Source organism: Vipera berus (genome assembly GCF_964194415.1).
Source record: "Vipera berus genome assembly, chromosome: 3".
NCBI classification, from domain to species: domain Eukaryota; kingdom Metazoa; phylum Chordata; class Lepidosauria; order Squamata; family Viperidae; genus Vipera; species Vipera berus.
Genome location: NC_138204.1, coordinates 21601121 through 21889478, shown reverse-complemented (window position 1 = coordinate 21889478; position 288358 = coordinate 21601121). Strand labels below are relative to the sequence as shown.

At 40.6% G+C, this 288358-nt stretch overlaps 2 protein-coding genes across 2 annotated transcripts; both read right to left on the bottom strand.

The window, feature by feature from the left end:
* Window positions 1–45063: 45063 nt before the first annotated feature.
* KCNB1 (potassium voltage-gated channel subfamily B member 1) lies at window positions 45064–213570 on the bottom strand (the record flags this gene model as incomplete). The annotated part of the gene is made up of 2 exons (XM_081322854.1): window positions 45064–47103; window positions 213004–213570. The coding sequence occupies 2 exons, from the start codon at window positions 213568–213570 to the stop codon at window positions 45064–45066; spliced, it is 2607 nt and encodes an 868-aa protein (XP_081178980.1).
* Window positions 213571–237637: 24067 nt separating this feature from the next.
* On the bottom strand, window positions 237638–286446 carry PTGIS (prostaglandin I2 synthase). Its single transcript, XM_081322858.1, has 10 exons — window positions 286284–286446; window positions 270669–270792; window positions 267871–268049; window positions 264861–265004; window positions 260385–260539; window positions 256379–256560; window positions 244598–244769; window positions 242173–242354; window positions 239543–239694; window positions 237638–238592 (listed from the first exon to the last, which is right to left on the bottom strand). The coding sequence occupies exons 1-10, from the start codon at window positions 286376–286378 to the stop codon at window positions 238445–238447; spliced, it is 1533 nt and encodes a 510-aa protein (XP_081178984.1). The 5' UTR covers window positions 286379–286446; the 3' UTR covers window positions 237638–238444.
* Between the last annotated feature and the right edge of the window lie 1912 nt (window positions 286447–288358).

The window sequence follows — 288358 nt, the reverse complement described above, 5'->3', positions numbered from 1 at the left end:
CATGTGAGTGAAAACTAAGTGGATTTCCTTCCATTAAAAAAATATGCAATTGCAGGTAGTCCTTGACTTTTCACTCTAATGTAGCCTGCACATGACTGAACCAATTTTATGACCTTTTTTGTGACAGTTGTTAAGTGAATGCCATAGCAGCTAACATTGTGGTTGTTAAGCAAAGCCATTGTTCGTTAGAAGGCATTTTTGGCAAACCCAGAATTAAATGCTGGTTTTTGGCAAGATGTCATAAATACAGGTAATCCTCAATTTACGAACCACAATTGAGACCCAAATTTTTGTTGCTAAGCGAGACAGTTGTTAAGGGAATTTTGCCCCATTTTATGACTTTTCTTGCCACAGTTTTTAAGTGAATCACTGCAGTTTTTAACTTAGTAACACTGTTGTTAAGTGAATCTGGCTGACCCATTGACTTTGCTTATCAGAAGGTCACAAAAGGTGATCACATGACCACGGGACTATGCAACCATCATAAATGTTAGTCAGTTGCCAAGTATCTGAATTTTGATAAAGTCACCATGGGGATGCTGCCATGCTTGTGTGAAAAACACTCATAAGAAGGGGGGGGGTGTGTCACCTATTTTCCAAAGCACCAGAGGGCAGGACAAGAAACAATGGATGGAAACGAATCAGGAGGATAAGCAATCTGGAACTAAGAAGAAATTTCCTAACCGTGAGAACAATTAACCAGTGGAAGAGCTTGCCTTCAGAAGTTTTGGACCCTTTTAAAAAGAATATGGACAGCCACCTACCTGGAATGTTATAAGGTCTCCTCCTTGTGCAGGGGGTTGGATTAGAAGACCTCAAAGAGACTTTATCATAGTTATGTGTCTTGCAATCACATGAGTGTGATTTGTGACCTTCCCAGCCAGTTTCTGACAAGCAAAATCAATTGGGCAGGCTGCATTTGCTTAACACCTGAGTGCTTTGCTTAAAAATCACGGTTAAAATGGTCATAAAATTGTGATGACTTTTTTAAGGATAGCATGGTTTAGTGACCAAAATTCCAGGTCCAACTGTGGACATATCTTGAAGACTGCCTACATGTTATACCATCCTATCATCCCATCCCATTTCCACCCCCCCTCTCTCTGATATAGTATGCTGTAGAATGACAAAAACTAATACTACTGCTTGCAAATTCTTTATATAACAAGTCAATGGATCATATCATAATTGAAAAGAACTAAAGTTGAGCCGTTCATCACTTTCTCAAAAGTATATTTTGTAGAATTATATATATGTGCAAATTCAATTTAATAGATAGTTGACATTCCATTAATCCTTTCCAGAATGATTACACTTTCCTTTCCACTTATGATACAGAAATTGTTTTCATTTAAGTTTCATTTAAGTTACTTTCTACTGTCTCATCCCTTGGTATCTAAAGTTAAGACAAGTCATATAAATGCTATGATTATTTTTGACCATGCTTCTGTGAAGTTATTTCCTATTAATTTGAATGTATCTTTTAAGCTGTCCTGGTGATATCTTTGTTGAATGATGAAGATTCTATTAAGAGTAGGTAGCTTTTTTAAATTAACAGGAACTGAATTATATCACTGTTTTTGAAATGAGGTACTACAAAAGTATTTGTTCAAGGCCATAGGTTTCTTAAAGAAGAAACAATTTATTGCAATTAAATATTAATATAAATATTAAAAAAACAATATTAAGTTTTAGATTCCTTCCCAATGTACTTGAGTGATGATTATATCAAATTACCTATAAACAGTAAAATGATTTAGATGGTTACTATCTTTACATAAAATATTTTCCACTAAAAACTATATTTTAAATATTATTTATTGATATACTCATATCCCATCTTTAATATTTTTATAAATAACTTGGGGCAACAAACATACCTAGTATTCCTTCCTCCTATTTTCTTCAAAACAGCAACCTTGTGAGGTGAGTTAGATTGATAGAGAGTGATTGGCCTGGCTTTCATGCCTAAGGGAGAAGAACTTGAATTCGCAGTCTCCTGGGTTCTAGCTTTGACTATTACACAAACACACACTTTCTCCCCCCCCCCCCACTTTTTGGAGCAAATCTTAATGGATTCCCCAATCCACTTTCAGCAATTCTGGTAAACTCTTTTCACAGAAAAAGCATGTGCACACAAGGGAAAAAAATCCAATTAATTCACAGGAAGTTCCGTTTCAGTTTCAATTTTATTCTCTCCCTCCTTTTTGGTGATTATTGCTTTTGAGTTTTGGTTATTATTATTTTTTTAATTTCCTTTCCTTTCCTTTTATATTATCATAAGATACCCTAGAGACATTTCTTGGAACTGAGAAGCATAACAATTGCATGAATAAGAGCCGTGGTGGCACAGTGGTTATAATGCAGTATTGCAGGCTGATTCTGCCAATCGCCAGCAGTCCAGCAGTTCAAATCTCACCAACTCAAGGTAGACTCAGCCTTCCATCCTTCTGAGGTGGGTAAAATGAGGCTCCAGATTGTTGGGGGCAATGTGCTGGCTCTGTGAATCATTTAGAGAGGGCTGTAAAGCACTGTGAAGCGGTATATAACCTTAAGTCCTATTGCTATTGCTATGAATAAGTGAACAAATAAATTAATAAGTAGATGAAATAAATGCTATTTCCATTCTGGTATCCCACAGCCTATAATATCTGAACTGCAGGTTCTGATATTTCCAGGTTTTCACACTTCAGTTGTGAAACAGGTGTATTTTCTCACTGCTTGTAGATTTGGAAGATTTTCATGAGAAAATGTTCTAGTACGGCAAAGCCTGGCTCCTCCACTTCTGCTAATTTGTTAAGAAAATATTGCACAAAGTTCCCAAAGCTTGAATGCTGATTTCCAGTTTTTGAAGTCCTTTTTTAAAGCATCTGGAAACAGTGGAAATTGTCAAGATGGTGACTGTGGTTATATATACCTTTTTAAACGTGCTTCCTACAGGTACAGTTGCCACCCTGAGTGTTTTCAATTCCCTTGTAGGTGGTCCTGGATGAAAAAGAGCCTTTATTCTGTCATCCATGAGAGTGGTGTGGTGGCCTAGTGGTGAAAATGTTCACCTCCCTCTAGGAAGGTTGAGAGTTCAATCCTAGGTAGTAGCAGATGTTTCTCTCCTAGGGTGCAAAGAAAAAATATCTGCTGCAAACTCTGCATGGCATCTGGAAGGGCATCTGGCCAGTGAATGCTCAGCTCCATCCAGTCGCCCTGACTCTACCCCGAATTAAGGCACTAAAAAGGGAGATTTTGGACTGTCTTGAGAGACGACAGGAGACAGTAGGCACGGTCCAAACAAAACGTTTATTGGGCAGAGGTCCCGGGCGAAACACCGCCGGGAATCCCCCGTATTTATAGTGAACAGGGACAACAACAACAATCTCAAGAACCAATAAACAGGCGGGGTTCTCCCGCCTAACAAGGACGCCCAATAAGAAGGAGATCGGCTAAAGGTAGGCGCGGCTGTCAGCGGCTTGTTGCCGGGGCCAGCTGGCAGTTTTGACAGCTCCGGCTGAACTGCGCATGCGTGGTTCTCGGGAGTTTGACAGCTGTCAGTGTACTGCGCATGCGCGGCAGTTTGACAGCTGTCAGAGTCAGCCGGTTTGACAGCTGTCAGTGTACTGCGCATGCGCGGCAGTTTGACAGCTGTCAGAATCGGCCGCTTGCCGCGTGTGTGTGTGGGGGGAATGCCGCGGCAGCCTTTTGACGGCTGTCAACGGCTGCCGGGGATTCCTTATAGTTGTGAGGGGGTTGTGTGTGTGTGTTGAATATATAACACCCCTTCCCCCCTTGCCCCTGGAAGTTCAGCTGGGGTCGCTCCGCTGTTTCTGCTGCCGGCCCACTCATAGTCCGCCAAGTACGAGGGGGCTTTCCGCAGTCTGGTGGAGCGGCGAAGGGTTGGGCTGGGCTGGTTTGTGCTGGGCTGGTCTTCCCTTTCCTTGGCGGGGAAAGTTTCGGGGTTTGGAGGTTGGGGGTTGTCGGTGATGTCTGGAACATGTGGTGCTGGGCTAGGTGGCGTTGGTGGTGCCGCTGGGGGAATCAGCGTGCCCGGTTGAGCTCGGGAACTGCCATCCTGTGGCACCCGCGATCTCAGTTGGTCGGCGTGTCTCCGAATGAGCCTTCCGTCTCCTAAGTCGATGAGGTAGGAGACTGGGCCAGTCTGGTTGGAGATCACGCCTTGTAGCCACTTGTCGCCGGCCCCGAAGTTCTTTGCCCAGATGGGTTGGCCGGGAGGGAAGACTTTGACAGGAGGCGCGTGGATTGGTTCGGCGGCTGCCCTGTCGGGGTGCAAACGGTCCAGTTTGGTGACCAGGCGGCACCCCCAACGGAGCTCAGCCGGAGACTTGCCGGTGGTGGTGCAAGGTGTGGAGTGTTGGGCCAGGAGGTATTTCGCCAGTCTGCAGTGCCAGTCGCCAGAGATGATTTTCTTTAGGGCTTCTTTAGTCGCCTTCACCATGGCCTCTGCGAGACCGTTCGTGGAGGGGTGAAAGGGCGCGGAGGTGGCGTGCCTAATCAAGTTGGCCCTGGTGAAAATCTGGAAGTCATGAGAGGTAAATTGGGGGCCGTTGTCAGATACGATGACATCAGGCAACCCATGGGTGGCAAATACCCTCCTCAATCCCCTGATTGTGGCTGCTGAGGTTGTGCTGGCTACCAGGATGACCTCGAGCCATTTGGAAAAACTGTCCACTATTATAAGAAAATTTTGTCCTTGGAAGGGGCCGGCGTAATCAATATGAATTCTGGACCAGGGGTTCTTAGTCACCTCCCACTTATGGACAGGGGCGTGTGGGAGGGGTGGCCTGGTCTGCTGGCACATGTTGCAGGTAGCTACAAAGTTTTCGATGTCTGCATCGAGCCCCGGCCACCATAAGTAACTGCGGGTGAGGGATTTCATCTTGACCACCCCGGGGTGGCCGTCGTGGAGGGAGGTTAGAGCTTGTTGTCTGTGCGGGGTGGGTATGATGACACGGCTGCCCCAGAGGATGCAGCCGAGGTGGGCTGACAGTTCATGGCGCCTTAGGAAGTAAGGCTGGAATTCTGGACCCGGGGAGGTGGATTGCCACCCGGTTAAGACCCAGGTTAGAACCCTGGCCAGGAGTTTGTTCTTGCTGGTGGCTGTAGCTATTTCTTTTGCAGATACGGGGCGGTCAGGCAGTTCCTGGATAGCCAGGATTTGCCCGGCGGGTGCGGGGTCTGGGTCGAAGTTAGGCAGGGGCAGTCTGCTAAGGCCGTCTGCGTGACCCATTTCCTTGCCTGGTTTGTGTTCAATTTTAAAGGAGTATGCTGCAGGAATGTGGTCCAGCGAAGCATTCTGGGGGATAAAATTTGCGGGGTCAATTTGTCCCAGGTGAAGAGCCCTAGCAGGGGTTTGTGGTCAGTAAAAATTGTGAAGTGCCGACCGTATAAGTAATCGTGAAATTTCTTCACGCTCGCCACTAATGCTAGGGCCTCCTTGTCAATTTGCGCGTAATTGCGCTCGGCTTTGGACAAGGTCCTGGAGTAGTATGCGATGGGGGATTGAGTTCCATCGCTGTGGAGGTGGCTGAGGACGGCGCCTATGCCATAGGGAGAGGCGTCGCAAGCGACACAGAGGGGCATTTTTTCTTTGTAGTGGGTGACAGTTGATTTGCTTGAAAGGAGTTGTTTTAATTTGTTAAAACTGTTGTCGTGGGTTTGGGTCCAGAGCCACTGGGCTCCTTTGTCTAATAGCCTATGGAGCGGCTCTGCTATGGAAGCTTTGTGGGGGAGGAAGGCATGATAAAAGTTTATGAGACCCAAAAAGGCTTGTAGTTCTGCCTTATTTTTGGGGGGTGGTGCTGCCCTGATGGCTCTGACCTTAGAATCCGTGGGATGGATTCCGTTAGCGTCAATTTTGTACCCCAGAAATTCAGTAGAAGGGACTCCTATGGAGCACTTCTCTTTCTTTAATTTGAGGCCGGCGGTGCGGAATCTTTGAAGCACCTCTCGCAGCCTGTCAGCTAATATTTCCTCGGATTCCCCTGCAATGAGCACATCATCGAAGTAAGGGCAGACCCCCGGGATTCCTTTAAGGGTTCGCTCCATGGTTTCCTGGAATATTCCAGGTGCTACTGCAATCCCGAACTGCAGGCGGTTCACCCTGAACACTCCGCGGTGGGTGACTATGGTCTGGGCATTGGCCGTTTGCTCTGAGACTGGCAGCTGCAAGAATGCATGGGCTAAGTCTAATTTGGCAAATATAGTGCCTGCCTGGATAGAGGAAAGCACGTCCCTGACAGCTGGGACTGGGTAGGCGTGGGGGTTCAAAGCACGATTCAGGGTGGCTTTATAGTCCGCGCAGAGGCGGACCTCCCCGTTAGGCTTGACAGGGGTGACTATGGGGGTTTCCCAAGTGCCCCCTTCCGTGGGTTCTATGACTCCCAGTCCAATTAGCCTGTCGAGCTCTGCTTCTATCTTAGATTTGAGAGCGAAAGGGACTCTTCTTGTCTTAATCCTGATGGGCAGGACCTTTGGGTTTAGTTTTAGGTCGATGGGGGGGCCATTGAATTTCCCCAGCGACCCGTCAAAAACGTCTGCGTATTGTTGGCAGACGGCTTGTAATTGGTGAGGCTGAGAGTGGTTTACGCCCATAATTTTTATCCCCAGGGGTTCGAACCAGTCAAGGCCAATGAGACTGGCTCGTTTACCAGTTGCGATCTGGGCTGTTAGTTCTCCCTGGAATTTCTGATAGTTAATAGAGAGCCTAGTTTCCCCTTTCAATTTGATAGGGGCGCCCTGGAAATCGGCTAGAAGAATTTTTGAGGGGGTGATAGGGAACCGGCGTCTGCACTGACGCGTGATTTCTTGTAGAGTGTCCCAGGAAAGAATGGAGACTGAGGACCCAGAGTCCACCTCCATCTCGCAGGGGATTCCCTGAATCCGGACCTGAATTTTAATTTTGGGGCGGATAAAGCTGGTGATTAAGGACCCCTGGTCCGTGCTAGTGGTCATGACAGATGACCATAGGGACTTCCCTGGCAATTTGGGGGAGGGAATATTACCTTCCGGGGCCGCCTCCAGGTCGTGAAGGGTCTCGCGGCTGGTGCTGCGGCAGGCAGAGCGAATGTGGCCGGTTTTGCCGCAGCCATGGCACTTGGCATTGCGAAATTTGCATGATGCCCTGGCATGGTTGCCACTGCAGCTGGCGCACTTGGAGCGGTTGGTGGTCTCCCTTGAGCCTCCGGCCGGACGATCTGGTCTTTTGTCACCCTCGCGGCGAGCCTGGGGGTTGGCGGGTCTCGGGCGGATGGCGTCCACCTCGGTCTTCTGCTCGGCCGTTCCTGGGTCGGCATTCCTAGGGCAGTCGTGGTGGACTGACCCTGTGAAGGGGTTTCCCGCTGGCAGCGCGTCTTCCCGATGGCTATCTTCGTATGCCATAATTTCAATTGTTAATTCGGCCAGGTCCATCGTCGGCTTAGTGACGAGTTTTTTCTGAAGCTTCAGGTTCCTCAGACCGACGATGACCTGGTCCCTTATGCGGTCCTCGAGGTCCGGGAAACGGCAGCGTCGGGCCGCTTGTCGGACCGTCGCTATGAACGATTTGGCCGACTCGCCTGGTCATTGGTACTGGCGGGCGAAGTTCAGGCGCCAGTACAACTCGGACCGTCTCGGCGCGAAGTGACGATTGAGGCGGTCGACTAGCTCGGCGTATGGCACAGAAGCCACCGGAGCAGGGTCGCAGAGCCCGACGGCGACATCGTAGACTGCCGGGCCGCTGAGGCAGAGGAGCGCCGCGGCTTTGGGGCGATCCTCGACAATGTTATTGACGAGGAGGTACCCCTCCACTTGCCCAAGATGTGATTCCCAGCCTTCGGGCTGGGAGACATCGAATTCTCGGACGTGCCCAAGATTGGCCATACTGTCAGGTCCGCGGGTCTGCTTAGGGTGGTGTGCGCGGAGGGCTCTCCCGACCAGCAAGCGACTTCAGCGGTGTCAGCTGGTGGGACGGCTTCCCTCCTTCACTTGTGGCTTCAGCTAGTGACTTCAGCTAACAAGCAGACCCGGATCCCACCTTCATCGCCAGGTGGACTGTCTTGAGAGACGACAGGAGACAGTAGGCACGGTCCAAACAAAACGTTTATTGGGCAGAGGTCCCGGGCGAAACACCGCCGGGAATCCCCCGTATTTATAGTGAACAGGGACAACAACAACAATCTCAAGAACCAATAAACAGGCGGGGTTCTCCCGCCTAACAAGGACGCCCAATAAGAAGGAGATCGGCTAAAGGTAGGCGCGGCTGTCAGCGGCTTGTTGCCGGGGCCAGCTGGCAGTTTTGACAGCTCCGGCTGAACTGCGCATGCGTGGTTCTCGGGAGTTTGACAGCTGTCAGTGTACTGCGCATGCGCGGCAGTTTGACAGCTGTCAGAGTCGGCCGGTTTGACAGCTGTCAGTGTACTGTGCATGCGCGGCAGTTTGACAGCTGTCAGAATCGGCCGCTTGCCGCGTGTGTGTGTGGGGGGAATGCCGCGGCAGCCTTTTGACGGCTGTCAACGGCTGCCGGGGATTCCTTATAGTTGTGAGGGGGTTGTGTGTGTGTGTTGAATATATAACAGATTTTTATTCTGTCACCCAGAATATCTGTTGTGACTCAGGGCCAGCCTGTGGGTCCGGCAGCCGGCTCAGATGTCTCGGATGACTCAGATGAGGGGGAGGAGGAGTGTGTGGAAGACGAACCGGCTGATGATGGCTTGGAGGCTTCGCAGAGCCCCCAGCCGGGGCCCTCTTCTCAGCTGCGTGAGCCCGATAGTGCGGAGGATGATGACCCACACCTGGCCCTGTTCAAGGACGCCCGACGCAGGAGGCAGTCGAGCAGGACCAAACAGAGAAAGGCTGTGGGACTCCTTGGGAGGAGGCACAGGGAGGCCACGCCCTGAACTCTAAATAAAAGGAGTGTTTGGGGAAGGGCTGGTTGCTGAAAGCAACCCTTCCGTTTGAGGATTCAAGTTCCAGTGTTTTTGTTTCTTGTTCTGTTATTTGAGTAATAAATCTTGGCAGACGCTTTCCAGCCTTAGACGCTCTCCAGTCTCTACTGTTTGAACAGGGGTTTGCCTTATTGCAAGGCCGGTAGCAGGCTGGTTCAGAACAGTTTGCTTTCAGCCTCCCACCCCTTACTACTACGATGGAGCAGCTTCGTGCCGAGAATGCTCAGCTCACCCAGCAACTCACTTTGCTGGCAGCTCAGGTGGCTCAACTGCAAGCTCAGGTACATGCTGCACCCCCACCCAGGAGGAAATGTCAGATAGCTATGCCGGATAAATTTGCTGGCAATCCAGAACTGTTTCCTGCCTTCCTGGGACAATGCCAGCTTTTTATCAGCGTGAGAGCAGCTGATTTCCCCACTGACCGGGATAAGGTGGGATTCGTGTTAAGCCTTCTGTCGGGGGATGCAGCTCGTTGGGGCACGCCTCTGCTGGCACAACCTAGCCCTTTGTTGGATAACTTTGGGGGGTTTTGTGACCATATGCGCCTCATGTACGAGGACCCAATTAAGGCGCAGACTGCCACCCGACGCCTGAAAGCTCTGAGGCAGGGTCAGCGCCCCCTACAGGCCTATATCAGCGATTTCCGGCTGCTTAGCCAGGATTCCGCCTGGAATGAGGCTGCGCTCGTGGATGCCTTCCAGGATGGCTTGTCGGAGGAGATGTTGGATGAGCTGGCCCGCGTGGACATTCCCTCAGACCTGAATGGGCTGATCCATCTTTGTCTGCGGATCGATGCCCGGCTGCAGCAGCGAAAGAGTCGCCGTGCCACCCCACAGACCCCTGCCGCCCCTGTTGTGCGTGAGCCCCCAGTCCAGAGGGAGGAGCCAATGGAGCTGGGTGCCGCCAGGTCCCGTCTATCGGTGACGGAAATGGACAGACGACGATCGGGGGGGTTGTGTTTTTACTGTGGGGACCCTGGACATTTGGCTGCTTCTTGCCCAAAGAAGCGTCAGCGGGCATCAGTGACCAAGTCTGCCCCGAGAAAGTCCCCTACTTTGCTGTCGGGAAACGGCCCGAGCCCGATCTAGACGGTGTGATAGATCGGGCGACCCACAACGACCACACCGAGCGACGCCGTTCCGACGGTGCCTGTGAACCTCCACGGCATTTGATTTTGGAGGCACGTCTGATCCTTCCTGGCAAGCCAGAGGGGATTCCGGTCCATGCCTTAATTGACTCTGGGGCTACCACAAACTTTATGGACTCGGCCTTTGTGGCCAAATGGGCTGTTCCCCAGTGTCCGGTGGATCCGCCCATGCTAGTGGAGACTATCGATGGTCGAGTGCTCCTGTCCGGGCCTATTACGGCCGCCACGCAACCAGTGTGTATGGCCATCAGTTCCCATGTGGAGGCCATCCAGTTCTACATCACTTTGGATCTGCACTTCCCCGTGGTCTTGGGACTGGCGTGGCTCCGGGCGCACGATCCACAGATCTATTGGTCTCAGAACTTGGTCACCTTCCCAAGTTTGCAGTGCGTGGACCACACCCGCCATATCTGTGCCGGCCAGGTGGAGGGTTCCCCAGGAGTTTCCTTGCCTCCCGAACTGTCCGACTTTGCTGATGTGTTCAGCGAGTCAGAGGCGGATCAATTACCCCCGCACAGGCCCTATGACTGCTCCATTGATCTAGTCCCTGATGCGCCTCTCCCAGTGGGGCGTTTGTACTCCATGTCGGAGCCCGAGTTGGCTGCATTGCGGGACTTCCTGACAAAGAATTTGGCTCGTGGTTTCATCCGGCCCTCGTCCTCGCCAGTGTCTGCGCCCGTGCTCTTCGTCAAAAAGAAGTCGGGCGAGTTACGGCTTTGCTGTGACTACCGGAAACTCAACGCCATCACGGTGCGTAACCGTTACCCGCTGCCCCTCATCCCCGAGCTCTTGGACCGACTCCGGGAGGCTAAGATCTTCACGAAACTGGACCTGCGTGGAGCTTACAACCTCGTCAGGGTTCGGCCGGGTGATGTGTGGAAGACGGCGTTTGGTACTCGCTATGGACATTTCGAGTACACGGTGATGCCGTTTGGCCTGACCAACGCCCCCGCTGTGTTTCAGCATTTTATGAACGACATCTTTCGGGATCTGTTGGACCAGTTTGTCGTGATTTATCTGGACGACATCCTGATTTACTCCCCGTCGCGTGAAGCGCATCATCAGCATCTCCGTCAGGTCCTGCAGCGCCTCCGGAAACATCGGCTGTTTGCCAAGTTGGAGAAGTGCCAGTTCTACCAGGTGACCATCGATTTCCTGGGTCACCGCATTTCTCCTGAGGGCATCGCCATGGAGCCGAGTAAAGTTGAGTCGTTGCAGAGTTGGCAACCCCCGTGTCGCGTGAAGGATGTTCAGCGACTTCTTGGATTTGCCAACTACTATCGAACATTCATCCCTGGCTTTGCTGCCTTGACAGCCCCCCTCACCCGGCTCCTGCAGAAGAAGACTCGGTTCCAGTGGAACGCCCCCGAACAACAGGCATTCCAGGCTTTGAAGGACGCCTTCATGAAGGAGCCCATCTTGAAGCATCCCGACCCGCAACGGCCGTTTGTCGTGGAGGCGGACGCCTCCGACATTGCCATTGGGGCCGTGTTACTCCAGGCAACGATGCCCAGCGGTACCCTTTTCCCTTGCGCGTATCACTCTCGGAAATTGAACCCCTCGGAGCGCAACTATACCATCTGGGAGAAGGAGCTGCTGGCCATCAAGGCGGCGTTCGAGGCTTGGAGGCATCATCTGGAGGGGGCGCGGCATCAAATCGAGGTCCGGACGGACCACAAGAATCTGGAAAGCCTGCAGACCGCTCGGAATTTGAACCAACGCCAGATCCGGTGGTCCCTTTTCTTTGCGAGGTTTGACTTCCGGGTGCGGTACATACCAAGCGGGCACAATCAGAGAGCGGATGCTCTGTCCAGGAAGCCCGAATACACCCGAGTGGAAGACAAGCTTCTGCCCAGGACAGTGATCCCCGTCGGGTCTTTTGCTGCGGTGCGGGAGCCGGTTGATATACGGGCTCGGATCCGGGAGGCGCAGCAGCAGGAGGCGTGGGTGGCTCAGCGGAAGGAAGAGGTGGGGCCAGATTCGCCTTGGTCGGTCACGGATGGACTTCTGTATTATCGTGACCGGCTCTATGTTCCGGGAGGGCCACTCAGGGGACTCGTCCTCAGCCAGTGTCATGATAACCCGGCTGCGGGGCATTTTGGCCTGTTCAAGACTCTGAACCTGGTCTCCCGTACCTTCTGGTGGCCCCGAGTCCGACACGACGTCCAGTCTTATGTCACCTCCTGCATCCCATGCAGGCAGGCCAAGTCAGCGACAGGGGCCCCACCTGGTTTACTGCAGCCTTTGCCAACACCCAAGAGACCCTGGGGGGCTGTGTCCATGGACTTTTTGACGGATCTACCCCCATCCTCCGGCTTCACGACAGTGTTTGTGGTGGTGGACATGTTGACCAAGATGGCGCACTTCATCCCCTGTCGCGGCTTACCGTCAGCTCGCGCCACTAGTCGCATGTTCATCCAACAGGTGTTTCGGCTGCACGGCCTTCCCGATAGAGTCGTTTCCGATAGGGGGGCCCAGTTTACAGCCCGCTTCTGGCAGGAGTTGATGCGTGCGTTGGACATTAAGGTTTGCCTCTCGTCCGCGCATCATCCTCAAACTGACGGGGGTACCGAGAAGGTCATCGGTATCTTAGAGCAGTATCTGCGCTGCTACGTTAACCTGCAGCAGGACAATTGGGTGGACTATTTGGCCATAGCCGAGTTTGCCTTTAACAACTCGCAGCACACCTCCACGCAGATGACACCGTTCTTGGCCAATGTGGGTTATCACCCCCGGTTTTTCCCCCTTTCTCCCGTGGACTCACCGGAGCCGGCAGCGAACGACTTCATGGCGGAGTTACAGGCGATCCATCGGTTGGTGCGACGGCAGCTGGAGAAGGCCAAGGCCGACTACAAGAGGTTCGCCGATCGGTCGAGAAGGGATACGCCTCCACTATCGGTGGGGGATCGGGTCTGGCTGTCCACCAGGAACCTACCATCCACACGGCCGGCGAGGAAGCTGGACCACCGTTACCTTGGACCGTTCCCAGTCGAGGCTGTCATCAATCCGGTCGCCTATCGTTTAACTCTGCCACGTTCCCTGCGCGTGCACCCCGTCTTCCATCGGTCCTTGTTGGTCCCCGAACAACCGGCTTGTCCACTTCGCCAAGCGGAACCTCCCCCATCAGGACCTCATGATGGAGGCAGCACCCCTGAGTACGAGGTCGCCAGCATCAGGGATTCCCGTTGGCTGAAAGGTCGCTTCCAGTACCTGATCGAGTGGAAAGGGTACGGGCCGGAGGACTTCACATGGGAAGACGCGACCGCCGTTCATGCCCCTGCGTTGGTGACTGCTTTTCACGAACAATTCCCATCCCGACCGCATCCGGATCGGCAGCCCCGGGGGAAGGGCCCTGCGGTGCGGGATAGTGTTGTGACTCAGGGCCAGCCTGTGGGTCCGGCAGCCGGCTCAGATGTCTCGGATGACTCAGATGAGGGGGAGGAGGAGTATGTGGAAGACGAACCGGCTGATGATGGCTTGGAGGCTTCGCAGAGCCCCCCAGCCGGGGCCCTCTTCTCAGCTGCGTGAGCCCGATAGTGCGGAGGATGATGACCCACAGCTGGCCCTGTTCAAGGACGCCCGACGCAGGAGGCAGTCGAGCAGGACCAGACAGAGAAAGGCTGTGGGACTCCTCGGGAGGAGGCACAGGGAGGCCACGCCCTGAACTCTAAATAAAAGGAGTGTTTGGGGAAGGGCTGGTTGCTGAAAGCAACCCTTCCGTTTGAGGATTCAAGTTCCAGTGTTTTTGTTTCTTGTTCTGTTATTTGAGTAATAAATCTTGGCAGACGCTTTCCAGCCTTAGACGCTCTCCAGTCTCTACTGTTTGAACAGGGGTTTGCCTTATTGCAAGGCCGGTAGCAGGCTGGTTCAGAACAATATCATCACTCTTAGTTTCCACTCCTTTTAAGACTTAAGAGATAAAAGAAGCCATAACTGAAAGATCAGCAGAGGCATTGGCTGAATAAGAAAAGAGACATATTGTGATTAAAAAAAAATATGAAAAGTAGGCTCATTCAGGCTATTGTGGATTATAAAATTATGAGACATAAAATTGAGAAAATAATCCTTGGTCTAATAGGAAAAATGTAAACAGAAGGGAGAATTCAAGGCTGGCTTGAATATTAATCACGTTCCTGCAGTTACATTTCTATTCTATTCTCCTGGCTGATAGTCAGTTTGTGATCAACTATCATCTCGAGATCCCTTTCGTAAGTGCTAAGTCAAAGCCAACTATCTCCATCCTGTACACTTGGTTTCTTTCTTCCGAGTGAAAAACTTTGCATTTGCTTCTGTAAATTTTATTTTGCTATTCTAACCTATCATGAATGTTTTAAATTTTGTTAGAGAAATGCTACCTGCCTTCTGATTTTTAGAGTTCACTATCTCTTCCAAGGGTTGAGTAGGTAGGAACTAAGTTGGGTGAGGGTTTTTTCAGAGACTGCTCAATCTGATAAGGTAGCATGTGTGCCTTTTTGTGACTTATGTCAACTGAATGGACAATGGTATTTTTTGGTAACTTTTTCAGAAGTGGCTTACCAGTTCCTTTTTCCTAAGGCTGAGAGAGAGTGATTGGTCCAAAGTCATCAAGCTGGCTTCATGCCAAAGGCAGGATTAGAACTCACAGTCTTCTAGTTTCTAGACTGATGCCTTTAACTATTAAAGGTACCGTATTTTCCGGCGTATAAGATGACTGGGTGTATAAGACGACCCCCTACATTTCCTGTTAAATTATAGGGTTTGGGCTATACTCGCCGTATAAGACTACCCCTCTTCCAACGCACACCAAATAAAAATTAAAAAACATCAGCTTTGATTTTAATATGGTAATTTTAATTCAAATGCTTATGACATGCAGGTACTTAGTAGGAACACTGTCACTTATAAACATAAGGCTGTTTGTCATCAAACATGTAAACATAAAACAGTGCAAGTGGATTAAACTTAATAATAATAATAATAATAATAATAATAATAATAATAATAATAATAATAATAATAATAATAATAATAATAATAATAATAATAATGATGTTGGAAGGGACCTTGGAGGTCATCTAGTCCAACCCCCTGCTAAGGCAGGAAACCCTATACCATTTCAGACAAATGGCTGGCCAGTCTCTTCTTAAAAACTTCCAGTGTTGGAGCATTCACCACCTCTGGAGGCAGGTTGTTCCACTGGTTAATTGTTCTAACTGTCAGGAAGTTTCTCCTTAGTTCTAGGTTGCTTCTCTCCTTGACTAGTTCCCATCCATTGCTTCTTGTCCTGCTTTCAGGTGCTTTGGAGAATAGCTTGGCTCCCTCTTCTTTGTGGCAGCCCATGAGATATTGGATCACTGCTATCATGTCACCCCTCACCCTTCTCTTCGTTAAACTACACATACCCAATTCCAGCAACCGTTTCCTATTTTCCTAATTCACCTTTTCACTTTTCCTTGTTGTTGTTGTTAGCTGCGAAGTCGTGTCCGACCCATCGCGACCCTATGGACAACATTCCTCCAGGCCTTCCTGTCCTCTACCATCTTCTGGAGTCCATTTAAGCTCACGCCTACTGCTTCAGTGACTCCATCCAGCCACCTCATTCTCTGTCGTCCCCTTCTTCTATTGCCCTCGATCTTTCCCAGCATTAGGCTCTTCTCCAGTGAGTCCTTCCTTCTCATTAGGTGGCCAAAGTACTTGAGTTTTAGCTTCAGGATCTGGCCTTCTAAAGAGCAGTCAGGATTGATCTCCTCTAGGACTGACCGGTTTGATCGCCTTGCGGTCCAAGGGACTCGCAGGAGTCTTCTCCAGCACCACAGTTCAAAGGCCTCAATTCTTTGGCGCTCAGCCTTTCTTATGGTCCAACTTTCACTGCCATACATTGCAACTGGGAAGACCATAGCCTTGACTATACGCACTTTTGTTGACAGGGTGATGTCTCTGCTTTTTAGTGTGCTGTCTAGATTTGCCATGGCTTTCCTCCCCAGGAGCAAGCGTCTTTTAATTTCTTGGCTACAGTCCCCATCTGCAGTGATCTTGGAGCCCAGGAAAATAAAATCTGTCACTACCTCCATTTCTTCCCCATCTATTTCCCAGGAATTGAGAGGGCCAGATGCCATGATCTTGGTTTTCTTAATGTTAAGTTTCAACCCAAGTTTTGCACTCTCCTTCTTCACCTGCAACAAGAGGCTCTTTAGTTCTTCTTCATTTTCTGCCATTAGAGTGGTATCATCTGCGTATCTTAGGTTGTTGATATTTCTTCCGGCAATCTTAATTCCAGCTTTTGATTCATCTAGCCCTGCCTTTCTCATGATGTGCTCTGCATATAAGTTAAATAGGCAGGGCGACAGTATACAGCCTTGCCGGACTCCTTTCCCAATTTTGAACCAATCAGTGGTTCCGTGTCCAGTTCTCACTGTTGCTTCTTGGCCCGCATATAGGTTTCTCAAGAGACAAATAAGATGGTCTGGTACTCCCATCTCTTTAAGAACTTGCCACAGTTTGTTATGATCCACACAATCAAAGGCTTTAGCATAGTCAATGAAGCAGAAGTAGATGTTTTTCTGGAACTCCCTAGCTTTCTCCATGATCCAGCGTATGTTGGCAATTTGATCTCTAGTTCCTCTGCCTCTTCGAAATCCTGCCTGCACTTCTGGTAGTTCTCGATCCACATACTGCTGAAGTCTAGCTTGTAGGATTTTAAGCATGACTTTACTAGCATGAGAAATGAGTGCAATGGTGCGATAGTTTGAACATTCTTTGGCACTGCCTTTCTTTGGAATTGGAATGTAAACTGATCTTTTCCAATCCTGTGGCCATTGTTGAGTTTTCCAAATTTGCTGGCAAATTGAGTGTAGCACTTTTACTGCATTGTCTTTTAAGATTTTGAATAGCTCAGCTGGAATACTGTCACTTCCACTAGCTTTGTTGTTGCTCAGCTTTTCTAAGGCCCACTTCACTTCACATTCTAGGATGTCTGGCTCGAGGTCAGTGACCACCTCATTGTGATTATCAGGGACGTTAAGCTCATTCTTGTACAGTTCTTCTGTGTAATTTTGCCACCTCTTCTTAATCTCTTCTGCCTCTGTTAGGTCCCTGCCATTTTGGTCCTTTATCATGCCCATTTTTGCATTAAACGTTCCCTTCATTTCTCCAATTTTCTTGAAAAGATCTCTGGTCCTCCCTATTCTATTGTTTTCTTCTATTTCTTTGCACTGTTCATTTAAGAAGGCATTCTTATCTCTTCTAGCTATTCTCTGGAATTCTGCATTCAATTGGGTGTATCTTTCTTTTTCTCCCTTGCCTTTCGCTTCCCTCCTTTCCTCAGCTATTTGCAAAGCTTCCTCAGACAGCCATTTTGCTTTCTTGCATTTCTTTTTCTTTGGGATGGTTTTGGTTGCTACCTCTTGTACAATGTCGCGAACCTCTGTCCATAGTTCTTCAGGCACTCTGTCTATCAGATCTAATTCCTTAAATCTATTTGTCACCTCTACTGTATATTCAACAGGGATATGATTTAATTCATACCTGAGTGGCCTAGTGCTTTTCCCTACTTTCTTCAGTTTAAGCCTAAACTTTGCAAGGAGAAGCTCATGGTCTGAGCCACAGTCAGCTCCTGGTCTTGTTTTTACTGACTGTATAGAGCTTCTCCATCTTTGGCTGCAGAGCATATAGTCAATCTGATTTCTGTGTTGACCATCTGGTGATGTCCATGTGTAGAGCCGTCTCTTGGGTTGTTGGAAAAGAGTGTTTGCTATGACCATCGTATTCTCTTGACAGAATTCTATCAGCCTGTGCCCTGCTTCATTTTGCACTCCAAGGCCATACTTGCCTGTTATTCCAGTTATCTTTTGGCTTCCTACTTTAGCATTCCAATCCCCCATGATGATAAGAACATCATTTTTTGGTGTTAGTTCTATAAGGTGCTGTAGTGCTTCATAGAACTGGTCAATTTCATCCTCTTCAGCACTGGTGGTTGGGGCATAGACTTGGACTACTGTGATATTGAATGGTTTGCCTTGGATTCGAACTGAGATCATTCTGTCATTTTGAGGATTGTATCCCAGTATTGCTTTTCCTACTCTTTTATTGACTATGAAGGCTACTCCATTTCTTCTGAAGGATTCTTGCCCACAGTAGTATACCTGATGGTCATCTGAATTAAATTCACCCATTCCTGTCCATTTTAGTTCGCTGATACCTAAGATGTCAATGTTCAGTCTTGTCATCTCTTGTTTGACCACGTCCAGTTTTCCTTGATTCATGGATCTTACATTCCAGGTTCCTATGGAGAAAAAATCTTTACAGCATCGGACTTTCCTTTCACCACCAGACACATCCACAGCTGAGCGTCCTTTCGGCTTTGGCCCAGTCGCTTCATTCTTTCTGGCGCTACTAGTACTAGCCCTCTGCTCTTCCCCAGTAGCATATTGGACGCCTTCCGACTTGAGGGGCTCATCTTCCAGTGTCATATCATTTTGCCTTTTGGTACTGTCCATAGGGTTTTCATGGCAAAGATACTGGAGTGGGTTGCCATTTCCTCCTCCAGTGGATCACATTTTGTCAGAACTCTCTGCTATGACCTGTCCGTCTTGGGTGGCCCTGCACGGCATAGCTCATAGCTTCATTGAATTACGCAAGCCCCTTCGCCACGACAAGGCAGTAATCCATGAAGGGGTAGTAATCCATGAAGGGATTTTTCCTAATTCACTTTTCCTAATTCACTCTAAAGGTTTCCCTGCGCAGAGCCTTAAGTAACACCAGCTGCCTGCAATTAGTGCAGGTTCTCATCCCACCAGGCTCAAGGTTGAGTCAGCCTTCCATCCTTCCGAGGTAGGTAAAATGAGGACTCAGATTGTTGGGAGCAATAAGCTGACTTTGTAATAATGCTGCTTGTGGGGGTGTGTGAAAGCTCTAATAAGCAGGCATATACATAGAATGAAGGCTATTGCTAAGCACATTGATTTGTGCTTTAAATTGTAAGCCGGGTCAGGGGTCGCAAGGGTACAACACAGTCGAGTGCCTCGGCGGCCACCCTTTCCCAGGCATCCACCAAGGCATCGACTGGGCTGTGAGTGAGGGCGATGGGTATAGACCCAAGCGCCATCTGGAACTGTTCTGGGTCCATTAGGTGCCTGGGGCAGAACCACCTGGTTGGTTCTGCAGCCCAGCGGCGGGGGGTGGCATAACAGAAGACCAGCCACAAGAGGTAATGTTCGGACCATGACAGGGGAACAATAGTTGGTGAACCCCCTCCCAAATCATCCAACCATTGTCCAGACAGGAACACCAGGTCGAGAGTGTGACCCCCCACATGAGTCGGGCCCTGAATTACTTGGGTCAGGTCCATGGTTATCATGGAAGCCATGAACTCCCGAGCTAACTCAGATGACCCTCCCAGGGAAGGCAGGTTGAAGTCTCCCAGAACTATAAGCATGGGGAACTCCACCGCCAACCCTGAGAGGGTGTCGAGTAGCTCAGGCAGGGCTGTTGCCACACAGCTGGGTGCCAGGTATGTGAGCAACAAGCCCATCTGAGCCCGAGGGCCACATCTCAGGAGGAGGGACTCACTCCCGGCCATCTGAACAATGGTGGTCTCCCGTGGACATAAAGTCTCCCAGATAACCACCGCAACCCCTCCACCCCTACCCTGAGCCCGTGGCTGGTGTAGCACATGGAAACCTGGGGGGCATAAATCGGTCAGAGGAACCCCTCACTCCGAGCCCAACCAAGTTTCCGTGATGCATGCCAGATCCGCACATTTAATTTATCCATATAGATTTTTCAGATGAAAAGCTGGAAAAAGTAGCAGCAGCAACAACAACATACATCTTAATGGCAGGTCAGTCATTTTGGACTGCTGTAATTCTGAATACATCCCTGCCTGCTGGTAGCCATGTTATTGCTTACTAACGTAAGATGTGTCATGTAATAGAGGACAGATGGCAGAGGAAGGGAACTGTGGGAGGAGAACCTAATTAGAGGACACCAACGACACTGGCTTATGGTGTGAAGAAGTACATTATACCCAAGGTTACATTCAGGAAATGAGAAGACTTGACCTTAATTCTTAAGGTGGGAACTAATAATATTACACCCTCTGTCAAGCATAGTGTTATCATTAAGGCTTATTTTGATTTTTTTCTTTTAATGAGAGGAAGAGATTTTAAAAAAATTGAGTTAACTGTTTGCATAGTACAAAATCTTTCCTGATGCTTTATTGATTATTTCCCCCTTCTTAACATTAAGATTGTTTGTGATTGAGGACAGAGGTCAGCAAAGTGATAATATCTTGCTATGTTGAATTAAAGCAGCCACATAGTCATTGTTTTAGTGTGAAAGAGCTCATTAACTTTTCAATAATAAGTTTAAGAAGTGTTTTCTATGATCAACCAAACTCTGATTTCCTATAATGTTAGTTTAGTTTAGTTTAGTTTTATTAAATTTTTATACCGCCCTTCTCCCGAAGGACTCAGGGTGGTGAACAGGGCATATAATAAAAATACAAAAATACAAAAGTTAAAATAGAATTAAATTAATGCCCGAGATAAAACAATAAAATATACAAATATTTAAAACCCTAAATTAACTCCCCATCAGGCCAGGCCAGCTTGTTCAAATAGGTGGGTCTTTAACCCGCGCCGGAAGGAGCGGAGATCCGGTGCCATCCGGAGCTCAACCGGCAGTTGATTCCACAGAGCCGGGGCGCCCACAGAGAAGGCCCTCCCCCTGGGGGCCACCAGCCGGCATTCTCTGACCGGAGGCACCCTGAGGAGGCCCTCTCTGTGGGAACGCACAGGGCGGAGGGGAGTTGACGCCGGCAGCAGGTGGTCCCCGAGGTATTCCGGACCCATGCCATGTAAGGACTTAAAAACCATCACTAAGACCTTGAACCTCACCCGGAAGACAACTGGTAACCAATGCAGCTCGCGGAGCAAAGGTGTAACATGGGAGTACCGGGAAACTCCCAAGACAACTCTCGTGGCCGCATTCTGTACCACTTGGAGCCTCCGAGTGGTCTTCAAGGGAAGCCCCATGTAGAGAGCATTGCAGTAGTCAAGACGAGAGGTCACGAGCGCATGAGTGACCGTACACAAGGCCTCCCGGTCTAGATAGGGCCGCAACTGACGCACCAGGCGAACCTGAGCGAAAGCCCCCCTAGTCACGGCTACTATATGATCTTCTAAGGTAAGCCGCGAATCTAGGAGGACTCCCAAGTTGCGCGCCCTATCCACGGGGGGTAAAGACTCACCCCCCATAAAAAGAGATGGAACATTTTGAATGTCCCGGGATGCCGGAATGTACAGCCACTCAGTCTTGTCAGGGTTGAGTTGAAGTCTGTTCCTCCCCATCCAGACCCGAACCGCCTCCAGGCAATGGGACATCACAGCGAGGGCATCACTGGGGTGGTTTGGGGTCGAAATAAAAAGTTGGGTATCATCAGCATATTGATGATACCCAACTCCAAAACCACGAATGATCTCACCCAGCGGTTTCATGTAGATGTTGAACAGGAGAGGCGAGAGAACCGACCCCTGAGGAACTCCACAAACGAGAGACCTAGGGGCCAATCTCTGCCCCCCTGCCAACACCGACTGCGAACGTCCCAGGAGACAGGAGGAGAACCACCGAAGAACCGTGCCTCCCACTCCCAATCCCCTGAGACGCCGCAGCAGGATACCATGGTCGATGGTATCGAAAGCCGCTGAGAGGTCTAATAGGACTAGGACAGAGGAACATCCCCTATCCCGGGCCCTCCAGAGATCATTCACCAGAGCGACCAATGCCGTCTCCGTGCTGTACCCGGGCCTGAAACCCGATTGGTACGGATCCAGATAATCCGCTTCATCCAGGACCAGAGGGAGCTGATGCGCCACCACACTCTCAACAACCTTCGCAAGAAAGCGAAGGTTGGAGACTGGACGAAAGTTGTTCAACACAGCTGGGTCCAAGGCTGGCTTCTTGAGGAGGGGTCTCACCACCGCCTCCTTCAAGACGGTGGGGAAATTACCCTCACTCAAAGAAGCAGATATCACCGCCTGGAACCAGCCTCGTGTCCTCTCCCTAGCTGCATAAAGCAGCCAGGAAGGGCACGGGTCCAATAAACATGTGGTGGAGCTCAGCCTCCCCATAATCCTGTCCACTTCATCAGGGGTCACAGAATCAAACTCCTCCCAGATAACATTGACAAGACCGCCCGTCTCCTGATCGTCAGACTCTGCCCAGCTGGAGTCCAAACCGGTCCGAATCCGAGCGATTTTATCCGACAGATGCTGACCAAACTCCTCGGCACGACCCTGCAAGGGATCCCCCCTCACCTCCTGATTAAGAAGTGAGCGAGTCACCCTAAACAGGGCGGCCGGGCGATTATCTGCGGACGCGATGAGGGTGGAGAAGTAATTACACCTCGCCGCCCTCATCGCTGCGAGATAAGACCTAATATAGGTTCTTAACCGCAACCGGTCGGATTCGGATCGGCTGGACCTCCAGCAGCTCTCTAGGCCCCGTTTCCGACGCTTCATCTCCCGGAGCTCCGCGGAAAACCATGGAGCTCGCTGGGATCTGCACCGGGTCAGGGGCTGCAAGGGTACAACTCGGTCCAGTGCCTCAGTGGCTGCCCTTTCCCAGGCTTCCACTAAGGCATCCGCCGAGTTGTGAGCGACGGAGGCAGGTGGGGATCCCAGCGCTGCCTGGAACCCGTCAGGGTCCATTAAGCGCCTGGGGCGGTACCATCTGATTGGTTCCGTATCCCCACGGCGGGGGGTGGTAAAACGGAAGACCAGCCGCAGGAGGTGATGATCGGTCCATGACAGGGGCATAATAAATGGAGAGCCCCCACCAAGATCATCCAACCATCGTCCAGATAAAAAAACTAGGTCCAGGGTGTGGCCTCCCTCATGAGTTGGTTCAGAAATTACCTGCGTCAGGTCCATGGCTGTCATGGAAGCCATGAACTCCCGAGCTAACTCAGATGACCCTCCCAGGGATGGTAGATTGAAGTCACCCAAAACTAAAAGTTTGGGGAACTCAATCACCAAACCGGAGAGGACATCGAGTAGCTCAGGCAGGGCTGCCGCTGTGTGACTAGGCGAAACGTACACCAGCAGCAAGCCCAACTGCGCCCCCGAACCAAACCTCAAAAAGAGAGACTCACACCCGACTATCTGAGGGACGGTGGTCTCCCGCGGACATAAGGTCTCCCTGATAACTACCGCCACTCCCCCGCCCCTACCTTGAGCCCGAGGCTGGTGTAACGCTCGGAAACCTGGTGGGCAAAGATCAACCAAAGGGACCCCACCCTCTGGGCCCAACCAGGTTTCGGTGATACAAGTAAGTTATTATTACTGCTTTCTGGGATAATAGAGAATTGAGTTTGATCTTTTTGACTTGATAAATTTGCAGTGTAGTAGTCTCATGCTTTAAAGCTCATTTTTAACTCTTCTTGTGCATTCTCGAATATTCTGTCATGGCCCAGAACTCAGACACTGAGTCTGAGTTTGAATTTGAATAAGCTGCTCCAGTAGAACCTGTTGAATTGAGCCTTGGGAGATACAAAGCAAAGAATCACCTGAGGCTGATCAAACACAGATACCACCTGAACAGCTGGAGCAGTCATATGATGATGATGATGTAAGGCCTTCCAGGCCCTACACTGGGTTGTGTAGAGCAAAGACCAGAGGAAAAATGTTCTATGAGACTCCTTGCCAAGCAAGGAAGTAAATCCCTTGATTAACATCAGCTGGCTGCAGCCTAATTTAAGAGGCAGTCCTGCCCTTTGATCTATCATTGGAATCAATTTTCTGATATTGGGCTCTTGCATGATATTTCTGTAGATCCTGCTTGTGAAATTCTGACTTCTGCACTAGCTGACAACCCTGACTAGGATCTTAGAACTCTGGACTGATTTTTGACTATTCTTGTGCTCCTGTTGAAAGCAAAATCATTCAGGTGAACTTCTTTCGGAGATTCTGTTTTGGTTTGCATTCCTTGCCTGCTGCTTATCTACTTGACCTTGAGTAAACTACTAATTTCCATAACAACTGTGTGTAAGTATATAATCGAAACCAGAAACAAGACACATTCTATCTATTAAAATATTCATTCTAGAATTCGTGGTCTGTTAGGATTCTTGTCATTATTCAAACAGGAGTCTTTGCTGTGTTTAGATTCCATTAGACTTCAGTTTATTCCCCCATCACCCATTTTGAGGTTTGGATAATGGCATGCCATCTAGAGAAGATAATGCTTATCTTGATGCATTGCCAAAGAGTTCCAGCAAGCCACATCTTAAACAAGTCACTTTCAGGCTTCAAAAGAGAAAACGGCATTTTAAGATTCCTCTTTCCAGAGCATAACAAGTAATATCTTAATGCCTCTAATTTATAGCAGTGTTTGGCAATGTGGATCATGCCAGTAAAGAGGCCTCTAATGGAAGCTCCAATAATGGAAATTAGTTTTTATAAAATACTGTCCATTTTTACTTTTAATTAGATTAGTTTTTGTCTTAACAGTTATTCTTAACTGTCATCTTTAGAAGGTTTGAAATAGAAATCTATCCTAACAACTGCCTTGTTTTGTCAGCTAACATCTACATCTGGCCCATGGCCACAGCCACCTTTATTTTATTTTTTTTGCTATCCCTATCCCTGGGAACATTCCAGGAACACCTGAAATTATCTTTCTATAGTAGTTGCATTTGTTATTTGCTTTGTTCATACCATCAACAGCTGAAGAAATTGACAGAATATTTCAGTTCTGCTAGGCATTTGCTTCTAAAAGTAAGACCATGATCTGGACCATCAGCTGATTCTACATCCCAGTTATGCCAGTCCTGAGTCTTCCCCTTTACTTTTTCTTCCTTCAGCTCAGCTTGCCAAGAGATAATGGGCAGTTAGGTCTAGCTGCCAAAGCAACATCACTTTGAGACTGTAATTCTTTCAGGAATCTTGAGCAGTGTTCTACCAGGGCCATTGAGGCAAGATACAAATATTCATTGGTGTTTAACATTCCGCTGGTGACTTGAGGTTGTCCTATTAGAATCGGAAAAGCTCTTCCTCACCTTTCCGAAGAGAAAGGCTAATAATTTATATATGGTAGTACTGTTATCTCATTAAAATATCTGAGTTGATTAAGTGAATAAATGGAAGCAATTTATTTCTCTGCTAAGTCTGCATCAGCATATGTCTAAAATAAATATATGAATAATAGGAGCACCCTATTTAATTGCATACTTTTAAATTGCTTAATCTAGGTAGCTTACTGATTAAAGAGTGCAGTTGGAATTTCTGATGTCTTTCTTAGGTTATCCTAGCTCAAAGATTTATTTGATGTTTATTAGATTTGGAGGGTACTTGATTCCATAACAAATCTGGGTAGCTTATAGTTGGAAAACAGAAAAATGACGGAGTGTATGAAACATCTGGACAACATATCACATGTACAAAAGCCATTCTCCCCTACCACCACCACAAAAACAAAAACAAAAAAAAACTTCCCAAACCACTGACAGGACCCAACAAACCTTGGGAGAATTTAAAGACTTCTACAATATAATTTAGGGCAATTTTTTGCTATCGGCAAAAGTTAAAAATAGAAGATAGGTAGTTTGTACCTTGGGAGCTATTCCTATTTTTTAGATTTTTTTTATTCTGCTTTTATTATTTTTTAATAAACAGCTCAAGGTGGCAAACATACAGTATTTAATACTCCTTCCCCCTCCTATTTTCTCCAAAACAACAACTCGGTGAGGTGGATTGGACTGAGAGACAGTGACTGCCCCAAAGTCACCCAGCCGGCTTTCATGTCTAAGTGGGACTAGAATTCACACTCTCCTTGTTTCTAGCCTGGTGCCTTATCCCAGGGCTTTTCAACCAGTGGTACAGGTACCACCTGTGGTACATTGGCACCTGGCAGGTGGTACATGACCATCCTAGAAAAGTGGTAGCAGGGGAGGGGAATGAGCTGAACTGGTGGCAGCACTGCACAAGCCTGAGCGAGAGATGGCTGGAGCTGCAGGGCTGTCAGGGCTCAGTGGAAGCACCAGGTTCAGCACCAGGCACCCAGCACGTCTGCTGAGCCCAGAAGAAGCACCGATCAGCTGGAATGTTGTAGCATCTCAAGGGTCTTGTGATTTACATTCAGATGCTTGGCAAAAGATTTATATTTATGATGGTCACAGTGTCCCAGGGTCATGTGAAGTGACCAAAACCTGCTGCAACCACCCAGCAGACGTGGGGAATAAAAACCAAACATACCTCCCCCCACCCCCACTGCCAATCCTCGACAGAAATGCTCATAACAATGAAAACCTCGGCCAGGAGTAAGAGCGCCGCCGGGCAGGCAGGCAGGTGTCTTGCTCGGCTGTGGCTTGCGGGGCACTTTTTTCAGTGCCATTGTAACTTTGAATAGTCACTAAGCGAACTGTTGTAAGTTGAGGACTACCTGTACTTCATCACTTTTTTTTTTGGTCATCAAGTTTTTGACACCTTGCTAGGCAACTGGTGGTACTCAGATGTTGCCCTATCCTAAATGTGGTACAATGGGTGAAAAAATTGAAAAGCCCTGCCTTATCCACTAGACACCCCCTTGCCCCAAATTTTTCTTTTGAGTAAAACATATAAATTTCCCGATGCTCTTTGAGAAAATCAGATGAATTCTTTTCTCAGAAATAGTTTGTGCTCATAGGGAAAAATGAATCTAATTGATTCCCAAGAAATCCAATTTCCCTATTTTTCTGAGAAGAAAAATCTTCTCTTATGTCCTAGAAGACTAATTAGAATTAATCAAGAGGAAAAAGCTGCTCAGAAGAGTTTTTAGTGTATAAATTATAGCCATAGCATTTCACAGTGCTTTACAGCCCCCTCTAAGTGGTTTACAGAGTCAACATATTACCCCAAACAATCTGGTCCTTGTTTTGCCAATCTTGGAAAGATGGAAAGCTGAGTCAACCTTGAGCCAATCGGATTAAAGGAATCAAACTCCTTGCAGTGTGAGCAGAGTTAGCCTGCAATACTGCATTCTAACCACTGCACCACCACTAAATTATGGGAAATATGAAGCCATGCATTGCTGACTTGTCCAAGTACATTCTGACTTCAGCTGCACATAATGGGATTAAAATAATAAATAAATAAATATATGCAGCTGCCCATGACAACCCTGTTCCCACAGTGAGAAAGACTATTTCAGCTCGGATTATCATTCTGTTTTGGAATAATCCCTTTAAGATTTAAGAGGCAGAGTGAATGCCAGTGATGTGAAGATGTGCATAAACCAACGCAGTGTCTAGAGTTCGAATATGTAATAATAGCACTTGAGAAGTTAAAGGAGGCCACATGCTGGAATTTTCAATTGTTTCTATACAGCAAATAGCAATAGCAATAGCACTTATTGTTATATACTGCTCCATAGTGCTTTACAGCACTGAGTGGTTTTCAATGTCAGCTTATTTTCCCCAACAATCTGGGTCCTCGTGTTACCAACCTTGGAAGGATAGAAGGCCAAATCAACCTTGGGACAATCAGGATTGAACTCCTGGCTGTGAGCAGAGTTAGCTTGCAATAGTGCATTCTAACCCCTGCACCACCATGGATCAGTGAATACAAAATATGTGCATGGGGTTTTAAGAAATACAGCCAACTCACTGCATGGAAATGGACAGTTGTTTAAATATCAGTGTCTAATTTTAGGATTTAGAGCCATCTGCCCTACTCTAAGCTTATTAGCCTTAAGGCTTAGTTTGGGAATTTGGGAACTAAAAATATTTCTATCACTGCAGACAGGATTGAACTATGTGGATCCATGGACATCCTTATTATCAGGAATCTTTCCCTGTAAGTAGCTTGGTTTTCCAGGGAGATGCCTGTCTAAGAAAGACTAAAATTACTTCTCTACAATTAAATTATAATTGACTTTTCAGTGCATTATAAAGCTGAAATTTGCATCCTGGCTGCTGCATGAAATCAGAGAAGCATCATTAAAGTGAGAAAACAACTTCAGGAAAAGGCTAGGAAGCTGACTATTCTTTTCTCAAAAGACAGCAGTAGAAGCTTACTAATTACTAAGAAATGATAGCAGAAGCAGGAAAATGCAACTGAAACACACTCTTTATTAAACCATGGCAGACTAGTTATTGTAGCACACAAGGAAAGCTGTAAACCCAGCAGTTTCAACCAGCATGGCTGATATAAGGTAAGTGAATTATAATCCAACAACATCTGTAAAATCACAGGTTTTCTACCTCTGTTTTAGCAGATTAATGTTTTTTCTTTGCTTCCGTGGATTCTGGCCAGCACATAACCCACAACTTCTGAATGCAAGCTGTTCCGCTGGTTAATTGTCCTCACTGTTAGGAACTTTCTCCTTAATTCCAGGTTGCTTCTCTCCTTGATTAGTTTTCATCCATTGCTTCTTGTCCTGCCCTCTGGTGCTTTGGAAAATAAATTATAAAAAATATATATAGAAATTTAAATAAAAGGCAGCACATTTTTATAGTTGCTGCCATTTTAACAGAACAATTAATAGTAATGACCAGATTTTGCCCCGTAAAAATGTATTATAGAGTTACAATTCTTATAATGCAATAATGCTTTTTCTTTAAAACATCATGATAGTCCAAAAGGGACATAGAACTATGTTTTTAGGCCAATCACTTCTTCTCAAGTCAACAGGAATCTTTTGTGGAAAAACTGGAGGAATCTCCATGAGATTTTGAAAAAAAAGGATATAAATCCAATAAACATTAAAAGGGGTTTAAGGTTGCCACAATAATACCTTGCAAGCCAAGTCTGATTTCTGAAGCATGCAAGTCATTCTGAAGCAATGAGTGGAATGTTTTCAGGATGAGAACCATGATCAGTCATATTGCCTTAGGAAGCAGGTTGGTGAACACATGAGATAAGCTTCAGTTCCTTAACAAGTATGGCATACATGTATTTATCAGGTTAGTAGAACTTTCCCTTTTAACTTTTGTATGTTTATACCAAATGCTGTAAAATGTTTTGCAAATTCAATTGTTTTGTGCATCTTAAAATATTGTCAGAATTAGTTTGCCACTTGATGAAAACATGTTAATATTTTGTGCTTACCTCATATACTGAAATATTTTTAAGCAGTTTCAGAGGTACATGATTTTACATTATTCAGATTAGAAATAATACAAGGTGAATAAAGCTCCTTTCATTTTGGATAAGCTGAATGAAAGCTCATAAAAGCTATAAAAGGTAAAGGTTCCCCCGCACATGCGTGCTAGTCGTTTCCGACTCTAGGGGCCGGTGCTCATCTCCGTTTCAAAGCCAAAGAGCCAGCGCTTGTCCGAGGACGTCTCCGTGGTCATGTGGCCGGCATGACTAGACGCCAAAGGCGCACGGAACGCTGTTACCTTCCCACCGTAGTGGTCCCTATTTTTCTACTTGCATTTTTACGTGCTTTCGAACTGCTAGGTTGGCTATACAAGCATGCAATTTTAATTTAGAAGTGTAATGGCTGCTTTGTAAATATTATGAACATTGTTCTTTTATGTCAGAGGTGTCAAACTGGTGTCCACAGGCTGGATGCATCACACATACGCCACGCCCAACCCGGCTCCGCAAAGGCAAAAAGCATCACGATACATCATAATATGGCACATGACGCGATTGAGTTTGACGTGTGTTTTATGTGGATATGCCATTCTTTTGTCTGCGGGGAAAAGAAAGCTATTTGACAAGGAAGACTGAACATTCTAGAGAAACAAAATGAAGAAAGATGTGTTACTCATATAGTTTACTTATGCCAATCCAGATGTTGAAGAATTCCAAGTCCTAAAACTGGAACACTGATCTTGTATCCTTCTGCTAGCAACTGAAGCCCAGCAGCTTCTGGAATTCCATTAGCTGTTCACCTCTGATCTGTCAACTGGACTAAGGAGTTATGCCTATTATAATCTCACATACAGGTAGTCGTCGAATTACAACAGCTAATTTAGCGACCATTCAAAGTTACAATGGCACTGAAAAAAGTGACTTATGACCGTTTTTCATAAAGTTATGACCTTTGCAGCATCCCCATGATCATGTGATCAAAATTCAAGTGCTTGGCAACTGGTTCATATTTATGACCATTACTGTGTTCCAGGTCATGTGATCCCCTTTTGCAACCTTCTGACAAGCAAAGTCAATGTGGAAGCCAGATTCACTTAACAACTGTATTACTACCGTAATTTATCAACTGCAGTGATTCTCTTAACAGTTGTGGCAAGAAAGGTCGTAAATCAGACGAAACTCATGTAACAAATGTCTCACTTAACAACAGAAATTTTGGGCTCAATTGTGATCGTAAGTTGAGGACTACCTGTACTGTTTACTTCACTCTATTAACATCCATTGAGAAATTGAAATTATATGTTAGTAATGATAAATGGTAAATGATATTATATAGCATTATAAAATCTCTCAAATGCATTGTTGCTATTGAGTTTAATATAACCAGAAGAGTGTTCTAGCACTGTTGAACGGATAGACCCCAGGCATCCCTCATATAAACTCATAGCCATTGTTGAACTGTATGTTAGTATCTTATTCATCCCAGTTGCCAATCATGTGCCTCTGGCGAATCCCATAGGATACAGGGCACAGACAAACCTCTAGTTGTACTTTGAACCTTTAAGGGGTTATATTCAAGAGCTGTGGTGAAGCAGTGGTTAGAATGCGGTACTGTAGGCTAATTCTGCCAGCAGTTCAGCAGTTTGAGTCTGACCAACTCAAGGTTGATTCACCTGTCCATCCTTCTGAGGTGGGTAAAACAAGGACCCAGATTGTTGGGGGCAATGTGCTGACTCTCTAAACTGCTTAGAGAGGGCTGTAAAGTATTGTGAAGTGGTATATAAGTCTATTGCTATTGCTATTCTTCCTACTGTACATTGAGAAAACTGCTCAGTGAACTGCTTAAGAAGATTACATTTCTTGCATAATATTTTTCTACCCAAACTATCAGTGTGCTTATCTAATGATGTGATGGAAATAAAATTGTGAGTTCCTTTGAGAAAGAGTAGGGAAAAACTAGGCGACATTGTTTAGTTTTTAAATGATACCCTACATTCATATTTATATACTTGTTTATGGTTTTTAATATTTGGCATTCAAAAGCACTCTTTTTGTAGCTGTTGTTTTGAGCCACTAGGCCAGGGCAAATTACCTTTGGAATAATGAAAGGTATGTTGAAATAAATATGCATAGAAAATAAATATAACATGAACCCCTTGTTCATTTTAATAATCATATTTTTATTTCTGACATCTGAAGGGAGGGTCCATTGCTTTAAAATCTGTAGACATTTTAGACATTATTTTACAAGACAATACAATTTTTGAATGTCACACAAGGATCACAGTTTCATAACACTACATGCATATAAAGACAATTTTTAAAAGTTTCTTTTTTTTACAGAAACAACAGGAGAGGTCAATAAACTTCATCAAGTAAAGTTTAAATTAAAGTTACCAAAAATAAATATTTAAAAAGTAATACTCTAAGTGCACTAGTATATGGCTAATGATATCCTATTTCCTCCCAAAGCACATGGGAGTTGTTAATGCTCAAAGATTTTAAACTCTTTTGATGCATTGCCATTTGAGAGGATGGGCTACAACTATAAAGAATCTGTATACAATTTAGCAGACTGGTTTGTACAATTCCAGCCTAGAATTTCTTTCCTTGCTTTCCGCAATTTGCTGAAATGTCCCAGTGTGTATTTCTGTTTCTGCTTTCCCCTTACAATTTATAACTACTTTTGGGGCACTTATTTATAAATTGTTCATTGGACAATTGTTTTTAAATATACTATCAATTTACTGCAGGCAGAAATCACATTGGATTCCTATAAAAGAAGATGAAACTTGCAAAACAGTATAAGCCATTCAACTGTTAGCTTTTCTGGTTCTGCTTCAATAGGAGAGGAAGGTTGATGAGGCTTAGCAGAAGGTCCTGTAATCCTGAAAGTAAGAACACTACGCCATCACAGAACTACTTGTAATAATACTAAACCAACTTCTTTGTACTTGTGCAAATGATACAAACTGCCTGTCTGTGAAACTGTCTTATGCTTGAGCCAACTTGTGACTGTGTTGCAGTGAATTTGTGCAAAGATGCAGAGGTTCCAAAGGTGCCATCTTAGATTCCTGTTGCTTTGCCAATCATACTCTTTTTTTTATCAGAGGCTTGCACATATCTGCCCAAGGATTCCAGGTCAAAAAAAATAATAATCCATGTAACATCAGTCAGGCCAGACTGATCTTATCTATTTCTTTACCAACCTCAAAATTTTTAAATGAATAAAAATGTGGCTGGGTGGGAGAAGACCAAGTGGATAGTTGTGATTGTGAAACTTCAAATATGACATGAGGCTGGGCTAATCACTTAGCTAATAATTAATAACCAACTGATAATTCTGATTAAAGTATCTAGGTTTTGCAAATCCAAACTCAACAGTTAATTGGGTTAATAAAATGTTTCCTACTTGTTTATATATATGGCTTGGGTCCGGGATATCTGAGGGAACACCTGCTGCCAGCATCAAGTTCCCTTCGTCCAGTGTGGTCCCACAGGGAGGGTCTTCTCAGGGTGCCGCCGGTAAAAGATTGCTGGCGGATAACACCCAGGGGGAGGGCCTTCTCAGTGGGTGCGCCTGCCCTCTGGAACCAGCTGCCCATGGAGCTTAGGACTGCCCCCGACCTCCGTTCATTCCGCCGGGACCTGAAGACCTGGCTCTTCGTGCTCTCTGGCCCAGGCTGAGAATTTTAATTTTAATTGGGGTTTTTATTTTTTCAGGGATTGATGTAATTTTTTTTATTGCTTTTAACTTTTGTATTCCTTGTTTTAAATACCCTGTAAACCGCCCTGAGTCCTTTGGGAAAGGGCGGTATATAAATCCAATAAAATAATAAAATAAAAATAAATAAAAAAATAAATAATAAAATAAAAAAAATAATATATATATCAGCTTGGGGCTCTTTTCTTTCTTTATTTTGGCACAAACCTTCTATAAATTCAGCTATAAATTAATAGCAACTGAGCAGGCAATAAATGTATAGCTAAAGGATTTTCGAGTCACAGTACAAAGCTCAGTAAGAATGTCAGCCTAGGCTGCTATTAAAAAAACAAAAACAAATCCCATGCTTGGAATCATTAGGAAGTGAAGCGAAAATGGAAATGTTAGTAATAACAAACTCATGCCCTTATACAAATTTATGATAAGATTTCCCTTGCATATTACAGAGCTAGAGAAGCTGCAAAAAATAATAATAATCAAAATAATTAGGAAGCTGGAATGTCTCCTTTGCAAAGAGAAACCACAGCCAATGGACTGTTTAATGTGGAATGAAGGAGAGGATGGGGATATGTATGATAGAGGTATAGGTAATCTTTGACTTACAACCTCTTGTTTAATAACTATTCGAAGTTATAAGGGCACTGAAAAAAGACTTATGACCAATCCTCACACTTACAACTGTTGAAGCATTCCCAGGGTCACATAATGAAAATTTTTATGCTTGGCAACTGGCATGTATTTATGATAGCTGCAGTGTCCAGGGATCATGTGATCACCCTTTGTGACCTGATAGCAGAGTTAATGGGGAAAGCTGGATTCATTTAATGACCATGTGATGCACTTAACAACAGCGGTGTTGTTGCAAAAAAGATAGCACAACTGGGTGGAACTCAATAACTGCCTTGCTTAGCAATGGAAGTTCTGGTCCAAATTTTTGTGTTAAGTCAAGGACTACCTAACTATAAAAGCACTGCATAGATGACATGGAAAGAGAAGTGTCTGTTGGGGACATCCACCAAAATATATATAGGCGAGATTTGGAACACAAAGTGTATTTAAAATTATGTGGTAGTAGTGGCAGCCTGTTGTGGCAAAGGCAGTCAATTTAAGTGATTTTAAAAGGGGACAGACATGTTCATGGAAAATCAGACTTTCAACAGCTACTAATGCTGATAGCAACTTTTCCAACTAACACATCTTATTAAAAGGGTCTTCTTGATTTTTTGCCACACAATCTAACATGGCCATCTTCCTACAATGATGGTTGTACAACTTCCCCTGAATTCTAAACAGTATGTCTTAAATACCAACAACTAGGAAGTAATAGGACTATTCAGCTTGTAATGCACCCAGTTCTACTCTTCTTTTGTTATTATTCTGCATTTATCATCTTTGTTCCTATTCTCCTCCCAGAAGCAGATAAATGGAAGTATATCAGGTAAGTGGGATAATATTTTGTAAGTCCTATGTTTTACTGTATAGGTCAGTGTTTCTGAACCTAGGCAACTTTAAGGTGTGTGGTCTTCAGCTCCCAAAATTGGAGTTGCTTGCTGGAGAATTCTGGGAGTTGAAGTCTGCATATCTTAATATTGCTAAAGTTGAGAAATACTGGTATAGATGTTGGAAACAAGTTCTCAAGACAGTTGTAATGGACTTACACAAAGAAACAAGTAAAGCATATGTGACAAGGTTAAAAAGTATTAATTCTTATTATAATTCCATCCACTTTTCAAGGAGTTTCCCAAATACCATGACAAGTTTTATGCCTTCTCTTAGATGCCGGTGCAATGCAGCATGATCATTTGTGATGATTTTATCTTAAATTTTACATGTACAAAATTAAGTTTCCCATAGCAGTAAAGAATGATTACATCATTTATCTTTGTTTTTATGCTAGCAGTACAAGACTTCAAAATTTTAATTAAAGCTAGTTGAAAACTATTTAAAACTGTCTTTTTATTATTCTATGGATGGTTAAGTCTGCATTTCTAATGCAATCTGGTGTGTTCAAAAATCCAATTTCCAAAAGGAACTTAAAAAATATGGAAAGGTCAAAACAAAATATAATTTTAGACTGTGCCCATCTATGTCTCACTTTAGTGCACAGAGGATTGTCCAGTTTCTGTATTCTATTGATCCATTGCAGAATTTCAAAATATCTAGAGGGATTATATTAAGGAGCACTGCCTTAATTTATATTAGACTCATGCATGTTATATAGAGTTCCATTCAGTTACATTTGCTGCTCTTGACAAGCTCTTAGAATTATTGGTGTTCTCTTTGTTTCCCCACAGTCTCCGTCTAATAATTCATAAGTTGTAAAGTTGATATAATGTTATCTGCAGTTTTGCATTTACTGTGCAATTTTTTTAAAAAAAAACAACAAATAAAAATCTGGGAAATAATTAATGGGATCAGAGTAGAAATAGAAAGTAAATAATTATTTCTTCCCCTGAGATATTTAAGACTATTAAGTGCTATTTTCTTTAGGAAGAAAATTTTCCAGTTTTGGGAGGATTCCTCAAAAATAAAATATCCTTTAGAGTAATACAAAGCATTCAAAAGAATATTTTTGAATGCTTTGGATATTTTGTTGGTAGGGCAAACCACTCCTTGTAAGCAGATGCTCTTTCTAGAAAGTTCAGCATGGATAATTTGAAGACTTTGATTATTCATGTTATCCATATGTGTATGTGTACATAGGCATTTCTAATGGAAGCACCAGTGAAGTAAAACAGGTATGTATGCTCATATATCCACAGACAATTAGAGAAAGTCTTTGAAACAGCTGCAACAACTTTTGTGAATGACAGGGCTGCTTTAATGCTTCAAAGAAGGGTGACTTTCTCATAGCAACATACTTTGCAAAGGACCCTTTTTAAATGTTTGGCACAACTCTAATACCATCTTCAGAAGTTAATCTCTTTCTCTATGCTTCTGCAGTTTCTACAATTAACATTAAAAGTCACCCTGGATGTTAATGGCAGTTATACAGTTGAGAACACATACCTGCTTCTTTTAGGGGAACATAAATCACTTTTCCTTGAGAAGTCTTTACACTAGAGCAATCCACCAACCAACCCAATGAATGAATTCCAATCGTTCCAATTCCCGAGTGGGGCAATAGCTCACATACAACCTTAGAATTTTACTATTTATAGCAAATTGCAAGTTATATCTGTGAGGAAGAACACATGGTTGTTTTAGGCCCTCTCACAGCCAATATTACTAAAACTTCATTATATTTTGATGTTTCTTTCTCCTTTTCCTTTTTAAAAATTCTTTTCTTGCTAACTATCTGAGACCACCTGTTCCAACTACTCCTTGAGTCTATATGGTTACTAATAGTTCATGACTGCAGCTTTGTCTTCTAGAATTGGATGTCCATATCAGAAAATCCCATGCTGAGGAGTTCTGTGAATGTTAAGAATAGATGGGACTTTTCATTTTAGACACCTGAGAATCTGTCAAAACTTTGGACACTTGAGGGATTAGAAAACAAAAACTAACTGATAAAGTCATTTATATGTGTGCATTCCTTTCACTGTGCTACACTGTGGCCAACCATCAATTTTTAAAATCTGTTTCTTAACTCTTCCCCTTTGCCTTTTAAAAAAGGCCTGCCTGGATGAGACGAAAGCATTATTTGAGTTTCATAATACTTTTTGGACTCAGATAAATGCAGGGTTTCTGGAGATGCATGTAGAACTCTTTCTAACCTACTGCAGTATGAGCTTCATTAAAGTCAAGGAGCAGAATTCCCAAACTGTCTGGACTCTTGGTAATTATCTGTTTCTACCATGAAGTATGGGATTCATATTACCCATGTACTCATTCTGTTTTTGCCCTATTACAACTTCAGTAATTACAACTTCAAAGAATGAAGTTAAGACATTATATGACTGTGTTATGCTTTCAACAGTGTATGGATCTTTTTCACTTGTTCATCTGTCCACCAGGTAGTAGGGATAGGAGGGAAGGGAAATGGGGATGAAAAAATATCATTTCTTTTGGAATGATAATACATGACAAACATGGAGACTATTAAAAATGGTAAAAGAAGGGTCTATGGTCTTTTACAGACAGAATTTAATGACGGAGATTGCAACATTCTTTTGGAACAGACACACATGGACACACACACATTGGAGTTGGTCAAATGTTCAGTTATGGAAATATTTGACAATAAAGATTTCAATACAGGGGATGTCCAGATCTGTTGGACTAAAATTCCTATAGCAGCAGGGGAATGAGGATAATGTTTTAATATTGGGGACAATGTTCTGTTAAAAAAAAAGACTTTTTAAAGTTTAATTATCCAATTAGGGGGTGGCTTGATGGCTCAGTGGTTAAAGACACTGAGCTTGTCAGCTGGAAAGCTGATTGTCAGGGTTTGAGACTTGAGTGCTGAATGATGGGGTGAGTGCCTATCCTTGCCTCAGCTCCTGACACCAGCAGTTTGAAAGCATGCAAATGCTAGTAGAAAAATAGGTACCATTTCAGTGGGAAGGTAACAGCACTCCATGCGCCTCAGCATATGGTCATGCTGGCCACATGACCACAGAAATGTCTTCGGATAATGTTGGCTCCATTGGCTAAGAAATGGAGATGAGCATTGTCTCCTAGAGTTGGACACGAATGCAAAGGGAAACCTTTACCTTTACCTAACCAATTATAAATTTACTAAAAATACAGGTTTTGTGTGTGTCCGTGTATACTTTTCTTTTTATCTGAACAGAAAAATTTAGTACTTTGGAATATCTGAAAATTGTGTAACTTTTACCTGCAACAGAGATAAGCAATATTTTTCAGTCTGGAGGCCCCAAACTATCAGCCCAATTGAAACTGCTTAGTGGGTTGGGACTGAACTTTGGACTGTGGGAATGCAAGCATGTCATTTCCCAGAGGACTTGGGCTCCTTTTCCATTCTTCTTTTTCTGTTTTCAGTTGAAAAATAGCATCACTGAAATTTAGCCATTTTGCTGCCAAATTCAGGTGGCATGATTTGAGCCCATTTTTTGCAGGGCCTTGGGTGTTTTTAAGCCTTACAATCTTCATTTCCCCACTTTTTAGCCCCTCAAAAAGGCCACTAAAACCTGGCCTTTTTGTGGCTGAAGAATAACCAGAGGGCTTCAAGGGTGGGTGGATGGAGCTGGTCATCTGTAGCCAATCATTTTAGAGCCAATGTAAGCCCACCTGTTTTCAGATTTATCTCTAAGTATGGATTCTGACAATCATATTTCCTTTAAAATGGATGATTAATAACTATTTAATAAGATATTTTTAAAAAAACCTTTTGAAGGACTTTTTATAGGCAAACCCACTAAGTAATTTTCATTATATATAAAAATAAAATTTGGAACATCTAGATGTTATATACACGTATCAACTGACTGAGACCCCGCTGGACTTGCCATAAGAGGAGCCGTTCCAAAGCTGCAACCTCTCCCCATCAGTTTGCTCTAGAAAGGCCCAATAGCTACATTTCATCTCCTTTTCTGTCTGAATGCATCGTAGGAGCCCTTGAAGTCAGCAGCTGTGGAAGGAAATGCAATATCCTAAATTAAGCCACTTGTCTGGAATGGTGTCTGGTATACCATTCCATTCTACTCCATTTCATACCATTCTGGAAAGGCATACCCTACACCATTCCAGCCCCTTGTCTTGAATGATATAGAATCTCCTGTTTCTGCAGGGGGTTGGACTAGAAGACCTCCAAGGTCCCTTCCAAAGCTGTTATTCTGTTGTGAAGCATGCCTTAGCAATGGGAAAAAAAGCCAAAATACAGTGAGCCCAGTGGGTTAAGAACAAATTTGTGAATTCATCCTCTGCCATATACAGTGCATATACAGTAGCTGTGTCCCACAATGAACATTGTGGTTGTTGCTTTATTTGGGACCTCTATTAATGATATGGTTTAGGTGCTTTGGAAAATAATCCAACTGACCAAATATCACATCAAGCGTATCAAGTCGAGAAAACGTGACTTTAGGGTATACATAAGCCTGAAATACCCTGCTATGAATCTTAAGTTAGTACCAATTATTGTTCTGTCAAGACATAAATACCTAACAATAGGTACAAATTGTATCAATGCATTATATTAAAAAACCCCCAAAACAAAACAGAATAGGGTTTTGCTTAGAAAAATTGTAACTTGTTAGCTGGATAGGGAAGAGAGTGCTTCCATTTTTAGTAATAGCAGCTAAGGAAACACGTCACACTGGATTACATGCAGTGTGTTAGGTGCAGGAAAAATGCATTTGCTTTGGGCCTACTGCCAAATCCCATGGGCTCATCTTTTGCTCCTTCTGCAGCAACTGATTCTTCATTTTTTGGGGATGTGGATATTCACCCAACTGGCTATGTTACTCTTTGTTTTCCTGAAATGTGCTTAGAAAAGGCACTGAGAAATCTATCACACTCACAATTACAGTTGCTTTTTCTCATAGAAAAGCAAAAGCAGGAAGAGAACATCGCCTGCCAGTATATGTGAACTCTGCAGTCATTCCTTCAGTCCATAGAACTAAGAGGTTGATTTCAGCTCTGTAAAAAGCAAGTAAAGGCTGGCGAGAGGCATGAGGCCATACTGTTGGAGAAACAATAAATCATTTTCTGCTTTATTTGATACAGGATGCACAATTAAATATATAGTTGAACAAACTGCAAGCAATTATTTAATGTTCCCCTCTCCCTGTTATTCAAATCTATTGGATTATGGAAAGCCTAGAAACCTCCTGACATGCCAACGATTCACTTCCAAGAAAAAATATTCCATTTTTGCACCACTCTTCCCAGTTATTAAACTGGATTTTCTTTTTTCTTACCCATCTCTTCATCTTCTTAGCTAAGAGATGCAAAGTTCCAAAGGCATATGTCTTGTTGGTTGCATCATTTCCAGGGCTATCATTAACATCCAGCAGTTCCTGGAACTCAAGCGTCCAAATACATTCTATCAGTAATGCCTGTTATGGTCTTGGTTTTAATCCCCGCCTCAAATAGTCAAAGAGGCTGAATTTAGCTGCCATTTTAGTTTTCCCACAATGTTACCACTCTGAGGCATTGTGGGAAATTACAAATGTAGCTTAGAAAGTGCTGCCACTTAGTTTCTAGGAATTCCCAAGAATGACACTTTATCAAGGCAGAATGAAAACTGTAAATGGCAGCTATGTTCAGTCATACTTTGCTTGCTGAGGTGAATCCACCAGGAACCACTGAGAAGGTTCACCAGAGAACTGTTGGCCAAGATCCCATTGAATCCTAGAGCATTTCCAATCATTTCATTTGAATGGCCATCTACATATAATTTTATAACAAATCAATTAGCATAACATTGGGGGAGTTAAATTGGAATCTTAGACTTATGATCCACCTTTTTCAAGCTGGTATACATTATTCTCCTTCATGTTATTCTGACAACAATCCTGTTAGGCAAATTAGTTTGGGAAAGAGTTATTGACCTCATATTACTGAATGATTAGAAGATTGCAAACTTGGTTATTTGAATTCGGGATCACCCCAATTCTAATTAAAAGGTCTCAGCCTAACAACACTAGTTTGAGAACCTACACTTTTGCAAGTAATATGCTATAGGAGACTTCTTTTTTCTATTTTTTTTTAGCTCTAAGTTTGAAAATCTTAGTAAGAGCTCTATCACAATGAATATTTGTTTTTTTTTTACAGCTTCTGTCCTCCTGCCAATGGAAATCAACCTGAGCAGGATTAGCACTAGAGTTGACTATGAGCTATCATTTAAAAGGCTATGTAAAGTTGTGCTATGGTTTTTCAAAGTCCTGGATTTTTCCCCATCATGAATACAGATTTCGGTTCAATTCATGAATACAGACTTTGCAATTCCACTTTTGATTTCAAATGCATTTCAATGTAGAATACATTTCCCAGTGTTTACATGTCTGCTCATGTTCTATATATACAATTTAACTCTCAGTTAGACACAGGAGTATAATTCAGAGTTTCCAGCGCAAGCTGCACTGAAATGAATGGTGGGTATGTGCAAGAGCATCATTGTGATTTGTGCCATTCCCAGTCATGTCAGTGGGGCTTGCCTTGGACATACACACTTCATCAATGGAAACAAAACAAGAATAGATTACCCTTTCACAAACACAAAGGAAATGCAGTTTGGGGAGCATGTTGTATGTCTGATTTTAATTAACCCCTATCAGAAATCCATTGGACTTTGTCAATTCACACTCAAAGATACACATTTTGTGATACTTTTGAAACATCTGTCAAAAGTGACTCAATACATGGCTAAATATATGAAAGATTTGTTTCTTGTTTGCCAATGCAAGGCAAAAAAGAGATTTTTTTGGGTACAAGGAGAGTTGCACCAGTTGATTTTTTTTAGGTTTGTGTTTTAAATACCGTTACTGATTGTCCTCCATGCTTCAAATGTATACTTTTGAACTGAGATTGCTAGTTCATTTCTCTAAATGGTTATTTTTACATGCGCTTGATATGAAAAATGTAATTTATTTGAAAGGTTTTTACACAAATAATCTGTTTTAAAATATATCACACAGAACTTTCTATTGATTTATTCTTTGAAATAAAAATATTTTCCCTGCTTTTTTCAAATTTATTTATTTTTTATTTACCATTTGTGCTGATGATGGACATGACGAACCTGTAACATAAACTAATGAGGGGATTTGGGGTATACACAATCAGCTTGCTTTTTTTTTATTCTAGTTGGTGTAGAACCTAAGCATAAATGCAAAGAAAAGACAAGCTTGGAATCCCAAGATACAAAACAAGAGATAACTAAGGAACAAACATGAAGAGGAATATTAAAATTTTTGATATTTAATAAAAGAGACCAAAAAGCTCCAAATTATCATGCTTCCATAGAGCAATTTTGTATAATCTGCCACCCATGCTGGCTGAGAATCTTGGATGTTGCAACTTCAACTGTTGGAGGTAAATGGTTGGGGAAGGTTATCTAATAATATAACTTACATGAAATCATATATGTATGAATATATCCAAGTTTATTTTAATCTATTGACTGCCTATTTCCTCTTTAAAGCAGAGGCTTTATGCTTGGTGTCTGCCTGTTTTATTTCAGAATTTGTCAGCCTTCCCCAACCTGATGCATTTCAGGGATTGTAAGGCCCACAATTCTCAGATAGTGGCCAGTGGAAATGTATCTTAACAGATCAGCAGGCTACATTTGAGGTATCTTATATCTAGATTAACATCTCTCAACCCCAGCAACTTTCAGACCTGTGGACTTCAACTCCCAGAATTCTCCAGCCAGCATGCACTAATCTAGACTCATTTTCTGCATCAAGCCACACAATTTGGCAAATTATTAATCTGAATATTAATAAAGTTTAAAGCATCCCTCAGTTTCATGTTACTGTTGCCAAAGTAATTTTTTTTGCCCTTACAATCATAACTTCTAGTGTTGAGTCTGAAACACATTTGTCAACCAGTAAACCCAATGAGTTACTGAGACTTAGCAGTTGCATTAAAGATCATCTCTGCAATATTGTGTGCAAAATTTATTTGGTGCATTGTTAATACACCAAATTGTTAATGACAATTCAGGCTCCCACAGATTTTTACATTATTTAAAGTATCTTGAATTCACCCTACAGATAGCTGACAACTATCTGTAACTTTCTGGAATGCTGTTTTCTTGGCATTTTTTTTTGTAAGCATATGTCCCTTTGGTTTACTTGTTTGAACATTTTTACTGGCTGAAATTGTTCAGTTTATTGGCAATTTGAATGAATACATACAGTAATATTGGAAGGGCTTCCTAAGTAACTGGATAACTGAGCAAATGTGAAAAATATCCACACTTATGTAGAATCATGTGCAAAGGATTGTTATAACCTTTAACAGTTTTTAAGATAAACATGTGCTTATTGCTTTTGTCTGTGCATGGTGCGTGCATTAGAAGTGGAAGGACAGTACAGCTTGAATTGACAAGAATTACATTCAAGACCAACAGCTATTTGACACCAGAAAAAAATACTGATTTGACAAGTGATGGGCGTTTTTATGGATGCAGTGCATTATTTACAGAGATCCATTTCAGTTTGCCAAGTCCTGTTATTTGTAATGTAATTACTCATAATAGATAAGTGCAGTGCACTCTCCTCATCCCCAAACTGTGAAAATCTGGTACAAAATATATTTTCCCAGGGCCTGCCTTCTTACCTACCTTTTCTTTTTTTAAATAAATGGCTTATGTTAAAAAGTTTTGCTATCTGTTGACACAGGCACTCCCATTGAATGCATCTTTGTAAGCCTTTTTTCAGGGAATGAAATAGAAAAAGCAAAAGATGCTTTACTTCCTCCAATACCTTTTTGAATTAGGCTGATCTGAGCTTCAGGTCACATTGACTTTGAGTTACCCTTTCATACATGCTCCTTGGTCAATGCTGAAGGGCCATGAATTAAGGTGCCTAATCCTTAGACTGGCTAAAGTCCACATCACCTTGTCCCCTGCATATGAATGCACTATTCTACAAAAAGAAGTCAAGCTTTCAAAGGTTTTATAGGTGTGCATGTTAATGTTAATGTTACACTATATTACAGTAACAAAGGACGAACATTATGTGTTATCATCACAGTTATCGTGCAGCTTGTTACCAGGTGGGTAACAAATCACAGATGTGACGAGGCACAAATTAAGGAGTTTGTTTTTAAAGTGCTAGTGTTTAAAAATACATTCTCTATTCTTCTTGATTCCACCCTTGTCATGACATCAACATAAAGTGCTTTGTAATACCAGCAAAATGAAAGGAAATAGTAGGAATTATGAATCCAAGCTGGTGTAGCTGTTGTGTGTTTTTGTCAGAAATGGCCTGTTTCAAAATAAAATGGAAATGTATTAAGATCATGGCCTTTATTCTCTTGATGTTTTTACCCTCCTTCCTACTGTTAAATCCCAGAAGTGCCTATCTTGATGTATATCACTCCAGATGGCAAGAGATCATTCCTTGGAAATAACTTTTTTTTGCATATTTATGTATTTATAACTTGCATATTTTTGCATTCTACATTATTTAAGTGCAAAATGTGGTAGAAATAAACTTGTTGCTTAGTGAACAGGTTGGGTGTAACTCACTTCCCCTCCCCTCTCTGATGTGCAAATAATTCAGGGAGAAGAAATGGAATATCTTTCCAATATTACTTAATTTCTTTTGTGCTGGAATTGTTCTCAAAGCTAATATGGATTCTTGGTTCAGGCTGCCATTTCTGGCTTTTTTTGTTGTTTTGCTGCTGTTCCTTAGTTTCCCAACTGTTGAGGTTTGGGTGATACCTTCCAAGGATACCCTTCTCCAACACACAAAAGATTAGATCCACCTGATTTATTTATTTTCAAGAATACATAAAAACATCCATTCATAAAAAAGTATGAAAATCTCTTTTTAAACATCTTACCATATTTAAGTTTGAAAACTATCTTCCTAATCCCAAGTTAAAAACTACATCCCTGATCTCAGATTTTGTATGACTTTTAGCAGAGTCAGTTTTTTTTTTACATATAACTTTGAAGGGATATTTTGGATTTAGTACAAGTGGTGCAACTCACCCTGCTGATTTTTTTTAAAATAAAAAAATAGATTTTAATGCATCTAGAAATAGAGAGAGAAATGTTTAAAAGTTTATTTCTCAATTCACTGCATTTGTGATTTAATAAGCCTACCCTAGCCCTGTTCGTCTTCAGACCTTGTATTCATCAGAGAAAAAGACATGGATGGGGATGTTTGGAATAGTTACCTTTAAGCATAACGTGTTGCGTTTCTGATCACATCTACTATTTGTTCCAGTATTTGACTACAGATGCCTAGATCACTTTAAGATGACAATGCAATTCAGATACTGGTATTGCCATAAAAGAGGTCTACTGTATGTTAAAGGATTGAATGAATGGAAGAATTGGTCACGCTGACTTCTGTAAAGAAAGTTGAAAGGAGATCAATTTATGATTAAGATGTGCACAAACTCCATTTTACTTAATGACTGTAGTGTGGTTGGCTTAAGAATTTGGAGTAGATTCGGAGGAGGTATTATTCTTAATCCCATTTCAAGACATCCTTCTGATTTTTACAAAACAGGTGGCTTGTTCAGTCAAAGGTTCATGCCATGCAGAATCTTTTCTTTGTGTGTCGAGTGTAAAGGCATTCCTGTCAGTTGTTAACCAACATTCTGCAGCACTGATCAGATATTTTTATCATGTTTGTTACTATGTCCTCCTCCTCCACCACCTCCTGGTAATATGTGAACCTCAGGTGAAATATGATTATCTAATTTGATAGTTTCCTGGTTAGCATGGGTTCTTCCAGTGATATTTTCCATGGAATAAAGGCAATTTTGCCCTAAAAACTTGGGTGTAGAGGACAAAACAGCAGTTGCTAAGCGGTCCTTCTCGGTTTTACAAACATTATCTCGTTGCCTTATATAGCCTCTCTGAGAAGTGTTGTATTTGGGGGTAGTATGTCCTGAAGGGGCTTTTGGAGGACTTGAGTCATAGAGCAACTGACCTTCATCATCTGTGTCAGCATCAATAAATTTATGAATGCCAGCATCATGGAAGTTAAGAACAATCGGTGTCTGTTTCTCAGGTGACTTCGTAGGGGTTCTAGCACTTGCAGTCGTATAAACAGAAGTTTCTGGACTCATTAGAGATCGATCAGAATATCCAGAGCTATCTGTGGCAGCACATGTAGCTCCCCTGTTCTTGATGGTATCTGGGTATATTCTTAGGACATTTGAAGCTGCTGGCCCTACAGCATCCTCTTCCATAAAATTAACCTTTAGAGATCTCAGTTTTAGAGGATTAATGAGTTTTATTGAACTTTTGGGGCTATCTATGAAAAAGGTAGAGCAATGGCCAGTTTCCAGATTTGGTTTTATTTCCATGAATTTGGACCCACTTCCGTCCAATCTATATGGGTCCTGAAGTGGAAGTTTTCCACCTTTGCTGGTTAGTGTAGTCAGTGGGCTATGAGAATATCTCCCAGCTTCAGGAAATTCAGTCATGCAGCTTATATAACTGTCAATGCTTGACATGCTTCTCATGTCAATTATTCCATCTGCCCGAGTAGTCAACAAAGGGACCATTGGGCCAGGAATGGCCTCCATTTCTAGTTCTTCTTTTTGCTTGCTGGGTTGAGCTGTCTCCTTTACATTGAGATTTGGCTGTGACTGAGCTTTTGTCATTTTGTTGTACATGTCTTCGAGTTGCTGAGCATTCAGGTGCTGAGGACTGGAGGAAGACCTAGCTTTTTCAGGGGATTCTTGTTCCTTTGTCTCCAAAGATTTATTGGAGCTAGTTTCAGAGATTGATCTTTTGGCCCATTTCCATTTGCTTGGAGATAAATGATTGTCCTGAACTTTATCTTTTTTGCCTGCATTTTCTCCTTTCTTTTCAACAACTACGTCCATCAATTCTACACTACGTGCAAAAGCATCCTTCATATTCATGGACACAATGCTTCCATTCCTTTTGGCTCTTTCAAGGGCTTCCCTACGCTTAACGGCTTTTTCCTGCCTCTTCTGTTCTTTGTAGAACTCTGAAAAGTTATTTACAATGATTGGGATTGGAAGGGCAATCACTAAGACTCCAGCAATACAGCATAACCCACCAACAATCTTACCTAAAAGAGTCTTAGGGTAGATGTCTCCATAACCAACAGTTGTCATAGTTATTGTTGCCCACCAGAACGACGCTGGTATGCTCTTGAATTTTGTGTCATCCTCATCTTTTTCTGCAAAAAATACTAAGCTTGAAAAGATCATAATGCCCATCGCCAAAAACAAAATAAGTAATCCAAGTTCATTGTAACTTCTCCTCAATGTAAATCCCAGAGATTGCAAACCAGTTGAATGCCTGGCCAGCTTTAGAATACGGAGTATCCGCATGATACGAAATATCTGGACTACCCTCCGGACGTTTTGGAACTGAAGTACACTTTTGTTGGATTCTGTGAGGAAGATGGTGACATAATAGGGCAAGATTGCTAACAAGTCAATGGCATTCAGTGGTCCTTTGAAAAATTTCCATTTCTTAGGAGAGGAGAGGAAACGCAAGAGATATTCCATTGTAAACCATGCGATGCACACTGCCTCTACGTGGGCTAGCTGAGGGTTATCTGTAGGATTTCCATACTCATCTGTGTCCTGAAGCTCAGGCAGAGTGTTTAGAGACAAGGCAATTGTAGAGAGCACAATGAACATGATGGAAATAATGGCCAAAATCTGCAAAAAAAGAAAGAAAGAAAGAAAGAAAGAAAGAAAGAAAGAAAGAAAGAAAGAAAGAAAGAAAGAAAGAAAGAAGAAGAAAGGAGTCAGTACCACAAAGAAATTACATAGTAATAGTATTCTTTTGGTTTATATATTGTTTTTTCTTGGATATTGGTTATTAGCCATCCATTACGTATTTAAGGACAGCCACATGAATTTCTAAATAAATAAACAAATAAAACTGAAATAGGGCTGTACTGATTTTTCTCTTTCAGCTTCATAGTTCTTGATTCCCAAATTATCTTCCATCTAAGTATCAATCATGCCTCATCTTGCCTAGTTTTTGAGATGAAAAAAGGTTAACTGCCTGTTGACTAAGCAGTTTACTTTAAATTTACTTTAAAAGGCATTGCAGCATATTTTCACAACATTAAAGTCTAAAATGTACTTTTTCTTACGACAAGCCAAGTCTGCTTCAAAGGTGAATGGTATGCATGATACCAAAGTCTTATTGTACAGTCACTGCATATGTTTCTCTCCAGGGGTTTATATTCCACTCAAATGGCTTACATCCTTCAAAAATACTAGCAACACATAATAAAACTGTACTGTGTAATGTAAAATATCAGCCACCTAATAAAACAGCAATACAAAATAATATACAAGACACAATCAAAGCCCAGCACATCATATATCATCTGCTTGATCAGATAAAAGCTGGATGGAACAATTTTTCTTGAAAGAGTGAAATAGGACAACTTATTTCATAATTTGGGTGTGGCTACCAAGACCATCCTTTCCCTTGTCCAGAATAAGTAGGCATTATGAATACTATCATATTGTAAATAATATTGTCTTTTATCCTTAGGCTTTTCCCATCTCTAAATTGGGAGGAGTTTTTTATAAGTTCTAATTATAAGATATGGCAGGAAAACTAATAATCAGGAAGTGAAAATGGCTGCAGAAATTTCCTTGGGAAGAGTGAGTCTCTTCCCTATTACTTGTCCAGCCAATGTTCACTCTTTTTAAAACTCTGAAACAGGATTTACAATTTGCAGCTTCTGTTAGATAATGAGGTTGGGAATGTGTGTATGTGTCTGTGCTTGTGAGTTTCAATGTGGAGTGCATCTGCTAGCATCTATACACTTGGATGTATACATGTATTTCACATATATATTTATTAGCAGGAGGTCTGGTTTCAGATGCAGTTTCAAAGTCTAGGTTGACAAGATGGGATGCTTGGTCATTGCATAGGATTTGTGTTTATCTTTTTTCCCCCTGTCTACTTTCTCTTCTTGGAGGCAAATCATTTTAAATTCAGCCTGTCTTCTGTAGTCTAAATATAGTTAAGTATCAACAGAAGCCTCTTAAATGATCAAACACTGAAGGCACTAAATCCATGATAATATTAAAGAGGATGATTTAAAGCATTTCAGGTTTTTGCCTTTACACTGATTCAGTAGCACTGTTGATATTATTAAAGTAACACTGTATTGTCAAAATAACTCTTATTACATATGTGAAACAACGTTTAGGAACTTTTCCTATTATGCTGTTGTTGACCACATTTTCTTATGCTTCATCTGCCCAAATGCAGCATGGATTCTGTAGTTTAACCTCAAGATAATTTTCTAGTCCATTGCAAAAAATAAAATAAAATTGGCTCTTATCAGCACTTCTGTCTTGGAGTATAATATGTAGACAAGCAGATTCTGGGAACACAAAGTAACAGCTGGTTTCAGGAAAACTCTCTATATTTAATTACTTAAGCCTTGTAAATCAAGATGTCTCACATTTAATTTTGGGACTATGGGACAATCAGTGTTAAAGAGATCAGGGGTACTAAACATATTTCTAAGTAAAGGCTATTGATTGTATGAATCAAACACATATTTCTTCTAAATTTTTCCATTACAAGCATCTTTTCATCATATTTCACAAACTGCTATTAAGCCAGGTCAGCATTATTATTAAGCACAGGAAAATGAATATCCCTATCAATCGTTCTTCCTATGGGTACTACAACAGAGCATCAAATTGATTCCAACTTTTTTACTGATAAACTCAAGATGGCATACATAGTGCTCCTTCTCCAATTTCTTCCTATTTTATTTTATTTTTTCATTTTATTTTACTCCCATTTATATCCCGCCCTTCTCCGAAGACTCAGGGCGGCTTACAAGCTCAGCAGTAGCCTTCATTCTATGTATATGCCTCTTATTAGGGCTTTTGGGCCCCCCCAAGCGGCATTATTACAAAGTCAGCTTATTGCCCCCAACAATCTGGGTCCTCATTTTACCTACCTCAGAAGGATGGAAGGCTGAGTCAACCTTGAGCCTGGTGGGACGCGAACCTGCACTAATTGCAGGCAGCTGGTGTTACTTAAGGAGGCATTAGCCCACTGCTCCACCAAGGCTCCTATAACAATCATGCTAGTAGGTTGGGCTGAGAGAAAGTGAGTGACCCAAGTGATCTTCTGTGAGTGAAGGTGACAAAATCTGGGTCTTTTCAGTGTTGGTGCAACACTTTAGCCATTACATCTATTATATGTTTACTGCCAATGGGGAAAATTACCAATAGGATATTCTGTCAAGTATACTGAAATAAGTTGACCTGGAATTAGTTGTGTCCATAACAAGAGACAATAATGTCACATAAAGCATCATACATTGCTGGAACTATGTACTCGTGTCCTGCTGGGTGATGTAAATATAAATTAAGACATTAACATAATCAAACAACCATATCATTTGCTCCCCTTGTCCCCAAATGCCTAGGTTTTAAATAATTATGTGTCTTTGTATGGATAGAAGCTTTTCTTCAATTGAGAGTTTACAGCAGCAGTGGCCAAACGCATGGCAATACCAATTTTACTCCCTGCTCATACAATACAAGCACTTTCTCTCATCCCTGCTCCATAATTTAAGTTTTCCTATTTCCTTGAGACATCTTTCCTCTTAAACAGCCCCCACACGATGACATGAAAGCTTCATTGCACTTCTGTTCCCTTCTGAAATACTGTGATCACAGAATCAAACCAGACTATTGGTTATTGTGTCAACCAATGATTCAATTGAACTCCTTCAAAATATGCATATTCCCACCTATGAAGATTCCCTGCAAACGTAAGGACAGTATAGTGCCACAGCAGGGGTGATGATTTAAAACACAAATGAAGAGGTATTATTTGTTGCTCTGTTGGGATCTGTTTTTACTTACTCTCACTTCCTGTCTAAGTTCCAGGCCTCAGGAACTTCTCAGAGATGGTATGTTGTGAAGAAGATTCAATTGCTCATAGCAAGGCTGCATGTGGCAAAGTGATTCATAGCAAGAGGTTCTGTTGCTTTTGTAATCATAACACCAAAAGGTAGCACTTCTAAGGGACTGCTTTGGTACTGTACATAAGGTATTTCCCCATCTCTTTCATTACAAAATGTTAAGTACAAAATGTAGTGTTTGGTGATTTTCAGTTTGGTTCAATCAGCCAGATGCCAAGAGATCATGTATTAGAATTTTCTCAAAGGGATTGTAATGTAAAATGAAATCAAGAGAAGATTTAATAAAAGAAGGATACATTTGTCAATAGTTCGCTTATATGCAATTAATAAAAAGGTTTAAAATGAATAAACTATTTTACCATTTTAAATAAAATAAGACCAAGTTTGAAATAGAATTATATACTAATGATGAACAAGTTACTGCTAAAATGTTGTTGCTGAAAATGAAAGAATGTATGACAAAATGGGCTAAAAGATTTGGCTATAATATCCCAATAGGAAAATATATGGTTGAAATGATTGAAATTTACATTATGTTCTACTCTAAGTATTTTTATAAAATGATGTGTCATAGAATCATAAGGCTGGAAGGGACCTTGGAGGTCTTCCAGTCCAAATATTGTTGGTATTTGTCACCAGAGAAATTGTCTAGAAGGCATTTCAGATCTTTGCTGGAAATGCGAACAATATGAAGGGACGTTTTGTCATGCTTGGTGGACATGTAAAAAAGCTTAAAAATGGATAGAAATCCACACACTAATTCATACGTTTTTAAACGTGAAAATACAATTGAAACCAGAGACTTTTATTTTGGGACTAATAAACAGACCACTAGAAAAAAAATCATCAAATGTTTTTCTTATATATGATAACTGCATTAACACTATTATATGCTGAAAAGTGAAAAGTTTCAATGCTTCACAGTTGAAGGAATGGCTGGTGAAGAGGATGGAACTTGAGAGGGCTAAATTAATTTCTTTGACTAGAGGGTAAAAAAAGGAATAGCTACATTTATGGCTGATTGGAAAACCTATATAGATTTTTTGTATAAAACATAAAAATGTACTTAAGATTTGTGGTTTAATGATTAGAAAAAAATGAATAAAAAAGAGGGAGCTTTCTTTTGTAATTATACAGTAAGAGATAATTTTGCAAGTATACTAATATTTGCTTCAAATGAAATCAGAAGCTTCTTCATTCTATTCCTCTTTATTTTTTCTTTCTGTCCGTTTGCCTGTTTCTTTATTGCTTTTACTCTTTGTGCTAGCTTTTATGTTCTTTGTAAAACTTTCAATAAAAATTATTTTAAAAATTGTTACTATTTTTAAGCCAAACTTCCAAATGGAAGATGCCTTAAAATAGAAGATTCATCTGACAGCCGTTCAAATAGGGAACACTTTTAAAGAGAAAATTGTCCTTTGTAAAATGCAACACTGACCTCACTATTACTTCTTTTTTTCAACATGGAAAATACTTCAGAACTATCTTCAACCCATTAGTTCAACTTCTGATCCTACTTTCAGACAGCAGTTGAGTAAAACTCTGATGTTTATAGCTTTTGAAACTGTTATCTTGTCCACAGTACATTCATCACTGATTTTCAGAAGTCTTGTGTTCCAAATCCTTACTACCTTTGTTGCATTTTCCAATACCCTTCCCTGTTTATACATACTTTTCCCAAGAACACTGCACAATTCTAAGCCCAGAACTCAAAAGGATGTTGAACTAAGATGTATGCTTTAGATAAAATACGTCTACTATATCATCTTAAGTGGTTCCAGGACATTTAAGTCAGAGAATAACTTTACAGATGTATTTATTTAGAACTAGGTTTTTATACATTTTGAGGGTTAAAATGTGCAATAAGCTTGTTTTTGTAGCAACATAACATTGATTTCAGGACCAGATACTGCAGACTATGGTGTTTCTTCTGAATTAGCCTCAATGTTTGGGGTATATTTAGCAAAAGTTAAACGGCCAAGTGATATGTATTTTAATAAGAGAATTAAGTACATACAGTATTTAATGTTCTTTCCTTGAGATCAGTTGTGAGAGCTACTTAATTTAGTTAACTCATTAGGTTTGTCATATTTTGAAGAGTATATTTTCAATCACTCAGCAAGGAGAAGAAAGAAGGTAGAGACTGATTTGAAGAGACTAAAATGTGCTAGGTAGCATGTGTACAAGGCAGGAACCTTCAAATACTGTATATGCTATCTTGAGCTCCTGATTTAAACCATCTGTCTGTCTGTCTTTCTACTATCTATCTATCTATCTATCTATCTATCTATCTATCTATCTATCTATCTATCTATCTATCTATCTATCTATCATCTATCTATCCATTATCTAATCTATATCTGTCTGTCTGTCTCTCTCTCGCTAAATAAACAGAATACAAATAGCATCTGTCAAAACATTTAGAAGTGGATGACTATGTGGTCTTTCGTGGGGGCTCTCTAATATCATTGCATGATAGGATTGGTTTATCAGCAGTGGTATAAGTATTGTAATCTGTGGCAATCACCCCTGTATCCCTTTATAGTATTGCTCTAGGACAGGAGTAGGCAATCTTGGCTCTTTTATGACTCATGGACTTCAACTCCCAGAATTCTTGAGCCAGCCATGCTGAGGGAAAAGGGAGAGGTTTCCAAGCTGATCCATGCTGACTCAAGAATTCTGGGAGTTGAAGTCCATGAGTCATAAAAGAGCCAAGGTTGCCTACCCCTGCTCTAGGACATCATGGGAAATATAAATTGGCAGCTCCTTGAGGTTGGTTAAAACAATGCCCTTGGAGAAAATATATGCAAAGGCCAAAGGAAAGCATCACCACTGATGGACTATGCTAAAGTACTGGGACCCACCTTATAGCTCTTCAAGCATTCTTGGTATTGATGATATCCAGATAATATTATTATTATTATTAATTATATAAAATTAAATATCATATGCATTACCTTAGTTCTTTCTTTGCTGCAAGAACTAACTTAGTCTATTAAATTTCACCGTGTCCAAATTTTTGATTAGGACTGTTTTCATAATCATAATTCTACCTTTTCTTTATGTACATACTGTACATTAATTTCCCCTTCATGGATTACTGCCTTGTCGTGGCGAAGGGGCTTGCGTAATTCAATGAAGCTATGAGCTATGCCGTGCAGGGCCACCCAAGACGGACAGGTCATAGCAGAGAGTTCTGACAAAACGTGATCCACTGGAGAAGGAAATGGCAACCCACTCCAGTATCTTTGCCATGAAAACCCTATGGACAGTACCAAAAGGCAAAACGATATGACGCTGGAAGATGAGCCCCTCAGGTCGGAAGGCGTCCAATATGCTACTGGGGAAGAGCAGAGGGCTAGTACTAGTAGCGCCAGAAAGAATGAAGCGACTGGGCCAAAGCCGAAAGGACGCTCAGCTGTGGATATGTCTGGTGGTGAAAGGAAAGTCCGATGCTGTAAAGATTTTTTCTCCATAGGAACCTGGAATGTAAGATCCATGAATCAAGGCAAGCTGGACGTGGTCAAACAAGAGATGACAAGACTGAACATCGACATCTTAGGTATCAGCGAACTAAAATGGACAGGAATGGGTGAATTTAATTCAGGTGACCATCAGGTATACTACTGCGGGCAAGAATCCCTCAGAAGAAATGGAGTAGCCTTCATAGTCAATAAAAGAGTAGGAAAAGCAATACTGGGATACAATCCTCAAAATGACAGAATGATCTCAGTTCGAATCCAAGGCAAACCATTCAATATCACAGTAGTCCAAGTCTATGCTCCAACCACCGGTGCTGAAGAGGATGAAATTGACCGGTTCTATGAAGCCCTACAGCACCTTATAGAACTAACACCAAAAAATGATGTCCTTATCATCATGGGGGATTGGAATGCTAAAGTAGGAAGCCAAAAGATAACCGGAATAACAGGCAAGTTTGGCCTTGGAGTACAAAATGAAGCAGGGCACAGGCTGATAGAATTTTGTCAAGAGAATACGATGGTCATAGCAAACACTCTTTTCCAACAACCCAAGAGACGGCTCTACACATGGACATCACCAGACGGTCAACACAGAAATCAGATTGACTATATGCTCTGCAGCCAAAGATGGAGAAGCTCTATACAGTCAGTAAAAACAAGACCAGGAGCTGACTGTGGCTCAGACCATGAGCTTCTCGTTGCAAAGTTTAGGCTTAAACTGAAGAAAGTAGGGAAAAGCACCAGGCCAATCAGGTATGAATTAAATCATATCCCCATTGAATATACAGTAGAGGTGACAAATAGATTTAAGGAATTAGATCTGATAGACAGGATGCCTGAAGAACTATGGACAGAGGTTCGCAACATTGTACAAGAGGTAGCAACCAAAACCATCCCAAAGAAAAAGAAATGCAAGAAAGCAAAATGGCTGTCTGAGGAAGCTTTGCAAATAGCTGAGGAAAGGAGGGAAGCAAAAGGCAAGAGAGAAAAAGAAAGATACGCCCAATTGAATGCAGAATTCCAGAGAATAGCTGGAAGAGATAAGAATGCCTTCTTAAATGAACAGTGCAAAGAAATAGAAGAAAACAATAGAATAGGGAGGACCAGAGATCTTTTCAAGAAAATTGGGGAGATGAAGGGAACGTTCAATGCAAAAATGGGCATGATAAAGGACCAAAATGGCAGGGACCTAACAGAGGCAGAAGAGATTAAGAAGAGATGGCAAAATTACACAGAAGAACTATACAAGAATGAGCTTAATGTCCCTGATAATCACAATGAGGTCACTGACCTCGAGCCAGACATCCTAGAATGTGAAGTGAAGTGGGCCTTAGAAAAGCTGAGCAACAACAAAGCTAGTGGAGGTGACAGTATTCCAGCTGAGCTATTCAAAATCTTAAAAGACGATGCAGTAAAAGTGCTACACTCAATTTGCCAGCAAATTTGGAAAACTCAACAGTGGCCACAGGATTGGAAAAGATCAGTTTACATTCCAATTCCAAAGAAAGGCAGTGCCAAAGAATGTTCAAACTATTGCACCATTGCACTCATTTCTCATGCTAGTAAAGTTATGCTTAAAATCCTACAAGCTAGACTCCAGCAGTATGTGGATAGAGAACTACCAGAAGTACAGGCAGGATTTCAAAGAGGCAGAGGAACTAGAGATCAAATAGCCAACATACGCTGGATCATGGAGAAAGCTAGAGAGTTCCAGAAAAACATCTACTTCTGCTTCATTGACTATGCTAAAGCCTTTGATTGTGTGGATCATAACAAACTGTGGCAAGTTCTTAAAGAGATGGGAGTACCAGAACATCTTATTTGTCTCTTGAGAAACCTATATGCGGGCCAAGAAGCAACAGTGAGAACTGGACACGGAACCACTGATTGGTTCAAAATTGGGAAAGGAGTCCGGCAAGGCTGTATACTGTCGCCTTGCCTATTTAACTTATATGCAGAGCACATCATGAGAAAGGCAGGGCTAGATGAATCAAAAGTTGGAATTAAGATTGCTGGAAGAAATATCAACAACCTAAGATATGCAGATGATACAACTCTAATGGCAGAAAGTGAAGAGGAACTGAAGAGTCTCTTGTTGCGAGTGAAGAAGGAGAGTGCAAAAGTTGGGTTGAAACTAAACATTAAGAAAACCAAGATCATGGCATCCGGCCCTCTCAATTCCTGGCAAATAGATGGGGAAGAAATGGAGGTAGTGACAGATTTTATTTTCCTGGGCTCCAAGATCACTGCAGATGGGGACTGTAGTCAAGAAATTAAAAGACGCTTGCTCCTCGGGAGGAAAGCCATGGCAAATCTAGACAGCACACTAAAAAGCAGAGACATCACCCTGTCAACAAAAGTGCGTATAGTCAAGGCTATGGTCTTCCCAGTTGCAATGTATGGCAGTGAAAGTTGGACCATAAGAAAGGCTGAGCGCAAAAGAATTGAGGCCTTTGAACTCTGGTGCTGGAGAAGACTCCTGCGAGTCCCTTGGACTGCAAGGCGATCAAACCGGTCAGTCCTAGAGGAGATCAACCCTGACTGCTCTTTAGAAGGCCAGATCCTGAAGCTAAAACTCAAATACTTTGGCCACCTAATGAGGAGGAAGGACTCACTGGAGAAGAGCCTAATGCTGGGAAAGATTGAGGGCAATAGAAGAAGGGGACGACAGAGAATGAGGTGGCTGGATGGAGTCACTGAAGCAGTAGGCGTGAGCTTAAATGGACTCCAGAAGATGGTAGAGGACAGGAAAGCCTGGAGGAACATTGTCCATAGGGTCGCGATGGGTCGGACACGACTTCGCAACTAACAACAACAACAAGTACATTAATTCAATTTTAATCAGTAAACCAATCTGGGGTATCAATTCTATCAGGCAGGAATTGAGAGAATGGGCGATAAGAGAGTGATGCCTCTCTTAGGCATCAGAACCACCCAGTGTCTCTCTCTCAATCCTTGGAAGGAGACAATGGCAAAATACTTCTGAAAAACCTTGCAAGAAGACTCCAAAGATTTATCCTGGCAATTGTCAGGAATCAAGACTGACTTAAAGGTGCAAACACAAACACACACACATAGGGCGGGGGGGGGGGGAGAGGGAGGGAGGGAGGGAGGGAGAAAGGATTTCTACTTCATGAAAAGTTGCATCCAAGTTTGGAAGTAATATCTAAATTATGAAATATCCTAATTATTAAAGTAGTGTGGAATCTTCACTTTTTAAAATCCTACAAAGGAGTGCAGTCAGTGACAATCAGTATATGATAAAACAACTAAAAATACCAAAAATATAGTCTCATATGAGAAGACTGTAATCAAACAGGATTCCTGCTACCATTATTTATTCACTAAGAAATTCAGAATGTAGTTCAGATCTTACAAATTCTCGTTCTCTTTTTTTTCTCCAGCGTTACGTGTGTATGATCTTAGCTTGCACAGAAAAGGGTAAAGCAGCTTTAACTGCACTTGTGAAATACTAACCAAAGACTGGTATTGTCCTTACCATTACCAAGGAATGCTACATATTGTACAATTACTATCATAGGCAATTACGTCTAACCATGATGATGCAAACATGATGAAGTGCTGTCACAACAAAGCTTTGCCAATTTGTAGTTGGGTGACAACATCACAAACAAGCATAAAAAATACAATGTAGTCTGCTGCCCTGCCTTTTCCTCTTTTGTTTCCCTGCATATAGAGGGCTGAATACAACTAAATGATTTTTTCCACAGATACAATAGGACCCTGGATACATTTCTGACCTTCCTGAATCCTAATTTCAAAGTGAGATTATTAATTAATTAAATTATTATTCTCTCTAAAAATGTTAATTTACAGAAACTGACTTATCACAGGATCAAGCGGTGGTACAACTTAAAGCGATAAATAAAATTGTGCCTATTGCTGTTCTACTGTTGTTATGACAACCTCCCAAACTCATCTAACCTGTACCACATTTAATGCTTGTTCATTACATATTAATTTCACTGGTTCCAAAATCACAAGCAGGAAATAATTCTGAAATGACTGTATGCATCTGATTTAAAAAGTGCTCTGACTTTGTGAGATAATAAAAACTAAGCTGGTCTTTCTTTTTTCCAGACAGCTATGTAAGAGGGAACACAAAGTTTTTCAACTCTTGCTCCATTCCCAAATAATCCCCTACTACAACATAATATTTTGCTTCATTGCATTTTGATGTTGTATGGCAATTATCAGTGAAAGAGGCAAGATGAATGAATAAGCAGAGAAACAACAATGGTAAACAAACTCTCTTGTAGCCAGAAGTAAGCTTGACAACAAGGGAATCTTCAAAACTGTCAGTTTTCATATCTCTCCTATGCCAAATTGCAAAACCTTCTTAACAAGCACAACAACATGCCAGCAGGGGTCTCTTTGTGACTGAGTGGCAACAAAACCTATGCTTTACTGCACTGCAGTCAACATCATTATCCTTGCCATTCACTCACAAAAGGGCAGAATATGCACACACTCTCTCTCCTTCCATTATTGTTAAATGCAACCCCCTTTCAGATATCAACAGGATTATAACCAAGGCTAACTGCCACTGGAAAGATTCTAGAAAGTCTAAACATTAAATCAAATGTTGCCGTTAGGATATTGGTAGCTTTCCAGTCTAGTAACAGGCACACTGTGTTTTGACTTTCATGCTGCTTCTTCCCTGTTTTTATTGTGCTGACATCCTGCCAGATGATGAATTTGGAGACATCAGACCTTTTGCCCATTCTGGATAATGAAGACATTATCCAATTTTAAATTTTGTAAACTTACAAATTTTGAGAGGAGCAGTTTCACAAATCCAATCAATCGATCAATCAATCAATCAATCAATCAATCAATCAATCAATCAATCAATCAATCAATCATACTTCACAGAACCATAGAGTGGGAAGATACCTAAGAAGCATCAAATCACTGAAGGATTCACACTATCCCCAGTAATAGATGATTATCCATTCTGTTTGAAAACCTCTAGTGAAGGGAAAGAAATGACTTCATGCAGTAACCTGTAAATAACCTGTAACCTGTAATAGTTTTTATTGTCAAGATGTTCTTCCTAAGGTCTAATCTGTGCTATATTCTTCATCGCATTGTACTTCTAGTTTTACTTGGTGAGCATGTGAGGATAAATCTGAACTCTCAACAATGTGACTGCCCTTCAGATATCTGAAGACAGCTATTGTGTCTGTCTCAACCTTCTCTTCTAAGATTTAGGTCAAGGGTCTTCAAACTTGGCCCTTTTATGACTTGTGGACTTCAACTCCCAGAATGCTAGCTGGCTGAGGAATTCTGGGAGTTGAAGTCCACAAATCATAAAAGGGCCAAGTTTCAAGACCCCTGGCTTAAGTCTTTTTTTTTTATTAAAGAGTTTTACAAAAACAAAATTTTACAATATATCCCCAAATCCCTCCCACCCCAAACCCACCCACTTCCCAGAGCTAAATACAGGATTATAGTTACAATAATCATATTCTAAATAAAAATTATGCATAATATACAATTAACCAAATTCATAATGCGCTTTAACTCTCTTTTAACATAACTACCAACAACGTACCAATAACAATATCCCACTAAAATCTACTCATAAGCTAAATGGTACTTTTTAGTCCCATATTTGTTTTGAATATAATTTATCCATCTCCTCCAAACTGAAATATATCTTTCCTGTGAATGATCCTTCAGATAAGCAGAAATCTTAGACATTTCTGCAAGATTCGAAACTTTAAACACCCATTCTTCTACAGTGGGCAAACTATCCTTCTTCCAATATTGTCCCACCAGTAACCGTGCTGCCGTTATCATGTTCAACATCAAGTTAGTTTCTTTAACATCACAATCTACAACAATGCCCAATAAAAACAATTGCGGGGAAAACTTTATCTTTCTCTTAAAAATCTTTTGAATGTTCCACCAAATTTTAATCCAAAAAGCTTTTATATTTCTACAAGTCCACCACATGTGAAAATAGGTAGCTTCTAAACTACCATACCTCCAACATTTAGATTGTAAATTAGGATACATGTTGGACAACTTCTTGGGATCCAGATGCCATCTATAAAACATTTTATAAAAATTTTCTCTTAGATTTTGAGCCTGGGTAAATTTAACATTTCTGACCCAAATTATCTCCCAGGTGTCCAACGAAATTGGTTCCTGAATATTTTGTGCCCATTTTATCATGCAGTCTTTAACCAGTTCCGTTTCCGAATCCAATTCAATTAAAGCATTATATATCCTCTTTATATGTGCACAATTTGAATCTCTAATTTGCTTTACTAAATTTTGATCTGTAGTTGTGATGCCAACCTTCTGATCTGACTTCCACCTAGCTTTCAATTGGGTATATTGAAACCAAGAGTAACTTATGTTTCCCTGGCTTAAGTCTTTTAACCATTCCTTGTAGAACCTGTTTTCCAGTCCTTTTACCATCTTGATAGGTCTTCACTGGACTTGCTCCATTTTATCAATGTCATTTTTTAAGGTGTGCAGAACTGTTTGCAGTACTCCCAGTGAGATCTGGTGAAGGTAGATTAAAGTAGGATACAGTGTTTCCCCGAAAATAAGACTTGCCTTATATTAATTTTTGCTCCAAAAGACACATTAGGCTCTATTTTCTAGTTAGGGCTTATGTTCAGGGAAATACGATAAAATGCATCTGTCTGGTTGACGATCTTAACCGGAACTTATTTTGCGGGTGGGGCTTATATTACGAGCATCCTGAAAAATCATGCTAGGGCTTATTTTCCAGTTGGGTCTTATTTGGAGGGAAACACGGTAATTACAGTACTTCCAGTGATCTGGACTTTATTCCTCAAGATTCTCCTAAAAATGTTTGCTTCCTTTCCTCATTTAAAAAAACACCCAGATATTACAAATTGAATAAAGAAAGAACTTTATTTGGAGGAAGAGATGAATCTCCTCTGTTGGAGACAATTTACAAGTTGCCATTGTAAAAGCAAAATTTCCAGTTTTCTATAAAACAAAGGAATACAAGAATTCTATAGACACAAGTTTTTGGAATATTAATGTTTTAATTTCTTAAACAGAGAAAAAACAAATAAGCGTAATGATCATTCACTGGCAACAGCAGTAGCTGCTGATAAAAGGACTTTTTTGTTTTGCAAAACTGTTCAAATTATGAAAGGTTGGAGCAGAAGAAAATAATTTCCACTGAAATCCTTCATCAATCTTCTCCAACTCCCAACTCCTAGTGGGGCAGCGCTAGTTCTGGTGGGACGCTCAGGGACGGGGCAGTGCTAGCGCCGGCGGGATGCTTGGGACGGCACTAGTGCTGGTGGGACACTCGGGGTAGGGTTAGGGTGTGGATGTGCACTGGCCATGCCTTCTCATGGCCCAGTGGCCAAGCAGCCACGGCCCTGTAGTGGGCTGCGACCCACAGGTTAGGGACCCCTGGATTAGACTAATCAATTCTACTAAGATGAGATCATAGAAAACAAGCAAAGCACCAATAAGATAACGAGAAGCAGAGATTCACATCAGATCTCTGTTTCCTCCAAGCAATTACTGTTGTCAACAGGGTAATTTTTCTTCTGAAAATACAATGCAAATATACTAAAATGAAAAACAATAGTTGAAGGCCATGCATGTTTATTAGCAGAAAATGGGTCTAGAAAAGCAAATCAGCTAATTGGCATGCAAATGAAATGGTGTTGGTTGCTAAGAACGCATATTTATTTTACAGCTATTGCAAAACTCATGTTCATGATCTTCCCATACCATCTCTTGCTTATGAACATTCATGAAATATGTGTTTCCCTTCACACTGTAAGTACAATGTATGTATGTTCAATGTGCTTCATTCTATGAAGTTCATAATGTGATGTTCCACTTGCTATGCAAACATTCAGCATAAAATATCTGTAAACAGCCATTATCAGTTGCTTTGGGATAGGCATTTTTGTAGACATACATTAGCAAATGAGTAGTGCCAGTGATATAGCCCATTTCATATTTATATCTACAAGTGCATGAGAGAATCACATTCACATACACAATGTGTGCCTTAAGCTATTTTTAAGTTTCCATGCCATCCATGTACAAAACATTTTTGATGGTAAACTAGGCATCTATAATATGGGGAAAATGAGCCAATTTGCCTGGGTTGTCCTTTTTAATAATTATGAGGTTGTTCAGTGCAGAAAAACCTGGTTCAGGGGAAACCAACATTAGCTGAATTCTAGCAGTCACTATGATCCAGTGCTGGCAGTTTAAAAATAATTAGTATTCCAGGCATATTAGCTGCTATGGTATTTGTGACAATGAAGATATAGAGGAAACTCTGTAATTCTAATTCAGTATCCTCCAGATGTGTTGGGCTATAGTTGTAAGAAACATTGGCCATCATAGCTTTTCATTTGCCACATTCATCGATTCACTTGATTTATATTTTTAAAAACATCTAAAACAATACATGGGACATAATCATTAAAACATAACGTACTAAAGAGCATTAAAAGAATAATGGCTCCTGCACTGCGAATTGCTCCAGCTCCATGTCCCTTATTGAAAGAATAGAGTCCTCATGGTTTTTCTAAACATAAATAACATTGGGGATCACTTGATCTCTGGAAGGAGATGCTTCCACAAGGGTGGGGCAGCTATGCAGAAGCTGTCTCTGGGCTCCTACCCTCTCAGCTTCTTTAAGAGAGGTGATCCTCAGCATTGCTTCCTGGATTGCTCAGGCCAGTTCTATATGAAGAACACAATCCATAGATAAGCCAGACCAAGCCATATAAGGCTTTATATAGCATTATCAATATTCTGAATTGGAATCAGAAAACTTGTTGGTAACCAATGCTGGACATATACTGTAGCATCAGCTTTATATAGCTTAAAGTGCTTCTCACCAGCTAATATGTAGTCCTCTATATTCTGGGACATGCTGTCCTATTGGAAAAGGCTGCAGCTGAGTGCAGTACATTTTGTTAGTAACTGTTATTACAGGAGTTTTATCACTCCTAGCAATATTATAGAAATTGAATAAATTGAATAAATAAATAATAATAATTAGTCAAACTGGAGTCATGGTATGATCTAGGTTAACACTATTTGGTTGCACCCCTGGTTGCACTATTTGGTTTACTACTGTTGTCTTCTGAAATATTTGCTCAACTTCGCAGTCTAGTCTAGAATTGTAAGACTTCCAGTGGTCTCCATCCAGGTCTGATCGACTAGCTATGAAATCCAGAAAAGCCAGCCCCAATTTTTCTTAGTGTAACGTAGGAAGTCAACGTGCAGCAATCATAGTGGGTTAATTAATAAATTAAAAGCATACTGGGTTAAATTAGTGAATTATGAACTATCAAGTCTTACTAAGAACTGTGTGGTATATATCCAAAGTTGCATGCTCTTTGTTTAGCTGTGTATCAAGTAACAGCTTGATATGGGAATTAGACTAGGAGCTGCTTCCCACATACATCGGCATCACTTGGTTTCTCGTAGTTTGATAACCTTGTTTTAATAACTTGCTTTCTTAAAGCATGCCCTGAAAATAATACCATTAGAGGTGATAAAGATTTGTGTGTTGTTCTTTCACTCATGCATCAAATGCGAGGCAGAAAGATGAGTAAACGTTGTCCCTAAAGACTGGTAAATGGACTATTCAATTTGAACCCATGTGAATTTTACAAGTAGCTTGTTTTTCAAAAGGGTGATCTTAATTATTGTGCTGCTCTTTTTCTGCTTATAGTAAGAGTTTCAAATCATCTAAATCTAAAGAAGAAATCTAAAGATGGGGGCACATACTGCCAGAACCAGCATTTTTGGTTAAATTATATACCCTTGAAAATCATAGTGTGCAAAAAGGAAATACTGAAAACTGGTGCGTCTTAATTACAGCATTGCCAGGGGGCGATACAGTAATAGTACTGTAGGGTGCTCAAAAGTCTGAATTTTAAGGTCAGCATTAGATCATGCACACTTGGAATCCTTTTGAAATTTGCCTGTTTGTTTAGATTTATTTTGGGCATTTGGAGATAGGCAGAACCCAATTTTGATATCCCTCAGCCTTTCACAAAAATTGGGAACCTTCCATGACTTGTGCAGAGATACTTATTGTATTCTAGCTGCTTTGTCTTCTTCCATTTTGAATACCTTTCAATTCCTAGTAGCTTGTGCTAAGCCCAAAGAAATGAAAATGAATACTATTTCAAAAAAGTCTGTGTGTCTCATTACAAATTCTGCCGCCAAATTAGTAGTTCAAAAGTGTGCAAATGCGAGTAGAACAATAGGTACCATTTCAGTGGGAAAGTAACAGTGCTCCGTAATGTCATGCTAGTCACATGACTACAGAAATGTCTTTGGACAGCATTGGAGATGAGCACTGCCCCCGTATAGTCAGCAATAACTAGTGGAGTAAAATCAGTAGAGACTCCTTTACCTTATCTCATTACAAACTGGTGCAGGTATTATGGTGGTATTAACTATCATGGCTTCCTCCGGGAATTCCAGGTTGTACATTTATTTATAGCACCCTTTCTCAGCCCTCCAGATCCCTTGGGACTGCAACTTCCCAATTCCCAGAATGTTCACAGGAGTTGCGATTGAAACATTTTAGGGTAGGAAACAAGATTGGTGGAATAATAATAATAATAATAATAATAATAATAATAATAATAATAATAATAATAATAATAATAATAATAATAATAATAATAATAATAAAAGTTGGAAGGGACCTTGAAGGTCATCTAGCCCAACCCCCTCCTCAGGCAGGAAACCCTATACCATTTCGGACAAATGGCTGTCCAGTCTTTTCTTAAAAGCTCCCAGTGTTTGAGCATTCACCGCTTCTGGAGGCAGGTTGTTCCACTGGTTAATTGTTCTAATTGTCAGGAAGTTTCTCCTTAGTTCTAGGTTGCTTCTCTCCTTGATTAGCTTCCATCCATTGCTTCTTGTCCTGCCCTCAGGTGCTTTGGAGAATAGCTTGACTCCCTCTTCTTTGTGGCAGCCCCTGAGATATTGGAACACTGCTATCATGTCACCCCTCACCCTTCTCTTCATTAAACTACACATACCCAATTCCAGCAACCGTTCCTTATATGTTTTAGCCTCCAGACCTCTAATCATCTTTGTTGCTCTTCTCTGCACTTCTTCTAGAGTCTCAACATCTTTTTTACATCGTGTTGACCAAAACTGGATGCAGTATTCCAAGTGTGGCCTACCAAGGCATTGTAAAGTGGTATTAACACTTCATGTGATCTTGATTCTATCCCTCTGTTAATGCAGCCTAGCACTGTGTTGGCTTTTTTGGCACTATTTCACCCGTACATTTCTTAGGGTTCCCTGAGAGAGGAGCAGCTTGTTTAACAGCAGTTTTCTGGTTTATCTGTAGATGCTTAATGTTATTTTTATTGACTTCATTATATCACAGTGTGTAATTATATTACATTGTATAGTATATTAAATTGATTACAATGAAGTATGTCTCTAAATTACCTAGAATTAAACTTTGGAGAGAAAAAAGAATCAGGAAACAGTGCTCAGCTGGTTTTCACTTTATTGCTTTTAATTAACCTGAGATCTGGGATAACGATAATATAAATATGAATTCTAGGATTTATTCCTTGTATATGCCTGATTTAATCTCAAGAGCCAAGAAAAGATAACCTGATTAAAAAGAAAGCCTAACTTGCAAAATAAATATTTTTCAGATTCCAGGGGCGGAGAGGGAACAATTAAGTAAAACTGAAAAGGTTATGTTTGTGTGTATACTTAATAGATTATAACCCCAGGCACACTGTCTTCCCATGGGCCCATAATTTTTCTCTTGGGTCCTCCAAATCCTCCAATATGAAAGACTATTCTCCACCTGACCGTCCTCCTGTTTCAAATGGATTTATTTGGAGTCCTATGTTGCTGTAATACTTGACCTCAAGATGAAAAAGAGGAAAAAAAGCAGAAACCTCTAGTGTTTTCAGTAGATTCCATTTCAAGCTTCTTCAGTTTGATGACCCTTCATTATGATTAGGCAGGTGGAGACATGCAGCCAGGGCACCTGTAAGGTTGCAGATGGGGGAAGGCTGAGTCATTGGTTTAAAAATAGTATCAATAAGAGGCAAATAGTATGGCACAGTATTTGCAAGCTTGGAAGCTTGATTGAATCTAAGTGTGTACAAGATTGCAGCTCTAAGCTGTATATGGGCAAAAGTGAACCTCTTGGAACAAGCTTTTAGAGCAATCACACAAACAGCACTCGAGTTACTCTTCCAGCTATTGTAGCTCCTTGATGACTTGATTACTGGTAACATTGTGAAAGATATAATACTTTGGATGGCACACAACTGGTTCCCATGCTTCCTCACTGGGGTTAATAAAGAGGACTGTGATATAATTGGAGCCCTCATGAGCTAATGGAAGATGCTTGTTGTATCTGGCTGACAAGAAAATCTGTAAAGTGAATGGTTCATAGCTTCCTCATACTGGGATTGCTTTGCTCAACCCTGTCTTTTTGGAGCAAGGTTGATGAGTACAAAAGTCACTCACATTATAGTATGGATGAGACCAAGTAATTCCATCAAAATGCTACATTGACTGATTCCAAAGAGACTCAAAATCACACGTTGGCTGAAATCCGTGTGGTTCTGATTTTTATATTTTTGCCGTACATTTATTTTTAAATTTTTTTTTGCTGTACATCTGGCAATTCCAGAGTTGGTTGGAGTCAGGTATCACAAAATCATCATCACCATCAAAATGTATTTTACAAATGAATATGTGTCATAAATTGGATGCAAAAATGTATGTTTAGGAAAGATATACAAGGAAAAAACCATTATACTAGGGCTAGGCAATATGATTTCAGAGGTCACTTTTATTGGGAAAAGTTCATCCATAAATCCATACTTTTGGGGAAATATGCCACATCTTTTGGTGAATTGTGATGTGAATTTTGGTGCAATTTTTTGAAATGGAAGAAAACCTTTATTTAATTTTCTTATAAATTAAACCATTTTGGTTTAGCACACAGCTCTACTTCTCTTTTTAGCGTTGATTTACTTGGCTGGCAATGAAAGGTATTAATAAACCAGATTAGGAGAGTTAGGGATAAAACTGTAGGAAAAGAAAACAAATAACTTCTTATGCAAATGAACATTCAAAAGATGGTATAGTTCCACTCTGTTAATCCAAAAATATCAGTGTGGGAAAAGCAAGCAGGCATATACATAGAATGAAGGCTATTGCTAAGCACATTGATTTGTGCTTTAGATTGTAAGCCACCCTGAGTCTTCAGAGAAGGGCGGGATATAAATGGGATTAAAAAAAAGTCTGATTACTAATGGTGCAAAATTCCTTTTTGAGCAGAGTTCCACAACCTGGCTTTGCAGACCTGCTGGGGGTGGGTGGGAGGAGAAGAAGGGCTGGTTCCATGTGAGGGGTGGGCAAGTGTGCACATGTAGCTCCATTTGTCCAAGCTGCCTTTTGTGGCCTGGTTCTGAAGGGCTTAAGGCCTGCTAGTTGGCCACAGCCCCGGGGTTGGGGACCCCTGTCATACAGTATTAGCAAACTAATGATAACTGTTTTGGCAATGTAGCATTGCCCATACAATAATACTAAAAACTATATATAAAATAGAATATTATAGTATTCTTAAAGACATGAAGGTATGGCTCAAAGAAAGTCAAAATCTGTTTATCAACAGATTTTGTTTATCAACAGTAGGAAGTTGAAAATAATGGATTGAAGTTGCAGAAAGCTTTTTCCCCCAATGGTTTGATTTTTTCCCAATGATTCAGGCTTTTTCCCCCCCTCCCAATGACTTCAATGGATTGTTAGAAAAAAACTCCTAGCCTTAGCTCCATGAGCCGTTTCATTTAACCTCGTTCAGGGATAACTATTTAAAAGAAGGTTGGGCCCAACACGTGTAGGCAGTCACATTTTAAATCTTGTGTTTGTTTCTGAGCAGACCTGAGATGGTTGGCATGGTCAGATCATGCTTAATCCAGTTCTGACTGGTAGCTACCTGTGACGTATGTGGGATTCAGCCTGTTCAGTTCGGGGCACAGAGGTGCTGTGTTTGACAGTAAAAGCATTTACCCAAGAGATAGTTACCTACCCTTCAGCAGACTTGCTCAGGCAGAGATTTGGAATGATTTAATTTGGATTCTTGTACTGAGCAGAGCTTTGGACTGTGGCCTAAATGGCCCATCTGAATTCAACAGTTCTATTATTCTGAGTTAATGGTTTACTAGGTTTACTAGGAAACAAAGTCTGAAACGTCTTACTTAGGATTCTATAAATACTGTATGACAATATGCTATATATTCCTAATGTTTAGGAATTTCATATTCCAAATAAGGAGCATTTCTAAGTAGCATTAAAATAGGGGTGAACACTTCCTAGAGTTTAATAGCATGCATTATTGTATATATTAAATAAAACAACCTTATTTTCCTATTGTATTAAGGCCCACTAAGAGGACTTCCGGGCTTACCCATCTGTATATAGAAATAGTAATCTTATTAGTCTTATCCTAAAAATGCCCTTTGTGTAGCAATGAAATGAACTTTGCAAAGGACAGTGGCAACTTAACTAAACCCTTGACCGTACCTGTTTGCAACTCCATCTTCAGAAAGCAAGGGAACATAAAACAGAAACTAGGAAAGTATTAATTTTCCATTTTTGGCTTCTCTCAATTTCCCATTTTTTTACCCAAATCCTGTTTTTGTTTGTTTGCTTTCTAGTTTAATTAAGAAATCTGAAATACATGAAAGTCTATAAAATATTTTAAGATATTGCCAATAGATACACATTTTTGCAGACACTGTGCCTCATGCTTATATTCTGCAATTTTTTTTCCTAACAGAATGCATTATTAATTATACTTTTCATTAAGACAGGCAATTTCTCTGTGATACAAACATTTTCATGTGTTTCTTTAAAAAAATCCAATCTGAAAAATTATATTACAATATTTAGAGATGTATAAACTATGAAAGATAATTGTGTGGATAGAAAGTGTTGAGATTTAGTTAAGTTTGCATTAAAATGTGAACCAAGTATTTCTCCCATCCCTCAGCACTAATCTCATGTATTAGCCCTAAGCTAGATCCAGCTACCACATACTTACAATCAAATAACTAAAATTCACAAGCCAGAGCAGGGTAATGTGGAATTTGAGCATCATTACTTTTAGCTGTCATGCTAATCAGAACAGAGAATGTGTAGCAAAAATGAAGAGAGGAAGATTTTAAAGGAAGAGGAATCAGAAAAACACAAGAAGAAAGATGGACTTTTAATTCCTTTCTTTTTCTACCTCTATCTATCCATGAAAGTTATTGGGCCTCTGTGTGGTGTGATATGACTCATTAATGCATGTGTGGGTGTGTAAAGAGAGAGAGAGAGAGAGAGAGAGAGAGAGAGAGAGAGAGAGAGAGAGAGAGAGAGAGAGAGAGAGAGAGAGAGAGAGAGAGAGATGGAGGGAGGGAAGAGTGTTGGCATTTTTGAAAAATCCAGGAAGAAATGAAAGAAACATCTAAAATAGAGTTTTTGCAAGTGTTAATTCTATGGATATTTTCTGTCTTAAAAAGCATCTGTGTGAATTCAATTATGCTTTTTGCAAATGGAAAGACCTCTAACAACCATAGTGTAAGTATCCATTGCTTCCCTATTAAAGGCATGTAAAGAATATAGCCTAGAACTATCTGCAGTCTGTTAATAATTTTTATGTCCCATGCACCTACTTCCTGAGAATTAATGATTTCAAAGGGTAACCACGTTTGCATTTGGACAACTGAGTTGTTTTAAGCAGCCAAACAAATGCTTTAAGCCTTGGAGAGGCTTAAGGCATCTACTGTGTCCCTTGAAATTTCAAACCAACCTCAAACTTCCCATACAAACTCTGATATGGTCTTTGACCCAACTAGAGATGTTCCCAATGGAAACTAACTGGAAAATTCACTGGAAGAATAAAAGATTGAGACTTAGATCCTACATTAAGGGAAGGAAGATTCTCTTCCACTACACCTTTCTGCCACCGATACAAGTCTCTCTGCAACCTTTGGAAACCCTGCTGTTTGAGCCTCTGTACAGAGTACAGAGAGAAAGAGAGAGATGCTTATCCTTCACAGTAGGATAAGTCTAATTTTTGAAAGTTATTCTCTGTCTTTCAAGTCCTGCAGCCTAATCTACATTTTTGGATTCCCAAAGAGAGGATTGAGCAGGTTGGAACTGCAGGTGGCATAAACATTTTTTCTATTTGTTGATTGGGGCATAGTATTAAACTTTTATTGAGTACCTTCATTCATATGCTGGCAGCCTCCTGGACTTATATTACTGATTGCTTTTATTTCTACTTTGCCAAAAGCTACCGGCAGATCCATATGTCCAGGCTTTTAATTTTAACTATGTGTTTTTGGAAAAGCAGACACACATTTCTTGTGACATTTTTTATGAGAAAAAACATATGCCATATAAATTCCTAGGAGATCATCTGGGAATAGCTATGGGTATTGTTATGCATTATTTAAATTTCCAAAGGATGAACACTGCAATTGTCAGAGATACTAATCAAAGTTCTTCTTGACTGGCCAGTTCTATACAGTCTCCAGGATGTTTCCAAGTGGTATGCAGTATTATTATGAAGACAATGAATATTTTTGTCCATCCATGTTTGGAAATAACAGCATGTTATGAAACACCTAAAAAAACCAGGTGACAACCTTTTCCAACTCTGTAATTACCAGATGTACTGAACTTTAACCTCACAATTCCAGGCCACTGTGGCCAAAGAGCTACAATGGGAGTAAAACTTATGTCTGCTGAAGGGGTTACTTCAAGAGGTATACCAAGGGCCACATTTCAAAATTGGGCTGTATTGGGATCTATTCTGGGGAGAGGTCAGCAATTTTAAATTACATTAAGACTCTGTTAATCTTCTCCTAGTTAATGTGTCTGGTATGATTGGAAAAAAAGCTGTATCTCCTAAGAGATTATTAGAATTATGACCTGGGGTATCTATCAAATGATGGTCCAATTAGACTGTTGATTTGGTAGTGTAGCATATATCACAACAATGTATCAATGAATGGAAAGCTCTGCCATTTCCCAGCACTGCAAAATGTATGAAGATAGCGACAAGGATTTATGACAAAGCCAAATATTTGGGTGTCTGGTATAATCAAAATTCAAAGAATACCCAAATATACATCTTGATCATGGACCACTTAGGACAGAGGTAGGCAACCTTGGCTCTTTTATGACTCATGGACTTCAACTCCCAGAATTCCTGAGTCAGCTATTCTGGGAGTTGAAGTCCATGAGTCATAAAAGAGCCAAGGTTGCCTACCCCTGACTTAGCATGTCAATATTTTGACCCAGTCTTTTTGGGTCCCAGTGGAAGAAACAGATTCAGATTCTCAATCCTGCCAAGATCGAGTGGCTGAGGCCTCGTGGTTCTGAGAATTTTTCATCTTTGGTCTTGGGTGGGGTAGAATTTTATAATTCAAGATTCATGTGCAAACTGGTGGCTCTTCTGGACACAAAGCTACTACTCAAAGAGCACGTTATAGTACATGTAGCCACAATGGTTTTTGCAGAGGTTCATCTTATGCACCAGTTCTACCCTTTCCTGGAATGGGAGAACCTTCAGACTGTCATGATCTGGTCACTTCACAACTGGACTTTTGCAACATGGTCTATGCCTTTGAAAATCACTCAGAAGCTACTGCTGGTCCAACATGCAGCAATGCAGGCAGTAATATATATATACCTTGATATGCTCACATGTCATCTAGTGAGCTACACTAATTCCCATTGTAGGGGCAATTCAAGATGCTGGTTGTTACCTATAAAACCTCTCATGGCATAGGGCCTGGTTATCTGACAGACTACCTGCCTCGGCCCATCTTCTGGGCCAAGCGGGGGTGCTCTGAGTCTCTCCATTAACAGTTTCACCTTGTTGAATGTTGGAAGTGTACCTTCTCTGTCACAGCACCTGCCTTCTACAACAGCATCCACCTAGATGTTTGCACAGCTCCTACCCTACAAGGGTTCTGCCAGGGATTATACATGGTTTTTTTTGGGTATAGTGTTTTTAGGTATTGGTATTGATTTTTAAAATGTCCTCTTTTTCACAGTCCCTTTCTTTATCCCTATGTAAGTTACCAGAGTAATTTTGGAATTGGGTGACATTCTAAATCTAATAAAGAAATAAATAATCTGGGGTCCAAGAAAATGGGAGGGGGATGCTGAATGAGCTGCACGCTTTCTGGGCAAGTTAAACTGGATTTGAATAGGAGTTATGGAAGTTGAATTATCAGGAGGGATCAGATCGATCTGAGGGTAGTTCAGTAAAGAATGAAGGAAGAAGGCAGAGATCTCAGCATCAGAGAAAGGTGGGAAATGAAAAATGTAGTCAACTCAAACAAATGAGAAAATGGTTCACACAGTATTTTAAGGCATAAAAATAAACCATGATTAAAACAAACCAAGTTTAAATGTGTTCATGTAGTTACTAGGTCTTTTACTGACATGGTTAGGTGGGTTGCATGTTAGATTATATGCAGGCAAATGGAAGTATGTATGTATTTATCCTATACTTATAGATGTTATGGCTACATCTACAGAGCCACACTTACTAACAGCCACATGTATAGAATTCTTCCACAATCATTGCTGGTTGATATAATAAATAGAAGAATGCAAAATATATTTTGCTCTTGCCTTGACCAGCCAGCAAGCCAGATATTATTAGCTGTACATAACTGAATCATAAGCTTTTGTGCTAGAATCTGCAATAAAAGTATTCGCTTTATTTATACCACTGTAACTGTCAGAAAAGGTAAGTTGATTGAAAATGAGTGTTGTTCTTAATAATGACCACCAGCAACAACAGCTTCCTATAAAACCACTTCTATCCTTGTGAATTTCACTCCAATGGAGTAAGCAAAATGGTCTATCTGGCATGAAAAATAATAATGGAATAAACTCACCACTTTTTCAGTTTTCAGTTTGCTCTTGACGAATAAAGAAACTTGATTTTCAGTTCACCCACCCATCTGAATTTGTATGATGTGAATAAGGAGATTAAGTAAATCCTTATCCTCCATTCCAACCATTTACATACACTCTGGCATATATTTTGAGTGTTCATCAACCTTGGTCATTATTCATCTGATAATAGTTTGGTATAGGATGGCTACCCTAATAAGGAATACACACTAGTTTATTTCTGTGACTTGAACCCTACCTCTGGTTTGCAGCAAAAACTTAATTGCAAGGAGGTGCAACTGAAACATACAAATCATATAAATGTCAACCAGCTTTGTGAATTTTGAGGTCCTGCTTAATGATGATGTTCATTTTTCCCTGACCAATTCAACTTGCAGCCCTCAGATTTTCTCTTGTCTGTCAATGTTCATGCAACTGCTGAATGCTATCAGGCCCAGATATATCCTATGTTGTAAGAATTTTTTTTTATATATTCCTTTCCTGACTGCAGTGCCTTAAATCTGAGACTGGAGTTCAGAACCATGCAACTGTGGACAGCTTTTCTCTGGGTAACAGCCTGTATCCGTAGCTGATAGTCAATATAACAATGGCTTTTAGTTCCAAGTGTTGCAAGCTACTAAGAAGTATTTTGCTCCTGGAGTTAGGCAGCATGCCAAGTGCTGGCTTTGACCATAAAAACTGGCACAACTCTAGCTTAGGGACACCTGTTATTTTTTTACAGGAGGATAAATGAATGGGCAAACTCAGAGAAGGAAGGAGAGTAGCAGCAGCATGCTTTGTCACTGTTGTTGGGAAACTTCCATTTTCCCTCTTACCTTATCTGGCTATAGCTGTGATTAAGTAGGTTGCTAAGCAGTTTCTGGATGGATTTTATCTTTGCTGACTGCTGCCTAGCTGGGATTAACACTGCCTATATTAATGCCAAAGTCCTGCCCACTTAGTCAATATGAATCATTGTAGGAAAACAGATATTACAAAATGACACAAATCACAAATAATCTCCTTCTATAAGCAAGTAATAGGGCATAGGGTCTCCTATCAATGTAGGACACAAGCATCAAACAAATTATTTATTTCCAATCCCCCCCCCCCCAATAGTTGTTCATCAACTAAAAACCTCATGTTCACTATGACAGTTATCCATAAATTATGTCACATCTTTTTTTTTTCTCCTAGGAGCTATCACAGAACAATAGTTAGGACAATATTATTGATAATGAAATGTAAAACAGAAATCACTCAGAAGCAAATAGACTGTTTCAACTCTATCCTGTCAAAATGTTATTTCTGTTGTTGAAGAATTATCCTGAGAGTTAAGAAGAATAGAGAAACCGAATTCAGTGTAGTCAAGAATACATTACATGGACTAGAATTATGATTGACAAAGACTGCAAGTTGATTAATAGGACTATTTTTAATTTTCTTTCAGGCTTGAATAAGTACTGATTAGTATAAAGGGAGTACTGATTAAAATGTAGTCAATAAGAATATAGAAAGGATTGATATCTCTTCATGACTCAGTCTTGGTTTCTAAAATGTATATCAGACAACAAACTAACAATTGGCTGAAAGGTTTATTTGGTAGTATATCCATAATCCTAGCATGGATAATTTGAATATCTTCACAAAGGGATATACAGTATATCTATGGAAATGATCATTTAAATATAAAGTTTAGAAAACTGATTAAAATTTTTGCTTTAAAGTACAGTGTAGTTGCAAAGAGAAGATTTAAATGGAACATGATACATAGATGCCTAGAAAAAAAAAAGAATAAAATTAAAATCTTTCATGTATGTTACTTTTTCAGTTTGTCGTGTTGGGAAAATAGCCTAAAACAACTCAAGAAGCTTGGGAAATTTTGAAAAGTGAGATAATAAAGGCCCAGTCTAGCACAATACCATCAAAGAAGAAAAATAACAGCTCTCAAAAGAAACCAGCATGGCTGCATAAAGAACTCTCTCATAAACTGAAAGATAAAAAGGACAGGTATAAGAAGTGGAAAGAGGGGCACATAACTAAGGCAGAATATCAGCAAACAGCCCGTGCCTGCAAAGATGAAGTGAGGGAAGCTAAGGCTCAAAATGAACTAAGGCTTGCGACCAAAGTCAAAAATAACAAAAAAAGCTTCTTTCAACATATAAGAAACAAAAAGAAAGATTGGTCCATTAGTGGGGGAAAGTGGCAAGAAGGTGACAAGCAACAGGGAGAAAGCAGAACTATTTAACTCATTTTTTGCATCTGTCTTTACAAAGGGAAAAAACAGTCCAACCTATCAAAACCAGTGCCATAAAAAACAGAATAGAAATGCAAGTTAAGATAGGCAAGAAAATGGTAAGTGAGCACCTGTCCAGCCTAGATGAGTTCAAATCACCAGGACCAGATGGATTACACCCCAAGGTTCTCAAGGAACTGGCAGACGTGATCTCAGAACCACTGAACTATATTTTTCAAAGATCCTGGAGCACTGGGGAACTACCAGAGGACTGGAAGAGAGCTGATGTAGTTCCCATATTCAAAAACGGGGAAAAAATAGATCCAGGAAACCACAGACCTATCAGCCTGACCTCAATACCTGGGAAGATTCTGGAAAAGATAATCAAACAACAAATCAGCGAACACCTTGATGCGAACAAAGTTATCACTAAAAGTCAACATGGGTTTGACAAAAACAGATCATGCCAGACAAATCTTATTGCATTCTTTGACCAAGTGACAAAACTAGTGGACCAGAGGAATGCTGTAGATATAATTTACTTGGACTTCAGTAAGGCATTTGATAAAGTAGATCACAACCTACTACTTGATAAGATAGAAAAATGTGGGTTAGATAGCATCACCACCAGATGGATTTGTAGCTGGCTGACAGGCCGTACTCAGCGTGTGGTCCTCAATGGAACTGTATCTACATGGAAGGAAGTGTGTAGTGGGGTGCCCCAGGGCTCTGTTCTGGGCCCAGTGCTCTTCAACATCTTCATCAATGATTTGGATGAGGGGATAGATGGGGAACTCATCAAATTTGCAGACGACACCAAGCTGGCCGGAATAGCCAATACTCCAGAAGATAGGCTTAAGATACAGGAGGATCTGGACAGACTCGAACACTGGGCACTATCTAACAAAATGCATTTCAATTGTGAAAAAAGTAAGGTTCTACATTTAGGCAGGAAAAATCAAATGCACAGGTATAGTATAGGTGGTACCTTGCTCAATAGTAGTAACTGTGAGAGAGATCTCAGAGTCCTAGTGGACAATCACTTAAATATGAGGCAGCAGTGTACTGCAGCTGCCAAAAAAGCCAACAGAGTGCTAGGCTGCATTAACAGAGGGATAGAATCAAGATCACGTGAAGTACTAATACCACTTTACAATGCCTTGGTAAGGCCACACCTGCAATACTGCATCCAATTTTGGTCACCACGATGTAAAAAAGATGTCGAGACTCTAGAAAGAGTACAGAGAAGAGCAACAAAGATGATTGGGGGACTGGAGGCTAAAACATATAGGGAACGGTTGCTGGCATTGGGTATGTGTAGTTTAATGAAGAGAAGGGTGAGGGGTGACATGATAGCAGTGTTCCAATATCTCAGGGGCTGCCACAAAGAAGAGGGAGTCAAGCTATTCTCCAAAGCACCTGAAAGCAGGACAAGAAGCAACAGATGGAAACTAGTCAAGGAGAGAAGCAACCTAGAACTAAGGAGAAACTTCCTGACAGTTAGAACAACTAACCAGTGGAACAACCTGCCTCCAGAGGTGGTGAATGCTCCAACACTGGAAGTTTTTAAGAAGAGACTGGCCAGCCATTTGTCTGAAATGTTATAGGGTTTCCTGCCTGAGCAGGGGGTTGGACTAGATCAGTGTTTCCCAACCTTAGCCATTTTAAGATGAGTGGACTTCAACTCCCAGAATACCCCAGCCAGCATTACTGGCTGGGGTATTCTGGGAGTTGAAGTCCACTCATCTTAAAATGGCTAAGGTTGGGAAACACTGGACTAGATGACCTCCAAGGTCCCTTCCAACTTATTATTATTATTATTATTATTATTATTATTATTATTATTATTATTATTATTATTATTATTATTATTATTATTATTATTATTATTATTATTCATAGTGCTTTACAGCCCTATCTAAGCCATTTACAGTGTCAGCACATTGCCCCCAACGATCTGGATCCTCATATTACTGACCTTGGAAGGATGGAAGGCTGAGTCAACCTTGAGCCAGTCAGGATTGAACACCAGGCCATGGGCAGAGTTAACCTGCAATACTGCATTCCAACCACTCTGCCACCATGGCACCATGGAGTAATATAGAATTACCTATAAGTCTACAGGGCAAATAGAAGCTTGAGGAAATGAGACAATTTCTAGGAAGAATTGGACACTAATGACACAATGAATCTTCCTATATCTCCCATACCTCCTAATCTAATAAGAGAGGACTAGGCAGATCATGGTTGAAGTCCATCTACAGCCATGAATACTTCCCTGAGCATCTTTGGCTTGGTCATTCTGTCTGAGCCAACCCTTCTGATAGTGTTGTTTTTATGGGATTATAATGAAAGAAATGCTCTAGATAAATGGCTATGAGCTTCTAGAGGAAAGGCAGGATAGAAGTCAGTCAAACAAACAAACAAATACAAAAGAAAGTGAGCCAAAAGTTATCCTTCTGTATTTGCCATTCATATTTTACCACAATATATCCTGTTTGGTCCTTAAGTAGTGGTTGCACTTTGTCATGCAAGGTCTGATGCAGACTTGATGGAATAGATATAATCTTCCATTTGGTCAGAGCAGGTTTTTTTAAAACTTGTCAACTTTAAGATGGGTAGATGTCCACTCCCAGAATTGCAAAGGATGGCACAAGAACAAACCAGAAGTAAATCAGGGAAGCCAAAATGCTTCATTTTCACATTATGTTACTTTTCAAAATACAATTATTGGCCTAAAAGAAACTGTGCTTTATTCGTGGCCTTGTTTACATATTCTACTGTGACCAAAAACACAAGAGAAAATATTATTGTTCAGTGTGATGTGAAAAATCCAGCCATAGCCTCAATGATTCTTTTACAGAACCCCCCCCATGCAATTAAATAGATGCCTTCTTAACTAAATTAGTACAAGAATATTTCACCAGAGAAGCTGACTCAGTCTTTGTTCATTTATATGCATTTCTGTGATGGAAAGATGGCTCTGGGTCAGTTTTCATGGTGGAGGGCAGATTAGAATCTGGATCACCTCATTCCAATCTAGTATCTTCACCACTATACCACACTGGCTGCCTATATACTTTCGCTGAACTTGTATTGAGATGTTGTATCTGCTATCTTTTCAAATTTAATCTAACTCTTTGGACCCATTGGCCAGGCTGATAATGTTGCCCAGGTACGTCCACAACCTACAGGAAGTGACATGTCATCCTGGACAGGTAGTAACGTGATCCTGCAAGGTAATATCATTATAATAAAAACGTTAAAAAATAAAGGAAGTCTGTTATTTTTATCCACTAACTAGATTATATATTTATATGCAGCCCAAGAGAATTCACTCAGTGTGTCCCAGGCAATCCAAAAGATTGGACGCACCTGATGTTGGCTCAAACTTTGGGTTCAAACATAAGATGAGCCTAAGGATTGAATATATCAGCTAGCTGATATCAGCATTCTTATTAAACCAGATTAACTCATGAAGCTCATAACCCACGGACCACAGGAATGACATCCCTGCACCTTAGCATCTGATATTTAAAGAACTTGGCTATGATTCTGGAGGTCACAGATAACCATCAAGAGTAGCAGCCACTGACAGCTAATCCTTAATGAATTTCTCATTTCTAAATTGGTGTCCATCACATCTGATGGCAGCACATTCCATAGTTGATTTATATATGAAATACAATTACTGTATTTTATTGGTATTAAATGTTCCCATCATTGGTCTCCACACTGCGGGAGAGGGAAAATGTGTCATATGATGATTATTCAAAACTAAAGATTATTGTGAACTTTGGAAATTACTCAGCCACATCCATCCATCCAATATATCTAATCTCTTATTAAGCTGTTCCCCTTTCTCATTTATAAATTTTAAGTCACTCTACAGTCAAAATAATATTGCTGGAAGAAAATATCGACAAATCAGATGACTAAACAGACAACAGCAGGATTTTCTTAGTGAGACTGTGATCCTGGCAGCCACTCAAGTTATTTTTGGCCATCAGGCAAAGTACAGAAAACAGCTGGGTAGTGTCTTCCTCTATGCACAAAGATGATGAACTGCATGCGACTGCCTTTATTAAATGGATGTAAAAAATTGGCCAAGAGAAAACAAGGCATTCCCTTAATGCTACGTTTATGAAATCAATTGTGCCTAGATAGACATTCTTTCTCTGGCTAGGTGGCAGGGTTCAAAAGGCAGAAGAACTGAAATTGGAATTAATTATATTAATATATTATATTATCTGCTGCTACTGCATTTCTCTGAGTTGTCCTTAAATAGCTTTTAGCCTGAACTCACTGTCATTTTTATTTACCAACTAATAATTCAGTAGTTGCCGAGTTTGGCGGCATCACCTGCTTGTAGAAAGATCAGGAAAAAAGCTTTCTTGATAGCCAGGAATTCAGAATGCTGTGTTTTGGAATCTGCTGCAAGAACATTATTGTTTTGATAAAAAATATATCTCCTTCAATAGCATATAAGAATGAATGAATGAATCTCTTTTTTTTCAGGGCAGCAAAACATTGAACTGCAGTCACCCAACATGACTTCTTTAATCTTCTTTAAAGCCTATTAGACACTAGGTCCCACAAGGTATATATTGCCTGCACGTTCAATCAGTCCCATAGCTTTCCAAAACATGGGGGGTGGGGGCAGCAGTAGCCAAATAATTAGGGACAGGGCTGCCCCAACCATACCATTTAACCAAAAAATATTTAGAGGTGGGGGAGGGAAATTTAAGGAGGGGCAGCCAATCCTAGCTTCACTAGCTATGGTCCTGAATCCAACATAAATTATAATTAAAAGTCCAATTTACCCCTGGGGTTTATAAACCAGATCTACTCAAAAGAAATATCTTCTAGGATGTATGTTAAGATACACTTACAGGATTTTATTTATTTTGTGTGTAGGATAAATATTTGTTGAAATAAATGAAACAAGTCCTGTGAAAATGGGCTTGTTTCATTTATTTCATAAATATAACTACAAACAAACAAAATACCAGCATAAACATTAATGAGTCTCTCTTTCAATCTATTCAATTATAAGCATAACTAGAACTAGTTTTGTAGCTATTCCATTAAGCAAGCAGGAGTGATTTGAGCCAACTGTGCCCTATATTAATCTAATAAACTTTGGCTGTGCTCATCATGATGAAGTTCCTACTCTAATCTAAAGAAATTTCTGAGGATATTTATTAAAAAATATATTAGTGCCTATTCATTAAAAAATGGTGAGAAAAGCATTTTTAAAGTTTGGGGGCTCTATCAATCCACAGTCAAATGCGTAATCTTGAAGAGAAAAGCAATCATAATTCTTCTAAAGAGTGACTGTCTTGTCAAAATCACTCCAAGAATTCCATCTAAAATTATCAAGGAAAATTGCCACAAAGTAACCTGGAACATCCTCCAGGCTTCTGCAGGCCTCTCTTGTCTTGGCTGAAGTCAGTGTTCTTGATTCTATCATAAAAATACTAGGCAAAAAGGGAATTCATGGAAGAGAGTAAAGAAGCAGAAGCCATTGTTCATTAGACAGATCATGGTAATCGCATGTTTGTCAAAAGTACCTGGATTGTTCTCCAGCTTCTGGAAGAATTTTCCATAGACAGATTAGTTACAATTGTAACTTTCAGGCTACATGACTGTCATTAGGTTTGGCAAAAACAAAAAACAACACTATACAATTAGGATCTCATGCCAATGGTCATGTTTGTCACAGGTTTGTAGGATGTTTTGCTGCCTGGGGTCTGGAGGATTGGCCATTACTGAAGGAAACATGAATTCTGCTTTCATTCATATCAGACTGTATGTCATCAATTGAAGCTGAATCTCAAATAGACAAATATACAACCAAATTCTTAAGAAACAACTCTTCATTTAAGACTGCTAGCAAAAGTGGCTGCAGCAAGCTAATATTTCACTAAAGCAATGAAATGAGCACCATGTTGTCACCACACAATTCCTGCTTATATGTTTGTGCATGAAATTGCAATGCTCATGTTGATGCTAGTGTGCACATTTTGTCATTTGCTCCTTCTTGTTCCATTGCAAATGCCCATGCATGCTAGCTTTTCCTTGCACATCTGTAAATCTTATGATGTTCAAAGAATCACAGTGCCAGGATGATATACAATGTGACAATGAGGGTACTTACTGCAAGGAGGTTTAGGGTTTGGTGAACTGGTATAAGAAAAACAGCCTAGTTTTAAACATTGGAAAAACCAAACAGATCATTGTTGATTTCAGAAAAGGCAGGCACAGCCACACTCCTCTGTGCATTAATGATTCACCTGTGGAGAGGGTTACCAGCATCAAATTCATGGGTATGCAATTAAGTAGGTTGGCTTGGTCGCTCAACAGCAAGACACTGGTGAAGCAGGCACAGCAGCACCTGCATTTTCTGCATTGCATGAGAAAAGCAGACCTTCCTTCTCCTATCCTTGCCACTTTCTACAGGGGGACGATTGAGAGTATCTTGTCACACAGCATCACAGTCTGGTTTGGAAGCATCACTGCTTCAGACAGGAAGGTGGTGCAGAGAATGGTGAGGATGGCTGAAAAGATCATTGGCAGTTCCCTCCCTTCCATCCAGGACATAGCATATAAGTGTTACTTGAGCAGAGTCCACAAGATTGTCTGGGACACTAACCATCCTCTTCACAACCTGTTTTCCTTGTTACCTTCTGGGAGGGGGCTCCGTGGTATCCAAAGCAGAACATCCAGATTCAGTCACAGTTTTGTTCCATACAGTGTTAACCTTGCGAACTCTAAAGCTTCTTCCTTCCATTATGTATTCAAGATGGACAGTGATTAATATTTATATGCTACTTATATGTAATAAAGCACAACCATATGTGTGTTATGTATGTGTACACTGAGAGCAAGCAACTACATTTCATTTTTAATGTGTGCCATTGTGCCCACAGTAAAAAGTGACAATAAAGGTTGTTGTTTGTTGTTACTAGTATATTAATTTTTCAAAAATATAGATACTGCTGTTTTTAATGCAGCTTCAGTAATGTATTTTCTTTTCAAACATTTTCTCTGTAGACTTTAAATTGAAAAAAAATTGAATGCCAGCCAGACTTCCTTTGATTTTAGAATTCATGCTAATGTGAGCCAGTGGGAACAGAACACCCGCATTTGCTCCCAATGGAATCCTTAGTGAACTTCATCATCTATTTGCTTATTTTGTCTGGGCATGCTTAACATGGACCATATTTTTAAAATCTTGACAAATATAGCTGGAAACCACATGCGTCTCTTCTCTCCACACAGCAGGTGCTTATAATTAGATAAAAATTTGAATGCTAACTATTATATGAATTATACATGAATTTTGTATATGGCATTATGCTCAAGTACTTCATGCATCTTCTTTAAAATGTTAACTCTATTCCAAACGTTAACATGGAACAAAAAATAAACAGGATCTCTATCAATATTAAACCCTAACTTCATGTTATTATAATGCTGGATGATAGGCATCCCAAATTTTTTACCATACATGATATGGAGAGTGAAGAAACATATTCATTTGTTCGTTCATTCATTCATTCATTCATTCATTCATTCATTCATTCATTCATTCCTCACATTTCTATCCCGCCCATCTCACCTAAGTGACTTTGGGTGGTTTACAATGCAACAAAAATCTCATAATAAAAAAAGATAGGAACAAAATTAAAACAGAATTAAAAAGATTATGACATTAAGATTAAATGGTTAAAGAATCAAAAAGCTGGAGAAAACATCCTCAAGACATCAAGTCTCCTGCCCCCCATGGTCACAAAGCATTCTTCAACACCCATGCCAATTGGCAGGGCCAGGTCTTCACAAGTTTTCTGGAGGCCAGAAGAGTGGGGATTTCTTCTCCTCTGGGGTATGATGTTCCAAAGGGCAAGGGCAATGGTAGAGAATGCTTTTGGGGGGAGGGATGCCTTGAATCAACATGGACAAGTCTATTAAAAACCCACCCACACCAACCAACTGCTCCACTACCAAAATAATAACCCAACCTCCCACAAGAGAAGCTGTGTAAGAACACTGTTTAGACAAGCACAAACATGCTTCAGCAATCCAGAACATCAGAAAAAGGAAAGAGATCATCTATACAACATGTTCCAACAAAATGGATATCCACGCAATTTCATCAAAAAGTGGCTGACCACTCCACCCAATAAAGCACAACCAAAACAAGCTGTAAAAAGAATAACACTACCATGCATCAAAAGCATTTCAGAAACCATCAACAGACTATTACAACCACATGGTATCAAGGTAGCACACAAACCAACTGAAGCTCCCCCAAATATCCTAAGTAAGCAGCCCCAGAAGGGAAAAAAATCCCCAGGAATCATCTACAACATACCATATAAAGACTAAAATAGCCACTTTGTAGGACAAACAGGCAGAAAACTAGCAGAATGCATACATGAACGCCAACTAACAGTCAGAAGACATGATGAAAATTCTTTAATTTCACAACACATGGACAGACTTCACTATAGTTAACTGTGAAACTGACCATCCAAGACAAAGTCAAGTCCAAAACCTCTAGAGAATTCCTGGAAGTTTGGAACATATCGGCCATCAATAGGTACATTGACATAAACAATATCTACATACCATTCAAGAGACAGGCAACAGCCGGAAGGGAACAAAAAGACCAAAAGACCTCCCCAATGGCAATCAATATGCAGATGAGCAGAGATTAACACCAAGATTAACATCAGACCAACAATCAAGTAAGCAATACCCCAATCAAGGAACTGCCAAACAAGCTAACAGTAAACAGCCCAATCAAAAAAACTAGCAAGAACACTCCCATCAACACTGACAAGGCAAACCACTAGAATATAAATTGAGAAGAAACCCCCACCCACTCTTTACTAGCACTGATGATGTTACCTAGTTTGAGTAATGAAATGTCTGTACGAGAACCAAGCTCAGAGAGCACTAAGGATCCTCTCAATATTATTCTTAATGCATAAAAATGCCATGTTCCTATGTTGTAGCTTTGTGGATGGTTCATAAGTAGCTATTTTGAAATCAGTCATGACTAAGTGGTTGTTAAATTTTAATTTTAATTTAATTTTATTAAATTTATATACCGCCCTTTCCCGAAGGACTCAGGGCAGTTTACAGGGTATTTAAAATCAAACAGTACGAAATACAAAAGTTAAAAAACAATTTAAAAAAGATTAAATTATCCCTTAACTAAAAACCTCAGTTAAAAATTCTCAGCCTGGGCTGGAGAGCTCAAAGAGCCAGGTCTTCAGGTCCCGGCGGAATGAACGATGGTCAGGGGCGGTCCTAAGCTCCACGGGCAGCTGGTTCCAGAGGGCAGGCGCACCCACAGAGAAGGCCCTCCCCCTGGGTGTTATCCGCCGGCAATCTTTTACCGGCGGCACCCTGAGAAGACCCTCCCTGTGCGAGCGCACTGGACGAAGGGAGTTTGATGCTGGCAGGAGGTGTTCCCTCAAATATCCCGGACCCAGGCCATTTAGGGCTTTATAGGTCATCACCAGCACCTTGACTGGTTCTATGTTGAGGTAAATTTATATTTTTACAGAAAAGAAAATTAGGATAAGAAATAAGGACTTTAGTAATGTGGTGGGAGTGAAATGATATTGATATAGCATTTGGAGTCTTGGTATTCTTGATATTCTGGCTTACTTAGGTGAAGAATTGGCACACATTCATTTTAATTGACAAAAGAACATCTGCCAAAGATGGCGGACGTGCGGGCGGATCTGTTCGAGTGAGCTCTGCAAGTCTTAGAAAAATAGGTGTCCTAGGAGCCCCCCAGGGGTGTTTACACCCTCTGGGTTGGGGGGATAGTGAGCGCAATAGTTTAGGCAGCTGAAGGATGAAGGTTTTGGACTCCGTTAGCTGCCAGCCCTACCCTTTTTTCAACTGGATGTTGGGGGCGCCTACCTGCTCCCTCGGGCGTTTTTCGGGCCGTTTTCGCGGGCCTGGTGGTTGCGGCGGCCGGCGGCTTCGGCGGCGGCGTCCTCGGCGATGGCGGACCCGGCGTTCACGGGAGGTCCCTGGCTGCTGGCGGCCTTGGTGGCCTTGGCGGAGGCGTTTCGGGCCGTTCCGGGCCGCTTCTGTGGCCGGATTGGTCTTTCGCGGCTCTCCCTCGGCTGTGGCGGCGGCGGCGTTGCTGGTTCGTTCCGGGGACGACGGGGACGGCGTCGGCGGCGGCGGCGTTCTCCGGGGCCGTTCTGGGCCCGCCTTTCCATCGGCCATTTGCTGGGTGTCCTCGGCGGTTGCGGAGCCGGCCTTCGGATGGTCCCTCGCTTCTGGCGGCTTCGGTGGAGGCGTTTCGGGCCGTTCGGGCCGCTTCTGTGGTCGGCCTGGTCTCCCTCGGCTGTGGCGGCGGCGGCGTTCCTGGCTCGCTTGGATGGCGACGGGGATGGCGGCGGCGGCGGCGTTGTGCCGGGGCCGCTTTAGGCCTCCCTTTCCATCGAATGTTTACTCTCGGCTCCATCAGCGTCCTGGCGGCGGCAGCAATGGCGGTGGCGTCTGCAGCAATGCTCCGGTGGTGGCGGTCGCCCTGGCGGCTCAGCGGCGACGCTGTAATCAACTTATTGTTTCCTCTGCTTGCTTTGTTCCTTCTGGATGGCCTGGTACTCCTACTGCTGTTGGTGGCCCCGAGGGTTCCTGGGCTAGCCGGTTAATGCCGGTGGATCCCAGTGGAGCCCAGTGGTCCCTTGAAAGATTTATGTTTCCCGTGACACCAGTTGTGACTCTGGTTGGTGCCATTGGATTTGTGGACCTAAAAGAATTAGATAACTTGGAAGACCCCAATGACTGCAGAATTGGCCATGATAAACTTTTTCGAAGGACAGAGCAGCGGAGGATTTGGCCACCTAGTAGTTCAGACTTTGATGATGTACTATATTATTTTATCCCTGCCTTGGACTGTTCTCTATTGCCATTCACATATCGGCCCCAAAGGATTCAGAGTTCCCTGGGTACTGGCCACAGTGAGAGGGTGGCCTGAACTTACATCTGCTGCCCCTAGAGGTGAGAGCTCTAGGGGACATGCTGTACCCAGGATGGATATTTCGGACTATTCCCCCCTGGTATAGGCTTTCCAACTGTCGTGAGAGGGCGGTGGTTGGCCTATCTTGGGGGACACCCAGCTGAGTGGCAGTGGCTGGGTGGAGGCTCGGGACATCTACTTGCTCTCTGTTTGGTTCCTCCTTAAATCAATTGATTATGGACTGCCTATATCTGGACTGCTTTATGCCTTGTTTGAGGTACTCCTCTACAGACTTGCTCGCCCTCAGGGGTGCTCCCCCCTCCTGGAGGCGGCCCGCCTTTCCGGCCGAGTATAATCTCGAGGAAGGTCCCATTTATTGGGATCCTGAGAGATGGCCGGGCACGGTTACGGACCTCCGACGTAGACCCAACAGGAGGTCTTTGATTTGTTTTTTGTCAAAATTTTTTTGGGGGTTAGGGAGGAGGGAGGGTTCTTTTCTTGGTTGTTTGGACGAGGGGGGCAGTCCATCTACCGTTGTTCAGGCTAGTGCTGAGGCTGATCGCGATGGGGAGGAGCGGGGGTTGGCTGCTTCTGGGGCTCCAGGGCCAGTCGTGGGATTGCCTATTCCCACGACGATAGGGAATGGCAGCAGGTGTAGGAACAGAGGGCCGTATCGGTCTCAGGGAAGGCCTCTCCGCTGCTTACAAGCGGTGAGGCACTCCGACCCTCTGGTTCCGCCCCGAGGTCCCAGGAGTGAGGATGTGCAGCCTCCTGAGCTCCGGCTGGTGTATTTGAATGCCAGGTCGGTCGTTAATAAGGCTCCTCTCGTTCGAGACTTGGTCGAGGGTGAGCAGGCTGACCTGGCTTGCATCTCGGAGACCTGGTTGGGCCCAGAGGGCGGTGTTCCTCTGGTTGATCTTTGCCCACCAGGTTTCCGGGTGCTGCACCGGCCTCGGGCTCAGGGTAGGGGTGGGGGAGTGGCTGTTGTTGTGAGGGAGACCTTGTGTCCGCGGGAGGCCACCGTTCCCCAGACAGTCGGGTGTGAGTCTCTCTTTTTGAGATGCGGCCCTGGTGCGCAGTTGGGCTTGCTGCTGGTGTACCTTTCGCCTAGTCACGCAGCAGCAGCCCTGCCTGAGCTGCTTGATGTCCTCTCGGGGCTGGTGGTTGAGTTCCCGAAACTTATAGTTTTGGGGGACTTCAACCTACCATCGCTGGGAGGATCATCTGAGTTAGCTCGGGAGTTCATGGCTTCCATGGCGGCCATGGACCTGACGCAAGTAATTACGGGACCGACTCATGAAGGAGGCCACACCCTTGACCTTGTTTTCTTGTCTGGACGGTGGTTAGATGATCTTGGTGGGGGCTCTCCAATTATTATGCCCCTGTCATGGACCGATCATCATCTCCTGCGGCTGGTCTTCCGTTTTGCCACCCCCCGCCGTGGGTGTTTGGAACCACTCAAATGGTACCGCCCCAGACGCTTAATGGATCCCCAAAGGTTCCAGGCGGCGCTGGGGTCCCCACCTGCCTCCCTCACTCACAGCTCGGCCGAGACCCTAGTGGAGGCCTGGGAAAGGACGGCCACTGAGGCCCTTGACCGAGTTGTACCCTTGCGGCCCCTGACCCGGTGCAGATCCCGTCGGGCTCCATGGTTTTCTGCGGAGCTCCGGGAGATGAAGCGTCGGAGACGGGGCCTAGAGAGCGGTTGGAGGTCCACCCGATCTGAACCCGACCGATTGCGACTAAGAGCCTATATTAGGTCTTATCTCGCTGCAATTAGGGAGGCGAGGTCTAACCACTTCGCCACCCTTATTGCGTCCGCAGATAATCGCCCGGCCGCCCTGTTTAGGGTGACTCGCTCCCTCCTAAATCAGGAGGTGAGGGAGGATCCCTTGCAGGGACGTGCCGAGGAGTTTAACCAACATCTGTCGGACAAAATCGCTCGGATTCGGACCGGTTTGGACTCTGACTGGGCAGAGTCTGACGATCAGGACACGGGTGGTCTTGTCGATACCATCTGGGAGGAGTTTGATTCTGTAACTCCGGAGGAAGTGGACAGGATCATGGGGAGGCTGAGCGCCACCACATGTTTACTGGACCCGTGCCCTTCCTGGCTGGTTTATGCAGCCCGGGAGAGGACACGCAGCTGGTTCCAGGCAGTTATATCGGCCTCTTTGAGTGAGGGTATCTTCCCCGCCGTCTTGAAGGAGGCGGTGGTGAGGCCTCTCCTCAAGAAGCCTGTCCTGGACCCGGCTGTATTGAACAACTTTCGTCCTGTCTCCAACCTTCGCTTTCTTGCGAAGGTTGTTGAGAGTGTGGTGGCGCATCAGCTCCCTTTGGTCCTGGATGAAGCGGATTATCTAGACCCGTACCAATCGGGTTTCAGGCCCGGGTACAGCACGGAGACGGCATTGGTCGCGCTGGTGAATGATCTCTGGAGGGCTCGGGACAGGGGGCATTCCTCTGTCCTAGTCCTATTAGACCTCTCGGCGGCTTTCGATACCATCGACCATGGTATCTTGCTGCGGCGTCTCAGGGGATTGGGAGTGGGAGGCACAGTTTTACAGTGGTTCTCCTCCTATCTCTTGGGACGTTCGCAGTCGGTGTTGGCAGGGGGGCAGAGGTCGACCGCGAGGTCTCTCATTTGTGGAGTTCCTCAGGGGTCGGTCCTCTCGCCTCTCCTGTTCAACATCTACATGAAGCCGCTGGGTGAGATCATTCGTGGCTTTGGAGTTGGGTATCATCAGTACGCTGATGATACCCAACTTTTCTTTTCGACCCCAAACCACCCCAGTGATGCCCTCAACGTGATGTCCCGTTGCCTGGAGGCGGTTCGGGTCTGGATGGGGAGGAACAGACTCCAACTCAACCCCGACAAGACTGAGTGGCTTTGCATACCTTCGTCCCGGGTTTATTCGGACATTCCACCTCTAGTTATGGGGGGTGAACTATTACCCCCCGTAGATAGGGCTCGCAACTTGGGGGTCCTCCTAGATTCACGGCTCACTTTGGAAGACCATATAGGAGCCGTGACTAGGGGGGCCTTCGCACAGGTTCGCCTGGTGCGTCAGTTGCGGCCCTATCTTAGCCGGGACGATTTATGCACGGTCACTCATGCGCTCGTGTCCTCTCGTCTGGACTACTGCAACGCTCTCTACATGGGGCTGCCCTTGAGGACTACTCGGAAGCTCCAACTGGTACAGAATGCAGCCGCGAGAGTGGTGTTGGGAGCCTCCCGATACTCCCACGTTACGCCTCTGCTCCGTGAGCTGCATTGGTTGCCAGTTGTCTTCCGGGTGAGATTCAAGGTACTGGTAACGGTATTTAAAGCACTCCATGGCATGGGGCCGGAGTACCTCAGGGAACATCTGCTGCCGGCATCAAGCTCCCTGCGCCCTGTGCGTTCCCACAGAGAGGGCCTCCTCAGGGTGCCACCGATCAGAGAATGCCGATTGGTGGCCCCCAGGGGGAGATCCTTCTCTGTGGGCGCTCCGGAGCTGTGGAATCAGCTACCGGTTGAGCTCCGGATGGCGCCCGATCTTCGCTCCTTTCGTCGCGATCTCAAGACATTTCTGTTTGTACAAGCCGGCCTAGCCTGAGGGGGAGTGTTGGGGTTATTTTATTTTTCGTTTTTTAACTTTTCTGGGGGTTTTTAGTGTTGTATTTATATTGTTTTTAACTAGGGCAATTTGTTTAATCTTATTTTAATGTTTGTATTCGCTATTTTATTCTGCCCTGTGAACCGCCCTGAGTCCTCAGGGAGAAGGGCGGTATATAAATGTTATTAAATTAAATTAAATTAAATTAATTATTATACCCTAGGGAGAAATATTTTTAAAGACATTTGTAAGTCACTTGTTTAGATTTCTGTTTGTTTTATTTGTCAATGGAAGGACTATATGTTCTTTCAAGGAGAATATACTGGAGAAATTTATCCTTATGGAACAGCTGACTATAGAATGACGTATGTACTTCATGCCATTAATACTAAAAATGACATTTACTATTAAGAGCAAAGTTCTGGAGTTATTGCCAGTATACTCTCTGTGCTGTAAACATTCTACTGAAAACAGGAAGCCAGAAAAGACACCCCCCCACCCCGCTGCTTTGCTTGGATAAACTGGCTACTGGGAAAACCTGCAACACAATCCTGTCAAATCTGTGGCTTTTCCTGTTTCTGCAAAGCCTGATCCTAGTTAGATGCAGTCTGGACTTTTTTTCCTACTCTGACAGGAGAAGCAGAAAAAAATGGAGGTTTTGGCTTACCGTAGATATGATGTAAGAATTTATCAGTCATTCTCAGGAATGGAGCCGAATGCTGCTGGATGATGCTAAGGCATTTTTTTTTGCAGAGCTGCAGCTCTCTGACATTATATAAATACAAACATAAAAGTAACATTTAAAGCATGGCAGACCTCCTTGGGAGGTTGCCAAATCTTAGAAGCTTTTTGTATGCATATATATGAAATCCTGCAAGTTTTTTATATTCTCATGTGAGGTCCAGTGAAAGGGAGGTCAAAAGTATAAAATTATAAAAATTGGGAAGAGGGGCACATAACTAAGGCAGAATATCAGCAAATAGCCCGTCCCTGCAAAGATGAAGTGAGGAAAGCTAAGGCTCAAAATGAACTAAGGCTTGCAACCAAAGTCAAAAATAAGGAAAAAAAGCTTCTTTCAACATGTAAAAAACAAGAAAAAAAATAAGGAAATGATTGGTTCATTAGTGGGGGAAAGTGGCAAGAAGGTGACAAGCAACAGGGAGAAAGCAGAACTATTTAACTCGTTTTTTGCATCTGTCTTTACACGAAGGGAAAAAACAGTCCAACCTATCAAAAACGTACCATAAAAACAGATTAGAAACACAAGTTAAGATAGGCAAGAAAATGGTAAGTGAGTACCTGTCCAGCCTAGACAAGTTCAAATCATCAGGACCAGATGGATTACATCCGGACCAGATGGATTACACCCCAAGGTTCTCAAGGAACTGGCATATGTGATCTTAGAACCACTGAACTATATTTTTCAAAGATCCTGGAGCACTGGGGAACTACCAGAGGACTGGAAAAGAGCTGATGTAGTTCCCATCTTCAAAAAAGGGGAAAAAATAGATCCAGGAAACCACAGACCTATCAGCCTGACCTCAATAGATCACAACCTACTACTTAATAAGATAGAAAAATGTGGATTAGACAGCATCACCACCAGATGGATTTGTAGCTGGCCGACTGGACATACTCAATGCCTTGGTAAGGCCACACTTGGAATACTGCATCCACTTTTGGCCACCACAATGTAAAAAAGATGTTGAGACTCTAGAAAGAGTACAGAAAAGAGAAACAAAGATGATTAGGGGACTGGAGGCAAAAACATATAAGGAACGGTTGCTGGAATTGGGTATCTCTAGTTTAATGAAGAGAAGGATGAAGGGGGACATGATACCAGTGTTACAATATCTCGGGGCTGCCACAAAGAAGAGGAAGTCAAGCTATTCTCCAAAGCACCTGAAGGCAGGACAAGAAGCAACAAATGGAAACTAACCAAAGAGAGAAGCAACCTAGAACTAAGGAGAAACTACCTGACAGTTAGACCAATTAACCAGTGGAACAACCTGCCTTCAGAAGTGGTGAATGCTCCAACACTGGAAATTTTTAAGAAGAGACTGGACAGCCATTTGTCTGAAATGGTAGTGGTATCATCATCATCATCATCATCATCATCATCATCATCATCATCATCATCTAAGATTGATATTATGGTACTGTGATCCAACTCATCCCAATTGTCTGTGTATCACTAGTGCATGTACACACGGTGAGCTTGGATTACAATGCTGTTTCCCCCAAAAACAAAATCAGAAGGTTCTAGCTGATGAAATTTAATACATCGTTAAATCCAGCTAATTATCATTTAAGGGAAAGTCATTTACCAGCTAGCAATTTCACCAATTCTTCTCTTCTTTTTCCTCTTATGATTAGCGAGCACTGAAGGAAGATGGCAGTGAAGAAGCTGAGAGTTTATTTTCAGAAAGATTGATAATATGCTTTTTGTATGACATTACTTGCCCAGCTTATTTACAATTTGTATGAAAGTGGCATTAAAAATTTAAATGCAAATGAACAATCCTGTCTATTAAATTAGCAAAAAATGGACATAAAATACCTCAATTAAGTGCAGACTGAAACCTGAAAGTTTCACTTTAAGGCCATATAATACTCTGAATTCTCTTTAGATTCTGTAAATCATAGACCATACAGCTACGGAGCCTATGACTGAAATGGCTCTTCCAAATTTATTTTACCATTTGATTTTTTAAAAAATAAAATAAATGCACAACCAACAACAACTCACAACTTTCAAGCAGCTTCTCTATTTACTGAAATTATGCTGGCTTATATAAAAGTGTTAGATGGGCAATTCCAAAACACGCAATAGAAAATATACATGCTGGTTTCAAACATGACGTGACTACGTACAAGGAAATTTTAAGTTTCGAAAGGAATGTCTGGTGTTTGAAATCATACAGCCTCTTGCGAGAAGAGAAGGTTGTTCAAACTTGGTTTCAATATATTCAACTACAGGCCAGGTGGAAAGAAGATCAGAAAAATGGATTTACAATGACTGATGAAAACTTGATAAAGCAGATTAGAAACCAGGGATCAGCACATATTAAACGGATATATCTTGCATTGATAGAGATTGACTCAGAAACAGAGCTTGTTAAGGATTGTATGATAAAATGGGCCCAAAACATCCAGGAAGTTATCTCAATGGACACGTGGGAAAAGATTTGGGTGAGGAATGTAAAATTTACTCAAGCTCAAAATCTAAGAGAGAATTTTTACAAAATGTTTTATAGATGGCATCTAGATCCTAAAAAGCTTGCAAGTATGTATCCGAATTATCAGCCTAAATGTTGGAGGTGTGGTGAGGAAGATGCAACATACTTTCACATATGGTGGACATGTAAGAAGGTTAAGGCTTTTTGGATAAAAGTCTGGTGGAATATGCAGAAGATTCTTAAACAGAGGATAAAGTTTTGTCCGCAACTTTTTCTGTTGGGAATAATTGTAGACGCTACAGTTGTGGACACCAAGCTGATGTTGAACTTAATTACGGCGGCAAGACTTTTGATAGGCCAATACTGGAAGAAAGAGGAACTGCCGACCATAGAAGAGTGGACTTTAAAGGTTTCCGACCTGGCAGAGATGGCGAAGATTTCGGCCTATTTGAAAGATCATTCGCAAGAACGTTATATTATGGAATGGAGAAAATGGATTGAGTTTATCCAGAACAAGTATAGGGTTAAGAAGTTTTATGTAGCATTCGAATAAGTCTTCTTTCGTTTTCTTTTTTCTTTTTCTATTTTAGTTTTTTATATATATTTAATAATGCTAAGGTTTGTTTTATCCTATATAAGCTAGAGAGGGATGGATTTTAGAATTTATAGTTGTTAGTATATGGTTGTTTATGATTGCTTTTTTTATATATACCTTGTATTTAGCTCTGGGAAGTCGGGGGGGAGGGGGGGAGGGGGGGAGGTAGGGGGGAAGGAGGGAGGGGGGAGAGGGGGGTGGTGGGGGGAGGAGGGAGGGGGAAGGGGGGTTTTTTAAAGGAAAACTGTATTTTAAAACTCTTCAATAAAAAAAAAAGTGTTAGAAAATTAGGCCAATAATTATCCTTGATTTTATCAATGCTTGATTCTTCCAAAATCGCAGTGGTAGATAGTGTAAATCTCACCCTATTCATGAAGAAGAGGTTCTGCTCCTTTTGTACAGCTGTGCACCCGTACAATGTGTGTTCAAAAGAGGCAATGTGTTGTGACTCAGGGCCAGCCTGTGGGTCCGACAGCCGGCTCCGATGTATCGGAGGACTCAGATGTGGGGGAGGAGGGAAACGAACCGGCTGATGATGATGATTTGGAGGCTTTGCAGAGCCCTCAGCCGGGGACCTCTTCTCAGCTGTGTGAGCCCGAGAGTGCGGAAGATGATGACCCACAGCTGGCCCTGTTCAAGGACGCCCGACGCAGGAGGCAGACGAGCAGGGACAAACAAAGAAAGACTATGGGACTCCTCGGGAGGAGGCACAGGGAGACCACGCCCTGAGCTCTCTATAAAAGAAGTGTTTGGGGAGGGGCTGGTTGCTGAAAGCAACTTTTTCCGCTTGAGAAGACAAGCTCTTGTGTTTTTGTTAACTGCGTAATTAAATCTTGGCAGAAGCCTTTTAGCCTTGGACGCTTTCCAGACTCTTCTTTTGATTAGGGGTGCGAGAAGAGGGCTGGTTCAGAACACAATGCTTGGGTTGTGATGTCATGACTCTGCTCAAGAAGCAACGGATGGAAACTAATCAAGGAGAGAAGAAATCTAAAACTAAGGAGAAATTTCCTGACAGAACAAATAGTGGAATGACTTGCCTCTGGAAGTTGTGGGTGCTCCAACTCTGGAGGTTTTTAAGATGAAGGTTTGGCAACCATTTGTCTAAAATGATATAGGATTTCCTGCTTGAGAAGGGGGATGGATTAGAAGACTCCAAGGTCCCTTCCAACTCTATTTTTCTGCTTTCATCACGGTCAGCTGTCTTTTTGCTGCAGCTTTCACCTAATGGCATAATTTATGTCAACTGATTCATCAGATTTATGTCCCACTTTCAGGTATTCAAGGAGACAGGGAAGTCTCTCCTGTAAACTTTTTCTCCACAAAAACCACAGGTAGTTTGGGTTAAGTGAAATTCCATTTGTAAGTGGGAGCTCAGTGGATTGGACGCTTAGCCCTTGCTTTATGCATAATAAAATATATATTATACAATGAACTGAAATATGATTAGGATCTTTGAAAGACTGAATCTGTGGTAGCAGCATTTCTCAACAATAGCAATTTTAAGATGACTGGACTTCAACTCCCATAATTCCCCAGCCAGCCAAATTGGGGAATTCTGGGAGTTGAAGTCCAGACATATTAAAGTTGCTAAGTTTGAGAAATGTGTTATAGTATTATTCTTTACTCCAAAAGCTTTTTAAATTTAGAAATTTAGTGATCTTATATAAAGTGGTGTGACTATATTCTTCACTAATATATTTTCATCAACTTATTTGGCTACCGGCATCTGATTTTTATCTTGTGGTCTATTTCACATGTAATGGTATGTGTTATGAGCATGCTTTAAGGACATATATATGTAGGTGTACGGTCGCCAGGCTATCATCGGGATAGTTCTGGCCACCAGCACAAGTGGAACCACCTATTCAGTAAAATGTAAGGATTTAAATTAAAGCATTCCTGGTTGATGATTGCTTCCCTTGAGTAGGGATTAAGGAGAATCAGCTCTCTGCATAGGTGACTAGTTCAGTTGTTGAACTAGGCTTACTATTAGGATATTTTTCAACTAAGAATTGATTTTCATGTAACATAAATATTATCTATGTTGTTCACTCTGCATATGGCATGAGCGTCTGTGTGATTCCCCCTTAAGATACTTGAAAAGTTCATTCATATATTTCTTTGGTTATCTTTTCTAAAAGCTATACATATTCAGTTCCTTTTCCCTCTCCCTAAAAGATTTTATTAACGACTTCTATATTCATCCACATTGCCCTTCCCTGCATGTTTCATTTTTAAAAAACCTAAAGTGTAGGGTGCCATACAAATGATCTGACCAATGGAAATATTATCTTTGGTTAGTTCAACAAGATCTCAGTTTTGCATGGGTCTTAATAGCAAATAGTTCAAAATGGGAATGTAAAAAAACCAAAAAAACCTCAGCTATCTTTTCTATACCCATTTTGCACCATGAAGGCATAGTTTTATGAATGGAGGAAAAGTCTCCAGAAAGAAGAGAATGTATAAATCAGCAAACTATGTTATGCAAGACTTTCTATGGAATGCTAGGAGAGATAATTTTGTACTGTAAATAAGACCAAGACCTATTAACTTCATAAATAAAAGTACTGCGGTTATTTTATTAAAGCTAATTTGCAGCACTATGTCTTTTTAGGAAGTTAGATAAGTGAGATTTAAGCATTTTTACTTCTTAATAAATAGCTATAGTAATAACTTTTATTTGGTGTGGACACCTGGAAAGATAAGATAAGAGCCTTGGTGGAACAGTGGGCTAATGCCTCCTTAAGTAACACCAGCTGCCTGCAATTAGTGCAGGTTCGCATCCCACCAGGCTCAAGGTTGACTTAGCCTTCCATCCTTCCGAGGTAGGTAAAATGAGGACCCAGATTGTTGGGGGCAATTAAGCTGACTTTGTAATAATGCCGCTTGGGGGTGTGTGTGAAAGCCCTAATAAGCAGGCATATACATAGAATGAAGGCTACTGCTAAGTTTGTAAGCCGCCCTGAGTCTTCGGAGAAGGGCGGGATATAAATGGAATTAAAATACAAAAATAAAAAAATATTTGGATATAATCATAGAATGACTGCCATGGTGGGCTTAATTGATAAAATACTCATATATCAGAGTCATCATTACAGTGGCTGCTGACCACTGTCAATTACATTTTGCACTTTTTTTTATAGGCAGGTGAACATGGTTCCAAAATATTAGTCTATAGCCAATGCTGTTTTTAAATCCTATGTGGCTATAAGCCTATAAGCTTCAGAATATTTATGAAAATGATTACATTGGCAGTTTGCACCATTCCAGGATCCCATTTGTCCCCAAAGCTTGGCAGAGCGAAAGACATGTGTGTAAGAATAAGGTTTTTGTCAGCTATCCCATCATAGGTGTTTTTTTAGATATTCACATGCAGTCCCAGAAGAGTTAAGAATGGCTTCAAAGTAGCCCTACCAAGCTTTGAAATGGCTGCTGCTACTTTAGAGTTTTGAAGATTGGATCCAGAGGGCTCCTTGAATTAGTGACTTGACTTTTCTATAAGAGAAATATTCATTAGAAGATTCTGTATTTTATCATTTTAATTCATTTTACAAAATCTATTGCTTTATTAAGAATTTACCTGTGTGTTCTACCACTTTTCTGGAGTAATGTTTGTATTCCAACTAACTAAATATAATTCCATTGCTCTGGTAACAACATCTTGGATGTTGCCACAAATAATATGTTTCTAGATTCTGAATAACACTACTGTATAATAAATGAGTTTTGCCTAGTTCAATTTATTTGTAATTTTACTAAATTCATTTCATTTGTTCCTGCTAATTCCTAGTTGGCACTTGATTAACAGCATCAGAGTCAAATTTCAAATGTGCATCAAAAATCTAAAACTGTACAGCAGTCAGAGGTTTTACATATATATGTCTAATATTTAACAGAATAAGAGTTAGAAGGAACCTTGGAGATATGTTCAAATTACAAACACATTTTTTTTACAATTGGACTTAATTCTCAGTTCAAACATACCTGAGGACAATGAACAGCTTCAACAATTTCAAAGAGGTCTAGCATCTTTTAAGGATACAAAGGCCTTGAAATGGCTGGTAAAACATAAATGATGGTTCCATGTACAGAAATATTTAACAATTTGCATGCCAACCCCTTAGAAGAGCTTCCTCTACTGAACAACTTGATTCTTTGGTAAGGCATGGGAAGTTTCACAGAAAGATTGTGTGTATTTGCTATTCTATCTGTGAAAAACATTGCACATGTCTTATTTGATTGGAAATTATAATCTGTAGTAAGAGCTGATTACCTATGTCTTTCTTAAAAATTAAGATATACCGGGACACTGAGAATAAATAGTCACAGTTTTTGTTCATTACTAGAAAGACTGTGTTTTTTAAATCAAAGATAATTTAGAAGAGGATGGATCACCTAGAACAGAGGCAGTGGTGGGATTCGCACCACTTCGGCAGAACTGGTAGCTAGTTTTTTGTTGCTCAGGCCCAGAATGGACTTCCATCCACACAAAGAACCTGTTGTTCACATATTTGAATCCCATCACTGAACAGAGGTCCCCAACCTATGGGCCGTGGCCCACTACCAGACCATGGCCACTTGGCCATTGGGTTGCATGAGTAGCTGGGCAATGCACGCATGTGTGTGTGCATGCTCACCCCCCCCCATATGACACCATTGCTGCGAGTGTTGCACGGGCAGTGGTAGCACTGCTAATATCACATGGGTGGCAACGTTGCCACAAACCTTGCATGGGGGTGGCAGCGCCATGAGCGGCAAATGGGCAGCAGTGCACCACATGCACATGGTGGCATTGCCATGGACTTTGTGCAGGCAGCAGAAGTGCCGCAAGTGGCAGGCGGGCCACAGCATGAGTCTCACATGAGGGTGGCATTGCGTGGGCCACAGTGCAAGCCTCATGCAGTGGTGCGAGCCTCATGCAGTGGTGTGAGCCTCACACAGCGGCGCAAGCATCACGCCCGTCGTAGAATCGCCATGAGCCTGGCAGTGGCGGTGCCACAAACCTCACACAGGTGCTGGCATTGCTGACAGCCTTGCACAAATGTTCGCAGCCCTGTTTGCATGGTGTGCATGCTCGAGGCCTGTTTGTGCACACACACATGTGTGCATGTGCGTGTAAGGCACCTGCCCCTCCCTCACCCACTGACCCGCCAACCTAGAAAGGTTGGGGATCCCCTAGAACAGATTGCAGGTTTGAGCGCAGAAGTGATGATAATATAAGGGCACGAGGCCTGGGCTATTAATGTATTAACAAACTATTAAGGGCTTTTTCAAGTGAGCCATTAATTAACTTCAGCAAGACCTAGTCCATCTTAATCACTTCCTCTATACTTTGTCTTAATATAGCCATTTTTAGAATCAGCAGTTAGCTACACCTATTTTAACATTTACCAGAAGAAGCTAAGAAGACTGACTACAAATCCTTCAGTTATAGGAAGTGTTAGTCAAGTTGACTGATTGTGACTTTGTAACTGTGTTGAACAATTTTGCAAGTGGGCCCATGACTGGAATAAGGAAAGATAACTGTGGCATGTTGCTTAAGCTATAGTCAAAAATATCCGGACAAAGATCCAGAGGTAGAAAGTTCATCATTAGCACATTAAAAACACACCCAGAGGTGAAGAGGTTAGCTAATTAGGTGCCTCCCATGCTTATTATAGGATGTTAGCCTTAAAGGAACATGTAACTCAGGAACAAGTGATGATGTATTAGGAAGTTCTGATGTCCATATAGGTAGTCCAAATTTCTGTTGCTAAGCAAGACAGTTGTTTACACGAGTTTTGTCCCATTTTACAACCTTTCTTGCCACAGTGCTTCAGTGAATCACTGTAGTTATTAAATTAGTAACACGGTTGTTAAGTGACTCTAGTTTCCCCATTGACTTTACTTGTCACAAGGTTGCAAAAAGTGATCACATGACCCTGGGACACTGTAACCATCATAAATATGAGCTGTCTGAATTTTGATCGTGTGACCATGGGGATCCTGCAATGGTCATAAGCGGGGAAAATGGTCATAAGTCACTTTTTTCAGTGCCATTGTAATTTTGAAGGGTCAGCAAACAAATGGTTGTAAGTAGAAGACTTCCTGCATGTGCATTTATGGTATAAAAACAGCTTGTTGAATATCATCAGACATATTTGACTTGGACTTGGGTTCCAATGTACCTCTCTTTAATTCTACAAAAAAATAAAGGGTTGAACCTCAGTTTCCTCTCTTAGTGCGATCATTGGCTGAAACTGCACCAGGTATAATGAACCTAGTGTAGTGCTGAGCCAACATAATGTGAATATGTTCTTACTTTTTCTTACTGTGGTTTCTTGATACAGTCAAATGACTAAACAGAAGGTCGTTATTGTTAATGTTAAAAAAGTATAATCAAATGTCATTCTAGATCAGATTTAACTTTAAAAGATTTTGGAGTGCAATTTCCAGTTTCCCTTAGCATCATGGGTACAAGCCACACCATTATTATTTTTTTCCCCTCCAGACATCTGAACAAGAGAAGATTTGTTTGTTTTTAATTTTATTAGTAGATTTAGTCATTGCCTGGTTTCAAAAGACTCTGGGTAGCTTATGATACCTGCAAAAAAGACCAAACAATAAAAAACATGTGCATTCGGAAGAGTCAAATGAACCAAACTTGCTCCAAGCCAACAACAAAAAATATCCAAAACACTCAGCATCTACCGTAACCCTAGGGCTGGGGGGCAGGGCCTTAATTTTAACAAATTCTGAAATAGTTGCAGGATGGGAGAATATGAATCTCCAAATGGTTAAGACAACATTTTTCTTTAGGTAATCTACTGGAAGAAAAATAAATTTCAAAATACAATTGCTGCCTTATAATAGGGAACTATAAGACCTGATCCTCTCATTAGCAAAGTAGGATTACCAACCCAGATATTTGTTTTCAGTTTCCTTATGACTTCTGTCTGGGTGCATCAATACTTTGTCCTGAATGACTAGTAGGTGCCATGAGACCTATTCTGAATCCTCAACTATGCTGCCTTCATGTATAATGGAACTTGTTTTCTCTCACTCATCAATGTTGAAATAAGGTTCAGTGATCAAATTGATCAGCTTTTCTATATGGATTTGGAAGTGGTAGAGTGGGATGATGGATATTATGCTTTGATGTAGTTTCGCACAAGACTAGAATGCTCATCAAAAGAGCCAATAGTGGTTAATCAAAAAGGTAGGGATTTTTTTTAGAATTTTGAGAGCACATTTGGAATTCTAAGAGTATCTTTTCAGTGTTGTGTTAGGGAGGATCAATCAGAACATTATTAGACAAACTGGGGACAATCTTCTACACTATTACTGCCAAGTAACTTGTCAAGATTGATCCATATTATGCAAATTTGATTTCTTAAAAAAGTGGCAAAAAACTGAAAAAAAACCCTGATGCCATTCATTTAGATCAGGGGTTCCCAACCCCCAATCCGTGGACCAGTCCCAGGCTGTAGCATGCCAGCAACTGGTCCGCACAATCGAGCAAAGCCTCAGCCACAGGATGCAGGCAGCACATAAAACCACGTACCCTCTGGTCCACGGAAAAAACTCTCCACGGAACTGGTCCCTGGTGCCCAAAAGGTTGGGGACCTCTGATTTAGATGTTAAGGGTTTATTTATTTAGTTAGCATATGGCATATTATATAGGGACTAGCAATATATATTAACATTTCATCTAGAGTAGTAGAACACAATAAAATATAAATGTTAAAAAGATCTATGTTCAAATACTAATGTCTAGGTGTGAAGCAACTTTGCTTCCACGTGATACACCCTGGATAGTGTAACAGTGTGAATTAAACAAACTAGCAACTGCTGGCAGCCAGACTATTCTGTAGAATTTCCTGGCTCTCAAAATACATGGCAATGGTGTTAAGGACTTTTTTTTTAAAAAAGCAAGACAGTTAGGAAGGTTATCCCTAATCAAGAAAAAGTAAGGTGTTGAGTAAATTACTTTATTTCTTGGATTACATCAATGCCCAGCATCAAAAGGTAGGCCTTGGAAGAGTTATTAACATTTTAGATGTGATTAAATCACATTGCTATTCAATCTTTTTACTGTAATGTTGAGGTCATTTTTCTCCAGAAGAACTAAGAAATTAGAAAAATGCCTAAGTCTTTGGTTGGTTTTAAAACGGCACTTTGCTTGAATAGAAAATATAATAGTGCTTCTTTTTTATATATATTTTATTGATTTTTTAACATAGTCACCTTAATATTTGGTAAACAGCATGTTGTCTGAGTTTATATTTAAAAACAATCAATAACAGCTAATTTCTATAATTCCATAATCCACATAGTAGCTTTCTTTGATTTTCCATTCTTCCAATAATATTTTCTTTTACTAAGCTTAAATTAGTACATTTCTTAGTATTTTGATAGATAACAATTAAATATAAACATTTTTCTATTATTTAACAACCACATCGATTTAAAGCTTCTTTTCTAATTAATCATTTTAATTACCTTATCATAGATCCTGTTTTCAAAGTTCTTATTTAATTTGTTTTCCCTGTAATGTTCAAAACATTCTTACTAGTTAAGATTTTCTCAGTGTTAATTACACTTAAATATTTAAGTCTTTTTCCTCATACAAGCCATTCCAACAATTTTACATTTCTCATATCTTAAAAAAAAAGAGAAGAAAAAAGGGGAGGAAATAGTATACTACTTGAGAAACACGTCCTTCTTAAGCTAAGATACATTTATATCCAGAATTTTTCTATTCTTTTTAACCATATTCAAACAAATGTTTAATCTTTAAATATCCCATCTAATAAATCCAATCATCTAATCTTTTGAATCTATTCAGAACATTTTTATCAATTCAGATTTACTCAAGATTAATTACACTTAAGTATCTAAAGCATTTCCCTTATATAAACCATTCCAACATCTTTATATTTCTCATATCATAAAAAAAGTTACTTGAGGGGCCCATCCCTCTTAAACAAAATACATTTATATCCAAAATTCTTTATGCTTCTTTATAGTGTTCTTAGAGCTAGGTGAAATGGAGGTTTTTAGTCCCCCGCTGAAAGAATTTGAGAGGAACGCTGATTGCATTGTCTGATTTTCAAGTTTCACTTAGCAAGTGTAGACATTTTAGGGGGGGGGGAAGGAAAAGTACACAGGTACATTAAGGAAGAGGGAAGCAACCTTGTTGCTATGACAACGGATGTATGTGAAAGCACTAAAAGCCACATGAGCTTTTAGGTAAACAATGAGTGATGTGTTTGACCTTCCTAATGGGTCTTTTGGGAGGAACAGGTGAGGAACTACACCTCATTTGGTAGAGAGCAAAACACTTCATAGGTAGGATATATTATTTTATTTCAAAGAGCATATGATTTTCCATCTTCCTTACATCTAGAGGGTGTATTCTAGTTTTGCTACCTGAGAGTCTTCTAACTAAAGCTGTCAGACACCTGTTCCAACACTTGTTAGAGGAGTAGGGAGGCTTTATTTCTGAACTATGGGATTGTTCAATTTTTATACGGAATACTGTATCTGCATCAGCTTAATGAAGTCGCTGTTTTGCTAGGCCAGGCATTACCTGATATTTGCACTTGAGATTTTCACAATGGCATATTATGGCATACAGTAATCAATTTGGGATAAGGGGTTTTGAAAGTACTGTACAATATAGAGACACTGTGTTGAAATCTGTCTTTCAAGTTCCCATGAATATTTTTGTCTGTTAAAACAAAAACAAAACACCCTTCCTTCACTATTTTCCTAGCATTTTAGTTTTGTTTTCTTTTCTTTTTTGTTTACAGTATTTTACTGCTGCAAGATGACTGAAGGTGTTGTTAATACCCATTTGAAAAAAAAATTCCCATAGAAGAAATTACAGTTTGAGGAATTTAACTGAAAGCTGAAAACCACTTAAAAGGTAATTATTCACTCAAAGATAAGACCTTCTCCTGTAGCAAATTTCTGTAACTGACAGAAACATTACAATTTCTCCACCCTAACCAGAAATGGTTCTGGTTATCCATTGAAAGGAATTAAATGGCACTTCTGCCCATCACACCTAATGGGAATGGTTTTATTTAAATGCCAAATAAATGTTTAGCATAATAGCAACATAATATGGTCACCGTGGATCAGAAATATTGAATTCATCTCTTTGTTCAGCCATGGAAGCCGACTGGTAAGTAATTGAATGGTCTTATGCTAATTCTGTTATAGTGCAGATAAAATAGAACAGCATCATCATGCATAGTCTTGAGGACAAACAGATGAGAAAGATGAAATAAATATACATATTTCACCACTCCATTTTGACCACAGTAATAGGTACTCAAATTATATTAATCCAAATAGCTAATATGAGAAACGAAAAAGGCAAGATGGAAGCCTTCCAAACAGCAATCTCACTGTGTTTAATATGATATTTTGAATTGAGATTCTATCAGTTAAAGTAAAATTGTCTTTCCCGGTGCTTTATAATATGAATTACTTTTGAAATTCTGTCAGTCTGCTCTAAAATTATACCCATCATATATTAAATGAAGCAGTTCCTTGCTGGAAATCAAGACCTTCAAAGTGACCTACATTTTTGTCATCAGCTTGTAGAAAGTATACAAAAAGCTTTGAAAAGAAATATGCAAAATAATTTTCAAAATAACACAAGGGCTCTTTCCTGTAGTTGTTTATGAGATTTCCCCAAGGATGTAACCTGACAATATGCCCTTCTCCAAATAAATTATTAATAGGCAAGACGGATTAAGTACACCATTGTTGTTGTTGTTAGCTGCGAAGTCGTGTCCGACCCATTGTGACCCTATGGACAATGTTCCTCCAGGCCTTCCTGTCCTCTACCATCTTCTGGAGTCCATTTAAGCTCACACCTACTGCTTCAGTGACTCCATCCGGCCACCTCATTCTCTGTCCTCCCCTTCTTCTATTGCCGTCAATCTTTTCCAGCATTAGGCTCTTCTCCAGTGAGTCCTTCCTTCTCATTAGGTGGCCAAAGTATTTGAGTTTTAGCTTCAGGATCTGGCCTTCTAAAGAGCAGACAGGGTTGATCTCTTCTAGGACTGACCGGTTTGATCGCCTTGCAGTCCAAGGGACTCGCAGGAGTCTTCTCCAGCACCACAGTTCAAAGGCCTCAATTCTTTGGCGCTCAGCCTTTTTTATGGTCCAGCTTTCACTGCCATACATTGCAACTGGGAAGACCATAGCCTTGACTATACGCACTTTTGTTGACAGGGTGATGTCTCTGCTTTTTAGTGTGCTGTCTAGATTTGTCATGGCTTTCCTCCCGAGGTGCAAGCGTCTTTTAATTTCTTGGCTACAGTCCCCATCTGCAGTGATCTTGGAGCCCAGGAAAATAAAATCTGTCACTACCTCCATTTCTTCCCCATCTATTTGCCAGGAATTGAGAGGGCCGGATGCCATGATCTTGGTTTTCTTAAAGTTAAGTTTCAACCCAAGTTTTGCACTCTCCTTTTTCACCTGCAACAAGAGGTTCTTTAGTTCTTCACTTTCTGCCATTAGAGTGGTATCATCTGCATATCTTAGGTTGCTGATATTTCTCCCGGCAATCTTAATTCCAACTTTTGATTCATCTAGCCCTGCCTTTCTCATGATGTGCTCTGCATATAAGTTAAATAGGCAAGGCGACAGTATACAGCCTTGCCGGACTCCTTTCCCAATTTTGAACCAATCAGTGGTTCCGTGTCCAGTTCTCACTGTTGCTTCTTGGACCACATATAGGTTTCTCAAGAGACAAATAAGATGGTCTGGTATGCCCATCTCTTTAAGAACTTGCCACAGTTTGTTATGACCCATACAATCAAAGACTTTAGCATAGTCAATGAAGCAGAAGTAGATGTTTTTCTGGAACTCCCTAGCTTTCTCCATAATCCAGCGTATGTTGGCAATTTGATCTCTAGTTCCTCTGCCTCTTCGAAATCCTGCCTGTACTTCTGGTAGTTCTCGATCTACATACTGCTGAATCTTGGCTCCCTCACCATCAAAGGAGCTCACTCAGAGTGAAGCAACATATAAATTCTTTGCTAAAATTAAAATAAATCACTGTTATCAAATTTCCTTAGCTCCAATTATTATGGTATACAAAGCCAACATTACCACTTCACTTTTATATGGAGCTGACATTTGAGGTTTAAAACATTTAACATTGCTATAGCAAAACAATAGGGCATAGAACTGGTGCAAAATCAGTACTATGGAAACTGTCAGACCTCCGAAATTCTGTCTGACAGAAGAATTGAGAAAAATCTCAGTTATGGACCACTTGGATTGCACAACTCACAAACTATATCAAGAACTCTAGACCCCCCATTTCTTGTCCAACTATCTCTGGGAAAGAAGCTAAAAAGATTACTGTGCATAGAATTTTGAATATGGAAGTTGAGAGAGAGAGAGATAAACTCAATAAGGGCAGCACATTGAAACTGGTGAGCCACTATAAAAACACCTTCCAAATTGCAAAACATGTAAACAGAGAAATACCCAAGCATCTAGGGGAATATTTAATCAAGTGAGATTTGAGCAGCCAGACACAATGGTTGAATATAGATTTCCCACTGCTTTTAGGAGAAAAGTGGAAGAGAGATTTCAGCATTTTGATTCAACTTGAAATGCTACAGTTGCTATCTTTTCCTTCTCTATAGCCTCTCAAAGGAGAATCCCTGTCCTTAAGGGCAGACTTTTTTTAACTCAGTATGTAATATAGAATAGAATAGAGTTGGAAGAGACCATGGAGGTCTTCTAGTCCAGCCCCCTGCTGAAGCAGGAGAACTGATACCATTTCAGACAAATGACTGTCTCGTTTCTTCTTAAACTCTCCAGCGATGGAGCATCCACAATTCCTGGAGACAAGCTGTTCCACTGGTTAATTGTCCTCACTGTTAGGAAGTTTCTCCTTAATTCCAGGTTGCTTCTCTCTTTGATCAGTTTCCAACCATTGTTTCTTGGCCTTCTGGTGCTTTGGAGAATAATTTGACGCCCTCTTCTTTGTGGCAGCCTCTCAGATACTGGAATACTGCTATCATGTCACCCCTATTTCTTCTTTTCTTTAGACTAGCCAAACCCAATTCCTGCAGCCATTCTTCATATGTTTTAGTCTCCAGGCCTTTGATCATCTTAGTTGCTCTTCTCTGATTTTTTTCATCTTTTTTGTGATATGGTAACTAAAATTGGCTGCAGTATTCCAGGTGTGGTCTTACTAGGGTTTTATAAAACAATACTAATACTTCACATGATCTTCATTCTATGCTTCTGTTTATACAATCCAGGATTGTATTAACTTTTTTGGCTGCTGGTGCACACTGCTGGCTCATATTCAAATGATCATCCACTAGGACTTCAAGATCCCTCTCACAGTTACTGTTTTTTAGCCAGGCTCAATTAATCTGTAGTTATACCTTTGATTTTTCCTGCCTAAATGTAAAACTTTGCTTTTCTCCACATTAAAGTTCATTTTGTTGGATAGGGCCCATTCTTCAAGTTTGTCAAGATCTTTTTAGATCCTGAACTTGTCTTCTGGGTTGTTGGCTATTCCTGCCAGTATAGTGCCATCTGCAAATTTGATGAGTTCCCCTTCTATTCCCTCATCTAAGTCATTGATGAAGATATTAAAGAGTACTGGGCCTAAGACAGAGTCTTGTGGTATCCCACTGCTTACTTCTCTCCATGTGGATGTAGTGCCATTGAGGACTACTGGTTGAGTATCGTTTTGTCAGCCAGCTACAAATGCACCTGGTGGTGTTGGACTGCACTGCACATACTCATATCCAACATGGGTATGGACTCTCATTTGTTTCCATTCTTTTCCAGTAAATACTCTTCTTCCACAGTAGCTTCTCTGGGAACTTTAAAATCCCTCCTCTTGTTTTTGTTCAGGCCAATGGAAGACACTTTTGCAGTGTAAGATTGTCTTGGTAATCTTTTGCATGGATTTTAGGTTCTTGTTGAGATGTCAAAAGCAAGAGTGCTCTTTATGCAACACAGGTATTGAAAAACTCCATAAATCAGTACAGTAGGTTCCTTCTTTCCCGAGTCTGTAACTCATATTTTATTGATGTTTGGCACAATCATGCTTTTATTGTTTTGAACCAGTATGTACAAGGCTAATGCTGAATAATATATGGATTAAAATCTTCCTAGAGTGTGAAATTACCATATGAAACATTTCTGCATTAAAGCAGCAGCCTTTCAGTCTTAAACTGCACATTTAGAAGGCTTTGAAACTCAGAGACGAATGGCCTTAATTATGAAACTAATAAGTAGCATTTGTTCCAACATGACGAAGTCCTCCATGGACCTAATAATGTGGCAAATTAATCATATGGCTTCAGTTTTATTTTATTTTATTTTACTTGTGAGTGCACCTCAGTTGTAAACAACTGAGATTACTTTCATTCACAACACTAAATCCATAGTTAAACATTTTTTTTAATACTGTTGAGACTGAACAAGGGTTCAGGTCCTTTGATATTGGTGGGAGCATAAATGTAGCAATTCTATACAACTTATTAAAGCAGTCACACCAATTCCCAGGCGATGGAGAAGCTTCCACTCCAGCTACATGATCCTGAAAGCAGATGCATATGCTTTAATGATCTCCAGACAGGTTTTGTATTCACAGCTGCCTGGAACAATGTCCAGTCCTAATTAGGCCTCATTGGCTTATATCTAACTGAAATCTGTTCCTAGAAAACATTTAATACAGGACTAACCTAGAGAAATCTTACCAGTAATCCTGCAGCACACAATCACATTAATTAAATAAAATATAATTATTTTAACAACTCAGAATCTCTCTATACTTTCTCTAAGAAACGTCCACTATTCCATAAGCTCTTGCTTTAGAAGAGGATCATTAATACTTCATAATATCAGTACAATATCATCTTTCCAGTGGCTGAAAAGACAGCATATTCTGGAATGAGTTATGTGCTTCTAAGTACTCAGTGAGTCCTATGATTGAGAAAAAAATACTACATCAGAAAATTGTCTTATCAAGTCAAGTGGCAGTAGGAATTAGATTTTTGAGGATGAATGTATCCCAGGATTATATATATTGTTTGATGGTCACTGAAAGTTCCTAACTGTAAGATGGCAACCAGACATTCTTCTTTGGATATGATTCTTTTATTTATTTTAAAATTTACTAGTCTATATGCATTTTAAACAGTTTATAATTTTATTATTAACCTTCTATAAGAGAAAAATGACAAAAATGCATTTAAAATTAAAATCCAGACCTGTCACCATAGTCACCATAAAAAGTTAATATGTTACTAAAAATGTATCTTCAGACATAAATCCTCTAAAGTGACCTCATAATCCAATCATATCATTTTACTGTTAACATATATTCTTTTTGGATTTGTAAACTTGAGCACCATAATTGTTTTCCAGAAAGTAAATTATTCTTATTCAATATCAGAGTGAAGTATCTTTAAATACAAGAATGTCAAGGATGACATAAGAATATACACATTCCATTTGAGTTATCTAATTGCCTCACATATATATGAATTTGGAAAATGTCCTTATATAGTAGTCCACTGGTTTCTCTAGCTCAGTATTATTAACAGAATAACAGAGTTGGAAGGGACCTTGGAGGTTTTCTAGTCCAACCCCTTCTCAGGCAGGAAACCTTATACCATTTCAGAGAAATGGTTGTTCAATCTCTTACATTAAAAACTTACATTGAAGGATCCACAACTTCAAGTCGTTCCATTGGTTAATTGGTCTAACTGTCAGGAAGTTTCTCGTTAGTTCTAAGTTGCTTTTCTCCTTGATTAGTTTCCATCCTTTGCTTCTTTTTTTTATTAAAAAGTTTTAGAATACATTTTATCTTTAACAAACAACAAAAACAAAAAAAAAGAAAAGAAAAAGAAACCCCCCCAGCCCCCTTCCCTCCCACCCTCCCCAACCCTCCCCAACCCCACCCTCCCTTTCCCCTCCCCCCCACTTCCCAGAGCAGAATACAGGGTATAAAAATACAAACAATCATAATCTAGCTTACGCAAACAATCCTGAACTATATAGACTATCGAACTTTAACTCATATAGATAAACTCCAAACATATATATATATCATATCAATAATTATTCAAAAACAATATAATACTTTTCAATCTACCCAATAAAACCAATCACAAATAAAACAATTTATATCAATTGTCTAACGCTGTTCTTCTTCCCAACTAAGCTTTCATATTATCCTGATATATTATACAAATTAAAATACCATAGATTACTTCCAAACTTAAAATTTTTTTTATATAATCACATCATTCTTATATTCTTATATTCTATTACCTACTCCAATATTGCCCATAAAAGTATTACAAATTAATTTCAATCACACATAAAACAATTTATATCAGTTTTATAAAACTATTCTTCTAGTGTTGGAACATTCACCGCTTCTGGAGGCAGGTTGTTCCACTGGTTAATTGTTCTAATTGTCAGGAAGTTTCTCCTTAGTTCTAGGTTGCTTCTCTCCTTGATTAGCTTCCATCCTTTGCTTCTTGTCCTGCTTTCAGGTGCTTTGGAGAATAGCTTGGCTCCCTCTTCTTTGGGGTAGCCCCTGAGATATTGGAACACTGCTATCATGTCACCCCTCATCCTTCTCTTCATTAAACTAGACATACCTGATTCCAGCAACCGTTCCTTATATGTTTTAGCCTCGTCTCCTGATCATCTTTGTTGCTTTTATCTGTACTTATATACAGTAATGTCTTGATGAAATCTACCTTGCAATATTTCAAATTTTTTCCTCTTCTGTAAAAGAGGCTTCATTTTCTCTACTTTATTCTCAGGGTGCTTGAGAATTTCTTTTGAATCTGACTTTGTGGCATTTGGAGCACACTGTATTATATGAAATGGTTGGAGATTTTATTATACATTGGCCTATCATATCATAATGCACCATCTCTGGCTGCTCAGACTTGCCAATCTGAAAATATCCTAATGGAATGAGGTTCACAACGGTATTGTTTTGAGATTTAAATGAAGCACAGAGAACCAGAGAGGCTGCAGTTCAGTGGAGAGATGACAGTATGATGAAAAACAAGAACCATTTATCTCTCATATCCCTTGATTACTTTGCATCTACCTTGCTCTATTCCTACAGCACTGGATCAATAAAGTGGGGATTTGTACATGATGACACATTAAAAATCAAGTCACTGACTCAAGTTAAATCTACATTTATCATACAAACTGCTCCCATCCTATGTTCATGCCAGCCTGACTTTAAATTGAATTAAGAAATTCCTGTCTGGGCTCAGAAATGACCGACAGCATCTTGCAATATATTCAAGATTGTATGTTGCTATGAGCTCTCTTTGGACAATTCTCCCTAACCCTATAGTGCATTCTTCCTAGATATTTACACACACACACACACACACACACACACACACACACACAGATACACACACACACACACACAAAATTTGGAAGGAGGGAGAGGAAGAGAGATGTGTTTTTATGTATGTATCCATGTGTGAGTAAGTGTGTACATACAGTATATACACATACAAGTCTGATTTAAATTTATATATAAGGTTAAAATATCAACACAGAGATTCATCCAGGCATTACAAGTAGTTTAAAAAACCTTCCCTTTTTGCCACATTACATTGTAATAGGCTCCATAAATTCTTTTCTTAGCACTGCTAAAATACTGTACTAGTTATAATATTTGCATAGCAAAGGTTGCTAGTTCAAAAATGGCAGAAACATTTTATTTTAATTACACATTTTCTCTTCTTTAAACAGTTCTATCCCTGGGCTCTTGAAAAAGTAAAAAAAAAGTCCAGGGGTTTATTATACTACCATAATAGCAAGATTTTACTCCCAGCTTTCCAGTATCCAAAGTAGTGGATGAGATATCTAGGAGCTCAGATTATACCTTTTATTGTAAGTGACTGCAAAAATCCTGGATCTTTTTTGGGGGGCGGGGCGGGGAAGGGGAGGAAGAGGAGAAAGAAAAACTATCTAGCCAAGAAAAGAAAATTTTATATTTCAAAAAATGCTGGGTTTTGAACTACAACCTTCTCTATCTTATCCTTCTCTGTCTAACCTTCTCAAAGATCACAGGCATTTTGTTTTTTTCATCCTGTTATTAAAGGGAGATATTGAAAAGGGAACTGTGGTGATGGCTAAGTAGGTAAAGCACCATCTTCCTAATTACTTTCCCAGGAACTTGGCAAAATAATAACACTGTCAGACTCAGCCATAAAACATTTAAAAAGCCAAGAAACATTGATAGGATTGCAGAAGATACTAGGAAATGAGAACAGGCTCTGGGAACCAAAGCCAGCATTAGATAATCTCATAAAGTGACTGTCTAGACCAGTGATGGTGAAACGTTTTGGTTCAGCACATCAAAAATTGAGAAAATGCCTAGCTTGACTCTGCTGGTGAATCTCTGTCTCTGTCTCTCTCTCTCTCACACACACACACAAACACAGAGTGATGGTTGTCATGTCATGGTTGTCCCATGGGTGCTTTTTCAAAAGCCAACTGGACTTTTTTTTTCTTGAACACATTTTGCTTCTTATCCAAGAAGTTTCATCAGTTCTATAGTTTTATAAGAACTGAAGAAGCTTCTTGGATGAGAAGCAAAACATTTTCAAGGAGAAACAAAGTCCAGTTGTCTTTCGAAAAAGCACCTTTGGGTAGTACTTGGTGTCCTCTTTAGGTCTGCTTCTGCTGCCTCTGTGTAGTAATCACATTGGCAATGTGCACCAATCTCCAGTTGGAATACACTCCTAGGGAAATTTGTAAGAGAAATTTTTCCTATAGTATAGAACAGCATTTTCAAACTTGACAACTTTCAAGATTAGTAGACTTCAACCCCCAGAATTCCCCACCCAGCAAGTCCACACATCTTAAAGTTGCAAGTTTGAAAAACACTAGTATAAATCCTATTAGGCTGCAATAATATGGATTGGCTCCATTGTAGGGGCCATCCTTCTTCTGCAAGCTGGTGAATGAATTGCTAGTCTGAAACAAACTGAAGTATTTTATCCCAAAGAGCATTGAGATAAAATGAGCATTCAGGGAACATGCAAGGAAAAATGTACATCCAACATGGGGTACAGGTAGTCCTCAACTTACGAGCAGAATTGAGCTCAAAATTTATCTTGCTAAAAATTTATCTTGCTAAATGAGACATTTGTTAAGTGAGTTTTGCCCCATTTCCCCCCCCCCCCACAGTTGTTAAGTGAATCACAGTAGTTGTTAAATTAGTAACTTGGTTGTTAAGTGAATCACGTTTCCCTATTGACTTTGTCAGAAGGTCGCAAAAGGGTTGTCCTGGGACATTGCAACCATCATAAATGTGAGTCAGTTGCCAACTGTCTGAATTTTGATCACAAAACCATGAAGATGCTGCAACAGTTGTAAGTGTGAAAAATGGTTTTAAGTCACTTTTTTCAGTGATGCTGTAACTTTGAACAGTCACTAAATGAACTGTCAAGGACTTGCTGTGTAGAAATGAGCTGAGAAATAGTTTTGAAGGGGAACAGGGTACTATTGTCCATCTGTTTATGCCCTTCAGAAAATGGCTGTCTCTCCATTCTGGTGATGGGACATTGAACAGGGCAGATAATCCATCTGCCAGTGAGTGAACAGACTATGCTTTAAAGAGATCCATAGGATTAAACTCATTCTTCCTAACCATCTGTGTTTTGGGAACTATAGACCACAGGGGTAACTCTCTAGACCCATTTTCTCTATGACTATTCTTGTTTTTATTCCTCACTGGAAGAGGAAATTAATAGGCTATTTGGGTCATGGGAACAGTCAGTGTCAATCAATGTACAAGCCCTCCACTCTATCCTTGAAAATTTTATTCTCTGAAACATGTTTGAAAAGCAAATTCTCTTTAGTCAAACTAAAAAAATGCAGAATTATTTTTTGCATAACATTGTCTATGTAGAGCTGAGAATGGTTTTCTTGAGTTCTGCTACAAATGTGTCTCAGCCAACTGAAAAATTGTAGAGAGTGAACTGGTTTGTTTTGTGTTCAAAGTATGTCCTGTTGAGCTTCATTTTCATGCTTGTGATATCATTTCTGAAAAGGGATGCAATAGCCTTGTGGTCTTCTCCTAAAATTAAACTATTGAAATGCTGATATGCCCTTTGGCTATCAACCCAACCTGCTCAAGGATAGGATTAAGCTTCATGTAATCAAAATACTAAGGATCTTTCATTTTTTGCAAAGTCTTCTAAAAGTAGACATACAGGAAACTGCAATCACATCTACAGTAGAATGTCAAGAACCACTAGGTCCTGCTAATGAAAATTCTAACTGCAGAAATAAAACCATCACTCTAAAGGCATTGTTATAACTCAGGGCTATAAAAAAAATTTCAATTCTTCTTTAATATATATAAAATGCATTCATTTATATGGCCATGTATTTATTCTGATTTACTCATAATAATGTAGTAACTTTACTTGGAATAATAATAAGGTTTTTGCTATTAGCTAGAAGTTCCTGGAAAAGTATATATAGCTGTAAGGTTGTCTGGCAAAGGGAAGGTTTTTCATCTGAAGAATGTTTATCCTCATGGCATTTTCTTGTTTTACATTCACCATGATTTTCTGTTCTAAATATTTACTGTCCTGATTATTTCATATACATAACCCATATTGTTCTGGTTTTGATGTGGGCTGTGAGTAAGCAGAAGTTTGTATTCTTTGACATGTAAAAATTTCTTATGTATAGCTTGCTTCTGTTACCAGCATTAAGGCTGTGGATATAATGTTTCTTGGAAAATGCATGAATTTCAAAAAGGATATTGCTAAATTTCTGAATATCAAGTCTTGAGAGTCATCACCACACAGCTGTGCTGAATCCCATCCTAAGGCTTAATAGGATTATTTTACAACATTCAGCTATCCCCAAATACCATACATATGATGTTTTGTTTTAATTCCACAAGGTCCTTGAGTGAGCATTATTATATGATATTGTAAAAAATAAAAATGACAGAGCTCAGCAGTTTCCATAAAAAACAAATCCAAGTTTGGAATGTGTGAACTCAACCATAGAGAATGGGATCCACTTGAGTAGGACTTGCAAAAAAGTAGCTCCAGATCACCTTACTCTTTTCTCAATTGAAAGTCCATGTTTAGAAAACTCTCCATACTTTTTGGAAAAATGGTAAAATTTGAAGGGTGTGGAAGACATGGGCATAAATGTTTCGATGCCACCAGATTCCATTAATTATTAAACTTTTAGTTTACCCATTGAAAAATGGCTCTACCAACTTTTGTTGGAGCAATGCTTTGCTACTTTTGTTTGCATTTTCATTTTATCATTTATTTGCTTTGGCTCATGATAGTAGAGTCCTGCTACCTCCTACTGTGGATCATTCTGCAATTTTGCACAGAGAGGAAAATTTAGCAGACAGTTAAACTTGGAAAATATCAATGACTGCTATGGAATTTCCAACTTTTACAACCATCATACTATAAATATTTCTAGGTGGGGATTCACTATTATTGATAATGAAGGACTCAGGTTGGAATTAGGAAAGTTTGTTAAAGGAATTGCTGACACAAAAAGTTGCAGCTGTGATGAGTGTAACAAATGGTGGGACACTACTGCCTAGCAACAAGAAAGTTACAAGTTAGAAGAACATACTAGAAGGATGCTAGCTAAGGCACATAGATATATAAATTTTGGTAACCTCTAGTTTATTCTAATAGTAAAAGACGTATCTTTTGATAAGAAAGCTTATTAACATAAAATGCGATATATGAAGGAGGGTAAAGTAGAAGAATCCAATAAAAAGAAACATGAATCAAGGAATACATCTGTGATTCTTAGGGCGTTAACTGCCTTAATCATAACTGTATAAAATTTGTGCTTGTGCATTGTTCAAGGTCTTGGCTCCATTAGCTGCTGAGACCCTTTTGCTGGAGCACTCCAATAAATGAAGCTTCCTTGTGTCTGGTGGTCTTTATTGGCTTTGGCACCAGGCTAGGATCCATTTTGGATACAACAACAATAATTTTGCTTTATCCTTAGGAGTAAACCACCTGGTTGTTTTCAAGTACAATTCAGGATACTGGCCTCTATTTTAAAGCCCAATATGGATCACAGACTGCCTTTCCCAAGTAGGCCTGTCCCCCTGGCTGAGACTGGAGAATGCTTGAAAGTCCTCTCCTGTTGGGAGGTATGGTGAAAAAGAACGTTATAGTGTGTTATCTTTGTGTGGATTCTCCTTCTTCTTGCTCCTTAACATGAAGATGGCTTCCACTCTCATTGCTTTCAGAAGCTAAAAATATTGGCTAGTCTGGAAGGCCTCTATAATATGAAACCCTCTGGGGTTAATTATGAATTTTATATTATAATTATTATCATTATTACTTTGTAATCTGTATTTTAGTATTTGCATGCAACTTAAAACTTGTTTGGAGGGAGGTGATGGATAAATTACACAAACCATATAAAGAACACCATTGTTTTTGCCAAGAAAACTAGAATATATTTTCCAAGCCAGAAGAAATGCATTTGCTAACAATATGCTAATGAATATGTTAGAATTATTCAGTAAGGCTATATAATAAAAATGTATTTTCATCCTAAAGGAATTTCAGTGAAAAAAAGGTCAATACCAGGTGCTACAGGGAACAATTTGCTTGATAAAGTCCTCCATGTTATTAAAGGCAACTCCTGAAAATGTAAAAGCTCTGACAAGAGCAGAAAGGGAAAGAAGAGTTAAGCCAAACATGACTCATCAAACAGCTAAGCAGTTCACAGAATTCAGAGGCAGAGCCCAGAGCCTTGGTCAGTGGAATGCAGAGGCATTTATTATCTGAGAGTAAGGCACAGATGGGTAACTAACAATCCATGAAGCTGATCCTCCCTGGAGTGGGTACGGCCTATATTTTTACATTTTTCTAAACAGTTTTATATTGAGAGTGTGAGTTTTAAAAGGAGACATAAGAAGTCATTTTGTCCTCTTAAACAGGTCTAGAATTGGCCTTGCCTGTTCCATATAATAATGGCACGATATCGCCAGATAAAATCTCAGTAGGTGTAATGGTATGTGGGAATGACCTTGGGAAACAGGAGGAAGAGCTGCAGATGGGACCACGTTCAGATAAGAGGCAGCATAGCTGGCAGAAGCAGTGGGGGTATGGCAAATCTCATAAGGGACCCTTCCTAATTTATTGGACTTATAAAGGGGAGGGGGGAGGTATACTTTCAGATTTCCAAGATTATGTTAATGTAACCTTATAATAAATTTAGAGCTAGTACTTTTGAATGTGCTTCTTGCCTGGAGTACCTCACAGGGCTGACATTAATCTTGCAAGTCTAAAAAATGCATCTTCCCCCTCTTGCATTTTCAGTCCAAAAACAAGGGAACATCCTATTATAGTGGGATAGCAAATGCTGCAAGAAGGTTGCCTGACTCTGCTCTTGAGGCCAGAAAGGAAAGCTTACAGGGCAAAGAGTAGCACTCCAGGGTTTCACCATGAAAGTACAGAAAACAATTTAATCAGATACTAATTTAGCATAGAATGCATGTAAACACTAGACAAGTTGGTATTTTTAATTTCAAACAACATGGCTAATTTCATACATTTGCACATCAGTAGGGAAACTGGTGAAATTAAAGTTCAAACCCATCATCAGCACTTATCAGAATGGAACGTGTGACAGTCTTATATATCCCTTGATGATAACAACAAAGGCTCTTGAAAAAGCAGCACAATTAACTGCAGGGTTTTTGAAGTAAGGGAGATATATTAAAAGAGTGGCATCAATCAGTGGTCCACATCTAGAGGAGGGCATACTTTCATACTTAAAGCCTTAATGCTAGGGGGGGGGGGAAGTGTGGGTGTAGGCATTACTAAATCGAGAAGACAACATATCATAGTTATTCCAAAGATGCTTTTTCACAAGGCAACTGGACTTTCTTGTTTTTCTTTGAAAACATTTCACTTCCCATCCAAGAAGCTTCCTCGGCTTCAACACTGACTGGATGGTAGGGAATGAATTCCAAAAAGCACCTTTGGGATAACTAGACCTGGATGACTGAGAATTTCCACAGACAACATATCATAATGTATCTTGACCTAAGAAGCTTTGAATCTTTGCATGAAAGGCACCTCTAATGCTTTATATTGAAGTGCAGAATTTCAGCTATAATAAACAAGAGATAAAAGCCTTATATTTTTGTTATTCTACTGCACATCCATGAAACCAATTCAGAGAACCAAACAAACCAAGAAGACTCATTCTTAAGACAATTGCCCAATGATGACAATAATACAAGAATTGAGCGTATATCTGTTAAGAAGGGGAGCTTACATGGCACCTTGCTTCCTACCTTCCTGCATTCAGATTTGGTTCTCTGATTGCTTCTCCCTGATTTGCAGTAATTTCAAATTTAAACTGATTAACACAGTCTATACATAATTTTTTTTCTTTTTCCATTCAATTCCAGAAGAAATGTAGAACCTGGATAAAACTGTCTTGTTTTTTAAAAACAACATGTATATACAACATGTATTTCCTTTAAACTCAATCTGTGATTACTACATGGGCATATTTATGATGATTTATTGGCAACAAAATGGAAGTGGATCACCACTATGATGGTTTTCCCTTCCTCTTCCTCGTTCTCCTTTACCCCCTCTACTTTTCTCAACCTAATCCCACATTCCTGGGATTTCATAGTGGTTTCTTAACTAAAGACCAATGAGATCTGTCTCTATTCTGCTTTTTTCAAAATCAGTTAAGATTGTCCAAGTGCCTGTTAAAAGGAATTTGCCTACTCTCAATTCTTTATGAAACAGGCAAATCTTTTATCAATACTTTACTTTCTTCAATCTTTTAAACAACATATCAATAATTATCTGATACTAACATCCTTTTCTACTGTATGAATTTGTTTTATTTTTTTTGTGACTGACATTTATCTGTTTTATATTGGGTTGTCTTTCCTATATATTATTTGAAAATTGTTACCTATTTAAACCTATTTATAAGGTGACTTAGAAAATAGTGTTTTCTAAAAACATTAAGAAATATAACAAACAGACAAGCAAAACAAATGCTCTTTATCTATTAATTTTTCCCTATTAATGGTTATTTCCTGGAAGGAAAAAATGGGTTTATCTAGTGCCCTTTGGAACCAACTCCCCCTTGAGCTTTGGATGGCCCCGGACCTCCGGTCCTTTCGCCGCGACCTCAAAACTTTTTTCTTCCATCAGGCTGACCTGGATTGATGATGGGTTTTTAAATATGTTTTAATTTTTAACTGTGTAGTTAATTTATTTTGAGGCTGTTATTTAATTCTTTTTTAATTTTTGTATTGTTGTTTTTTATTGTTGTTAGCCGCCCTGAGTCCTTCGGGAGATAGGGCGGCATATAAGTCCCAAAAATAAATAAATAAATAAATAGTGCGATAGTTTTATCCTGTTTTCTAATAGCTTGGGCTATCCAACGGCTCAATTAAATTAGAAATTAAAGATTAGAAAAAAGGGAGGCGTGGAAGAATAAGAAGCATATTTGCAGATGGAGAAATTCTGCTGCTTTCCCCACTTTTTCTCCTGAATTTTTTTTCATGTAGTCACAAGTGGAAGCAGCAATGGGATAATGCAGATAAATGGAAGATATTATCTGGATTCTTTTTGGGGGGGGGGGAAGAAAGATGCCAAACATTATATAAATGCAGATTTAAACAGTTGCCATGACAACTGGCATGCTTTGTGCAGATAAAACAAAATGGCCTGCAGGTGAGATGGAAAAAAGTGGGTGCACACTAGCCCACACCCACCACAATTGCAAATCTGCAATGTTTTTCAGCCACTATTTTTATTGCTGAAAAACATGAAGGATGAATAGTAATCATCCTTGGCCCCATACCATACAGTATGATTAACCTTAGGAATGACTAATAATTGAGAGATTGAAAAGCCAACAGAAAACACAAATTACAAATGATTTTTTTTTGAAGATATGGAAAATGGTCTTCCATTGCCTCCATTGTCATGTTAATGGCACTTGTGTGGCAGAGGTCAGTAAGGACTAGTGCCTTTATTAAAGTTGTACTTAAAGTAAATTACCCTCATTTGTCTAATCCTTGGTAATGATAGTTTAGCTCAACTCAACGCAGGATTAGCTGCATAGCTTGATTTTTAGTGAAGTTTGCAAACTGTAAGAGAAGGATTTTGAATTCTCAGTTGCATTGGTGAAAGTACTTTTGGCCACAATTATTGCCTTTCCTGTCCTGCTCCCTTCCCAAGTAAGGCATCACTGATTATGAAGAAAAAACTTCACTCTTTAAGGTAGATGCAAAAGCAGAGATTATATTATGCTTTCTGTACATTAAGGAGAGCTCAGCCAAGGAAGCAAATTAGTTCTTTGCAGCTGTGAAACCACCCACGGCTGGCCAGAGCCAACAAGCAGCATCTAATATTGATTCTTTATTCCAGTTCTTCGCATGATCATTTTTGCTTCTTTCCTTATGAAATAACCAAGTTTAAAAAAAAATCTGCTCTAACTTTCATGCTTCAATGCACATAAATTGCTTTTAAAATGCTGGAAGATTCCCCATTCCTTTCCATCTATGTGAAAAAGGCTGGGGGAAGAGTGTAAAGAAATAGTGAGCCATAAGACTATGCAAAGAAACAATATTATAAAAAGAAGGGCCTATTAAGCCACTCAGGGTCTCAAATAGGTGCCTTTTGAGATCAAATGAAATGACTAACATGACTATGCAAGAGGGGTCCTGGTATTTGCCTGTTTCAACATAAATAACTTATCAAGGCAAATATGCAGTAAGTAAGGATAAAGAACTTAACAGAATAACAGAGGCGGAAGGGACCGTGGAGGTCTTCTAGTTCAACCCCCTGCACAAGCGGGAGATCCTATATCAGTGATGGCAAACATTTTAGAGATCGAGTGCCCAAACTACAACCCAAAACCCACTTATGTATCATCGGGTGCCGGGTGGGCGTGGCCCATTGGGTGGGTGTGGCCCATTGGGTGGGTGTGGCCCATTGGGTGGGCGTGGCCCATTGGGTGGGCATGGGTGCGGTGGTAATGGCAGACTGGTTGGGACTAAAAACTTCAATCAATCAATTCCAACTTTGCGAGATCTTTTTTTCCCCATGAGAAGTTAAAATTGATTGATTGAATCTTTTTTTTGCACACGGTGGCGGAGGCCTAAAGTGAAAAGGTTTTATAAAACCCAGCTGAAGGCCTAGGACTGGGGTGACAGCGTGCATGCCCACAGAAAGGACTCTGCGTGCCACCTCTGGCACGTGTGCCATAGGTTCGCCACCACGGCCCTATATCATTCCAGACAAGTGGCTATCCAGTCTCTTCTTAAAAGCCTCCAGTGATGGAGCACCCTCAATGTAATGTATTGGGATTTTACTTGAACTGTTTCACATGTCTGTTTGAATGCTGCTTAAGGTTGCTCAATTGGTGTGTCTGTGTAATGGTCACTGACTAAGCCAGACTCCTTGTCTCCAAGAAGATCATTGGATGATTTGGGGTGGGAATGGGTTGCTTTAAACCTATTGGCTGCCATCTAGTGGCCAACCATATAAGTAGCTGCACAGAAGCCTCTGTTTCAGTTCTGTTCCATCCATTGTTTTTTGTCTTGTCTTCCTCCAACTTTGTAAAATGCCTTCATCTAATTTTTTTTCAGGTCTTTACCATATTTCTTCAACTTGATACTCTCCAGATATATTGTGATTGTACCTCCCAAGAGTAGACAGTCCTTGAACAGTACATTCTGAAGGGTGTAGCAGAAGGAGGTGCCAGGTTTGACAAAGTTGCTATAGGAACCCACAGAATTCAGGTTTAACTGACAACATTTGGGTTTAACATAATTTCACAGTTGATTTTGATGTGCAGTACACCATGCCAAAAAACAGGCATAAATCAAATGCAATAAACTTGGCACCTAAATATATACAGCTTTTATGGTTTGCTCTATAAATCATTCAAGAATTCAACTGTGAGTGGCCTCTGATGCAAGTTTTGTCTATTCCAATATGCCCTTTAATTATTTAAAAATTATTATGGGACAAATATCCTTGTTCTCAGTTTCTGCCACCATTCAGCTTCTGCTACCAGTTTATAAGAGAAATATCAAAACTTTTATTGGAACCAACTCTTTGATAGGTTTTCTATTTATAGAAGTTGACAGAAAGCTAAAACATGTTCTATCCCAACTTCTGAAGAAATTGTCAGACAAAATGATTTGCTAATTTTCTTTCAGCTTTTACAATGAGGAGAAATTTAATTAATAATGTAATAATTTAATTTAATAATTTAATTTGTATACCACCCTTCTCCCGAAGGACTCAGGGCGGTGAACAGGGCAATACATAATAAAAAACAGGATACAAAAATTAAAAAGTAATTAAACAACTATGCCCGTAATAATTAATACATATTAAAAGTTAAAACTAATTTATAAAAAACCCAACCCCATCCCATCAGACCAGGCCAGCTTGTTCAAAAAAGAAGGTTTTGAGATCGCGCCGGAAGGAGCAAAGGTTGGGGGCCATCCGGAGCTCGACCGGCAAGCGGTTCCATAGGTCTGGCGTGCCCACAGAGAACGCTCTCCCCCTGGGGGCACGCCAGAAATGTTATGGAACAGCTAGTAAACAATACTCACTGTGTGCAAGCGCTGTCAGCCATATATTTCTTTATAAGATTAGACATCCCTCCCTCCCTCCCTCCCTCCATCCCTCAATCAATCCCTCTGTAAAAGCAAGACCACATCTGCAGTTCAGGGAAATTATATGCCCATTGATTAGGATTGCTCTGAAATATTGTTAGATTTGCACTCCAGCCTGAAAAATGAAGTCCCCTATGAAGATTTATGTGTACTGGGAGGGGGGAGTGTTTAATCAGTCCCACCCCGCTTATTTTGGGATAGAGCTTTTGATTTCTTTTCCCTGTCCCATTAAAGAATTTCATTAATATACCACTACCTTGAAGCAAAATTGTAATGAAACAGATTTGAATTAAGCTCAATGCTGGTGGACCACATAGACTTAACCACGTTATTTTGGGAGCACGAGTGCAGGTGGAGATTTTTACAGGTTTTTTTTTCTGTGACATTTTTCATTTTCCCAGTCTAATTTATAGTCCTCAAATGTTGAGTTTTCCATCTTAGTACTAGCCATCCTGCTCTCTTTCAGTTTCAGAGTCCAGGCAACTTTAGGGATTTTCAGCCTTGAGAACCTTAAGATATGTGGAATCCTAGAATTCTCCATCCAATAGTACAATACTATAACATACAGGGCAGTTATTTGATCAAATATCTACATAACATAAAACAGACAACATTGCTAGTGAAAGGAATCCATCACCTTTCCCCCCTATTAACATCATATGAAAGATGAATGGATATAGACATGAATTTTTAAGGAAGGAATTATTGTACATACATACATACATACATATATACATACATACATACATATAAATAAATGTGTTTAGATTTAATTGTATACTTCTCTTTCAATCTTTTAAAGAAGTGCTTCCATCTCTACTAATAAAGCAATTACTTTCAATGGTGGAAGAGATAAAAAAAGCTAGTTTCTACACAGTTCTTGCATAAAATATTTTGTACTTCTCTTATAATCCAAAGTCTCGATGATGATGAAGATGATCATAATGGCCCTTTCAATTCACAGTGGAATCTTCACAGTTCATTAGATTTGTTAGTATTACAATAAAAGTGAGATTCCAAGTGAATCACATAATCAGACTGAGGCAGTCAAAACTACATCAGTCCTATGTGGACATCATATCCTGGTGCAAATAGGCTGTGCAATACTTTAGAAAGTAAGATGATCAATATGTTTTCCCCACAAGACAAATAGGGAAACAATCACAATCTACTAGTCCATCATACAGTGGACCCACATCTACATTTTCACCTAATGTACTTTTTCACTACAAATTGAATTACACCTCAATTTCCAGACAAATAAAACTGTTCAGACTTTTCCCTCCCACAAAAAAAATGTGGCAGTAGGAAAACTGGATTCAAATCTTGTCACCACTACTAAGAATTCTGGCAACTGAAGTCCACATATATTAATGTTGCCCAGACATTAACATAGAGCATGTAACTAACTAATCAGGGCTTCTATTCATATGGACAAAAATATGAAGTTATCTCCCATTCCAGCTTTGGCCACAAGACTAGTGGGGCAGGATTAGTGTACAATCCCATATCCTCAATTACTAAACATAACTTTAATATAAAAATTGCTTTGAATTCCATAGCAACTGGGGAATCTTAAGGTGCTTATTGTGTATGCCAACTACCCTTTTATTAGGGTTTATTTTAAAAATTATCGAGAGACTGATGATAGCTGAGGACCATCATACTTAAATTTCATGTACTCTATATGCATAAAAGAAATAATTTTATGATCCTCTCTCTTCCATTATGTAAAAATCAACAAAGACGGCAGAGAAACACACCATGCCACCATGCTTTATTCTATAGAGACTTAGCATCATCTGGTTTTATAGAAAAAGAAGGAAAAAATCTAAAGTTTTATTTGCATTTTAACCACCTCCTAACCTATTTCCCAGCCTAATGCTGAGAAAGATCGAGGGCAATAGAAGAAGGGGACGACAGAGAATGAGGTGGCTGGATGGAGTCACTGAAGCGGTAGGCGTGAGCTTAAATGGACTCCAGATGATGGTGGAGGACAGGAAGGCCTGGAGGAATGTTGTCCATAGGGTCGCGATGGGTCGGACACGACTTCGCAGCTAACAACAACAACCTATTTCTGGAAATGCATCACACACAAAACTTTTAGAAATGTTAAGCCAGCATCATCTCAGCAGAAGACAGTGCATGAAGGCTAGTGATGGCATTTCTAGGACCTATCATTTGGAATGGCAAAGAATTTATGAAAGTAGGGAAAGGATTTATCACTAACAACAAAACAACTCCATGTTATGGGGTTATGATGTTATGATGAAAGTGCAAAACATACTCTGTCATTTCTCCAATATGGGCACATATGCAAACAAACAAGGAAAAACTGCTGCCTTCATACTTGCCCTAAGCTTTTCAGATGCCAATCATGGCTGGTGTGCAATGGCTTGGATGAGATTAATCTTTGGGCTGATAGACCAGAACTGTTCTTATGGTAACCATTCTGCTTTCCCTCTCCTCTCATCCCAAAAACATTCCCCAAAAAGAACAAAGAGGGAAACAAATCTGCATAAATTTCAGTTTTCTAATCTAAGAGCACAGATTTCCATGTTGAAATGATTCAAATTTAAGTAAATGTAGAAAACATCTCAATTCAGCTGGAAAAGCTGTGACTGAATTGACTAGTGGACAAGATCATCTCAATGGGCAATCCAAATGCTACTGATGGCTACTTCATCAACTGTACCTACTTCTTAAGACTCTTGATATTTAAACTTATCATGGTTTCAAGCAGAAGATTATATTATATAAAAGAAGCCTGGAAGACTTTATACTTTTGTGTGTGTGCACACGTTGCATATAATTACAGATATGGATGCAATAGCAATAGCAACGAGGTAGAGAATAAGTCTAGGAAAGCACAAAGTTGTTAGGCCATTCCCCCTCCGCCCCCCCCGCAAAGATACTTAGCAGAAATTGGCCACTGAGAATATGTCTGAAAAGTCTTCTTCATTTTCTCAAATCTTTTGTGCTAGAGAATGAGAATGAGATGATTGTACATGCAGCTTTCCCTACTGCTCTTTTTCAGTTGATGAGAATTTGGAATGCATTCTGAATGTGCTGTGCAAATTTAATGAGTTTTTAATTGTTAGTCATTTGAACTGAAAGTGAATTTAGGTGGCCAATTTAAGCTAAACATTTGCAAAACTAATTATGATGAACAGCTGGCCCTTAATCAGTGGAAGAATTTGAGGTTTTTCATGAATGTTATCCTTGTGGATATTAAATGCATTTTAAAGTCTCCACTACTGAAATTCCAGGTTTCAATGGAGGTTAATATAGTTTTTGATTGTGGACCTAAGAAGATACATGAAAGATATATTTTTTAAAAATGCAAGGTATACATATCATGGAAAGAATGTAATTTTACCTTGTTTATTGGTATTTATGCTTTATATTGCTTCTATTTTGATTTTAAATGTCGTTAGCTACCTAGAATCATCATGGTAAGAAAATAATAATTAATAATAATTTAATTTCTATACCGCCCTTCTCCCGAAGGACTCAGGGCGGTGTACAGGGCAAATACAATAAAAATACAGTATACTAAAGTTAAGAAAGAATTAAATAATGTAGCCCAATTACAATAAAAATTAATGCAATTAATATTAAAATAATTAATATTAAAATACCCCAAACCCATAAGACCAGGCCGGCTTGTTCAAATAAGTATGTTTTTAGGTCATGGCGGAAAGAGCGAAGGTCGGGAGCCATCCGGAGCTCAACCGGTAAACGGTTCCAAAGGTCTGGTGCACCCACAGAGAACGCCCTCCCCCTGGGGGTCACCAGTCGACACTCTTTGACCGACGGCACCCTAAGGAGGCCCTCTCTGTGGGAGCGCACTGGACAAAGGGAAGTTGATGCCGGCAGCAGGTGCTCCTGTAAGTAATCCGGACCCATGCCATTTAGGGCTTTATAGGTCATTACCAGCACCTTGAATCTCACCCGGAGGGCAACCGGAAGCCAATGCAGCTCGCGGAGTAGAGGTGTTACATGGGAGTATCGGGAAACCCCCACCACCACTCGCGCGGCTGCATTCTGCACCAGCTGAAGCCTCTGAGTAGTCCTCAAGGGCAGCCCCATGTAGAGAGCATTGCAGTAGTCCAAACGAGAGGTCACGAGCGCATGAGTGACTGTATGCAAGGCATCCCGGTCCAGATAGGGCCGCAACTGGCGCACCAGACGAACCTAGTCACAGCTCCTATATGATCTTCCAAGGAGAGCTGTGAATCTAGGAGGACACCCAAGATGCGAGCCCTATCAACGGGGGGTAATATCTCACCCCCCCATGATTAGAGATGGAATAATCTGAATTTCCCGAGATGCCGGCATGTACAGCCACTCAGTCTTGTCGGGGTTGAGCCGAAGCCTGTTCCTCCCCATCTAGACCCGAACCGCCTCCAGGCAGCGGGACATCATGTCGAGGGCATCACTGGGGTGGTTTGGGGTCGAAATGAAAAGCTGGGTATCATCAGCATATTGATGATACCCAACTCCAAAACCACGAATGATCTCACCCAGCGGTTTCATGTAGATGTTGAAAAGGAGAGGCGAGAGGACCGACCCCTGAGGGACTCCACAAGCGAGAGGCCTCGCGGTCGACCTCTGCCCCCCTGCCAACACCGACTGCGAACGTCCCAGGAGATAGGAGGAGAACCACCATAAAACGGTGCCTCCCACTCCCAACCCCCTGAGACGCCGCAGTAAGATACCATGGTTGATGGTATCAAAAGCCGCTGAGAGGTCTAATAGGACTAGGACAGAGGAACAACCCCTGTCCCGAGCCCGCCAGACATCATTCACCAGCGCGACCAATGCCGTCTCCGTGCTGTGCCCGGGCCTGAAGCCCGATTGGTACGGGTCCAGATAATCAGCTTCCTCCAGGAACAAAGGAAGCTGATGCGCCACCACGCTCTCAACAACCTTCGCAAGAAAGCGAAGGTTGGAGACCGGACGAAAGTTGTTCAGTACAGCTGGGTCCAAGGCAGGCTTCTTGAGGAGAGGCCTCACCACCGCCTTTTTCAAGACGGCAGGGAAGCTACCCTCACTCAAAGAAGCCGATATAACTGCCTGGAACCAGCTGCGTGTCCTCTCCCGGGCTGCATACACCAGCCAGGAAGGGCACAGGTACAATAAACATGTGGTGGAGCTCAGCCTCCCCATAATCCTGTCCACCTCTTCCAGAGTCACAAGATTGAACTTCTCCCAGATGATATCACCAAGACCACCCATGTCCTCACTGTCAGACTCTGCCCAGTCGGAGTCCAAACCGGTCCGGATCCGAGCGATTTTGTCCGACAGATGTTGGCTAAACTCCTCGGCACGAAACTTGCAAGGGCTCCTCCCTCACCTCCTGATTAAGGAGGGAGTGGGTCACCCTAAACAGGGCAGCTGGGCGATTATCTGCGGATGCGATGAGGGTAGCAAAGTAGTTAGACCTTGCCGTCCTCATCGCCGCGAGATAAGACCTCATAGAGGACCTTAGTCGCAATCGGTCGGATTCAGACCGGCTGGACCTCCAACAGCTCTCTAGGCCCCGTCTCCGACGCTTCATCTCCCGAAGCTCCACGGAGAACCACGGAGCCCACTGGGATCTGCACCAGGTCAGGGGCCGCATGGGTACAACTTGGTCGAGTGCCTCCATGGCTGCCTTTTCCCAGGCTTCCACTAAGGCATCGGCCGAGCTGTGAGCAAAGGCAGCAGGTGGGGACCCAAGCGCCGCCTGGAACCGCACAGGGTCCATTAAGCGCCTAGGGTGGAACCATCTTGTTGGTTCAACGACCCCACGATGGGGAGTGGCAAAACGGAAGACCAGCCGCAGGAGATGATGATCGGTCCATGACAGGGGCGTAACAATTGGGGAACCCCCACCCAGATCATGTAACCACCGACCAGATAGAAAAATCAAATCGAGCATGTGACCCCCCCATGAGTCGGGCCCTGAATTACTTCATCAGGTCCATGGCCATCATGGAAGCCATGAACTCCCGAGCTAATTCAGATGATCCCCCCAGGGATGGCAGATTGAAGTCACCCAAAATCATAAATCTGGGGAACTCAATCACCAACCCTGAGAGGATGTCGAGAAGCTCAGGCAGGGCTGTTGCTATGCGACTAGGCAAAAGGTACACCAGCAGCAAGCCCAACTGAGCCCTAGGGCCACATCTCAGGAGGAGAGACTCACACCCAGCTATTTGGACAACGGTGGCCTCCCGCGGACATAAGGTCTCCCTCACAACTACCGCCACACCCCCGCCCCTACCCTGAGCCCGAGGCTGGTGAAGCACCCGGAAACCTGGTGGGCAAATATCAACCAGAGGGACACCTCCCTCTGGGCCCAACCAGGTCTCCGTAATGCAAGCCAGGTCCGCACGCTCCTCCTCAACCAAATCACGGATGAGAGGAGCCTTATTGACTACGGACCTGGCATTAAAATACACGAGCCTGAGATCAGGTGGCTGCTCATCCTCGTTCCCAGAACCACGGGACGAAACCAGAGGGTCGGAGCGCATCACCCTCTGGCTGGCTATATAAATTGATTGACTGACTGAATAAATTTTTCCACGTCTCTCATAATATTAGTACTTGAGATCATCCTTTGAAACTAAATACAATAAAATTAAGGATCAATAGAAGAAAATACTTTTTTACATAATGAATGTTGAACATGAACATTGCTATAAACAGTTCTAGTAAATTTATTCCCTAGTTACAGAGAATTGCTTCCTCTGTCATCTTTGTTTTGTCTAATTAAATTTGTATGTTGCACATGAACTAAAGCATGACTACCTTTGTTTCTTAAACAGAAAAGTTTTTTTAGTTTCTTCTTGTTACTGACGCAGATACAGATAACCAGCCAGGTATAAGTATTTTCTACTTAATGAGAATTTCTCCTAAAATTCCTCCACAGAACCCCACTGCGCAACTCCTGTTCATTGGCTCTGTAAAGCCACTCTCTAAAACTGGCTTCCTTAGATTTTTTTTCACAATCTCTATACCAGTCTCTGCTTGCCCAGAACATATAGCTAAGCATACAATCCCTCAGACCACATAGCTTTTCTTATCACTTGTCTCCCCTTCTGCTCTCTACATCTCTCTATTGAACTTTTGTCCAAACTCTTATTAGTTCTCCTTACTTGGTCACTCAGTAATGAGCTCCAGCTGTTACTCTGCATTTCTATTTCCCCTAACACATTAATCATATAACATTTTGTGAAATTTTTTAGGTTGTTTTTAGAATCTCCCTTCAATCCCTTTTCTCAATGTTTACTTCTGCAAGACTGCAGAAGTTCTTTCAACCATGTATAGATGCATAAGCTAAGACACTCAGACTCTGTTAGAAATAGAAGAAATGATACCATCTACATACTATTCAGTCGAATGTCTTCCACAAATTTGTCTGACCCCTTTTTAAAGTTAGTTATTATCATGTTTTTTATTACATGTAGTTTACACTTAATTTATTTATTTGGCTGATAAGTAAAATTATGATGGAAACTTGTTTTAACATTCTTTCCACATCTTGCATAATTTTATGTTTCTCTTGAGGCAGTTTACTCAGAGGAGTGGGTAGAAAATGTATAGCTAAGTCATTATATAATGTCAATTACTGTATTGTCAAATTGTACTCAGCATTCTAAAACATGTGTATAGTAAACTAATCAATCATAACATTCCCAACAAAACCACTGAGTTTTCTGCATTGGCCTTAGCCTTACATCTTCCTTTAAGTTCAAAATATAGTGTTGCTCACCATAACTCTTTAAATTATAATATAATTTCTTTCTTTCAGCATAGCACCCTACATGAATGCAATTATTGTGCTTTGTTAACCCAGCTTTAGGATTGTACATTGTGAACTCAGCCATAAAAATCACTTGCTTGGGCAATGTTCACTGTGCAAGTCATAAAAAATTAAATTAATCTCACCTTCTCCAATTCATGTATTCTAGCAAAATTTAGTTTTCAGCATATTATATATTATATGCAAAGTGCTGCATTTATTTATTTATTTATCATATTTACAGAGCTGGCCATCTCACTAAAAGCAATTCTGGACAGCAATCCGTAAGGGCCTTGGTAGGTGCTTCCGACACAAATGTAGTAGCAATAGCAGTAGCAAGCAGTAGCACAAGCAAATAAAATCACAGATACAAAAACAATCATTATAAAAATATTAAAACTTTATTAAAAAGAAATGTATTATTAAAACATTTAAAATATACAAACCACACACAGTGAGCAAATATTAATCACAGTGGAGCCATCTGAGAACACACCTAACATAACTTCTTAGTGGCAGTTGTTCCATGCTGTGCACTGTTTTAAAGCCTTAAGGCTTTTAGTATTGCTTCTGCCACAAAAACTAGATACAAGAAACATATATTAAGGCTGAGTTATTAAAAAAAAAGTGGGGTGGGGGTGGGGTTAGAAATACTGTATTTGTTTCTGTAGCAGTGCCAGGGTTCAAGCATTTGGCAGAAGTAAAGCAGAAATTACATTCCAGAGAATTAATTTTATTTTATTAAGACAACCCAAAATACTGCGGGTTAAAATTATTGGCTGCAACTGTCTCTTCTGTATTTAATTCTGTCTGCAATCCGAAAAATCTGTGGGTAGTTTTTACATTGTCATGCTCTTCAAATCTACCAATTAGTGGATACCAACAGGACCAATTACTTGTACTAAATAGAATGGTACCCAGGAAATGCATTCATTCTATGCCACTAATGCTCTGTTGTAGCAAAAGCAGAATAGCATCAATCTCCAATGTAGCTGCTAGCAAGCCTCTTTTTTTTTAGCCTCGGCTGCCCTATTTGCACTATGGAAAATATAATACACAGAGGATTGTTAAAACAATAATTAATACTAAAATCAGCACTAGGCGTTTGGACCCTCAGCTGGTACTCAGAGCCAGTCCCTTGAATTTTCTGACCCTATTGCTTCTGCCTGTTCTTTTACTTTCTTAAAGTTAGTAGGAAGGGATACAGGGAAAATGAATGTTAATCTCTTTATTCTTCATGTTCTCCAGAAAGTTATGTAGATGGAGAGGCTGTGCATAGCAACAGGAATGAAGAGAAGGACTCCAAGAAAAAGATAAAATCAAGAAGATAAAGCTCCATAAAATGTAAAACATGTTATCATAATTAACTGTGATAAGCCAGAACTTTTTAAAATGGTGATGGCAACTTTTTTTTAACTCATTGTGTCAAAATCTCTAACTTGACTTAACTGGCATGTCCCCACCCCACCCTTGCCTAACAAAATGGAAATAATTATTTATATTAAAAAATACAGTGTAATCATGTCTGTGATATCAAGGATCTGCCATGTGCCACTTAACTTCAGGCAGTGTTCTCTTTTTCTCTTGACAGGCCCCTGCAGCCTAGTTAAGGCAGCTCCATATTTTATGATGCTTTTGTTCTTGAAGCGCCTTCGGAGAATGCTCTTCTGCCTCCAAAAGCCATGTGACACCACATCCCACTCTTGCATTATTTTTGAAGGCTGCAAACGTTGGTCTCTACAGCCTCCAAAAATCAGAGAAGTGGGGTCTGCTATTGAGAACAGTTGTCAGGTGTTTGTGAATGCTGGCATATTACCCAAAAATTGTAGTGTGTCACCTTTGACACCGTGTCATAGGTTCGCCATCACTGCTTTAAAATCAGGGGGTACAATCTTCTGTTGGTTTCTCTCTTGATAAACATGAGACAGAATTTGTTATCTCATGACTCTGGTTTGCTATGAGAGATATTAAACAGAGATTCCAACTCAGATGGAATGCTAAGTAAACCAAAAAAGGAAACTTCCTATAAATCTAAGAAACCAGGTACAAATGATTGGGCAGCCTTACTGACATGCTTATTTGGTCATAATAAACCAGAATTCTAAATAGTATGTTTTTTTGATCAATATAATCAAGAATTCTGATTCAAGAGTTCTGATTCATGACATCCAAATGTGTCTTTGGCTTACAACCATTAACTGAGCCCAGAATTACGGTGGTAAGTTGTGCCAAATGTTATGCAGGTCACCGTGTAACCATGCCCAATTTTATGACCTTTTACGGGGTTAAATGAATCATTGTTTGCAATGGGCATTTTTTGCCAGAAAGTGGAAGGAAGTGGCAGCAAAATGTGTCATAAATTGTGGTCATGTGACTGTGGGACACTAGAAATGGTTGTCAATGCAGATTGGTTGCCGAAACATCCCAAATGTGATCGTGTATTTATGGAGGGGGGAGCTAACCATCAAAATTTCTAATCCAGATTGTAAGTAGCTCTGGGGAGGTCCATTTTAACTTTGAATGGTCTTTAAGTGACTGGTCATAAGTCAGGGACTATCTGCCTGAAGACCTGTGAATGTGAGAGCCAATGCAAAAAGCAGGTGTTATATTATTTAACTCTCCATTATTACTGTCAGAGGTAGAGTTTATCTATAATATGTCTTCTACTATTAAGATAGCCAGCAAATTGAATCATACTTGCAGGATCTGCTATGACATGCAGCTAAATAGAAAAGGTGATTGTGAATGCAGAAGAAGCTCTCTCTATTAAAGCACCTCTAGATGATAGGAACAGTAGTTTCTTGTTGAACAGTTTAGAAATAGCTGAAATAGCTGGATAGCTGAAATCCAGTGAGACTCCTCATTGGATAGATTAAAACTAGACAATGAGATGGGTGGTATCTAATACATAAATAAAATAAATAATAAATAATAAAATAAATAAAATTGATAAATTTAAAGGAAGCTATATTCAACATTCTAAACATATGTATCTTTAGCCATACATCTAACATTTCATAACATTAAAACACTGAATAAGATATCAGAATGATATAATCTTCTTATTTACTTGAATATACTCAAAATGAAGACATCTATTTTCAAAATGTATATTCATCAGCTGAAAACTTTCAGCAGTTCACAAGGGGACAGGAGATGAAATCTGCACAAATTTTATTTATTTAGATTTATATACCGCCCTTTCCTGAAGGACTCAGGGCGGTTTACAGGGTATTTAAAAGAAAATCAATACAAAAGTTAAAACAAATTAAAAAAGATTAAATGAAACCCTGAGACAAAAAAAACCCAGTTAAAATTAAAAATTAAAAAATTCTCAGCCTGGGCCAGAGAGCTCGAAGAGCCAGGTCTTCAGGTCCTGGTGGAATGAACAGAGGTCGGGGGCAGTCCTAAGCTCCACGGGCAGCTGGTTCCAAAGGGCAGGCGCACCCACTGAGAAGGCCCTACCCCTGGGTGTTACCTGCCGGCAATCTTTAACCGGCGGCACCCTGAGAAGACCCTCCCTGTGGGAGCGCACTGGACGAAGGGAGCTTGATGCTGGCAGCAGGTGTTCCCTCAAATATCCCAGACCCTCGCCATTTAGGGCTTTATAGGTCATCACCAGCACCTTGAATCTCACCCGGAGGGCAACCGGAAGCCAATGCAGCTCGCGGAGTAGAGGTGTTACATGGGAGTATCGGGAGACCCCCATAACGACTTGCACAGCCGCATTCTGCACCAGCTGAAGCCTCTGGGTGGTCCTCAAGGGCAGCCCCATGTAGAGAGCGTTGCAGTAGTCTAAATGGGAGGTCACGAGCGCAATTTTCCCACTGTATAGAAGCAAGCATTAAGCCAGTCAATCACCAGCTTATGGTAAAGGTAAAGGTTCCCCCGCACATGCGAGCTAGTCGTTTCTGACTCTAGGGGCTGGTGCTCATCTCTGTTTCAAAGCCGAAGAGCCAGTGCCTGTCCGAGGATGTCTCCGTGGTCATGTGGCCGGTATGACTAGACGCCAAAGGCGCACGCACGGAACACTGTTACTTTCCCACTGTAGTGGTCCCTAGTTTTCTACTCACATTTTTACGTGCTTTCGAACTGCTAGGTTGGCAGAAGCTGGGATGAGTAACAGGTGCTCAGTCTGTTACGCGGCACTCGGGATTCGACCTGCCTAACTGCTGACCTTCTGATCAACAAGCTCAGCATCCTAACCCACCGCGTCCCTTAAAAATATTTAGCATGACATTAAACTAGATCAAGCAGTTCTAGGGCAATTTGAATTAAATAGTTATTGAGTAAAAATGATTTTATTAGGTTTATAATTGTTTTAAGAACAAGTTACAGGATATTCATGAATGTATCCACTCAAAATTGTAGTTCACATTGACTCCCTGCTTCATTACTGCAGTTTAACTAAAGCCCATTTCCTGGTCTCATTGCACTGTGCATTTAAATTAAACTTAGAACTGCTTGCATGCAAAACAGAACAATCTCTGCACAAAATTAATGTCCTAGGGATGTTTCTGTATTTTCTCACAAGGCTGATAGATTTGCTATGGCACGATTTGCTATGGCATGATCCAATAAATATAGTGGATAAATGGTTAACAATTCTCTGTAGATAGTCACTATTTATTACTATTATAACAGCATTATTATCATTATCATCATCATTCAAAGAGTGGGAGAAGGGATTTGACTAGCAGCCAAGTAAATTTCTTGGATCCAAATCCAGACTTTCTATGCTAACAGAATCTTATCTCTTTTAGTGTCATCTTGTGCTTATAAGTGACAGTGTTAAGTGCTTTATGAAATCCTCCTAAGCCTCAAGTGAACCACTCCCAGACATAAGCTAATAGTATAGACAGGAAAAAAGGCAAATACCACTTCAGAGCAAGATTTAATTGAGTGTTTTCCAACCTGGTGCCCTTCAGAAACACTGGGATTTAAGACATCCAGAAATATTTATCTCAAAGGTTTTGGACAGCAGCAGGTTAAGAAAACACTGTTTATGTTTTCCCACATTAGGGTGAACTTGTTATTAGATACACTGTGAGGTCACTTTGTATTATCAGCACAATCAAGTGGTTTTATATAGATAAACATTTGACTGTTCCATAGCTGGAAGGAAAAAAATATCTCAAAAATGTTCAAGCTTGACTTGGTGCTTTGCTTTGCTACAAGCAAATAATAAAATAAAACAAGTGTGTCAGACTTAACACAGTCATACATTTGCATGGAAAAAATGTTCAGTGTAGGAAAATGTCTGATTTACCACTTCATCCCACAGACCACACCCACTGATTCTGAGAATATTCTACAAGGCATTTAAACAGACTTCTGCCAAATTTGCTCATTCTAAAAGCCACTAATTTATCTCCAAGAAATAGCTATAATCACAAACTGTACAGATGTTATTATTACAAGCTAGGGCTAGTTTAACTTTCAAGAGAAAGCTAGTTTCACTGAATCCTTTTTCTGAAAAGGCCAATCCCTTTTTATTTCCTGAGTTCAATCACCATTTTAACAAGACCAGGCCTCAGGAGATGACTGCTTCATTCTCATCATCTATTGTTCCTATTCATTATTTTGGAGAGGTAAAGCCCAGAGGAAGACAGTGGGGCCAGGAAACCCTGGTAGATGTCAAGGAGGGCTGCTCTCCTATGGTAGGGTAATATTTCAGTCCTGTAATATTTGGCTGTAGCAGAGAAACAACATTTTGCAATAATAATCCTACTCTCTCTTGTACAGATGGGAGGATCAAATTTATTCATTTATTTATTCATTTAGCTGCCCATCTTCTAACCAGCACAGCCACTGATCACAGGAGAAGCTGTGTTCCAACACATCTAGAGGGAAATAGATTATTAGACTAGTCTGTTACACATGATGCCAAACTGTCTCTGTGAAGAAATTAGTCCAGCCATATGGAATAACTTTCTTGATGCTTGGAATTAAACTAGACACTAAAACTGTGCATTATAATCTAAGCAAAAGTAGTAAATTCACTGGAGAGAAGAATCAAGATTGTGGTAGACTAGGGAAGTAAATGTTACATATAACTTATCAGTGCTTTTTTTGTAACAGAAAAAGGTGCTGGAACTCACACATGTCATACAACCGGCCTTGCCTACCCTACAAGGTTCCATCCAAAAAAGGTGCCGGGCGTTCTATGAAAAAAAAGCCCTGTAACTTATACTTTGCTTTGGTAGCTGGAATTGCCACACAATGGAAGATGGCAAGGTAAGGTTGGTGTATTGAGTATGTAGTACTGTATTAGACACAAATTACATAGTTTCCTTTTTTGGGCAGGGGAGAGGATGGATAGGTGCTCATGGGTTTTGTATTTTGAGGGGTCCCTGATGTTCTCTGAGCCTGTTGTTTTCTTGCGAACATTTCATTACCCAAACTAGGTAACATTATCAGTGTTAGTCCCTGTAATTAGCAGTGATGATGTTACCTAGTTTGGGTAATGAAACATCTGCAAAAAATAACCAAGCTCAGAGAGCACCAGGACCCCTCATTTCAACCCTGAGCTATCAATGTTCTTTATTTTTTCTTTTGTTTTTGTAATACAACTCTGGAAATTATTCATTCCAAACTCTAGGTTGAGTCTATTTCTTAGAATACAGCAAATAGCACTTTCCATTAGGAATTGCCATTTCAAGAACTAAATTTAAGCTTAATACTGAAGCTTTTTTAAAGGTTTAAAATAATTTAAATGACAAGTTTTAGCGGATATGTGTCTTACTACCTTGTGAAGCTGAAAATAGCAAATGTAAATATGTTCTTGGAATGTGGAGGTGGATTGAACCAAAGCAATGTAACAAAAAAGCTGGACACATTTTAGATCCTGTGGGTTGAAATGAGTCATTGCAATCTGCATATAGTTATTAATTAGTCTAGGGAGGATGTGTGCATTTTATTCACTGGTAATTTGATATTATTTAAGCAGAGAATGACAACTCAGGAGCCATATGGCTTTGACTTTTCATATGAGAAAAGAAGCAACTGATCACAGGCCAGGTAGCCTCAAAATGCTGTGTGGTCTGAAAAGCGTTCATGACCATTCTAAGGATACCTTTAAATTAAGCTGATGGTATTTTTTGTTAGCTGTGTAGGAATAAAGTGGTATGTTGAGATTTTGCCTGTTTGCATTCTACTCAAAAGTTGGATTATCAATAGAATTTGATGTACAACTACCTAACATGAGAATATTTTGCTTAGCTTCCTTCTTTCTGATAACAGTGACTTCCTTCGCTGTGCCCCCAGGATCGATATGCAGGCTAGGGGATGAGACACAGCAAAGGAAGGTAGGCAAGAAAATGATAAGTGAGCACCTGTCCAGCCTAGACGAGTTCAAATCACCAGGACCAGATAGATTACACCCCAAGGTTCTCAAGGAACTGGCAGACGTGATCTCAGAACCACTGAACTATATTTTTCAAAGATCCTGGAGCACTGGGGAACTACCAGAGGACTGGAAGAGAGCTGATGTAGTTCCCATCTTCAAAAAAGGGAAAAAAATAGATCCAGGAAACCACAGACCTATCAGCCTGACCTCAAAACCTGGGAAGATTCTGGAAAAGATAATCAAACAACAAATCAGTGAACACCTTGATGCGAACAAAGTTATCACTAAAAGCCAACATGGGTTTGTCAAAAACAGATCATGCCAGACAAATCTTATTGCATTCTTTGACCAAGTGACAAAACTAGTGGACCAGAGGAATGCTATAGATATAATTTACTTGGACTTCAGTAAGGCATTTGATAAAGTAGATCACAACCTACTAGATAGAAAAATGTGGGTTAGATAGCATCACCACCAGATGGATTCGTAGCTGGCTGACAGGCCGTACTCAGCGTGTGGTCCTCAATGGAACTGCATCTACATGGAAGGAAGTGTGTAGTGGGGTGCCCCAGAGCTCTGTTCTGGGCCCAGTGCTCTTCAACATCTTCATCAATGATTTGGATGAGGGGATAGATGGGGAACTCATCAAATTTGCAGACGACACCAAGCTGGCAGGAATAGCCAATACTCCAGAAGATAGGCTTAAGATACAGGAGGATCTGGACAGACTTGAACACTGGGCACTATCTAACAAAATGAAATTCAATTGTGAAAAAAGTAATTTGATGTTGAACTTGATAACAGCTGCAAGGTTATTGGTAGGGCAATATTGGAAGAAGGATTGCTTGCCTACTATAGAAGAATGGATGCTTAAAGTGTCAAATTTAGCAGAAATGGCTAAGATTTCTGCTTATTTGAAGGATCATTCACAAGAAAGATACATTTCGGTTTGGAGAAGATGGATAGATTATATTCAGAATAAATATGGGACTAAAAAGTTCCATTTAGCTTATGAGTAAATTTTAGATTGTTATAGTTTATTATAATGTAAATTTTTCTTTTCTTTTTTTATTATTAGCTTTAATTATATGGTATTATTATTGTATTAGTATAATTTGGATACTTTTAGTTTGCTTGTATTTATGTTATAGTGGAGTTAAAGCGCATTATGTATTTGGTTATTTATATAGTTGGTTAATGTTAGTTAGATTATGATTATTATATATCTGTAACCGTGTAATCAGCTTTGGGAAGTGGGGGAGAGGGAGGGGGGCTTAAGGGTGGGTTGGGGAGGGGATAATATTGTAATTTTTATAAAACTTTTCAATAATAAAAAAGTAAGGTTCTACATTTAGGCAGGAAAAATCAAATGCACAGGTATAGTATAGATGGTACCTTGCTCGATAGTAGCAACTGTGAGAGAGATCTCGGAGTCCTAGTGGACAATCATTTAAATATGAGCCAGCAGTGTGCTGCAGCTGCCAAAAAAGCCAACACAGTGCTAGACTGCATTAACAGAGGGATAGAATCAAGATTGCGTGAAGTACTAATGCCACTTTACAATGCCTTGGTAAGGCCACACCTGGAATACTGCATCCAGTTTTGGTCACCACGATGTAAAAAAGATGTCGAGACTCTAGAAAGAGTACAGAGAAGAGCAACAAAGATGATTGGGGGACTGGAGGCTAAAACATATAGGGAATGGTTGCTGGCATTGGGTATGTGTAGTTTAATGAAGAGAAGGGTGAGGGGTGACATGATAGCAGTGTTCCAATATCTCAGGGGCTGCCACAAAGAAGAGGGAGTCAAGCTATTCTCCAAAGCACCTGAAAGCAGGACAAGAAGCAACGGATGGAAACTAGTCAAGGAGAGAAGCAACCTAGAACTAAGGAGAAACTTCCTGACAGTTAGAACAACTAACCAGTGGAAAAACCTGCCTCCAGAGGTGGTGAATGCTCCAACACTGGAAGTTTTTAAGAAGAGACTGGCCAGCCACTTGTCTGAAATGGTATAGGGTTTCCTGACTGAGCAGGGGGTTGGACTAGATGACCTCCAAGGTCCCTTCCAACTACTTCTTCTTCTTCTTCTTCTTCTTCTTCTTCTTCTTCTTCTTCTTCTTCTTCTTCTTCTTCTTCTTCTTATTATTATTATTATTATTATTATTATTATTATTATTATTATTATTATTATTATTATTATTATTAATGTAGGATTGACCGGGATGGGCAAAACAAAACAGGCAGGGAGAGGAACGATGGGAGGAGAAAGGGTGGTAAGGTCAAAATGTGGACAAAGAGATGCGGGACAACCAGAGCAACTACGGTTGACCAGAACAGACGGGCCCATCACATGCTGGATGAGTAGAGCACGGAGTCAATTAGGCTTATAAGCAAACTCTCCACCCCCCAATGCTTACTCTGATGATACTGGCAGCAGACCAGCGAAAGCTAAGACAGTAGATATTTAGGTTTTTATGAATGGTTGTTTTTATTGCTTTTATTATTTGTAACAATAAACAGCTGTTTTATATTTATCCCAGAGTTCGAGGATATTATACCATTAGCACAAAAATGCCTGGGATCCATATTTTTAAAGTTATTAGGAATATATATAACTTGTATATTGTGTGTGTGTGTGTGTGTGTGTGCGTGCGCACAAGCGCATGCATTGCAAACTGCCCAGAATTGTTTGGGCAGTTTACAACATATGTTGTTGTTGTTAGCTGCGAAGTCGTGTCCGACCCATCGCGACCCTATGGACAACGGTCCTCCACGCCTTCCTGTCCTCTACCATTTTCTGGAGTCCATTTAAGCTCACGCCTACTGCTTCAGTGACTCCATCCAGCCACCTCATTCTCTGTCGTCCCCTTCTTCTCTTGCCCTCAATCTTTCCCAGCATTAAGCTCTTCTCCAGTGAGTCCTTCCTTCTCATTAGGTGGCCAAAGTATTTGAGTTTTAGCTTCAGGATCTGGCCTTCTAAATAGCAGTCAGGGTTGATCTCCTCTAGGACTGACCGGTTTGATCGCCTTGCAGTCCAAGGGACTCGCAGGAGTCTTCTCCAGCACCATAGTTCAAAGGCCTCAATTCTTTGGCGCTCAGCCTTTTTTATGGTCCAACTTTCACTGCCATACATTGCAACTGGGAAGACCATAGCCTCGACTATATGCACTTTTGTTGACAGGGTGATGTCTCTGCTTTTTAGTGTGCTGTCTAGATTTGCCATGGCTTTCCTCCCCAGGAGCAAGCGTCTTTTAATTTCTTGGCTACAGTCCCCATCTGCAGTGATCTTGGAGCCCAGGAAAATAAAATCTGTCATTGCCTCCATTTCTTCCCCATCTATTTGCCAGGAATTGAGAGGGCCGGATGCCATGATCTTGGTTTTCTTAATGTTAAGTTTCAACCCAAGTTTTGCACTCTCCTTCTTCACCTGCAACAAGAGGCTCTTTAGTTCTTCTTCACTTTCTGCCATTAGAGTGGTATCATCTGCATATCTTAGCTGGCTGATATTTCTCCCGGCAATCTTAATTCCAACTTTTGATTCATCTAGCCCTGCCTTTCTCATGATGTGCTCTGCATATAAGTTAAATAGGCAGGGCGACAGTATACAGCCTTGCCGGACTCCTTTTCCAATTTTGAACCAATCAGTGGTTCCGTGTGCAGTTCTCACTGTTGCTTCTTGGCTCACATATAGGTTTCTCAAGAGACAAATAAGATGGCCTGGTACTCCCATCTCTTTAAGAACTTGCCACAGTTTGTTATGATCCACACAATCAAAGGCTTTAGCATAGTCAATGAAGCAAAAGTAGATTTTTTTCTGGAACTCTCTAGCTTTCTCCATGATCCAGCGTATGTTGGCAATTTGATCTGTATTACAACATATAGTATATACTATATAAGGGATGCGGTGGCTCAGTGGGTTAGGATGCTGAGCTTGTCGATCAGAAGGTCGGCAGTTTGCCGGGTTGAATCCCGAGTGCCGCGTAACAGAGTGAGCGCTTGTTACTCATTCTAGCTTCTGCCAACCTAGCAGTTGGAAAGCAGGTAAAAATGCAAGTAGAAAAATAGGGACCACTATGGTGGGAAGGTAACAGTGTTCCGTGCGCCTTTGGCGTCTAGACATGCCGGCCACATGACCACGGAGACGTCCTCGGACAAGCGCTGGCTTTTCGGCTTTGAAACAGAGATAAGCACCGGCCCCTAGAGTCGGAAACGACTAGCACGCATGTGCGGGGGAACCTTTCTTTACCTTACATACTATATAATGTATACTATGCACTATATAGTATGTATTATGTACTATATACAGTACTATAGAATATCTGTTTCTGTATAGGAATACAACAAATGAGAAGAGCAATGTTCAGAACAAACCAAAGAAAAACGATGCAAAAGAAAAGAGTACAAGCACGTAAAGAGGCTCTACCTCAACTCTGTCCCCAAGTCCTTGGAAAGCAGCCAGATTTTCAATAATTTCAAAAATTATTGTATAAAATATTTTCCTCATCTTTTTGAACTGAGAACAACTCATGCTTGCAGACATGCATACCATCTTCAAGTACTTTTTATTATTTATTTATTTATTTATTTAATTAGTTTTATATACCGCCCTATTCCCGAAGGACTTAGGGCGGTTTACAGGGCAAAATTTAAAAGACAATATAAAAGCTGAAATAGAAATAGAATTAAAATGAATTAAATTAATTAATAGCCCAACAAATTAAAACAAAGTTAAAAAACTTAAAACCTCTCAGTCCAGGCCAGATAGATCAAAGAACCAGGTTTTAAGGTCCCGACGAAACGAACGAAGGTGGATTTCTAGTGGATTTCTTATACATGATTGCATGATTTCTTGCCATTTTGATTAAGAAAATGCATGAATATTATAGCAGAAACTTTCAAATAAGCGCAGTAATAAAAAAAACCAAAAAAAGAAACCTCATTTCTAAGGAACCAAGAAAAATTAGAAAATGCTAATCTAGCTCTTGTGTGTGGCACAGACCTCTGTACTTTGCATTGTCACTCTACCTACTGCAGCTCTGCTCTATCGAAAAATTAAATATGGCCTTTTGTCATTAAAAGGTTGTCCATCCCTGTCTTAGAACAAAGAGAGAAAAAATAATGAAATTGACAGCTAACATATTTGGCCTCTTGAATTGAAAAGGTATGTTTTTTTCACTGTTGAATAGAAAGAGCTAAAAGGTTTCCCCACAGAGACCAGAAATGGATGGAAAGCCTTAGTAATCACACATAACAGGCCAAAGTCCTTTACTTTCTTAGAATAGATTGATTTATTTTCCTCTTGCTGAAAAGCAGATTTCTGTTAAGACACCAAAACCATCAGATGTGAAACCTTAGTTGGCAAAAAAGATCAATTCCTCTAACAAATAACAATTCAATAACACATGAATTTCAATACTTTCAGGCCCAAAGCACTTTACAGATCAAAATCTCAAAGATGGAGAGGTTAATAGTAGTTCTGTTCTCCTATTTAAAGAAAATGGCTTCATTCAAGATTCTTTCTTTCATTACCATTACAATACACTGATATCTGTTTCCCATTGTTTGCTTATGGCAGCTTGTTCCTTATTTGTGGGAATCGAGCTCCCAGAATTCCTGCACCATTATGACTATGAATTCTGGGAGTTGCAGCTTTAAGAAATCTGCAGGGTGCTAGATTCAGAAAGGCTTGTCTGTGGAATAGTGATTTTAAAAAAAAAATCTTCAGAAAAATGGGGTCTTTTGATGAAGGCAAGGCCAACTGGGGCAAAATTTCAGGCTGCTATGTTGGTTTAAATAAGACTAGGCAAAGCAGTTCTTTTCTCTGGGTTATAAAAAATTAGACCTTACAAGTCCTATATTAGTTTTTTACCTGACCTTTGGCTAATCCAACAACTACATTTTTTTTACCTGTACTTAGAACAGCATAAACTATTCTCCCTGACTTGTACCCTCTGGTGACTATATGTGTCATTCCCTTTGAATTATCATAAGACTATAGTACTTATACTATTCTTATTCTTCTTATTCTTCTTATTACATTTATATCCCGCCCTTCTCCGAAGACTCAGGGCGGCTTACAAGCTTAGCAGTAGCCTTCATTCTATGTATATGCCTGCTTGTTAGGGCTTTCACACACACCCCAAGCAGCATTATTACAAAGTCAGCTTAATTGCCCCCAACAATCTGGGTCCTCATTTTACCTACCTCGGAAGGATGGAAGGCTGAGTCAACCTTGAGCCGGGTGGGATGCGAACCTGCACTAATTGCAGGCAGCTGGTGTTACTTAAGGAGGCATCAGCCCACTGCTCCACCAAGGCTCTTATACCTATAGTCTTCTGCTGATGTGTTACCCAAGACAGTATGGAAACCGGCAACCATCAAGTTATTGTTTGGATTAATAAATATTTATTAATATTTTGATTTTTTGCATGCAGCACTGATCTAATATTCCTGTACTTTTATGAATAGTTTCTACTACACTGTAAGTCTTTAAAATAGTTTATGTACTTATTTTAAACAGCCTTCCTCATAAATCTATGAGTTAGGTCATAATGACTTTTACTCCTATATTTAGAAACCCAAGTAGCCTGCTCTCTCTTTGGTCTATGGGAATGCAAGAGATAGGAAAAAAATGGACCATTGTCCATCACATCTTCATAAACCAAAGGCCCTATGACTTCTTCACATAACATTCAATTAACATATAAAAAATAAACATTTATGACATCTGGAGCGAAGAACAATTTTAAAAATTAAAAATTAAATAATAATAAAGGAAGACAGGGCAAGCAATCCTACAGAGAGCAATAGGCATACTCTACTGAGCATTTTTGCAGTCTGTGACTGGAAAGAGTCTGGATACTTTGAGTTGAGGAGTAAAATAAAATAAAATATTGCACTAATGAGCTCTCCCATTGTGTGAGTATATTTTTGGTTTGGGTTTCTTATAGTGGGAAACTTCAGTTAATTTGCAGCTTGAGTTAACTCTCTGTGCTTACTTTGCAATTAAAGGTCTAAACATTATTATCAACAGCATTATCATTTTATGCTCCAAAATTGAATATTTATAAATATATTATTTGAGAGAAGGACAGTTGGGACTTAAAGATACAATGAGTTGAGTGCCTTTAACATAAATAATCCTGCTAGAAATCAGGGTTACCCTGTATAAATAAATAAATAATCCTGCTAGAAATTAGGGTTACCCTGTATATAGGAGAAGGGAAGTTTTTGTGGTTTTTTTCCTTTAATATCTCAATTATATAGGAAGCTGTTGTAAATGTAAGACTGTAGCTCAGCATCTCACAAAGCAATTCAAAGCTAATTCTCCATTATCTGAGACATTCACTTTCAAAGCCTTCTGCAAGCTACTGCCAACAAAAATGTTGCTGGCTATAAATTTATACAAATTGCATTTTCTTCGGTTAGATTGTCTAAAAGGTTCTCTGTATCATCTTGCCAAGGAGGATTTTACCACGCCTCTGTGATTTGAGAAAATTTTTCTCCATTCTCCACTGTATTCCTGATGCAGAAGAAGATTGGTGCAAATTCAAAATACTTGACTTGTTCACTGTGTAGTGTGAAGCATGACATCCATCAGCCCTGACAATTCCATTAACTTGCATTAAAATGTGGATTTCAGCTTCTAAAATTCTTGGCAATGGCCATGCTTGCAGGGGAATTTAAGGAACTGAAGGCTACATATCAGGATGCTCAGACTGTGGAAGACAAGTATAAACTTTAATCAGCAGTCATATATATTTTCCCTCTCTTTACCTTTAGGCATTATTGCAGAGAATGAATCTTTGTTTTCTAATTCTTGTTAATAATCTCTTGGAAATTAAATTGATATAGTACTTGTTGAGATATTATGCCTGTTACATAATAGTTGGGAAAGTCTTATTTCTGTGACAACAAAAGGTCAGAAATCTTTTAAACATTATTTTGAGGCAGTGGGGGGAAAAATCCAGGAAGAAGCTTCCCGCTATCAAGTTTCTTGTGGCCTTTTCATTGTCTTTTTTTCTTCAAATCACAGAGTGGATGGGATTTCCCCCTCCCATTTTTTTAAAACAAGAGAATTGGGAGATATGGTTAGCTTGTGTGTTGTTTGTTTGCTGGTCACAAGCCATGACTCTTTCTCTCCATTGCTAGTGCTATCAGCACGCCCCATTGCTGCTTGCCATTTTTGGCAGTTGATCCCACAAATATGCAGGAGACATAAATAATTCCTTTTTAGAAATTGGTCAAAAGGACACAGCTCTGACTCTTGCCAGAGGAACATACTGTAACTCAACCAGAACACCCGCCAACTCTAGAGCAGGAGGAAAAAAGAAGAGTGTGAGATAGACTGATAACCTGCAAACACACAAGAGCACAGCAAAAAGGGGCTCTTTTGCAGGTAAAGGACCTATGCTATGTTTCTCTCTCGTCCATAGATACAACTGGAAAATATGGCTCCTCACAATTTACATCTCCTGCATGCATGGATATTGCTAATGCAAGTCGTGCACAATTCTGTTCTAAAGATAGGCCTAAAGTGTTTTTCTGAATCACAGATGAGTCTTCCCTATTCAACTGAGGGATATTCTGAGGTAAAAAGAGGGAGCAAATTGCTAAGGAATCTCTGCTCTATCCAGGAGAAAAAAACATTTATTTATGAGGTAAATAGAGAAGAGTGAGATGTCTACGTAGAGCTTAGAAATATTTTATTTCTCTCTCTACTGGCTGTGCCAAAGCTGCCACCATACAAAATTCTTCTTATGTTTTGATTTGGATAAAGCAGAATATTTCAGTATTAGATAAGGAGATTGCTCTGGGTCTGTATGTGCAAATTTTTCCATCTGTCTGAAATCTCCATGCATCTTCAAGCAGCCAAGGTTGAGAAACACCGACATAATGTATTTTTTTTATTATGCTGGCATAATTATATCAGAGCAATACTGTCTTCTGAAAAAATTGAGTTCAGTGAATTTACTCTCAGATATTGTATATATGTACAGAATTGTGTCCTAAACTCTGATAATCTTTAAACTGCTACAAATCTCTCCTTTGCTTTTGTTTTGCTGTTAAACTGGAAGCTCATGCAGCAAAAGAACTGATATGCTATACATTTACTGGTAAATGGTATTTGGCATGTTTCAAGAAACTATGAACTATCTCACAGAGCCTGGAAATTAATAAAATATTAATTTCAAAACTACAGTACATTCAGCAGCTGTAATAAGTCCCATTGAGTTCAATAAGCCATACTGCACTTCTAGAAGGCACAGAAGATGGCCTTCTGGGAAAGGAGAAAGAACTGTTACCAAAGCAAAAGGAGATAAAAATGGTCTAAGATTGGGCCAACTTGAGAAAACCTCTCACAGAAGCTCCTTACTAATTCACCGCAAGATTAAAGATCTATATAGCATTGTTTCTTAGTGTAGTCTACCTTGAAGGACTGACAATAATTCAAGAAGATGTTCACAGGATAATAATATTAAATATTAAATGCCCACCTCATAGTAGCAGCTAATTGTTATGGAGTGGAGACTTTTAATCCAGCAGAGAAATGACTAAGGCTGCATAGCAAGAAAGATGTTACAAAAGAAAATGGTTTTATCAAGGCTACTAGTGTCCATTAAAATATTTCTCCATATCCAACACACAGAGACACAAGAAAACCTGGACTACAACAGTTCCTGAAACAGCCTAGAGACGTGATGACTGGAAGAGACAGTGACAGGAAGTAATTTATAAATATTACTGTCTTAGGATCTCTGCAGACTACAGGTTTTATTTCAAATGTGCTTTCTCATGCAAATGATTGTGTGAGCCAATCAAGCAAACAGAATAGGGTCAGAGTGTTGAAGGGGTGGGGGAGGGGGAAGGATTCAAATCCATGCCTTACTTCATCCTAAACTTAATTCATTGATTTTGCCTCTTTGTCCCACTGGGTATGAAAATCAGACATAGTGAAGGAGGTAGTCAATGATGCTTGACACATTGTTCATGGAGAGGCTTCAGAGAGATATTTATGAACCCAGATGGTCTGTCAGCCATACCACCAATCACACAGAACACTTTAAAACCATGCCACTAGAGACAAGTTTTAAAGGACAGTCTGTCTCCCCTGCCTCCTGATGTTTTTGAAAATACAAACTCTGATATTGAATATTTTCTAGATGTTTCCTGAATCCTTGATATTCAAACATCAGTATTTGACATCTAGCAACTTTACTTCAGTTGCTCTTTACATAGACATCTCTAGAAATTAAATTGGCCTATGGCTAAAAGTGACAGTTTGTGATTTCACAAAACTGATGCAGAAGTTATACACTACATATCTGTCCTTGTATAAGGATTATAAATAAGATTGTAGTTCCTGCAATGCATTGCGCTAAGCACAATATACTCAGGGTGCATTTTATCTTCAAGGGGTAGAACTAACCTGAACAAGACATTATTTGGCACTCTGACAGTTGTTCTCCACAAGCCCAAACTAAGATATACAGTACTGTATGTCTAAATAATGAGTGAAATCTAAGTTGGGCTGAAGCAGTGTTTGGGACTGTAGAAGCAATCTTCTCCAAACCCAAACAAAGAAATTCATTTAAATAAAACATGAAATCTAACTGACTGAAGTCAAGACTTTAAAATGCACCCTAAGTGGGAACTTTCCATATTTATCCTATATTTGGCAATATGCATATGCTCCCTTGGGACATTAATTATAGATTGAGATACTGAGAAATCACACGTTTTAGTAGCAATGTATACATTTTGGTTTTTACTTGGCTTTACATATCTGCAGATTATGATGAGCTACTTTTGCTCTGATAACTTGTTGGGCATAGCAGAAAATAACTATTTAAAAGTAAAATGTTTTGGATAAGAAAGCCATTATATTCCAGTACTGTGGGACTGTGACACGGAGACCCAGGCTGAAGTTTACTCTCTGCCCTAGAAGTTCATGAAGTGATTTTTAGCCATTCTTTCTCTTAGCTGAATCTCAGGGTTGTTGCTGTGGAGGTTCACTATGTACCTCACACTGAGTTCTTGGAGGAAAGCCAGAATATAAATATCGAGTAAAGAAATTTCTAACCCCTAGAACACGTTGCCTAGTACTAATGCAGTTTCTAAAAATCCTCCTTAAATTAGAATGCACATACAACTGAGGTAGAAGTGAATCCTTTATGCCTTTAGTAAGAAAGCTTATGAAGGTCAATTGGTTAAATTCTAGACCAAACACTACTTCTGTCCCCATGAGATTAAATAATTTGGGAAAGTTTGGCTGAAGGTTTTTGTTCTTTCTCTCCCAAGGATAAGCCGCTGGCTATAGAAAAAATAATAATAAGTCCACCCAATCCCAAAGGTGCTTTTTCAAAAGGCAACTGGACTTTGTTTTTCCTTGAAGACATTTCACTTCTCATCCAAGAAGCTTCTTCTGTTCTCCTTTTTCAGAACTGAAGAAGTTTCTTGGATGAGAAGTGAAACATCTTCAAGGAAAAACAAAGTCCAGTTGCCTTTTGAAAAAGCACCTTTGGGACAACCATAGCCTGGATAACTGAGAATCTCTATAGACATTAAGTTCACCCAAGTTGCGGGGTGAAATTTTCTAGGACCCTCTGATATAACTCAGATCTCCAGGTGGAATGAATGACTCCAGAGAAATTGATGTTGGCATTTGGTTTTTATTTTCTATATGCTCAAAACATGGCCAATTTCCTTCCAAATTAACTTTTTTTCTGAGGATTAATCTTCATTTTGTATAGCCTTACCCCCTGTTCCTTTGATTACCTACCTCTCTTGAAGTCTCATTCTTTTCTTTACCCCTAACACTTGTTTGGGTGAGGTACAACTAAGGGTGAGGAAGTGTCTCACAAACTCTTTTTAATCCTTTCATATCCTATTTAGTTTGGGTATACATAATTGAGAGCACCATTTTGGTGTACTGGTTAAAGGCACCGGGTTAAAAACCTGTAAGATTGCGACTTCCAGTTCTGCCTTAGGCATAAAGGTAGACAGTCACTCTCTCTCAGCCCTAGGAAGAAGGCAATGGCAAACCACTTCTGAAAATGTTGCCCAGAAACTGCAGGGAGATGCCAGGGCAGTTGCCAAGAATCAAATGGTTTTGAAGGCATGTAAATGCTCTTTTGTTTATCCTGTTATTCCCTCATTAATTATCTTTTTGAGTTGACTACTATTCCTACCAACATGGGGCCTGTTCTTTGTCAATATCATATAAGGTAAAGGTAAAGGTTCCCCACACATGTGTGCTAGTCGTTTCCAACTCTAGGGGCCATTTCAAAGCCGAAGAGTCAGCGCTTGTCCGAGGACATCTCTGTGGTCATGTGGCTGGCATGACTAGACACCAAAGATGCACAGAATGCTGTTACCTTCCCACCATAGTGGTCCCTATTTTTCTACTTGCATTTTTACCTGCTTTCGAACTGCTAGGTTGGCAGAAGCTGGGACAAGTAACAGGCGCTCACGCTGCTACGCTGCACTCGGGATTCGACCCACCAAACTGCCGACCTTCTGATCGACAAGCTCAGCATCCTAACACACTGAGCCACCGCGTCCCTTCAACATCATACATTGATGCATTTGGACAAATGAAATAACAAAAGAAATTTAATAGAATTTTGGAATAAAAGCATTTCCTAACTTCCAGCTCCAACCTTACCTCAAATCACCACTGCTGCCTCTTTTTAAAAAGTAGTTACTCACTCCAATTTTGCTAGTAATATGTCTTCTTGTTCAAATGCAATTTGAGAGCAGGGCTAACAACATATCACCTTTCATTTTACAGATTTATAAAACACCTAACTCAATCTGACTTATGCATTTTAGTTTTTGTTATTTGTTTGATATACATTGTGTCCATGGATGAATGGATTAAAATATTCAAAAGCATTAAAATCTGAGTATGTATATATGTGCATATATTAAGCAAACAGCGTTCCAGGAATGATCCAAAATATCTATGTTTTGCTGAGTTGTTCAACAGCTTGCATAAAGATACATCATTAACAAATAATTGCAACAAGGATGCATATTTGTTCTTCTTCTACAGTTTAATAAGGAAACAAACTTTGGATAACTACAGCTTTGCTTTTGCTTATTTGGATCTGAAGATTATTACTTGCTTCAGCTAAATCAACAACTGAGGATCATGTTCACACAAGATGCTTATCCATGATTCACCAATCCATAGTCCATTCAATAACTGATTTTTTTACATTCAGGCCAACATGCTGAATCATAAATTAAACATGTAGGCTGAGTTTGCACCACCCAATAACTTAAAAAGTGATTGGCTGCTTTGTGGCTCAGTGTGCTATGGGTTTTCATGTTTTTATGAAGCAAAAGACAAATATAGAAGACTATCCAGTTAGCTGCAGTATTAAAAATAAAAAGAATTCCATATGGGCTACTTTAATGAATCATGAATGAACAAAGATGCTCCAGTGACCTTTAGTAATTCATTGTTGCTGCCTCATGCTGGATGCTTTCCCTTTTAGTTTTAATTCCTGATGACTGCTAGACATCAGCTAGACTGACAAATTATCTCAAATCATGCATACCAAATTGCATGCAGAAAATGCAGGCTGCCTGCTTAATAAACAATGATATAGAATCACTGTGAATAACTGAAATTGTCTTGATATGAAGTCTGAAAGGAAGGGAAACGGAGGAAAATGGAGAAAGAGACAATGTCTTTTACTCAGCTAACTACCGGGTGAACGCTCTGTTTTTCAATGCATCCCCTTAAGGTACACTTTAGTTACATACTATTAAGGGCTTGCTGTCTGGTTACTACAAAAGCAAAGCACTAGTGACATTCAGCCTTCTGACCCAATCACCAGCGTGACATGCCAACTGTAATGTCTGCATATTACAAGTACTTACAAGAGAGAGAGAGAAATGCTCATAACCTACAAAGTGACTGGAAGTCCCTTGTAGGGAAGCTCTATACAGATTTACAAAGCTCCTCTTTATAAAGGGAAGTTTGCTTGTGCTCACTGAGATGAAGATGTTGAGGACAAAGAATTGCAATTCTTTTTTTTTTATTGAAAAGTTTTAAAATACATTTTTAAAAACGTAAACTCCCTCCCTCCCCCTCCCTCCCACTTCCCCTCCCTCCCCCCCTGACTTCCCAGAGCTGAATACAGGGTATAAACTTTAACCAACTTAAGCTAAAATATGCTAACGAACTAAAAAAAGACACTATAAATTCTATCGCACTTTAACTCCTCTTAACATAACTAAATAACTAAATAACCTAATTAGTAATACATGATATAATACTAATACTTATTCATATACTAAATTCTTTAATATAGGTAGGTGATGGGCTTCAGTTCTTCCTGAATATGAGCCCCTTGTTAGCTCAGGATCTGCTTACAGTTTTCCCTGGAAAACTGGAGTCTGGGAACTGCTGCCAAAAACATTTAATGGCTAGCGATTGCCAGTAGATAATATTTTTTCTGGATTATCTTTCCAGGATAACCATTTTTCCCCAGTAGAGATCTGCCTAGGGCAGGGGTAGGCAACCTCGGCTCTTTTATGACTCATGGACTTCAACTCCCAGAATTCCTGAGTCAGCTGACTCAGGAATTCTGGGAGTTGAAGTCCATGAGTCATAAAAGAGCCGAGGTTGCCTACCCCTGCCCTAGGGTGTTTGGAATGGAAAAGCCAACAGAATTGTCAAAGAATGGGATAATCTCTCTCTTTTTCCTATTCTTAGAAGACCAACTTTTCATTTAGTTTAACATATTCATTCATAAATATGGGAGTACCACGAAGCAGCTTAATATCTGGTCTAAGTATCTACCTATTTTCCACATTGATAACAACTCTGGTGTTGGTGACCTCCAGTGTCTTAGAAAAAGCTCTTTCACCAGCATCAGTACCTGATCTTTTTTTTCCCTTAAAAAAAAGTAGAGATTATCTAGGATCGAAGCCTTACGCAAAGGACCCAGAGTTCCCATCTGACCACCGTACCACAATTCAGACACACTGAGAATGAGTGATGGGACTTTCTGTTATTTTTCAGAGTTAGCTAATGGTTTATATCTCTAAGAAGCTAGAAAAAATAAACTACAGGGGAGGGAGGGAGGGAGGGAGGGAGGGAGGGAGGGAAGGAAGGAAGGAAGGAAGGAAGGAAGGAAGGAAGGAAGGAAGGAAGGAAGGAAGGAAGGAAGGAAGGAAGGAAGGAAGGAAGGAAGATACTAATTCTCAATCTCTCTAGTGCAATATTCCTATTTCATAGTTTTTCCACTTATTTTAGATTTCCCAATATTTTATGTCATCCTTTTGCACACAAAGCAGATGTTTCATCACTGATCTTAAAGTTCTCCCCATGACTTTAAATGCTAGCCTTCTCATCTCCATTTGCAGAACGTTCCAGAGGGCAAGGCTACAGCAGAAAAGGCTCTTCTCCTTGACCCAGCCAGGCAGAATTTCTTAACAGGCAGGGCTTATTTAGGAAGCTACTGAAACTTGGCTCTTTAAATGCATATTTGGAGACAGAGACAGGAATGGAAGATATACCTCACTTGGGATGAATCTGGCTGCTCTAGTATTATAATATATTACCATGTTGTGATAATATTAGGACTACGTTGTGTTCTTATTAATTTATATATTCACTAATTTTGATAATTTTTGAAATACTGTAAAGTACATTTTGCTGTAAGTTACTTAAGAGTTATAATGGAAGAGAGGAGAGAGAAGCATTTCTAACAAACAAACAAACAAACAAATAAATAAATAAATAATAAGCATGGTGTACGGACTGCATACATTTCCTAATGTCTGATGGACTCCATGGACCTCTTTCTCAATTGCTGCTGAAATTCAGCGATTTTCTGTTACTATTTGACAGGGAGATTTGCCATTATACCTAAAGAGGTGAAATGTCTTTCTAAGATGTTACAAATGAATTTTAACTGATTTTATATGCATACCAGTTCAGGTTTTAAAAAATTCTGATATTTTTAAAAAAAATCTTTTTTCACAAGGATAAAGCAGAATGTCTGGCCCCAAAAGCTGTCAACCCCAGTTTTAAACTGCAGTCACCAATAGGAGTGCCAATATATAAGCAAAAATGCTGCTGAAGATAAGGAGAGCAAAAACTCAAAGCAGAGTCTAGAATTGGGATGGACGGGATGGGTGATATCTGGAATCTGAAGGATGCTTTTAAAAGATATATTTTGAGTTTTTTCTTTTCTTCCTTTAATTATCTCCAATCATAGCTCCCTACTCTGAGACCAGGAATCAGCTGCCATGGAAACCTTGCAAATGCCCTCCTTTTTGTGTGTATGTGTGTGGAGAGAGGAGTAGTTATTTCTTAAAATACTGTGGAAGAAAATTTTAAAGCTATGTAAAAACATGACTTCATCCTTACTCATCTCAGCCAATCTCGAATTCTTTTAGTGTTTATGTGTATGTGAGTGTGTGTGGCTGCAATATTGAAACTGAAAAGCTTAGGAATAAGAGAGTAAATACGGATGCCCCAAAGCAACAGCTCCCAACCTTTTGAGACTGGGGACTGGTTCCATAGAGAAAGGTTTTTCCGTGGACTGGAAGGGGTGATGGTTTCACACGCTACCAGATGGGGCTTTGCTTGTTTGTGAGGCCCGGTTGCTGGCATGCTCAAGTCCCGATGCTGGTCCACGGACTGGGGTTGGGGACCCCTGCTCCAAAGGATCGCTTTGTCAGGGCACCATAGTAACAATAACAATAACAATGATGATGATGACAACGACAATGATGATGATGATGATAAAATTGGAAGGGACCTTTGAGGTTCTAGTCCAGGGGTCAGCAACCTGAAACAGTGAAAGAGCCACTCGGAACCAGTTTCCTTACAAAAGGAAAAACTGGGAGCCGCAAAAAATGTGTGCACATGCGCGTACATGCGCACATGCGCAGAACAGGGTTTGACTGAAGAGTGGAGCCAAGGCGAGATATGCACCTACCCTGCATATTTGAATTGATTGGTTGAACTTTTTTAGTCCCACTTTTTTTTTGGACTGCACATGGCAGAGGACTGGGAGCCGCAGGAGATGCCTGAAAGAGCCGCATGCGGCTCCGGAGCCGCGGGTTGCAGACCTGTGTTCTAGTCCAACCCCCTGCTCAGGCAGGAAACCCCATACCATTTCAGACAAATGGCTGTCCAGTCTGTTCTTAAAAAATTCCAGTGTTGGAGCACCCACAACCTTTGGAGACAGGTTGTTCCACTGATTAATTGTTCTCACTGTCAGGAAAATTCTCCTTAGTTCTAGGTTGCTTCTCTCCTTGGTTAGTTTCCATCCGTTGCTTTCTTGTCCTGCCTTCAGGTGCTTTGGAGAACAGCTTGACTCCCTCTTCTTTGTGGCAACCCCTGAGATATTGGAACATTGCTATCATGTCATCCCTCGTCCTTCTCTTCATTAAACTAGACATACCCAATTTCAGCAACCGTTCCTTTATATGTTTTAGCATCCAGTCCCCTAATCATCTCTGTTGCTCTTATCTGTACTTATATAATGTCTTGTTGAAATCTACCTTGCAATATCTCAAAACCTTTCCTCTTCTGTAAAAGAGGCTTCATTTTCTCTACTTTATTCTCAGTGTGCTTGAGAATTTCTTTTGAATCTGACTTTGTGGCATTTGGAGCACACTATATTATATGAAATGGTTGGAGATTTTATTATACATTGGCCTATCATATCATAATGCACCATCTCTGCCTGCTGGCATGAGTAGGGGTTGGGGACCTCTGGTATAGGGTTTCTTGCCTGAGCAGGGGGTTGAACTAGAAGATCTCCAAGGTCCCTTCCAACTCTGTTATTCTATAAACAAATAACCTGGTCAATTATACTTATATAATCAAATGCTTTTCCAAAGGTTAGTAGATGCAGGAATCTATAAGCCACAGATAGTTTTTGTGCCCTGCCACCAGTGTTTCTGTCCTCTTTGGTCCCCAACATTTTTCTCATCCCCTGGGCAATCAATGCTACCCATTTTTGTTCTCAAATGATGCTTTTTAGACTATGTGTGCACCATCTGAATGGAAATTATGCTTTGTTCACATAATTTTAGAAATGTGCACAGGATGCATTGGCTAAAATCTCGTGATTCACATACAAAAGTGTACAGAGATGAGAATATTGTATATATTATAGACAATCAAATATCAGAAATGGACATTTCAACTTGTAGTCCAATGTGTAAATGGCCTTGAATTTCCCCTAATCCTGAAATTTTGCTTTGGCATATTTGTCTATTACTATTTCTAATTTAAGGGACACGGTTGCTCAGTGGGTTAGGACACTGAGCTTGTCGATCAGAAGGTCGGCAGTTTGGCGGGTTGAATCCCGAGTGCCGCATAGCAGAGTGAGCGCCTGTTACTCGTCCCAGCTTCTGCCAACCTAGCAGTTGGAAAGCACGTAAAAATGCAAGTAGAAAAATAGGGACCACTATGGTGGGAAGGTAACAGCATTCCGTGCGCCTTTGGCGTCTAGTCATGCTGGCCACATGACCACGGAGACGTCCTCAGACAAGCGCTGACTCTTCGGCTTTGAAATGGAGATGAGCACTGGCCCCTAGAGTCGGAAACGACTAGCACGCATGTGCGGGGGAACCTTTACCTTTACCTTTATTTCTAATTTATCATCAATATGACTTGCACCTTTTTAAAAAAATCAATATTCTATAAAATATTTGCAAGAAATATATCAAACAGGCAAAAACCTGAGAATGAATGAGGAATTTTTCAGTTGAAGCAATTCATAAATTCTGTATGCATCCTGCATACGTGCCTCTCTATTCTCTTGTTGTGCTTGGCTAATTTGATTTTAATCATATCAAATTATATGCTATTCATCTGAGATTCTATAAGTGCTAATTACCCAACTTTGACTATTTTAGATTGTTGCAGGGTCCCCGGGACTGTCAATCACAGATTTTCCTTTTTGTAAGAGATCACTGAACTCAGAAATACAGAAGAAAAAGCTCTGCCCTTGATACTTAGCTGTTTTAATTCCTGTAAAAAATGGGAAAGGTATGTAAGGGTGATATTTGCAAACAGCCTGGGCTACATGTATGATAGCTTAGCCAGTTTAGACAACTTGGTTACCATTCAGATTTGGCAAATGAATAGGATACAGATTTTATCTGACAGCAATGTGAGATATGCTGACAGATTTGAATGTGGAAATGCAATGGGACAGCTTTTCTCAATCTGTTACTCTACAAATGTCTTAGAACTAAAACTCACATCAATTCCAGACAGCATTAGACAGAGATTGTGAGGATTACAGTCTAAGCTTTATTGGTACAGTCTAACCCTGTGGTGGCGAACCTATGGCATGTGTGCTACAGGTGGTACACAGAGCCCTCTCTGTGGGCACACGCGCTGTTGCCCGAGTCCTAGGTCTGCAGCGGGGTTTTATAAAACCTTTTTGCTTTAGGCCTCCGCAGCCGTGTGAAAAAAAAAGTTTCAATCAATCAATCAATCAACTTCTCGCAGGAAAAAAAAAGATCTTGTAAAGTTGGAATTGATTGATTGAACTTTTTAGTCCCATCCAGTTTGCCGTTACCACCGCAGCCATGCCCACCCAATGGGCCACGGCCACCCAATGGGTCATGCCCACCTGGCATCCAATGACACATAAGTGGGTTTTGGGCTGCAGTTTCGGCACTCGGTCTCTAAAAGGATCACCATCACTGGTTTAACCTATTTGGAGGGCACCATGTTTGGGAAGTCCTGTGATGTAGCACAGGAAATCCAGATTTCATGTTTCAGATTCTATGACTACAGTGAGATTTGTTGAATTGGTAGCTGCAACACCATCCCTCTCAATTGGGTCTCCTTCATTTGCAAAACTGTACTGAAGTAATCCATATCTAAAACAGTAGAAGATCAAGAGAAGAGAATATTTGTAAAGGTTGACTCTTTGGTGTTCTCTGGGCTTGCTTGCAGACATTTCATTACCTAACATCATCAGTGCTCCAAGGTCCCTTCCAACTTTTTTATTATTATTATTATTATTATTATTATTATTATTATTATTAGTAGTAGTAGTAGTAGTAGTAGTAGTAGTAGTAGTAGTAGTAGTATTTACTCTCCAGCTGCCAATACCCAGGTTAGCAGGGATTCAAGAGCAGGCAAACAAGCAGAAAACAATATCCTAATCAAAGAAGTAGCAAGAAAAAAACCCACACCCCAACCAAAACTGACAGGGCAAGATATTGTATATGAGGGGCTAAACCCCACTATCTATCACTCATACTGATGATAGTATTTACTTGGGGAATAAAACATCTGCAAGCAAACAACCAAGCTCAGAGAGCACCAAGGATTCCACAATAAAAACTCAGCATACTCTGTAGCCCAGAACTGCCTAATTTGTAGCCCACCAGACTCAGTAATCAGCATTAGCCAAAATTTGATGCTTGGAAAAATTTTATTTTTCCACATTTTATTGAACTCTATGCAGTTGGCTGGTTTCATAGGCATCACCGAAAGTTCAATTTCACTGAAATGGCAAGTGTCATGATGCCATCATTCAAATGATACAATTTATAATATGCATCCTCTGGGCAATGATGTCATGTCTCTTTTCCCCACTCATGACTAGATTCTAACAATTTGCTAAGCTATGAACCAAAATGAAAATGAAGCTAGCAGCTCTACTAAGGCTGAACTGCAAACCTCCAGCTGACCGCTAGGTGGTAATATGGAAGTACAGGTAGTCCTTGATTTACAACAGTTCATTTAGTGACCATTCAAAGTTAAAACGGCACAGAAAAAAGTGGCTATTTTTCACACTTATGAACGTTGCAGCATCCTCATGGTCACATGATTTTCATTCAGATGCTTGACAACTGAATCATATTTATGATGGTTGCTGCATCCCGGAGTCATGTGATCCCCTTTTGCAACTTTCTGACATGCAAACTCAATGGGGAATCCATATTCACTTAACAACTGTGTTATTAATTTAAGAAATGCAGAGATTCACTTAACAAATGTGGCGAGAAAAGTAAAATGCAGCAAAACACACTTAACAAAGTTCTCACTTAACAACATAAATTTGGCACTCAATTGTGGTTGTACGCTGAGGACTACCTGGCCATGACAAGACTTATGTCCTGCTTTTCATTAAAAACCACCCATGCAGTCTCTACATTGTCTTGTATTGTAAATCTCTATGAGAGTTTGTAACTTCCCCAAAGTCACCGGTGTGGCCCCTGGCTAAGTGAAATTTTAAAAGAAGGCTTTCCAATTCCAGTCTGATAGGTTGCTCTTATCAAACAATATCTCTCAATCAGAACTAGATTTGGGTTCGATTTTCATCAAAAGTCAACACAGTAGTTACGCTATGCATTAACTTTCTTGCATCAGTGGACAGTGGACAGAATGGAAATTGCTGTCAGTTCATATGGCTGGTCTAAAAGGTTAAGTCATTACAACTGCAATCTTATGCCTGTTCCTGTTGAGCTCAGCAGGACTTTTACAGCTTGCATAGCATCAGGATGCTATGATGATATGCACCTTGTCAATTTGCAAATATAATTATGGCATGGGAAAAGGCTAATTAACTATGGCATGAGCTTTTGGAAGCCAAAACTCATTTTGTCAGATGCATGAAATTGGTTGATAGGTTTGGTTATAGAGGTGGGAGGTGGTGGGAGTCATCATCTAAGATTTCTAGAGCAAGGCTTTTCAACCAGTGGTATGGGTAACACCTGTGGTACATTGGCACCTGGCAGGTGGCATGCGACCATCCTAGAAAAGAGGGGAATATCACAGTGGTACAATGGGTGAAAAGGTTGAAAAGCCCTGTTCTAGAGAATGCCAGATTAAAAAAGGCTGAAGACATCCACACATTTTCCAAAAATAGGAAGAAATGGCAGGAGGGAAGAGGTAGAAATGTTTTTTATGAAATATGACTAAAAGTCTAGGAAGGTATTTGGGAATGTTGAATGACAACAACATGCTTGTCTTCTGTTTGTTTGTTTTTCTAAAACAAATGCCAAATTCTTCGTAATACTTTCCCCTCTACTATGCTTTGAAACCCCAACAGTTTATTTAAGCTGACAGGTATTATTAACTGGGTTTCATATGCAGTCCAAGTAGGTCGGAACAATGAACGTCTGAAGACCTGAAATGTTATGTCTATAAAACTGGTATTTCTATCAGCAATGTAGTGGTAATGAAAGGCATAAGCTGCTTTGTTAGAAAATGTTTGCAAGGGTTTGGAGAAAAGAGAAGGAATTCTTATAATCAAGTTCTTTGATTATAAGAATTTTGACATGCAAATTCTTCATTAAAAAAAGCCAACCTAGAAAAACTAAAATGCTTCTATTCTTACAACTGTCAAACATCTGCAGGAGAATACTGTATCAAGCCATTTGAAGTTGACTACAAACCTTTTCTCCAAATGATTTTTCATCAAACTAGCAAAAAGCACTTTTAACAGATTTAATTGGAACGGAGAAGTGAAAGGATTGAGTACAACATTCGCACTGACCTTTAAATCGATGAGATTGAGTCAACACATGATTGCACAAGGGGGTTGCATGTTTGCTCTGATAAGCGCTAAGACCGAACTCCTGCCCAGACATCTGCAGCTCAGCCTGTTCCAATTTCCTTTCAAACTGCCAGACCCTAAAGTCACTGTCTTATACTGCTGCTAAGAATCGTGTAATTTTGTCCAAACATTTATAAGAGGAGAGGATCTGCCTCTTTTAGGGGGGGCTCTTTTTGATTTAAAAATAAAATAAAATACATTCAGACTTTGTTTAAGATAGGGAAAAGATGCAGAGCATGACTTTCAAAATTATTTCTACCTTTAGTGTTAATGTACTTATTTATTCAACTTAGATAGCCATCCGTCTCAGATACAAGACTCTGGGTGTCTTACAGCAATTTAAAACAATACCAGAACAGAAAAGAATATAAAAAACCACTCCATATTACACAATATGTAGCTAAGGTATAAATATACCGGTATATATATAAAAACTCAACAACTATCAACAGCATAACCAGTGGCCACAAATGCTCCATATTTTCTTCTGTGTAGCAAAGTAATGTGTTTCATCTGTGTGAGTTTTTTTGCCCTTCCCTAATAAAGGTGGTCCTCGATGTACGACCAAAACTCAGCCTCAAATTTACGTCCCTAAGTAAGACATTTGTTAAGTGAGTTTTGCCCCGTTTTATGACTTTTCTTGCCACAGTTGTTAAGTGAATCACTGCAATTCTTAAATTAGTAACATGGTTGTTGAGTGAATCTGGCTTCCCCACTGACTTTGTGTGTCAGAAGGTCACAAAAGGGGATCACATGGCCATGTGACGCTGCAACCGTCATAAATATGAGTCAGTTGCCAAGCATCTAAGTTTTGATTACAAGACCATAGGGATGTTGCAATAGTTGTAAGTGTAAAACAATGGTCATATGTCAATTTTTCAGTGGCGTTATAACTTCAGTCACTAAATGAACTGTTATAAGTTGAGGACTACCTGTAGAATATATGTATGCATGCACTGAGAAGCGCAACGCATGGTGCGCATGCTCTGCTTGGGGCCATGTGACCAGGATAGAGTGGAACTCCTAGCAACAATTCAACCCACTTCCCAGCTGAAGTGAGATCATATAAAAACAGTTGTAGTTTCACTTAGCGGCTGCTTTGTTTAACAACAGAGTTGCCGATCCCAATTGTGGTTGTAAATCAAGGCTACCTGTAAATGCTTATGACATCTCTATTTAATGGAGGTAAAAAAGCTGCAGAAATGGATTGCTATTAAAGTGACACATTGAAAACAAGCGGCTTTTGTCTTCCTATTGAGAATATTTTCTGGAGACTGGATATCATTTGGCCCTTTTGGCGGCCAGAAGCAATTCTTGGATGAGCAACCAGATGAAAACTCCAAGAAGCTTCCCTGCATGTTCTGCAGACAAGCCTTCTCCATAATGGCTCCTGCCTGCAGCTTGCCTGTATCCTGTTCTCCATCAAACAATAATGAGCTCAGTGCCTGACTTTTAAGAGGCACGGCAGTGAATTTTTTATTTTTCCTTTTTATTCTTGAACTATTAACAGCATCTGAAGGGCTAGCCTCTGGTTAGATGAGACAGCTGAGGAACTCTGTACTTCGCCTATCATCTATATTTACTTTCTGTTCCGCTCGTCCCTGGTGTCTGAAAAACGATTGTCATCTTTCAGGAATGACAGAAATAGGGGAGTTTCTGCCTCTTCCTTAAGACTATGCAAAAAGCTGAAAGCAGTACCACAATAAGATATTTTGCGGTCTGAAGAAAAACATTAAGTAATAATGCCCCTCGCAGTAAGAGCCAATATTTTGAAGCAGTTTGATTTATAATCTGATAATTTCTCACAGTATATCAGTCATGCTTCAGGGCAGGATTTGAAACGATCAAACAGAGCAATATTTTCCATACGAGGAAGCTGAACCAATAAATTAAAATATAATCTCAAAAGTTACTTCATTGTTTTGGGCTACCCGTTTGATGGAACACTGACATCAGTCCTTAAGATTTCCTAATAATCAAAGTTAGACTATGCTGTCACAATTATGGTCTGCTCCATTGCTATATAGCAAAGGGCACAGGACAAGTATCTGCTCCATCCTTGCAGCCTGTTCTCCAGAACTGTTGGAGCTACTGGTGGGAATTCTAACACACCTGAAAAAGAAGGAACCTTGGTGGTCTTGTAGTCCAACCCGCTACTCAGGCAGGAAATCCTATTTCAGTGATGGTGAACCTTTTAGAGACTGAGTGCCCAAACTGCAGCCCCAAACCCACTTATGTATCATCGGATGCCAGGTGGGCGTGGCCCATTGGGTGGGCGTGGCTGCAGTGGTAACGGCAGACTGGGTGGGACAAAAAAGTTCAATCAATCAATTTCAACTTTGCGAGATCTTTTTTTTCCTGCGAGAAGTTGATTGATTGATTGAAACTTTTTTTTTTTGCACATGGCTGTGGAGGCCTAAAGCGAAAAGGTTTTATAAAACCCCGCTGCAGACCTAGGACTCCGGCAACGGCGCGTGTGCCCACAGAGAGGGCTCTGCATGCCACCTGTGGCACGCATGCCATAGGTTCGCCACCACGGCCCTATGACATTTCAGACAAATGGCTGTCCAGCGTTGGAGCACCCACAACATCTGAAGGAAGGTTGTTCCACTGATTAATTGTTCTCACAGTCAGGAAAATTCTCCTTATTTTTAAGTTGCTTCTCTCCTTGATTAGTTTCTATCCATTGCTTCTTGTCCTGCCTTCAAGTGCTTGGGAGAACAGGTTGACACCCTCTTCTTTGTTGCAGCCCTTTACATATTGGAACACTGCTATCATGTCGTCCTTAGTCCTTCATTGTTTTATTGGTAAGACCTAGAGTAAAGCACCTAGAAAGTATTAATTATAGTTGCAAATGTGTTTTCCGAACAATGCTGGAAGAGGAGGAATGCTATTATTAAAACACTGATACCAAATACTAAGATACATGACCCAAACATTTTGAAAGTCAACTAGAATATAAGACAGTTTGCTCAGAAACATGTTTTGTGCAATGTAAGTCACACAGAAGACTAGATTATACTGGTTCAAATGCTACTGGCGCATCTTATAACCATAGCCAAAGTTAAGGCAAGCAGAAAGGCCAAACGATGGCAAAGAAGAAGAGGAAAAACAGAATAACATGTCTATTTAAGTGCCTTTTCCAATAGCCGACCTCATCTTCTGAAAGGCCATTCTCTTCCTTCTACAAACACTTGTGAACACGCACGCCTCTACACATATGCATTTTCTTTTCTATACAATTCTGAACTACCAGTCTGCTGTAGTTATTATATATGACATTTTGGAATGCTGTGTCATTGTATTTGCAGCAAGTCAGATCCTGGCCTTTTAGTTACAACAGGGATTCTGACTGAGTGTTTGAATTAATGATGAGCATCAGATACCTCCAAAAAGCAATTAATCTGAAGGACATGTCCAGGCAGAGGGATCATTTTTTCTTAGAATTTCCAGGGTAAATGAAGAATTCACACAAACACACACACACACACACACCCATCTCTACATAACAAAATAAAGAAAGCAAACATTTATTTTGTTTTAAAATAAGTCATTATTTTTCTGGAAAGCCTTTAAGGAATACACATGCAAGCAAAAGACTACAAGGAGGTGAGTTTTGCCATATGTAATTCCCAGGTTTGTTAGAGATATTCCATTAGCCTTTGAATTTTTGCCAAGCTGGCTTGATTGCCATAGCAACAATTGTAGCTCTTATTTATCACAAAATATTCCAGCCTCACTATTGCTATTGCCACAGTCCTGGTTTTGAACAGGGCAAGCACAGGTCCAAATTGATACTGGAGCAAGCTATAAAGGAAAAGTGCTGGGGGGAGGTGTGGAAGTCGGGTGGGGGTAAAAAAGCTGTCCCTTTAACTCACCCTCTCTCCCTTCCTCCCTTCTTTGTTTCCCATGACTTTGAGTGTGTGTGTGTGTGTGTGTGTGTGTGTGTGTGTGTGTACAATGTGTAAATGCAAGTACTTGTCATAAATCACTTTTTCCAAAGCCACTGTTAATTTTGAACAATTGTTTAAGAAAGTGGTCATAAGTCAAGAACTACCTCTACTGCTTGCCCAGGGTCAGTTTTTCTAGCTCATCTCAAAAGTGTGTGCAGTCCTTGTGCTTACCCCTGCTATTGTTAGACAATTGTCAATCTCAATGGCACTGTATCAATGTAGCAGAACTTTGTAGTCTCTTGAATATTTAGGTCAATTAACCTTAGAGAAGGTCAAATCAATAGTAAGAGAGAGAATCAGGAACACTGATGGTCAAAATGATACCACCAATGCCCCTGAATTCTATCACCAAATGTTAGATGGTCACAAGCTCTTTACTCTGGGATATCTATATAACTCCAAGCAAATATACATGGGCCTTTTCCAAAGCCTGCTTTGAAGCCCCCTCATTGGCTCTACTGGTGGGAAGATCTAGTGGGTCTCCTTATTTTCAGAGACTTTAGCTCTGTGCAAACACTTATATGTTGCTCTCACGTGTTGTGCTTTCTATGATGCCCCAAGACGTGCTCTGATTGAACCAATCATTTCTAAATATGAGGGCCACACAGATAAATTTTATGTTTATTATTTTTAAGGGATGATAATCCTAGACTCACATATCAGGTGGCCAAATATCTTCACCAAATTATACAATTATACAAAAACTTATAATTAGATATGTTGTTTTATTGTTGTTTTATTTTTCCCCCTTTCAAATAACAAATTGTTGCATTAAACCATTTATACTAAACTATTTATACTGTATTCTTTATATTGTAAAGGCTGATCTAGGACCATAATGAAGATATTTGATTTGATTTGTGTCTGAGATGAGTCCTGTCTTAGATGGTCCCTTAGCAGCCGGGCTATTCAGTAAACTAGTCTTCAGCAACGTTTGAAGGTTTGCAAGCAAGGCCTGTTCATTGATTCATTGCAGAGAGAAACAAGACTGGGGAAAAGTTATTGGGGAGGGACGGGGGCAAAGCTACCAATTATCATTTACACGGTAGCAGTGCATGAAATGAGCAGAGTTGTAACAGCTCAGCAGCAATGCTAGTGAAGCTCTGGGAAATAGGAGCCTACCCTCAATCTACTGGTCTCCCAGATCTCATGATAGAGCTAACCACAATGATATGATTTTGAGAAAACGACAACTACAAAATATATATTGTGCCAGAGTGGGTTTGACTGGGAGTCAAGTAACCATCATGCACTTTCCCTGCATAAGAGCCTTGGTGGAGCAGTGGGCTAATGCCTCCTTAAGTAACACCAGCTGCCTGCAATTAGTGCAGGTTCGAGTCCCACCAGGCTCAAGGTTGACTCAGCCTTCCATCCTTCCGAGGTAGGTAAAATGAGGACCCAGATTGTTGGGGGCAATTAAGCTGACTTTGTAATAATGCCGCTTGGGGTGTGTGTGAAAGCCCTAATAAGCAGGCATATACATAGAATGAAGGCTACTGCTAAGCTTGTAAGCCGCCCTGAGTCTTCGGAGAAGGGCGGGATATAAATGGAATTAAAATAAAATAAATAAATAAATAAATAAATAAATAAATAAATAAATAAATAAGCTTTTCCAACTCTGTTCCTCTAATCCCCAAGCATCCTCAGTATTCTACAGTCCCTGCATCTCTTGTGTTTTTGGAGAAGAAATGGGGTGGGAACCTTATAATTTGTGGCCTTCTGTAGCTTATAATAATAACAGAATAACAGAGTTGGAAGGGATCTTAGAGGTCTTCTAGTCCAATCCCCTGCTCATGCAGGAACTCTATACCATTTCAGACAAGTGCTTGTTCAATCTCTTCTTAATAATCAACATGTGAATCAAGCATTCCAACCAGAAAGTTCCAATACAGAAAAAATTAAAATGTTTTTATTGGAGTTTATACTACTGACCATTTCACATCTACTCTGAACACAAAAGCAATGCTTAGAGAAAAAAATAAAACACAGAACAGCTACCCTTACATAATGAAGATTGTTAAATGTATTTACATTTTCCTTTCTTCATTGTGCCTGATGATTGGGGAGATCCATCCTTTCCTCATAGTATGTGTTATTACATGCAAGTGAATTAATTAATACACACAATGGAACAATCTTGTTGCTTAGTTGCTTCTTTAAATCTTTTCTCTTCCTCTGTTTAACAGTTCCATAACAATGGCAAGTATAATAGTAAAAAATAGTAAAAAATAGTAAAGACAATAATCCTACTCATGTTTTATTTCAATAAAATAAAACATGAGTAGGATTATTGTCTTTACTATTTTTTTATAGATGCATAAATTGTCTCACTGCGGGTTATAGCTCCTAGTCAAACCTCAGTGATCTCAAAAATGCAAAGCAAGATCAGTGAAAGACCAACAGGAGATATCAGGGCTACAGGCTTTCCTGGAAAGTAGAAAACTTCCATCTTGATGACTAAAAGTTAAACTCATCTCAGTGGGGATTTTTCATCTACCCACTCTACCCTCCAAAATTTTGTTTTAGGTTGCTGGTTTTATTTTAAAGATATACTTCTCCTTATTTTCCATTAGTGCTGTTTGTTTTATTCCTTGAGATTTGATCTCTATCTGCATTCACCTTGTAATACCTCCCGCTTAAATTTCATTCAATACTGCTTTGCACTTGTCCATCTTGTAATGTCATCTCACAGATACTTTTGACACTGAAAACATTGTGGACTTTTAATCCTCATAATAAGTTTCTATTTAGCTTTGACAGTCTACAATCAAGAGAAATATCTTTACAAACAGAACTGTGAAAAACCTAGTAATGTCCAACCATAGGAGAGGGGAAACCCCCATCGGACTGTCATAATATGCTTCTTAAAGGGCTTTTTTCATTTGAAAAAAATGTCCTTACCTCAGATCAACAGCATTTTCAACTGAAATATCTGTAGATAACATGGAATTTCCCCTAGAGATATTACTTTTACTTTTTTGTTGCACAGTTATAGCCTTGTTAGCCTGTTGCAGCAAAACAAATGAATATATCTTCAAGTATTTTAACAGACTAACAAATGGATTGTTCTGTAAGCCAGTTTTTTTTTCAACCTGGTCCTTTCCAGCAAACAATATTTCTTCTAATTTCCAGTCAAGGGTCAATTTTCATTGATAGTGACCTCCAAATAATTTCCTCAGAGTCCTCTTATACAGTCCTCTTGCAACTATTAGTCTGAGTCTGTCATGATGCTCCCCTAAGACATCAACAAGCCTGAAAATTATAGCCATTTTTGGCTTCCCCGTGCTCTCAAGAAGCTTCAGTTTCCAAAATGTTGCCCCTTCCTTAGTTCAATTCAAAAAGAAAGGAGTCTGTAATCTAGTCCAAATTGAAGTGGAATATTTTCTAAAACATTCAGTCTGGATTGTACAGACTCTTGTAGCTGGGGAAAACTTCTGAAATGTCTCCCAAATTACAGAAGACGTTTCTCCATTTGAAGTTCTGAATCTGAATACACTATCTGAAGGGTATTAATTTTTTTTAAAGAGGAGGAATGGGAGGGAAGAGAGTAGAGGAGGGGGAAGGAAGTAGGAAGGTTGGAGGGAAAGAGGAGAAGTGGGGAGAAATGGGAGGGGAGTGGTGTAGGAAAGAGAGGAGAGGAAGAAGAGGGAAGTAGGAAAGAAAGGAGAAAGGGAGAAAGAAAGTAGAGAAGAGGGAAGAGAGAGAAGGAGGGTGGATACAGTGAAAGGGGAAATGGACGAGCAGCACCCAAACTTACGTGTATGTATTTATGTATGGCGATATATAATACCTACAGCATTACTGATACAACAAATGTTAAATACCTGAAAAAATGTTTATATTTCATTGGTTAGTTTGTGGTATATTAAAGGAACTGTGAAAAATAAAATAAAATAAATATAAAAAATAAAAATCTTTTTTAAAGAAAATAAGCATAAAAGTGAAAACATTAAGAAATACAGTGCTGCCCATTAAGAATGAATACCTATACAGCAGACACTTGAATAGGAGATATATGGTTTATTTGTTCTCATTATTTCCATCTATGGCAAGATTTATTTTGTTTTTATTAAAATTACAGATGCTTCTCTCTCTGCCCCTTTCTTTCTCTGCCCCTCTCCCCCCCTCTCTCTCTCACACACAAAATTCTGGCACTGTATTTCTTTTTTCTCCTATCATTACTTTCATAATGACTTTGATATTTGTACATATTCTATACAAAAAGGCAGTCTGTTGTTAAATGCTTGTTCCCTTAGCAAAGCAATCAATAATGAGTTTGGTATTGCTTCTCTCCTAAATCCAACTATACCACAAATTGCTGGTTGGAACTAAGTTATTTAGGTCATGTAAGAGCTACAGAACTTGCTTGTATTTAATAACATGTCTTATAGCCTATCCTGTAGCCCAGCCATCATGACAGATTCCTGGTGCTCAGAAGCTTGGATCCAAACATTGATTTAAATAGTGTTGATACAGAAAATAGTATATTTTCCTTGAAAAAAACAAATGAACACAGGCTTTTATAAAAATGCTCTCTATTGCTATTTTCACATGACTTGATTTTCAAATATCTTCCCCTATCCTTACTGATGCCAGCAAACATGCAAATCCAACTGGCTGCAGAAGGTCGTTGTTATTTGATTCACCATATAATGGCCCACTGGAGAGTATTACCTATCTGGCTAATCCAAGAAGAATGAAAAAGCAGCTGAATGATAACAGCAACCGACAAGCTGCTATGAGCATAATCAATTATAGGATGGATCCCCAACCCTTGGGCCAAGAACTGCTACTGGGCCATGGCCTGTTGGGAACTGGGTTGCCAAAGCATCCGGCAAGCGTGTAAAGCTTCATTCGCACATACAGAGGGTGACTTACTGCCATAATGTCAAACGGACACCAGCCAGGGTGTAGAACTACTCAAAGAAGTAGTGCAAGATTGGAAGATGTGGAGAGACTTGGCCCATGGAATCACCAAGAATCAGTTACCTCTGAATTGATACCATCGTCATCATGATCATGGAATAAAATGGCCCTGATTGTGGACTTTACTAAAGACTCACCATGTTTCCCGTTGGGTTTGAGAAAGATTAACCATCTTCAAATTGTTCTAGAAAGGGTACAAATAAAAGCAACAAAGATGATTAGAGGTCTGGAGGCTAAAACATATAAGGAATGGTTGCTGGAATTGGGTATGTGTAGTTTAACGAAGAGAAGGGTGAGGGGTGACATGATAGCAGAGTTCCAATATCTCAGGGGCTGCCACAAAGAAGAGGGAGGCAAGCTATTCTCCAAAGCACCTGAAGGCAGGACAAGAAAGCAATGGATGGAAACTAACCAAAGAGAGAAGCAACCTAGAACTAAGGAGAATTTTCCTGACAGTGAGAACAATTAATCAGTGGAACAACCTGTCTCCAGAAGTTGTGGGTACTCCAACACTGGAATTTTTAAAGAACAGACTGGACAGCCATTTGTCTTGAAACAGTATAGGGTTTCCTGCCTGAGCAGGGGGTTGGAGTAGATGACCTCCAAGGTCCCTTCCAACTTATTATTATTATTATTATTATTATTATTATTATTATTATTATTATTATTATTATTATTATTATTGTTATTGTTATTGTTATTGTTATTGTTATTGTTATTGTTATTGTTGTTGTTGTTATTGTTATTGTTATTGTTATTATTGTTATTATCCTTTATTAGCAATATACCCCTCCCCACAGCACTTTAGAGCACTCTCTGGGCAGTTTACAATGTAGAAGCATTATTTGCATATTGCGCTCAACAATCTGGATCTTCATTTTATCAACCTTGGAAAGACAGGATTGAATTCCTGGCTCTGGGCAGTTTGCCTGCAATACTACACTTTAACCACTGTACCAGCAGGCTTCTTATCAAGCATTTGGCTAAATAATGGTCAATATCTCTGCTAACATATAATTTTACAGTTATTAAGAAAGACGGAGGGGAGTGCTACATGATCCATGCCTAATCTTGAAATTTTTCATGGCTTTATTTGTGCTTCCTTGAACTGAATATGCATTGCCACGTAAGAACATATTGTTCTTTCTCTCTACTGTTAAACCTCCCTGTACAAAAGGAAGGGTTAGTCATCTCAGGCCACTGAGGCTCTTAAGGATGGGGAGGCTGAACAATTGGTCCTGTAGTGCATCCGGAACAACCTGGAGCTGAGTCATTCAAGTTTTGGGGTTCTATAATCTCCCAAGTTTTAAAATGGATACCCAACATTAGAACCATCATTAAAAAAGAATGTTCTTCTTGTGTCAACTTAGGAAGTTCAGATTCCCCTAGGAGCTGTTGACACAGTTTTCCAGAGGAATTACTGAATCTGTCATTTGTACTTCTGTAATTGTTTGAGTTGGTACAGTAACCAAACAGGACAGGTACAGACTCCACCAAATAGTTAGGATTGCAGAAAGAACCAACTCCAACTAGCCTGCCTCCCATTGAAGATCTGTATATTATGCGGGTCAAAAAAAGGGTTGAGAAAATATGTACAGGCCCCTCATATCCTGGACATAAACTGTCTCAACTCCTTGGGGGTGCTGCTATAGGGCACTGCATGTCAAAACTGCTAAGCTTGTAAGCCGCCCTGAGTCTTTGGAGAAGGGCGGGATATAAATGGAATTAAAATAAATAAAAATAAAAAATAAAAACAGCTAGACACAGTTTGTCCCCTCATGCCATCACTCTGCTGAAAACCTAACTCTCACAGTATTGTCTAGTGCAGGGGTAGGCAGCCTCGCCTCTTTTATGACTTATGGACTTCAACTCCCAGAATTCCTGAGTCAGCTATGCTCCCTTGTATGATAAACATATCTTCCATTTATCTTATATTTTGAACATGCCACACAATCTATTATTTTTATTGTATTATATCTTGACTTATTGACTTGCAGTCTGTACAGTACTTGGGTGCAGTTCATAAATAAAGTGAAATAAATAAAATAAGCATAAATTTGCTTAGAGTCACCTGGCTTTGTAAAATGTGGCTCGGTAAATATTTGGAAAAAATTTGGAAAAATCTTTATAAGGCCTCCATCCAGCTTTGATGACTAGTTTTGCATATCACACAAAGCTATGGCTTGTGTAATCATTGTTTATTGATAATTACAACTGGCTGGATGCTCACAAACCTTATCCCAGCTTTGTGTTACTTTAAACCAGGACACTATGTATGTAGGTAAGCCGGATGTTAAAAATCTGTCATTTTGTTTTCTGTGTGAAGGCTAATAAATGCTGCACTTCAGTCAGAAGCAAAGGCATTCCATCAGAGAAACTCCTCCGCAGGGCTGGTGGAGTGCCAGACTAACCATGGAGCATCAGCCCAGGAACTTGCTAGCTGGATCTCCTGGGGTGAGCAGCTTCACAGCCAACGGGGGTGGTAAGTCAGAGCTGACAGCTGCTTCTGAAGGTTCTACTCTGGTTTCCACCCGCAGCAGCTTCCAAGACACAGATCCCAGAGTTACAATTCCCAGAGATGCACAATTTTTTCAGCTGTAGAGAATTTTATTCTGTCCTCACTCCTGACCTGCTACCCAGGTTTGGGGACTCCCAGATGTCCCCTTTAGGGGTCTTCAAAGTCAAATAAAATTTTTAAGATTTTTCAGTTTTAATCTGCAGTGTAGTACAATAGATATCAATAAACATAACTCAAATAAATAACCAAAGCTCTTTGGAGTCCACATTTTTAAGGGTTTTGAGACTGTATACAGCAGGGGGTCTTCAAACTTGGCCCTTTTATGACTTGTGAACTTCAACTTCCTCAGGCATGCTGGCTGAGGAATTCTGGGAGTTGAAGTCCACAAGTCATAAAAGGGCCAAGTTTGAAGACTCCTGGTATACAGCACCCTGAGTTGGTTGGCCCTAGAAACTTAAATTAGAAACATAAATAAATGTTAATTACTGTTATTCACATGGATTTCAAACTCAAGCAATTGGAAATTCTGCTAAATTATGGTTTGTATAAGGTATTGCCTGTTGAATAAGACACAGTAAGTCTAGTTTTATACCATGCAAACTTATAACCCAGGGCTGGCTTCCCATGATCTGCTAACTAAAGCAAAATAACCCGTATTAAGATGTAGTATAATATGTGAATCTGGCCTATAAAATGAATTTTATTAATTTTTTTACAGCTTGTTGTCTGAAAGGAACAAAAATCATACGACTATGACATACATACAAGAAGGTCAAGGCTTAAATTTTGATACCACAACTGCCATTTTTCAACTTCCTGTTGGCTATGTGTCCTAATAATTAACTTGCAACCTGAATTCTATACAGAGGAAAATAATGCTTTGAAAAAATGTTCCAAATCTACTACCTACACCAAAACCTGGTAGACGTTTTGCAATAGCAATAGCACTTAGACTTTTATACCACTTCACAGTGCTTTACAGCCCTCTCTAAGTGGTTTTGCGGAGTCAGCACATTGTCCCCAACAATCTGGCTCCTCATTTTACCAACCACAGAAGGATGGAAAGCTGAGTCAACCTTCAGCCGGTGTCATGGATCTGTCCCTGGACCCCTCTCCATATGTGAGTTCAGAGGAGGAGGGTGAGTTTGAGTCTGCAGCGGAAAGTGTGGAGCTGAGTATTGGTCAGGATTGGGGCTCATAGAATGCTAGCCTGATGGAGCAGCCTGAGCTGGGTTGATTGGAGGAGCGACAGGCTGAGGCTGAGGGAGGAGAGCTGCAACCGCAGCAAGTTGGCCAGGAGACTCCAGGCAAGGACTGGGAACAATTGCCACCCATTAAAAATGAGGAGGAGGTAGAGTCCACACTTCTTCCTGATCTAAGGACATATAGAGCAGAGCAGAGAGAAGACAGGCACAAAGCCCATCAGTTAGATTATTCATGAGGAAACAACCTTTGCCTCTCATGAAGGTCTACCCTAGCATTGCCTATTTAACCCCACCCTGAGGATGTGAGTGTTGCTGAAGCAATTTGCCTAGTTCTGTGCCTTATGTGCTCCTGCCTTGTAGCTTGGCCTGTTTTACCCCTGGACTGCTTTCCTGGATTTTGTGGATGCCCATTGGACTCAGTTACCCAGTGACTATTGCTGTACTGAGCTTGGAATCCGGACCTGAGCAAGAGGGGAGCTTTTCAAGGACCTGTGGGGGGGAGGGGGTTGAATAAACACCTGTAGATCTCTTACCATACATGTGTGTATGGGGAGTAGGGCAGCACAGCTGGTAAGAAGCAAACAGCTGGAAGTTGGCAGATTTAGCCTGCCATACTGCATTCTAACTATTGTATCACCACAGATTGACAGGGCTGTGCTTTCAGGGAAAAACTAATTCTGGGATCATTACCCAGCATAAGCGCCAGACCAGTACACAGATTCAACCTTCCCATCCTGAGTGAAGAAAGTGTCAGACTTGGAGGCATATGGCTGACCTGTTTAAGGAGCAAGCCTCTTTTCCCATAATTCTCTACTTCCTATCTCACACAGTCAAATAGCATTAAACTACCAATGTACCTGTAAGCAAATGAATAATACCTGGAAAATTATTATTATTTTTTTAAGAAAAAGGCAGAGGGCAGGTCACCATTTAATCTCATTGAAACATTGTCAAACATTTCAAGTGTGAAAATGCTGCAGTTAAAAAAGGTAAAATGACAGAGAACAGCTTAAAGTACAATCCTTCCCTCCAGAACCCTTTACATGGAGCTGTACAGTATTAGCCAAGTCTAAATGAAGAAGTCGTCTTACCATGACTCATACTTTCCAATCACCATAATCCATCAAGGAGTCTCAGACTAAAGAGTTTTCTTCTCCCTGACATCATTTGTGCTGTAATTTATGTACCCGCCTTTCAAATAACAAATGTACTTTAAACAAGGCTAACAGCAGAGAAACCCAAAAAACTGCTGTTATATATTTGACAGAAAGTGCAAGTAAGACATGATTAGGAAGCAGAAAATCAGAAGGTGGTAGAAGTGGGGGTGATAAAATTCTCCTTTGTTTGTGGATGTGTAAACTTACTGTTAGGGTACTAGTAAATACAGTAATAAAAAATAAGCCACTAGTAACTTGAGATTTAAGCTATTATAATAAAGTGGAGGGCAGAATAACATCAAGATAATGAAAGCAGTTCTGAACCTTTTAAAACCAGAAGTCTGCTTAGACAGTACAAATTGTGGGTAGCCAAAGCTATTTTGGGGGAAATTAATTTAAAACATTTTTACTTGTAAAATCTCCACAAGTATGCTACTTTTCCATTCCATTCCCTATTTTTTAAAAATGCTCTCCTCCATCTTCCCTCCAAAATTCACTGTGCATTTCATTTATTCCTTTTAGGATATTTTGTAAATATTTCTTTTACTTCTGCAAAATTTATAAGTCAGTGATATATTTTGGCTGCATGAGAGTTTTAAAATTAATGGACACATTTGGTATAGTCTACAGTTGCTCTGAACTACATCCCAGACCTCCAAGCCTGCATAGCTGGGTGTCCAGAACCAGTTGGGGAAACTCTGGAGACTAAGAGGATGGAAATGCTTACAACTTTGATTCCAAAACTTGGCTTATGTTAAAGTAGTTTTCCTCCATAAAATAATGGAGATTGTAATGCCATAGGTCAATGTTTCTCAACCTTGGCAGGTTTCAGATGTCTGGATTTCAACTCCCAGAACTCCTGGGAGCTGAGGTCTACTCATCTGAAATTTGCCAAGGTTGCCAAGGTTGAGAAACATTGACCTATGTCATTACAATAGGTTGTTGCTGGCAGTTATCAACACTTGGGGCCTGTAATGAAAAGTTTCAAAGCTCTCCTTCTTGTGACAGCATCAGAGTAACAGGACAGCATCATGTTTTTTACCTCTGTATAATGCAGAGATTAATATAGCTCAAGCCTGTCCTAAATATGTCGTTGCTGTCACAGCAAGTCCTGGGACGCTAAATCATTTGGGATTACCATTTCAGAAGTCCATATGTGCATAACATTATACAACCGAGCCATGTTTAGAGCAAATCAGTTTATCCACTCTATATTTTAAAGGTATTTATTACCCAGCTTAGAGCATATAAATAATGCTTGGACTGCCAGTGTTCATAACTATTTCAGGAATGTTTAAGCCAAAAGATGATGTCAGTCTGCTTCTGTGACGGATTCGCATCTGAGCTTTTTTCTTCTTCTTATCCTGTCACTATTCTCAATTCTGGAACTATAAGCCAGTCTTGTTTGGCAAAAGGAAAAAAAGGCTGCTTCAAAAAAATTTGCATTTTGTGTTCACTATAAATAAAATACCATAAAACAGTAAAACTACAGAATTTGTATTTTTTTATGTAACTTTCATGTATTGTTGTAACAGTTGGTCCAGACTGGTTGTCTCCAGCCGGCTAAATAGATCTTTGGGCAGGAAACCTATGCTTCAAACCTATTGGTCGCCGCCTATTGGCCAACCGTATAAATATCTGCGCAGCAGCTCCCTTGTTGCTTCTGTTCTGTTCTGACCTTTAATAAAGCATGTTGCTGTTTTGAATCTTCCATCTTGCTTAATGCCTCCAAGAACTGGCTAAACAACACTGGCGACGAGGATGGGATCTGCTGATTCATCGTAAGAGCCTGAAGTCACTAGGGGATGAGACCAGCACAGAGCCTGGTAGGGAACAGCGTTCCCCCCACCTCGGTCTGCCTAGCAAGCCATGCTGGAGACCACCCCGCCCTGAGGATCAGTCCCAGGGACTATGCAGAAGCCAGCAGCATGAGGCAACGCGAGACACGAGCTGCAAAGTCTTCTCACCATAGCGAAGGTCAGAAAGCTCAAAGAATTCGATGTGACACACCTGGAGAGATGGTCATCCTACATTTCACACGTAGAAAACTACCTGCGCACAAATCAAGTCAGCGAAGATGGGCTGAAGGCCGCGACCCTCCTCTGCGTGTGCGGCCCAGCCACCTTCGATATTGCAGAGAACTTGGTCACCCCGGGGCCATTGGAAACTGTCACGTATGCAGACCTAAAGAAGCTGCATGACCATTTTGAACCAAAGCTTTCAGTGATATTGTGGAGGCACACCTTCGAACAATGCAAACAACAACCCGGCGAGTCGGCGACAGAATTCATCGCAGCGCTTTGTCAAGCTTCGCGACTCTGCAATTTCTCCAACCTAGAGGAGCAACTAAGAAACCTCTTAGTCTGTGGACTCAGGAACAGAGAGCTCCAACAAAAACTCTTTGCGAAGGAGACTCTCTCACTCCAGGAGGCCTTAAAGGAAGTCATGGCGGACGAAGCCACCGGAGGGGTGGTAAAAGCATTGCGGCCCTCCAAATGCCATCTACAGAAGCTGTCCAACATGAGGACACCAGAGGGGAAGACACCGACTCCGACCACGAAGTCGACAAAATTCAGCGGCACCACGAAAGAGGAATGAGGCTGGCTGACAAGGCAGTTCTGTTCCCGAGATGCTTGGGCTGCGGAGGCCGCCATCCACTCGGCTGTTTCAGGACAGCCATGTGCCGTGCATGTGGAAAACCAGGCCACATCACCACCACCTGTCGAGGTCACCAGAGGGACCGCCAGTCAGACGAGACTTTCAGGAGAGGTACCGGGGCCCTGAGGCAACACCAAGTAGGGTTCTGCTACAGCTGCCGGAGCATTTTTTGCACTGGTGCCCACAGACCTCTTAAACAGAAGTTGCAACTGCAGGTCAAACTTCAAGGCGTTCCATGTAAAATGGAACTGGACACAGGCTCCGCTGTGTCCATCATCTCCATGGGAACTTTTTGGCATGTTTGCAGCTGTAGTAACATATGGGTCAAGCTCTGACCATCTAATATACTACTTACCAACTTCCAGAATTCCAGAGTGGCGGTCAAGGGCAAGGCCACACTTGCGGTGAAGTTCAAGGGGTTTTCAGGCCCGCTAGATGTTATTGTGGTAGATGGCCAACGACCGAGCCTCATAGGGCTCGATTGGGCATCCAGGTCACCGGCATTCACCAGACTCAAACAACAGATTTGTCTTCTGTCTGCAAGGAATTCCCAGATGTTTTTGGCCCAGGTTTGGGAGAGTACAAGGGCCCTCCGATAACTTTTAAACTTAATCACCAGGTCACGTCAATTCGGGTTAAGCCCCACCGTGTGCTGTTTGTGTTAAAGCATAAAATTGATGCATAGCTGGACAAGCTTGTTAGTCAGGGGGGGGTTGCAGCCTGTAGACAGTGAGGAGTGGGAGACCCCCACTGTAACGCCACTCAAGGCCAACGGAGAGGTACGAATATGTGCTGACTACAAGTGTACCATTAACCAGGCACTACAGCAGCACACATACCCCATCCCAGTTGTCAGCCATATTCTGGCGTCGTTGCAAGGAGGCTGTGTGTTCGCTAAATTAGATTTAGTGCAGGCCTACCAACAGCTGCCAGTGGACAAGGCCACGGCAGCTACACAAATGATTGTCACACACAGGGGGGCCTTCAAGGTAAAGCGCCTTCAATTTGGGGTAAGTGTAGCCCCAGGGATTTTTCAGGAGATCATGGAGCACACACTCAAGGGCATTCCGGGGGTCTGCCCCTACATCGATGATGTACTCATCGCCGGAGAGTCCACAGAAGTTCTGGCTGAGTGGCTTAGAGCCGTCCTTCAGTGGTTCCGCGCCACAGGATTTAGATTAAGGAAAGACAAATGTAAGATTGGGGTTCCATCCACAAAATTCCTTGGGTTTAGAATCAATGCCAAGGGTATCCATCCTGCAGAGTCAAAGCTGAAAGCGATTCAGCTGACACCATGCCCTAGGTCCAAGGGAGAGCTTCAAGCCTTCTTGGGCCTTCTGAATTTTTATCGTTCATTCCTCCCCAACAAGGCCGCAGTGGCAGAGCCACTACAACGGCTCTTAGACAAAAACTCCCCATGTCAGTGGACCAAGCTCCACGAAAGGAGTTTTCAGGCAGTCAAGGCGTTGTTGTCCTTGAACTTGGTGCTCATGCACTTTAACGAAAAGCTGCCAGTTTGCATCGCATGTAATGCGTCCCCATATGGGGTTAGAGCTGTGCTGAGTCACTTGTTGGAGGATGGGAGACAGTCACCCATTGCCTATTACTCGAGGACCTTGTCCTCAGTGGAGTGCAACTACGCACAAATCGACAAAGAGGCCTTGGCCATCATGGCCGGGGTTAAGAAGTTACATGACTATTTATATGGGAGGCGGTTCATGGTCTTTACTGACCACAAGCCCTTGCTAGGCTTGTTCACAACGGACAAGCAGACACCGCAAATTCTGTCATCACGAATGTTGAGGTGGTCCATTTTCCTTTCGGCCTACGACTACAGGCTGGTTCACAAACCCGGTAAAGAAATAGGCCACATAGATGGCCTTAGCAGATTGCCCTTGCCACACGTGGAGCCCGATCCAGCTCCAGCTGCATGCATTTTAGCAATTCACGATTTGCCAGAGTTTCCCCTACATGCGGGAGATGTCGCTGCAGAAAAGGCAGCCGACAAAATCCTAAGTTGCGTGTTGGCTTAGATTCACACAGGATGGCTGGAAAATAGCAGGGGGGGGCTGAGTTCCAGAGTTTTTCAGTTGGAAAAATGAGCTTTCAGCTCACAAGGGGTGCATCCTTTGGGGTAGCAGGTTTGTAATCCCCAGTTCACTCAGGCCCAGAGTTCTCCAGTCTCTGCAATACAGCAGGAATCCAGGGCAATTTAACTCAGGGACATGGGAGCTAGTAGAAGCAATCCTGTTCTTTGGCCTCCAACTTCCACTTTTGATGTCTGATTGGTAGACCCTTGGTGACCTTATTCTCTGGCTGTTGTTGCTGAATGCCAGGTTGCTGAATAACAGAGCTGCCCTCGTTCATGGTCTCATTTTCTCTGAATCTGGATGGGTCTACAAGAAGAAGTACCTTTCAGGAGTACCTCAGAATTGTGACAATCTCATTTTTTTATTTTTCATCAGCCAAAATGTCAGAGAAGAGAGGGAGATATGGGAGGGGTCGTCCATAAGTCCTCAAAGGCTCTTAAAGGCACTTCTCTGCAGATAACTGGACCTAAGGCACTTCTTTTTGAAGTTAAGTCCAGGGTACAATTGGGATTGTTGCTGGTGTACTGCCATTGCTGGATTCTGATGCTGAATTGACAAAGGAGTCCCCGAGACTTTGGTGCTTGGGGACTTCAATGTGCCCTCTCCTGGCATAGAGTCTAGGTTGTGCAGGAATTCATGACCTCCATGTAAACCATGGACCTATTCCAACACATGCCAGGGGTTGCCCATTTGATCTGGTTTTTGTCTTGAGGCAGCTGCAATGTGATCTGGTAGTAAAGGATATTAACATTAGTTGATTACCATTGCTGGATCACTCTCTGATTGTCTTCTAGTCTGCTGGTGCCAATTCCCCTTAATTACAATACTGTGCTGAAAATTGGTATGCAATTCTCTTCTACTGCAAATGCAATTTGGTTACTACATAAGAAAACTGGATAATGGTGCTCTTTTTGCTTAGAGTGGCAATATTCAAATCCTTCCCATCAGATCATCTTTCTTCTGGTCCCTTGTGAATAAACCATACTTGGACTGGCAGTTGTTCAAACTGAAGATCCTCTAAATAAAGGACTATCTCTGATATGCCACTTAAGATGATCCCTCCCCTAAAAGGAAGAACAGATGAAACCCCTATAAATACAGACAAAATCTTATGGCAGTGCCCATCTTATCAACAGAAGGATGCCAGCTAAATACAAAACTGGAGATTTCCTCCCATCAATAAATGTATATTGGGCACTGTGAGAATTGTACAATTGTGGTGGTATAAAACTAATTAACAATATTTTAAAACCCCAAGGTCCCTTCCAACTTTGTTATTTTGTTATTGTTACTCTGTATAGGCCAGGGGTAGGCAACCTCGGCTCTTTTATGACTCATGGACTTCAACTTCAACATAGCTGACTCAGGAATTCTGGGAGTTGAACTCCATGAGTCATAAAAGAGCCGAGGTTGCCTACCCCTGGTATAGGCAATTGCGTATATGCTTACCAGAAGCTATGCTAGGAAAAAAAGGGCAGCAACAGGACAAAAGCTAAATACTGAATTAATAACTGCTTATTCAGACTAAAAGGTAAAGGTAAAGGTTCCCCCGCACATGCGTGCTAGTCGTTTCCAACTCTAGGGGCCGGTGCTCATCTCCATTTCAAAGCCGAAGAGCCAGCGCTTGTCCGAGGACGTCTCCGTGGTCATGTGGCCGGCATGACTAGACGCCAAAGGCGCACGGAACGCTGTTACCTTCCCACCGTAGTGGTCCCTATTTTTCTACTTGCATTTTTACGTGCTTTCGAACTGCTAGGTTGGCAGAAGCTAGGACGAGTAACAGGCGCTCACTCTGCTACGCGGCACTCGGGATTCGACCCACCAAACTGCCGACCATCTGATCGACAAGCTCAGCGTCCTAACCCACTGACTAGCTGCCTATAAAACAAAGTACTCAATTTACAAAACTGATCACCTGCTGCATTTACAAAGCATCCTCTATCTTGTACACAAATCACTCTCAGTGCAGAAAAACCCTCCACATGCAAACAGGAAAAGGAAAAGAAGGGGGAGTGGGAAGGAAAAGGAAGTGACAAGGGATAAAAGAAAGGATAACTGGGGGGGGAATTGGTTAAAGATGTGGAAAAATGAAGGGAGGGAAAATAGGGAGAAAGGGGGGGAGGGAAGAAAAGAAAGAAGCTTTTAAGGGGTTAAATTCACAAGCAGCAGGGATGAGACTCCTCTTCAAAGGGATCCCCAGCAATCCAGCCTCTCAGCCATTCATTTATTTCCAGCAGCTGTTTTCTATTCTCAGCAAATGAAAGATGCTGGATTCCCCCCTCCCATTCACAGATAATTATTAGGGGAGTAAATTATTGAGTGGATACGTATGTTAGGAGGACACCTGGTCATTGGTAATGGAAAAAATATGTGCATAAGTTCTTAGCTCTGCTTTTGCTGTTATCACTAGCACAACCATGATGCTAATGTTCTGAACAGTTATATTATTGCTAGAGCACGTGGCAAACCATGTATAAGGCTTGCCAATTTCAGCCTATTGTACATGTTTTGGGACTTTTAGTCATGCTGTTTGGAATTCTCAATAGAACCAAATATATCTGAAGAATACCAGCTTGGGAAAATGGAAGATAAACTTTATAGATCATCAGAATTTCCTGATGCATTTTTCTTTGCATTTGACTTTTCATGCTCTTGAAAATTGAGAGGGAAAAGGAAAACATGCCAACAGAAATAGATGAATAATGCACCAGAGTGTGCAAGTTGCCAGAAAGGATAGACTGACAAGAGGGCAGATGTACAACATTAAGAGGGTATCTGGTAATCAGAATCTGCCTAGAAACATTGTTATGCTATCTGTGACCTTGGCACTTTCTGCTGACTGCTAATACTGTGCTTCCTCTGTAAGCCACAAAATATGAAGGCCTATTTCCGACATTAACCCCCCCCCACACACACACACTCCCCACCAGCCCATTCTCACAGCCCAGTGGATCTGCCTAAGTTTGAAACATCATTTATAACCCAGATGCCAGTTCTAAAATTAGATCAAGTGGGTCATTTTAATACAATGCATGTGACTCCCAATAACCTGAAGCTATTCTTTTACTAAGGGACGCGGTGGCTCAGTGGGTTAGGATGCTGAGCTTGTCGATCAGATGGTCAGCGGTTTGGCAGGTCGAATCCTGAGTGCCGCATAACAGAGTGAGCGCCTGTTACTCGTCCCAGCTTCTGCCAACCTAGCAGTTCGAAAGCACGTAAAAATGCAAGTAGAAAAATAGGGACCACTCCGGTGGGAAGGTAACAGCGTTCCGTGCGCCTTTGGCGTCTAGTCACGCCGGCCACATGACCACGGAGACGTCCTCGGACAAGCGCTGGCTCTTTGGCTTTGAAACGGAGATAAGCACTGGCCCATAGAGTTGGAAACGACTAGCACGCATGTGCGGGGAAACCTTTACCTCTACCTTTATTCTTTTAGTACAGACAGTCTCCCTAGCATTCAGAAATATACCAAGAAAAGTTTATCAAGCATCTTGCAATTTAACATTAGACTGGGCACCAATGTCTTTTTAAAAACTATACAGAGGCTCAAAAATACAGACACAGGTACGAATACATATCCTCCCTGACAGTCTTTTTTTTTCTTTTGCTCCTACAATGTTACTATATTTAAATGGCAGATTTCAATATATTAATCTAAAATATTTTCACTCTCCTTTTCCATCCTGGGACAGCAGGTGGAAAAATAATGGACAAATAATAGCTCCATTATTTCACAGTTAAGACACAATTAAATAAAACGTGTCTGTATACTCCACTTGTGCCCTCCCCCTGCCCACCCCCCACACAGAGAGAGAGCGCCAAGGTGCCATCTCAAAACAGAGATTACAAAATCTTCCTATATCTGTAGGAAGGAGAGCTAATCTATAAGTCACTCCTTGTCAAACATGATCAAAACTGGAATTTTAAAGAGCACATGAGTTAAGAAAAAAAAATCTGCATTCAACTCCAAATCAACCAGCATCTGTTTCTGTATATAGCAGTGCAAAAGTACAGTAAAGGAGAATATTTGTAGCTCAGGGTTAAAATGAGGACTCCTTGGTACTCTCTGAGCTTGGCTGTTTACTTGCAGACGTTTCATTAACCATACTAGATAACATAATCAGTGCTCAATGCACCGATTCATTGCACAGTGCACTGATAATGTTATCTAGTATGGGTAATGAAACATCTGCAAGAAAACAACCAAGCTCAGACAACACAAAGGACCTCTCAGTACAAAAGATGCTTATTCCCCACCCCCATCCCATATATTTAAAGGATCCATATTGCTTGAAGAAATTCATTCACGATCACAGAAGGTCTGAGCTTGAGAGGCCACAGCACACCAGTGTCTGTTAGGAAGCTCCTTTAGCAACCAATTCCTTCCGTAAACTTTATTCTGTGGTACTGTTCCTCTGATGACAGCTGAGGTGACAGGAGCACAGCCATTCCTGCATTTAGCACTGCTCATACCATAACTGGAAATGAAAGGTCTTAGAATGACCTTTCTAAGCCCCCTCTACATGGGGCTGCCCTTGAGGACCACTCGGAGGCTCCAACTGGTACAGAATGCAGCCGCGAGAGTTGTGTTGGGAGTCTCCCGATACTCCCATGTTACACCTCTGCTCCGTGAGCTGCATTGGTTACCAGTTGTCGTCCGGGTGAGATTCAAGGTACTGGTAATGGTGTTTAAGGCCCTACATGGCATGGGTCCGGAGTACCTTAGGGAGCACCTGCTGCCGGCATCAACTTCCCTCCGCCCTGTGCGCTCCCACAGAGAGGGCCTCCTCAGGGTGCCACCGATCAGAGAATGTCGATTGGTGGCCCCCAGGGGGAGGTCCTTCTCTGTGGGCGCCCCGGAGCTATGGAATCGGCTGCCGGTTGAGCTCCAGATGGTGCCCGACCTTCGCTCCTTCCGTCGTGATCTGAAGACATTCTTATTTGAACAAGCCGGCCTGGCCTGAAGGGGGATGGGTTGGGTTTTTATGTCATTTTTAATATCTGTATTTATTGTTTTTAGCTGGGCATATGTTTAATTTTCTTTTAACTTTTGTATTTTTGTATTTTTTATATATCTGCCCTGTTCACCGCCCTGAGTCCTTCGGGAGAAGGGCGGTATATAAATAAAATAATAATAATAATAATAATAATTATTATTATTATTATTATTATTATTATTATTATTATTATTATTATTATTATTATATCAGAATCATTCTAGGAAATACAAATATTGACCACTTGGCACCAAGGACCATGAAGGAAAAAAACCCTACAGAGAATCCCTCAGGAGAGCATCTCTGATCAGTACTGCTAATTGGCTTTGGCCTATTCCTATTCAATCTCTGATCTTTTCCACAGTGTCAACTTTCTTTGAACTGTCCTTATCTCACCTCCGTGCATCATGGAGCTTCTGACCTAATTTTCCAATTTAATCATATACATTCAACTATTGATTTAGACCCCAAATCCCAGAACCCTTGTGAGAACTGGAAGGCTTAACCTGATCCAACCTCTGGCTTATGAACCTGGGCAATGCTGGACCCTTAAGAGAGTTCTTTCTGACTGTTAAGATAAAAAAGTGTCCTCAGCCACTTTTATAAAATGGTCAGTAGCTCAGTGGTATTCAATCTTCATATTTGCAAAAGGAACTTTCATACAGGCCTTGCTTTTTGCAGCTGACAGAGTTTGGAATGTTATTTGCACGAAAAGCAACTGCAAGTCAACATATTGATCCTGGATAAGGAATTAGGAACATGAACCCCTAGGAGCTGCAAATCAATCCTTGCTTCTCAAGAGTACTTTTCTGGGAATAGCTCTCTCTCTCTCTCTCTCTCTCTCTCTCTCTCTCTCTCTCTCTCTCTCTCTCTCTCTCTCTCTCTCTCTCTCTGTGTGTGTGTGTGTGTGTGTGTGTGTGTGAGAGAGAGAGAGAGAGATGCAAACACTTATTAAATCATTTATCCATAGTTTGTTAAAGAAGCTACAATATCTGGGTTCACACAATATGCTAAGCCCAAACCAACAAATAACCAAGCTCATTGGTGAATCCAGCTAAAGGAGGGTGAAATGCCACAGAGGAGCATTCCAATCCAAGTTTCTATCAGCAGTACTATAGAGTCTGTCTCTGTAGTAGTTGATTTCTATTATCGTTAGTGATTTATCCTCTCCTCCATTAGAATTCTCTTGCGTGTAAGTGGTCTTTATAAGGAAAAGATCTTTGGCATACACCTTTCAGAGCTACAGGAACAGATGGCCTGATTCAATATACAGGTAGTCATTGTTTAGCAGCTGCCTTGGACAGTGACTGTTCGCAGTTACGACAGTGATGAAAAAGTAACTTTTTGCAGGTTTGCAAAGCAAAGCTGAAGTCAGATTAAAAGCATAGTGATAGTTTCATTTAGTGACCACAAAAAGACCAAAATGCTGGTCCCAATTAGTCACTAAACAAGGATTATGTTTGAGGCAGCCTGCAACCTTGGTAACTGCCATTACAAGAGGACTGTAAAGCTGGATAACTCAGTTATACTTCCCAAGCTAGGAATGCTGCTTCATTTGCAATATGAATCCATGTTTACTTCTTTGGCAACTTGATCCACTTTTTTTTTTGCAATCATCTTCTTTCAAATGACAGCAGCAAACATCACACTAGAACTATATATGTTGCATGAGAAAACTGAAGCCACACTTGAAAAAGTCAGCAACTGTCAGATCAATGAAGTGATTACAGGTAGTTCGCAGTCACAATGGCTTCAGAAAGAGTGATTTGTAGCCTATGAAGCACTGCAGGCCATTTTAAAACATTGCATGCATGCACACACACACACCCTGTTTTCCCCATGACCAAATTTCAGGCAAACTGGCAGGGAAGGTTACAAGTAGAGGGGATGTTGGATTTGAGGTCTATTCCCTCCAGGACGCTGAGGGATTTCTCTTCGTGTGAGGAAGGCAAAATCCTCCTGTGTGCGGGAGGAACAGACCTCAAATCTGGTGAAAATATTAACAAAGTATTATCAAACACCAGCATTCTGAGCTTTTTCAGAATGATGGTAAAAGTGCTAGCAGCCAGCTTGCGATCATTCTCCACAATGGGGAAGGGAGATGGCCTGGGCCTTCCAGGTGGATTGAGAAGTCTGGGACCTTCCCCTGCCCTATCACAGAGAGGTTCAACCCTCTCTACGTCCACTTAATGATCACAACTGGTAGAGCTGGCATTGCAGTCATTGAGCAAAGCAGTCATGTGGCATCTCACTTAACAATTGCTTGGCTCAATGAACAAGATTCTGGGTCCAATGTGGTCCTAAGTGGAAGACTACCTGTATAATTCTGGGCTTTAATGCAAAATGTTCTTGTCTACAGGCAGCAGGCTTTTATCCTAGAGAGTATCAAGAAAAATAAAAACAGGGAAAGTTATATTATCCAAAGAGAAAACAGTGTGCATTGAATATTAATCTTTCATGGCTCAGAGCCCAGACAAGGTCTTCTGCTCCATAATCAAGTAATACATCTGTCCAAATAGAATTCGGAGCTGCCCCCCTTTGTTTATATTAGAGAACTTTTATGGCTTTACTTGCAGAAGAACTATGTCGTGGTGTACTAATTAATGATGGGAATTATCATTTCAAATTACATGGACTCCAGATATTGAACTGAGGCCATGTGAGCCCATTACTTCTCATAAAGTAAGCCTTTGATGAATGGGTATGTGGAGGATTATTCACTTTCTCACTAGGATAACAACAGGTAGAAATGAAGCAAAGGGAACCTTAGTCTTTTTAAATGTATGTGCTCCAGCTATTAAACAATTATTTACACTGGTGCATATTTAAAGACAGGCATTTGTTTATGGTCAGCTAGGAAGGATTAGACTCAGATGGAGTCATATCAGAGTTTAGAAAGCTGACATTTTCCAGATCATCTATTTTAATCTATTTCACACAATAGTCATTTTGAGAGACGGAGCCTTATGTCCACAGTGCTTAAACAAGAAGTAAAATTCTTATTGTCTCATCTAAGAAAAGTGACTTCTTCTATTTCAGTCACTATCTGAAACTCTAGTATATCTACTTTCAATCCAGTTTGCAATATTAATTATTTAAATGTATAAACACATCATGAATAAACATCCCATTTTTATTATAACTCTCTGAAAACTGAACAGAACACGACCAAATCTGATGCAGGGGGAAAACCAGCCAAAGAAAGACTAATTTGAAAGATGGATGGCGTTAGTCCAGGAGCTTCAGAGAAAGGAATTCCAGAAAAATCTCCCAATGCATTTCTCTGGGAAAAAGCAATGTACAGTTTTCAGTTGCAATAGCACACTACTCATGTCAACAAGGTCATTCCCCAAACTTTCCCCATGGATCCTTTAGTGTGACTCCTCTTGCAGTTCCAGTTCTAATGTACAACTGAAATAAATTGGCTACTTGAGGCAAGAATCTACCATTGCTTTCTTACGTACCATCATGCTCAATGACAGTATTATATAAACAAGCAAACATACATCAGGGAAAGCTTTTCTTTACTTGTTGGATTTATCTACCTATTTAATTTATTAAATAATATTTTATGACCGCCCAACTCACAACTGGTGGCTCCAGGAGAGGAGATTGATTGATTGATAGATTCATTTCTTTATTTATACAAAGCCTGTGACTTAAAGGCTTTAAGAAAAAAACTTACTAACTGAATGTACTGTAACATATATATTTCCTATACATATTGTATAGGGAAAAAATGCAACAAAAATACTGTGTTGCCACATCTATCTGCATGTATCCCATTTTCATCCTTTGCTGAAAAATTCACATTTTTGTCTACTAGTTTTCATTCAGTAAGTAAAAGAAGATTTGCTTTTGAAATTTCCTTTAGTGGAGAAAAGGATTTCAGTGGAGGTCTAAGAAGTGGAATGTGGAATTCTTCAACTTGTGTTAAATATGAGGTGCTCACAAGGCATATGCGTATCCCGTCTTTCACTGTATCTTCATCTTTCTAACCATTCAAAGTTACAACAGCACTGAAAAAAGTAGCTTACAACTGGTTCTTGAATTTACAACTGTCAGAGCATCCCCATGGTCATGCGATGAAAATTTGGGTGCTTGGCAACCAGCATGTTATTTATGACCAAAGTAGCCATAGTGATGATTTCCACAGAACTTCTCGAGGCCTTTATCTCAATTGTGTGAGAGGTAAGGATGGACTGACTTTAATTCTATGTGGCATCAAGTCCATCTGGCTAATGAAATTTGTTCCAAGTCTGTTTGGCTAACCAAGACAGGTAGCTAAGCTGAATGTGAGTTCTTTATGCAGGATTATACTTTTCTCTGCTTGGAAGAAGCCAACAAATGAAGCAATCAGCAAACAGGCAAAGTCTTTTGTTTTCTGGCAACTTGATGGTATGTGGGAGTGATTTTGGGAGATTAGGTCCAGAGATGCTATCTAGGGAATGGTCAGATAACAGAAAGAATAGTGTGGAACTGGATAGTAGGCAAATCAACAGGCTTAGATTGTCCCTGATTTCTTAGGAGTTGGGCAGAAAATTGTGTTTTCAGATTTGCAAGATTCTGTTAACACAGTCTTGCAATAAAGTAGAATGAATTAATCTGGTCATGTTTCCTATTTTGTCTATTTTGTAAGCTTTACAAATGAAGGCAGATTCCTGCATAAAGCCATCACACCAACTTGGTAGTTTGGTTAACCAGATTGGTAGCCACATCTATTTACATAGGGAGTTGGTAGGCATACATTAGCATGCTCATTTGTGAAGCCTCTTAAGCATGATAGCACAACGTGTGATCTTCCAGAAGCCAATGAACTATATCTCCCAGCTTAGCTCACTATTAGCCATTGCACAATACATTGTTCTCCAAAATATATTAATCTTTAAGGGTTCCAAATGTGCCATTAGAATATTTCTAAATCATCTATAGCAGGGGTGTCAAACTGCCAGCCTGCAGGCTAGCTGCATCATGCAGAGGCTGCGCCCACCCCAGCTCTGGCAATGCAAAAAAAGTTGCAGTACGTCGTGACATGTCACGTGATGCAGCAAGTTTGACACCTGTGATCTATAGCATCAAGTTTTTTTCATCCATTTTAATAATAGCCCTCATTCCGGAGGTAAATGAAATCTGAGTTAACCCACATTTGCCTATTTTAATAGTAGCAAGGTCAGCATTTTTTTTTTAAAAAATCAATCCACCCTGTTTTTCAACACCTGATAAAACCACCATCTCCTTTTTCAGAAATATAGTAGAAAAAACAGTTCACATTTCTTCTTAATTAGTTCTTTTAAACTAATTCAGATCGGAATTTAACAATCAAGTAATAAAATAAAATAAATCTATGTAATACTACTACAGATAAAAAGCATGCTTCAGATGTACCTTGAGAAATATAATTTCACTTTGCAATTAAAATATTACATCAGTAGACCATTTTTAAGACCCCATTGTTCAGGAGGCTAAGAGTTCACTGGAAACATCTCTGTATAACAGGCATGATTTCATACCATTCTGATGGTCCTGGTTTTCCTCAAAGACTAGTTCATAAAACATCCTGAGCCATAAGGAGATTTTGTTTGCTCACAGCTTAGCATTTTATGTGAACCTCACAACGGCAGCTTGTAAAGTATGCTTAGCATCCTCTGCAAATTCAGCCAATTAATGTTTATTTAATAAATTGTACTTAAACCATGACTTAGTACAATGTGTAAATCAGTACAAGAATTCAGGAACTTGTAGTTTAGTGATCTAAATTTGTAGTTTAAAAATTGCTAAACAAGAAATGCCAGCATTTCCTGAAATATAGAAATGACTAAACTAATTTAGTTAGGTCAATATGTCAATGAAAATAATAAAGCTAGCTTCTAGGTAAACATTAATAAGACAGGGCCATAGAAAAATAACGACAAAAGAACATTCAAAATCAAGAGAGTGTCAATATGATAATGGAAGATGAGCTCCCCAAGCAGGAAAATATCCAACAAGCTACCGGAGAAGACCAGAGTCCTGGAGTGTTGGTACTGGTGCTTATGATGTGGCTGAATTAAACCCAAAAGAATATCCAGCTGTTGATGTGCCCAAAAGCAAAATTTGATGATGCAAAGATATGTACATCTACTGATACATGGAATGCCAAAAGTGTGAACTAAGGCAAACTTGATGCCAGAATAGAAGTGCCAACACTGAACATTCAGGAAGGAAATCAAATAACTGAAATGGACAGTTCACATCAGAAAAGAATCAGATCTTCTACTGCAAACAAGAAAATCAGAAAAGAAAATGGAATGGCTTTCATTATTAATAAAAGGCTGTCCAGGGTTCAGGTAAAACCCCACAAAATGATAGAAATCATATCTCAGTTCAAGCTCAAAATAAGCCAAACAATAGTAGGAAGATCCAAATCTATGCTTCAATGGAAATGAAGCCAAATTTGAATTATTTTATGGAAACTTGCAATACTTTGTCAACCTATCACAAAAACAAACAAATACCTCCATGCTAATTATAGACAACTGGAATGCTAAAGTTGAGGAAAAATAGGTTTTAGAATAATGGAAAAAATGCAGACCTGGTATGCAAAAGACACAGGAAACAAACTAATAAAGTTCTGTCAAGAATAAGGTAAAGGTAAAGGTAAAGGTTCCCCCGCACATGCGTGCTAGTCGTTTCCGACTCTAGGGGCCGGTGCTCATCTCCGTTTCAAAGCCGAAGAGCCAGCGCTTGTCCGAGGACGTCTCCGTGGTCATGTGGCCGGCATGACTAGACGCCAAAGGCGCACGGAACGCTGTTACCTTCCCACCGTAGTGGTCCCTATTTTTCTACTTGCATTTTTACGTGCTTTCGAACTGCTAGGTGGGCAGAAGCTGGGACGAGTAACAGGCGCTCACTCTGTCAAGAATACAGAATATTTATAGCTCCTTCCAATAACCTAAAAATGACTCTATACATGGATTTCACAAGCTGGAGAACAGTAGTCACACTGACTCTGATCTGTAAGCACAAATGAAGTTCTATTCAGCTGGGGGTGGGGAAAGGATCTACTGTACATTGCCCCACAATTCCTGGATATTTTCTTGCAAAATTACAGTTTAAAATATAAATACTAATAAAATCATCAGACCAACAATATTTCCAGCAATATTCCATATGAATATAAAGTGAAGATAAACATTATATTTAATGCATTGGATATGATCACCAGAATGCATGAAAACTCATATTTGTGAAATTATTAAAGATGAAGCAAAAACTGAAATGCAAAAGGCAAAAGAAGCAGTGGTGGGATTCAGCCAGTTCTCACCAGTTAGGTAGAACCGGTAGCTAATTTTTTGTTGCCCAGGCCCAAGATGGACTTCCGGAAGCGGCATCCACACAGAGAACCGGTTGTTCACATATTTGAATCCCACCACAAATATCTAAAGCTTAGATATTTCAGAGATATAATGAGAAGATATTAAAAAGGACAATAGAAAGTAAGGTGGCTATCTCTAATACCATGAGCAGGAGCTTACAGGAACTCAAAGAAGCCATGATTGGCAGACTAGAAGTCCTAGTATAATTATGCCCATTGGGATATGAACAGGAAACAAATCAAAGATTGAAAAACAAACTTTATTCAACAATGATTCAGATAAGTGTTCAAGACTATCTGACATTTTTGATACTGGAATAGGTATGATGTCTCAAATTCCCATTTAAAAACCACGAATAAAGTAAGTGCATCTTCCCATAGAGTTTTGTGGTTAGATTTGTAAGTTGTTATTACTCTCAAATACATATTTTCCTGACTAGGCAAGCACAATACAAGTTAGCCATACAGTCTAGCATCTTTTCTTCAAATTTGGCAACTTTAAAATGTAAGGACTTCAACTCCCAGAATTCTCAGCTAATATGTTAAAATTGCCAAGTTCGAAAAATACTGGTCTAGTGGCTGAGCTGATGGAGCTGTAGACTTACAGTGCAAATTATTTTAAAATGATGTTGTGAGAATAAATTTAAGGGATAATTTCAACTCTCAGCAGAAAAGACAGAACATAAATAAATATTTCCGTGCCAAAGAAAATAGGGATAGGGAATCTGTCATTAAATGATGTGGTCATAAGATGCAACATCATGTGACTCTACCAACTTATGATTTATTTATTTAATTAAATTTCTATACCGCCCTATTCCCGAAGGACTCAGGGCAGTTATGATGGCGGTTCCAGCAGTCCCAGCTGCCATTGTTAGGTAAATCCCACGTGACTGCAGTGTCCCATGGTCACAGGTTGACCCTTTGCACTCTCCTGGCAGTTTCTCCATTGCTAAAATCAAATGAGAAACATATGGGAAAACAAAAGACTCAGATATGAAACGAGAAGCCCAGAAGAATTAAAGCAGGAAGGGCTGAAGAATGCTCAGTGCATCAAAAAACAACAACAACAACCAATCCCCAGAGTTCCAACATTGAAGCATCCACATCACATCATTATAGTTTTTGATGTTCCCTGTTGGTTTCCCACAAGCAAGAAGTTAGAAGTTGCAATCATATGGGGTCCTTGTTTAATTACTGCATAGTGCTTAATGACTGCAACTGGGTCAGTCAGAATTGCTGCAGCTAAGCAATGAAGTCAAGTGACATTGCGTTTTATGACTGCATTGCTTAGCAACAGAAATTCCAGTCCCAATTGCCATTGTAACCTGAGGACTTCCTGCTTGTTGCAGTTTATTCACAGAAGTTGCTGCAGGAAGCAGCTCCTTGCCAAGCTTGATGGATATCAGAAGACTTAAGAGGGATTAAATGTTAGATCTGTTTAGGATTTGGATGGAAGAAGCAGAAAATCTTGGGGAAGTCACAACAACCTCTCAGAAGAAGGAAGTGGAAAGTCACATTCATATTGCTCCCAATTAAACTACTTGGACACATCCATGTAGTCCTTAGAAACATGAGGAAGGAGGAGGAAAATTTAGAAGGGAGCTCTTGGCTACTTACTATATAAGCAGATGTCACTCTCTGGCAGTGGTGGCAAACCTATGGCACGGGTGCCAGAGACGGCACTCAGAGCCCTCCCTGTGGGCACCTGCTCCATGCCTCAGAGGTGGCAACTGTCCCACTTCAACCAGCTACCCCCCACAGGTGTCCCTCCCCACGAGTGACACTGAAGTGACCACACCAACCCTGGCCACACCCACCCAATCTTCCATGACCACCACAGCCACACCCACCCATTAGGCCATGCCCACCTGGCACCCAGCGATAAATAAGTGGGTTTGGGGTTGCAGTTTGGGCACTCGGTCTCTAAAAGGTTCGCCATCACTGCTCTATGGCTTCACACTGCCAGCATATGTAATTTCAACTCAAAGAATCAAAATGCTAGGAACACACAGAGTTACCATCTACAGGTGAAAGACAGTGCCTACGGAGTGGGAACCGGTGTGATGAATTACAGTGAAGCAGTAGTTTTCCAGGAAGGAGGAAGTGCGTAGCGGAAAGGGAGGGAGCCAAGAGGCAGCACAGTCTGGAACTGGATAGGAGAAAGAGGAAGAGAGTAAGGATATTGCTAGAATCTCCCGGGGTATATCCATTAGACTGAAAGTACTAAGGTTTAGTCTGTAATGATTCTGTCTCTTCTGTGTAAACAAATAAAAGAATTGAACACTAGCTGAATTGTTCTGTGTTGTTCTCGGGCTTAGCCTGACAACAGTTTTGTTTCACATAACAACATATTAAGCCATCATATGGATTGCTTAATTTTGACTTAAATGGATGGCTGAGTTTCAGGGGTGTAAAAACTGACTGTTCTAGAGTTATAATGTTGGAAGAGGCAATTTAGGCCACTGAGTACAATGCCCTGCTCAGTGCAAGAATCCACATTAAATCATTGCAGACAAGTGGCTGTCTAGCCTCTGCTTGATTGTAGCTAATGAAGGGAACTTGCCATTGGTCTAGATCAATCATAGCAAAACTTTCAGAGACTGAGTGCCCAAACTGCGACCTAAAACCCAATTATGTATTGCCAGGAGCCGAGTGGCCGTGGCCCAAAGAGGAAAATTACACTTAGGGTTAGGGTTAAGTCACGATGAACTCATACAGGAAAATGGACATCGCCAACAAACTCGGAGTGCTTGGGTATGGTTAGGAGGGCACTTACCATTCTAGGCTGCTCTATCTATGTTTCCTGGTAAAATACATGGGAAAATCCCATTGGAGGACAATTCCACTTAGGGTTAGGGATAGGTCACCATGAACTCATACAGGAAAATTGACATCGCCAAGAAACCTGGAGTAATTGGGTATGGTTAGGAGGGCACTTACCTTTCTAGGCTGCCCTATCTATGTTTCCTGGTAAAATACATGGGAAAAACACATTGGAGGAAAATTCCACTTATGGTTAGGGTTTGGTCACCATGAACTTGTATAAAAAATGGACTTCGCCAAAAAAACCTGGAGTACTTGGGCATGGTTAGGAGGGCACTTACTGTTCTAGGCAGCTCTATCTATGTTTCCAGGTAAAATACATGGGAAAATCCCATTGGAGGAAAATTCCACTTAGGGCTAGGGTGAGATCATCATGAACTCAAACCACAAAATGGAAATCGCCAAAAAACCCAGAGTGCTTGGGTATGGTTAGGAGGGCAACTATCTTTCTAGGCTGCCCTATCTACTTTTCCTGGTAAAATACATGGGAAAATCCCATTGGAGGAAAATTCGACTTAGGGTTAGGGTTAGGTCACCATGGACTCATACAGGAAAATGGACATCGCCAAGAAACTCGGAGTCCTTGGTTATGGTTAAGAGGACAACTATCTTTCTAGGCTGCCCTATCTATGTTTCCTGTTAAAATTCATGGGAAAATCCCATTGGAGGACAATTCCACTTAGGGTTAGGGATAGGTCACCATGAACTCATACAGGAAAATGGACATCGCCAAGAAACCTGGAGTAATTGGGTATGGTTAGGAGGGCACTTAGCTTTCTAGGCTGCCCTATCTACTGTACGTTTCCTGGTAAAATACATGGGAAAAACACATTGGAGGAAAATTCCACTTATGGTTAGGGTTTGATCACCATGAACTTGTATAGGAAAATGGACTTCGCCAAAAAACCTGGAGTACTTGGGCATGGTTAGGAGGGCACTTACCTTTCTAGGCTGCCCTATCTATGCTTCCTGGTAAAATACATGGGAAAATCCCATTGGAGGAAAATTCCACTTAGGGTTAGGGTTAGGTCACCATGAAGTCATAGAGCTAAATGGATATCACCATTTTTTTATTTTATTTTTTCACACACTGTTGTAGGCCTAAAGTGACAAGGTTTTATAAAACTCAGGTGAAGGCCGAGGGCTCTGCGTGCCACCTGTGGCACACGTGCCATAGGCTCGCCAACACGGGTCTAAATTATAGGTTCAACTTTGGATCATCAGCTCAGTTTAAAAGCTGATCTGATTTGACAGTTTCAATCAAAGAATCAGATTGATTCAACTTGAAAATTTGTACTGATTTTGAAAATAAAATTGACCCATCAATCCAAATGAGAAAGTCAATTGGAGTCAGTAATTCAACTGAATCTCTGAACTGAAGCCATGCAGCTCCTTAATCAATCCATCAATTTAGTCAGTTACTTTTCTTGCCACAGTCAGCTTATCCCATTTCATCAATTCCCTTACTAGGAAGCAAACCTGTTGAAGTCAGTGGCACTTGCTTCTAAATAATTTATAGTAGATTTCTATTTCTATAAATCCATATACTCTGTACGGCAAATAAAATCCAGATCCTTTTGCAATTATTTAACTTAATATTTTAAAGTAACCCACCTCCCCCATAAATGCTTTTAGCCAAGTGTAAAGGTTTTTTTTTTTAGTGTTTGTTAGAAATTCTCCTGGAATAACATTTTTGTTTCTGTATCTTCTTATTTAAATAAAAGAACAAGAAAAATGCATAGATGACTGAATGTGTATTTTTTTTAAAAAAGTTAAAAATAATGGTACATGAATAAGTTACACTAGTTTGCAAGAACATAACTTCACATATGGGCGGAATCCAAAGCAAGTCTTAAATGATGAAATTAAAAAAAATGAGTTTTCGAATCATTACACTATGGAAAAGTTTTATTGAAATAAAACTACAACTGATTAAGAGCAACCAGGACCGGCTCTCCAAAAAGCTTTATTTGATGCAGATAAGACCCGTATGTGTGAAATAATTAAACACTGTAATTGTGTAAGAAAAAAAGATTGGCAGCTGGACTTCTTGGGAAGAGAGCCATATACTGCAATAGATTATGCTGAACAGTTGCTGCCTGATTATAACTGACTAGTTATAGTTGTTTCTTTCTCTCCTTCTCTCTCTGGGTCCTATTAGTTGTGTTGTTTCTTTAGGAAAATTCAGTGTTCCATGCTTGTTTTCTGGCTACCAATCCAGCCAACTGAAGCAATCTTATTTCATTTCTATTTTGTGGGGATTGTTAAGTTTCAATTACCTTAAAGAAAGAAGCTTTCTGTAAATACAGATAGAAAGGAAGGAAGAGTAAAATCAGAAGAGTAAAATCTGTGACTGAAAAAATTCTTCAGCAGAGCTACCAAAAATACATCCTCACGGCAAGGAGGTTGGCTAAGGTCACCTTGAACTATAATTGAAGACTTGGATGCTAAAAACATTTGAAACAAGATAATCATGTGCTGGGAAATGATTTTCAAATGGCTTCTCTTTTTTCATTCCAAAATTTCACATGGGAATTTACATATCTAATATTAATATTCAATTGTCAGGCTCCAATCTCATAATATTATTTTTATTTAATCTCTCCCCCTCCCACAAAAAAAGATTTTCCTGTCAAATGATCAAGAGTGTGGTCTCTTGATTGTTGCTGTTTCTTGATTTCACCTATTTTTACTACACATTTATTACTGACATAATGTCAGCAGCTACATTACGCAGTATTATTTTACAGAAAAAGCAAGAAAACCTGTTCGTTACGAAATTTATATTTAAAAATTTCATGTTGTGACAATTCCTTTATTAGGCCAACAATGATTTGCTTTCTTTTTTCCCCCTTAGGTAGGATCTGTGAGATGGCTTGGATAGTAGCCTATTGGCACTTCTACAGCCTAGTTTCAGTTAAGATTACAATTGGGCACAGACTTTCTTTAAATATGGTACATTCCCCTCACTTGGGAGTAAGGTAACTTTCATGCCTCTTCTTCTTCTTGGAAACTGAAAGCTTGCAACTATTGTACAAACCTTTGGTTGACCTCAACATGATACCTTTGGTAGTTCAGGCAACAGAGAATTCCCAATTATAAAGAACTGTCCAGAATAAAATAGATGGAAGAGGATAAGGCATATACAGGTAGTCCTCAATGGAAATTCTGGTCCCCATTCTGGTCATAAATCAAGGACTACCTGTACTTGTAATTCATCATGCCCAAATGCAACACAAACGTTTTGATTTCGAAGTGCCAAATTTGAGTTCATTTCCCACATCGTATTCTTTTCTTTTCTAAGTCACAATATTCTAGAATCTAGATATTTTAACTTTTTCTTTAGCTGGGCTTACATATCTAGTGATCTTAGGGAAATCAAGCCAAAATAAATTATTCCCCTTTATTCCAGTGGGAAAGTTAACAATAGTCATAAACTGTATCTAACAGTGAGCTACTTTATGTGTAATGTCCTTGGTTTACCAATGATTTGTTAAATCAGAAACATTTAATTAAACTGAAAATGAATGTTGATCCATTTTAGTTGGATATTTTTATTTGCTAGATCAAGCACAAATTCTGTCATCTTGAAATAAAGGCTACGCTGATTACCGTATAACCTGCTAAGAACTGTGCTCTGGAAAAATGGGTTGGGTCATAACAAAAATCTAAAAAGTAGCACAGCTCCCCTCCCCCAACCCTGAGCACAGTGTTCATTATTCTGAATAAGTATTAATTATTCTGAAACTTTTAATAATGTGCATGAAAAGAACATTCTTCTTAATCACAAAGATACCAATCGCCATATTCAACATGTTAATTCCTTCCCATAAAATCCAAACCAAAAACAAACCAATTTCAGACTTCTAACAAGTAAAAGCCAAGAGGTTCTGTTGATGTTATTCTGCCGATGTCCAATTTATTATCATCTGGAGTTTATGGGAACTTGAAGGACCAGAAAGAGGCTCTTGATAAAGAAGCCGCTAAGACCAGTGTTGGAAGACAGCCCAGGGAACGCTCTTATGTAAGAACTTGATGGCATTGGAAATGGGCATTAGTGTCTCTGATGTAATGGAAAATCAGAGATGATGGAAAAATGTACTTTAAAACAGAACTTAATATTAGCATTGGGGCATGAGTGAATATGACCAGCAGTCTAGGAGAATTATGAAGGAATAACTTCATAATTTGTTCTTGGTTTTTAAAAAATCATTTCAGAACCAGCTCAATAAAACAAACACAAATAAATATATTGGATTTGATTCTTGTTTCCAAACTCAGCAACTTATAGGATTGAGCCCATTTGAGCAATTCATTCCAGCACTGTCTCATTTCCAATGTGAAATAAATGCTGGAACGTTCAATGCTGCTTTTCAGTCTGAACCCCCCCCCCCTGGGATATGTGGGAAATAAATATTTTCCAAACTCAGGCCAACACTGCTTCCCTGTCATATTTTCCAGAGGCAGTAATATTTATGGTGTCTGGATAAACTACAGACAGAGGATAGAAGAGAACTTAGAGGAGTCTTTGGAACATTAAGTACATAGATATTTAAGTAGTAAAAAGAGATACATGATGAGGATCTTAGGTTGCAGCACCTGCAATGATTAATCAGACCATAACTGAAAAAAAAGAATTAAGAATGGCTATACAACCTAAGATTCATACAAATATAGTTATGATGTTTGTGAACCAAATGGAGCAATACAGTAAGAATTGGCAAAGAACTAGTAAAGTCCAGTTGCCTTTTGAAAAAGCACCTTTGGGACAAGATTAGAAGTAGTTACAACATTTCTTCTACAACTTTTTTTAACAATTGAGATCAAACCAACTGGTCTTCAGTCCAAAATTCCTTTCAGAAATAGAGGCAGCCTGATTTATTGGATGATAAGCCCAATAAATCCTCCTTAATTTTAGACATGATCTAAAGCCTGATTCTCACATGCACAAGGCACTATTTCAGGTTTAATTCTACAAAAAGAGTTACAGGTTAACAGAAACAGTTTGTATGGCCAATTGCTACCCTTTAGTCATATAATAATCAAATATAGTAAGTCACATCTCATCAAATGGTGGCAGCTGGTGAAAACATGGCTCTTCAGAAAGACATCTGGGGATGATGCTGTTCCTAAATGGGGTTATACTCTGTATTGAATTTTTTAAAAAATTAAATTTATTCTGTAATCCACTCAGAATCTTCATAAACAGAGTAGTATAAAATATGAAGCAATAAACAAACTGTAATAGTAAATATGTCTGACCATTAAATACTTAATCCAATTGAATTTAGTTAGAATAGCAGATGTGTAGATTAAAGTCAGCTTGCTCATTCTCTTCTCTCAGCCCTAGGAAGAGGGGAACAGCAAACTAGTTCTGAAAAATATTGCCAAGAAAACTAAAAATTGACAAGTAGAAAGCAGTAACAAAATATTTATGTATTGCTGCCAAGAAAGCTCCACTGATATATCCATGAAATACCAACAGTAATTTTAAATACATGTATACTTCAGCTATACTAGCATCCCCAAGTGATGCTCTCCCATAATTCACAGAGCTATAAATTACAGGATGTGAACTCCAATACAAGTCTCCCATTAGTTCTTTCAAATCATGGAGCTTGGCTCTTTTTGTCGTTTTATTATGAACTATTTGCTCTGCAATTTCCTGGATTATAGAATATATGCATCTGAATTCCTTCATCCAGAATCAATTTAGTCTGACCCAATTCTCTACTGCAGTGGTTTGCCATTGTAGTATTAGTGTGTATGATATTTTGCCATATTGGTCTATAGTACTAGTACTTCTTGGAGAAAGGACAGGAAAAGAAGTACAAGCAAACTGGTGCATGATTTTTCTGTGCTGCTGCACTATAAAGCAGTGGTGCTATTTACCTGAAGTTGTCTACACTAACAGCTAAGATAAGAATCCTCTTGGGAAATATACAACATGGAAGGAGGCTGTGGTAAGATGAGTCTTTTTGGGGGGACTGTAAGTAATGGTGCTTCAAGCATAGGTTGCTCTAGATCAGCTCTCCTCTTGATGACCATACATTTTTGCCTACTTTTTCTTCTTTGTGCTGTCCTTTGCACTTTTCTCTGGTATTTGATCTTTTCCAGTCACTAGAACTGGGGCACAAAAGCCCAGAGAACTACTAGACAGCAACAATAATTAGGAGTTCTATTTGTGTAGTTCAGATATGGTAACCTCCCAGGCCTCATTCTTTATCTTTCCTTGTATGGATGAGAGAAATATGGGGTAAGCAAAAAAGAGGGAAGAAGAGACATAACTGCCCTTGGGGACTCTCTAGGCTCTGAGACTCTCTGGAGAACTCTGCCCCTGCCAGGACTCCTAGAGACAGCACAGGACAAAGACGCTGGAGGTCTCAGAAAACCACTAAACCTACAAATTTAATAATAGCCTGGGACCTCACTCTCAGAATCACATAGAAGCAGTGAAGTAGACTGTTGCCTCTATAGAGTTCTTTCACACAACCTGGAAGTATACTGTTAATCTTTTTATATGTTGGTCTGGCTCTGCAATAGACTTGCATCCTGAGCAGAGGTAATTTGCATGAACTGGCTTGGAGGCTTAAGATCTTTAGGAAAAAAATTCCCTTCAAAATAGCCCAATATGGAAATGAAGTTTTTATATCTCTGAAGTCAGCCACCTTGCAACCTTGCCTCACAATTCTTGGACTTAAAACTGGAATATAGCATTCACTTTACCTCATTCCTACCAGATCTTTGCCTTAATTATCTTGCCTAGATTGACTTATTGGATGGCTTCTTAAGTAGACCTTTATTTGACCTGTTAAGTACAAGTTAATATTATGAGAGAAATCCCAGACTGGATGACCACTGTTTTGACAGTTCTATTGAGCTATGTGTCCCATTCAACCCAATAAACTTGAAAATGTCTTGAAGCATCAGGATTAGCCAAGTCTAATATAAATAGTATAAAGCCAGCTTGGTGCGGTGGTGAAGGCACCAGGTGGGAAAGCGCGAGGCCATGAGCACTAGTCTCAGCTTAGGTACAAAGTCAGTTGACTGACTTTGGAGCAGTCATTCCCTGTCAGCTCTAGGAAGAAGGTAACAATGGCAAACCACTCCTGAAATCTTGCCAAGAACACTGCAAGGATGATTTCAGGCAATCACCAGGAATCAGCATTGACTCAAAGGCATAAATAAATAAAATATAAATAGAAGCAACTTGAAATTGATGAACAACAAAACTGAAGCAAGGATAAATCCTGCAGTGTCCTTTAATCCAGCTGGCTTTAGAAAAAGGCAAGATTATGTTCCAGACTTAAAGATCACTCCGCCCCACAGAAACTATCTTGCTGGCAGGTAATTTCTTTGGTTTGTTTGTTTTTTTTAAAGAAGGAAGTGTTGGCATATGGTCCACTGTCAATTCTATTTTCTTCTTCCTTCCAACAGCAATAACTGCATTTCCTGGATCATAATGAAAACCAGATTTCATCTTTCATGCATGCCTCCAAGTTAATTACAATGTTATTGAGATTGTGCCATGATAAGAAGATAGGATTTTTTTTTAAAAAAAAGCATTAAATTGAAGGCAACTACAAAGACATATCAGAACGTATTTCCAATGAACAGGCTGCTATTTTTAGGCAAAGTTTCTTGTTGCTAGCCTTTCTCTTGAGTCTGTTTTGTGTACTTTGCTATTGCCTAGGATTTTCCATTTCAAAATATGATAGTAATTTCAGCAAAGTACATTTAATCCAATTGACAGCACATGCAGACTGTGGAGCAATGGGGATAGGACAGAGGGTTGATGCACATCCCAAGGAGGCCCAAAGGCATCTCTAGGAGAACTGCAGATAATAGGAAAATAGCAGACAGTGAGAGCTTGGCTGATAAGGTGTAGCATTCAGACATTTGTAAGACTCTGAAAATTTGAGGTACATAATAATTCATTTGAGCCACCTTCCTCTTTTCTTTTTAATACCTCCTACGTTATTATAGGTTTTCCTCTGTTTAAATCACTGGCTCCATGTGTACAATTGGATAACAGGCACAAAATACTGAAAACAGCTTTTGACTTATATTCTAACTTTTAAATTTTGCTGCATTGAATAAGAATTATTGATCCAATTGATCATAGTCCCATGGAGAGGCTTCTTTTTGGGACCCTGACAAGTGCCCTGCCCCCTAAATGTACACTGAGCATCAGTCTTTGTTTCTTCCTATTATAAAAATACTTTTTTCAGACTGAGTGTGTTAAGTGCATATGTGGCAACAGATGCTCACAGATGTTGCTAGCATTTGTAAAAGAAGTTATTTTTATGAGAATAAATGATGTTGTTTCTCAAGGAAATGTGTAGAATCCTAGCAGTCAAAAACAAAATTCACTTGATTCTTATACTTGTGATTGAAGGATGTTATATGTGAAAAATGTACGGTACATAGTCAGAATGCAATTTTAATTATAACAGGGATTTTTTTTAACTTGTTTTTCCTCTAACCTAAAATGTGAACTGATGAAAAAAGTGGGAAGAAGAGGAATGAGAGTAGTATATTTCACAGCTTAAGCAATTAACACATGTGGCCTTTTAACTGAAAATGCACCCTGTAAGACCATTACACACCAAATCTAAAATTACCCAAATACATCACTACATAGGATTCTGATTGAATATAGTATGCAGCTGTTGGGTAAGAAATGAAGTTTTGTCATTTCTTGGTGGATGCTAATGCAAAGAAATCCCAAACTATTTCCAAAGGGCTGCTGCTCAGATTTTGGTGGTAAAGCAAAAAAATCTATTTCATGTTAGCACGTTGCAAGCTTTTATTGTCTTACTTATGCTAAAAAGATCTTAAAGCAATATCTATCTATCTATCTATCTATCTATCTATCTATCTATCTATCTATCTATCTATCTATCTATCTATCCATCCATCCATCCATCCATCCATCCATCTTCCAAAAGGGTATTGCAGAGCATACAAGAACACAAAGTACTTGTGATATGAAATGTCTACTTATTTTTACTATGACATTTCCATCCTTCGTTCTTTATTCTAGTCTCTGTCTCCTTCTATTACCTGCCTAGAAAGCAGAAGCCAAAGGAAGAAGAAAATAACACAGTGGGAGGATACAGACTAATCCATCACCATCAAGGCACCATTTAAAGCTGGTAAATGGAAACCAACTAAAGGGAACATCTATTTATCACAACTGAATAGCTAGGACTAATCAACATGTTTTTTTCCCCTTGAGAAAGTAAATTATTCCTTCTGTCTCTCTTCTTCCTTTTTGCCATGTATATTGTGCCATGTGAATCGATGTGTGTATATATGATTGTAGAACATGTTCCAATGAAGTACTGTAGTTAAAAATGATTGTGCTCTGTTTGGTTTTTCTCTGTCTATACCAGGGGTCGGCAACCTTGGCTCTTTTATGACTCGCGGACTTCAACTCCCAGAATTCCCGAGCCAGCTATGCTGGCTCGGGAATTCTGGGAGTTGAAGTCCGCGAGTCATAAAAGAGCCAAGGTTGCCGACCCCTGGTCTATACCCTAACACTCTAAATAATTTTTTATATGATTGTAATAGTCTATCTGAAACTCTTTAAAGCAGCTGCTTCTTTTCCTAGGACCATCTGGCAACTGTAGAGGGTAGCCGTGTGACTCTGGGGAAAGATGCAACTGCTTTAAATAGTTGCATACAGGTGCTGTATTCATGCTCCTATTCTCCCCCAAAGCATTTTTCCAACTAATTTCCGAACAATTGCACAGCTCTACTTAATACAGCCAACTGAGACATGCTGAGATTGGAAAATAAAACAAGCTTTAGCAAATGAAAAAGAAATGATTTAGTATTTATTCCATCTGTCTCAGGTACAGCAAAGAAAGATCCCGCTTTGTGTCTTATAATGTACCAGAGATACAATATATGGATAACGGCTCCAATAACTTTAAAGCAGGGACTGAGATTTCGTTGTTAATTCTGATAGGGAGCACATTTCTAATCTACTCAGGCTCTGAGAACTGGGTGCGTGTGACCCCCCTCATCTTTTGGATCAGGGGCCCAGGGCAGCTTTTGTTATAAGAATAAAACTGGTATATTTTTTACTAAGCTTTTGTAAAAACAGCTATTGTCTTTTGGATATTACAGTACTTCACATAACCACCTGATATGTTCAGTCACTTTGTTTCCTTGTCTGTATTGAATGAATTCCAGGAAATCACACAGACATTTTGCTTGACATCACAGATTAAATAATGGGTGACTGGATCATAGTTCTACTCTAGGCTAAATTTTATTTATTTGTATCCCGCCTTTATTACTTTTGTTTGTGGGGCTTGTGTGTTCTGAAGAAGATGAGACCTATGCCAGAGGTTCAATCACACTGGACATGTTTCAAGGACCACACTAGTTGTTGTAATTCCTGAACATCTGGTGAGAAAGGGGCTACAGGACCTAAGTCTGTTGGCTGAGAAACCAGGGCCAACAGTTGAAGGACTATTGGGGAAAAAATTGTTTACCCATCACAAATATGCAAAGAACATTACTTGCACACCATCAACATTGACAAAATCACGATCATTCAATTGCAAAATTCAGCTTTACTTGAGTTATTTATAAAAATAATAAGTAAAAAGGTAAAGGTAAAGGTTCCCCCGCACATGTGTGCTAGTCGTTTCCAACTCTAGGGGCCGGTGCTCATCTCCGTTTCAAAGCTTGTCTGAGGACGTCACCGTGGTCATGTGGCTGGCATGACTAGACGCCAAAGGCGCACGGAACGCTGTTACCTTCCCACCGTAGTGGTCTCTATTTTTCTACTTGCATTTTTATGTGCTTTCGAACTGCTAGGTTGGCAGAAACTGGGACGAGTAACAGGCGCTCACTCTGTTATGCGGCACTCGGGATTCGACCCGCCAAACTGCCGACCATCTGATCGACAAGCTCAGTGTCCTAACCCACTGAGCCACCGTGTCCCTATAAAAATAATAAAGCTAAATATAAATAAATATGGTCCATGGTATCTGCAACTTATTATTCACATTATAAAATTAGTTAACAGTCATCATTATGTGTGTCCTATGAATGCATAATATTTAATCAGACATCATTTGGATGATAATTGCTTCTATACACACAAACATGCAAATCAAAATTCACAAAGGACAATATTAGGAAGAAGCCTGCAACAACTAAGCAAAGTTGAACTTGTTAGGCATCCCCAGTTATGTAATCCATTATTGGGGATGTCTAACAAGTTCAACTTTGCTTGGTTGATCATTGTTTGAACTGCAAGTTCATTCCCATTTCTATACCAAATAGTAATTTTTTAAAAAATAGCATGACTACAATATATGCATTTTGCATGCATTTTCCTACATTATGCACACCTTTCTGTTAGATATTTTGAGTGCATTTAACAAGTATTAATTTTAAAGCTGCTTATCATAAGGTTAATGTTTCAAACACATTTTCTCTTTGTATATGCGCAGTTCAATTCTGCACTGAGCTATAAAACTTGGGATTGTTGGATTACAACATATATCTCTCTTCACATTTTTATATTAGTTGAAAACTTACATTGCATCAATTCATATTCCAATAAATTCCTCCTCTGTGGAAATTATTTCAAAGAAATATATTAGGTTTTGTAAACCCACCATCTTCAGTCTAAAGAAACTGATGACTGGTAGCATTAAGCAATTCCTAAGACAAAACATGAAGGCATGTTAATTAGCTTTGAAAATTAAGGACCACTGCCAAACAAATTGACACTGCCAGTGCTCATACTTCAATTACTGTGCAAACCTCTCTGTCAAACTGATCTAGATGGGATTAAACTATTTAGTTTCCCAATGAGGACCAATTAAGAAGGAGAAATGAAATTTCATTCTTCAGAAAGAGATGAAACTCCTTTGAGTGCACCCTAGTATTTGTGACATGAGTCACTGGGTTCTGACTTTCTCCATCCCAGCAATTTTCACATTCATAGCTTTAACTGTGCGACAATGGCCATTATGGCAGGATGCAATTATGAATCAAAACTATCCAGGTTTGCCAGATATCCTTGGGAACATGCCCAGTCAGCTCCATATAATACGTATGGTAAGGTGGTTGGGATTCGCTGAGATTTTGTCACTCATCAAAATAGTTTTTGAAAGCCTAGGATAATGAGACATAAACATTTGGAGGTTCAATATTCAGTATTAAGCAATGTGCAATTTCCAGTCTGGAGATAATCTAATGCTGGCTTTATTGTGATATTGCCATCCAGTGTCCAGTCCAGTAGCCTTCCAGTCCAAAGGAAGCCTTTTATATATTGTGCTATCACACATCCAAGCTGCCCAACCGATCAGTTGTGAGGAATGTTAGAAGTTGTAACAAGATGGGCAAGAAGCCCATTTCTAAGCTACACACTGAAACTTAACCAATTACCGGTATATATAAGGAACATATTAAATTGATCTGATATTGAATTGGAATGCAATCAAGTGATTTGTATTCCACAATACTGTCTGTAATAGAGAAGACTTTATTCATTCCAGCACCTTTTCTCAGAATGAATGATTAGACTCTGAGCAGTAATAATTCCAAAGCATTCAAGATAAATTTAATTTCTTAAATGAATAAGGCACTGGAACATGCCTTCTCTCAAAGGATTCCTGTGCTTACAGTGAGCAGGACTGTTCTCAAGTATACATGATGGACATGCAGTGGAATTTTGAAGGTATACGTCATACCCTTTTAAATTATTTTTAAAATAGAAAAAAAAAACTAGAAGAAAGAAGAAATGCATAAAAGTACCGTGCTACAATTAGATATGGATTTGTTTATCTGATAACTGGAAGAGAGCATAGATGTATAGAGTCAAAAGGTCAGGAAAGCAATTATGGTGGATTCAATCTGAATGCCCTGCTAAATTTGGCTAATTCCTCCCCCCCCAAAAAAAAATATCCTGAATTTCTCCCCCAAATCAGTCAGTAACTGACTTTCCCAGCTGACAATAAAAAAGACCAAAAGAAAATTTACAAAATGTGCAAGTCAGAGAGAGCAAGATCAAGGAAAGAGAAGGAAAGAAAGTCTTTTATCTGTAAAACAATACTACCTACTCAACACAATGGATGATATTTATGAAGTAAGTTGCCCGCAATGGGATGGGATGGACTTGAAATGTGTGCAGATTGCAGTCACTAAATTATAATAATCAAGTGCAGCTGCTTCACTCATAACCACTGTGCAGAGCCTCCTCCTTGTAGGAGAGGAACTTTTTGATAAGGACAAACCATACATGGTATGTAACTCCTCCTTCCCCCCCCATCTTCCTCCTCTTCATCTCTTCGTCTTCCTTTCATTTTCCCTCCACCTCTTCCTCCTTTTTAATCCTTTCATTCCTCATGTTAAATATCTTCTAATTTTAATGCTAGGTGTTTTTTTTGGCAAACACTCCTCTTATCTACAGGAACTAATAGCAACCCCAAGAGTATTTAAATTTAGAACATAGCTTGGGTAAAATATTAACTACTCCTTTCTTCCCTTGCATTGGTTCTAGGTTCAAATTTAGAAGCTTCTGTATTCACTTCAATTAACAGACCTAACAAAGGGGAGGGAAGAGAGAGAGAGAAATAATTTGGGACTATTTATGTTTTTTTTCTTCTAATACACGTTTTGTAAGTAGTTTTGTTTAATATATGTACTTTTTGCAAGATGAATGATGATATCGATATGCATGTCTTCAGTTGCTAAATGCATTTGTGCTGGATCGTTTGTTCCTAAAGACAAACTAGGATATAATCTATAAATCACAAAAGACATTTTTGGCAAGGACGATCATCCTCATAAACAGTAAATCAATACAATGTAAGCAGCTTCTAATGCATTTTGATGCTATGTCAGAGAAGATCTTATTATTCAGATGCAGGCTTTTCACATGAATGTATTGAAATGTATTTCAAGGAGACTCCATTGGCTAGTGGTAGGGACCGAGCAAACCAGTTCAACTTTCAGACTATTTTTTGGCTTGCATCAGTTTTCCAGCTTTCATTCTACACAAAACATCTGTCTGGCAAAAGGTCTTTTAAGTAACAAGGTCAAATCCTGCCTCTGGGATGCATGCTGTTCTTCCCAAGGCATTGGCAAATCCACCTGGATCTCGTCACCACTATCTCTTAATGACTATGGAGATGCTCAGTAATCCAGATCATGGTTGTCTCAAATGTGTTTTTTCAGGAGGCAACTTGACTTTCTTGTTTTTCTTTGAAACTTTCAAAGAAAAACAAGGAAGTCCAGTTGCCTCCTGAAAAAGCATTTTGGGACAACCCTGACCTGAATTACTGAGAATCTCCGTAGATATTTAACTATGCACTTTGGGATGAACACCCTTCGAATGGTGCGGGACTGCGAACAGATTTCCAGAAAACATTGCAGACTACAGGAACAATTTGCACTTTGGTCTGAGATGCAGACGACCCAGGCTCATCCCCAACAGCCTGAGCCTGTCTTCAAAAGTGAAGGGACAAAGGGCAGAAAACATCCTGCAACCAAGAAAGCTCTATAACCAGGGGTGTCAAACTCAATTTCATTGAGGGCCGCATCAGCATTGCGGTTGCCCTCATGGGGCTGGGTGGGTGTGGCCTGGGTGGGCATGGCCTACTGGGTGGGCGTGGCTAGAGTGTGTATGGCCTACTGGGTGGGTGTAGCCAGCTCTATATTGTTCACATCAAGGGTGCCTATGGGAGCCTGGGCAGGAGTGGGACAGATCTGAGGGTCTGGCAGAAGGAGGGTCTCTGGGCCAGGGCCAAGGCAGTGGGGGCTGTTCCCTCACTGTTTCCAGGATGGCTTTGTGGGCCACATGAAACCACTTCGCGGGCCGGATCCGGCCCCCGGGCCTTGTATTTGACATGTCTACTCTATATACACATTTGCACTAATTAGGTGACCCTCAGGACACAGGTAAACTCTCCAAACGGCCTCAATGACTCTCTAAAAGAATGCAAATGACCAGCTGTCTGCAATGAATATAAATCCTTCCATTCCCCACCATCCAGTCAGAGCTGAAGAAGCTTCTTGGATGAGAAGCGAAACTTCTTCAAAGAACAACAAGAAAGTGGGATCCCTATATCACATGGTTGAAAGGAGTAGAGATAGTGATGAATACGCAGTTATGTGGAAAACAGGGAAAATTCAGAGTGGAAGAGTTTTCCACTTCACCTTTCATAGATATACCTGGGTAACCTTTTGACACCCCAGAATGCTTTGACCTTCAGTATTAACAATCCTCGCCTAACAGTTTGAGACAATAGCCACATTAGCACATGATGCTAAACTTAAGTAGTGCAATATATTAGCACAACACACCAAATCATTAACCCACCAAATTGCCTCTGTTCATACAACATGTTAAATAAAAAATAAACACATACATGCATACAAAACCTCTAGCCATAAAGCCCTGTCTGTCCTCCCAAGCCTTGGACTAAGGGGGAACAAAATATTTTGCCAGTTGTGTTTTGTATATGTTTTAGTATTGTTTGGCCAGATTTCCTACCTTTTTCTCTCCTGCCAGGTCTCTCACTGACCTAGTTAAGCACACAGTGGGAATCCAGCCAGGAAAAAAAGTTTCTTTGCATCTATCATTGAAACGGAGACAGAGTTCCTTGATTAATTGATTAATTATGTGCCATCAAGCTATTTCCAACTCTTAGCCACTATATAAATTTTCTCCCCAATGCTAAGATCACATGTTAAATTCTAAACGTGGTAGGTTAACTGAACATTTGCAGTCTGTACATGACATATTATACCTAATCAAGTAAATTAGATTATGGCTTAAGCTAGTGGTCTGATTGGAGTGGCCTGATGCTCAGCCAGAACAGAAAAACTGTTGATTGGTCTGGTCATCTAGAAAGAGCCTGTTGAAAGACCCTACTATCAGGTTTGTGGAATATGGGTCTTCTTTGTGGCAACTCCAGTTTAGGGACCTACATGCAACTCCTCCTTGTTCATATTCTATAAGCAAGTCAGGGTGTATTATTTCAGTGAGGCGGTGGCTCCTCATAGTTTTGAATGGGGGTATTCATCTACATTTAATTTTGGGGTTTAGAATTACACATTTCTATTCTCCTTATTTTGTGGTGTACCACCAGAGACCTCCAGAATTGGACAGGTTACAAACACTGCAAAATACATGAAATAAGTAAGCCTAATGCTTAGCCTAATGTGTTATGGAAATTCACCCTTAGAATGATACTTGATAAGCTTTCAAGAATCTCCTGGATTACCCTGAAGTTTATTTCAAAATCCTTGCTTTTCTACAAGAGCCTGATATTTGACCATCTTAATACTTGCCAGTTTTAATAATTACATGTTGCCGGTATTAGTCTCCATATTTGTACCCAGTTTCTTTGCAAGCATGCTGTTGCTAGTGGTGACATGTAGCTTCTATAGCAGCATGAAATATTTAATTAGCTGCCAAGTAGGATAGTGATTTTTTTAGCATTAAACTTTCCACCATGTACCCCCCTTCTCCATGGAAGAAAGAAGAAGTGAATATAAAATATGGCTTTTCAGATTGCATTAGGCTGAGAGGTACCAATAGAGATAATTGCAAATCCTTTGATACATATGTTCTATATTTACATATATAAAGGAGGTGTAAATTAATATTTCTATCTCAGACACCAGAGAGAGAGGACTGAATTATTGTTTTTGGGTATTCTTAACAGAAGGAAGATTTATATAACTGGTGTCCTTTTAGAAATGATGTAGGTTGCATGAATATTGGGTTTAAGTTCCTAAGGATGGGGTATAAAAAGTTGTTATTAGAAGTTCTAACTTGCCATAATTGTGTATGTATACAGATCTTTGAGGACTTGAACAAAGCTACACATCTCCAGGTTTGCTCAGCTCCGCTATAAATGATTTATAAATTATTACTCATCATGAAAATCTATAAAATCAGAGAAAGGTAATGTTCCTTATTAAGGACATTTGGAATGCAGTGAATTAATTGCTGTTGGGTAGCAGCAGATAATTCTCTCCCTTGGGTGCAAAGAGAAAATATCTGCTGTGAACTTCACATAGGGGTCAGGAAAGGCATCCAGCCAGTAAACGCTTAGTCGCCGTGACTCCAAGGGATTACAAGGGATTACAAGGTCGTTAAAAGAAAAAAGAAAAAAAAATGCTGCTGTATTTAAAGGACCATTATTCATCATTGTCTTGTATTAAAGTTGGCAGGAATTTTCATATTCTACAATCAGGACCACATAGCCTTCTCAAGCCAAGGGCTGCCACTGACATTTAATAGGATCATAGTCCAAAGAGTAGGCCAAGCTAGGAAAAATATAACATTGAACTTAATTCCATTCAATTTCATATAATGTAATCGCAATTAGTTAAATGCAAGTAATAGGCTCGTGTACTAAATTGCTTTCCCCATCATCATAATTTGGCGACAACTTTTGGAAGATTGTGTAAGTGGAACCCAAGGCTCTGTTGGCCATCTGATCTTCTAAGATTAAAAGGTCTTCTATGCTTGACTTAAGCTTTTCAAGTTGTTTAGCCATAAAACCTGAATCACTGTTGCCTAATTCCTTTTAAAATAGAGATGTCAAGGGTGGAACCTGGGATAATTTACAGGAAAAGTTAAGAGCTGTGCTAAAAGCCAAACTCACTGAAGTCATGTCCTCTTCTCATGGCCCCCTGTACTATCCATTTTTTGTTGTGCTTTCACTTAGACCAGGGGTAGGCAACCTTGGCTCTTTTATGACTCATGGATTTCAACTCCCAGAATTCCTGAGCCAGCATAGGAATTCTGGGCACTGAAGTCCACGAGTCATAAAAGAGCCAAGGTTGCCTACCCCTGACTTAGACTGTGAAGCAGCTAAGCCACAAATGGAACCCCAGGTCTTCAACAGTTTACTCCTCAAACAAAAGACCAACTAGACCAGCTTTCTGTCATGTGGGACTTCAAGATAAAAATTAAAAATATTTAATTCAGGTTCAGAAACTGAGATAAATGGCTAAGAATACCTATAAGAGAAATGTGTCTCATGGCTTCAATGCAATCTGTATAAGGGATAGGACAATGCACCCTTGAAAACCTGTTTGGAAGAAGTATTTTGGGCCTTTTTTTGGTATTCATTGAAACAGTCATGGCTTTCTCCAGGCTTCTATGTTAAGTATGAAAAAGTCAAGTTGCTTTAATGATTTGACCTTTTATAGCTCCGAAATTTTTTTTAGGCTCATGAAAACCCAAAAAAGGTTGCTTTAATTAGTAACAGAGAGATGCAATCCTTGTACAAACCCTGAAGTACTTCTTTTAATCACTTTCAAAGCAAGCACAGTCCTAACTGAATTCTTGACCATGCCACTGAGTGATAACCTTGATATATACAAGAATCATTAGGAGAACCATTAAGAGAAAATAAATAACCACTTAATTCTAAGGAAGGAGAGAATGTGAGAGAGAAATTCAAAACAATGCTGTTGTGATTCTGTTTGGTATAAGAGGGAGCAAAGGTAAATTGGCAGGTTTTCAAAGATTCTGTTATTATAGCGTACAACAATAAAGTCAAATTCCTGTAATCAATGGGGTGTCTGTTTTCTGACCTATAACTCAAAGGGCTGCCAATGATGCAGTCAATTACTCCAAGGGAACTCCTTAAAATAGTGGCATCTTTTTTCAGACTGATACAGAAGGATCTAGCTGTCTACAGCACTTTTTCAGAATCATCTTCAAACTACACCAAGCCATAGTTAAGAGGCAGCTTAGAATTTTTAGCAGTTTCTGACTTCCTCTACAATGTAATCATCACAATCTGCACAAATATATTAGAAGGGAGTGGGATGATTTAGAATTAGAAAAAGATAGTAATGGAATCTATTGGAAACAAAACAAGGTTTATAGATTGCCAAAATGAAAATTGAATATGAAAATTGCTTTAATCCCTAATCCTCATAAGTAATGAAAGGAAATATAACAACAAAGTTCTAATCGAACAGAGATTATATCATATTTTCACATAACTGGTCATGTTCAGAGGGAATTTTTGCCTTTGTTTCAACAACTTCACTTCATTGCAACAAAGCAGTACTTAGATGACACTGACTGACTCTAAAAGCTAAGTAGGATTAAATCTGGTTACTATATAGATGAGAGATCTCCACATAATTCCAAGGTTAGACTGGGATTCTGAATGAACCTTCTAAAAGAAGGCAACATTAATCCTATTTTTATAACTGTTGCAAAGAAACCTCTATTAAAAATAATTGCAGATCATAATTCCCTGCCAAGTTGAAAAACATAAGGATTTCCAAAAACTAAACCATCACTGAGTTTCTCTTATCTCTTTGTACATCAAAAATAGCCAGGGGCAATCACCAGGAAGGTATAATTGAAAATGTGAATTGCCATCTTTCTAGCCCTATCTATCACAGATCAAGAATGGATAGATTGGATATTACCTTGGCTGCTACAGAAGAATTGGGCTTCTCCAAAAGGTCCCAGAGTCTTTTTCTCTTCTCTGCACAGCAAGTGTTATCAAATTCCTCTCCCTCCCTTTCACGCATGGTTTCTGCTTCTCTCTTGAGTTCTTCATTCATCTGTTCCTTTTTCTGATGATACCTTGCCTGGCAGCAAGATTCTAGATAAATTTCATCAATTCCCCAATAGTCCAGTTCTTGGCTGAAGGACAAGGCGCACATTTCCTCCATCATGTGCAACTTGCCTGTGCGGTAAAAGTTCAAGATAGAGGTAAATGCCCCTGGGTGCCTATCAAAGAAATATTCATTCTCCTCCAAGTTATAGTCATCACATATATCCATCAGGGATTCATGAGTATTGCAATCTCTGAGTTTACCCAATCTTGTCCGTGGTAACCTGTCCAAGGTTCGCCATAAAACCTCATGTGCCAAGCCCCCCACATTAAGCTTGACCCTTCTGGAACAAGCTTTGCTCCTGACAATCTCCATGGGATCCGGGGGCAAAGAGGTAGTAGATCGAGATCCATGTTTATTCATTCCTGCAGGCATTGCTTATCTTTAAAAGATTGAAACAGGCTGACAAGTGATTCCTGGGTCTTTACAGTTCCAGACAGGTTCTCTTTATCTGTTTTCTGGCTCCTCCATTCCTGTAAACAAAATAATCCACAGAATTACTGGTAACTTCAGCAAATTAAATGGAAAGCTTCTTCCTTTGTTTGCAAACTGCCTGTTGTCCAATTAATCAGGAAGTTATACAAATAGCTCAGTCAGTTTGCTGGAAGGAGCAGCAGAGACAGGAGATGGGCTTTAAGAGCACAGGCTGCTGTTCAGTCTCATGGTGCTGAAACTGAACAAAAAGTCCTAAAGAAAGTGAACTGAAGGAAGGGAGAGGATGCTAATAGGGGCGTTTAGCCACTGAGCTAACAAAGCCTTCGTACAGCCTTTGTCCAATTCCATACATTATAGTGGTAGGGAACACTTAGAGTTATCCACTACCTAAAGTGCTAAAGACAAATCCTTTACACATCTTCTCCCAGAGCACAAATATCTGTGTTGTGTTGTTCTGAAAAGGCTGGATCATCCTCATAAGCCCAGCATCCATTTTAATTCATTTCAACTTTCTCAAAATGCAAGGCATTTCATGTTTTTCATTTTTACCTATCCTCCTTTTAGATTAAAAGTTAACACATTTTTTTTGTTTTTTGAACAGATAAGTGCATAATGTGTTACCCTGGCCAATCATTCAAGCTATGTTAGTATTTGTCATTTTAATTCCAGTTAGCCTTTTTCTTTCCTTGTACAGTTCCTTCACACACACATATAAGCAGAGGTTCCAAGCAAGAACTTTCTTCTTGATGTGTGCATAAGGTTGATATTGATAGGATGTTTTCTATTATCATCAGAAGCTTTGGGTTTGGGGGGAAGGATGTGTAGGAAACTAGGCCTATGGAACAAGCTAAAGGATCTGATAGTTTACTACCCTGAGGTAGTATGATTCTCAGTGTTTCATCCAGACCAACAATCAAACCTCTTTACCCATAAAGTATATATGCCATATAAACATATAAGGAAATAATCAGACACAGGCTCACCAAAATATATATTCCATTACTCAAAATATGTACTTTTTGTACACAATCTTAAGAAAACACATTATACGCTATATTATAGTTTCCCTGGGAGAGAGAAAGAATTTGCAATACTGCTGACATAAATGTTTTGCAGTTATGAGTACAATTACCTACTGATTTCAAATGATCTACCTGATCATCTATCCACCAAAATACATGCATTTTCAGACTGAAATATCAATATGTATTTTGTATTCACTAGTTCTAAAATATCAAAGCATTGCTCATTTTACCTATGCATTTAGCTGCATTTTCCAGATAAGTTCTCCTTTGCCAAAGGGATGAATTATGTTTTAAACAGAGAACAGATTATATTTAACAATTTAAAGAAAATTTTCCCCTTTACCCTCTGCATGTGTGCTTCTCATCTTTCTGTAGGTATAAACTCAAAGACATCAGGAGCCCAGGCTGACACTAACAATTTACAATACCGTAGTACATCTATTAGCAACCTTGCTTTTAAAACTTACATAGCTTTCCTTCTACATGAAGAACATCTAACACAAAAGAAAACCATGGTACTTTCACAGCATTATATTCTTACTCTCTGAAAGTGGGAGCAATGGCAAACTGGTTGAAGTCAAAACAACCCCCACACACACACACACGTGTGCGCACACACACATACCCAGGTCCATAATGTGCATACAGAAAACCATCCCTGCCTCCAGTATTTTAACCATTCTTACACAACCCATTTGAGTTAAAGAATGTTACCTATTTTAAAGGTTGGCCTACAGGTAGCTCACTAGATGACAAAACATCAGGGCGGAGAGGAGAGACAGACTTTTGAATAATTTGCTATTAAAAGGACTGTTATGCCTTGTATAAAATGGGAGAAGTTGGGATTTGTAAAATTTTTAATACTGTATTGTGGGAGGAAGACAAAAGCTAAAGCATTCTGCTTAAGTTTCTAAAAGATGACATCAGCAGGGGTTGAAAGAAGAGCCAGGGTGGAAAGGGGTGTGTGTGTGTGTGTGTGTGTGTGTGTGTGTGTGTGTGTGTATGTGTGTGTGTATGTATGTATATATGTATATATATATATGTATATATATATTCATAAATGCATTTGTGGTAAATGGGGTGTGAGGCCATCCAGTTATCAGCTCAATGCTTCCAAACAACCTGGCAATGGTGGAGGGAGCAATTAGGCTAGCAATTAGGTAGGGATGATAAGAAGCTAAACTGAGTTTTAGCCTAAAGGAAACAAAGATTTGCATATCTTTTTATCGATGTCTGAAGGGGAACCCTTCCTCAGCACCACCACCAGGGAATAACTCACGAGAGTCGTCATAACAACAAAATATACATGTGTGCATATATCCATATTTATATGCATATATATTTGGAAACGCCGTCAACCCCGAGATGACTGCTCGCCTTCTCTCCTTCCTCGCACTGTTGCTTTCTCCCAGATGGCCTCAACCACAAGATCCAGCGATCCGTCGGAGGAGCAGAAAAACCACCAGCCTCTCCCAGCCCAGATTTCCCGCGGCCCGCCAAGGCGAATCCCCGGCTCCCCACGGCGCCGAGCGATCACGGGATCCTTCGCCGCTGCCCCCAATTTCTCTGCCCCCCCACCCCCGTCTCTCACCTCGCCACTTACTTCCTTTCCCACGACCCCAGAGCAACGCCGGAGCGGGCTTTCGGCGGAGAGGAGGGCATCGGTCGGGAGAAGCTACATCCTGCTTCAGCCGGAGAAGGCGAGATCAGCAGGAGGGCACGGCGGGTGTCCTCCTAGCGAGCCGGGGAGGCGGAGTGGAAGGTGGCGGCAGACGGGGGAGGGGGCAGCGGTGGAAACCCCCCCTCCGCGCACCGAATCCCGGGACAACCGAGCAGATTGGGAGGGGCGTCACGCGGCCCCGAAGTCTAAAACCTGCCGCTCGTTCCCGAAAGGTAAAACGCTGAGAAGGAGGAAGGGGGAAAAAAAGACCCATAAGGCCCTCCAATGGATCTTTGAACTCCCGGGTTTTTCAGCTTCAGATCCACCGAACGTGTCAATGGGCTCCCGGCTCAGATAGAATGAAGAGGCCGGGCAGCGCTTCGAGACAATTCCTCCCCGTTCCTTCTCGCGTTCTCGTTTCTTAACGGAGATCAACAAGTCCGGTGAACCTCCGTCTCCCCCTCGCAATTCTGTCCCGGAGTTTGCGGACGGAGAAGTGGAAGTTGGAACAGGGGAAGAGGAGAAGAGAAGAGCGCCATCTCGAGTTCGGATGCGGCATTACGGGCAGTGGTTTAACGCTTTGCTCTCCTTTGGAGGGGGATGCGACAGAGGGAGGCCGGCAAAATGCGCCTGGTTTAATATGGAGAAGGATAAAGAGTGGAAGGTTGTTTTTTTAAGAGGGGATTAAACCATCTTTGGATTCTCAATGTCCTGGAAGAAGAGGCGGGAGTAGTCTAGTTTATAAACAGAGCACTGGCATTCAATACAGAAAATTACAGGTTTATTTTCTATCTTGTCACCTAACGGGCTAGGGCAGGGGTAGGCAACCTTGGCTCTTTTATCACTCATGGACTTCAACTCCCAGAATTCCTGAGTCAGCTATGCTGACTCAGGAATTCTGGGAGTTGAAGTCCATGAGTGATAAAAGAGCCGAGGTTGCCTACCCCTGGGCTAGGGCAGTGTGTAGTGGTGGAAGACTTCCTCTGTCCGACATCCTGAGAACTTGCTGTCAATTCAAGTGGTTGCTTTGATGGTTGAGACTCTTGAGTTGAGCTTGACTCTCCATGGACATGTAGTATTTTTTGCAGCAGAGAAAAGAATTGGCAGAGGCCACGGAGGCCTGTGGAAGAACAGGATACTTAGCAAAATTGCAAGCTGCCTTCTTTTCCTTCGATTTGAGCCTTTTCCCCAGCATCAACATAGCAGAGTTTCCAATAAAGCTGCAACTTTAAAACAGGTGTGGCAGAAGATGGGAGGAGGAGACTTGTGTTTTGGAGCAAACAGCAAACTACCAAATGAAGCCAAATGAAAGAAGACATTTTCCCTTCAGAAGGATTGATTGGATGGTCCAAAACAGAGGGAAAGAAGTGCAGTATCACAACAAAACAAGGCACAACGTAAAAATGGTGTGGGAGCTTTACATGCTGGCCATTAACAGAAAAAGAAGAAATCTCAGAGAGAGGGGACTCAAGACAAAACAGTCTTAAGAACTGTTGATGCATACTAGCAGTAGTATAGAGTATATATATGTAATAGAGTAATAGCTAACAGTAATTGAATAGTAATAGTATTGAGTACAGTATAAGCATTGTCATAGTAATTGGGCAGTAATGGTATACAGATAGCAACACAATATAGGAAGCACTGGCGTATCAATTTCATATGTTTGCTTTTACAAAATAAGATCTGTCCTCAACCCTTATAGGGAGATATAATGAAACCACAGTTCAGGGTCCACTGCTTTTCTCTTAAATCTGGGTCAATCTAACTGGGCACAGATTAAAAAAGAACCCTTGACGTAGCCCAACTCCTCACTCAGTACAAAATGCATATTAAAATATCCCAGGCAAATGGTTGATGACATCCAGTGAAGACAAGACCACCCCTTTTCCTAATAATTCTTGCTTTCCATAATTTAAATCCATTATTCATGTACTATGGTTTGGAATAAGAAACAGCAGATCTTGATCATCTTCTATATGACATGTTTGTGTACTTGAAAGTGCTTCTATATACCGTCCTCATGGTAATCTTTTCTCAAGGTTAAATTTACGCCATTCCTTCTGTCCTTCTTATTGTATATTCACCTCACTTCTCTAATCCATCAAAGGCATTTTTATTTTTATTTTTTATTTTTTTTACTGTATTAGTTCTATCACCCATTTTTGGGTCATCAGCAAATTTGATTTTTTTAACATCATTTGTAATATGCTTTGTTTAGCTTTTGTTTACTATTGTATAGTGTGAATCTAGTAATTATTGTGATTGGCAAACCATATTTTATGACTAGGCTTGCTGACCCAGTTCTGTGGGGGTTTTAAATAGTATTTTAAAAAGTGTTGTGAAATGTAGATTATTTATTTATTATTTATTATTATTTGGATTTATATACCGCCCCTCTCCCAAGGGACTCGGGGCGGTGTACAGGGCAATTAAATTATGCATTATATTTTTAAAAATAAAGTATTCTGTACAATAAAAATTAAGTATTAGTAATGTCATTACATTTAGATAACAGACCATTGGAGATTTAAAAAGAAATATATATATCAGTATTAGTTACAATTTAAAACTTCAGTGTTAATGAACATAAAATTATTTAGCTTTTTTATCCAGAATTGAATGTAACATTTAAAAACACCTGCAGGTTGCATCAAAGTATTTGCTATATAATAAAGGTTTTGATCTTAAGCTCATTACTTAGTATTAAAGTCTCCACTGTATTGTTACTTAATATTGTTTGTGCATGTTGAAAAAAAGAAAAAGGAAGATAATTTTGACAATAATTAAATACAAAAAGATAAAGAGAAAAAGAAAAAAAAGAAAAAAAGACTACTAAATTGTTAATTTCCCCCTTTTTTGCTTCTGGTAATTTACAATATTTGTAAACAGTTGGAATGTTTATTTTTATTGTGCTGTGTGATGACACAGCTCTGTATTGTCCACCTGCTGCCCATTCACTTGCCAAGTCCCTGTGGACCCCATCCATGCCAGATTTCATAGCCTCTTGTGTTATAAAACACTGTAATCAAACAAAATGGAAGCTGCACCCTTTTTTTCCTTCCCTGTCTTTTACATACAATCATAGTCCTACGGGAGAAGGGCGGTATATAAGTCTAATAAAATAAATAAAAATAAATAAATAAATAGACCCTTTGCCTAATCCCTTCAGGTCCAAATTGACCTGCTTGCCCCAGACAAAGCCCCCTGCAAACCCATCTAAGCCAAAGAATAGACGCCTCCTCACCAGCCCAGCCTGTGCTCTGCCTTGACAACGAAATTGCAACACAGGGTAACCCCAACCTTCCATCATCTATCATAGCGTTTCTCAACCTTGACAGCTTGAAGAATACTGGGAGTTGAAGTCCACACATCTTCAAGCTGCCAAGATTGAGAAATGCTGATCTATCACAGTGTTTCTCAACCTTGAGAACTGTAAGATGCGTGGACTTCTACTCCCAGAATTCCCCACCCAGCTAGTCAATTCCACAGTTGAAGTCCACGCATCTTTAAGTTCTCAAGGTTGAGAAATGCTGCTCTTGTCAACGGATGGCCTCCTCTCCAACTCCTTTAACAATGGACTTCCTCAGTTCTGCTACCCTCCTAAATGCCCATTTGCCTGACAATAGAAGTCACCATAGGTACAAGGATATGGAGAGCTTCTCCAAACTGGTCAGCACATTGTATCTCTCTCGGATTTCCCACAATGTAGCCTTTAAATTCCATACAGGTAGTCCTTGCTTAATGACTATTCAAAGTTACAATGGTGCTGAGCAAATAAGTATTTTCAATCGGTCCTCGGATTTATAGCCATTGTAGCATCCAGCAGTCACTTTGGGTGCTAGGCAGACCACCCACGTTTACAACTACAACGTGAGCTTCAATTCTCCCCACCCACCTTTCTCCCTTCTCTGCCCTTTGGTGGCCCTGCACTCTGCTGCTCCCTGCTGCTCGGAGCCAATATTGGGAAAGTTTTGCATAGCCAGCAGGTGCCTCTTAAAGGGCCAGTCATGCATGCCTCAGCAGTGGGAGAAAAAAAAATGGCAAAGGTCAGCTGGGGTGAAAGGGAGGATGCAGGGGTAAGCAGAGTGCAGGCGGTGGTGGTGCAAGGTGGCCAAAAGGGTAGAGATGGGGGGAGTAGAGAAGGGGGGGACTTGAAATGGAGGTGAGCATGGCAGAAGCAGGAGAAATGTCACTAAGCATGCTGTCCCATGGTATTTTGCCTCATGGCGCTTTGCATAGTGATGCATATGTATTCTGTTCCTAATTAGGGTTGTTAAATGAGGATTATCTGTATATATCTGCTTTTTGGAAAGCAGATTGCATATTTTCATTTCATTTTCATTTTATTATATTTGTATACCGCCCTTCTCCCAAAGGACTCAGGGCGGTGAACAGGGCACATATAAAATACAAAATACAAAAATTAAAAAGAATTAAATAGTAGCCCAGTTAAAACAATATCAATATAAAAAACCCCATTAAAACCCTAACATATCCCCCATCAGGCCAGGCCAGCTTGTTCAAATAGATGGGTCTTCAGACAGCGTCGGAAGGAGCGAAGGTCCGGTGCCATCCGGAGCTCCACCGGCAGCTGATTCCATAAAGCCGGAGCGCCCACAGAGAAGGCCCTCCCCCTGGATTGTTGTATTGTATTGTTGTACTATGTGATGGGAATGAGATTGCAGAGTTCTAGAAGGGCTTTAATGAAGGAGATGAAAGGTTGTTGTGTTTGTTTTGTTTTTTTACAAAATCTCCTGAAAAGAGAAAACTGGTACAGTATCACAGTGAGGGTTGATGTAACAGCATCCTTCCTCTTAAAGAATAGTTCCTTTGGGGGACTTCTTTTTTTAAAAGACATTACTTTGATGTATATATACTGTAGAGAAAGATAAAGGAGAGCAGTGTTAAGAGCATTGTGATAGATAGCAGCAGCAAGGAACATATGGCTCTTCGGATGTCAGATTATAATACCCAGCCACCCCAAGCCACAGAAGTGATGGTGAAAGATACTAGGAGTTGTGGCTCACCAACATTAGAAGACCAGAGATTCCCACATTCTTGCAATCCACAATTCTGCTGCATTTGTATATCGTAACTATGGGCTGACAAACTCCTTCCTCAAGGCAGCCATTAATCAGTCAAACCTCCTTACTTATTGTTCTAACATCATTACCTAAGGGAACTTTCTTGATTTAGTTGTAAAATACTTGCTTTGCATGAAGAACGTCTCAACTTCTGCCTTTGGGCTGGGGTTGCTGAACTTAAGAACTTCTACATGAAAAACACCATATTCCATCACAGAGCTCTGGTTTCCTTTTGTCGATCAGACAATCATATTCTGACAAGGCCTTAATAACTTTTTTTAAAAAAATCACCATTGATATTTTGCACAAAAGGTGCGCAAGAAAGTGAAGATACTATGTTGGAGGATGCAAAAACGTCTTAATGGGCGCTGTACTATAAATTATATTTCAAGAGCAAATTTAATGAATCCTCTGAATGCGAATGCAACACTGTGGTGAGATGCCGAGCACAGAGGGTATGCACTCACGTCTCTAAGTAGAGCTGGATTTTTACTCTCCAGTTTTCATAACCTTTGCTGCCTCATTTTCTTTTTGCTATGCTAATAAAGTCCGTGTAGTTTTCAAAGACTGATGCAAAGGAGCAAAAGGTAATAAATGCAAGCTGTAATTCTAATTCTGAATAAATATTTAATGATTCTAATACTATGTTATGGACAAGTCAGCCAGAATAACCTGGAAACATGTGCAGAGTGGGAAGAGCTGTGCTGCAAAGGGGTTTGGGGGTAATTGGATACATTAAGCCTTCAGACCACAAGTCCCTGAACAGCTATAAGTATTTGTTGCACTGCCGGCTCATTCATGCTGAAAGATCTCTGATAGATGTTGCTCCATGTCAGACCGCCAACCTTAGCTTTCATTAAGAACCGCTGGCTTATCAGGAAAGTTGGACTTCACATTAGGTAATCTTCTTCTGAATCTAATGTTTTTATATAATGATTAATCTAAGGAAAACTGAACATTTTGTGATGGGAATGTTTGCTTGAGAAATTTGAATTAACTGACTGAACTCATTTATTCATGAACAGAACAGAACAGAATAGAATAGAATATTGTTGGAAGGGACCTTGGAGGTCTTCTAGTCTGGCAGGAAATCCTATACCATATCAGACAAATATGGTTATCCAGTCTCTTCTTAAAAACTTCCAGTGTTGTGAGCATTCATAACTTCTGGAGGCAGGTTGTTCTACTGATTAACTGTTCTAACTATCAGGAAATGTCTATTTAGTACTAGGTTGCTCATGTGTAATCTTATACAAAGAACACCCCTCCACACACACACCCTATAATTTAAAAAAATATTTACCGGTAGGTATTCTCATGATGACCAAATGTAAACCTATCCAAAAGAAAGTTTGCAATAAAAGACAAGGCCAAACTTCGTAAAATTGACATCATTTATTTATGCTTGTGCTTTTATTTGAAGTATAACATTTTCCTCCCCTGCAGAGACAGTTATTGTAAAGTATTAATATTGATTTCAGGAAATAACGTATGATAGCATCGTTTAAAAGATTTCTCAGAGTAATGTCCGCAATGTGTTCAAAAGCTACTTTATCCTAGTAATGGTCATCTTCTAGGACCTAAACATTAAGGTTTGCACTATGGGTGTCCAATCTTGGCAACTTTAAGATTTGTGGCCTTCAACTTCTAGAATTCCCCAGCCAATCGTGGGAATTCTGGGAACTGAAGTCCACAAGTCTTAAAGTTGCCAAGGTTGGACACCCCTGGTCTATGCAAATAGCCTTATCATCAGACTGTAGTCAACCCATTTACATGAATGCATGGCTTTCAACGGGGATGTGCAATTCAGGGACTAAATCCCAACTCCAAAGAAACTTGCCACATAACACATAAAGAAAATCACTTCATACTGTAACAGGGTTGCTAAATAAAGAGGGGGAAAACTTAAAAGATGGAGGAGGTTTTTGAAAATATTTGTCCTGGGTAAGGAAGGGATGTCCTGCATTGGCACTTTCTGAAATGAACGCTAAGAACTTCTGTACCAGAGACAAATTCCTTGTGTGTCTTAATCACACTTGGCCAAGTAAAGTATTCAATTCAACTTCTGAAATGGGATTCAATTTCAGGTAAAAACAGGACTGCATCATGGCTGTTCTGGTAGCTCCGTTTAAAAATGTAATTGCTAAAATTAAAAAGCAAATGTGCTTTTCCCCTTTGGTCCGCAAACCCCTGGTGGGGGCATGATGTCGTCACAGGGGGTCCATGAAGGTTTGAAGAAATGTTTTGATTTAAATCTTGAGTTAAGTCTTGGGGGTCCATGGCCACAAAAGGTATTTAAAGGTGAAGAAAAGATTGATAACCACTGGGCTTCTGCCTTCACCATCTTAGGTCCTATCTATTATGCCAAGCCTAACTATTCAGTATGGTCTTCTTGCTTTCAAAATTATCTGAACACCCTGCTTTAAGATGTATAAGGTTTTGTCTAAAGCCCTGAATTTAACACCAGATTCCGAAAGATTACTAATTATAGGGTCATGAACAATATTTAGTATACTGTATGTGGTGTAATGGTTAGAGCAGGGGTTTCAAACTGCCGGCCCACGGGCCGGACATGTCATCAGGAAACCACGTCCACTCCATTGCTGGCAATGGCGAAAAAGCTCCAGTATGTTGCACGATGTCACATGACATTGCAAGTTTGACATCTCTGGGTTAGAGCAATAGACGGAATGGATTATGTGTTGTGGGGGTGGGATTTTGACCACTTTTTCTCAGACCTGCCTTATAGAAAAGTTGTGAATATAAAATCCATGTTTTCTACCTTATGCTTTCTGGAAAACAAACATGCCTATTTGTATAATAGCAATAAACTGAATTGGACTGAGAATGCTGGTAAGCATAAATATGTATTAAATGTGTATAGGCATGAATCTGATTCTAAAGCCTTCAGGCATTACACATTCTCTTTATGGAGGGGAGCTTTACAGAACATCCCTTCATTTCCATAAGAGCTCTCCTCGAACCCTTGAGATTTGATGAAATAATGAAGAGATATAAAAAGTTGGAAATGTGACTATAGAAAAATGAAATATGAGTTTTGTTTTGTTTTTAATCCCATTTATATCCCACCCTTCTCCGAAGACGCAGGGAGGCTTACAATCTAAACACAAATCATTCTGGGTCCTCATTTTACCTACCTCGGAAGGATGGAAGGCTGAGTCAACCTTGAGCCTGGTGGGACGCGAACCTGCAATAATTGCAGGCAGCTGGTGTTACTTAAGGAGGCATCAGCCCACTGCTCCACCAAGGCTCTTCAAATATTCCGCAAGCAATATTTATTTTGGGAAATGTATATCTGTCCTTTCTACAAAACATCCAATAATATATGGTCATAAGAAAATAAAACCAGTTAATCCAACTGAAGAAACAATTTAAACAAAACTAAAGAGCAACAGCAGCATAATGAGCAATTTTATAAGAGTATCCTATGAGATTTCATGGGAATGGCTTCCTTTAACAGGTTGTTTTAAATCAGCATTTTTCAAATTTGGTTAACTTTAAGATGCATGGACTTCAACTCTCAGCATAGCATCTTTAAAGTCTATACATCTTAAAGATGTCAAGTTTGAAAAACACTGATCTAGCTCAACTTTGACCAGGACACCTCACTGATTTTTCAATTGGTGTTCTGTTGTTGTTTTCCCCCTAAAGCTTTTATTTAATTCTAATACTGAGATTATTTATTTGTTCCGTTAAATATGTGTGTTAAATTCTTACTTAAAACAAATACTTTTACAATAGTGTTTGCTTATTTTTGTTTTATAACAGCATCTACAAATATTTCCAGAGGGAAATTAAACAGCAAAACTATGCAGAATCTTACAATTTTTAAAAACTAATACATTTATTACAGCATACTTTTTTGTGAACTGAAGTCTCCAAAGACTGCTTGCTTCTGTTTGATGCTGTAAAACGAAAGTCTAGCTTTAAGGAAAAATGTAATAATAATAACACTTGGAAAGTGGGGTTTTTTGCTGTTTGGTTTGATTTCCCCATAGAAGTCATTTTTGTAGCTTTTTTCCTGGAATCAAATATATACTTGGTAGTTATTAGGCATTAAATGTGTAGCACTGTGCCTGAAAAAGAAGCTGCTGTACTCTATATTAGGGGTTCCCAATCCCTGGACCATGGACTGATACTGATCCGTGGCCTGTTGGGAAGTGGGCCACAAAAGTGGCAGGTGAGTGAAGCTTCTTCTGTCCATGCGCAGGATCTAGATTGTGCATGAAACCATCCCCCCTCCAGTCTGTGAAAAGTTTTATTCCGTGAAACTGTGGTGCCATAAAAGTTGGGGACCACTGCTCTAGATAATCTGTTGAAGATCCTACAAACCAGTGTTTTTCAAACTTGGCAGTTTTAAGGTACGTGGATTTCAGCTCCCAGAATTCCTCAGCCAGCATTAGAATTGAAGCCAACATATCATAAAATTGCCAAGTTTGAAAAATACCGCTGTAAATTTTGAGTGGATGGATTCAACCTGATGGTTGTGTGGGCTACATACAAATTATTATGTATACTAAGTGGGTAGTAAGTTTAATTGGACACAAGGACTAGAGTCTTACTTTTCATGAAGTCATAACAGTTTCAAGGTAGATGAATTTAGCTACCATGATTTGTAAACCATGGTCTGGGATTTGGAGTTAGGTGTGAATTTTTGTGTATGTGTATACCTAGCAATCCCCTTCATGGATTACTGACTTGTCGTGGCGAAGGGGCTTGCATAATTCAATGAAGCTATGAGCTATGCCGTGAAGGGCCACCCAAGACGGAAAGGTCATAGCAGAGAGTTCTGACAAAACACGATCCACTGGAGAAGGAAATGGCAACCCACTCCAGTATCTTTGCCATGAAAACCCTATGGACAGTACCAAAAGGCAAAATGATATGACACTGGAAGATGATCCCCTCAGGTCAGAAGGCATCCAATATGCTACTGGGGAAGAGCAGAGGGCTAGTACTAGTAGCGCCAGAAAGAATGAAGCGACTGGGCCAAAGCCAAAAGGAAGCTCAGCTGTGGATGTGTCTCGTGGTGAAAGGAAAGTCTGATGCTGTAAAGATTTTTTCTCCATAGGAACCTGGAATGTAAGATCCATGAATCAAGGCAAGCTGGACGTGGTCAAACAAGAGATGACAAGACTGAACATCGACATCTTAGGTATCAGCGAACTAAAATGGACAGAAATGGGTGAATTTAATTCAGATGACCATCAGGTATACTACTGCGGGCAAGAATCCCTCAGAAGAAATGGAGTAGCCTTCATAGTCAATAAAAGAGTAGGAAAAGCAATACTGGGATACAATCCTCAAAATGACAGAATGATCTCAGTTCGAATCCAAGGCAAACTATTCAATATCACAGTAGTCCAAGTCTATGCCCCAACCACCAATGCTGAAGAGGATGAAATTGACCGGTTCTATGAAACCCTACAGCACCTTATAGAACTAACACCAAAAATGATGTCCTTTATCATCATGGGGGATTGGAATGCTAAAGTAGGAAGCCAAAAGATAATTGGAATAACAGGCAAGTTTGGCCTTGGAGTACAAAATGAAGCAGGGCATAGGCTGATAGAATTTTGTCAAGAGAATATGATGGTCATAGCAAACACTCTTTTCCAACAACCCAAGAGACGGCTCTACACATGGACATCACCAGACGGTCAACAAAGAAATCAGATTGACTATATGCTCTGCAGCCAAAGATGGAGAAGCTCTATACAGACAGTAAAATCAAGACCAGGAGCTGACTGTGGCTCAGACCATGAGCTTCTCATTGCAAAGTTTAGTCTTAAACTGAAGAAAGTAGGGAAAAGCACTAGGCCACTCAGGTATGAATTAAATCATATCCCTGTTGAATATACACTAGAGGTGACAAATAGATTTAAGGAATTAGATCTGATAGACAGAGTGCCTGAAGAACTATGGACACAGGTTCGCAACATTGTACAACAGGTAGCAACCAAAACCATCCCAAAGAAAAAGAAATGCAAGAAAGCAAAATGGCTATCTGAAGAAGCTTTGCAAATAGCTGAGGAAAGGAGGGAAGGGAAAGGCAAGGGAGAAAAAGAAAGATATGCCCACTTGAATGCAGAATTCCAGAGAATAGCTAGAAGAGATAAGAATGCTTTTCTTAAATGAACAGTGCAAAGAAATAGAAGAAAACAATAGAATAGGGAGGACCAGAGATCTTTTCAAGAAAATTGGAGAGATGAAGGGAACGTTTCATGCAAAAATGGGCATGATAAAGGACCAAAATGGCAGGGACCTAACAGAGGCAGAAGAAATTAAGAAGAGGTGGCAAAATTACACAGAACAACTATACAAGAATGAGCTTAACGTCCCTGATAATCACAATGAGGTGGTCACTGACCTCGAGCCAGACATCCTAGAATGTGAAGTGAAGTGGGCCTTAGAAAAGCTGAGCAACAACAAAGTGGAGTGGAGGTGACAGTATTCCAGCTGAGCTATTCAAAATCTTAAAAGATGATGCAGTAAAAGTGCTACACTCAATTTGCCAGCAAATTTGGAAAAGTCAACATTGGCCACAGGATTGGAAAAGATCAGTTTACATTCCAATTCCAAAGAAAGGCAGTGCCAAAGAATGTTCAAACTATCGCACCATTGCACTCATTTCACATGCTAGTAAAGTTATGCTTAAAATCCTACAAGCTAGACTCCAGCAGTATGTGGATCGAGAACTACCAGAAGTACAGGCAGGATTTCGAAGAGGCAGAGGAACTAGAGATCAAATTGCCAACACACGCTGGATCATGGTGAAAGCTAGAGAGTTCCAGAAAAACATTTACTTCTGCTTCATTGACTATGCTAAAGCCTTTGATTGTGTGGATCATAACAAACTGTGGCAAGTTCTTAAAGAGATGGGAGTACCAGACCATCTTATTTGTCTCTTGAGAAACCTATATGTGGGCCAAGAAGCAACAGTGAGAACTGGACACAGAACTACTGATTGGTTCAAAATTGGGAAAGGAGTCCGGCAAGGCTGTATACTGTCACCCTGCCTATTTAACTTATATGCAGAGCACATCATGAGACAGGCAGGGCTAGATGAATCAAAAGTTGGAATTAAGATTGCCGGAAGAAATATCAACAACCTAAGATATGCAGATGATACCACTCTAATGGCAGAAAGTGAAGAAGAACTAAAGAGCCTTTTGTTGCAGGTGAAGAAGGAGAGTGCAAAACGTGGGTTGAAACTTAACATTAAGAAAACCAAGATCATGGCATCCGGCCCTCTCAATTCCTGGGAAATAGATGGGGAAGAAATGGAGGTAGTGACAGATTTTATTTTCCTGGGCTCCAAGATCACTGCAGATGGGGACTGTAGCCAAGAAATTAAAAGATGCTTGCTCCTCGGGAGGAAAGCCATGGCAAATCTAAACAGCACACTAAAAAGCAGAGACATCACCCTGTCAACAAAAGTGCGTATAGTCAAGGCTATGGTCTTCCCAGTTGCAATGTATGGCAGTGAAAGCTGGACCATAAAAAAGGCTGAGCGCCAAAGAATTGAGGCCTTTGAACTATGGTGCTGGAGAAGACTCCTGCGAGTCCCTTGGACTGCAAGGCAATCAAACCGGTCAGTCCTAGAGATCAACCCTGACTGCTCTTTAGAAGGCCAGATCCTGAAGCTAAAACTCAAAATACTTTGGCCACCTAATGAGAAGGAAGGACTCACTGGAGAAGAGCCTAATGCTAGGAAAGGTTGAGGGCAAGAGAAGGGGACGACAGAGAATGAGGTGGCTGGATGGAGTCACTGAAGCAGTAGGCGTGAGCTTAAATGGACTCCAGAAGATGGTAAAGGACAGGAAAGCCTGGAGGAACGTTGTGTATAGGGTCACGATGGGTCGGACACGACTTCACAGCTAACAACATACCTAGCAACTCTATTGACAAATTCATGCTGTTTTCTTGGTAACATTTTTTGGAAATGCCATTGCCTTCTTCCTAGGTCTGAAGGAAAGGGACTGGCCCAAGGTCACCCTGTTGGCTTGGTGCCTAAGGCAGGGCTACAACCTACGTTTCTAGCCCACATCTTTAACCAAACAGACACCAAAGTGGCTGTCATGTGTGAACTAGGTTGCTCTGTTGTTCAGTAAGCCATATTCTAACCCTAGTATAGCATGAAATACAGTCCAGTTTCTCTTATAGTCTTATAGTTAGAAAGTCTTACTTAAACGTATAGTGCTGCATAATTGTAGTGATGCAGATGAAGTGTGTTTGCTAATAAGTAGAGATAAATTGTAATCCTAAAGTTAAAGCTAAAGATTAAAGCACATGCCCATGTATTTTTCTTGGCAGCAAAATGAGAATATTTTCCTTTTGTCTTTTTCCAGGATATTTTTTCACCTTCCTTTCATCCTTTAACTATAACCCTGTGATTTTCTGGTAATCTTACTTCTAAGTACTGTTAGGTATACTGCTTAGCTTTTCAAGATCAGGCAAGATCATTGAGTGCTGCCCCTGGCTTTGGACCTCATCAAGGCTAGGCTTTGTTAATTTTTCTGCTATTGTAGAGGGCATAAAGAATGGGCTTGAGGGACTGAAAGAATATATTGTTACTATATTTTACAATAAAAATAATATGGGCCTATATGTCTTTGAAGAGGGAGTCAAGCTATTCTCCAAAGCACCTGAAGGCAGGACAAGAAGCAACAGATGGAAACTAGTCAAGGAGAGAAGCAACCTAGAACTAAGGAGAAACTTCCTGACAAAACAATTAACCAGTGGAACAACCTGCCTCCAGAAGTGGTGAATGCTCCAACACTGGAAGTTTTTAAGAAGAGACTGGACAGCCATTTGTCTGAAATGGTATAGGGTTTCCTGCCTGAGCAGGAGGTTGGACTAGATGACCTTCAAGGTCCCTTCCTCCAACACCACCAACACCACCACCACCATTATTATTATTATTATTATTATTATTATTATTATTATTATTATTATTATTATTATTATTATTATTATTATTATTATTATTATTATTATTATTTCCTGATCTGGTCTACTTTGAAAGCTGGTAACTAGGTAAATCAATCAAAGTCAACATATGTTGTTGCAATGAAATAGTGCCATTTGGCCTACTCTAATACCATTTTGCAGTCTTCATGAGATATTTCAGGGTGCTCTGGTTACTTGTTTCCAGCATTTCTTTTCTACATTTCTTTGTCTGGAATATTTGGGAGCTGGGATGAAATCAGCAAGAGTTCTGCCATTTTCCAACTCTAAGGCAAGTGATAGGAAATATGGTAAATTAGCCTACAGGTCTTCTCTATGGCTTGTAAACCTGTCCAAAAATAGTCCAGCCAATAGGTCAGGAGCTTGAGGATAGCTCACTCCACACTCCAAACCCCTACTTTGTGGTCCTCGGGTTCAGTTGGGCTTGTTGCTTACATACCTGGCGCCCAGCTGTGTGGCAACAGCCCTGCCTGAGCTGCTCGACACCCTCTCAGGGTTGGCGGTGGAGTTCCCCAGGCTTATAGTCCTGGGTGACTTCAACCTGCCGTCACTGGGAGGGTCGTCGGAGTTAGCTTGGGAGTTCATGGCTTCCATGACAGCCATGGGCCTGACCCAGGTTGAGGGCCCGACTCATGAGGGGGATCATACTCTCGACCTGGTGTTCCTGTCTGGACAGTGGTTGGATGATCTGGGAGGGGGTTCCCCGTCCATCACCCCTCTGTCATGGTCAGATCACCACCTCCTGAGGCTGGTTTTCCGTCATGCCACCCCCCGCCGCTGGGCGGCGGAACCGACCAGGTGGTTCCGCCCCAGGCGCCTAATGGACCCGGATCGGTTCCAGAGGGCGCTTGGGCCTATACCTATCACCCTTACCCACAGCCCAGTCGATGCTCTGGTGGAGGCCTGGGAAACGGCTGCCACCAGGGCACTTGACTGCGTTGTACCCATGCGACCTCTGACCCGGCGCAGATCCCGTTGGGCCCCATGGTTCTCTGTGGAGCTCCGGGAGATGAAGCGTCGGAGACGAGGTCTAGAGAGCGGTTGGAGGTCCAGCCGATCCGAATCCGACCGATTGCAGTTAAGAACCTTTATAAGGTCTTATCTTGCGGCGATAAGGATGGCGAAGTCTAACTACTTTGCCGCCCTTATCGCGTCCGCAGATAATCGCCCAGCCGCCCTGTTTAGGGTGACTCGCTCCCTCCTTAACCAGGAGGTGAGAGAGGATCCCTTGCAGGGACGAGCCGAGGAGTTTAGTCATCATCTGGCGGACAAAATCGCTCGGATCCGGACCGGCCTGGACTCTGACTGGGCAGAGTCTGATGTGGAGGAATCAGGCGGTCTTGAGCACGTTATCTGGACTGAGTTCGACCCTGTTTCCCCTGATGATGTGGACAGGATCATGGGGAGACTGAGCACCACCACCTGTTTGTTGGATCCGTGCCCCTCCTGGCTAGCTTATGCGGCTCGGGAGGGAACACGAGGCTGGTTCTATGCAGTAATAACTGCTTCTTTGAAGGAGGGTGTCTTCCCTGCCGCCTTGAAGGAGGCGGTGGTGAGACCCCTTCTCAAGAAGCCTGCTTTGGACCCGGCTGCTTTAAACAACTATCGTCCAGTCTCCAACCTTCGCTTTCTGGCGAAGGTTGTTGAGAGTGTGGTGGCGCATGAGCTCCCTCTGTTCCTGGAGGAAACTGATTATCTGGACCCATACCAATCGGGCTTCAGGCCCGGACACAGCACGGAGACGGCATTGGTCGCGCTGGTGAATGATCTCTGGAGGGCAAGGGACAGGGGTTGCTCCTCTGTCCTGGTCCTATTAGATCTCTCAGCGGCTTTCGATACCATCGACCATGGTATCCTGCTGCGGCGTCTCAGGGGGTTGGGAGTGGGAGGCACCGTTCTACGGTGGTTCTCCTCCTACCTTCGGGGCCGCTCGCAGTCGTTGTTGACGGGAGGGCAGAGATCCGCCCCGAGGCCTCTCATTTGTGGAGTTCCTCAGGGGTCGGTTCTCGCCTCTCCTGTTCAACATCTATATGAAGCCGCTGGGCGAGATCATTCGTGGTTTTGGGGTGGGGTATCATCAGTACGCTGATGATACCCAACTTTTTCTTTCCACCCCGAACCAACCCAGTGATGCCCTCTCCGTGATGTCCCGGTGCCTGGAGGCGGTTCAGGTCTGGATGGGGAGAAACAGGCTTTGTCTCAATCCCGCCAAGACTGAGTGGCTGTGCATATCGGCATCTCGGGTTAACCAAGTTATTCCACCTCTAACGATGGGGGGTGAGGTGTTACCCCCCGTTGATAGGGCTCACAACTTGGGCGTCCTCCTGGATTCACGGCTCAATTTTGAAGATCACATAGGAGCCGTGACCAGGGGGGCTTTTGCACAGGTTCGCCTGGTGCGCCAGTTGCGTCCCTATCTGGACCGAGACGCCCTACGCACAGTTACTCATGCGCTTTGACCTCCTGTTTGGACTACTGTAACGCTCTCTACATGGGGCTGCCCTTGAAGACCACTCGGAGGCTTCAACTGGTGCAGAATGCGGCCGCGCGAGTTGTAATGGGGGTTTCCCGATACTCCCATGTAACACCTCTACTCCGCGAGCTGCATTGGCTTCCGGTTGCCCTCCGGGTGAAATTCAAGGTGCTGGTTATTACCTATAAAGCCCTACATGGCCTGGGTCCGGGGTATTTGAGGGAACACCTGCTGCCGGCTTCAAACGCCCTTCGCCCAGTGCGCTCCCACAGGGAGGGTCTGCTCAGGGTTCCGCCGGTAAGAGATTGCCGGCGGGTGACACCCAGGGATAGGGCCTTCTCAGTGGGAGCGCCTGCCCTCTGGAACCAGCTGCCGGTGGAGCTGAGGACTGCCCCCGACCTCCGATCATTCCGCCGGGGCCTGAAGACCTGGCTCTTTGAGCTCTCGGGCCCAGGCTGAGGAGAAAATTATTTTAATTGGGGTTTTTAATAGTACAGGATTGATTTAATATTTTTTAACTTGGTTTTTAACTTTTGTATGTTTGATTTTTAACTCCCTGTAAACCGCCCTGAGTCCTCAGGGAAAGGGCGGTATATAAATGCAATAAAATAAATAAATAAAATAAAAAATAAATACTTTAACCCCACTAACATTCAGCTGGACCACTGTTGGTCCAGTAGATTTCTGTTCTGAAATACCCCATGTAACAGATTACTGGTGTGAAGCACCTCCACAATTTCATTTTGACAACTTGAAAGGGTGCTAAAGCCACTATCTGAGCCGCTGACACTTATTCTCCCAACCTGCCCTGCCACACTTTAAGGAAAGCAATTGGTGGTGGTTTGTTCTGATAGCAGTTGACACTGGATGAAAAGGAAACAAAACTTCTGAAGTGGCAGAAGTAAGAGGGAACAAGATGGAAAGAAAATGGATGTCTCTAGTCCCACAGAGAAATCATACCATGGGCTGGACAGCTGACAGTAGATGTCTTAAAGATCTTCTGCTGTCAATAACGGGCATCAAAGGAGGCATCCTCCATGCCAATTCCCCCCACAGCTTCTTGTGTGGACAGACACCCCAGTTCTCCTTTGTCAAGGCAGAATAAATTTATTTATTTTATTTATTTATTTGTTTTATATACCGCCCTTCTCCCGGAGGACTCAGGGCGGTGTACAGAGCAATAAAGTAAGAATACAATAAAGCAATAAAGTGAGAAAATTTTAAAACCCAAATCCATCAGGCCAGGCCGGCTTGTTGTAATAGATAAGTTTTTAGATCACGCCGGAAGGAGCGAAGGTCGGGGGCCATCCGGATTTCAGCTGCTAAGCGGTTCCAAAGGATTGGCGCACCCACCGAGAATGCTCTCCCCCTGGGGGTCACCAGCCGACATTCTCTGACCGGTGGTACCCTGAGGCCCTCTCTGTGGGAGCGCACAGGACGGAGGGATGTTGACGCTGGCAGTAGGTGCTCCCGTAGGTAATCCGGACCCACGCCATGTAGGGCTTTGTATGTCATCACTAGCACCTTGAATTTCACCCGGAAGGCAACTGGAAGCCAGTGCAGCTCACGGAGCAGAGGTGTAATATGGGAGTATCGGGAGACCCCCAAAAGCACTCGTGCAGCTGCACTCTGCACCAGCTGAAGCTTCCGAGTGATTCTCAAGGGCAGCCCCATGTAAAGAGCGTTGCAGTAGTCAAGACGAGAGGTCACAAGTGCATGGGTGACTGTACGCAAGGCATCCAGGTCCAGATAGGGTCACAGCTGGCGCACCAGACGAACCTGGGCGAAGGCCCCTCTAGTCACAGCTCCTATATGATCTTCTAAGGAGAGCTGTGAATCTAAGAGGACACCCAGATTGCGAGCCTTATCTACGGGGGGTAATAACTCGCCCCCGATATTTAGAGATGGAATAATCTGAATATCCTGACATGCCGGTATGTACAGCCATTCAGTCTTGTCCGGGTTGAGTTGAAGCCTGTTCTTCCCCATCCATTCCCGGACCGCTTCCAGGCAACGGGACATCACGTCGAGGGCATCACTGATGTGGTTTGGGGTCGAGATGAAAAGCTGGGTGTCATCAGCATACTGATGATAACCCACTCCAAAACCACAGATGATCTCACCTAGCGGCTTCATATATATGTTAAACAGGAGAGGTGAGAGGACCGACCCCTGAGGAACTCCATAAATGAGAGGCCTCGGGGTCGATCTCTGGCCACCCATCGACACCCACTGTGAACGTTCCAGAAGGTAGGAGGAGAACCACTGAAGAACAGTGCCTCCCACTCCCAATCTCCTGAGACGCCGCAGTAAGATACCATGGTCGATGCTATCAAAAACCGCAGAGAGGTCTAATAGGACCAGGACAGAGGAATGACCCCTGTCCCGAGCCCGCCAGAGATCATTCATCAGAGCGACCAATGCCGTTTCCGTGCTGTGTCCGGGCCTGAAACCCAATTGGTACGGGTCTAGATAATCAGTATCTTCAAGGAACAGAGGAAGCTGATGCGCCACTACGCTCTCAACAACCTTCGCAAGAAAGCGAAGGTTGGAGACCGGGCGAAAGTTGTTTAAAACAGCTGGGTCCAGGGAAGGCTTTTTGAGGAGGGGTCTCACCACCGCTTCTTTCAAGGCTGTGGGGAAACTGCCCTCTTTTAATGAAGCAGTTACCACTGCATGGATCCAGCTTCGTGTCCCATCCCGAGCCGCATAAACCAGCCAGGAGGGGCACGGGTCCAATAAGGATGTAGTGGAGCTTAGCTTCCTCATGATCCTTTCTACCTCGTCCAGAGTCACAGGATCGAACTCTTCCCAGATAACATCAACAAGACTGTCCATGTTCTCATCATCAGACTCTGCCCAGTTGGAATCCAGACTGGTCCGGATCCGAGCGATTTTGTCCAGCAGATGTTGGCTAAATTCCTCAGCACGACCCTGCAAGGGATCCTCCTTCACCTCTAGATTAAGGAGGGAGTGGGTCACCCTAAACAGGGCGGTTGGGCGATTATCTGCGGACGCGATAAGGGTAGCAAAGTAATTAGACCTTGCCCTCCTTAGCGCCGCGAGATAAGACCTCGTAAAGGACCTTAGTCGCGATCGGTCGGATTCGGATCAGCTGGATCTCCAACAGCTCTCTACGCCCCGTCTCTGACGTTTCATCTCCCGGAGCTCCGTAGAAAACCATGGAGCCCACTGGGATCTGCAACGGGTGAGGGGCCGCATGGGTACAACTCGGTCGAGTGCTTCTGTGGCTGCCTTTTCCCAGGCTTCCACCATGGCACTGGCCGAGCTATGAGCAAAGGAGGCAGGTGGGGGGCCAAGCGCTGTTTGGAACCGCCCAGGGTCCATTAGCCGCCTGGGGCGGTACCATTTCGTTGGTTCAGTAACCCCACGACGGGGAGTGGCAAAGCGGAAGGTCAGCCGCAGGAGATGATGATCTGTCCATGACAGGGGCGTAACAATTGGAGAGCCCCCACCCAGATCATCTAACCACTGTCCAGATAGGAAAATCAAATCGAGCATGTGTTGGGCCCTGGATTATCTGCGTCAGGTCCATGGCCGTCATGGAAGCCATGAACTCCCGAGCCAACTCAGATGATCTCCCCAGGGATGGTAAGTTGAAGTCACCCAAGATCATAATTTTGGGGAACTCAACCACCAGTCCCGAGAGGATGACAAGAAGCTCGGGCAGGGCTGCTGCTACGCGACTAGGTGAAAGGTACACTAGCAGCAAGCCCAACTGAGCCTTAGGGCCACATCTAAGGAGGAGAGACTCACACCCGGCTATTTGGACAACAGTGGCCTCTCACGGATACAGGTTCTCCCTCACCGCTACCGCCACTCCCCCGCCTCTTCCCTGAGCCCGAGGCCTGTGTAGCACCCGGAAACCTGGTGGGCAAAGATCTACCAAAGGGACACCACCCTCAGGTCCTAACCAGGTTTCCGTAATGCAGGCCAGATCTGCATGTTCACTCTCAACCAAATCTCGGATGAGAGGAGCTTTATTGACTATGGATCTGGCATTAAGATATGTCGAAGTGTGGTCAACACTTCTTTAAGCTGATATAAGCTTCAGCTAGTTCCTGTGCTGAATAACTGCATTTTAATGCTGCTGTCCAGAACAGCTTGTCATCTTGCTCTTGAATGGAACTTTCTGTCTACTATTTATATTAACTCAAAAATACACTGATTTCAGTAGGTGACTTTGTGATGATGTAGTTATGTTTGCAATATTGCTTTGGGGTAGGGAAGCTGTAGCCCTGCAGATGTTTTTGGAATACAGTTCTTAAGTAGCAAGCTAGCATGGCGAACAGTGAGAAATCCTGGATAGCCACAAATTAACAATAATAGGGCAATATAGCTGTGTCTGCTGTGGAGATAAACTTTATCAAAATGGGAGATGCAACCACACGATAGAACCCCTGCCCTCTTTATTTGTCTGGAGTGCACATGGCTATTATGTCTGCCATTTTGACATCATTGATTCCCCTGCAGCCAGAGAATGTATGTGTGTTTCTCATACACATAAACATGAATGAAACACACACATACACTGCTCTTGATGTAGTCAATTACTATCTGCTTCTTTCTATATTATGAGAGGGTTTGGGATGTTTTTTTTTAAAAAAAAATTCTTGAAGAATCTAAGGATGGAACAGTAAGTTGAATAGTTTACAGTTACTTTTCAATCCAACAAATCATTTTTATTCATATTTATTATTCACTGTTCATGAACTCAGAACTTAGTTGGCTTCCTAATGTGTCACAAAAGGCCAACTTAAATGCTTTATGCACACATGTACTATTTGAAATTGCCTACTTGCATCAACATATATGTCCAGAATAACTAGTTTGCAAAAACCTTTGAATATTAGCAACTTGCAGAACAGCATAAAATGTATTTTCATAGCTAAACATAAATCAGGCTTCTCTAAATTGATGCTTTAAAGGTGCATTAAATTACAACTCTCAGAATTCCCAGCCAGAATATCTGGAGGATCATACTTGAGAAAGACCAAAGAAGCACTGGGCCAAAATAATTTTCTGAATTCAAACTGATAAAAAAATAAAGTGCTTTTCCTTTTTTTTTACTACACAAAAGAATCTCAGTTAAAATCCATATAAAAGGAGTGTGGTGTTTTTGCATTAATTCCGTTATAATTGTACCCAACGAGAACGGAAATATTGTTATCTTGTACTACATTGTGAAGTATTCCTCCTACAGTCTACCCATCCCCCCCTTGCTTTTCACAAGGGCCCTTTTTTCAGATGAAAAGTCATTGTAAGCCTGAGAGGCTAGAGTGCTGGAGAGAGGTCAAACCGAAAAAGTACCCTCAATAGCTTATATTACAATGAATTTCTTCTTGAAATGTTCTGAGAATGAGGTAGAAAAACTGAAGCCACCTTTACAAGGGGAGAACAGTTTCAGGAAATTGGAAAGCAGAATATGGTCTAGGATTAGACATTTGCCATCCTTTTAGTAATAGGACCCCAAAATCAATTCCAATAGAAACTAACAATCATTGCTTGTTTGCGGATTATGCACTAGACAGAATGAGCGAAGAAATGGGCCATCGCTTTACTGGGCTTTCAATTTGTATCGAATTCTGACATCCGTTTCTGGCTGCAGCATTCCAAAACCGTATCTTTCCTTGTCAAAGCTTGGGATCTTCTTAGCAGAATCTATCAGTTCCAAATCAAAACAGTTTAAGAGGTGGAAAACACATCTGTAAATAGGAGAAAGCAAAAACAAAATCAGTTTAGCCAATGATGTCGACTGTGCATTTTTTGTGCTTTACTATCAAAGAAGTAGAAATATCCAGTCTGAACAAAACAGAGGGGATAAACAAAAATTACAATTGTAAAAGTAGGCTGTACAGCATGCAAATTTGCACTGTGAGTCTTTATCCTATTAAAAGTAACTGTGATCCTATGCAGCTTTACTCAGAATAATGTGTGGCTTTATTTCTAAGAGACGCTAAAGCTCACAGATGTAATTCCTAACAAATTTACCAAGCATAAGGCCCAGAGGAACTTATTTTTTTACAAACTAAGGCTCACAGATGCTTCAGACCCAGAAAAGTAGGCACAACGGCTGAGATATTTGTAGGCAATCAGCGTAAACTTTAAATGGATGAGTAAATGAATTCTTGAAATTTTGCTAAGGGAAAATTGAAGAACAGACCAACTACCAAACTGAATGCAAGCTATTATAAATTAACAATGAACAGTAATATAGTCTTGGGTATATAAGCAAACTTCCATTTGCTGCCTGCTTTGTGTTGCAAAGTAACAGCCGATATGTATTATCAAACAGAACTTGCGGTTGATAATTCATCTTGTCCCCTTTCAGTCTTGATGGATCACAAGATGTAAATTTTATTTACATACCCATTTCATGAAAAGTTACTGGGTGGGTATGAACAGCGATTCTGGGACTAATAGATGACATCATCTCAGATGGAGTATTATCTGAGTAACAGATGAAGTCTTCATCAAGAGTTGTAAAAAAGGATTCAACCCCTGTTCAGACCGTGAAACCAAGTCAGATGAGTGTTTCTGTTCACTTTGTTTTGCCTTGGAGAGCTTTAGCTTCTGCTACAAGCCAACCCTCGCTTCCTTTAATCGACACTATGCTTAGAGATGGGTATTTTATCAGTGTTACGCATTCACTTACAGTTTGATGCTATTAACTGCAAAGAACTTCCCAATGCAGGCATTTACTCCTGCTCCCCATGGCATATTGTAATACTTGAGCCTTTTTCCTCCTTTATAGAAGTCTTTTTTTTCTGTGCCATCTGAATTGAGAAACCGATCATATATGAACTTCTGAAAAACAAGTTCAGATAAATGCTCCTTTTCATTTGAACTAACCAATATTTTAAAAAAAGAAACATCCTACTTAGGATATTTAGCTATATAAAATTCCATCCAGAAGTTTAAACTAGAATAAATGGGAAATAGCTATGTGTCAAATGATGGAGCTGGATCCGAATTTAATGTTAAAGCAGACCCATTAAAATTGGTGCCAATTAACCCTAATTAACTTCAATCCCCTGAAAGACTATACGTTAACTATAATGAGGTCTTGAAACAATCAAAAATATTTACTGCTGCAAAACATGGCAAAAGAAATGAAAGCAGTTACACAAGATAAAGTCCATGCGGTATTATTTTAGATTTTTAAATTTTATTTTAGTTGGGTTTTTTTCATACTGCCGTTATTATTTTTATCCTCCACAACTCCAGTAAAAAGAATGAGAGCTTCATTCACATAGGGAAGGAAATAAATCTTCAATATACTGGATCCTTACACTTTTATTCTAACAAAAACAGAAGATTGCAATTACTTAAAAATAATCTTCACTCTGGATACTGCTCCACTCCGAAGTAAATTTGGTCATAAAGCCTTGCTGAACATTATGAAAATAATTTGTTATACTGGTAAAAGGAATAGCAATTCCCTAAATGAATAGTTACATATTACTTTGCCTTCAAGAAAAAGGCAAACCTTTCTCCTCTATGCTGAAGAAGGGAAAATAGGTAAGAGTGTTTTCCTCCCACAGATCACCTTTGTGTAGGTGTCTAGTAGAATATGTGTGGGAATTCTTGTATTGTGATCTTAACCTTACTTCAAGTATGATAGTAATCAGAGATTTTATATTTATATTCTTTTTTCCCAATCTCAGGGTGAAAAAGCACAGAATTTACTGTTTATTGGGACTTGGGTTATAATATTAATATGGTGTTCTCAGAATTGTTCCTGGGAAACTGTTCATAAAAGGAAGCAGTTCCAGTGTGACTGTCTGTTAACAAAGAAATAAATAGCAAGGTGAAGTAAAAGAGAAGCAAGTCAGGAATACTGAAGCGGGGAAGATCCTGATATATTTTTAAAGAAGTGCAATAGGTTGCCACAGCAACAGCCAAACAGGAACTCCAGGATAGGTTTTTACATTCTTACTATTATTATATCATTATATTTTTGTATCATAAATATGGATCCAAACTATTTTTGTTCCTGGGAAAACTCTTCAGAGCCAGTCTTATGAGAAAAAAATATATATTTTTGAGCTGATACGAAAGAACCATCATAAGTCTAATGTTACCCACAGAAGGTCTGCATTTCTTTCTTGATGCAATCAGTTCACATGTTCAGTGCAGAGAGAGAACCCAAGATTGAAGCATTGGTGGGCTGGTTTTTTTTTTTTCCCCCACTCCAAATATGAAACTAATTTTTTTTGACAATTTTACAGTTAGTCTTTGACATATGACCATGAAGATGTCCTTGGAAAAAGTGACTTATAAGCCATCCCTGGAGTTACTATTGCATCATCCCCACTGATCACATGATTGCAATTTGGTCACTTGGCAATTGGCTCACATTTATGTTAGTTGCATCTTGCGGTGGCCACATCCTGCAGCCACAAGCAAAGTCAATCGGGGAACCTGGGTTTGCTTAACAATTGCATCATGTACTTAAGTGCTATGCAATGCACTGAGAGCTACCGTAATGATTTGTTTAAAGACCATGGTTAAAATGGTTATAAAATTGGGTTGGGTCATGTGATGATTCACTTAACAACCACATTGCTCAGCAACTGAAATTCCTGCCCAATTGTGGTCATAACCTGAAGACTACGTTTGCACTGAATTGTTTAAATGCAGCTGTATTGTTAGAAATCTTTAGGAGTGACATTTCCAGAAATTCTTCCAAGAATAGATCTTTAAGGGTCTAGGACAGGGGTAGGCAACCATGCTGGCTCAGGAATTCTGGGAGTTGAAGTCCACGAGTCATAAAAGAGCCACGGTTGCCTACCCCTGGTCTGAGACGACTCACAGCAGCCAGTATGGCATGGTTGGGACGGTGGGGATAGGTGGGCCTGACTGGGTGGGTGCACCCATCCACACCCACTTAGCCGTGCTGACCAAGCCACACCCACCCAGCTGCGGCCACCCATCCACGTCTACCTGGCTGCTGTGAGTTGTCCAATTCAGGATCTTTAAGGCTCCACCGCAAACGAAGGGAGAAAATCTGCCCACTGATAGGTATAAAATAAGCCTTCCAGATCTCTTCCTGGGATCTCAGCTTTCTAGCTTCCTTACCTAACTTACGCAACATCTACATATAGCTGTTCCCTCAGGTGGTTTGCCATTATGTCATTGCCTATAGTTTTGACAAGTCTAAGAACGCCGTGCACTAAATAATCACACTTCTTCGCTCAGTACAGTTAGCTAAGACACACAGCATCAACAAACGTCGGAACAAAGTTGTCATGGAAAGCAGGATTCAGAGTAGCCCTGTTTTACCTCTGGCTCCTCGTAGATTTCAGGGTCCATCTGAGGGCTTATGAGTGGAAAGAGGCAAAGCCTATCTCCTTTCCTGAGGTGATACTCTCTGCCAGCTGCCAGCCTCAGAGCCATGTCTTGAAGGACCTCTCGGCTGATAAAGGGAGCTGCTGTCAAACGCAGGGTTTCATTCAAAGCACTGTCTGTGCAAACAGAAAACCCACAGGGAAAATTATGGCACCCAAAATAGCACAAGAGCAAAGGTGGGCTGTCATGGCATCAGTGTGCAGGGAAGATGATAGCTCAATTTACAATCGCAATTGCCACTCGAACTCTCATCTTGCCAAATCCTTTAGAAACAGGACCGGCAATAAAGGAAGTATAATAAGAACTCTTATCCTAACTTTGGGGCTCTAAGGAAACAAGCCAGAATATAATTCTGCGATTGCTGCTTCTTACTGTCAACTAGTCCTGCCTTAGGCATGAAAACTGGCTGGGTGGCTTTGGAGAGCTCATTCTCTCTCAGACAACCTACCTCACAGGGTTGTTGTTGTTTGTTTTATACATTTCTTATACGTACACCGAGAGTGTAATCGGATCACAGGTCTGGAAGCAATGTAATATTTCTGATACTGCAGTAGGGAGGGAATGAACGTAAGAAAAAAAAATAACTTTCTATACAAAGTGAACCAGCAGAGGGCAAAGAAAATGCTGCAATTTCTTTTACCATCATACCTTCCTCATGCGATGTGATGATATGTGTTTGCATGAGAGGTAACACTTTTTCTATATACCTATGGTTGAGACTAATATTAAGATGCTAATAACATGGAACTTATTTTAGCCTTTGATTTTAACAGGATTACTGGTGATTTCTTTTTGTATTTATAAAGGGTTTTTGTGAGGCATATGCTGATCTTTAGGAGGAAGGTTAGAATTAAAATGCTTTACTGCTGGTTTTAGTAGCAGTTCTGAATACAGATCATCAGCATTTTCTTAAAAGAGAAGAGACTGGGGCAAAGAAATTATAGGAATATGAGAGTTAAATGTCACGATTTGAAATTACAATTATGTCTAAAAAGTCCTCTACTGAAAGGTCACTATGTCCCTTTCAGAAGTTCACTTACTACATTTTGAAAGTGCTTTTTGCAAATCTCAGACTAGGGATGACATAAAATGTGAGAAAGAGGCACAGTGGTAGCAAAAGACCTTGAAAGTTAGATGGAACATTTTTTTTAATTTTAATTCCATTTATATCCCGCCCTTCTCCGAAGACTCAGGGCGGCTTACAAGCTTAGCAGTAGCCTTCATTCTATGTATATGCCTGCTTATTAGGGCTTTCACACACACCCCAAGCAGCATTATTACAAAGTCAGCTTATTGCCCCCAACAATCTGGGTCCTCATTTTACCTACCTCGGAAGGATGGAAGGCTGAGTCAACCTTGAGCCTGGTGGGATGCGAACCTGCACTAATTGCAGGCAGCTGGTGTTACTTAAGGAGGCATTAGCCCACTGCTCCACCAAGGCTCTGAACTATTTAAATTTAACCTGAGAGCAGGAGATACAGCTTTTTACTCTGATTGGGTTTTGACACTGCAAAACATTGGCAGCTGATTAGGTTTATGACACCATACGGTCACATGCATAAGACCCAATTTACCATGCAGCCCAATCCTCAATAGACCAGATTATAGTTAAGATAGTTCTCTTTTATCAACATTTGCAACTCTGGCTTATTGTAGATTAGCTCAATTTAATCCTCGAATGGGTTCTCTGCACCTGGACTAATACCTAATTTATGGTTAACAGCCTCTATTAAGGGTGCAGGAACAGCCATAAACAGGATAAGAGAATACTCTTTTTTAAAAAACAAAAACAAAAAAAAAGGTTAAATGTTGGCTACGGAAAAAATTGTTGGGGTGCCTGGTTTATACAGCAAGGGAAACAAAGACAGTTATTGGACTGGTTAACTTGACTGTGAACCAAATGTAAAGTTAGTCCCCAACTATAATATAAAGTACATCTACAATAATGGAATCCATAAATAATTTCATTATATCCTGTGCAGAGGTGCTTTCCCCACCCAAGACAGTTCTCATTTCAAAGTCATATTGGAAGGGAGATTTTACTTTATTTTGGGGGGGATTTTCTCTCAAACTTTGCCAATCCTGAATCTGAAAGACCCTGAACCCAGGCACATACTCTTGTCTTCCTCAGTCTAGGGTGATTACATCCACATGTTTACCAAGATAAAAAGACTGGATATAACATGGAGACAGCTAAAGGGAAAATCTGATATTCGCTGTGCTTTAAGTAAAGAAAATCAAAGAGACAGACAGGATAGTGTAAGAATCTTTCCCAGATCCAGTGATGACAGTGGTAAATATTTAACTGACACTTATGGAATTAAATTGCTCAGGGCTAGATGAATGACACGTTACTAACCGAAAATGGGTGTGCTATCCAAAACGTCTTGATTGATTATCTCACAAATTGGCCTGGTTGTTAATCGTCTGTTTCTAAATAGTTTTTCCATTTCAGCTTGAACTGCTGCCATGGCTGGAGGGTGTTTTAAAAGAAACAGGAGAAGCCAAAAAACTGCTGGACCAGCATTACTCTAAAAATGAAAAGAAACAACAAAGGAATCAGACTGTTTCTTTGTTTTTTTAAATGCCAGAGAACATAAATAGAACGTTATCACAAAGCAGCAAAACCTGATCCAATTTAAATATCCTTTCAGTTAAAATCAAAAGGGTCTGTTTCACCTTCAATAAGAAAGGTCCACATTTGCAGTTTGGTAAATGAACAGGGTGGCCTTAGAAGGACTGCCTGGAAAAGCTGAGAAATAACCTAAGCCTTCTGCAGGGTTAATGATTCTATGCCTGGAACTAATTGGGTGCTTTAGAAAACTGAGGAATCTCATAGTACCTAATATACTAATATAACCATATACTCAACCTGGTCTTTAGTTGCTGCTACTGAATGCCAGATCAATCTGTAATAATTTAAATATGGATGAGATGGCAAACCAGACATGTATTACCAAGACCTGGTTGGGTCCTGAAGCGTGGGTTGCCTGTACTGAAATTTGCCCAGCTGGGTTTTTGATGTAGCATCAACCAAGACTCTGGGATAGGGGTTGATTTGTGACAATCGTTACCAGGGAATCTCTTCTGACTTCAGGGCTGTGCCCCGTAAGTCCCCAGTTGTAAGACTCAGTTCATTAAGTTGGGTTCTAGGAATCAGTTGGGATTGTTGCTGTTGTATCAACCTCCATGCTGCATAGCAACTTCCCTGCCTTGACTCCATTTTCAGGTGGAGGTCCCCAGGCTTATGGCTCTAAAGTTAATCTCCCCTCTCTGAGAATGGTGTCTGTATGGCTTTGAAGTTCATGACTTCCATGAAAAGACTTGGGCCTATCCCAGGCAATCCAGAGCCTGACTCAGGACAATGGTCACATTCTAGATTTGGTGTTCCTATTTATTTATTTATTTAATTAAATTTTTATACCGCCCTATTCCCGAAGGACTCAGGGTGGTTTACAGGGCAGCATAAAATATAATATATAAAAAAATAGTATAAATTAAAATAGATTAAATTACATAAGCCCAACAATTAAAACTATATTAAAAGCTAAAACCCCTTCAGTCCAGGCCTGATAGATAAAAAAACCAGGTTTTCAGATCCCGGCGAAATGTACGCAGATCGGGGGCGGTCCGAAGTTCCACCGGTAAATCATTCCAAAGGGCAGGCGCGCCCACAGAGAATGCCCTCCCCCTGGGGATCACCCGCCGGCACTCAACCGTCGGCACCCTGAGAAGGCCCTCCCTGTGGGAGCGCACAGGACGATGGGAAGTTGATGCCGGCAGCAGGTGTTCCCTTAGATAATCCGGACCCAAGCCATTCAGAGCTTTATAGGTCATTACCAGCACCTTGAATCTCACCTGGAGGGCAACCGGAAGCCAATGCAGCTCACGAAGAAGAGGTGTTACATGGGAGTATCGGGAAACTCCCATAACAACTCGCGCGGCTGCATTCTGCACCAGTTGAGGCCTCCGCGTGGTCCTCAAGGGCAGCCCCATGTAGAGAGCGTTGCAGTAGTCTAGCTGGGAGGTCACGAGCACATGGGTGACTGTGCGTAGGGCATCTCGGTCCAGATAGGGCCGCAACTGGCGCACCAGACGAAGCTGGGCAAAAGCCCCCCTGGTCACGGCTCCTATATGGTCTTCAAAATTGAGCCGTGAATCCAAGAGGACGCCCAAGTTGCGAGCCCTATCGACGGGGGGTAACACCTCACCCCCCATCATTAGTGATGGAACAACCTGGTTAACCCGAGATGCCGGTATGCACAGCCACTCAGTCTTGGCAAGATTGAGACGAAGCCTGTTTCTCCCCATCCAAACCCGGACCGCCTCCAGGCAACGGGACTATCAGAGCAGTGGCAATGTGATCTGAAATGGCAGGAGCGTGTGCTACCGCCTTTGTTGTAGTTGGATCATATTATGATTTCTTGGGATTCTCCATTGTCATGACCTACCACAGGGAGGGTGAACCATCTGAAACCTTGGTTGCCACTTCCAATACGGGGATGACTGAGACATCGGATCGGATTGTGCCCGTGTAACCTCTCCCTTCTCAGGAATCCTAGTACTCCTCATGATTTGAAGGAGAGCTAAGAGACATACCAAAATTGAAGGGCTTCCCAAATTATCACTGCACTTTAACCCCAAATTTTAACTTACTAGTCTTACAGTGTTTAGATTAAATATTCTAGTCCAGACACCTTTCAAAAAGTTAAAAGAGGTCTTTTTCTACTCAGCTCATCCTCAACACCCTGACCCTACTTGGCCATTTGTAGTGGACACTAGTACTTCTGATTTTGCAGAAAGACATTTTAGCTATAAGTTGCAGCAAAAACACAGACCTGTGCTTATTTCTCAAGAAAATTAAACTCATTAGAACAGCACTATACTATCCAGGATGAGGACTGCAAAGGTTGGTATTTACTAGGAGGAGAAATGCTGGGGAAATCTGAATATAATAACCTGGAATGCCTGCAGAGTATTCACTAGTTAAATCAATGACAGAGCTAGTGGTCTTCGTTTTTTTCCCTTGGGTTAGTTTTGAAATTATTTATATTCCTAGCAGTGAGGAAAAAAATGTACAGATATATGGCCTGGAAACTGTAATAATAATAGAAGTGCTTTTTCTGAGAATTTTGCATTGTGACACCTCCAAACCATTAATAAACTGGGCTGAACAGTAGTTGTCTGGGAAGCCTCATGCATCCTCAGGTTATATAAAAACTCAGAATATTCCTAATGTTCATTTCCCCCAGGAACTGTATTCCTACTGTTCTTCAATACTGAGACTACTTATATTTCCCCTGGTAACTTAAAAGATTAATATGACAGTTAATTTTGGATACTAACATATTTCATGTGGTCCTGAGATACTTCTAGTGGCCACAATTAAGAACAAAAGTAAAAGTAAAAATAAAAAGGAACTTCTTGCAAAGTCTGTCACCATGCCAAAGGCAGAAGTTAAGTATGCCTCTCCCATTAAAAAACTGTCTGGCTATTAAAACCTGCAGATTTCATGAAGATGTCTCTACTGTCACAGTCATTACTCCAAGGAGCTGCATTTGATTTTCATGTTCTTGGTATTTTCAAAATCTGTATCTTGCCATTTTTCCCCTAAAGAATGAGGGTAAAATAGCAGAGACCAAAGTACTTGATTGTCCAGTTTTTAATTTGTATTACTTTTCAAACTTATCCATTTATTTCTGTCTCCTAGGCATTCAATGGCATTGTAAAGGCGATCTGTGTGAGGGCTAAATATATGTTCTATTTAGAGGTCTTTTTTATAATATTGGTCATCCTTATGTACATAAGATCTTTTCTCAGTTCAGATGAAAATGAGACCAGCAGGAAGATGGTTAGAGTCCCTCTATGACGGCCTCTAGAAGCTGTGAATGCTCCAACACTGGAAGTTTTTAAGAAGAGACTGGACAGCCATTTGTCTGAAATGGTGTATAGGGTTTCCTGCCTGAGCAGGGGGTTGGACTAGATGGCCTCCAAGGTCCCTTCCAACATTATTATTATTACATGTTTGTTTCATTGCTTGGGTTAGCCGTTTTGTTATTGGTATTGTTACATGCTTTTTGTTTATTTTTTTAATTTGTTTTTATGTTATGGGCCACCTTGTAGGGAAAGTGGGGAGCATAAAAACTTAATAAACAAGCAAAGACTGGAGTCCTTTCCCACCGCTGCATCTCATGATAATGCTCTTATTTCAGAATCTAAGAAAAACAGGAAGACCCAGCACTTCCTATTGTTCTCTGCTTGCTTATTAAAATTGAGATGATTAAGCGAAATGCAATAGAGCACTATTGTTGATAGCAAGTACATCAAGAGTACATTAAATCCAATAGAGAGAAGTGCAAAGAATAAATAATACATGCTGATTTTGAAAGGGGGAAATGCAAGACTTTGTTTTTGCTTGGGTTTTTTAGAAGGATGACTGCTCTTTTAATTAAAGTGCAGGCATTAAACTGGGGGTGGAGGCGAGAGAATCAAAGCGCATCCAGGCTTTTAATTATTAAACATGGTGACCAAATGGATTTATTTATGTTGTGTGTGGGGGGGGGGGGAGTCTCTCTTGCTGCCTTGAAAACTGCAGTCTAAAAATTCTTATCTCTTTTCTGTGTATAAGAACCAAAGCATGGAGTGTTTTTGGGAGCAGATTTGCTAACAAAAGTCTGGATAATTATATGAGAGGGACAGGAAATCTAATGTTTTAGAGTAGTGCTTCCAATTATATGCTGAGAAACAAAGGGACCCTTGGGGAAACAATTAGTAATAGTCTGGACGTAACAAATACCTTAAATCTTGCTGCTTGTACTTTTAGGTTAGTACATCTATACACTCTGCAGTAGCTTTTCCCCATCCTGTGTGGAACACAAAAGCATAGAGCTGATCTGTGCATGCAATGTTTGTGCTCTATCTCTTGATTTAGTTTGTTCCACAAAGGTGTTCCTGAATGCCAGAAATCAGTGAGTTAGGGATCTCCCTAGATCAGGGGTGTCAAACTTGCAACATCACGAGACGTGTCATGACGTATCGTGACTTTTTTTGCCATTGCCAGCAATGGGGTGGGTGCAGTTTTGCTATGATGCATCCGGCCCGTAGGCTGGCAGTTTGACACCCCTGCCCTAGATGAAGATTGGAGAATCTGTGCCTCTCCAATGTGGAAGAAATACAATTTTCTCATTTTTGATAACTGATAACTGTGACTTCATTGCCTGGATGTCTTGAAATCAAATACTACGTTCCTGGCTCCATTTTGCTCAAAGTATTTTGGCCATATGCTCTAGAACAGAAGTGTCAAACTCAATTTCATTGAGGGCCGCATCAGCATTGCAGTTGCCCTCAAGGGGCCGGGTGGGTATGGCCAGGGTGGGCGGGGCCTACTGGGTGGGCGTGGCTAGAGTGTGTATGGCCTACTGGGTGGGCATGGCCAGCTCTACATCGTTCGCATCAAGGGTGCCTATGGGGGCCTGGGCAGGAGTGGGACAGATCTGGGGGTCTCTGGCAGAAGGAGGGTCTCTGGGCCAGGGCCAAGGCAGTGGGGGACGTTCCTTCACTGTTTCTAGGATAGCTTTGTGGGCCACATGAAACCACTTTGCGGGCCGGATCTGGCCCCCGGGCCTTGTGTTTGACATGTCTGCTCTAGAAGACAGGCCTAGGTCACTGGACCTTTGAAGGACAACTCAGGGGCAACACTACAAAAAGTGGTTTAGGGGTCTTAAATAAATTCAGTATTAACAATATTAGTCATAATAAACTTATGTTTTTACCAATGCACCTCCAGCAATCCCCATCTCTCACTTTTCAGCTGAATAACCCTAAAATTAATTTAGAAAAATGGAAGCAAAATAATTTTTTAAAAATTCTCTACCTATTTTTTTTTCCTTTGTGCCTTTGAGTTATTGTTGACTCCTGGTGACTGCATGGACTAGTGCCTGCAGTTTTCTTGGCAAGATTTTGGAATTGGTTTGTCATTGCCTCCTTCCTAGGGCTAAAAGAAAGCGACTAGCCCAAGGTCACCGAGTTGGCTTTGTTTTTAAAGACAGACAAAAATTCATGGTCTCCCTGTTTCTAGGCTAGTGCCAAAAACCATTACACCAAACTGGCTCTCTGTTCCTACATATACTCTCCCATATGGACACAAGAGAAGATGGCAGGATGGTATTGCTGGGAATGGTGGGGGAGGGGAGGGGACCTGCATTTTAAAAACATGTTGTTGTTAGCTGCGAAGTCGTGTCCGACCCATCGCGACCCTATGGACAATGTTCCTCCAGGCCTTCCTGTCCTCTACCATCTTCTGGAGTCCATTTAAGCTCACGCCTACTGCTTCAGTGACTCCATCCAGCCACCTCATTCTCTGTCGTCCCCTTCTACTCTTGCCCTCAATCTTTCCCAGCATTAGGCTCTTCTCCAGTGAGTCCTTCCTTCTCATTAGATGGCCAAAGTATTTGAGTTTTAGCTTCAGGATCTGGCCTTCTAAAGAGCAGTCAGGGTTGATCTCCTCTAGGACTGACTGGTTTGATCGCCTTGCAGTCCAAGGAACTCGCACGAGTCTTCTCCAGCACCATAGCTCAAAGGCCTCAATTCTTTGGCGCTCAGCCTTTCTTATGGTCCAACTTTCACTGCCATACATTGCAACTGGGAAGACCATAGCCTTGACTATACGCACTTTTGTTGACAGGGTGATGTCTCTGCTTTTTAGTGTGCTGTCTAGATTTGTCATGGCTTTCCTCCCCAGGAGCAAGCGTCTTTTAATTTCTTGGCTACAGTCTCCATCTGCAGTGATCTTGGAGCCCAGGAAAATAAAATCTGTCACTACCTCCATTTCTTCCCCATCTATTTGCCAGGAATTGAGAGGGCCGGATGCCATGATCTTCGTTTTCTTAATGTTTAGTTTCAACCCAACTTTTGCACTCTCCTTCTTCACCCGCAACAAGAGGCTCTTTAGTTCTTCTTCACTTTCTGCCATTAGAGTGGTATCATCTGCATATCTTAGGTTGTTGATATTTCTTCCGGCAATCTTAATTCCAATTTTTGATTCATCTAGCCCTGACTTTCTCATGATGTGCTCTGCATATAAGTTAAATAGGCAGGGCGACAGTATACAGCCTTGCCGGACTCCTTTCCCAATTTTGAACCAATCAGTGGTTCCATGTCCAGTTCTCACTGTTGCTTCTTGGCCCACATATAGCTTTCTCAAGAGACAAATAAGATGGTCTGGTATGCCCATCTCTTGTTCTGAACCAGCCCTCTTCTGGCCTTGTAAAGGCAAACCCCTATTTAAGAAGAAGAGACTGGAGAGCTTCCAAGGCTAAAAGGCATCTGCCAAGATTTAATTACGCAGTTAACAAAAACACAAGAGCTTGTCTTCTCAAGCGGAAAAGTTGCTTTCAGCAACCAGCCCCTCCCCAAACACTCCTTTTATAGAGAGCTCAGGGCGTGGTCTCCCTGTGCCTCCTCCCGAGGAGTCTCACAGCCTTTCTTTGTTTGTTCCTGCTCGACTGCCTCCTGCGTCGGGCGTCCTTGAACAGGGCCAGCTGTGGGTCATCTTCCTCCGCACTCTCGGGCTCACGCAGCTGAGAAGAGGTCCCCGGCTGAGGACTCTGCAAAGCCTCCAAATCATCATCAGCCGGTTCGTTTCCCTCCTCCCCCACATCTGAGTCATCCGATACATCGGAGCCGGCTGTCGGACCCACAGGCTGGCCCTGAGTCACAACATCTCTTTAAGAACTTGCCACAGTTTGTTATGATCCACACAATCAAAGGCTTTAGCATAATCAATGAAGCAGAAGTAGATGTTTTTCTGGAACTCTCTAGCTTTCTCCATGATCCAGCGTATGTTGGCAATTTGATCTCTGGTTCCTCTGCCTCTTCGAAATCCTGCCTGTACTTCTGGTAGTTCTCGATCCACATACTGCTGGAGTCTAGCTTGTAGGATTTTAAGCATAACTTTACTAGCATGAGAAATGAGTGCAATGGTGCGATAGTTTGAACATTCTTTGGCACTTCCTTTCTTTGGAATTGGAATGTAAACTGATCTTTTCCAATCCTGTGGCCACTGTTGAGTTTTCCAAATTTGCTGGCAAATTGAGTGTAGCACTTTTACTGCATCGTCTTTTAAGATTTTGTTGTGATTCAGGGTCAGCCTGTGGGTTCGGCAGTTGGGTCGGATGACTCAGATGAGGGGGAGGAGGGGGGTGTTGAAGAACTTGCTGATGATGGCTTTGAGGCTCCGCAGAGCCCCCAGCCAGGCCCCTCCTACCTGGTGGAGACCCAGCTGTGTGAGCCTGACAGTGTGGATGAAGATGACCCACAGCTGGCCCTGTTCAAGGACGCCCGACGCAGGAGGCAGTCAAGTAGGAGCAAGCAGAGGAAGGCTGTGGGACTTCTCGGAAGGAGGCAAAGAGAGGCCACGCCCTGAACTCTTTATAAAGGGAATGTTTGGGGGAGGGCTGGTTTGCTGAAAGCAACCGCTCCGATAGTGTTTCACAGCTCCGGTATCTTGTTTCATGTTTTGTTTGTTTTTGTAATAAATTTGGCAGACGTATTCCAGCCTTTTGCCGTCTGTAAAGGGGTTGCCTTTTCTGCAAGGCCGGTAGCAGGCTGGTACAGAACAGATTTTGAATAGCTCAGCTGGGATACTGTCACCTCCACTAGCTTTGTTGTTGCTCAGCTTTTCTAAGGCCCACTTCACTTCACATTCTAGGATGTCTGGCTCGAGGTCAGTGACCACCTCATTGTGATTATCAGGAACGTTAAGTTCATTCTTGTATAGTTCTTCTGTGTAATTTTGCCACCTCTTCTTAATCTCTTCTGCCTCTGTTAGGTCCCTGCCGTTTTGGTCCTTTATCATGCCCATTTTTGCATTAAACGTTCCCTTCATCTCTCCAATTTTCTTGAAAAGATCTCTGGTCCTCCCTATTCTATTGTTTTCTTCTATTTCTTTGCACTGTTCATTTAAGAAGGCATTCTTATCTCTTCTAGCTATTCTCTGGAATTCTGCATTCAATTGGGCATATCTTTCTTTTTCTCCCTTGCCTTTCGCTTTCCTCCTTTCCTCAGCTATTTGCAAAGCTTCCTCAGATAGCCATTTTGCTTTCTTGCATTTCTTTTTCTTTGGGATGGTTTTGGATGCTACCTGTTGTACAATGTTGCGAACCTCTGTCCATAGTTCTTCAGACACTCTGTCTATCAAATCTAATTCCTTAAATCTATTTGTCACCTCTACTGTATATTCAACAGGGATATGATTTAATTCATACCTGACTGGCCTAGTGCTTTTCCCTACTTTCTTCAGTTTAAGCCTAAACTTTGCAATGAGAAGCTCATGGTCTGAGCCACAGTCAGCTCCTGGTCTTGTTTTTACTGTCTGTATAGAGGTTCTCCATCTTTGGCTGCAGAGCACATAGTCAATCTGATTTCTGTGTTGACCGTCTGGTGATGTCCATGTGTAGAGCCGTCTCTTGGGTTGTTGGAAAAGAGTGTTTGCTATGACCATCGTATTCTCTTGACAAAATTCTATCAACCTGTGCCCTGCTTCATTTTGTACTCCAAGGCCAAACTTGCCTGTTATTCCGCTTATCTTTTGGCTTCCTACTTTAGCATTCCAATCCCCCATGATGATGAGGACATCATTTTTTGGTGTTAGTTCTATAAGGTGCTGTAGGGCTTCATAGAACTGGTCAATTTCATCCTCTTCAGCACTGGTGGTTGGGGCATAGACTTGGACTACTGTAATATTGAATGGTTTGCCTTGGATTCGAACTGAGATCATTCTGTCATTTTGAGGATTGTATCCCAGTATTGCTTTTCCTACTCTTTTATTGACTATGAAGGCTACTCCATTTCTTCTGAGGGATTCTTGTCCGCAGTAGTATACCTGATGGTCATCTGAATTAAATTCACCCATTCCTGTCCATTTTAGTTCGCTGATACCTAAGATATCGATGTTCAGTCTTTTCATCTCTTGTTTGACCACGTCCAGCTTTCCTTGATTCATGGATCTTACATTCCAGGTTCCTATGGAGAAAAAATCTTTACAGCATCGGACTTTCCTTTCACCACCAGATACATCCACAGCTGAGCGTCCTTTCGGCTTTGGCCCAGTCGCTTCATTCTTTCTGGCGCTACTAGTACTAGCCCTCTGCTCTTCCCCAGTAGCATATTGGACGCCTTCCGACCTGAGGGGCTCATCTTCCAGCGTCATATCGTTTTGCCTTTTGGTACTGTCCATAGGGTTTTCATGGCAAAGATACTGGAGTGGGTTGCCATTTCCTTCTCCAGTGGATCACGTTTTGTCAGAACTCTCTGCTATGACCTGTCCGTCTTGGGTGGCCCTGCACGGCATAGCTCATAGCTTCATTGAATTACGCAAGCCCCTTCGCCACGACAAGGCAGTAATCCATGAAGGGGTAAAAACATGAGCTAAAGAAAAAGAAACAGATCTTTCATAAAACGTCAGGGTACTGATCCATTTCTGTGATGGGATTCAAATATGTGAACAACCAGTTCTCTGTGTGGATGCCGCTTCCGGAAGTCCATTCTGGGCCTGGGCAACAAAAAAAAAATTAGCTACCGGTTCTGCCGAAGTAGTGCAAACTGGCTGAATCCCACCACTGCACGAGCATCATAAAGAACTGCAACTGGGAGGTTTTATATGTAACAGTACTCCACACTAATCTACTTTCCATAATCATTATAATACTATTATCATTATGACAACCATTTTATTTTCAATCTTTCCTCCTACTGGGGAAATAAACCAATTTCCTGCACATCCAATTCACTGTACGCATCCTGTCTCTACACTGCAGCCTCTCCTTCAACTCTACCCGCTGATCAGAGAGTTAGATCTGATCTAACTCTGCTTTGCTTCCGCTTTGCCATCTGCAGCATGCAGGCCTCTTTTCAAGATGAGATATGGGTTAAACAACAGCTTGCCCAACCTGTTTCACATAAGTTACCGCAGTGTTTTTCAAACTTGGCAAATTTAAGATGTGTTTGCTAGCTAGAGAAGTCTAGGACTTGAAGTCCACACATCTTAAAATTGCCGGGTTTGAAAAACCCTGAATGGAGCATCTCTCATTACAGTCTGCTGTGTTCAACTTTTCTAAAACTGAAGATAGAAAATAGGAGTGAGCTGACTGTTTTAAACATGGAAACAAAAAAAATGCAATTATTGCTATAGAAACTCACATATTTTCTGAGTTTACTTATGTACCGTGTGGCAGTCAAAGGAAGGTAATTCCAAAAGGGTCAAGAAAAAAAAATCAATCTATTTTTTTTAGTGGTCATACTTTCAATCATGTAAATCCAATTCCAACAATCTACAGGCAGACGGATAGATTTTCCACACAGGGATCCCTTTCCCAACCATATCTTGAACACATCAAAGGAAGATGTAAACACAAAGTCCAGTATTGGGAGATGCTGGCAGGCATAGTATTGCTTCTCCCAATCGAAGATTGACACTATACAAACATTAATAGTATTTGGAGTAGTATACACATGGAGGTCATTTTTTTTAAAAAAAATAATATCAGGGTACCTGTCATCAATGATCACCAATAAATGAGGAACCATTTTGCCTGTCAAGACCATCAAGCTTCTTGCTCAGGCACTTTTTTTCAGATATACAGAGACCTCATCCCATTTTCTCCTTTGCCCACTCCTTCATCCCTTCCAAAACCCCACTAAAGATCTCCAGCTGGCAGAGATAAGAGTACATTATTTCCTGCCCAAAAGGTTCTTTTTTCAAAAGGCAACTGGGACTTTTTTGGGGGTTTTCCCCCCTTGAAAATGTTTCACTTCTCATCCAGTTTGAAGAATATTCTTAGATGAGGAACGAAAAGTTTTCAAGGAAAAAAAAACCAAGAAAAGTCCAGTTGCCTTTTGAAAAAGCACCTCTGAGACAACCATCAGTGGATGATTGAGAAACTCCAGAGATTATTAGTGCCATTAGTGTCAATAAGAAACAAGTGGTCCATAATGCAAGACTGATATTAACATACAACATTTATATTTTCAATATATTTTCAACTCTACCCTTTGCATATAAATAGTTTGTGTAAGAGGATGGAACTTGAGATTGAGAAACCATAAAGAGAATGAAATACAGAAAGTAAAATTGCATTTTTACCTGAGTGCTCCAGAGTTGCAGCACCATGGCTCTAGTCTGCATATCTTCGTTCACACCAAGGTCTACCAAGTGTTCCTTATAGCTGTTCAACCAAACACTTTGGTTCACTCTGCTGTCCAGTCTTTCCATAGAAAAAAAATTCCAGAGATCCTTCCTGACGTTGCAAAACTTCAACTTTTCCACTGTACAGAGAAGCACCAAAGATATAAATATGGACGATAGGTAGTTACTATTGGAGGCCTTCCTCCAATAAATCAGAAGGCCTATCTTATTTTATCTTGTTTACAACTCTGTAAAGTAGATATGCTCTCAAATTTTATTACATGTTTTATGAAAATAAATTTATAATTCCTTCCTTCCTTCCTTCCTTCCTTCCTTCCTTCCTTCCTTCCTTCCTTCCTTCCTTCCTTCCTTCCTTCCTTCCTCCCTTCCCTCCCTCCCTCCCTCCCTTCTGGCAAGGGCCTTTGGCACTCTTACTGAAGAGGGATAATAAAGAAATGAAAGTTGCTTTCCATCATGCTACCAGGTGAATTTCATGGATGAGCAAGAATTCGATCCTCAAAGCCAAACATTATGTCTGAGTTTTTAGCTAGGTTCGCTCAGGAAGTACTTATTTTTGGGTCTCGTATGCCTTAATTATAGGGACGCGGTGGCTCAGTGGGTTAGGACGCTGAGCTTGTCGATCGGAAGGTCGGCAGTTTGGCGGATCGAATCCCGAGTGCCGCGTAACAGAGTGAGCGCCTGTTACTCGTCCCAGCTTCTGCCAACCTAGCAGGTCGAAAGCATGTAAAAATGCAAGTAGAAAAATAGGGACCACTACGGTGGGAAGGTAACAGCGTTCCGTGCGCCTTTGGCGTCTAGTCATGCCGGCCACATGACCACGGAGACGTCCTTGGACAAGCGCTGGCTCTTCGGCTTTGAAACGGAGATGAGCACCGGCCCCTAGAGTCGGAAACGACTAGCACGCATGTGCGGGGGAACCTTTACCTTTACCTTTATGCCTTAATTACATTACATCTATTAAGTATTAGGCTGAGAAAGACTATTCTATGGATTAGATCAGGGGTCAAGAAGTCAGAGGAAGAAAGAGAGAAAAGGGAGAGATGGAAGGGCAAGCAAGCAAGCTGCATGTGATTAGTGTTGCTTATCAACCTGGGACCACTGATAGGAGGTATGGTGGCATCTACAGTCTCTTACAGACATTCATTAACAGAACTGGTGCATACACAAGTTTATTTCTTCACTCTCTACAAGCTCTACTCCCCAGGTAAGTTGTTGTGGGAAGCACAATTATTAAATGTGTGCTTATTTTTATTTATTTTATAACTATTTATAATTATAATTATTTGTGCTGGATGTTTATGTGTTTGAGAAGGTGCTGCAATAATTGATTAATGTCAATAGACAATTTACGCATGGTTTGGCTGTACATAATTTATCTCCCCTTAATAATACAGTCTATGGCAAGTCCTCGCAGTTTGCATGGCAAGATTTCGGAAGTGAGTTGCCATTGCTTGCTTCCTGATGGTTTTGTGTGTTTTGTTTTGTTTTGCCTAAGGCAGGACTAGAATTTTCCATCTTCTAGATCAGTGATGGCGAACCTTTTAGAGACCGAGTGCCCAAACTGCATCCCAAAACCCACTTATGTATCTTTGGGTGGCGGGGGTGTGGGCAAGTGGGTAGGTGTGGCCTATTGGTGGGCATGGCTGCAGTGGTAACGGCAGACTGGTTGGGACTAAAAAGTTCAATCAATCAATTCCAACTTTGCAAGATCTTTTTTTTTCCCCGCAAGAAGTTGAAATTGATTGATTGATTGAACCTTTTTTTTCTTCCACACAGCGGCAGAGGCCTAAAGCGAAAAGGTTTTATAAAACCCAGCCGAAGGCCTAGGACTGTGGCGATGGCGTGCCTGCCCACAGAGAGGGCTCTGCATGCCACCTGTGGCACGCGTGCCATAGGTTCACCACCATGGTTCTAGATTCAAGGCCGGATGCTTCATCCACTGCATCAATCTGGCTCTCACTGAGGCATATCTACTCAGAAGTAATTTCAACTTCTCAGAAATTAGAGATAGGAGTGCAGCCTCAGGGATACCAGCCTCAGGATGGTCAGTCTCAGCTTTTCAAAACGTATGCACTCTGTTATCGAAGAAGGTATATGTACTAGAAAACTAGACTAGAAGACACCCCGACGTCCTTCCAATCCTGTTATTCTGTTTCATGTTTTAGTTCTCATTAGGTATATTTTTCAGTCTTAAGGGTGAAACAAATTGCAGGTAGGTCTTAGCCAACTATGGGTTCAGATTCAGAGCTCTGCAGGTCAGAGGACCTTCAAATGATCACCATACAGGGGAAATGGCAAGCCATAATACATTAGGTTCGGCATTTGAGTAATTTCTGCAGCAGTCAATGACAGCAATCATTTTAAGATACTTATTTGATCACAAAGCAATGATAGAAGAAAGTTCAGGTTGAGGAATGAAAGGGTACGCCAGGATTTGAAAAGTATAAGGTTCTACTTAGCGGTGTGGTTTTCTTTCTTTTCTTTGAAACACTTTTAGCCAATTTAAACACTGGCAAGGAAAAGAGTTCTGCTTATTTTGTAAGTTTGGACAGAAAACGCTGACAGAATCGTTATAAAATTATGCTATTATCTCATCCTGCAAAATGAGGAAAGCTGGATGGACCTATCCATTTGAACTGCCTGTAATGAAGTGGATCTAAAAACTTACACAATGGTGCCATCTACTGTTTGTAAATTTCCTCTTGTAAATTCCCTCTTTCTAATAGGTTGATAGTAGCATTTGAACAATAGTTGTTTACCAGTCTTTCAGGAAGGAAAAGCAACACCAACAATAATAAGAACATTGCTACATCACCTCTTTATGTGGTTGCATTTATATTATTAATGAATCACATTTACTCAGTAGTTTTATACTGATTTTTTGCTTGTTTTGTTCCTGGGAAAATCTCTATAATAGCGAAGCAGCAGCTATATCTATTAGAATATTAGGTATTATATAAATGTAAACATGTATTCAAACATAGACCTCTATCTATCTGTCTGTCTATCCTCTCTCTCTTTCTCTTTCTCTTTCCCTCTACCTACCTACCTTTCTCACAATGTATCCCAACTGAACTTTCTGGAGATGGGTAATGGATTGACACCATGTTCCTCCAAAGGCAGATATATCCAACTGAAAAATCAATAATCTGTACCAAAAATCCCCTTTATCATTTGAAATAGCTCTCAGAATGATCACATCACTTAAATTCACTACAGATACAGATCACTAGAAATGTTTCTATATAACATATGTTTCAGATACATCTTCTGAAGTGAACTATGAATAATCTGTCAATCTGTTGGTACATTATTGTTCTATTTTTTAAAAAGACTTTTTTATCCTACTGTTATTATTTTTATGAATAACTCAACCTTATGAGGTGAGTTGCGTTGAGAGAGAATGATTTGCCCTTGGTTACCAAATGGCTTTCATGCCTAAGGTGGGACTAGAACTCACTGTCTCCTGGTTTTCATTTCTCTAATTATTAATCTAATTATTAATGGAAACTAACCAAAGAGAGAAGCAACCTAGAACTAAGGAGAAACAATTAATTAACAGTTAGAACAATTAATCAGTGGAACAACCTGCTCCAACACTGGAAGTCTTTAAGAAGAGATTAGACAGCCATTTGTCTGAAATGGTATAGGGTTTCCTGCCTGAGCAGGGGGTTGGACTAGATGACCTCCAAGGTCCCTTCCAACATTATTATTATTATTATTATTAGCTCATAATTAGCTATTAATATTTTTATACACATATTACTCTAAAAACTAAAGATTGCATTTAATTAAATTATAGTTACATTTATATAAGAAGTGCAAACACATTACAAATACATAATGTAGTTCTGGTTTCAATTCTAAGAAGTAAATTCACTTTAGTCTAGGTTTCAAAGCATTGGCGTTTTAAAAGTGATATTTCTTTACCAATGACACCCACCTGCACTTAAAGTTGACCGGGCAGCTTTCATCAAAAATCGGTCTAATTTATAATATGCATTATAAACTTCCATTGAATGAGTTCGATCTTTATCTTGACTATTAACATCTTCGTAATTGTTGCTTTCATTTCCATACAATGTCAGGAATCCAGCTCTGCAGAGTTAGGAAGGGAAGGGATTAAAACAGTTATTTAAAAATACCATTGTATCATATACCGTAATATAAATATCATAGTGTTGGGATTACAACACAATGCTAAACAACCTCCTCTATTGAAGATATAACGAGTCACCCTATCAACTAAGTGACAGTCCCACTTTCTTCTCTCTCAATCTGAGTACAGTTCCTTGAAGCTACAGCAGGGGTACCCAATCCCTGGGCCGCGGACCGGTAGTGGTCTGTGGCCTGTCAGGACTGGGCCACACAGCTGGAGGTGAGTGGCAGGCATGCAAAACTGTGCATGCACAGGATGTAGGTGGGGCACTCCTTACCTCCGCTCCCCGGTCCGTGGAAAAATTATCTTGCACAAAACCTGTGCCTGGTCTCCCAAAAAGGTTGGGGACTGCTGAACTAGAGTTAGGGTTTCTAACCATAGACGTAGTAGGGTTTCTGTCCTAAAGCCCTTACCCAAGTATTATTTGGCTTACTTAATGAAAAATGTTAAAACTGAAATCTTGGGCTGGGTTTGTTTCTGAACCTTGCATTAAAGAAAGCACTTCCTCTTGCAAAAGAAGCAGCGCTGAGTTTACTTGTCAACATTTATTTCTTTGAAAGCTGTTCTTAGTGGCTAAGAGACTCCAAATAGCAGGAGACTCAGCATGGTTGAACAATTGTACCCTAAGAATGTATGTCAATGATTCTACATCAGTACGTCAAGAGGCACACAACACATCTCCAGTCTTGGCCCAGGATCGTTCAGCACATTTAAAAAAGACTTGATCAAGGCTTAGAAAATATCAACTTTGCAAAATGTCAAATATCTACAGATATTTCCAGAAATATGGATAGCAAAGTCCTTAGGGGAAGTGTCAGGGTTCTGGATGATCCAAATGAGCTAGAATAATAGCGAGAAAGCAGAAAGATGAATTTCAAAACAAATACAGAAATTTTCATTTAGATAGGAAACAGTATACGATAGTATGGTCTCTAGTATTGTCAGCAGTACTTGCAAAAGAGTTCTGGGTATCCTAGTGTGTCACAAGCTGATTATGACCCAACAATGTGGTGATACAAAAAAAAACGAGGGGGGGAAAATGAAATCTTAGTTCTGTTTTAACAGAAATATAACTCCAGGATCAAGAGAACGTATCATACCTCTCTATTCAGCAGTGATCAAATCACATATAGAATGTTGTGTCTACTGCTGGGCACTATATTTTAGGAAGGGCATTGACAAACTGGAGCATTTACTTTATTTAATTTAAACATTTATATAGTCACCCATCTTCAGCCAACTCTGGGCGGCACCCAATGAAAAATTAAAAGACGTATAAAATTATTTTTAAAACTATAAATCTATCTATCTATCTATCTATCTATCTATCTATCTATCTATCTATCTATCTATCTATCTAATTTATTGGCCACTCATCTTACCACAGGGTAACTTTACCACAGGGTAATTTTAAAAACTATAAAGCATCAGTTAAAACATAAAACATTAAAACAACAAAAACTACCTATGTTAATGTGCCAAGCATGTCCATAGGAAAACAAGCATTATGATAAGGAACCCAGAAATTTTGAATGATGTTGTATCTATTTAGCTGTCTTCAGGAAGACATGATAGTAATTTTCAAGTATCTGAAATGATGCCAGGCAGAATTGTTCAAAAAAGAAGACAAGAACAATAGATTTAAATTACAGAGAAATAGGTCTCAAGAGTAATTTTTTCTCATTTTAAAAGCTGTAATTGGGTACAGGTCTTAGCAGTTAACTATTAAATCTACAGTCAGTTTGGGACAAGATTGTGCATGGAAACTGAATCCTACATTCTGAAACGTGCTCATGGTAGCTCTTTGGTCCCCTAGAGGCCTAAAATGTTCAGCTGGTATTTGAATGTTGCTTTTTCATGACAACATTCCCTGTGCATGTTACATAAAGTTCATTCACGTGCAGCAATTCAATAAGCCCTTTTATCAACACTCTGCAGCTTGGTAGCTCCATTGTGCGAGAGGAGATCATTGAAAGATTAAGAAATATAAGAAAGAGAACTTGGTTTCCATTTTTTTGTCTAATGAAAAGATGCAGAACCGATTCCAGATACCAGGGGAGCCAAATGAGCACATTGGAACTCCCTACCCTTGCTCTGCTTTTGTCAGTTTCTTTGTTTTTATACTTGGACCATGTGTGTGTAGACATTGAGGCAGCAAGCAACGCAAGTGGGAGCCGTGCCACATTTCTTTTTCCTCCTGGCACTACCCCACTGTTTAACTCAGAGAGGAGAACAAGCACAGGTGGCCCTTGACCTATGACCGCAACTGAGCCCCAAATTTCTGTTGCTAAACTCAAGATGTCAAGTGAATTTGGTAAGGCCACACCTGGAATACTGCATCCAGTTTTGGTCACCACGATGTAAAAAAGATGTCGAGACTCTAGAAAGGGTACAGAGAAGAGCAACCAAGATGATTAGAGGGCTGGAGGCTAAAACATATAGGGAACGGTTGCTGGAATTGGGTATGTGTAGTTTAATGAAGAGAAGGGTGAGGGGTGACATGATAGCAGTGTTCCAATATCTCAGGGCCTGCCACAAAGAAGAGGGAGTCAAGCTATTCTCCAAAGCACCTGAAAGCAGGACAAGAAGCAATGGATGGAAACTAGTCAAGGAGAGAAGCAACCTAGAACTAAGGAGAAACTTCCTGACAGTTAGAACAATTAACCAGTGGAACAACCTGCCTCCAGAGGTGGTGAATGCTCCAACACTGGATGTTTTTAAGAAGAGACTGGACAGCCATTTGCCTGAAATGGTATAAGGTTTCCTGCCTGAGCAGGGGGTTGGACTAGATGACCTCCCAGGTCCCTTCCAACTATTATTATTATTATTATTATTATTATTATTATTATTATTATTATTATTATTATTATTATTATTATTATTATTATTATTATTATTATTATTAATTTTACTTCATTTACGCTCTTTCTCGCCACAATTGTTAAGGGAATCACTGCAGTTGTTAAGTTAGTAAAACGGTTGCTACGTGAATCTGGCTTCCCCATCGACTTTGTCTGAAGGTCACAAAAGGGATCACATGACCTCCCGGACACTGTAATTGTCATAAATATGAAAGAGTTTGCGAAGCATCTGAATTTTTATCATGTGACCATGGAGATGCTGCAATGGTTATAAGTGTAAGAAATGGTCATTGTAACTTCAAGAGGTCAGTAAAATAACTGTTGTAAGTTGAGGATTACCTGTAGTGGAACAGAGGAACAGGAAAAGTAAAGAAGAGCAAGAAGGCCGAAAAGTTGGCCTTAGATCCCTCACTGGAGGTCTTGTTGGAAGCACTGTCAACCCTTCATACTGAACCCAAGCAGACCTCCTTGGAAACTTGTTTAAGACTTACAAATGTGTCTTGTTAGTTTTTAACACTTAAGAAGTTGTCAAAAAATGTATAAAGGAGTTTCAAACGTATATTGGAAATGCAAATGCAAAGAGGGTATTTTTAAAAAAATCATCTCTGGTGAGCTTATGATAAAGCATACTGGGATCAAGCTCCTGCTTCAATTCCGAAGATTCTTAAAACAAATATAAATAATGAAAACAGAATTTTTCCTTTTAGGTTTGATGGATAAGGAATTTTAATGAAAAATCAGAACTTTGTTATTATATGTGCTGACAGCAGCAAAAAATCTAACATATACAAGGATGGAAAAACATACTAATTCACTGTTTTAATTAAAGAAAAGGATTTATCTAGCTTTGTTTCTATTTGAAAACCACTTCTGGACTTTCTGCTCCAATCTGAAAAACATTTGAAACTTTGATTTTAGTTTTGATGATTAGAATTATTTTGTCATTGTAGAAATGGCTTGAAATCTTCTGAAATGTAAAAGATCATTGTTGTATTATTTTTGTAATCTACTGCACAAGGAAAGTCAAAAATCATCATCTTTTTTCTCTCTTTGCACTTTTCTTTCTTTTTTCTGTTTTTCTAACTTTTGTTCTTATGTATTTTTATCTTACAATGAAACTTAATAAAAAAAAAATATTATAAGGGAGAATATTTATAGCTCAGAGTTAAAATGGAGGGGTCCTTGGCGCTTTCTAAGCTTGGTTGTTTTCTTGCAGCCGTTTTATTACCCAAACTAGGTAACATCACCAGTGCTGCACTAGGAATAGCATCACTGCTGCATTAGAGCACTGATGTTATCTAGTTACGTCTGCAAGAAAACACCCAAGCTCAGAGTACCAAGGACCCCTAATTTATTAGTTGTTTTTTTTAAAAAAAGGACTTAGAAACATTACACTCACCTGAACATAGTGCTGTAGGAGAGCTGAAACAGACCTTCCTCTTTCCACTGCCTATTGGCGCAATCAGGGCCAGGAAGCAGAATGCTTTGTAAGTTAAGGCACATGGCCTTAGTCAGGCTGTCAAGATTTCTGTCCTTCAGAGTGCTGTAGAACAAAACACACAAGAATACTTTGTGAAACTCCTTTCTGCTTTCTGCATGGGTTCCCTAAACTGAGGTTTCTTAAATAAACCTTAGAAACTTGGCAACTTAGCTAGAGGTTATTCTGAGTTTCTGATAGTCTGATTCAACAAAACCCTTGCTTTGGTGGAAAAAAGATAACGTTTATGCCTTATACAGAAATGTGGAAAGATTTCCTTTGGGCAATCTCCATTGGGGCAACAAAGATTGCACTATAACTCAACGGGACTTAATCCCAGGTATGTTTAGGATTGCAGTTTAAAATAATTTATGCAATGGGGTTTTATCAGGGATCTCAAGCCAGTAGCTCATTGGCTGCATTCAGCCTGGAAGTAGTTTTCTGCAAACCACAATACGCTGCCTAGCAAAAACAGGAGTGTTACAAATTCATGCAAGCAGGCCAGGGGAAACGCTCAGGAAGAGGAACTTAGGAGTCCTAGATACAGTGGTAAAAGAAATCTGCCAAAAAACAGTCTGATCCTCATAAGCAAACTTCAGTGTAGGATGGATGGAAGAAGCAAATGGAGTCAGCTGGCACCCTCATCCTTTCCTGGAAAAGTTAGTTAAGAAAGGTAGGTCTTTGGCACAATTCCATATTGTGTGGAATGTTCAGAAATTTGCAAATGAAAAGTGTATGTTTTGGGAAAGTTGTGTATAAAATTAACATAACTCCAGAATAGCATAGGGCCGGTTGATCTAAACAAAATGAACATTTGGATTGGTAAATATCCTAACGATAAATTACAGATAACCTTGTGTTCATTAAAGTACAAGAATGGATATATTGAGGAAAGGCAATTTTGTTGAACTTTGTTTTTTTTAAATGGATTCACTACAAAAATGAGAAAAAAATAATTGATGAGCACAATGGCACAACATGGTTACATTTATACCAATCTGCATGTGTAACTTGCCCAATTGCCGATACTAGTTCTGGATGAACTGTAGAAATGGCAAAACACTGCATGACATTTTGTGTTGCTTCTACAGCAGCAATGGGAACAAAATCATGGGGAAACTTTGACGTAAGTTGCTCCCAGTGCCATTCCATTCTAGATGAATCCTTGGATGAATTTCATTTCATCCTCACAGCTGCTCTGTGAAGGAGATCAGATTGTCAAATGAGGAGTGGCAGTGCCACTGAAAATTCATTGCTAAAATGGGTCTTCATCATGTTTTGGGAATACTATGTTGGCTTAATGAACCAAAAATGTATCAGCTGTTCCCTGTATTGCTCCACTAATATCCCAAGGGATCAGTTACAGTGGTTATTTTGGCATATCCAGGCAGCAGGAAATTTCTCAAGCTTTCACAAGGAACACGCATGGGAAAGTCACGCTCCCTGACATTAATTCACTTGGACTTCCAATCTAACATCCTTAGTGACCCACAATTCTGAAATCCTTCCAATAAGAAAAAATGATAGAAAAGAATATTTGTAGCTCAAGATTAGATGGTGGGGTCCTTGGTGCTCTCTGAGCTTGCTTGCTTTTTTTTGCAAATATTTCATTAGCAAACTAGGTGACATCATCAGGGGTTTGATAGTAGGCAGGAAGTTTGAGCAACACCCACCCCCTTACTAGCAATGATGATGTTACCTAGTTTGGTAATGAAAAATCTACAAGAAAACATGCAAGCTCGGAGAACACCAAAGGCCCCACACTAAAAAAACTCTTACAAATTATTATCAGAAGAGGCAAGATGTCTTTTTAACGCACATACACAAACCCATATTGGTAGCGTCTTCCTCATCAGAAAATCCCTGGTCCAAATTTCAGTTCTGCTATGTACTCATGGGGTAACCTTAGCCCAAGATTCCTTTCTAGTCCCAGCCCTCTCTTTTCTATTGGCAGTTCAAAGTCAGCAGGCCCCTATTTAATAAAATTCCTTACTGAAAGATAGGCTGTTGGCTTCCTTTATGATTACTTGTAAAAGAGCTTTTGAAACAGGCTTGTTCTCTCTGGATCTGATTTATTAATTTGTTCCTTTCTTTACTGAATGTCTACCTTGTCACAATCAAACAACTTCTGATTTTACCTCACTGGGAGCTATTGAATGAACTCACCAAAAGGTTCATTTAGATGTTAAAGAGCAAGGAAATTAGGACCAAATACAGAGTGAAAAGGACTCCGAGGATCCATTTCATCTTCAACTCTGGATCCAGGGTTGGTCTCTTCAGATGGAGGTACACCAAAGCTTCCTTCAAGACTGCTGGGGACTCCTCTCATGAAGGAGTCGGAACCAGTGGTTACTTCTACACCCATTGTCCACAACAGTGAAGATTGGCAGGGATACAAAAGCTAAGTGGTAAATGAAAACCTACTCAGCACCTATCCACTTCCTTGGAGGTCACAGACCAACGTGAGTTCAAGATAACATCACAAGATGCCACCCCAATCACCACAAGGGACTCTACCAAAATAAGTGTTGTTTTCATACTCCTGCATGTTCTGAAACACCTTGCTTGAATAAAATCTGAAGCACAGCCCAGCCCTATTATCAGCATTTAAAGGTGATGTTCTTTTTAAACTTACTATCTCAAGATTGATAATGCTTTTGATTGGAAGGAAGAATGTAATGTAACTGAAGAATCATTTACTGCATATAATTCCTTATCAGTTTTATTAACAAAGCGGGACAAAGCTGGTCTATGCATTCCAACAGATCATCAAACATTATAGATAAAATACTTGACCCCACATTTTTTTCAGTATTTAACAGAAGATGCTACCTCATGTGCTGGATCCCCTGAAATGAGAATTCAGAATAGCCTATAGAACATAACATGACTTCTTTGATACATGTACTTCCCATATAAAATTTACACTTACGGTCTTAGCATGGCCTTTTCCTTGTTAGAATCATAGTTGGGGAGCGTCACATCAAACATCCGTTTCATTAAAATACGTGCATATTGGCCAAAGTCCAGCTTGGCACATGATTCCCAAAGCACCACTTCGTAGGAATGCGGATCCAATAAGACAGTTACAAATTTTCCTGCAACTTTAACCTTAAACAAACAATTACATTTAGTCACGAAGAATTAATTTAGTACATCGATTAAAAGATACCAATGAATTTTGAAAAAGAGAGAGACATTTCATTATATCCTGCTTTCAACTCTAGCCCCTAAGAATCTAATGATTCCTACTAAGCAGAACACTTACAGTTTATCCAAAGTCTTGCATGAATTTTTTCAATCGATTCCTAATCCAATATTTTGCTCAATGAAAACCAGACTCTGCTTCAAGGATGGAGAACTTGTGAACCTCCAGGAATTGAAGAGTGGAGCTAGAACAATATCTGGAGGTATGTAAACAGACTGCCTTGACTGTCCTGAGGATAAAGTGGTCTTTGTAGTGCCTATGACTTTGCATATTACAGCAAATAATGTATAATGTTAAAAAGGAGATGAACCTAGAAGACAACTTAGAGGACATGTGCTTATACTAGGATACATTTTAAATCTCAATAAGGAGATTGCCCTATAAAGAAGATCCCTAGAATCACTATATGAACAAGGACCAGAACAAATGATTGATTCATAATTCAAAAGATTTTGGAGCTGAGTGAATAGCTCATGTCCCTTAATGGTACCAATAAAGCTGGCTGGGTGCCTCTGAATCAGTCATTCCCTCTCAGCTCACCTCACAGGGTTGTTGGTGGGGGTAAAATGTTCATCACTTTTGAGTTATTTATAAAAAAATAATGAAGGACACTTCCCCCAACATGGACAGTAGGGATTACTATAGTAAGAAAAGAAAGGGGGGGGGGAGAAAGAGGGAGGGAGGGAAGGAGGGAGGGGGAGAGAGACATAAAGATTCCATCAACTGAAACCAATTCACATTCCAAATTTAGCCAATTTGTACATGTTTGCATATGACTAAGTACACAATTTTTGTGTCCTAGTAAAAACATTTGACTAACATTTTTGGCACCATATATTGTTCTAAATCAAGGATTAACTTTGCTTCCTATGAATTGTGCAACTGCTGAGGAATGCTGAGAGCTGTTATTCAGGAACACCTGCAGGATGAAGTATCACCCACCTCAGTTTTAATTGATTTTGTTTTTGCTCTGGGTTTAAGGAATGAATAGAAGTTTCATACATTAGAATTAAAGAGGGAATGATGGCGATTTATTAAAAATCAATTTCATCCTTTCTTCTATTTTATTTGAATCTTTATCTGTTTAAAAGACATACATTCCCAAATTGTGAGGAACACTGGTAGCTGACACTAAATATAATATTCTAAAGAATCTCAACAAAAGCCTCAAGTGTTCCATTCCCTTCCATTATTAATTGCAATCAATAATAGCCAATAATTACCATTTGAAAAGTAAGGTTTTCATACTTATTCTGAACATCTGTTAATCAGAATAGGAATGGAAATTTCAAATCCCGAACTATGGATAGTATCCTCAGATTAATTCTATGTGTGATTCTCAGATTTCTTTTCCCAAGAATGCTAATGGTCATCCATAGAAAGAGAGCAAGGAAGGCAAGCAACAAAGCATGGCCTCCGGTCCAAATTCTGCTCTTTAACATGATATAAAAGGGCTGGGACTTGCAATGGCATTATATCTTATACTTCATCGTTCTGATATCATCACAAGCACCTGCATATGGGAACAGGCTGGCTATATTGTGCTTTTACTTTGGAAGATGATTGAAAAACTGTGTTCTCTTCCATTGGAATTGTATTCTCAATTTTGAGTAAACTGCCCTGAATTTTTTTTTAAATTTTTGCTGCAGGGGAAGTTTAGAAATTATGCAAATAGATAAATAAATGGGTCATTTAAGGAACTCTTCTTTTTTAAAACTTCCTGGTTTCATCCGCCATTAAATAAGAGTGTTTAATTACCTAAAATCAAAACAACTTTCCTTTTGTATAGACATCCTCTTTCAGTGAGGATTAGCAGGTAATCATCTAGAGATGATGATTTTTAAAATATAAAAACTGCCCTTCAGTTAATTCCTTGATTTATCTTGCCTCTTCACCTTGGGTAGCAAAATGAGCAGCATTAGATTCCCATAAAATGCTAGCAGATGCTTCAGTCCAAAAGCTGATATATTATTGTTTGGAATGAAATGGCAGCATAAAGGGCTTGACTATTACCAAAGCATTGTGGGAGAACAGTAGATTTGAGATCTTTACAGCATTTCATCAGCTTCATCTGACTCCCTAACTTACAAGGGTGAGCAAGTGCTAAACACATTTACTATCCCTATTTGCTAATAATTCCTTTCCCTGGCTAATGGCTATGCCCCTTGACCATCTTAACACATTTAGATAGATGGGAACAGTACTAGCACTAACACAACTATGCTACCTTTTTCTTCTTTTAGACTTTCACTGGAAAAAGATGGCAGCACCAATGGGAAAACTCAGATGGCTTGCAACTGAAAAGTGACATCATCCGAGTGCTGGGTAAAAGTCCACCAATGAAGCTCTGCCCCTTTATTTATTTAAATCATTTATTAGATTTATACCCTACCTTTATGTAAGGACTCCAGGCAGTTTACAAGATTTTCAAGGCAGCATTCAATGAAGGCCTGTTAACATTGTACCCTGCAGGAAATGAGCTTTGGCACCCTGAAGAATATGTAAGTCCTATAAATACGCACCGTGAAAATATCACCATGCTTCTCTTTCATCTCAGACAGGAACTTGGCAGCATCTTTACCAAATGCCAGTGCATGCCCAAGCCAAGGAATGTGACCTTTATCAAGTGGAGGTTCATTGTGCCACCTGGAAACCATATCAAGATAGATAAACAATTAACCACATTACTGTTTAATCATTCCCCAATGTTACATAAAATATCTTGTCTTGCATTCTTAGATGAAGTTAAATAATACAAAAGCTGAAAGCTACAACGTGACTCTGACTCTACAATGAAAAGTGAGCTTCTGACAAAAGAAGCGCAATTGTCTGCAATCCAGGGCTGATTGGGGCAGATGTTGAGACCCATTGATTCAGGCTGATGCAGTGGTATGCAGCACTAGAGCCCTGGGGGTTCCACCTCTTCAATTGTAATGCTGCTAGTCTAACCTAAAATTGGAGAGAGAGAGAGGAGATGAAAGAAGGTGAAGAGAAGAGAGAGAAAAATTGTGCACAGAGGGAACAGAGTAGCTAGAGAGAAAGTCTGGAGAGAAGAATTAAGTCTGCAGTAGCAGTAGCAGTAGCAATAGCGCTTAGACTTATATACCACTTCACAGTGCTTTACAGCTCTGTTAGCAGTTTGCAGAGTCAGCACATTGCCCCCAACAATCTGGGCCCTTATTTTACTGACCTCAGAAGGATAAGTCAACTTTGAACCGGTGAGAATCAAACTGCTGGCAGCTGGCAGAATTAGCCTGCAATACTGCATTCTAACCACTGTGCCACTATGGCAGTAGTGGTTAATTCCTGCTCAGGAATGCCAAAGATGATTTTTCATGAGGCAACTGGACTTTCTTGTTTTTCTTTGAAGACGTTTCGCTACTCATCCAAGAAGCTCCTTCAGCTCTGAAAGCTTCTTGGATGAGAAGCAAAACATCTTCAAAGAAAAGCAAGAAAGTCCAGTCGCCTTGTGAAAAAGCATCTTTCGAATAACTATGACCTGGATGACGGAGAATCTCCATAGACATCCTGGTGAGGAGAAGAAAAGTACAGGGCTAGCTTCCCTGGAAGAGGGAAAGTAAAGACTCAAAGGGATGAGAGCTCCACCCAACGCCAAGAATAGGAAGGAGGGATCCATCTGGCCATAGGCTGTGGCTCCACCAAACAGCCAAGGGGGTAGATGTCAGTGGATAAGCTCTGGTCTCAGAGAAAGATTGCATAGAAGACTCTGAGAAGGTTCTTCTCCCAATGGACAAGCAGAAGATGTTTGGCTGAAGTTCCAGGAAGAGGTCAAGTCATCTCAAGGCCAAAAACTGGGGAAGGAGACTAAACAGAGTAACAGAGTTGGAAGGGACCTTGCAGGTCTTCCCTCTGCTCAGGCAGGAAACCCTATACCATTTCAGACAAATGGTTGTCCAGTCTCTTCTTAAAAAGGGACTCAGAGAAAGGAAGAGGAAGCAGGAGAGCTAGAGGGGGATAGTCCTTGGGAGGGAGACTTAGGAGGAAACCTGATACTGGCTGAATACCAGTACTGTGTTGCACATAAATGTTGCAAACACTACTGTAAATAATGTCATTGTATATATGAAATTAATCTAAATTGCATATAGGTAGTCTTTGACTTAGAACCTTTCATTTAGTGACCATTCGTAGTTATAACATCACTGAAAAAAGTGACTTATGACCATTTACAATAATGAATGAATGAATGAACCTTTATTGTCAAAGTACAACCATGTATACATTGAGATTGGCTGAGCCTCCCTTCGTGCCCCCACCCCCAACTTACAGTGACACAAACCCTCCATCTTATTACACCCTGTGAGCTAATTGCTAAGCACATTTGATTTGTGCTTAGATTGTAAGCCACCCTGAGTCTTCAGAGAAGGGCGGGATATAAATAGGATTAAAATAAAAAATAAATAAAATAAAAATAATTGCACAATGCACCAGCCTCGCAAGTCAATTATGCATAAAGTTTATATTATTAAGTTTATATTCTATTATATTAAATTATTTCCCATTCAAAAGCCTAACAGCCCATGGATAAAAGCTGTTCTTCAGTCTGTTGGTACGGCTGGCTATACTCCTATATCTCCAACCCGATGGTAGGAGAGTGAAGAGATACCGTCCAGGGTGTGAGTCATCCCTGAGAATTTTCCTCACTCTTCCAAGGCAGCGAGCCCTGGCGATGTCATCCACTCGTGTCAGGGGACAGCCCACAATGTCTTGTGCTGTGATCACCACCCTCTGTAATACTTTCCTATCCGGGGCTGTCAGACCAGCATACAAAACCACAATACCATACGAGAGGACGCTCTCTACAGTAGACTGGTAAAAGAGGGTCATAAGCCGTTGTTCTACCCTGTTCATCTGCAAGACCCTGAGAAAGTGAAGCCTCTGTTGGGTCTTTCTGACCACCTGGGTTGTATTAACTTTCCAGGTCAGATCTTCGCAGAGGTAAACTCCCAGAAATTTAATTTAAAGGAGGAAACTCTCTCCACACAGTCCTCCCTGATGTAAAGTGGGGCAGGTTCCTCCTTTTTCCTCTGGAAGTCTAGCACCACCTCTACAGCATCCCCATGATCACATGTTCAAAATTCAGATGCCTGGCCACTGGCTCATGTTTGCGACGGCTGCAGTGTCCCGCAGTCATGTGATCATCTTTTGCGAACTTCTGACAACCATAGTTAATGAGGAAGCTAGATTCATTTAACAACCATGTTAAACTGGAGTGATTCACTTTACAGTTCTGGCAAGAAAGGGCAAAACTCACTTAACGACTGTGTCACTTAGCAACAGAAGTTTTGGGCAAAACTATGTTATAAGCTGAGGACTACCTACATAACAAAAGCATGTAGAACAGAGCAGGCAGAGTATCCTTTGTGCACCAACCAGACCATATCAGAAAGGCTTTGAAAGATCCATCCTGAACCTCAGCTGGACTGGCTTTTATTAAATAGAGAATTTCATTTTATTATATAGCAGAGGATTGTCTTCTCAAGCCTATCAAAATGAGGTTAGGCTCTACAAAAGAAAGCAGATTGTTTGCTGCAGTTGCACATGACAATGATTTGTGGAAGAGACATTCTTCCATCACCCAGCATTCTTTGCTGAAGATTCCAGGTTCAATCCTAACAGCTTTATAGAAAGCTAATAGAAGACTCAGAAAGGCTGAGAAAGACTTCTTCCTGAGGTAGATTTCTTCTGAAATCTTGTATTGGGCTAGACAAAGCAGTTAGTTTACATCAGTCTTCCCCTTATCGAGGCAGTCTGGACATATGTAGATGTCAACTCTCAGAATAGCCATTACAGAGAATTGTAGAAATTGAAACCCACAAATTTGCTTATACCAAAATTGGGGAAGATTGGTCTAGACCAGGGGTAGGCAACCTTGGCTCTTTTATGATTCATGGACTTCAACTCCCAGAATTCCTGAGCCAGCAGAATTCCTACCCCTAGTATAGACCAGTCCAAGGCAGCTTCCTATGTTCCTATCATCAGCAACCTTTCATGGAAAATATCCAAAATGCTTCTAAGATATACTGAGGATCATCAGGGAAAAGCAAATTAATTATGATAGAGATGGGAAATAAGAATAGCTAAGTCTGCAAAGCGATTTGCTTCTAATGCTAAACTTGGTGAAGTTAACCATCCTCATTATGGTAGAGGTAATTGGAATCATATGGCAGAAGTTTAGAGAGAAAATTAAATAAAAAAAACTGTTTAAGGGGTGAATTATTGGCTTAGATAACTACCCTCCATATTGAGAAGACAGAGCCTTATTAAGATAAATTATAATTTAGATAAATGTATCACAATTTAAAAACCCCTGTCAAAATGTTTCATGTTTGTGGTTAGCAGATGGATTTCCCAGAGTAATTGTGCCATGTTTAACTGTTGCAACTTGCCAGTATGAACACTAATTTAATCGGATGCAGATGTCTGAAATTAATTGAAAGCACATTATAAATCAGAAAAAGTTTGTATATATTTAACATAGTCCTCAGTACCAAACAAATGCCGCAATCCTGAATTGAGGAATCAAAATGAAGGAATTACCTTTCCTAAATAAATCTCTCCAGACTTAATTTGGTTTAGCACAGGTTTTGATTTGTGGAAATTCTAGCTTACGGGGCAGGTGAACATTTCACTATAGGCAGAAGTCAAACAGATGTAGTTTTTCCTAGTATAAGGAAAAACATATGGAGAACAACTTGAGATGCTTCATTTTTGTCTAACATGAAAGAAATAAAAGCTATGTATTGGCATATAAAGTCATAGCATTGGTCCTGTTTAATTGTAGATTAAGTGTGGGAGAGGATTATATTTCAACTGATTGAACTGAAAGCACAACACGACATTTGGCCAAAATTAATGGCAACTTTAACTGCAAGCACTTGACATCTTCCACTTTGAGTATCTGCTATTAAGCATAAGGACCAACAGTCACTTTATACTGTCTTTTTATATAGTTTGGCTATTGGAATGAAATATAACTATTTGTTCCTAATCTATTCCTATTACTGGGAGATAAGTAGAGTTTCCCTTGAGATGAATTCAGCTTACACTGACTTCACGGATATGAAGTCCTCGATTTAGGATCACAATTAGGACCTGAATTTCCCTTTTTAAGCAAGGTGGTTGTTAAGTGAATCATGCCCGATTTTATAACATGCTTTGCCGTGGTAGTTAAGGGAATCACTGCAGTTACTAAGTGAATCTGGCTTCCCCAATTGGCTTTGCTTGTCAGAAGCCAGCTGAGAAGGTCACAAATGGCTGTAATGGTTCCCTCGGACGTTCACTGAGGAAGAACTGGTTCTGGTGAGCACCAGGGGGAACCAGAGGGACAAGGCGAAATGGTGCAGGAACCGCTGGGAGAATCTGAGAAGGAGCAGCTGGCTGGGCCATCTGGAGAGGGAGCACAACTGCAGATGGTCAGAACTGGCAATCAGCTACTTGCACAGACCAGGGAGGAAGAACAGCTGCAGTAGAGGGCAGCACAGAAGAGGAGTTGCCACGCTCACCTGAGTCCAGGGCGTGCAGAGCTGAGTGCAGGGAAGTGCAATGGAGGTCAGCAAGGCTACTCGCAAGGAGGCAGCCTCGCCCCTCCTATTTATCTCAGGGTATGGAACTGGGTGGTTGTCAGAGAAAACCATTCGTATTCCATCATTTGTGTGTGTGTGGTCTTGACCACATTGCCTGTGTTTGGATTTTCTGTGCTTTGACTTCATTGTTTTCATTTGGATTTTCCATGCCTTGACTCTATTGCCTTTGCTTGGACTTTGCTTGTGTGTGCTCTTGACTTTATTGCCTTCGTTTGGATTTTCCCTGCCTTGATTCCATTACTTTGTTGGGATTTTTCCATGCCTTGACTTCCTGGATTTCCCATTGACTTCGGTGTGCCTGGATTTCATCACCTTTGCTGGAATTTGGTTCTGCCCATATAACCCATGCATACTTGGGTTAGGGTGGGTTACCTTGCTCGTGTTCTGCTCCTTCGTTCATGTTTTAAAAGTAAGTGAACTGTGGCTGGCTGGAAATGGATCACTGAAGGACTGCACTTGCAGTGGAACCTGGGGAATGACAAAAGGGCTTAATGATGTGAAATAAAAATGTTGAAGCCCGCTTGAGTGTGCATTTGTAGACTGGGACAAGACAATGTTGTAACCATTGTAAATTTTGATCATATGACCGTGGAGATGCTGTAAGTGCAAGGACCAGCTGTAAATCATTTTTTTCAGTGCTGTTGTAACTTTGAATGGTTGCTAAATGAACAACTGTAAGTCAAGAACTGCCTGTAGTTTTCTTGATAGCAATACAAAAGTGACTTGCCAGTGCCGCCTTCTTCGATGTTTTTCAATTATAGCCAACAACCATGTATTTCCTAGCAGTTTCCCACCTATGTACTAACCAGGTCTGAAGTCACTTTTCAAGCTCAAGACAAACAGCTTCTATTGAATAAGTCAGTAGGCTATTCTTTAATTGCGAATTTGATTCTCTCATTTATACTAATCTACTCATATTCTTCTGTAACACTAAAAAGGTAAAGGTAAAGGTTCCCCCGCACATGCGTGCTAGTCGTTTCCAACTCTAGGGGCCGGTGCTCATCTCTATTTCAAAGCCGAACAGCCAGTGCTTGTCCGAGGACGGCATGACTAGACGCCAAAGGCGCACGGAACACTAGGCATATCCTAATCCCAAAGCAGAATTTTCAAGGCTGTACAAAATCCTCCCTTGCCAATTTTATGCTACTTCCTACCTTCACCATATTGTATACCACCAAATTCAGAACGAACTCAATGCTGAATCTATGCTCATGTTATTATTTCCTCCATGAGTTCTGAGCCACTTCCATCCAATAAAGGTAAAGGTAAAGGTTCCCCCGCACATGCGTGCTAGTAGTTTCCAACTCTAGGGGCCGGTGCTCATCTCCGTTTCAAAGCCGAAGAGCCAGCGCTTGTCCGAGGACGTCTCTGTGGTCATGTGGCCGGCATGACTAGATGCCAAAGGTGCACAGAACGCTGTTACCTTCCCACCGTAGTGGTCCCTATTTGTCTACTTGCATTTTTACGTGCTTTCGAACTGCTAGGTTGGCAGAAGCTGCGACGAGTAACAGGTGCTCACTCTGTTACGCGGCACTCAGGATTCGACCCACCAAACTGCCGACCATCTGATCAACAAGCTCAGTGTCCTAACCCACTGAGCCACCGCATCCCTTTTCATCCAGTAAAAATGCTAAAATAAAATATAGTTAATACATTGAATGAAAAGCATTTTAATCTATTCTTTTTCTACATCAAATCCTTACTTTAGGTGAAACTTCCTCCTACAGTATATGGTGAAACACCCACCCACACACAACATGGCTCCTCCTCTGAGAAAAAGTTCAGCCCCAGATACAGATCTCGTATTTTTCAAGCAATCTGTTAACATACAACTATCATCCTTGAAATATAGAACAATCCATGGAGAAGAAAGAAAATAGATTTACAGATATGGATGAAACCGCACCACTGTTTTTATAAAGTTGCCAAGCTGTTTTTCTGACCAAGAATGAAAAGGATGAAGCAATCACAATTCAATGTTTTCCTAGGTTTTAGTTTCTAGAGATTTGCTGAATAAATTCAATTTAATGTATTTCTTAATAGAAACATGTTTTTATTTAGCTCAAAAGGTCACATAGAGATTAGTTGCTAATCAACAAATTAACTCATATAAACTATGGGCTATCAGATGCTTAACTAATATAAACTATGGGCTGTTTGATTCTAAAAATAGAGAAGGTTATTTTGGCTGGGCTGCCATTCTGCCTTCCTCTAGATTTCAGCCCAGATGGTAATAAATTACAAAAGGTGTTTCCTATTTCCACAAGGATGGAAATAAGGAAGGGCTTTCCAGTTTATAAGACAGAGAACTCTAGTACAATGTTTGCTAAACACACCAACAAACTAAACTTTTGTAGTTTGCTCTCAGCGGAGCATTAATTATCCTTCCTTCATCAAATACACAGCTTTCCTCAGAAAAAGAAGCTTAGAGCACTTTTATTTATTTATTTATTTCACTGTCAACATTTTGTGTATACACTGATGTATAATTTTAAAATTATTTTTAAAAATACATTTAGGTATTGTTTCCAATATTATAACAATCTATGAAAGATGAAAGCAGCCAAATGACAAACATGTAATCACTAAATTACATAATTAATTTTTATTTTTCCTTGAAAATAACTTGCCATTTATTTAGTGTATGCATATCCCAGATGGACTTACAATATATGAACATTTCATTTCAATTAATAAAACATAAATGTTAAGATCTATGTTTAAATACCAATGTCTAGGGCAGGCCATCTAACCACTGAAGTGCAGCATTGTTTATATGAAAAAAAAATCAGATACTGGACTAGTATATACCCTCAGCCGACAGCTGGTCACTATGTAATCTACACTTTGACCTGGGATCCCACAGTCACACTGAAGGGAGGATGCTATGTCCCATTTATGCATTTATCCCAGCAGACGCTTGTGAGGTTCAGGATTGTCCATTGCTGGCATGGTAGTTCAAAGCCTGGCTCTGAGTCATTTATATGTCTTCCTATATCAGGATGCCCAGCGAACCATTTGGCTTCCCATTGGGAATCAATGTTAAACTTATCGAGCAGATCTTGTGCAAGTGCCAGTGGGGGCTTCCTGGATTTGAGCTTTCCGGCTGATAAATGAGGAAGGTCATTATGCACTGGTAGGAGTGAGTTGTTCATAATTTTTTTTCTATTCTCTCACTAGTGAATCTTGCCTTCATAAAGCTGGCGGTGCTATAAGGCTCAGAACAGGAATCAGCAAGTGGTTTTAATGCATCTGCTTATAATCCTCATGGTGTTGTTGAATCCGGAGTCTGGCTTACTAGTATGGCACCTGTAAAGCCATAAAGGGGCACAGTATTCTGCTTTTAAAAAACACAGTGTGGTGATCCAATATCCTGTTTAGGTACGCACCTTAGTGAGGCTTGTAATTTTTTAACAAGGGGCAGCTTGTTAAAACGTCTGACTCCGGAACTGATCATAATGCGGGAGGCTGGGTGAGTCAGAAATAAGTGCTAGGTACAGTGTAACTTCTATTCAGTAGCATGCCAACTGGTGAATTTCTTTAATCTATTAGGATGTTCTTTGCCAGCCCATTATACTATTTAATCCCCTTCATTTAATATATTTATGAAATCCACCGCTTTCATTTCCTAACTGTGCTCTGGGAAACCCTATGTAGACCTAATAGGATTGTTGGAAATAAATGTAACGTTTATAGGCTGGCACTTTGCTCCGCAGCGTACCCTCTTTCCAAGTATTCCCACTTCATTAAAAAATAAACTTTAAAATGTATTGTCAGGGAAAGAAGGGAGCCAGTTAGTGACAAGAGAGGCATGTGTGAAATGGCATCCTGGACATTAATATAGTATATCTTCCCCAAGGCCAGCTTTTGGTTAAGGTTAAGTAGACGCTGGCTTAGGGCACCAAAGCACTTAGGGGGCATCAAAAATAGACTAGAAGAAAAATGATTAAATGTTAAATTTAATGTCCTTTATTCAGTGCTTTTTTGTAAAAGAAAAAGGTGCCGGAACTCACACGTCATACAATGCGCCTTGCCTACGCTACAAGGTTCCATCCAAAAAAGGTGCCGGAACTCCTTTCTGAGCGTTCTATGAGAAAAAAAGCCCTGCCTTTATTGCAGGAACATAAAAATATTAAAATGTTCTAAAAATGCAAATTCTCACATTAGCGGGCAGTTGGTGCATAGTTAATGTGATCTAGGGATGCCATATACCCTTGAGCTGACCCTTTCAAAGCAGCATTCTTACTTTATATATAAGACATACATTCTGATATGATGCTGCATTTTATATAGATTTCTTTCCTCCTCGTTCTCCTCCTCTTCCTCCTCCGCTCTAACAGGTCCCAAGAACAACAACTATCCAGAAGACTGCATTGCTAGGAACTGCTAACATCCTATGCAGAACCTTCAAACTCCCAGGCCTCTGTAGAGGACCCAAGATTGAGGAAGACATAGACCAGGGGTAGGCAACCTTGGCTCTTTTTTGACTCGTGGACTTCAACTCCCAGAATTCCTGAGCCAGCTTCTGGGAGTTGAAGTCCACGAGTCATAAAAGAGCCAAGGTTGCCTACCCCTGACATGGACCATCCAATATTAGGATGGAAACGCAATACATCCAACTGCAGCGTAGACTGTGGTCACCTTGTTCAGGAGCCAGCAGACAGTTTAAGGTTGCTGCTGCTGTTTCTTCTTCATTCTTAATCTCTGTTTATTTTTTTACAGGATATATATGGTAAAAGGTAAAGGTAAAAGTTCCCCCACACATGCATGCTAGTCATTTCCAATTCTAGGGGCCGGTGCTCATCTCCGTTTCAAAGCCGAAGAGCCAGTGTTTGTCTGAGGACGTCTCTGCCGCCATGTGGCCGGCACTAAATGCCAAAGGCGCACGGAATGCTATTAACTTCCCACCGTTCTGGTCCATTTTTCTATTTGCATTTTTACGTGCTTTCAAACTGCTAGGTTGGCAGAAGCTGGGATAAGTAACAGGTGCTCACTCTGTTACGCGGTACTCGGGATTCGACCCGCCAAACTGCCGACCTTCTGATCGACAAGCTCAGCGTCCTAACCCACTGAGCCTCTGCGTCCCTTATGTATATGGTACTCCAACTGAAATATACTTTCTATCTGCACAGAGAGTACCACTAAGCATATCAGTATCATCTGGCAGCTTTTCAAATAAATACTTGGCATTTGTAAAAGAAGGCATATATCCAATTCAAGAAAGATTGGGAGCATTAATGTATCCTTTTGGTTTTCCTTTACAGTTACTTCCTTCCAGACATGGAATAATATGGGCTAAAATTCTGTAAATGTTTTCCCTACCCATTCTTTCTTATGTAATTAAAAATGTATATACCGGTAGGTAGCCAAAGTAATTTACAACTAATTAATCCTAGAAAAATTTGCACATAAATCTTGAATCTTATAGATTGAAGTAAGTCAACCTTTAAGCAACAGAACTTACTTTGAATAAACAAGAATATTGCACTACAATGCAATTATAGAAAACCACATAGCTTTCCCTCCAGTTAATAGAAAATTTATTCAGTATAAAATCCACCCACATTTCTAAAGACTTTGATGGTGTTTAATGTCACTCAGTATGTAAAGATAGCTTCTTACTTTTAATTTGAAATATGATAGAATTTTTAAAAACTAAAAGGGACATTTTCCCAGTTTTCTCTTTCTAAATGATAGCTCTAACATTGGAACATACAAAATGTAAGTTTAAAAAATATAATCACGGCATTAAACCATTCATATATGCACATACAATTGTTGGCTTTTTAAAAAGTAACATGTATGGAATAAGTAATTTTAGATATGTTAGGTCAAAATAATCAATAGAAAACTGAAACAATGACATAGTGGTAGAAGAGAAAATTTTCCAAAGAATACAATACCAGAGATTAAGAGTTATAAAACTCATCTGTTATACATTTTTACCTATGAGTAATTCTTGTTGAACCCAGCCATTCTTAATCTAACAAAGGCTTACCAAAATTGTGCAAAACTCAGAGTTTGATGGAGACCATTTTGGTAGTCAGATGATTTACCACTGCAGAGGCGGAGATATGAAACTGAAGATCAGGGTGTGTATAGAGTTCAAACTAGTTAATTTATTGTTTTTGTCATTAATACAAGAATATTCCCATACTGGCAGTTTTTGCCTCAGAAAGACTAGATAAGGCTGAAATGCATGGGGGGGAGAGGTGCCCTCTTGTATTTACATAGTGAGTCCAGGCTATAGTTTGGGATGGTTGCAGTCCGATGGAGTACAAATTGTAAACTCTGTTGTACATACCCAGGAGATCATGATTAGAGTGTGGTTCTCTAGAATTTTAGAGTGAAGTATGGAAAGTTTGCTTTTCAAAATATTTTAAGTTTATTTTAGGTCTTATATAGAGCATGACTTTTGGATTTGGCTATAAAGAAGCATCTGTGTGAACTTTCCATTTTAATAAAATAATATGTCACATTTTTGTGGGTGCTTGTGTTACGAGCAAGTTTCTGCTCTTTTGTTTCTGTTTGTCTGTAGGTGTCTACTAGATAAATATTCTTTGCTCTGGATCAAACAACTGGGAAGGAGGACAGTTTAGAATGGAGGAATTGGCACTGTTCTGTGTGTATTGGCTGACTTTTTCTGGATTTCTTTTCCTTACCAGATCCTAGCAGGAGTCCATCTGTTTTTTATCTTGATTTTTCTTTTGAAAGCTGCTCTTATACATGTTGAATGAAGTCCCATTCTTCTCAGGTTCCAGAGACTTATCATACAGGCAAGCAGATTGACAGAACTTGGAGCCTCTATATAAAATTACTTTCCAACATACCATAATTACTTTCCAACATTCTGTTGGGTTGGAAAGAATCAGTGCATACATTTCTATTAAAATAAATAGCTGTCAAGAGGGATAAACATATTATCCCGTTTTAAAAAAAATACCTGAGAGTTTTGAAGATGTAAGATTTTCTGTTATTTTAACAAACTAACTTTATATATACAATTAATTTTCCTAAGAAGTCTTTTAAGCAGCTGCTAAAACTGTTCTGTTATGGTTATAGTCATTAACTATTTTAGAAATCCCCTTTTTTACTTTAACCTTTCTTTCTTACCAATTTTGTTTAAGCTGATTTTTTTTGCTATATTTTGTTTTTATGGTTTAATTATAAACAGCTTCTAATATACATTGGTATGATTTGCACACTGCACTAATTTTAATTCAGAATTTGTATGGTGAGTTTCACAAATGGCAACCTATAACATAAGAAACCAGAACAGAGCTTAAAAAGGATGTGTACAGCCACTCATATAGTAGAGGGGAATAGTTTCAAAATATTAATAAAATTAATAATATTAAGAAATAAACCTTTTATGATAGGGAATGCCACCTGGTCTTCCAGATGTTGCTGTCAGCTTCCAGAAATTTTGCTCATTTTTTTGTGCGCACACACGCACATATGTATACACAACATATGCACCTAGTTTTGAAAAGATCAGCACTCTCTTCACCACTGAAGGGACACTGCCTAATTCCTTAGATATATTTCTTAGAACCTAAGTTTTATATATGAATAGTATAAACGTTCTATGATAAAATCAAATTATTATGTGCTTTAAAAAAACATAAATAGATATCTTATTGCTTTTCTATTTTATATTCTGAATAGATTGCAGAAAATAAATGTGTCTGAACAGGTCAAGATCCATGCTTTCAAGGAATAAGTTGAAGGAAAGGAATTTTCATTTCTTCAGTTCTACTAGGCATTTTCATACATACATACATTAAGTACGTGCATATGAAAACTATATCTGTATATTAAATGGAAGAAAATATTGTTCAGAAGTACACTTTACCCAGGCTAGAAGTGACATTTGGATAATGGGTAAATGTGAAATCGATCAAAATTGGAGAAAAATTCTAGCTACAAGCCAACAAGATGAGTTCGATAACAATAGAGCTAGTTTGGACTAGTAGTTAAGACACCACGCTAAAAAGTAGGAGACTGTGAGTTCAAGTCCTGTCTTAGCCAGCTGGGTAGCTTTGAGCCAGTCAGTCTCTCTCACCCCAATCCGCCTCACGGAATTGCTGTTGTGGGGAAAATAGGAAAATGTGTGTTGGATATGTTCACTGACTTAAATTGTTTGTAAAAACAATAAAGGCAAAATACAAATAAATAAATATTTATGAAATGGCATTGAGTGGGGTTGGGGATGTGGGGACAGGGTGCCTTCCAAATGATGGGATGCCAAGTTAGTTTTAATGAAAAATAATTTGCCAATGAACTAACCACAAGCCAAATGTCATGTCAACCATTTTTGATAGGTAGTTTGATCATTTTTTCCCCAATAATCAATGTCTAGGTTGCAAACTAGTAAAGGCTTCAAAGATGTTATTTGGTCAAGAAACAGAACAATAAGTCCCAAGTGCTAAATATTACAAAATACTCCATTCACCAAAAGCAAGCTGATGATGCTCAGAAAGAAAAACAGATGAAATATTTACCATTGCAATATTCACACGAATTTACATTTGAACTATTATGGAAAATGCATTCCATACAGAAATAAACATAGTGTATTAGCTAAGGCAAAAACACTCCACATCAGGTAGAAACACAACAGTTTTGTTCCATAGCATCCTTCTAGCACATCTCCTTTTTAGCTGCTCTCCTCACATACTCTACTTTTGTCTGCTTTGTGTTGTGCAGAATGGCTATGTTTGCACAACTTTCTTAATGTTATTTATTGTTAACATCTCAATTTATATGGCTGCCCATCTCAAGTTCCTGAGTCTGGAATATGCCTCTTCTGTTGGACCTAATGGGACAGGTAGATGCAGTATAAAGGGGAAGAGTGGCCCCTAAACCCCCCGCCCCCGCCCCATGCCATGAAGCGCTTCACAGTTTAAAACCAGAAGCTCATAGAGCATGCACTGATTGAAGAGTGGAGCTGCGTTCTATACCAGCTGTAGATGCTTTTGAATTAACCATTTTTGGATCCATACAACATACTGTATTCCAAATTCACCAAATAAATGCAGCTTGCATAACCTGCTAAAGCACAAATTCCTGCCCATGGTTAATATCAAACAAGCTTAACATGCTATACTAATATAGCAGCCATGGCTTACCTGGCTTAAATTAAATCTTTTGAGGTTGTACAAACCAGGCTTTTCAAAAGAAGTTGTGAGCAGCATTTTCATATGACAATGTGAATCTATTGCTCACTTAAGAACCACAGACATTCTTAGACATAAAAATAGAATCACAAGTTGGCACTTGATTTTCCAAACTGGAAAATTATGCTATTGGAACAACAGTACTGTAATACCACTGCCACCAGTCAAGAAATGCAGAAAATCTGATGGGTGCCAAGGAAAATACTGTGGGCAGACTTGGGGACTCCAACGTAAAATATAATATTTTGTTGTCAGATAATCTAACTCTCTTCTCAACACACACCCAAACATACCAGGTGAGATTTGAGACCTACCTAACGGGTACGTGCTATGTGAACAAAGAAGTTGCATAAACAGATTATTCCAAAGACTTATCTAAATCCAACATCCTGGGAAATCCCAGGAATCTGTCAAACATAAGCTCTCTCCTACAGACACACCCTTCAGTTCCTATTTAAAGCAGATGGGCTTAGATTCTGTTTCCGGAAACACTGCAATCAAAATTGGTATTATTTTTTAAAAATCATCTAATATTCTTATTAAAAAGACCTCTCATTTATTAGCTGGTTTCACACAACCCAGCTGACCCACAGTGCTATTGCCTTTTTATATTTTAGCATTTTGCAGGAACCCCGTTGCCATCATTTTTAACTCATGACATAATAATTTTATCATTTTGTGTGTTTATCCAATTGTGATTTATTCTATAAACTACAGTTAAACATGATTGTATGTGTAAAAAGTGCATGGCTACTTCAAGGCTACTTTGCCATTGCTTCATCTAGGATGTTTTTGAGCTTTCCTACCTGGACCAAAAGCCCTGGTATTTCCAAGTGATTTTTTCCATCCAACTGCTAACCAGACTCAGGCTTAGCTATTTTGAGATCAACTGAGGCCATCTCAATGCTGTTCTGAGAACTCCACTGATTAATCATGCATGTAGCCATCAGAAGAAGTACTGCTATTGTACTTTCTTTCCTAGCATTGCCTTTTCCATCAGTAAGGTTGGATGATCTGGGATTCCCAGTCTGATGATGGAGAAATACTTTACCTGATCCTGTTTCTCCACCTCATAATTCAAATTACTCACTCATCATACTTTCCCGCAAGGCTCTTGCCTTCCATTAACACTTCCCAAGCATCGTGAAGTGTAGGTCTCTAACCATCGCACCTAACCTCACCTGTAAGGGATGGAAGCCCCATTCACTGGTGATATCCCACACTTATTTCTGTCCTATGGGGTGGCTTTGGGTAGCCGCTTCCTCCTCCTCGTCGGCAGCGGGTCCAAGATACTCCCCGCGTCCCGACCCTGCCCTGGACGCCCGCGGTATGGATCCCGCCAGAGACTCACCGGGTCCTCCCGCTGAACGAGGCCACCAGCAGCAAGAGCAGCAGCAGCAGGAGGAGAAAGCCCAGCCAACTTGCGCTGAGGAGGAAGGCGCCCATGGTCCGGGTAGTAGACGCTCTCGCCCTTTCCCTGGCGCACTTTGTGCCTCGTCTGTGCCGCTCTCGCCTTTTTCTCGCCTCCGCCTTCTTTCCGTCTCCTCGTGCCCCTGGCGCTCCCCTTCTTTGCTCTCCTCGCCCGCAGCCTCTTTTTGAAGCGCTCCGCCTCCGCTCCCGGTCCGCGTTTTGGCCTCACCTCAGCCTGACCGCAGAGCTCGCTTTTGTGGAGGGGAGGAAAGCGGGCTCTCGCGCCTGTCTTTCCTCACCTGGCTTCAGCTCAGCCCGAAGGGGTTGCTGAAAGATTTCAATCTCGTTTTAATTCCCGGTGCTTCGAGAAGAGATTTATCGGGAAAGAGGAAGATGTGGGCTAATCCCAGGGAGTCCAGATTTCCTCAACCGGGCTCTCTCCCTTTACGTTATAGCACAATTAGGATAGGGCGTGGGGATGGGACAAAATGGGAGCAGGTTGCTTCAATGCATTACAATTCACCTGAAAAAGCAGCTCATAAATTGATGGATTGATCTTATTCATATGGCCACACATCGCACATAGCATGACAAAACAACAAAACAATTTCAGAAACATTCAAAAAATACAAAAAATATATATAATATTTTAGGAGGCTAAGAGACAGCATCATATTACAAACCATGGAGCCACCTATTCAAATTATTGTTCCCTTGAGATCCCCAAGCCTGTTGGCTCAACCAGATTTTAAGGGACTTCCAAAAGGTCAAGAGAGATGGGTCAATTAACCTGGGGGGGAGGCAGGGATGTAGAGGACCCCCCCAAAGAACTTTTGTTTGTATGGGTTATATTTCTCAATATTTACCATAATAAAAGTTAATACACATTCATGGAATATTTATTGTATCATGTGAAAAAATAAATATTAAGCCCATTAGATATTTTTTTTTATTGAAAAGTTTTACAATACATTTTTGAATACAACCCCCCCTCCCCCTCCCCTCTCCCCACCCCCCCAATCCTCCCCTCCCCCCTCCCCGACTTCCCAGAGCAAAATACAGGGTATAAAAATACAAACAAACATAATCTAAAATATGCAAACAACAATAAAATATTAAATTCTATCGCACTTTAACTCTTGGTAAAATAACTACAAGCTAGTTATACATCATATATATCCGCTACTTATTCGAATGCTAAGTGAAACTTTTTAGTCCCATATTTATTCTGGATGTAATCAATCCATCTTCTCCACTCCACAATGTATCTCTGTTGCGATTGGTCTTTCAAATACGCTGAGATCTTTGCCATCTCCACCAAGTTAGAAACTTTTAAAGTCCATTCTTCTATAGTCGGCAGTTCTTCCTTCTTCCAATATTGCTCTACTAAAAGCCTCGCTGCCGTAATTAAATTCAACATCAACTTAGTGTCCACAACGGTGGTATCTGTGATAATACCCAGTAAAAACAGTTGCGAAGAAAACTTTATCCTTTTCTTAAATATTTTTTGCATGTTCCACCAAATTTTAATCCAAAAAGCTTTAACCTTTTTACAAGTCCACCATATATGAAAATACGTTGCATCCTCACAACCACACCTCCAACATTTGGGCTGGCAGTTCGGATACATACTTGCTAATTTTTTAGGATATAAGTGCCACCTATAAAACATTTTATAAAAATTCTCTCGTAAATTTTGAGCCTGTGTAAATTTTACATTTCTAACACAGATCTTTTCCCAAGTATCCATTGTAATAACTTCTTGAAAATTCTGAGCCCACTTTATCATACAATCTTTAACAAGTTCCGTCTCTGAATCAATTTCTATCAATGCAATATATATCCTTTTTATATGTGCTTGACCTTGATCTCTAATTTGCTTTACCAAATTTTCATCAATCATTGAAAAACCAGTTTTCTGGTCCTCTTTCCATCTAGCCTGTAATTGCCCATACTGAAACCAGGTTTGTACAATCTTCTCTTCTTTTAAAATGTTATATGACTTTAATTGCCATA

Excerpts from the sequence above, each read along its gene's own strand:
- PTGIS (XM_081322858.1), bottom strand. The coding sequence starts at position 286,378 with ATGGGCGCCTTCCTCCTCAGCGCAAGTTGGCTGGGCTTTCTCCTCCTG. Across the intron at positions 256,561-260,384 it reads CCGGTCAACTTTAAGTGCAG|TGGAAAAGTTGAAGTTTTGC; the intron begins GTGGGTGTCATT and ends TTCTCTGTACAG. Across the intron at positions 238,593-239,542 it reads GCAGTTAATAGCATCAAACT|ATGTGTTTTCCACCTCTTAA; the intron begins GTAAGTGAATGC and ends TCCTATTTACAG.